The 267,589-nt window shown below is 37.7% G+C and overlaps 2 protein-coding genes and 1 long non-coding RNA gene across 3 annotated transcripts; all 3 read right to left on the bottom strand.

The window, feature by feature from the left end:
- Window positions 1-114,307: 114,307 nt before the first annotated feature.
- LOC306797908 lies at window positions 114,308-121,198 on the bottom strand. The gene is made up of 4 exons (XR_013773224.1): window positions 120,577-121,198; window positions 119,655-119,763; window positions 117,634-117,806; window positions 114,308-116,913 (listed from the first exon to the last, which is right to left on the bottom strand). It is a non-coding gene; the product is annotated as an uncharacterized lncRNA (long non-coding RNA).
- Window positions 121,199-133,505: 12,307 nt separating this feature from the next.
- ADGB (androglobin) lies at window positions 133,506-233,062 on the bottom strand. Its single transcript, XM_079299078.1, has 35 exons — window positions 232,986-233,062; window positions 217,888-218,029; window positions 214,882-214,974; window positions 212,636-212,707; window positions 211,129-211,317; window positions 209,078-209,217; window positions 207,397-207,483; window positions 205,709-205,866; window positions 202,564-202,686; window positions 195,954-196,048; window positions 193,413-193,587; window positions 192,599-192,689; window positions 189,865-190,000; window positions 181,676-181,706; window positions 179,947-180,112; window positions 177,988-178,051; window positions 176,263-176,365; window positions 174,991-175,123; window positions 173,379-173,493; window positions 171,813-171,980; window positions 169,725-169,857; window positions 164,263-164,451; window positions 162,798-162,891; window positions 161,123-161,257; window positions 160,184-160,337; window positions 157,243-157,430; window positions 155,594-155,778; window positions 150,361-150,629; window positions 149,087-149,198; window positions 142,491-142,600; window positions 140,938-141,093; window positions 139,044-139,140; window positions 136,921-137,008; window positions 135,574-135,757; window positions 133,506-133,963 (listed from the first exon to the last, which is right to left on the bottom strand). The coding sequence occupies exons 1-35, from the start codon at window positions 233,045-233,047 to the stop codon at window positions 133,799-133,801; spliced, it is 4,602 nt and encodes a 1,533-aa protein (XP_079155204.1). The 5' UTR covers window positions 233,048-233,062; the 3' UTR covers window positions 133,506-133,798.
- A 7,524-nt stretch (window positions 233,063-240,586) lies between these two features.
- On the bottom strand, window positions 240,587-260,056 carry RAB32 (RAB32, member RAS oncogene family). Its single transcript, XM_079297979.1, has 3 exons — window positions 259,462-260,056; window positions 244,110-244,387; window positions 240,587-242,157 (listed from the first exon to the last, which is right to left on the bottom strand). Exons 1-3 carry the CDS (start codon window positions 259,688-259,690, stop codon window positions 242,008-242,010), a joined length of 657 nt encoding a protein of 218 aa, XP_079154105.1. The 5' UTR covers window positions 259,691-260,056; the 3' UTR covers window positions 240,587-242,007.
- Window positions 260,057-267,589: the final 7,533 nt, after the last annotated feature.

Raw genomic sequence — 267,589 nt, 5'->3', positions numbered from 1 at the left:
GATACAGCTTTGACAGCACAACTACCCTGATTTGTTATAGGAATATTAATCACAGCAACAACCCCCTCAAAACTGGGTGACAAATTAAAGGACATTAAAAGACCTCTTTTTGTATACTGCAGTGTCTTTTTTACTTTCTATGTACTTGGCCTGCAAATGCATTCTTTGTTTGGACTACATTTTTAGGGGAAAGATTGGATTTGATTTTCAGTTTATATTAGCACCTAAGAGGAAGACCTTATTCATTTTGCAACATTGTATCAATACTGGCAAACATTGAGGCAAGTGATAGAACACACACTAGGTTGGACCAACACTAGTTCTTCTCCATCACTCTTTCAGGTTGAGGCCATTCAAGGAATCACTGTTTTTCAGGACTTCCGCTCTTCCTGTAAAAATGTTTTAAATAATTTTCTCCAGTGAATTAATGAAAAAATTTATTGGGTTCACTGGGACATCAGTTGGAACGCTAATAGGCTTTTTAATATCATAGTTCAGTTGAACATCCTCTTTATCTCTCAGGATTTAGCTGCTGTATTTGAGAGCTTCTTTAGGCCCTTCAGCACTTACACAATAACCACATCCTGTTTTACAAACAAGGCCATTCTGCTTAACCTCCTACATGTTGCCCACTCAGACCTTCCAGCCTCCAGTGTCAGAAATCACTTGCCAGTTTTATACTCCAGCCCAAAGCCCAGTGTCTTGCACAGGTGGACCAGAAGCAGTCAGACCCAGCTCGTGTGCAACACTGCTGTACTCAACTGCGGCAGAGTCCAGCTGGGACAGAGCCAGTGTTAAATGTTCATGAGTTTCTTAGGCCCCAGCAGTGCTGTGGAAATCCCCGCCAAGTGAATTCAGCTGCATCCACATGGCTTAGGTTTCCTTTGCCTGTCATTTCTTACTGATCTTCTTATCTAAGGCTGCTTGAAATTGAGAGAGGGGATCACTTGCTCATTTCTTGATTGATATTCTGCAGATACCACATATACAGCCACTGTTCCTCATAGGTATCTGGGACAATGGGGCATGAAGTGTTGTCCTATATATCTGTGTGATCCCACAGACCATCAGTGTCTGACATTTTAGATCTTTTGCCTGGAGATACTCACAGTAACTTTACAGATGACTGTAGGGTGCAGTTGTCGCTGTGCTTATGAGCCTTCTTGCTTGTTTTTTGTGGGGGTTGTTTATTTGTTTTTGTGGTTGATGTATTACTAGTGTTGCCTTGAAGAAGAAAGGAATGATTGTAGTCCCACATGAGCCAGAATGAGTAAAAGCCCACCCAATTATAGTGTATTCTAAGATTTGTTGGAATAATCAAGAACAGTGGATAGGTAATGAAGTGGAAGGTCCACACATGGTGTTTGTCTTAGTTTGTACATAAGCCCCCAAAGTGTTGCTGATTGTGACCAGAGAAGGCTGCAGGGGATTTGCACACCATGGTGATTATTGCAATACTCAGCATGTATAAGAAGTGGATCATCAGAAGTGACCTCAAGATCCCTGCTTGGCCTCTAACAGTACTAAATCTTTTGAAAGTCAGTCAATCCAGACTTTGAAGTCCAAGAAGCATGCTTAGCTTTCCTGAGAACTTCTTAATGGTGCTTAGTCACTGCAGTCAGGATCAACTGAGCCCTAGCCAAACATTTCCTCGCCATAAATAGAAAGAAACTTGGAAACATTTCTGGACTAATATTCAGGTTGTTCTACTCAAATGTATTGGACAGGGCAATGTAACCACAGCTCCAAGTAAGCTTTGGAATCTTTCCTGCCTGCTGGGAAATTGCTCAAGCTTTCTAGAATTAGAGCTGTTGCCAAACAAACATCTGATTTTTTTTTTTTTCCCCACAATAATCTGCACTGGTGACAAATCCTAAGGAGGATTTCCAGCTGCAGGTGATTTTTTTTAAATTTATTTTTCTTCAGCTTGGTTTGAATAAGCCATAAACAAGACAGAAACTAAGAGTATGTGTCAATTAGCTGGTCAGCTCTGGGGGGAAAAGCTATGGTAGTGCTTGCCATAACCATAGCTGGAGGTGAACTGTCTGCTGTCTGTAAATTCACCCATTTCAGAAACATCCTGATTGATCATGCCTACACTGTTACAATGAGTTTCTGCTTCTGGAAGACTGTGGTATCTGGCAGGCACACAGATCATGGGACATCTGGAATGAAAGACCTATGGAACAGCGTGACGAGCACTGATACATGGATGCCATCAGGCTGTATGGACATACATGATGGAGAGAGGGCACATCCTACTGCTGCAGAGTCTGTACCAGCATTCCTGCACGTTCAGTTCAGGTCAGCAAATAGAATGACAGGTGCATACATTGGTTGTTGAAATATGAGTTGGCAGGGCTCTGCAGCACTCATCTATGCAACCAGCATAGCAAATAATATATGTGCCCATGTAGCTGTTGTGTGGAGCTACAGCATGGCAGAAAAAAAGCATGGATGTCTTGGAAGAGTTCAAGGAATTGTTGCCAGTTGAGCGCTTGGGGTCTCTGCTGGCCACCACCAGTGAGAAGAGGTGAACAGCTGTGATGCATGAGCAAGGGATAGTACATACATAAGGCAAAAGGGAGGAATGACAGCAGCACTGCAGGATGGAAAATGAAAAAGAGCTTGTGAGTGTTCTCAGTATCTCACATGCTTCTTTGCACCTTTGTCCCTCCACTGTCATGCTGGACCAGACAAAGGCAGAGTCAGCTATTAAACTGTGTCCTAAAACTTACTGCATCTCATCAAAATATGTGTATTACTTATTATTGAAGTGCAGTGTTGTACTTAGGCTTGTAAAAGTCACATCTGTTGTACTTTGGACCTGATCCTTTGTCAATTTATTCCATTCCCTACTGATTATGGTTTTTATGGATATTTTTTTCTGTATGAGTTGCTTTCATAATATTTATCTCAAACTGAAGGAGTTTCAGTCTCTATGTTTTTAGGAAAATCATTACTCAGGTACTGTTAGTGGATGGCCAAAATTTAGAGGAGGAGCAGGTAAAACATACATTCAACACTTAGAGTTTCTTAATGGTGGTAGTTCTTTAGGTGCCAAAGCAAAATTACAAATAATGGTACTGAGGAATTTCTAATTTTAACATGATTTAATGCAGTCACTTCAATATGTAATTAACCTGATGTTTCCTTCAATTCAATTCAATTCAAGCACTTTCTTAACAGTGCACACAAGATTAAGCTACATCCTGAGGAGACACTGACATAATGACATGCTCATTACCAGTACATAACTTGCATCATTACTTGCCTTGTATTGTGTTGCTGTAATTCCATCTATTCTGATGGATATTTGAGACATATTAATGCACAGTCATATTAGCACAGAATAACTAAGGTGAGAAGAGGTCTCTGGTGATATATGGTCCGCTGGTCTACTCAACTCATAAATTGGGTCCAACTTCAAAGTCAGAACCTGTTGCTTACAGTCATGTCTAATTTCTGCATGCTTCCCAAGATGGAGATTCTTTAACATCTGGTTGTTTTTTTGATTGTTTGGGTTTTTTTGCTTTATTACAAAATAAAATTGCAATTTCACATTCCTAGTGCTGCATTTCTGTGTTCTCAATTTTACATTAATAGCAGGCCTAAGTCAGTATTAAAACCTCAGACATACAATGCTAATCTGAACAGGTTTTTAGTAACTTAAGGCTATTATTCACCTGGAATAATATGGGCCAATAATTTACTGAATAAAGATTATTGTTTCATATCGAATTATCATACACATTTTGTAGTTTTCAGTCAAGTATAATACAAATGCTTCTTATTGCAGTACTACTTTTTGTCCAGTGTGAAGTAAATATGAAATACAATCTGTCTCCATTAAAAGACAGCAAAGTATTAGAAGTGAAATCAACAAAAGCTTTATAAAATAGCCAAATTAAGATGAAGTATAAGTGTCTGCCAAGTGAGGAAGGTTCATTTTGTACTAAAGGAATTAAAGCTCAAATATGATGGACAAAACTAATTTATCCATTCAGAAAACAGAATTAGAGTGGTGCAATGTCTTTCAAATATAGTGATCTGTTTATATGCAGTATTTTGTGGGAAGTATAGCATTTCAGACAGGATCTTTCATCAGCAAATCATTTAAAGTGATTATCCAATGCAACAAAAAAAAATTTCTATGTACAGTGCATTAGTTGGAAGGTCTGTTGTACAGTAGTTTAACAATTTAGACAAATACTCAGATTATAGAAACATTAGGCTTTTGTTAAAAATGGCTGCTATTTCACTGGCATTTTTTCTGCTTGCTTTAAATTAAAAGTGGTGAATTACATAAACCACAAGGCTAAGCAAGCAAGCAAGTGAACAATCTCTTTAAAAATGTTGAAGATCCAAAATGCATCAATGCTTCATTTAATTTTAGGCTTTTTTTAAAAAAAATACAGTTATTTTTATCCATGTTACTATCTTTCTGTATGTGTAAACCCTTCTTCAGTATAATAACACCAGATATATATATTTTAATTTCATTGTTAGCTCCATCCTGAGAGAAAATTTCAGATATCAAGACAATTAAAACATTTACCATACAGGTATGAGCATTTTAACATGCATTCTAGCATGCTGTTAACTTCATATGCCTCTTTTTGTACTTCCCCGCTCCTTCCCAACTGGTGAGACAGGAGGTGAAATGCAAGGACAGCTGAGACATTTCAAAGAAAATGCTGGTGTGCTCCAATTTAAGAACAACATAATAATCTGAAATTAATGAGGTAAATAATTGTTTCAGAGAAATTAAATGGGTAGCAAGACAAATGGGTAGGAGAAGCCTAGAATTTTCAGGATGGATTCCAATATATTAAGGTAAATGATCTTGACAATTCTCATTTCTCCCATTCTATAAATTTTTTAGGGTCTGTCCCAAGACACTACTAGTCAGAGAGCTTCTTCAGTTGGATTTAGATCCAACTGGTGGCTTAGTCTAAGACTTTCTGAAGTCCTAATTGAGACAATTGAACTTTGTCATGAAATAGGTGATTCAATTGAAGTCTAGAGGAAATTGTAAGCTTTAAGTGGATAAGCTCAGCAAGCACTATAGTGCATGGCATTGTCGTGACCAAAATTCAGACCTATTGCTGAGATTGGGTTCAGCAACGTGATCTATTATCACGGTTTTCAGCTTTACTTCAGGCAAGGTGTGCAAGAAGTCATTAATATCTGCTCCTTCAAATGTCCCTGTGAGTCAGCATCCCTTCTGCTGTAGCACTCCAGTTAGACTGGTTCCAGCATCTGTTAGGAATAGCCAACATTTATTAAATTATACTTGTATTTTATAGTCCATTACCATGTAGATGCCCAATTTGAAAATATGTTTCCTGAGTAACAGTGGGAAAAAAACTTGCCGCAGAGGCCCCCCCCACCCTTAGGCAAGAGAGACAGGTTAATGGGAAAAAAGAGATTGCCTTAATTTTAGCAACTGGAAATTAAGATATACGCACAAGGGGAGCAGAGCTGGTTTAGCTGTGCAAGTCTGTGGTACAGTCTGTACTGCTGCATGCAGCTGTGCCTAAATTATGACCTGCAGTAGGAGCCATTTAATTTGCATTAGATTTGCATCTCTCCCCTTACAGGGAGAGCAAGTAATTTCCCTGGAACAAGGTTGAGGTGTGTCTGGAGGAATCACAGAAGCTGCTGGCACAGCCTGAGGTTACCCACAGCTCTGCCTCCCAGCTGGGGAGTGGAGAATTCTGTCTCCATGGCCAGCCCCACTCCCTCAGTCCTTCTCAGCACATGGCTCCTCGTGAGCCTGAGCGGCTCTTACTTACATTCTGAAGGTTTTAAGGCAAAAATGGCAGCTAGGCATCTGAAAAACACTCCAGCCTAATATTCCTCTCCATTCCCCATCCCTGTAAGTATCCAAGGCCCAGATGGTCAGGGCTTTGAGCAACCTGGTCTAGTGGAACATGTCTGCCCATGACAAAGTGGTTGGAGCTATGTGATCTTTAATTCCCTTCCAGCCCAATGTTTTTCTGTGATAATAAATACTGAACTGCCCTAACTATGGGCCATGAAGGTTTCAATGCAAAGATGGTTTGATACATAGCCAGGGCACTGTGCAAGGCCTGGTGGCTCTGTGGGTCATCTATGGTTGCTTATGGGAGTCCATTGGCCCAGCCTGGAAAGCAGGATGTGACACCCACCAGCCAGGAGCAGGCAGCCGTGAGACCCAGGGGCACCCAAGACCTGGGCACCATGGGGAACCTCCATGGGGATGTGTCAAGGCTGGGCTGGGACACGGGCCCGTGGCTGGGCAGGGCCATGGTGAGCTGCAGAATGACCTTGCTGCAGCATTTCTGGGCAGGAGTTGATGGCTCCAGGTGCTGATGTGGGGACCTGTGCCATGGGGAGCCCTGGGGGCTGGCAGGGACAGGCAGGGCTGGGAGTGCCCCCAGGGCTCTGGCATTTTTATGCCTACATCTAGAGTAACAATATCTGAAGAGCAGTCTTATATCCCATGGAAACATTTTTCTATATCATGAATATTTTTGTCTAGAAGTCCAGCAAAAGCAAAATTTTTTGAAGACAAAGGTGTATCCCATAAATAACCATTATATCAAGTGTCAGTGAGTTATTTTCTTGCTCTATATTTATATTTTGCTGATATATTCTCCATATATGCCTATGCCTTTCAAATTTGGAGACACTCCCAGACACACTGAATGTCAGGAATCCCCTGGAGCCACCACATATCAGAATCCACCACATGCTTAAAAGATTCATGAGGCCACTCTGTCTATAAGTAAGTGCTTTGAAATATTTTCATCTGTCTTGCTGATCCCACAGTAAACACAGGTTTTTAGAATCAAGAACTAAGGCCACTGAAAAGTATTTTCAAATAATTATCCCGTTAAAATAGTTTAAGCAAAATTTAGTGGAGTATATATCTAACAGATGGAGTCTTAACGCCTCTGACTTTGGAGCTTTCAGGTGTTGGCAGATGTATTGAAAATGTGTCCTCCCAGAAGAAAAAAAAAAAAAAAAAAAAGCATATTAGGGTTTTATCATAAAGTAACTTCAGCTCTGCTGAAATGGAGCATAAAAGCATTAGCAAACATTGCCTTAAACCCCCCTGTATATGAAACTGTTCACATAATGCTTTGTTCCTCATGCATTTTGAAAGCATGGTATCTTTGAGCTAAGTAAATGACTAAGTGAAATAAGAAGTTTATCTCCTTATTATGATCTGCATAGATTCCTATTACTGCCATCCAGTTCTGCATTCAACACTTTAACTCTCATATGTCATATGCAGCTGGTTTTCTCTCAGTCTCTACAGAAAATTATGTGAACAGTGTAGTTCTTCCCTTGGGTAGTTTCCTTTGAGGTGGAGAGTCAGTTGAGCATATCCGCTGCTATATTTTTGTACAAGAATGTATGATCAAAGAAATATGCCTTACACTTCAGCAGAAAATGATAATATTTGTGACAATACATATTTCATGAAAACTATAGATTTAATTTAGTGAAGAAATGGGACTTTGTGTAAATAATAAAGGAAAAGCTTTCTTTAAGATGAAAGAAGAGATAATTTTTTCTTCTGTGAATGTACATAGAATAAGTAAATACATAAATAGCAGTGTTGTTTAAACAGATTTTCCCCATAGAATTCTTGCTACCAAAACCCATAGGACAGTTCAAGCTGAGAAATTTATGTCCAGTGTAAGTAGAACATTCTAAAAGTTAATAGGAACAAATTATGCTTATGTATTTTCATGCTGAAAAATATAAACTTAAATTAAAAGAAGAGCATAAATAGGTGAAAGCAAGATTCTGCTTTGCTTTTCATATGTTTTGAAAATTGTCTTAACCTACTACTACCTAATATTTAGTTTCTAAAATAATTATTGAGTAGCATTGTGTAGTGTCTGTGTAATAAACATACAACTTCAAACAGGATTTAGATACTCCACTCTCTCCAGTCAAAACAAAAAGGATATTTCTCTTGGATAACACAAAGTATGCAAGTGGGTTAAAAATAGAGTGATCTGGAGGCCAGTGACTTCCAGCTCCAGTGGATTAACAGAGAAACACATCCCAAAACTGAAGATCCTTTGGTGAATGTATGTTCTTTCAGCTCCTTCCTGTTTGAATGTGGAACTCTGAGTACTTCAGCTGACCTCAGCTGCACAGTATCCCCTGAGTGAGAACTATGCAAAGCACTGTGTAACCCTCCACTGCCCTATAATTTAATAAATTTTTCACTTAGTCTTCTTTTATTCAACACTTATACCCCTCAACTTTTCATTTTATTTCTCTAGTTTAGAAGTCCTATTAGAAGACCTAAGATAGGCTTTAAAAAGTAAAAAAAAAAACAAGGGGTTGTGTCTTATATTGCAGAAAATGATCAATTTTCTCATAGTATGAATTTCTTTTCCTTCCCAACACAGACCACACACTGTAGCAAAAAAACCCCAACCAACCAACCAAAAACACCCCCCCCAAAAAAAAACAACCAAAAAACCAAACTACTCACAAAGAAACCCAACCAAAAACCAAAACACCTATCAAAAATTAAATTAATGGATGTGAATTGATATACCTTACACATGGAAAACCTAAACATCACATGAGACTGTTTTGAAAGAAGAGCACTCTTTCTTTCTGAAGTATATTTGTACATATATGAACTGTTCTACATGTCTGAGGTTACTCTAAGAATATTTGTTTTCTTGGTCTTACACTGAGAGCAGCATAAGGTAAAGAATTTATCTTTAACAGAGAAAATAAAGTGGATAACCCTCCCCAGCTTTACTGTCTGGAATAATTTAGTGAAATGTAGGTTGTCAAAGATAAAGGAAAACTTGGTTTGTTTTTATTTAGTTTCTAATGATTTCCATCTGATCAGCTATTATGTAAAAAAATAAGTAATTGAATAGACCTGTGTAAAAGATGAAAAATGAAAGTAAAAAAAAACCCTCAGATAAAAGTAACAACTTCAAAACAATAATAATGTTAACAAAATATTTCAACATATGATTAGTATGTGCATTTACATATATTTAAATAATGATCTTGAAAAGACAGTTATGGTATCTAGGCAAGAGAACTAGTCAGAAGACTTCACAAAATTAAAAAGAGTCATATGAATAGCAAAATAAAATGCTTGTAAATTAATATATACAGTGGAAAGATTTCACATAAAAATATGAATATTTATTTTCATGTTCTAAATTACCAGCATCATGCCTGTAGAAAGCTCAGGGAAAAGCTATTCTTGGTAATAGCAAATCAATGGAATGCATTTCTACATTTCTATAAAACACTAATGCATATTGCACTGAGAGTGAACTTTATCACTGCAAACACTACTGTGAAATGAAAATAGGTGAAGAGAGTCTGACTTGTTTAGGAGAATTGTCAGACATTGGTGAGTAAGGCTACATAACTGAGGAAAGAGAAATCGAGGAGGCATTACTTATATACAAATAATAGTGGAAAAGGAAGGTTATGACGGGTTATGAAAAGGGGATGTGTCTATACTTGGTATAAAAATGGGGGGAAAAAAAGGAAAACATTGAATTATGAGCTAACAAATTAAAATTTGACAGCAGGCTATATCTCATATACGATAGCAAATGAAGCTGTGTAATGGTAAAAAAAGATCAGCCAAGAGCTGTGAAAGATTTTTGAAGGTATTTGGATGATTGATAAGCATGCCCTCTGATAATTAGCCAACAACTTTGAAAAGCATTGCATATAGACACTCATGACCAAATTAATCAGAATTTTGCTGGAGTAGGCAAGGAATTGCTTCTACTTAGACATGAGTTGCATTTCTTCATTTTGGAGGCTTTTTCTAACGTCCTGTCCCCAGTATTGTCCGCTGTCAGACACAGGATTATATAGACCACTGATTTAATTCCATTGGTAAAATGCTGTTCTACTCCCAAGGCAACATTTATTTATATTGTCATAGCCTTTTTACTTTTGGCTGACTTTCTTTCTGTTTATAATATTTATAAGTATCAAGATTTCTTTATTGTTAACATTCCCTGATTTATGGCATTTCCCTTCATGTTTTGGAACAAGCATTTCCCATCCTCTAAACAATATGAATGGGACAATTAATCACTTTCTAAGTAATATAAATTAGAAACATTCTCTGTATTTATATGTGTTTGAGAAACCATGTTAAAATCACATATATTGTGCAAACACCATATCTGACCTTTAAAAACTTTAAAATATTTGGACAAGGATCCTGGGAGACACTCAAAATTCAAGCAGCACTTATGCCTGGATATCTTCACGAAATTTTCAGTGTGTGCAAGGAAATGTCTATTTCTGTGAAATATTTGCTGTATTTCAGAGTTGAAGGGAGTTATGAAGGATGTGCATTTTTAACTCTAAAAGCCCTTTACAGACCATTGAATGTACATATAGTTCTTTAAATGTCCTTTACTGTATTATGACCATTAGCATGACCATTCAGATCCATAATTTTAACAGTACATGTCAGTTTTTCTGCTGTGGTGAAATTTGAGAGTGAGCACTGCAGTGGTTATTTCACTTACAAGTTTTCATATTAATCACAATGATTTTTCACACCAAAACATTGCAAATAAATTCACCTTTGAACTATTCGGACCAAAGCAAGCAAATACTTTGTATTTTATATATATAAATATAGTGTTTTATATATACGTTTGTTTTGGGTGAATGTTTATATAGTTTATATTAGTAATTAAAATAAGAAGGGAAAGAATGAATTAAATGCTAATCTGAAAAATCAGGCCCTGGAAATATGAGATTCATGCCTTGAAGGGCTATACTTCCCAATGGTAGGATAACTCACATAAGAAATTCCTGCCACTGGATATGACTGAACTAAACACAGATATAAAGCAGGACTTCCTCCATCATTTTTCAGATACTAGAGTTGCACAAACTATGAAATTCCTAATCAGAGAGAGTGAAAACTTGTTTTTTTTATAGATATGTTGACTGAAGTCTGCAGCTGTCACTGATCAATTGCCTTGGAGTTTTTCTATGTTTCCCAGGGCTGTTGTCACACTCAGAATGAACATCTTAAAAACAACTCCTCCCTTACCCTGTAAGTAAAACTCAGTGTTTAGGTAAAAGCTAATGTGCTGTCAAAGGACAGGGCAAAACCAAATATTTACTCCCCAGTATTCCTTTCTACCACAAACTTCTCTTTTTGGACTGACCTGTCCCTTGCTCTCAGATCTGGCAAAGGAATGAAAAAGTGAGAATTTGTGTTTAAAGAAAAACCACTGAAGAGCTTAAACTCACTATGAAAGTAGGAACCCCCTTGAGTTTTTTGCGTAACACATAAAATGAGAAGGGTCAAAAGAGAGTACAGGCAGTTATCCTGGGGAGAGTTCAAAGAACAATTCAGTTCTCTAGCCATCTGGAATTCCCTATCAAAGTGAAATCCCTGAAACACACCTGTTTATGCTGGACATGCATTACAGTCAATGGTGTGAAGATACAAAAAATCAGGACAGTTACTTCTGATGCTTACTGTGAGAAGACCTTCCATCAAGCCTAATATTCTCTTAGTCTGTACAGTCTGATTAAGACAAAATAAAATTAAATCTCAGTAGGTGTCCATTCTTAGCCTTCCAACACCATTTGAGACACCTCTGTGAAGGGAACAAGCACTAGGCAGGAGAATGATTTGGGAACCTGCTGGTACCCAAAGAGAGCTGAGAGGAAGGTGTAACCATTGCATGCTTGAGCATGGCCAGTATGAAAGGAGGCATTAACAATTCTCAGCAGTAATATCTCTCTGATTATTAGCATGTCTTTGCTAACTTTAGTCAGCCATGAAGAATATAATGATGGTGAGATAGTGCATAATGATGTAGGTCTGAAATTTTTAATAGAAACTCTCTGTGTGACAAATTATGTCTTAACTTTAACTTGGACTGAGTCTTTAATATCCTGCCCACTGAAAGAATCTCAGAAGTCTTATGGGTAGTACCAAATTTACAGACAGCTTTCTCATTAGTCTTTAGAGTTTTTTAGTTTGATCATGCAGCTGGTAAAGAAATGAGTAAATTTTGAGGGATGAACAGCCTCCCAAATCTATGTTTTACTTTCCTAAATATACCAAGAGACTAGTGTGGTAGTTGTTGTAGTCCCTACACTGGAAACTGTACTTCACTTATCTGCAGTTGAGAATAATATAAAAGAAAAACTTTTTTGCTTAAGAAAACTCCCTTTTTCTTACATTAATTATTAGGAATATGCACTTTTAAAAAAGATATTGTGAACTTTACAAAACTGGTGTCTCTTGACTTCATGTAATAAATTACTTTTTTTTTTAAATATTGCATTTGCAAGGTTGTGTTCAAATTTGTTGATTCTGTTCTGAAAATTAGAATTCCATGTCTATTGCCATCTGTGCTTTTTTTCTTTTAACTAGAATTTGCCAGATTTATAGATAAAAAAAGTCTTTCCTAATTGGCAGCGAAGTGAATACTACTTTGGAGATGTGGAAACCAAGACTGATGTTTTACTGACTCACATTTAATGATAATAGACCACCCCCTTGGCACCCTAAGCATAACAGAAATTGTTGGTTTGCCTCTAATTACACTGTTTTAATCATGCAGTACATAAGGAAAATGGAATAAGTGCTTTGATTATTGACAATGTAAAACCTGCTTCATTTTCTCATTTTGTTATTGGAGCTGTGTGTGGCAAAGCTAAGAAATAAACTTAATATTGCACTCAAGTTGTTGTAACTGGCTAAAAGCAGAGAACATAGCTGAAATGGTGCCCCATGATAAATAATAGAATAGAGATCCCAAAATCAGAACCTAGCCAAATAAGTGTTAATATTAGGCTGTTGAAAACCAGCAAGTTTCAGTGTCTGTTCTACTTAGGAGAAAGAATGCAAACATGCTTATTTTTACCTCTAAAATAGAAAAAGCCAATCTTTCACAATAATTATTTTTTAATGCTACTGCATAGCAAATATTTTTTTAACTGATGCAACATAAAAGCCAAGATGATCTCAGTAAATATAGACACAATCTTACCACAGGCCACTGCCAAGACTAATAAAATTCTCTAAGACATCATTCAACATTGTATGCCTTTGATAGACCCATTTTAGGCATCATATCCATTATCACTATAAAACTAATAAGTTGTTTGTCTTGAGCAAATTTTAAGAGGTCTTTTTTTTTTTTTTTTTTTTTTTTTTTTTTTTTTTTTTTTTTTTTCCCCACAGGAAAATAGTCAAAATACTAATGGATGGAGTGTTGGCATTATCAGAGCTTGAGCCTAAAACAATAGCTGCAAGCTATTTTGCTATGAGCTCCATTTCTCAAAGCTATGTCATGTTTGCAAATACCATTATTTCAGAATGCCCACATTTTGTTAGTAGCCTCCTATTCTTATCCTAAGTGGTTGGTTTCCAAGGAAGTTCTGTACTGGTAGCCAGCAGATTAAAGGCTGCTCAGTTTGGTGGCTTTTGTCTCTTAATTTTACTTAGCAGGTGCCTCACCACTCTCCTGGGAGATACTGAATGAGGAAAAGTGGGGACAATAGGCACAGGGGACATCTTCTGTGTCCTGGGCAGGCTGAGCCATTTCTTGACTTTTTCCCACTGTTGTAATTCATTTTTGAGCTCACAAATATTGCACTTCTGAGGAAACTATGACTTTTGTTTGCAGCTGCCAGAAAAAGAAGTGACCTTTGTTTGCAGCCTGTCAATAGAATGACCTTTCCCTCCTGCCAATTTATGCTCAAGAAATACACATGACTGTTTTCCCTTTGCTGCGTGTTTTAAGATCTTCCAAATTTGTTTGATCAATGGTTCAGAAGCTTTCAAACTGACATGAGAAAATACGCATTTTTGCAGACTCATTTTCAGTTGGATCTGAAGCAGCCAAAGCTAGAGATCAGCAAGAATTAATCTGGACTTAATGAAGGAAACTTGCTGAATTTCTATAAATGCTTGCCTATGACACATATCCAGAGTTATATAAGCTGTCTGCCATTTATGCAATCTGCTTTGGCAATATTTATATTTGTATTCAAATCTTCCTTGTGAAAATAAATCAAAACCTTGTAATTGCCTATCAGTCAATAACCTGCCTTTTGGAATGCTACCTCAAAGGCAACAACTGCCTTCAAAGGCTGCTATCAGGTTTTCAGAGTTGGTGTAGCCAGCAATACTTTCTTCCCGCTATGTTCAAAGCAGATGCTGCCTTTGTATTTAGTGAAACAATAAAGATGCACCAGAATTCCATATATCTGCAACAAAAATGCATAAAGTGACTTTGGATGCATTCTTGCCTGTGTGACTATGTGGTAGGTGTAGATGTACTCAAATGCCTTTTGCCTGTACTCCAATCTGTACTCCAATGCCTGTACTGGCAATCACATGGCCATATTAGCATGGCATTGTATCCAAGCTGCAAATCTCTGCTGAGGAGCAGCATATGTTATCCTGAGCACATGTCACATTTCAGCACTGTGATGCTGCTTCTTGTCCGCATCTGAGCACTGTAGGTCTCCTACCAATCTCTTTTCTTTCTCTGAAGATCAATGCAAAAATGGATATTAGGCTCTCTGAAGTGCTCCATGCTGGCAGCACATTTCCCATCAGCAGGATCTGTTGTCTCCTGTTGCACTGGGTAATGGCCAAGACCATATACAGTGGAAGCTCAGACATGTAATACTCTTGCCTACATGCAACCAGTTATGCCAGCTGGGGGTATCTTAAGTGCTTTTAAAAACACACCTTAGAAGAGACTGCCTGCACTACCTCATATGTAGTGAGAGTGACACTTTGAGTGACAGGGAGCAGGGATCAGATTTTTAGGTGATTTTTATAGAGGACTGCTTGTTTGGGTGGCACAATACCTGTCCACTTAGGTTCCTGATTTTTGGCAGATTTTTGCAAGTAGCATGCTCCATGCTATGCACAGGAAGGATCACTTGCCTAATTTGCCAAGTCAAGAGCTGCATTACATGTATTACATATTAATTGATCTGCACTTCCCTATTGATCTCAAATGCAAAAATCTACATTATGCAAATTTCCTGAAAGCTAGGACACATGCAGAACTCATAAATCTAATTTTCTGAGAGATGGTAGGTTGTACATCAAAGGCAGAGCAATGACAAAGGTGAAGTCCCTTAGCCCCAAAGAAAAATGTTGAAGAGAATTTTAACCAAACATGAGGATCAAAAATTAAGTTATAAGTTAAATAAGTTATATTAAGTTGTGCTGAGGCAAGTTTGGGCGGTGTCTCTGAGCCCTTAGTAGCCTGTAACCAGCAGTTGAATTCCTCTTGCCTTGTAAGTGGCATCTCACAGAAATGCACTGTCCTAACAACTTTCAGCTGTGTTTTGATGGGAGCCATGCTGCCCTTCTACCATCTGGCAGTCGCACCCGACCACTTCCAAAAGCAGCTTAAAATATTATCAGCTCACTCAGTAATTCAGAGGTCATGTCATTGTTGTTTGCAGCCAAACATGTATTTAGCACAGGCTAAATGAACCTTTGCTTTCTGGCAATTACAGCTTTGATGCAGTGGCATCCTAAACTAACTCTCCATTCTTTTCACTGAGTCAATGATCTGCTGCTGCTGCTTCTGCCCATTGTGTTCTGGTAGCCTCAGCTGCATAAACTCTTGCCTGAATTTGCTTCCTGATGGCAAGCACTTCATCACATGGCTCCTCAGTGTTTGCTCTAGAGAATGGCAGTAAGCACTCCCACAGGTGGGCAAAGACTTTTCCTGGAAGTTGTAGGGACCACCCTTCAGCTTTCTATTGCAGCCTTTGAAGGGAAAGTGCTGCCTGAATTGAGAATGTTTCTCCCTCATTGCATTTCAATGCTAAGTGCCAGTAATTAAAGGCCAGTGTTTGAGGGCATAGCTCTCAAACAAGCATGATCTGTCACATTAGGACACAATTCAAAAAGTTGCTCAACTGTTAGTTTCTGGATCTTGGGTAAGAACTGATGAAACACAATTCAAGTATTTCTAGTCACTGAAGACTGGATTATTTGAGCAGCTACATGGAGAGGAACAGTAAGTGAAGAGGCAATAAATTTCATAATCCTAAACAACTCCCAGTTGCACTTACCAAGATTACAGTCTTCCCTCCCTCCCTCCCTCCCTATCATTGTCCATCTATCAAGACATGCATTTTTGGAGCAAGTGTTGATACATCTGCTTGTTAATGGCATTTTCCCATATTCCTACTCAGAGCCACACAGCACTGGAGAACTGTCATGTTTGCGCCTAGTGAGAGGCCTCAGAATGAGATTTTGTGCCAAAATACAAGGCTATGTGACTTACTGCAGGTATCTATGAGATGCTCTTTCTACTACTTTAAAATCCTGTAGTACCTTTAGGGCTGTATCTTGAACTCAGGCTCTGAACAGCTGGGATGTTAGGTAGAAGCAGATGCCAGTGGATGGAGAAAAATGATACATCCATAGTGCAAAAAGGAGGATGGTCTACATTGTAGTCATATCAGCACCGTATCATCCCAAACTCATTGGGCTTGCTGAGATGAAAACCTTATTAGTTCATGCACATTGGCTTCCATTCACAGGCAGGCTGCTTCCTGAGGCTAAACCAGCATGCTGGCACACGTGCTGCACCATATTGTCACACCAGCTCATTTGGCAGAGCTCAGACACTCGTGCACTCCTCTCCTTGTGTGCTGTAGCTCCACTCCAGGTATCTGGGAGAGTAACTAATGGCTGAACAGTGGCTCTTTACACCAGTACATGCATGATGCTAGTAAGCATCTATAGTCCTGCCCTTACTGATTTAAAAATCTAGTCCTCGTCCTGCAGGAGTAGTACAAGACACATTTTCCTGGACCACTGATAGGGTGATTCCTTTACAAGATGAGAATGATGCTTTTTCAGCTCAGAGTGATTCTCTGAAATAGAAAGGTGAGAGTGCATACATCCAGACAAAATGATCTTCCATCAACACATCACTTAATGAACGACCCATATTACTGTTAGTCTTATGACAACATTCACTTTTAGAATAATTTCTGGACCTTCACTTTCCTTTTCTTTATAACCTCATTTATGTTTGTTCTTAATTATGCCTGAGCTTCTTCATTATCTTTCATATCCTAGCAGCCATGATTTTAGCAGCCAACTGCTTGATTACTTTCTTCTTAGGAACTAGATAGAACACCTGCTTGTTCAGCAATAGGAGATTCTGTGCCTACCACAGTAAGTAGGCTAGGACTGCACTATCCTTCAAAGATAGCCAGGTAAATAAAACATATGAAGTCCAAAATCCACATACTGAGCCATTAGATGCTCTCCCCGTATGTCTCAAATCCTCTTCTTCCAGTCCCCTCTGCTCCCTTGAAGACCCTTTAACCCTGACAGATGAATTGCACTCCTATTTCCTATTTCCCTTACTTTTCTCAAGCTAGCTCTAGTAGCTCCATGCCAAGATGGCATTTTGCCACTCCCAAACTGAGCATTACTCTTTCAAAATTGTACTTCTTACTGTTACTGAAAATCTAGTTTGGGACCAGGAACAGGGTCAAGTATGTATAATATTTGTGTTTGGATCCTGACAACAACACTAGATTGTGTAAATACTTTTCATTTATTTGGTTACTTTTTGTTTTCCTCTTTTCTTCTCATTACTTGGTCTATTTTAGCTTTCCTCCTCACGTGTAAAATTAAAATAGAGATCACTTCAGAACATTTAGAAAACCTCTCCCCCGCCAAAAAAAAAAAAAAAAAATAAAAAGAAACCCTAACAAAAACCCCTAACAACCCTTCCATACTGTTAGTTTCACATCTGCAAAAGCAGATACAAAAAAAAACCCTACCACCTACTTTTGGTCAATAAATATCATTACTGCAAACAAGCATGAGTTGTAGGAGCTGAAGAAATCAAGATGCGCTTTTGACAGGTTCATTTGGCAGTGTAGGAGGTATTCTACAATTCTAAAAATGTGTTCTATTTTCACAGACATTTTGAGATGTCTCTGTAAGTTCTCTTACAGAAGATGGCCCAGGGCCCATATGGTACAAGTCAATCTGACAGATGTTATATAATAATCTTTCTTGATTAAACTAGTACAAGACATTCTCTTCTCACCAACCACATAAAAAGAAAGAAAGAACCCATCCATTCTGAAATTAAACATCACTAACTATATAGACATAAGGGCTAGAGAACTTGCTATAAAGCTGTTCTGGTCACGTTTGGGAAATTCTTGTCCCTCTATGTCCCCTCTGTAGGAGGGGTCCATTACCAGAGGAGGTAAAGTAACAAACAGGACTTGTTAGTTTGAGAGCTTACATCCATGCCATAAATTCAAAAATCATATTAAGGAATAGTAATATACACCAAAATAATTTATTAAAAGGAAAGTAGTAGAAAGAGAGGGACTCATTACAGAATTGATTATAATTTAATTACTTTACACAAACTGAAACTGAAAGTAACTCATTTGCAGAGAAAATCTGTATGATATTTTTTGGGAGTAGAAAAGGTCATCAAAGATTTTGTATCAGATATTGCAGAAGTAAGAATCAGGTGTATTTTGAAATATACATCTCATATATTTTGCACGTGTTATCTATACATACAAGGACATATTGGAATATTTCCCCAAAGGAATTTGTTGAAAAGGCCTCGGGCATGCAGCATCTTCTAGGAGCTCATTACAAATATAGCAAAATAAAAAAAAAAAAAACAGCTTCATGCTTTTCTTGAAGTTACTCAAAATTGGATCTGAATATCTAAAGCTGTTGATGAGGGGGAAAAGGATGTAATGAGACCATGCCTATACTGCCAACAAAAAAAGACAATTTAGCTCTGAAACATCTGTGCTGATCATCTAAATTAAACAAGAAAAAACCCCCAAAACTGTAACTGTCTTTAATGCCTATGGCAGAAAAAGCTTCAAGCTCTTCCACATACACATTTTATTTTCTTATACCCAATATGTTCATAAACACTGAAGTTTCAAGTTTTGACTCAATTTTGAGTTGTTAAAACTGCTTAAAAAATTTAATTTATGTGTGCAGAGCTTCACCACATTGTGTTGTGATTTGGAACTACTTTTGCTTTTTATTTTGGTATTTTGTTTATATTAGCAGTCATATGGGGATGACTGTAATTAATTATTAAATTTTTACAGAACTGGATCTTCAGTCTAGGTCCAGTAAGACTGAAATCAAAGGACACATACTGTAATGCTTTTCTTGATCTAGAACCTTCTAAAGTTTTAGGACTTCTTTCTTTCTTTTCTTCTCCCTCTCTCAGAACAGTTAATCATCCTGTCTTGTTTAGCTGGTAAAAAACGTAGGCATATGTGAACACAGAAACCTCAGATACTGAGGACAGGACAAAAAAATCCTCTGGTCTGGTGATACAGCTCTATATCTGTGTCAGGCTTGTCAGTCACTCTCAATTTCATGCTATTTATTCTGATGTAAAGCCATTCAAACATGTAGGAAGACTCCCATTCATTTTATTGGTCTTGGCATGCCTGCCTAAGTCTCAGCTGAAGCAACAATCTTCTGTTCATCTTGTATGAAATTAGATTTCATCTTATTGTACCAGAACTCCTGGGAACTAATTACAAGTCTATTTTTATGGTAAAACAAGCATATTAAAAGTTTACAAATTGGGTGTATGTTTGCTTTCCTTAGCTCACATACTGGGCTCTGGAGTATTATTCCCACATGTAAACAACATTGCAAATATAAATTGCCTAAGTGTCTTCCCTGTTGCCAGAAACAGCTGTTCAATATGCTAGTTACTCCAGCTTTTTTCAAACACAGATACTAACCCCCTGAACTAATTCTCTTTCAGCAAGCTGGGATACTGTAGGAATTATTTGCTTCACTAATTTTCTTTGTATTTTAGAGTAAGCATCTATTCACAAAATGAATACACTAATGTTGATTGATCAAATCAAAAAACATGGGCCTAAACAGAAGCGCTCAAGTGTATGCATCACTTGTGCCTAATGCTAATTATGTGCTTTGGTATTCTAATAAACAGAGTTCTAACACATCAGTTTTCCCTACATCCTTGGATGAAGGAATGGATGAGGATAAATTTGATTCCTTGTATTCACAGTCTATGTTTAAAACTTTGAAATATGCTTTTAACATTCTTGGAGAGTGGTTGGTTGCTTGGTTGGTTAGATTTTTGGGGTTTTTTTCAAAAGCAAGGAAAAGGTATACCTTTTTTTGTTGAGTTGCACATATTATTTAGTAATACCAGATGAGTAAATTTCAGAGAAACACCAGATACTATGAGAATCATGATAAAACTATAGATTTATAGAAGGGAAAATAAAGCCACTGCTGGATTGCAGAAAAGAGAACAAAGCATTTGCCTGGATGCTTATATCTGTGTGCAATCAGGGTAAGCACAATACACCAGATACACAAATGCTAAAAGGCACAGCTTCCCTGATATCTTTGTATCTCTTTGGCACTCTCTAAATAATAACAACAATTTTCAAGAACCATCAGTAAATACCACCAGGAGAATATTAAGACTTAAGCACTCTAACACTGTATTAGTAACATAAAAAATCAACCATGGCTTTCTACAAACTAATTTTGTGGTAATAATGATTGTCTGTCCATTTTTCGGTGCACACTTATTTTAACAGAAAGTCTCAGCAGCTACAGGAGTAGTTTTTATCTAGGAGGGAATTTCAAAGATGAGACAACTGACAACGAAATATGGCACAAAGAGAAGTTTGAATTGATGTTAATGGGTGCCTGTATGATGATGGCATAGTCCAGTGAATATACCAGCTACTGTGACACCAATACATTGTTCTGAGCAAAACAGAAAGTCTAAGCACTTTGGAACAAAGAGCATTATCAATGAAACATTAGAAGGATTAACCCCAATGGAACTGGGCTTTACCCTTGATATGGAGGGTGTGGTATACTTGTTTAAACAGGCACTCCTTATAATTGTGCCAGTTGTACCTGTGGTGAACAAACAAGTTCACTCAACATATTTTTAAAACCTTAAAAAACTGTCAATGGCAGCATGGATGTTGCACAGGACTTCCTCAGAAGAAGGTTTAATAATAGATATCAACATTAATTCTCTTACCTATTGCTTCCAAAGGCTTACAAAGATCACATCAAGTCTGATAAGAAAACTCAATTTAGAGTAGTATTTTCATGGCTCCAATCACTGGAGGAAAAATAAAACCTCTTATTTTATCAGGAATTCAAAATTTTGCTACTTTTAAGAGTTAGTGAAGTCACATGGAACTGCTATTGACACCTTCTGGATGATGCTTTCACAACTATTCTGTCTTACCAAGCACACCTGGCTTTGTAGTGACTGGCCCAGAATGCCTGAACTATAACAAATAGCAACCAACAGCAACTGATGTTGAAATTAGATACATAATATGGAAACCACTCCCCAAATTGTTAGTAGTAAAGCAAGCAAGAAACTAAAAATAAAAAATTTATTTAAAAGACAGCTCTAAATAGAACTTCAGCTTTGACCCTTCCACCTTTATCAACTAAGGATATCTCCACAATTAAAAAAAAAAGAAGTAAACAGAACTTCAAAGCTATTGAAGCGAAGTTGTTTTGCAAGTGTCTCTCTGAGTGATTTCGTAAACCTGTTGCTATCCCTAGTGAAGCTCTGTATGCAGAAGATGCTAAATAGGTGTGCTAATACGAGTCTAAGAAACCAGTCTGCCTATAAAACACCAGAAATATTCAGGCAACTGTGATTAAAATTTCATTACTGCTTACTTTATTTCTCATTTTCATTCAAAATTAATGTGAGCTACCTACTCTAGGCAGAATGTATATGTGACTAGGTGTTTTAAAAATATTGCTTCATATTCAGATATCAAGTAGCACCAATAAGAAGTAGTAATACTACAGAAGAGTGTATAAAAGATAGGAATTGGATGCCTTGTCAAATGACACTAAATGTTCTTTCTCAATAGGCAGCACATAATTTCAAAAATAACTGCAGAAACAAAGTAGTATCTTTATCCTTTTTAAAAATTACCTATTGTTTTTATCCATCATGCTCCAATTCATATTCTTAACCTAATAATTCCTCAGTTACTACTGATGCTCATTTAAACTTTTGACCAACTGTTCTGCTGTATCACCTGTTACATGAATGCAGAATATTTACTCCAAGCTGGAAGTCTAAAATATAGAATTTGAAATAGATCTTGCATGTTATTCTATCTTAAAAATATAAATAAAAATTGTTGTCAGTTGGACAGCTCTGAACTACAAATTTGAAGCATTAATAAAATTTGAACACCCCCATCTCCTCTTCATTTCAAAATCTCATACATTCACATAATTTTGACCTTACTAACTTTATGAAATACTCACTGTTGAGCAAGGCTTAGAGTGTGGGGGTTCTATAGTGTGAAATTAATGAGCTGGATGTGATCCCTTATATTTGGGAGGCAGAAGGAAGTTCTGTGGGGAAGGTGTGAAGTCTACTCATGTCAGTGGAAATATGTTGTGTGGGCACTGAGGTGCCTTTAAGAGGAGTTCCATAACCTGACATTTTCTTGCTTTCAAGACTTTTCTCTGCATGGATGTCATACTTAGTCAGCTTTAACTGATTCAAACATAACTCTTCCACACATGAACCTGCACAGTCAGTGGGGAAGCACTCAAAACAAGTCACAGGTTCTGACGCCACAAAAAGCTAAATTCAGCAAGCTCACAAAGTACCAACCCTAGCCTAGTCTGAATTTAGAGCAGAAATACTCCATTAGTCACCATTCAGGCTCTGCTACCTGGCAGTGTAGTATGAGTGGGACTAGAAATGTTCAGAATCCTTTATCATCATCTGAAAGCAGGAAATCCTTATCTACTAAAGTTGGGGGCAGTTGGGTCTGGGATATTTAATGTGGTTTTTCTTTTTGATTTTAACACTGGAGTCTGTTTCCTTAAAATCTTGAACACCATACTTTATGTTTACTTTGCCATAAAGTTCATAACATTTCAACATAAGTGTGGATCAGCTAAGGGCATCTGTGTTTGTATCAATCTTCACTTTGAGAAGTACATTTGTGCTCTCTCAATGGAAGATCATGTAGAATTCTTTTAATTTGAATTCTTTTAAAAATTAGTCTTTGATGTAGACTATTTCAGGTGATTTATGAATTTGCCAAAGGCAAGACCAGCACAGAAGTTCCTAACTATCACCACTACAGTCAATACATTCTTCAGCTACCAGTTCCCAACTTTTACCTCCTGTTTAATACCCAAAAGGAAATTTCACACACAAATACATGTCTGAAAATAAAATCCTTCTCAGTACTTATCAAATTAATTTTGCCTTGTTAAACTTTTCACAGAATCTAAAGGAGAACTCTTGTGTTTTTATGAATTTCCCAGTGTTTGCAGTGTTGAATAGGCAGGTACTGCAACTTTTGGAATGTTTTGAGCTGGTGTCTGCAGGATAGGAAACAGTCCCTGACAAAAGATTCAGCAGCTTTTAACACTGTGTTACAATTATACTTTGATAATACCTTACATTTAATTCTACCACATTTTTTAGCGAGCACATACCTGGGCTAATCTCACTTTATCATGCTAGCCTGTTATTTGATCATACTGCCAACTAAATCTTTGATTGAAGGAACAGAATGATTTTCCTTTTTATTCAATTATTCTCAAACTCAGAAAAACAAACAAACAAAAAAAACTTTTGGCCAGAGTATTACTTGCTTGATTTCTACCCAAAATGAATTTTAACAGGTTTGAGCAGAAATTTACTTTGGAATATGAGCATGAGAAAATGGACAGACATTTTTCATTAAAACAACAACCAAAAAGGCACTGGTGTTAGTTTGAACATCTGTAAATCTGTAATCGAGAGATGTTAGAAGCTAAAATTGAGTGAAAACCAGCTTCAATTTGTTTTCTTCACTAACATGGCATGCTGTGATGCTTCATGGTTAATATGCCTAAAGAGCCAGGGGTTGGGGGAGCATTTCTGTGCATTTTCACATAAAGCTGACAAGGAAAACCTTTGCAAAGTGGAAAATAGCTCTCAACAAAAATTATTAGTCCTTCGCTGAAAATGTTCATTGAAATAAATCAAATCCAAGTGCAATAATTCTGAACCTTAAAAAAAAAAAAAAAAAAAAAAAAGAACATGATTTGATTTTTAGGTTTTTTTTACAGTAGTCAAGGAAGTAATATTGCTACCTACAATCAATTCCTTCTGTTTGCCAAAGGTGTACAGAGTCAAACTGCTCAGTAATGTTGGGTGCTGTTTAGGAACACAGTGATACAGGAGCAGATCCGAGGTGTGTTGCACACAGACTTCCCTCTGGCAACCAAGGTATGAAAACCACCAGAGCAGGCAATAATGCATCATCCCAGTAAAATTACTCCAGACTCAGGTAACGACAAGTTATGACCAAGGACATGCTTTTAAAATCAGATGTAGATTGTATCATACTTATGATATTTTTTGATGTTTGCCTTGCAATAAAGTATGCAGGGAAAAACTTGGTATAATATGTAGCTCCATATAAGTAAATAAATTTTATTCAAAAGATGGTAGAGTTGACCAGGAAAAACAGAGAGAAAGCAATGAAAATTTTGGTCAAGCTGGGTAACAGCTTAACAAAATTTTGATGAACTGGGTAACAGAATGGTTTTGCTACCTGAAATTTTAATGAGTCACCTCTAAAATAAAGGTGTGTTAATGATGTGAAAACACAATGTTTCTTTCAAGCAGTGCTGACTTCAGTTGCTGTAACTTGAAGTTACTAGTTTTTATAACCAAGGTTTGGACATTGCTAGCATTATGCAAAATGGCTTAGATGTATATAGGTTATAAGTATGGAAGCAGATGGAAGAACACAGAAAAAAGCAAATTTAAGAGAAATAGTAATTTTTGGAGGAGTTAACTTTCTGCAGCATGATGTGTATTGAAGTTAGGCTGCACTTAGATAAAATAAATGAACAAGGTTTTGCATGGAGAAGACTATACCAAAATGCCAACAGATTGCTATGGAGAGTTTGGCAGGAGGTAAGTGTTGTTATTCACAGTAAAAGAACATTAAACTATGCAATAGCTCTCTGAAGTAAATCTTAAAACTTGCAACTATTTGAAAAACACTGAGACTGATTAACAGGAAAAAAACCAGCGTTCTCGTGAATTTTAGTGCAACATAGTATTCAATCATAGAATATTCTGGGTTGGAAGGTACCTTTACATGGCTTCTAGGCCAATGATCAGGTACATATTCAGATAGATCAGGCTGCTCAGAGGCCTCACCCTAAAAAGCTTTAAAATTTTGGTTCAATATATTCATCATACATTACATTACTTTTTTTCCCCATAACTTCTGGCCTCTGTAAAACTATGGAAAGTAATTCCTTTTCCTGCATTTCATGGGGGAAAAAACAAACAAACAAAAAAGTTCTGCAGCTGGAATGGGTCTTAGTTCTTAATATATCTTTTATATAATTTTCCATTTAATTTTGATTATGTTTTACCATTTGTTTTGGTTTAATTTCCTGAATATTTCCATTGATTTATAATGTTTTGTTGGAAATATACTGGAGCAAAAGAAGTCGTAAAATTGAACTTTGGAAAAATTCTGTTTTTTTACAAATATGCTATTTTCTTACTTTCATGATATTTCTTTCCATAATAATGTATTCACTTGTTGCAACATAATAGCCTTTGCAGACACAACCATGTACTGTCGCTGCTATTTATATCTTATTTACTTTTAAAGATAAATGTCTGTCTAATAATAATGGAGTTATTTTGCCTCTCTGAATCATGGTACCTCTTATTTCAGTAAAGGAATTTTTATGTGACAGATGTGAGATTAATTTTCCATTTTAACCAAAATAGACTATTAATAATTTGTCTGAAAGACCTTACTTCTTCAACAATATTTTTAGATACAACTACTTAACGTTCAGCTCTGTAGCTCTCACACAAGAACACCTTCCAGCTCTCATCTACATGCGCAAGAGGAAACACAAAAGAGAAGAATATCAAGGTCATAAGTTTTTATCTAAAGATTACATCTGAGAGGATAAAACATAATAGCAATACTTGTGTGTTGGGTCATCTCAGGACAATCTGTAAAGTACTGCATTCTCATTTCAATATTTTGGGCTGCTTATTCCAGTTTCCTAATGTTCATAATTGCATTAATAATTAATTAATTAATAATTTCAATAGACATGAAATCAACTTAGCCTTAAAATGTACATACCATTCCTCATTCTTAAGAAAATCAAAAAGCTACAGATTTACCAATTTCACAGCACACAGATACAATAAACAGCCATGATTTTATGAGCTTGGTCTTTCAGATGGTAGTTCCATATAATCATAAAAAGCCCTTATATCAGAGGACTGTGAGTATTGTTCTTTTAACTACCCCATATTGCATATAAGCTCCTTGAAGATTAATATTCTCAATCACATACAGAATGCAGCCATCATTTAAAGAACTATGGTTGAAGGGTCACTAACATAATTAGATTTACTGTTATTAAATAAATCAGGTCCCAAATCACAACTGGATGCAAGCATTCATTGAAATTCCAAAATCCCACCCTCTACCTTAGAAATATACAGCTGCTTTATGAATTTTTAATATGCTCCTTTTTATTTCAGGCTCTATTACTCTCTGACATCAGCCAAAATACTATACAAAGAGGAACAGGCTATTGCAATATATTCAGCTTATCTTTAATTGGTTCATTCTGGAAATGGGAGATTCTCTAGGTAAACCTGTATCATTACAACCTGATGCAGTTCAGTTTACTGCAGTGACATAAAGGAAAGGAAACAACAAAAACACAAAACAAACACAAAATTCTCCAAACCCTTACAGATATTGAGACACTACTAGGTCTCAGTCCCTCTTTAAAAATATGTCCTTCTGAATGCCCCTGATTCTCATGGGAACCTTTCTGCTTTATGTCTACATCTCTGTGGGATTCTCACTGTGATTAAAGGCAGGATGCATTATTGCTGGGTAGCTACAAACACAGAGGTAACTGAGAGACCTCTATGCCAAGGTGACCTGCACATTACTAGGAAAGATCAGGAGGGAAGGCTTTGTCAGTTACCAAATGCAGAGCCCAAAAAGAGAGTTCCAGAAGCCTCTCTAGGCTTTACTAGGATTGTCTGGCTTTATGTAGAAACAACAGAAATTGATCTTTCCCTTGAAAATAAACATAAAAAATATTATTCTGAATTCATATACCAGCTGGCACAAGTGGCATTCCCTCTTTTGAATATACAATGCCTAAAACTGAGATCAGGCATGGCAAGGCAGCCATTTCTCCATCTTTCTCATTCATCCATCTCCTCATACCATCAGTTGAAACTATAATTTAAGTGAGGTTTAACGTAAACCTGCTAGTCCTATCAAAATTTGGGATCAGATAATTGGCAGATTACCAGTGACATGATTACTCCTGCTTCTGTGATCTGATAGCTAACCACAAGGTCTGAAATATGATTTAGAAGTTATACATAACAGGACACAACTTAGACGCTCCAAGATTTTTCCAAGGCACCTGCAGCTTCATACAAAACCCTTTCTGTTGAGAGAATACCTAAATCCAAGCACTACATTACTATGACTGGCTTGTTCTTGCAAAATGGATCTGACATTGCTGAGTAGAGGCTTTGCAATAGAGTTTACAAATTATGATTAATTGATTGTGCTTTCCAGTCAAATGTGGCAAGGATTCATGTTTGGATGCAGATAACACACCACACACAGATGAACAGCTGTGACTTTGAACAGAGTTCTAGATCTCTTGGCACAGATCCTCATCCTTGGTATGCATTGTTTTCATTATGCTATCACATATTTACTGTCTCTCAACTACTTTCTTTCTATTTTTTCTTTTAATAGAAAAGATATACTCAAATTTAAAGTTTGGCATTTTTAAAAACAAATTAACACAGTCATCTGTAAGGACTGACATATTTTTGATTAGGTAATTTTGTGTTTCTTTGAGGTAGTATTTTTTGGTTGCCTGGAAAAGAAGGATGTTAAAACTTAATGAATAAAAATAATTTTTCATACTCTGAGCTCACTCAAGAAAGAACAAGTAGAATTTCATAAAATTTTATAAAACATCCATTTTTGATCAGAGTAAAGTCAGAGAAAAAAATTCCCCTAAAATTCCCTAATGGTAGATTTTAATGAAAACACAACTCATCAACCATAATATCTTTTAATTGGCTAATTACTTCATGAACTCAGAAACCACAGAACACGGAAGGAGGATTACAATGAGGAAGGGTCCCTAGTGATTTTACAATCCTGCAAACCCCATGTGAAGTTATGGCTTTGGTAGAGATGACCTTTGATACCTGTAAAAAAGTTCTCAAAAGGCAGTGTGGATAATTTTCCACTGCAAAGAGTGATAAAGATGCTGATTAAATAAAGATTTGGTCTCTTAAAGCAGACTAGAGAGAACTTTACAAAGCTTCCTTCCTCTAGGAGCACACTTGTTCCAGGAACACACTTGTGTTCACACGTTCCAGGTGATCACAGCAGAAGTGTGGCCAACCAGAAATAAATTGTTTTTCCCCATGAGATATTAGATTGGGCTGGCAAGCTAATAATGAAAGGAATAAAACAGGACTTGCAAGTAATCAGCTTATATTTGATTAAATATGATACCAATTATCATAACAAATAGATCAATTGATTAATTAGTTGTGTCTAGGAATAGTAGCTATTCTTTGGCAGAATAAAAACCTCACCTCCATTTGTACATATAAAATGTACTGACACCAAGAAAAGGAAGAAGGTAGTATAGTTATCTAGGAACATATATTTATAGATTAATGAAAGGTTAAAGGAACCAAAGGGAGATCCTTCTAGAAATAAAATAACTAGGGGTGGGAAAGAGAAGGCCAAAAATAATGTGAAAAATGAGGCTGAGGAGAGCACTCAAAATATATAGAAGGCTTATGACCTTTGAAAGTGATTCATTGACTGCAGATGAATGGTGAAGATATTTGTACTTCCTGAATGGCATTATTTCCAGAACAGATTTCCCTTGCTCCTGCATAAAACAAAACCTTCTATATTACTTTTGTGCACACTTTACTTAATGTGCCATGAAACATTACATTAATTTAATGTTGACCAACCTAGTGCAACAGTTGGCAAGTCCTTTTTGCAGATTTTCTAGCAATCCTCTAAGCTGGGTCTTGAAACATGGTAATTAACAACTTATTAAAAATATATTAAAATCAAATGTAAGGCTCAGGACATTCAGATTTTGAAAACAATTGGCTGGCTAGGATGAACTGGTACATTCCAAAAACTTGTATGTTATAGCCATTTACAAAAACCAAAGATTTAGCCTTTAGAATGGAATAAACTTTTCCCATTTATTTTGGATTTATTTATGTTTTTATTATATTTTTATTTTATTATATTGTTTATTATGTTTTATTTGTGTTTTAGGAGTCATTTGGTGAGGTTTGAGGTTTTTTTTAGCATAATTGTGTACGTTCTATGAGAAGAACATGGATTGTCCATAGTAGGACTTTTAAAATTTAATTCCAAAGATTTACATACATTCTCTGAGGGTGAATCACCATAATTGGAAGGAAGAGCCCTACCCAGCTGTGCTTCAGGTATTAAGTAAATAATTTTTATTTCTGGGTTGGGAAAACCCAGCTCTCAAAGAAGTTTACCATTTCTGAGTACCCTGATAAAAGCTCTTGCCCTTGTTACTTAAGAGTGAAATCTTAGAAGTTGTAATTTTAGATATGTTTGATGAAAAGCAGGAGAGACTTGCACCTTGAATGGGAAAACTGTTGAATCTGGGGACCATGATACTCATATATCACTGTAGGTGCTCATGCAGATGTAATATACTTCATGGTATTAAACAGGTGCATCAAGCAGTGCTGTAGAAAAAATAAGGTCAGGAAGAGCTAAACTCTATCAAGATCTCACTTCCAAATATAACCCTCTGATCGTTTCATAGTACATGATTAATGCAGGCCATGACTCAGCAAACCCTGAAATATGTTCTTAGTTATTCAAGCACTGCTTTAAAGTAGACAGGCCTTTAGTTAAAGTCAAGACTATATACTTTGTTGTATCACTGCTGTTAGCAAGATTTCCTATTTTCCTTGTCAGCTTGTGGGAGAGTAGGAAAAAAAAAATAAAATAAACTCTCCCCTTTACTCTTCCTTCAGAGGGAAAACTCTATTCTTCTCCCATACTCCCTTAGCATTTGCATTCTTCTCCATACCCACAAAATTAGAAACCACTCACCTGAACAGCCAGCCTGTCCTTCTCAGCTTTTCTTAGAGTTAATGGAGAGAGAAGCTCCCTCATGGGGCAATTTGCAGCAGGAGCTGTGTCCATATGGGATGCCTTGCAGAGCAGGGCTTTCTGCCCTCTAGCTTACCCAGGTGTATGGGATCACCAGTTAATAAAAATGGCTACACTTGAGCAGTTTAACTGTGCTCTCAATACCATTAAAGTATTTTTAAAAAATATTAAGTTTTTCCTTGAAAACTCAAAGAAAATTGAAACTATTAAAAAGTAATAAAAAAAGGTCAACACTTGCTAATGAGGGAATTTAACTCTTGTCTTTTTCTCAAGTTACATAATCATGGGAAGTTTTATGCAGTGCAAATCTTATGTGAACATAATGAGATCTTTCCACGGAGTGAATTTGTGTAGCCACTTTTATTTTTTAAATCTGGTGAGTTTCTCTAGGTTAAGTTTTGTTTTTTGAGTGCATTTTTTTTCATTTTATGTGTGTGTGCCTGTACTGCCAAGTTGATTAATATGGGGTTTTGTACATTTGTGTAATATCTGCAGAGATCCACAAAGCAATCTTGTAGACTGCAGTGTCTGACACTGTGAATATGTTATATTCCCAAAAAGGGAGACAGACTGTGATTCTTGGATAAGTTACACTTTGGCTATTTGCCATAATTTTCTGCCTGATGCTAAGGGAGGGTTTGAAGGCTGTCTTTTCCCCTGCTGAAATGTTCAGCCAGGATGTGTTGCTGCATCTAGTAGTCCTCTGGATCCTTCTGCTTGCCCTCACACTGACACCAACTTTTGCCTTCTCCTTTCTTTTACTTCACCATTGTGAAGGTATAGTGCAAGATGCCAGTCTTCCCTGACCCTCAGTGACAAACACAGTTATGGGTCCTTTCCCTTCATGTCTGACCACTACATAAAAAGGTGGTCATGACCTCCTAAACCCCAATGGTGCTAAATTAGATACATTTAGGAACTATTTTAAAATGGAGTTGCCCTTGCTGGCTTGTGCTTCTAACCACAGGCAATTTAAACATTGCTTCTTAATTACTTCTTAACTGGTTGGACACTTCATTTGTTTTAGCTTATACCATAGTATGGCAATCAAGACCTCATAATTTCCAGCTGTAACATTCTTAAGGGCAATCTACAGTATCTTCTCCTTGGGTTCTAATTCACCCCCACAGTAATTTTTCTGTCCTGGATGCAGCTGGCTTTACTGCAGAAGTGAACTCCAATACACTTCAATCAAGCAATAATCTGGAAAAGAGGATCAAATCAGGGAGGTTTACACTTTAAGGTTAATACAATCAGAGATAGACACACTCCACCTCTTTCCCTTCCTACTCTAATTCCTTCAAGTGACTTGAGGACTTAAAGTATGAGAAAATGGACTGAGAAAAGCTAAATGTTACTAGAGGTGTGTCACTGATACATGCTCTCCAAGAATCTCCCACTTAATTTCTATCCCTTTATCAACTAAATCTTTCTTTTTATTGGCTCCAGAGTCCCAAAGATCCCAGCCTGCTTGCTCACTCTAATAACATGTACAGGGCTGGCTGAACAAATCCCTAAATCAATACAATCACTATTTCAGAGAAGAGCAAAGAAATAAATTGCTCTGGGAAGGCAAGCAGTATTAGAGCTGGTCTAACTCTAATATGAGAATATTTTGGAAAACTTGCTTGATTCGACTATTTTTCAGCTTAGCTGAACCTGTTTACTGAACTGAGTAATTTTCCAAGTATGTCAGAACATATCTCCTATGTCAAACACATCTACCTATGAATACTTTAGCCTGGAGGCTGATGCCTGGAGGCACTAGACAAAGTTGTAGAATTTTTAAGTGGCAAATGACTTGGCTTTCCAAATCCAAACTTACCTTAAATGTATGGCTCAGTTTTCCATTTGCCTGCTGATAATATGCAAAGGGTGTTTTTAGCCACCAATAAATACGAAACTATTGGACTGGTTTTGCAAATACTATCAATGCCAAAACAAACCTCAAGGTAATTCATTTGTGAGTCAGCAAATACGATTTGCCCGGACCTCCTTATCCTGTGTGTGCTAACCATGGCCAAAATGGTGTGAGTGACACAATGCTAGCAGCATATCCTTGGAGTTTGATTTTGCTTTCTCTTGCAAAAAACCCCAAAACCAAGGGCAGGAGCCCCACTTGCTGAGTTGGCTTGTGTGGCTACTCATCACCTCCAGTTCACCACGTAAAGAATAATGGAGAGACTATTTTTTCCCAAAATTAAATAGGATGTGTTGCTAAAAGGGATAGAGGTACCTATTGTCCAAAATTCTTTGAAATACTAGAAGATTCATTTCCATATAGAAAGTTTTCAAATAATGCTGTGAAATACAGATGGACGTGACGTTTTCTATTAAAAGTTCACATTTCTTGAGTGAGAACAGGACATTCATATTTAGAACTGCTTGCACAATGTCTGTTGCCAGGCCATGGTGCTACTGAGAATCATACCAGAATGCCAAAAGACCAGTGTTTGCACCATGCTGTAAGGTTATTTATGATGAGGTTAGGAAAATTAGATGGAATTAAAACTGGCCAGGCATGTGAAAGGCATGTGAAAGGGTATCTATAAGCAGGTGACAAAAGGAAGACTAGAGAAAATGTGGGCCCATTACTCAATGAGATGGGGGATTTGATTATGCAGGGTGTAGAACAAGGCTGAAGTACTGAATGCTTTCCTTGCTTTAGTCATTACTAGCAAGACTGGCCTTCAGGAATACCAGGTTCCACAGACAAGGGAGAAATGCTGGTGAAAGAAAGTTGTACCCTTGGTGGAAAAGGATTGATTCAGGGAATATTTAAGCAAGTTCTATATGCATAAATCCATGGGACCTGATAGGACACACTCATGGACAGTGAGGGGGCTACCAGAGTTTATTGCAAGGCTGTAATCTATAATCAATTATGATGATCAGAAGTTTCTGAAGACTGGAGGAAGGAAATGTCATCCCTATCTTAAAAAAGGGAAATAAGGAGAAACCAAGGAGCTGCAGGCCAGACAGGGTCACCTCAGTCCCTTGGCAGAGAATGGAGCAGCTCTTTTGGAAAGTATTTCTGGTCATATTAAGGACAGAAAAATCAGCAGGAGTAGTCAGCATGGCTTTATAAAGGGTAAGCGCTTGACCAAAGCCATAAACTTCTATGAAGAGGTGGCTAGCCTGGTAGATGAGGGAAAAGCAGTGGATGTTGTATACCTGGATGTCAATAAGGCATTTAACCCTGTTTCCTACAAGATCCTTGTAGACAAGCTGCTGGTGCTTGGGTTGGATGAACAGCAGTGAGCTGAAAACTGACTGGATGACCAGGCTTTGAGGGAAGTGCAAATTCTAACTGGGGGCCAATAATCATTGATGTATCCCAGGGTTCAATACTAAGCTCAATTATGTTTAACATCTTCATCGGTGACCAAGATGATGTGAGAGCTTGCCCTCAGAAAGTTTGTCGATGACACAAAACTGGGCATAGTGGCAGATATGCCAGCAGGTTGTCCCACCATCCAGAGGAATCTTGACAGGCTGGAGAAATGAGCCAACAGAAACCTCATTAAATTCAACAGGGAAAAGTGCAAAGTCCTGCACCTGGGGAGGAACCACCTCATGCTGGAAGACAACCAGCTGGAAAGCAACTTAGAAGAAAATTACCTAGGAGGTCTGGTGAACACCAGGTCGAATATGAGCAAGCAATGCATCTTTGTAGGACAGAAGTCTAAGAGTATCTTTGATTAGAGAAATTATTGCCAGCAAGTGACAATAATAAACTTCCCATCTACAGCACTGGTAAGGTCATACCTGGAGCACTCTTTCCAGTTCTGGCTTCTTCAGTACGAGACAGACATGGACACACTGGAGAAAGTCTAATGTACAGCCATGTAGATGATGAATAGGCTCAATGATCTCACATATGAGGAAAAGCTGAGAGATCTGGGACTATTTAGCCCAAAGAAGAGAGGGATTTGAAAGTTCTTTCCAGAGGACATAAATACCTGAAGGAAGGATGCAAAGAGGAGTCAGGTGCTTTTTAGTAGGGACAGTACTAGGGACAGTGGACATGAACTGAAATACAGGAGGTTGCCTCAGGAAACATTTTTTCACTGTGAGGGTGCCTGAGCGCTGCCACAGTCAGCAGTGAGGTTATGAAGTCTCCATTGCTAGAGGCACCAAAAAGCCATCTGAATATCATCCTGGGCAGCTGGCTCTAGATGACACTGCTTGAGCAGGAGGGGTTTGGACCAAGTGAAATTCCATTCCAGTCTCAACCATTCTGTGATTCTGCGAAGTTGAGAGATTAGAGAATTGTATTTGAAGCAAAGTATCAGTGTACTGTTCTCAGACATCCTAGCAGAAGCAGCCCTGGGCAGTTTTGCACTGGGAACTTGCTGCAGGTTCCTGTGTGCTTTGGGTACATGCCAGCTTAGAAGGGTGGAAAGCTCTTAGCAGCTTCTGAAAACATGACTAATCCCAGAGGGCACAGATCTGAGTACCACATTTGATCTTTGTTTCTGGAAAAGCTTGCTGCACTTGTATTTTGTAAAGGAGAAGGAAGATATATTTTTATGTGAAGTTGTTTTAGAAAGAAAATGCAGCTTGCCTTGGAAGACATTCACAGGTTTGGATTATCAAAATAATTGTAAAGTATTCCTCTCCCCTTGGTTTGTTCAGAGAGAAGATAAAAAACTTAAATAAAAAATTAAAGATAAGATATTTTACAGCCTTTGACTTTTCTGTTACAAATAAGCCCTCAAAATTCAGGTTTTTTCTTCCTCCAGAGAATCATAAATTTATCAGCTCAGCATTACCACCAATGTCACTTAGGAAACTTTAACTTAGCCCTCAAAGTTAAAGTCATCCTAAATTCAAGATGCCTTTGATCCAGTCACCTATAAACTTAGATTTAATGCTCATTTGATCCCCCTTCATATGCACATGCGTCAGGTCATGTTGTTTATAGTGGCCAGACATGAAAGCAGAGACAGCTGCTTTCAGTTCCTCACATTCCCATGAATTCTGTATTCCCATGGCTCAGACCAGAGCCATGCATGACAGACAGAGAGCAAGGGAAGCAGGCACATCCCTTTGCCTAAGAGTCTCAAGCGGATTTATTCTCAGTGTGACAGAATGGTGGGGGTGTTTAGCTGGAATCCTCATTGTGCATTGAACACTCACATTTTAAAAGACTTTTAATTTCTATCTCAGCAGAGTTTACCCAAGGGACAGCTCCTTTCCTCCTGAGTTGGCTCCCTCATCAAAGAACCACAAGGTTTTCTGAGTTGCTTAAGTAAATGCTTGAACATGTACTTTAAAATGATAGAACACGATATTTTCCTTTAGTCTCAAGGTCAAAAATAGTTGATCTTTGTTTTTCCCTCCCACTAGAAATTCATTCAAAATCAGACACCCACACTATAATATTATAGTCTAAAGGGAAAAAAGTGACATAACCATAAATGCTTCAAGGCACAGTCCTATTCTGGAAAGCATTGGGCAACCATCACTTCAGATTCCTGGTAGCCTTATGTAGCCTTATTTGTCACATCCACACACACACATATATATATATACATATACATACATATATATATATACACACATATATATATGTATTCATAGTCATGCCAATAGCTTATTATGTAAACACATGCTTATCTTTAAAGCCTGGAAACATTTTAAGAAAGAAATCATAACCACAGCAGTACATATTTTAAGCTTAGTGCTCTTCATTCAGTCAAAACCCAGCCAAAATATTCCTGTTAAATTACTTACACCTTTTTCTATCTAGTTTCTGTTAGCTATCATAGTCATAAATTTAATTTTTTGATGGCTTTTCATGTTGACTGAAATACTGCTGCAAAACAGCATTTCAGGGCCCTCCAACTTTGCTGCTGCTACAGTGATTCACCTGGGCTGCTCACGAGTGTGAGGCTGCAGAAGGGCTGTATGCAAAACGGGATGTGCAGCTTATCTGCCTTCTCTCTATAGCTTCATGCTCCAGTGCCAGCAGGTGGAATGACTGCTGGATAGATTCTCTCATAGGCAACGCCAGCATCCTCTACTACTTCTATAGAACTCCAAATCAAATGTCAGTAAATAATTAATACAAATAAAATAGCAATTGTGTTTTGAGCACAGCAAGGGCTTTATGTGCCAAAAGAGAGGCAAGAAGTCTGTAGGAAGAGGAGAAGGCATCATTGCTTCACAATTGATGGGTTTGACAGATATCAGCAGAGTTTATTCCTTTGCTTCTGGCTTGGTGGGGGGCCAGGGAGTGGCAGGGGGGGCACAGGCCCTCCATGGAAAGGCGGCTGTGTCTGAGGAGGTGGCGGTGTTGTGTAACCACACTGACAGAGTGCGTCACAACGTGTGACATGTGGCAGCAGAACAGCCTTAAATAGCTCTCACCATCTTTTCTCCTCCGGAGGTTTTGAGGAAAATTTGGTTTTCTGAGTAATGTTTTATCCTTCCTAAAATCACCTGATAATACGGCTCAAGCTCCTCTAGAGAACATCGCCCTGAGTTGTCGGGGACTTTTAGGGTAGAATCGATGAGAATCTTGGTCTTTTAAGCCCAGATATTAAAATTGTACATCCCAGAGACCATGGGATGAATATATGTTCATTAATCCTGGTGTTAAAACTGATCAACGTCCCTTCATGACCTCATCTCCAACAGAAGCTGGGGCTGAATTAATTCATGCTTGCACTGAAGCCATTATTAGAAATGTGTCTGATGATGACTAAAATTTTCCAATGATAGAGGATCCATTGCAAAACACAAAACTTTGAGTAACTGTTAATTATCTTTTGTACTAAAATTTTAACTTGGCTTCTGAAGGTTCATGAACTTATCTGGATTTATCTCCCACTCAGGAATTGGTTATTCATTTGTCTGCTAGACTTCAAGGACCTTATTACTACATTTCTGTTCTTTACTCTTGTAATTACAGACTGTGACCAAGTCACTGTTTATCTCTGTAAGCTAAATACATTAAGTTCTTTCACTCTTTGTCTCCAGGAGCTGCTTCTGAATGTTGCTCATTGCTCTGATCTCTCCAATTTATCTATGTAGTATTTGATATGTAACACCAAATTTGGACTAAGCATTCTAGCAGTGCCTGTGCAAATGAAGAATACAGTGGAAGCATAATGTCAGCTGTGCTGCTTAAGATTCCACTTTTACTCCTCCCAGAACCGTGGTGACCATATCAGAATGCTGAGCCCACATGTCCAGTTCATCAGTGCCCTGGGTCCTCTTCATCCTTCCTGTAATTATGGCTTTTATTTTTCATTTACGATTGAATAAGTTTTTTGAGACAGTACTAAAATGCAGGCTGTTACCCATACCCAGGAGCACTGTGTCCTGTCCAGCTATACCCACTGCACTTCACTACAACTCAGATTGTGACATGAACTCAGTTTCTGTAAATTGCCTTGAATCTTGTTATGCAAATTAGCAAACCATCCCCCCAAGACTCTGGTGGGGTGCCCCAAGACCCTGGGACTCAGCCTGAAGTCCTTTTTCTGCTCTCAGAGTTTTCCTCCTCTTCTGCTAGAAGAAAAACACCTATTTATCCATGTGCTACTCCTCCACATCTCAGCCTGGGCCAAATTAACTTAGTAGATCAGCATTTATTACTGATCCTCAGTAGGAAATATTCTTTTTACCTCAAAGTGAGATTTTTGCAGCTGGCTGGCCAGGCCTTCTAAGACACAGCACAGTGAAAGATGTTTCACAGTGAGACCCACTCAGAGTTCATGTCTCACAAACACAGGTCTTCTTAAAATGGAATTTATTAAGCTGAGACTTAGCCTTTCTCAGGTACATCAACATCCAGTGCCCATTCATGACCGTGCAATGAAACTTGGACTTTTCACCCATATCCAGCACTCACCTGTCACCAGGCCAAGGATGGGGCATCAGTTGGGGCTGTCAGTAGTCCCTGGGTTGGGCACTAGGGTACACCAATGATGTGTGGGATTTAGGGTGAGAGTAGAAAGGTAGAAGCCACTCAGGAGGAGTTTGCTGGTTTGCAAGATACTCAGGCATCAGGGTCACGTGGGACGCTTGAGGCTGTGGATGGCAGCAAGGAATATAAAGGCAACTGCTGGATGGGTGACAACCAAAATGAACAAAAGTCTTTAAGGGGCAGAAAGTCAGGAACCAGTGAGGTGAGAGCAGATACTGAGGTGGCTTCAGCGTGCAGATGAGTCTAGGTTCTCCTCCCTCCCTCCTCTTATTTCCCTCTACTATCCTGACATAAGCAACTTTTTCTCCAGGCGCTCATTGTAGACAGCATCAAACCTGTGCATCCAGAAGGAAAAGGACTGCTGGAAGCAGTCTGTAGCTAAGCTGGCCTGGGCAAATAAATGTATTCTCCTATGTATGCTCTGGCCATTCAGATAGTTAGGGATGGTATTTGTCTTTTTCTGACTCTTTCTTTTCTCTAAGATTCAATGCTGTCTTTTATAGCAAATGAGACATATAAAATGTAATAAAGGAATAAAGAAGGCAGAGTCCTCCAGTTTGCTTCCAACCCTTCCTATCACTGCCTCCCAGCTTCATTTGCCATGTGGCAGGAGTCTTTGGTAAAACTTCTCTGAATATATTGCTCAGTAAACAAGCGTTAATTAAAAGAATAAGAAGATGGAGATCAATATTGATTTATAGACAGAAGACAGAGAGCTAATCCTGAATAGATAAATAGTTCTGAAATTATATTTAGAAAGTGGATGGAAAGAGAAGAAGAGAATGACTGTCAGGTTCTTCTAGTGAATAGTAAGACCCAAATTTTGCTTGGGCCCTGGATTTTCCTGTCTGAGAGAAAAGGGCAGGACTAGACAGCTTTCAGGATACCAGTGCCAGTCAGGAGTAGGATGGGGAAATACCAGACACAGCTGGTTTCTTTTCTGAGCTACGTTTTTTATTTCAGGCCTAGGAAATGTTTTCATCCCCCTTAGGATGTCATGCAAAATGCTCCCAGTGATTCCTGAGATGTGTTCCCTTGCAGGAGTTTTTTCCACACCTTTGTTTGTCCCTGTGTATTCTCCCCTTCACTGAAAGAACAATTATTTCAAAGATTCTCATCACAAAAACATAATCTAATTCCTTCCAACTTCTCCACCCATTTCTTTCTCTCTCTAATCCCTCAAAGAAAATTAGATTCAGCATATAACTTATTTCCACTGTGGTATATGAATGTCATACAGAGGGCAGTGCTGCCTCTTCACAGGCTCCTCTGCTTCCAAATGTTACACCGCTCCTTGTGATATTTTTTTTAGCAGGATTTGTTACTTTTTAAGCCAAAGAGGAATCCACTGCAGGAATGAATTTACACTGGCCTTGTGCCACCTAATCTTGAGAACCGAGACACTGAGTTTAACATTTCTGAGACAAACTGTAATATGCTACAGGCTCCATGTATCTTAACCTCTAAAGAGGCAGAAAAGGTGTTTGAATGGGGATGATTTAACAGAAGCAGTATTTATAAAAAAAACGACCCAGGCCAACTGAAGGAAAAGGACCTCCTCTTAGAAAGCAGTAGCAAGGATTTGCTTTCTGCATTTCAAAAAAGTGTTTTTCAGATGACAAACTGTGCCAAATTCTGCTTCTCTATCTCAAAGTCTATGTTTTGCAGCATGATTTGATGCTTAGTGCATGAACATTTGTGAAATAATGACTGAAGAAGCATAGCAGCAAGTACCTGCAATTCTCTTAATGTTATATAGTGCAGTTTCTCCAATGGAAATAACAATTTACACTCTAAGGGGTCCCCCAACCACTTAAAGTACATGTTCCTCGAGGTCCCATTAAACTGCCATTATAGTGAGCCTGGGGCTGTGTTGTTCTCTTCCCCAGCTCTCATGTGTTTTGTGGCTCCTCAGCAGGCTCCCTCATTATTTTGGAGGAAAATACAGTCAACAGATTGAAGATCAAAAGGAGTCAAAAGTGAGATACAAAATATCAGCCCAGTTGGAACTGAACAAGCGCCATTTGATTTTTGCTGCAGAGGAAGCAGTCTAGTGATACACATACAGCTGTGCCTACTGTTTGGAACATTCTGGGAGGTGTTTGATCACTTCTGTTGCCTACTTAACCATCAACTGTTAGATTTTTTTTCCCTGATGTGATAGGGCAGGGGGAGGTCAGTGTCACCCAAGCTGCCAGAGATTGACAGAGATGCTTCCCCATCTGATGACTGAGATTGGTTTCCTCTGTTCAAAGCCAGAGTCACTACCCTCCTACCCCTTCCTTATATTTCCAGCTGTCATCCCATTATGCTTCTGTGTGCTGCTCTTTTTGGTACTGTAAAATAGATATAATGGCCTGAATTGGACAGGCAGTAGAGGCACAGCCTGCCCCAGAGTTTCAGACACAGCAGAACATAGTGGGCTCTGAACTAGTCTTCAAGGGCTGTGCAGACCCAATCCGTCTCCAAGCTTCTGGTCCAAGTGATACCACTGTTAGGTCTGTATAGGAGACTGATCTTCATTAGTCATGACCCCACCACAGAGCTGCAGTGACAGGACTAGATGAGCTCCAGCCATGTCTTCCAGCCTCTGCTGTTCTGTGAGTCTGTATCCCAAGAGAAAAGCCAGATTTGGGGGTGTTTTCTCAATATCTTGAAGAGACCCAGATTTGATAAGAGATTCCAGTTACCATTTTTATAAAACCAATTAAATAAAAACTAATTGCAGAATTCAATAGCCCAGGAGTTTTAACAGGCTTTCTTGTTTTATAATATAAGCATTTAATTTTTCTGCTTGGCAGCTTTATACAAACAGGTGGGGAGGAAAGATCTGGGCTGGCTTAACTTGTGTTTTTTGACACAGCCAAATGTCAATACTCAGAAGTGTGTCATGCAAATCAAAGCCTCTGATCTGAATGGCTCCAGTGTTAAGGAAGTTTGCACAGAGATACAGATTTTACAGATGGCTTCTGTCTTTTCAATGATCTGGCAAAGGCCTCAGGGCTGGACTACAGAGTAGTCTGGAGATGCATGATGCAGACTGAATTAATCTGAGAATTTATGGTTGAGGAAACAAAATGGTGTTGCTCTCCAATTAAAAAAATAGTCTTTCATTACACTGAAGGCTGATGTCCTAGTAGCCAATTGCTCCTACAATGAAGGACGAACTAAGATTTCAGCCAAAGCAGAAGAAAGCTATTCAGGTGTGCCCAGAACACAATTTTTTGTGAAGTGTTTCCATTGATCTGTATGAACATTTTTTCACAGCAGTCAACCTCAAATAAACCTTCATGGAATTCCTTGTATCACAAGGACAAGCAGATTAACAGCAGGCTTTGCATATATCAAAGGAAAAAAAAAAAAGATTTATTCAACCACAAAGTTAGTTTCATCCCAGTTCATAAGTTCTGAAATGGAGAGAGGTAAAGTATCACAAGCACATGTTAGGACACATATGCCAGAAATTAATAAAAAAGATGCAGTTACATACCTAGGTTAATAATAGCTTTGTATAAATTCTCTCAGGCTAGGTGGTATACTAACTTTACAGTCAGTAAATAACTTCACCTCCACTTCTGGCACTAAATACGGATTTTCTTACATGGGGATTAAATAACCACCAACCAGACTAGATCTGTAAATAGGGCATGCAATAGGGTTCAATTCTCCTGATCCCATTAGCTCTTTTGGTACTGGTAGATAAATTGTTTCAACAAAATCTTTGATTCTATAAAGACACCTGTATCCTACTGTTTGGGTCTGTTTTAAATGGAGCTAATTGGGATTAAGTATCTTATTATGCAGACCTTAGCCTTCCAATACATCACTTTCAGCAGTAATAAGTAAGAGCAGAAGCATTACATGCCCTCACAGCACCAGTAGAGAGCATTGAAGTTTATGAGGGTCTGGGACAGAGGTGATGGACACTGCTCAGTATCACACACTGAAAATATAACAGTGTATATTGCACTCACTTCCTACCCACACTCTGAGGGGACTTTTCATAGACGCAGCACTCAGACAGTGTCAAATCAATCATTGCAAAAATCTCCACAGGAAAATTAATACCTCCTGATATTTCCTTCTGGAGTCCATGAAGATGAGCACAGGAATTGTTATTCTTTAAACTTTGCAGTGGTTCCTGTGTTCTGTGATTTGCTGTGATTTTCATGACGGCACTAAAGGTATCTTGGCAAAACCTGGGCCCTGATGTACATCATCATTATTCTTGATGCTTTGGCAGTGGCAGGGGAAAGGGGCAATCTTCCCCATTTTCCCAGCTTTTAAAGTCTGTGTGGCTACAAGAAAGAATTCTCTTTCTTGTCTGCTCGTCAGAAGTGGGTCATCACCGGCTTAGAGTTGGCCAATCTTTTTATTTGCATTTTTTTTTCCCAGGAGCTTAGAAGGACATACATTGGCCACATCTGTGTCCGTTCCTGCTGGACAATGCCCATTTGATTATGGCCTTGCCCTGCCTCCAGACCATCCTGCTTCTATCCTGAGCAAGCCAGAAAGTGAACACTCCCTTGGCCTCTTGGCAGAGTTTCTGGTGTTTCATCATTTAGGATGCTGTGTGGTTGATCTATTTGAGCATATAGATTTTGAGCAAAATAGGCCTAAGATATATTTGCAATCCAAATAAAACTTCTAGAAGAGCATACATTAGCTTTTAGTCATCCCGGTTACACTGTGTACAAACAAAACTAAAGGGAAAAAAATCTAGTGGTTATAAATTGTGAGGTGTGACAAACCCTTGTATGCGTCAACAACTAAAACAATTATTTCTGTAATCAGCAAACACAGAAAATTAAAGAAACGGGAGATTATCCTTCTAAGCAGTTCCTAACAGGAATTTAATTTTAAGCAGTGTATCTGATCTCTTCTTTTTTCAATCTATCTCATTCACTCATTTGATTATTTCTTGAAAATTTGATTTATGAAAATAAAACCTTCATTATAGTTAGAAGTGGCAGAGTGCTTTGAAAGTGACAGCAATGCTATAGAAAGCATAAAAAATCTTTGTTCCTAACCAATATACATCGGTGTGTCTTCCCCCATTCCCCACATAAAATGCTACATTTTATTTACAAATAAACCAGCAGTCAGACTGCTTTTTGCTATGAGGAATAGATCCATTTTTTCGTAACTAACCTACTTCCTCATTCTGTAATTTAAATGGATCAGTATAAGTATGTTAGTGGCCTTACCTGAGGAGACATTTAAAAAGAAGATAGCTGAATGTGATGTACAGTTTAAATTCAGAGCTTTCTGTTTCCAAGCATGCACAGATTTCTATTTTTGTAAAGCAAAGAAACAACTAATGAGCTTTAGACATAAAACATTTGGCATCCTCCTGCAGCTGCTGTTTGCTAGAAATGCTGACAAACCTGTTTGCAAGTCTGCAAGAACCACATGACACAGTATGATTCACGTTCATGTTGACCTTTGTCTTGTTTGTGATTGAAAACAATTAAAATTACCAGAGTCAACAGAGTGAAAACTATGTGGAGTAATTGAGTTTGGTTATCTGTGCCTCTAACTCTGTTTCTGTGTTTCATCCTTCTGGCTTTCCTTTGCATAGAAGCTACTGAACCATTCATGCGTACTCATGCGAAGATCCAGAGTCAGTGTGTTTGACAGCTCCGGGAAGTCATAAGGCAATGTTGTCAAACAGTTGCAGAGAAGATGCAAGAGGCATTAACTAAACTGTCAATAAGTTACAACATTAACATTAAATTATCAAATCAAATTTGTCCTATAACCGCATTTTTCTTAATGGAACAGCATTTGGATATTTGATTATTAAGTTCTCCCCCAAGACAGGAGTAGAACAACAAATTGTGTTAATGTTTCTCTTAATAGCAGATTGCCTTTAAATATTCAGTCTCTTTAAATATTTAGTCAGGGACTATTTGACTAGGACACTTTATTTTTAAGGAACACCTTGATTATACAATGACTTCTTCCTTGCTCACATGGTGTTCTTCAGTCAGGTGTTCAACACCTCCTAGTGCTGGTGGAAGGTGATGACAGTGATTCAAAAGGGTGAAATTGTTGCCAGTAGATAATGACAATATCAGTGTGCATGAATTCAAAGTTGCTGGCATTCAGGAGGCCCCAATCATCCTTGGTGCATTCTTTCCCTCTGTATTTGCAAGATAGCCTCAGAAGATCCAGGGACCTATTCCTAGTAGAGTTCAGGAATGACCATGATACAACATATTAATAAGAAAAGTGTATACCTTCATGATAAGGGAATTTATCTTCTTTTTAACAATGATCTTAGAGTTTGGAAACTTTCTGTTTTGGTAGTGTTTCTTTAAATGACAGCTCTAAGACTTTTTTTTTTTTATTGTTGCTGTTATAAAAAATGAAAGAAACAGCATGTCTGAAGTCTCGTATTTCCCTAAATAAGGCCACAGAATTTTGCTGAGGTGAGTTCAGTGCCAGAGCTCAGTGAGGTGAGCAAGCAGAGAGGCAGCCCAGAGCCTTTAGATGCTGGACCTCTGAATGCCACCTTACAGTGCCAGGAATCTCAAAAGCAAAATATGCAGCTATTACAAGTAGCTGAAAAAAAAATAACACTGGCTACATTAACTTATTGCAGTATGAATGAGTTTTATTACCACTTCTCTACAGAGGGTTATCAGATTTTATGATACAGTCAAAGATAAGACCTTTAACTCAGGAAGTTCCTTAGCTGGTCTTATCTTAGTGGTGTAATGCTTCCAATGACATCATATGTGGCTAGGTTACACACATGTGCTAGGCAAACAAGAGAAGAAACTTAATGTTTGGAAAACCAAAAACAAAATCAAAGAGAGGAAGATTATTGTTGCAAAAAAGTTCAAGAGCTGTCAGCAACTCTGAAGGTATTGTTAAGGAAAGTGGCCTTATAGATTTCTTTCTTTGTTAATTATTTGTTTTCATTGAAATAAAATCTTTATTCTATAAAAAGATGTTTCTTCATGCTTGAGTGTTTTTTTTAAAGGATGTAAGTTTACACTTAATATTTTATATCTCCATAGCTTCTATTAACTGATACTACAGTGAGTAGATTAGAACATATATTCTAGATATTACAGATAACATGCTCTTCTTGTGGAGGTGCCTTTAAATAAAGGTTTTCAGCTTTGACTTAGAATATCTTTTAACAGCAAACATGTGTCTTTTTTTTGTCATTTTTCATGACCTTTTCTTTCAAGAATGTCTGCACATATGCTGACATTTTGTATTTGTCATCCCTTAGACTTAGTAATTGCTGTATTTGCCTCCTAGTGCCACAGAGTTCATTTGTAGAGCCATTTCTCTTTATTGCTGTACACTCTAAGGCTTTTCCATCACGCTTCTCCCTGTAGCATTCCGTTCACTTACAGAAAAAGAAGGTAAAATCTTCATTTTTGTGAGAGTGGCTAAGGCATCCTTGCCTTGGGTACTCTTCTCCTTTGCTGCAGAAACTAGCAACAGCTATTCATATAAGGAACACATTTTATCTTTAATTTACTAGGCTTCTCCAGCTTAATACTACTGTTTTTTGCCATTACACCTCCTTCTTTGATGGTAACTGATGGTAACTTCTTAATTCCTAAGCTCTGTTCCAAAGTCAGTGACTATTTTGTGTTCTTTGCTTTTTACAAGTGAGAGGAAATGGGAGAAAATAAAGAAATGTATTTAAAAAAAGATGTTTCTGTAGGGTTTGTTTGTTTTGTTTTACTTATCCCTCCCTCTAAAATCTCCAGAATTATAGTCATGCACACAATAATTTTTTTTTTTTTTTTAAAAACTAGTGTTTTTGAACATTTGTGGTTTAGCATATAAGACAGTGATCAACTGACAGAATCAAACAAACTTTCTATAATATTTTTAACATAGTTTTCTCCTACATGGTTTTTCTAATTTTAGCCTGAAGCAGTCAGCAGTTTTTACAGAACAAGACAAACTGAAGGCTGATGTGAAGGGCTCCCCTGGGCATATAAAATAGAGATGTAAAATGGGAAATCCCAGTACAAATGTCCATCATGCTGCTTCCTTGAGGCTTTAACATGAAGACTACCTAGAACACATTTCTTCCTAATTCAAGCTTCTAGAATCCTGCTTATATGTCTGTTTCATGTGTAGTGACCTCCTCATAGCAAATAAAAGTTACTATTCAGAATGTTATATCATTTAGATGCCTAACTCTTGGACAAAGACCCATTGTGCTTGGCACAGTAGAGACCATTCTCCCTCTGTAAAAGCTTAGGCTAAGTGAAAAGGCTAATAAAGACTCAAGAAATAGCATTTATTGATCAAAATATGCTCTAAGCATATTGTTGTCCAAAATCTATAGGCATCAGAGCAAAGGAAAATTATAGGGAAGATAGGAAAAAAATAATGAGGTAGCCTTGTGACTAATCATGGACCTTTCTTTTAGAGCATGAAGCGTGCCAGAAACACAAAGCCTCCATGTTTGAAGGTTAACAAGAGAAGTGTAGGCTGCCACAGGCTGGTATTTTCATAAGAAACGAGAATAAGTGCAGGGGATGGGTATCAGCAGCCTTACAGAAGGAAATCAAGCAGCGTGGTCTGCTTAGATAAAAATGGAACCCCAGGGATGGTGAGCACAGGGAAATCACAGTGGTCAGTGTGGGTTGGATGGGAGCAAGGCTGAGACTTCATTTCACAAAGAAATAGAGGAAGAAGTTGCAGTAGCTGGCATATGAAATAAGGGCCCCACTTCAAGGAGGATGAGAAATGCTTTTATTTAGAAATGCAATGCAATTTAAATTGTTTGGTTTTTTAGCTAAAATTTGTGTGAAAATTTTGAGAACAGGCAAAGATAAAGATGACATACTCTTCAAAGGTCTAGAACATGGCAACAGGGTTTTAGCCATACTAAAAAATTTAATAAGGAGTGGCAATTTTATGTCATGATCTATTAGATTAACACAGGCCTCTGTTGTTTGCTAGGGCTTACTTTTTCTTAATAATGCAAGTTATGCCAGTGTAATGCAAGCTGAAGGCAAAGAATGGATAATCTATTCTTCAAGGAGCATACTTCCTAGGAAGTAGTGTTCCAGGGATTATTAGCTATGCACAGATTTAACTGCTTTGATGCCTTATAGCTGACATTAGACAGATCTTCACACCAGGGTTGCCTCACTAATTATTTTACCATCAAGTACTTTTTCATTGTTAGAGTTTTATATTAAATAGCTGCCATCCTATGAATAAGCATTAATATGTATCTCTACCCAAACTAGGAATATCAACATGCATCTTAACTCCATTCTGGTAATGCTATTAACAGACATGAAAATATAAATATATCTATTACCTATTTTTAAAAATATACTAATATAATTAATAGTATCCAGGCTAAAGTAAATAATCACACAATTGTTAGGGATTAAAACTATCTAGAGCATATGTATACTGTCATATATATTGCAGTTCCTGCATTAAGTCATTTAAGTTGTCAGATTCTACAAATTTTTGAGTCCAGATTTATAACAAAAGTCTACCTTGAATTTTTGAGTCTGTGCAAATGCATGGATTAATGGATTACAAATTCTAGTGACTGTGCAGATACAAGAAAAATATCAGGAAAGTTTTTGATTTAAAAAAAAAGCAGATGTATCTTGGAAAAGGTGCCATTTTCATTCTTGTGAAATTAGAAAACTCTGATGAGATGATAGATTTTGTGATTATCCCTGTTTTCCTTATTTTTTAAGGAAGAAAAACAAAGTGAGGTTCTGTTACATGATCAGTTTTTAAAATGGGAGGGGGTTGTAAATCTTGGAAGTTCCATCTGTTTAAAGGTCATATAACAAATCAAAATACTTAATATGCAGTTTTCTGCATAAAATAATTTTTCACATGAAATAAGTAGTATTTCCTCTTCAACATTAATGGAAGATGCAAAAAATACTCCCAAACATAAAAACCAAATCAAACCAAACCAAACCCAATCAGGGGTCTGGGCAGGGAGACTTCTTGGGATTCACTTACTGGCATGACATGATTTTTATACACAGAAAGGTGTAAAACACAATTAAAAGTTCTCAGAAGCAATGACTTGCTAAGTACATCATCATCCAAATCTAATTTTTCACCAGACAGGTTTTGTTTTTTCAAATATTTCATAAATTAAGAAGTAGAACACATTGTCTTTTAACTAAAAATTGTCAAGGCATACTGAGCTCTAGAAGTCCATAGAGGCAAATTCAGGTGAGAAAGAGAATTCTCAGCTTTGATTATGCTTTATTCTAAATAAAATAAAGGCTACAAAATGCTTAAGAAGAAATGGCCCCAAACTTGCAAATTATTATTTTTTTTCCTAATCTTGCAAAGTTTCAAGATCTTGCAAGGGATTGGAAGAACACTACTTAAGGTAAAGTGTAGAACATTTTAGCTGTAGTTTAGGACTGGAAGAGTAAAGTACATCTCAAATCCTGCAAGCTCTCATCTTCCCTTTTAACTCTAAAATTAGAATCAATTTTAGAGAATTTGATGTGACCCTTCAGAGGAATAGCACTAAATATATGTATAAACAGCGACAGCAGAGGAAAGAGATCACAGCATTCCCTAGAACAAAATACCTCAAGCATAAGAAAATTGGAATTTGACATTTTCAGTGTGTTTTCCACCAGCTTTGTTTTTTGCCACACTTTCAGAGCATGCCATGGAAATGCAAGCTTAAAAATTTTGATATAGTCCCTTTGCTTTACAATGATTGGTATGGTTGTAGAGACATATGTTTTGACATATATTTTATCAAATTTAGGTCTTACATTTTGAAGGATTATTTTCCATTTCTCATTTAAAAAACTAAACTCATTTAGCTTGAACCTCTGCTCCTGATATTACATCCAGCTTCTTACTAAAAGCCCAATGTGCTTTTATTGCTGCCTGTGTGTTATATGTTTATTGTAGAATAGTAGGCAGCTAATTCTTCCCTTTCAAAAAGCATAACATCCTCAAAGCTTTTACTATAAAGTGCCCATAAGATAAAGATAGCATACCAATAAAATACAATTAATAATGGTAATGCAATAAAATGCAAACTGTCTTTATACTTTCTTGCATTAAGAAGCAAGAACTTTATCTAATCTTTTAAAATGTACATACACAGAAAAAGCTTTTCTGATTTACTGAGTTATGTGAGGAAGAATGAATAGTGCCTTTGAAAAAAATCATCAGGCATTTGCATTTCTCACAGTTACCATACAGAACCATACTTCCTTTGTCAGTTTCATAATTTTGTTCTGAAATCTTTAAGAGGCAAAATATTGTCTGCTTTTGTTTTTCCCATGTTGTTTCTCTGACAACACTTACAATGTTCTCAGAAAACAGGAAATCATCAAATGATGTCTTAAGTATCCATAAAATCTGAAGAAATCCTTACTCTTTCTACAGCCCTACATTTCCTGGAAATATAAGCCATCAGGCTCAACATGACAGAGGTGTGTGTGTACCAGTGCACCCTTGCTGACTTCAGCAGGGACAGTGAGCCTTGCGCTGGTAATGAACTGGCCATCTCTAACCCTGTTGAGTGGGGAAAAAAAAAAAAAAAAAAAAAAAGAATGGAAAAGAAATAAGTTTTAAAAATGACTTTGTGGATGGAAAGAGGAGTATGGTTATGAGAAGAGGCACAGAGTCAAACCTTAATGATAGATGTTCCTTTTTCTTCTGTATCAGTCTGGTAAATCAGCATTTCCTTAGTTCTACATCCTTGTTATGCTACCACTTTCCCTGCAGCCATCCTTCTTGTCTGTTTTAACTGCATGCCCTTCAATGCAGAGTCTTTTGGGTACTTGAACAGCTTCCAGCTCAATGGGGGCTGGTGCTCTGCCAGAGACTCCAGGGACTGGTCTAATAAGCCATTTGCGTACTAGTTGCCATTCAAACTGAGCTTTGTCCAGCCCTGCCCTGAAATAGGCAGTGAATTCGACATGATAGTTGTTATAAAACTGTAACTGAGAATTACAGTTGACAAAACAAAGATGGTTGGCCAGGTCTCTTCTCTGTCACTGCAGGATGTCAGGGTAACTCAATTAAACATAACTGAATTCTACCAAAGTGAAGGAATGGAAAATCTGAACTAATGCATGCAAAGATAAATGTGTGGCAGAGGAGCAAGGACCTGGACTGTGTCTGAACTAAAGATTGCTGGTGAAGTGGCTGTAAAGTTGGTTGAGAAGGGCTATTAAGTATGAGATGAAGGTCAAGCTGGATTAGCAAATTTTTAGGGAGAACATTAAATGTCATGTGGCAAGATGAGGAAAACGCACATTAGCCTGTGGAGAAAGAATTGGTTGTGCTGTTTTATATGACTTGCAAGGGGTGCATGTGAGATTATAACACTGGCTCAGAAGAACATAAATAAGATGTTTCTCCAAACTACTCAGAAAACCGATATGTCCAAGACAAATAATGTACAAATGCTGGTAGTATATTGAGTCTATAAGCTCACATTATAGACCTCATTTCTCATAGCATCACCTCTTTACTCTATGGGCCTTTTTAAAATGGAAAACACTTCTTAAATAACTATGCATGTACTTTCTCCTTTCAAAATGGCTTTTGAATGGCAAGCTTTCACCTGGATGAGTTCACACATTGTCATAAAAAGCTTATTTTTAAAATACATTTCTAAAGCTATCAATACTTCTTCATGGGGATGTGAAAAGTAGCCAGTTCAGAAGCATTGAGTGTCTTGTACCAGTCTGCCTCTATTCAAAGGGATGCACCAGCATTCCTCAACAGTGGCAGCCAGAACAAGCAGTATGCACATCACAAAGTGCAGCATCCCAGACACATGGACCTGTTGCTTCTTAAATAATAGGAAATGAGCACCTCAGCCTTGGTTTGTGTGTGTGCTCAGGGGCATGCAATACTACTGAGAAGAAACCTCCATGGACAGCTCCTCAACCCTAGAAAGTACTGGGCCAGCTCAGAGTACCCTGCTGGGGAGGGACTGATGATTTTCCATCTGGTTCTACAGGCTGCACTAGGCTATGGGGAAAAGACTGTCTTTTCATTTAGGAAGGAAGTTTCTTGGAACTGCAGCCATCTTCCATATAACGTTTGTTAATTTGCTTCTCTCTTCGCCTCTCTAACTAGAAAAACTCCTTACTGGAAAACTGCTGTCTCAAGAGTATCTGTGCAGCTCCCAAACTCCTAGATTCCTCACACTATGTAATGCTGAACACCCCAAACATCATGAAATATTGCTTCATCAATAGCTTTCCTATGACAGTCTCCAATAGGGCTGAGCCCTCATGTCTGTGTTTGCTAGATGTTTTAATGTAAAACAGGAATTTGTTCTGGATCAGCTATTTTAATGTAAATTATGGTGGCTGTCAAAGATGCCAATTAGACTGACAAGCCTATAAGTGCAGGTCTCACTCTCCCCAACTTAAGTACCAACATGTTATTTCTGCTATTGCATTGAAACAGCTGTCAGAAAGTAATCCAGCCTGTGGATCTGATCATACAAGGCAGACTACTTAACTACCTACCTACCTACCTACCTCATAGAGCAATTTAAAACCTAAGTATCGTGTTAGTAATCAAAAATGTGCCGAATGAGGAGGGGGAAAAGGGAGACAAAGGATGACTCAATACTACTTAGCCTGAAATGAAGCAATCCCAGCTTGTCTGCTAACTGATTTTAGCAAGCACATGTTTTTTGTCTTCTTTAGGACAAGAGATTGTTTTGAAGAACAGGAATTTTTGGAGGCTCCTTCTTACATGAGTGGAGAGCACAAGAAAATTAATATTACTGACAACGGTGAGGAAGGGGTCAACAACAGAATCAAGAGGATAGTCTAGGCAGATATTTCACAGCAAAGAAAGATGAAAGGGTTTGTAGTGGATTATAGCTGAAGTGACAAGTAGTGCTGCTAAAATTTCTTTCAAGATGTATCGTTCATTCTACCAGTGAATGCAACCCCTCTGCTATCCTCAAGACAGTACTGACAAGTCAGGAAAAGGATTGTTGCAGTTGTCTTCTGGTCAAAGCATGGGAATAAGAAATTTATCTGTGAGGGTGGAGAGGAGAGGCAGCAAATTTCTGAAAGGTTATAGAGGAAATAAGGGGGAAACCATCTCTGGTAGCTTTAGGATCTTTATAGCTTTAGGGTCAAGGAGAGAATTATTGTAAAGAGGAAACTGGCAAAGAAGATGGAGTGGTTTCTGCAAAGGAAAAAATACTCTTCTCATGCAAAGATTTGGAGATTTTTTTGTGCCTGTGGTGACAAGACATCCATAAGGAGATTTGGAGATTCAAGTCAACATTAAGACATTATGAAATATAGGGAGTAATTTAGGGTAGCCAAGGTAAGCAGAGCATATTACACTAACTAGCTATTTGGCTATTTGCCCAGTTTCGGGGCTGCAAGTGAGTCAAAATGATATAAACAAGAATATTGCTCCAGTTAGCCTCTTCCATGCCTAATTTGTCAGCTGCTGTCATTGCTCTCCATGGCACCATCACCACCACAGCAAATGACTGCAGTGTTATAGACTGAGATGTATGTGAGGAATAAGCAGCTGAAAAAGACTAGCCCATCATTAATCATTTTGTTTCTCAAAAGACAAGAATTCCACTCAGAATTTTTTACATGCCCTAAGTTGTTTTTTTTTTTAAGTTTCAGGAAAGTTAATTTTTTGCAGATATTAGTAAAGGTTTTATTTTCTCCTCTCAGAGAATTCTGTTTAACTGTGTTCTGCCAGTCCAGCAAACCTAAGCTCAAGTTGAAAGCAATTTGTGTCCTCTGCAATAATAATGAGCATCAGTTGAAGTGTAACTCTTATCTGTGAATCATGGTATACCTCAGATAGCTTTCCCATTATTGCATTGGATTCACAAATGAGAATTCTAAATTAGAGCTTTTTATGCAGAAAAAGTATGCCAATGGAGAAGGTTCATCCAAGAATAATTACATATAAATAGTAGTAATTTCTTTTAGGATGATCAACAAACTCTCTGCTGTCCATGTGACCAGTGCAAACACAAAGCAAAGAGAAACTGCAAACCTTACATGGAGACTGCTGCCATAAAGGTCTTCAAATGCCACACTAATTCTGACGTCTGAGCAGGAACTGAAGGAAGTGTGATATTTTTCAGGAGAAATTTCAGAAGTCTGAGAGGTATTAGAGGAAGTTTATTTATTTGGAATTACATCCGTGAATTTTTTGTGCACTTTGGTTTTTGCCCAACTATCATGTAATAAAATATATATATATATAAAAATATCTTGCAATTAGCTAATAAATTATTCTGAAATACATAAAAACATTTTTTCTTTAGTATATTCTCTAGTTAGTTAGAAAGACCACTTCCAAACAGATATATTTCTGCAGAGGAGCTACTGATTAAGTTGTGCACCACTGTCTTGCTGTAAGTCAACAGTTTCTATGTCCTTGGAACAAACTGGCAGCTGCTTGCCGTCTAGCAAGTGTATCAGCAGAAGTGACCCATGTCAACCTTTCACTTTGCAACCCTCTGCTGATTGTGAAAGAAGCATGAAGAAATTCTAAGAAGTTCCAGTTCCCTCACTTAAAGGTCTACAGCCTGTGCTGTTTCAGATCTACCAGTTCTTGCACTATTAAAAAAAAAAAAAAAAAAAGAGCAGAAATTATTTGTGATGAAGAGACTGTAAACCCTATTCCCCATTCCCTTTGCTGCAGCAAGGGAGGAGGTAGAGTGAACTGGGAGTGAATTTGAGTCTGGGAAGAAGAGAGGGGTGGGAGAAAGGTGTTTTTAAGATTTGGTTTTATTTCTCATTATTCTACTCTAATTTAATTTGTAATAAATTAAGTTTTTCCTCAAGTCAAATTTGTTTCCATGTGATAATAACTGGTGAGTGTTCTCTCCTGTCCTTATCTCGACCCACGAATGGTTTGTTCTACTTTTTCTTTCCTCTGTCCAGCCAAGGAGGGAGAGCAATAGAATGGCTTTGGCTGGCACCTGGCATGCAGGCAGGGCCAGCCCAGCACAACTGACTTTCACACATGACCATACTGGATTGGTATTGCACTTGGGGCGCCTCACAATAGAAAACAGACTCTGACCTGAGAAAAAAGAGCTCACTGAAATGGTGCACCAACAGTGCTACCTCAGTCTATCTGACTTATAAACCAAATCCAATGAGATAACATGCTTCTTTGATATGACTCCACCAGTAAAGTGGCACTTAAAGGAGTCACAATCAGAGGGTGAAGTTAATTATTGTTTCTGCAATTTTGTCAAATATACTGGGACAGTGTGTGTGTTGTGTTGCCTCACTTTATGTATGGCACTCCTAGGACTGCATGTTATTTCTCATGGCATGAAAAGATGTGGTCTTTATAAGTAAATGGCAGATGATATTCTGCCAGCTGAGTGCTGAGTGTAACTTCTCCATCACAAATTTTGGATTCTTTCTGTGAAGATGTGTTCTTACTAAGGATGACATTGGATGTGGCAGTACTGACCCCAAAACTGGCTCCATAATGTATGCAAAGCTGAAAATTTGCTCAGTCCCTTTGGGGTGTTTTCTACAGCAGATAAGAAAAGCTTGATTTTTTCCCAGGAGATTTTATCCTCCTTTTTTTTCACCTGGAGCTCTTTTCCCCAGAGCATTTATTTCCCCTGGCTACATGAGAGTATTCATTCTGCATGGATACATTTGTGACCTTATGAAAAGGTGAGTGTAGAATGGACAACTATAAATTCTATTTAAGGATCAGTGGCAAGGAATAAAATGGAAGTAACGAAACTGGCCAGAAGGCATTGACATTAGATGGGAGTCTGAATATTCCTCCTTCCTCATTTCACTGATGTTTTAAAGTCTTGGAAATTGTCCTTCAGGGTAAGTTTAACATGCAGAAAGTAAAGACTTCTCTACCCTCATTAGCATTTATGGAGAGTTGATTTGGATTATGGTCTGGGAACCTTGCTGCTGGAGCTTGCAAAATATAGCAGCGGAGTACGATTTATGCATTACAAGTCCAAGGATGGCTAAAGTCTTTCACAGGAAAGAATGTTGAAGGACAGGTATGTGGGAGAAAGCTTCCCTGGAATCACTGCTGAAGGAGCCATTGTAGCTCTGACTTTTTTTTTTTTTTTTTTCTGGAGAGCAGATGACAAACCACCTGACATCCAAAAAGCAACGGACATTTCCTAACTACTCCTGTTGAAGATGCATCTGCAGTTCACATAAACCCTCTTTGAGGTAACTACAATAAATAAACACTATCAATAGTAAAGAACATAATGCAGAACATGGAGATCTACTGGGTAGGGCATTAGTGGTGAGGCTTGCTCTGAGCTCCACTCCATCCTTCTAGGCAATCAGTTCAGCTTGGCCTCAGGGACAAAAGTGGGCAGAGAAAACTACCAGGTCAGTCCAGGTCTATCAGAAACAGTATCTTCTAACAGGATGGCAGAGCTGCTTGGCCTTGGAGATGTGTAAAGAAAAGGCTCTCTGAATGCAACCCAGATGCCTTTCTCCCTGGCAGGATCTGTGCAGGCACTGACTGCATTGCTGCCACCACAAAGACCTGCAAGGGAGAGCCCTCAGCACAGCCCTGACACTCCAGAAGAGTGAGAACTATGTGCCTGGTAACAGTGCAGGGCTCTCACTCAGCACCACTGCTCTTCATACCTTTTAACTAACTCCCTGAATTCTTAAGGATTATCTTTTGGGAGCTGAGCACAAGATTAGGAGTACACATGGACTCTGAGATGTATAAGGTTGGGTACAGAGAAACAGACTGCATTCTTGATTTGTATTCTGCTGCAGCAACAGCCTCTCACTTTGCAATGGATGAGAACAGAAGATCAAAAGTCTATTTTGAGACTGTCTGGAATTCACTTTACAGATGTTGCTCTTAACATGATGCTTTTAAATAAAATAAATTTATTTTTAATTTCACACACATACTACGTTGTTTCCAGAGCCTGTTAGTCACAACTCCAGCTGAACATATAACTTCAAATCTACATTGAGCAAAGGAAACCTTATTTGGCTTTTAATTTTAAGAAGTAGATCCTACACAACAGATATCTTGCAGAACAGTTTTTCTGACTAAACCTAGCTAACACAAATGCTTACTTAATGAGAATTTAATAGGTGTAAAAGATACTGTACTGTGCCTTGATTCACCATCAGTAACCAGGATAAAACATTCCAGACCGGTTCCCTGAGCTAAATAGTTCCAGATATTTAAGGAGTCTGCATGGACATCCAAAGTTACCCATGAAAACAAGTAACACTTTGATATTTTAATTTGATATTATTTGCGGTGCTTGCATATGTAGCTCTCAGTGGATTAAATTTAGTTTAAATGTCATGGCATTATTAGAAGTTTTGTGTTTAAGTGTCCCTTAAAATGCAACAAAGAGCCATCTGCTTTGCAAACTCTTAATTTTTAGTATCCCATGTGCTTGCGACTTCTCAAAACTTCAGCAATTTTTCCCTAGGCATTTAAATTTAAATATTAATATTAATTTATTTAATGCTGAATTATTCCACTTAATACACTGAATTAAGAGAATATTGCAAAGTTACCTTCACATAAAATGCTAATAAAAATTCCAGAGATGGGAATGTTTCTGTCTAGCTTCCCCCCACTGTGGCTGGTAGCAGGACCTGCCCACACCCTCGCATGGAATTAGCAGCAGCAGCTCCTCACAGGCAAAGGAGGTTCCTGGCTGGCTCACTGGCCAGACTGCCCTGGGCTACTGGGACAGCCTTCAAAGCCAGTGCTGTCATTTTTACCAGTTGCTGCTGGGTATATGACTGGTTGGAAAATTTCTGACACAATAATGTTGCCACTAAAAAGACAGTTCTATTAAAATTGACACATTTCAAGGAAAGAATGACAGAGTTGATTCATTTGGATTTCTCCCATTTGAAAAATGAGGCTTTCCATTTCAATTCTCTCTCATGGAAACAGTTCATCTCAACTTTTATCACTTTGATTTACTGTGCATTAAAATTCTAAATGAGCTGCTATATACACATAATATAGATACATAGTATTCTGACATTACAGTGACCTAGTGATTTAACCTTACAAAAGAGGTTTCACAGTGCAACCCTTTTGCTAGCAGGTCCACTCTGCTGTTTCTACATCCTATTCATAGGAAGCTTGAAATATGAGGTTTTAAAAAACAAATTGAGAAATTGGATTTGCCTACGCAATGCAGCTAGTCAGGTTCCTAAGCACCTCTGCATGGGAACACAGAGACAAAGTGTCATGTTCTGCAGGGCAGATGCTTGGAGGAGGCTCCTGATTTCTATGGGCTTGATCACTGTCGTCAGTTAATCCAAGAGGCCAACAGGACTGTTGCTTTCTTTCCTCTCCACTGGAATCTGTCAGCACGCTCCACTCAGATGGAAAGATAGGGCATGAAGGACTGACCATAGCTGCTCATCAACAAGCTCCCATGTCCTTCTCCCTCCACTTTTCAAATGAAAGAGATGCAGCCTTTTAGTTAGTGGCTGCCAGGCACAGCTGTTGGAAATGTGATGTCACAGCAAGGCTGCAGAACCCAGCAATGCGGGTATAATTGAACAATTATGAGTGAGGTGTAGCACATTTCCCAGGGAACTGATGAGCAGCTGGGAGGAGTTAATGGCCCACATTGTGCTTTGGCTCATTAAATGCTAGCCTATATCAACCTCCAGAGAACACTCCTGATGGGAGCCAAAAGGGTCCAAAATCTCCTCCATAGCCCCTGGTTAAAGTCCTGAAATCACCAGGTGGGAGTAGGTTCTTCCTGCACAACAGTGCCTGGCCCATGGGTCAACCCCAGATTCCATTACTGAGTCTCAGTTCCACACCACTATGGGAGTTCTCTCCCTTTTCTATGCAATGCAACAGACTACAAGAAAAGGAAATGGAGATGGAGCAACTTATGATGTCTTCCAAACCTAATAAGGGAAACTTCAAGGAGTTCTGTAATGTAGAAACTAAAGCTAGTTATTCCTTACAGGAAGCTGTTCCACAAACTGTTTCTGAGGCAAACAAGCAGCTATTTTTGGAGGACGTAAAAGTATAATAGCAGAAGTTATTGATGGGTATACCCTTGTCAGAGAAGCTCAATAACATTATCAAATCACATCCCCAGCCTTTTACAGCTTCTCTACAGTAATGGCAGCCCAATAAAAAGAGATTGCATACAGTTAATGTCACTTTTTGTATATTTTAAAGTTATTTTATTTTCTACTCAGAGGGGAAATGCTTTCTGGGAACACAATACTGAAAAATAAAAACTCCTCTTTCCAGCTTTTCTCCTGAAAAGTAACAAAGACAGCTTTGGGAATCAGCATCAATGTAAGCAGCTCCTGCCTAACTGTGCACTGGGAATCACCTGAAAATAATTCTTATGGAATTCCATTGACAATGATAAAATTACACCAAAGGAGAATTTGGTCCTGCCTGCAAGGAGGAAGAACAGAATCACAGTAGGTACTATGGCACTTGCATCAGAACATATTAGTGGGTTTGGAATTTTTCTCTTTGTATCTAGGCTGGGAACATGAAGGAAAATCATTAAGGAAAGAAGAAATTAGCTAGGCAGAGGCTAAGGGCAGATGAGATCCAGTGAGATGCAGTTGTTATCAATGTGCTCAGAGCACTTGCTATGAACTCATTAAAAAACCTTACTGTTTTACAGCTGCTGAGAAATGCTGATTCAAATTACTCTACAGCAACAGTGCTTTTTCAATTAAAAGTTGAATAAATGTAGGTTCCATTGTAAAAAGAAAATTCCACTTAACTGGACTGACTCAGGAAGACAAGAGGTTTGAGAAGGTTGTTTTTGTTCAGTTTCCTTGTACTGGTAGTCTTAGCAAGAACAGAGAAATTATGCAAGGCTGGCCATATTCAGCAAGACCAAGGTGGTTGTGGAAGGGTGAGCAGACTCTGGGCACCAGAGCTATGTTGGACTGGAGGGGGTGCAAGCACTCAGGTAATGACTCCTTGTATAAGGACAACAACCAGTCAGCCCACCTGAGCCTAGCAGATTGGATGAGGAAAGCTGCACATGCAAAAGGAATGTTTTATTGAGTGGAACTTTGACCCTTAATAAGCCAAGGTATTAAGACCAGGACTGTGGACCACTCTCCGGACACAGTGGGTTGTACACTTTCATGTATATGACTATACTGCATACTTTCCAAACAAAGCTGTTTGCAATTTCATCTTCTGAAATAAGATCTCATGTGATTTTAAAAGGTTGAAGAATATCTGAAAAACCATTAGGAAGGTCACAGATTCAGTTTCTGAACCATGAGAATAGATACATTTTTGGGCAAGGAAGATTTAAAGGAAGACTGTTGAGAAAACTGAGTCTGGCTCTGGCAGTAACTATTGACATCTGGTACAAAGTCACAGAAAAAAAAGGGAGAAAGACAGAAACATATGACCTAAATGAAATAAGAGTTCCTGTGGTATGGTGGAATAGTATGAGATAAATGTATTTACAGCAAGAAAAGGGAATAGATTTCCCACTCCTCTCAGGATGCTATGAAATGCAATACCGTAGTATTCTTCTGTCTTAAACTTTCTAAGTATATTACAGGTAGAATGAGGAATGAATCTGAACAAAATATTAGTTTAAGGGACAAATAATAAGACATTGGTTACTTTATTCTATTTGCTACACTGTCTCATGACACTTTTACTGTTCCTCTTCCAAAGTGCAAGAAGGCCTTGATATGTGTGATGCCAAAAACCACTTTAGATTTAGAAACAAAATTCTACCCTTATAGCAGAATAGTCATTCAAACTGTAATAAATTATATACCTAACATGATAAAACAGTTCTGAGAGTGGGTAAAGTGAAGGCTTGAGACTATTCCCATTTTTTTTTTTTCCTTGAGTGCTTATGGGGCTCCCACTGCTGCAGAACCTAAAACACACCACTTTAAGAATTTATTCTCCTAATACTTAGATGGTGTTAGAGAGCTAAAGGAGCAAGTCCCTGGAAAGTGACTTCTAGACTCCTAGAGTCCTGATGGTGCTCCTCAAATTTCTTAGATCTTTGAGAAATTTTTTTTTTTTTTTTCTTTTTCACAGATAAGTTCCCTGGAGTTCTGCTGCTTTTTAACTCCAGAGGAAGTTCTTTATTTCACAGGCTCAGCAAATGCATTTAAATTCCCAAACTGGACAGTCTCCTCAATTTAAATGCTTCTTGGTCATAGTGAACCAGACCTAGCAGCCCCCCTCAGCACATTCTGCAGAAAACATATATACAAATAGATTTGATGCCAACAACAACAACAAAAAAACCAAAACAAAAACAAAAACAAACATTTTGGAAGATGCAGTTGTTCTAAGCTCCAGAGAAGGAAAGGGAAGAAAGGGGAGAATGATAATGAGTATCCCTTTCTCATCATTTGAAAATACATATTTACTCCATCCGGTAGTAAGGAGTGTCCTAATTACTAGTTAATTCAGATATTCAGATTACAGTTACTGTCTCTAGCCTTGGGAACCTCCCAACCGCTGGACCTCAGTTAACATAATACTCTCAATCTTTCAAAATCTCAAAGCAGTAACTCGTATTCAAACCCCAAAAGCCTGTTAATATTTCATTCGTTATTTGTCATCAAATAATGAATGAATAATTCCTTAGTAATGGTTCATACTGGTATGACTCTCTCAGGGATGGATGTTTTAAATGAAAAAGAATTATACCTCCTGAGTCTTTTAGACTCCCAGCTATGGGAAGTAATTTGGTGCTCCAGATCACTTGGCCAAGTGGTCCAAGTAACACCTGGAGGGCTATATCAAATGAAGCTCTATGTGATTCAGAACATGGTGAAGATTTAAGATCCCAACCTTTTCTGAAGCATTTCCTATTTAAAGCTCTATGCTGAAGCTATTGGAAACGCCCCACCAGAGTGCCAGCTTCCCATTGGAAGAGAGGTGATCCAATGTTTTTTGCAGTTTAAGCACCACACAGAAGACACTGAGTTCAAATGGTCTTGGAAAACCAAAGGTGAGTCATTTTGCAGCTTTAACACTGTTTGACTTTTCAACTGTCCCAGCTGGGTAGGAAACTGAATGAAAGGCTACATGCCAGCTACAGAAATGACTACTTTAAGAATGAACTAAGCTGTACACTCTAAAGGGGAATCACCTCATTTGTGGTTAGCCATGTTAAAGTTAGATATCTGAACTTGCCATGCACATATCTCCTTAGTTGGTGGGAAGAGAAAAAGGCTGAACAAACTACTCCTAAGCAGTGCCTGAATATTTTATGATAAGAGCTTAGGTGAATGATCTGGAATAACTTTTTGATGGCTACATCTAGAAGGGACAGATCCCATTTTTTGTGTTTAATATTATCAAGAGGAGATGCTAAGGCAGTACTGTCAAACACCTGGTTTTCGTCAAGAATAAAACTACCCCTGACACATCAGTCATACACATGCTTATTTAGGCCAAGAGTCAAATGACACCACCATCCAGAGAGGGATGTCTCCCCAGGAAGAAATGAACCTTAGCTTAGGTACCAGATAATAGCACCTGGTCCCACTGCTTGTTTGGTTTTATTGTCTGTTTGTTTTTTGCTTTGGGGTGGTTTTTTGTTTGCTTTTTTTTTGTTTTGTTTTGTTTGTTTGTTTTGATTTTTTTTGTGGTTTTTTTTTTTTTGGTTTTTTACTTGTTATTAAAGGACATCAAAATGCTTAAGAAACTAAGAAATAAAGCTTAAAATCATGCAATATACCTCTGTGAGCCTTCAGACAAAACAGCAGGATAGGATGGGCTTGTGTTGAGCTTTCACACATGGTTTGCTTAGAATGTGAGTGTAACTGTCAATGACAGCATTTAGCTTGTTGAAAGAATGCGTTTTTCCAGAGTCTTCTCACAAAATTCTGTTTTCTAGCAAACTCCTTAGATACCGAGTCTCTCAGAATAGAGCAAATGGATAGCCAAAAACCATGAAAACAAAATGACTGTCACCACTGATTAATGAAAATAATATGCACACTAGTAGGCACACACTCCCTAATCACATTTTCCACATACAAGCCCTAATCTTGTATTTATATTCAAAAATACTTATTTTGCATAAAAAGGAACAACAAAAGAAGCTGAAAGTAAATACTCTGTGGGAGAACACAGTCTGCATCTCATCTGCAACAGCCTGTGTCTGAACGGAAGATGCAACGGTAGCAGTCTCCGGCTGATACCAGATTCCTAGTGACTGAATGGGGTTATAGAGAGAACAGATTCTGATGTTTCTTACATATTATCACAGTCTTGAATTCTCCAGACTGGGAAAATATTGCTTTGATAAAAGTGACAGAAAACAAATTGATGAAAGTTAAGCATGAGGAAGTAACTTTTTCTTCAATATTTTCACAAATTTAAACCCTCTAACTCTCTAAAAAAACACAGTGAGAAGGACAGAACTGCTGTAATTCATTGCAACATGCATGTTCAGACACCAAAAGTTGTACTCCATACAATTGTACTGCAGACTCCTGCTTGCAGTACCAGATTCTCTGTCTTTCTTCTCTCCTAGCAGCTTCAGCAATTTCCAAATGCTGGGCATGAAACAACAAAAGCCAAGCACACAGAACACTGGTCCTGTCCTCTCCTCTCCTCTCGCCCAGTTGGCAATTGCCACCTCTCTGTGCAGATGGTGGCCTTCTCACTCCTCCTGCAGTCCTTTCTCTTCCTTGGCTCTGACTGCCAGCTTTCTGGTGAGAATCTAAATTAATTTATCTAGCAGAGTGATGTCACCTTGTTAGTTCTATCATGAAGCGCTGCTGAATGGAAAATAAAAGCAAAGGAGTCGAGCCTGGAGAAACATGAAGGGATTTTTCCTTCATTCTCTAATTTCTGCCACAAGTCTATAGGTGTAGGAACCCATATAAATGGTTTAGATTTAATGAGCATCCAATCTGCAGCCAAACCTATATTTGTATGGCAGATAGCAAGAGCCTATTTTTTTTTTAGTTGGCTGAAACTCAGAGCATATGGAAATGACAAGTACTACGAGCTGAACAGTCAGTGCTTCCATAGCTGGCTGGACCACTCTTAACATTCAAAATCAGACTTCCTTTTCACAGTGCATCCAAAACAAAATGTCAGATCTAAACTTCCTCTTGAACTTTGCAAAGCTGAAGCCTGGTGCTGAGCTCAGCAGTGGCAGACCAACACGAGCAAACACATTGGGAAGTCCTGGCCTGGTCTGAATGGCTGAAAACCAAGCCTTATGTAGTTTGTGTAACTGCACCTAGGGAATAGCTCTAGGTCAGGGGCCTGGTTGTCCTGGCCATTATTAAGTAACTTTATCTCTTAATTACATCTAGGTAACTGCCTCTGTGAGTCACAAAGGAACGCAAACAGCCCTCATGCAGAGGAGTCAATATCTTCCCTCCTGTGTGCCAAGGTTTCTGCCCCCACTGCACAGCCATGAGATCAGCTGTCTGCAGCACCACTGTGATACACCATAACTGCAGGTTAAGATGGGAATCTTCTCCTTTCCCCTGCCTTTGCAGCAAGATAAAGTGAATCATGAAATGTCAGCTAGCAGATTTTTTACCACCCTTCCAATAAACCTATGTCCACATTCATTAAGACTTTTTCACTATTTGAGATTTTTCTTTATTTTTAGCCCTCAGACCAGTACTGTGAAGATTTCAGTTTCTACAAAATCATGGACTTCACCTAAAAGAAACTCTGAGAGTACATGATTGCCAGCAAGATTGTTGTACTCATCATCTGCTCGTAGCCACAGCCAACCCAAAGCTATCATGAAGAAAGTAGCTGGTTGGGAGTGGAGACAATATCAATCTTGTATCATAAGTTCAGATGTCTTTTAGCTACAGAGATGAGGAATGTACTCTCACTACTCATAAATACACATATATAGTCACCAGCTTCTTCCCAGCAACCAGGTTGTCTGAAATCAAACTAGTGAGGAAGATTAGCATTTTTGCTATTGTTGAAAACCTGTCATTTACAGCCACTTACTGCAAGGAGAAAACAAGTCTGCTTTTTTGTAAGTAACTCCCTGAGGTGTGAAGCATCAGAGGAACAAGCTGGGTGACATTGCCAGCTATTCAGCCATGTAAAGAATCAGATTTGTGAGAAAATATATAATTAAGACTGCTTTTAAATTGGCATTTAGAGAAGGACTTCAAACTTCTCTGGTTTCTGTTTAAAAAAAAAACCCAGAATTTTATATTTTGCACAGTGGTACATTTTTACAAAAAAAAAAAAAAAAAAAAATTGTCTTTTTTCCTTGTTGAAAAAAAGACATGTTTTCTCAATTTCTTTGAGCTCTTCTAACTTACAAGATAAATGTTCATGAATTTACATCTCAAAGTGGCAATTTTTCTCTGAAATGTTTTTGATCCAGACAAAAAGAACAGAAATATTAAAAGTCTAAAGTCATTGCTAGAATTTTTCATAGGTGAATATCTCAAGGAAAGCCAATATCAAGTAAAGATTCTGTATTTCTAACACAAGTTGATTTTAAAGCTGCATTCCCAATAGAAATTGTACTGAAAAAATACTAGGGATCTTGGCAAACACAAGCCAGAAGCAAGGGAAGTAATTCAATTTTGATTAGGAAGGTGCTGGAAGAACTAAGGTCATCCAGGGACGTAAGGGTAGAAAACCCGGGAAAAACAGTGAAATTACCCATAATCTGCAATTTTTCTCATTTGATTAGATAACAGTTCAGAAGACAACATTGATTTGGCTTGACCTTAGAAAAAACACTAGCTCTTCCTTTGCAAAAGATCACCATTATCAGTTCATTAAAAATCTCATCAACTCAAGTACCAGCCAGCACAGCACTGCTCTGACTTCACAACAAATTAAAACAAATACTGGAGGTCCATCTTCAACTGCCTTTTGGTAAAATATTATTTACTCGGTCCTTTAAGGTTAATGCATTTAAGTGAGAATTAGAGATGCCATATGTGCACACACCATGAGATATAGCAGGTGGGAACGGAGTGAAAATTGGATATGGAAGACAATTGATGGCTTGGACTACATTGAGAAACAGTAACCAGAAGCAATGTTTACCCAGGCTGGGAAGCTGGGAATGCTTTTTGGGTTCATTTCTTTTGGTGGGTGGCATGTGTTTGGAAGTCATCAAGCATTACCATATGGCAAATATAGAAATCAAAATGTCAATTTTATTTGGTTACTACTTGAAAGACTCTCCTCTTCCTGTACAAGAAGTAATGTGTTTTTCTTTCTCCTCTTTTTTAATCAATAATTATTTTTTATTTTTAGATTACATAATCCTTTAAGGCTTTGCTGCTCTTTTAATTAGTCTATTATCACTATCTTTTAAATAACATTTTTGAGCAGTCCTGCATGTCCTTTAATCCTGTCTGTTCACTGTCTCTTCTATGACTTGTTCTCTTTGTAAGTATTTTCCAAATGAAAACCTTTCACCATCTTTTGAGTCTTAAATCATCCCTTCTGCAGCAGAAAGAAAGTACAAGTCAGTATGTCAATTCTAACCTTTTCTGGTTTTCCACTCTGTGAAATATTGCAAAACATCAAAAGCACTTGAGCAGATATTTTAAAAGCATGCAGGGAATTTAAGCTAATTAAAAAAAAAAAAATGCTGTTATTGGTACATCTAACAAGCAATACCCTACTATGACCTTTTAAAGCATCAAACATCTAGTGAAAAAATACCAAACAATCTTCTTCTTGTCTTATGTATGGTTTCTCTTAGTGCAGAAGGGGAAAAAGAGAGGCTGTTACCTTAAAAACACTCCCTTAAGAGGCACTCAGCAGTTGCAGTTGCACCTTAATATCTCCATCTAAATTAAACTGCAAATTTTTGCAATTAGCTGAAGTGGTAAATACTGACTTTAAAAGCTTAGTTAGGTTTTCTGTAAACTACTTTTGTTTTTCTGCTTTCAGTGAGTTCTGTTTTCTCTTTAATCTAAAGGTGAATTCATTATTTTTGACTCTAACAATGAAGCTGTACTAGAGCTACAGATTTCAGAGAAAAACAAATACTTAAGACTTGGGGTAGGCTTAAGACAAGATTTTTCCCAGGAACCTGTTTCTAGTGTTGTTATTTGAGACTGAGCATATGTTATGCCATTTTATAGAATGATAGAATCATTAAGCTTGGATAAGACTCCAAAAATCAAGTCAAACTGGTTACCTAGCACTGCCAAGTGCACCATTGAACCACATCCATGAGTGCCACATCCACAGACCTTTTGAACACTTCCAGGAACAGTGATTGCACCACCTCCCTGACCATTCTTTAAGTGAACAGTGTTTTTCTAATATCAAATCTAGACCTCCCATGGGGTAGCTTGAAGCCATTTAATCTGGTGCTCTCACTTGTTACCTGCAGGAGACTGACTCCCACCTCACTAGAAGCTCCTTTCAGGTCACTGTTGAGAGCTACTTAGGACTCAGTTTCAATTGTTAAAAAGATCCAGATTTTCAAAAACCATTTGCACCAGGCACAGAAATTCTGAGAAAGAAGATCCCTGTAGGAGGCACAAGTAAAGTAAACATTGGCTGTGACAGAACATTCAGAGCAGCTCGGGGTGATAACTCTGGGGCAGTTCACACATACATAATAACTGTGCCCCAGTTGGATCTAACTAACCTTTACTTGGGGAAAAGTCTCTGCTCCCCTGCACACACACACAAACACAGAGCCCTGCAGACCATGCTTGTCACAGGATATCCATAGGTAGCTGCCAGGTTATAGGGGCTGCCCTGTAGTTGTGGCTCCCAGCATAAGGCTGAACTCTTAGGAAAAACAACCAAATCCAGAAGAAGGCATGTAAATGGGCTGTAAGACATAGGCCTTGCTCCTATGCAAGCTGGCACCCACCCTCACCAGTAAGGGTGATTTCTTCTTCCCAGCTGCACTCTGATGCAGAGGCAGCAAACTGGCTCCTCTGCAGCTGCAGAAGAGAAAGCTCTATTCTAGAAACAGTCATGGAGCTATACTGAGCTTTAAATGCACTTTGTGTATAAACTTCTTTTGCTTTCATATATTTTTTTAAACTTCAACACTTGAAGAGTTTTCTTTTCAAACTATTTTCCTGAAGTATCTTCTTGCTCTACTGCTTCCCCATGAGCAGTCACCAGCCCTTTTTACCATGCAAGCCACATACACAACAGGCTCTGAATTTGTGGCTGGGAGCTAAGCTGCTTCTGATACTCCATGGGAAGATTCTAGTAAGACTTTGACAGCTCAAACTGGTGCAAAGTGCTGTGGTCTGATTTGCTCCAGGTTAGTGCATTCTACCCAATTTGAAGCCTACAGCCTACTTAGCCTGTATCATACATGACATGAGCTCCACTGGCCTCCCCTCCAGGCAGGGCATTAGCTCAGCAGACTGCTGGCTCAGCTTACATCCTACAGCACATTTTGGATTTGCTGCTTTGGGTCTGATTGAGTTTAAAGTTCAGGTCCTGTGGGTTTAAGGCATTTTGTTGTTGTTGTTTGTCAAGTCTGAAATATTTTCCTCCCTGATGTTCATAAACTGAATTCTTGTTATCTCTAGTTAAAAGGCCACAATTCCTTGCTAAAACCAGTGAAAACTATTTTAAAACATGACCTATATTTTTTGAAAAATATGGTGTATTTTAATCCACAGCTTTGTACATAAGTGAAAATCTGTGAAATAAACCAATTATCTGGGATGCCAACATTTCTGTATTCATGACTTGTCACATTAAGGAATCTTGGTTTTCCCCACTGTAAACACCCCTTCTCAAGAAGTCCAGCATCTGGAAAAACTTCTAAATACATTTAAAATATTTAAAACATGCTCGCATTAAGATCTCACTCCTACAGTTCTGTATCAGAACTCTTTCATTTCAGCAAACATCTGATACAAAGTTGTTTTCTTCCTCTCCCCCTTCCAGTTCCTGCATCTATAACAATTTTAAGCTCTTCAGCACAGGACCTGTCTTTCCATACTGCCATACAGTCCACATCACAGTCTGAATGCTGTGGCTGCACACAGCATGAAGGAACACAAGTACAGATCTTGTTTCTGCCCATATTCAACCTTCCCTGGACCAGTCCCAATAACAGCACCCTGCTGCAAGGGTTCAGTGCTGAGGACACAGCTCTGACATTGCAGGTGTACTATGATTTTGGCAGGAGAGCTACCATCTGGGGAAAATAAAAACTTCAAGAAGGTGAATTATTCTTTCTCCAGATTGGTTTCCTGACCCTGCCCTACACAGATATGGCTGTGTAGTATCACTTCTTATGTTAAACCCTAGTAAAGCTTTTGTTGATTGCAGGTGGCTGATGTCAGCGAGCTGCCAGCTGGCTTTTCCATGCTGTCATTCCTTTCTCTCTAGCTGTCCCTGTGAATGTGCTGTAGTTTCACCAGACACAAGGGCCCTGAGTATCTGGAATATCTGCAGTCTCCCGAACACTGAGACACCACCCCAGCTACAGACACAAAGCTTGTGCAGTAAGAGGTGTCAAAGGGCAGAAGATACATCATGTTCATGTTTAACAAGGTTAAACAAATCCACTTTTTAACACCTTCTTTGTGGGTGTGGCAGGACTGTTCCCCCATAGATAGTTGGTGCATAAAGAGATAACCCAGACTAAAAGGCTCATCAAAGGGTCATCTCTGGTGCCAAAAGGGCCCAGGCATCAGCTAAGAATCAATATTTTAGTCTTGAGAGCAGATGTGGGAAGAGATAAAAGAAATATTCTTGACTAAGAGACACTGTTTTATAAACTATAAAAGACACATGAGTTATCACAGAGGCAGAAGCCTTCTACATACACACATCCTAAAAGAGTTTCAGATTTCTCCCTGAAGTTTGGACACAAGTCTGTGATTACTTCCCTGGTAACTGAGAGAAAGGATCTTGATGTTTGGCCCACAAACAATGGAATGGTAAGATACAGTGAATCCCAATTTATTTTTTCACTAGCTGTAACATTAATAGGAACCTTTAACCCTGCACTTTATATACCTACTAGTAGTTTCTCTTTTCGTCCTTATTCCTGCATAGTATTAGTTTAAGTCTTATGTTTGTTAGTTTTCTGTCTATGAAATAAATAATTCATTCTATAATAGACAGAATCAGCCTTTAATAAAGAACTCGTGAATGAGAGTGGGTTTTGGGGTGCTGGCTGCCTCAATAAAGCTACTGCCTGCTGCCAGAGGCCTGGGCAAATAACAAAGACTTATCTAAACATCCACATCCATTTGTAACAGTGGGGTCAGCAGCCAATTTAAACTTTATTTTTCATAGGCATTTTGACAATGCTGACACCAAGGTTTGTTAATTTGGAATCCTGTGCTGCCTGTGCACTGAGACATGAAGAAGGTTTCCTTTTCAGCTATGTTGCCTGTACATGTGGAGGAGCAGCAGGACCTGGAAGGCACGACATTCTTTGCCAAGTGACATAAACCAGCTCTGAGGCACCACTGCTCCTGGGGCAGTGGGCTGTTGGTCATTGCCTGGAGAAGCAATTTTTTCTGCAGTCAACTCAAGAGAGCAGAGGGCAGAGAGCCAGTAGCCCAGAAACGTTAGAAACAATTGCTGCAAGAGAATTTTAAAAGCCATTGGAAACTTTTGAAGCTGGATCATGCCAAAAATAAGACAGAACAGCCTAGTACCTAGAGAAGATGACTGGGGAAGCTTTTACCTCTCCAGAGATTTATCACTGATTCACATCTCATTAATTCTCTCCTCTTTCCTCAACATTTTCACAAGTTCTCCTCTTGGCAGTTTTCTGGAGATAGGGCATGACCTATGAGCATGAGACAGCAGAAAGCCTTTTCTCTTGCTAATACTGTGAGACAAATATTGGTAAGACTTGGCTGAATATTTGTCAACCAACCCTCCTGCCACTTCCAGTTGGGCAGCAGCAGGAAACCCACACTGGCAGGCCATTAAATAAACCAAGAGCTCATGATACCACTCCTGTCTGGCAGGTGCCAGAGTAGCTAATAGCAGAGCAACTCTTCCCTTCAGACACACAACTTCAGGAAAGCAGCTCTTGAGGAGGTGTACTGGCATCTGACCCCTAGCCATAGTATATGCTTGGCTGCACCACCCCATGGGCACAGCCCAGGCAGGGCAGCCCTTGCCACACTGCAGGAAAGGGCTCTGCTCATCCTCTGGCTCAGCAGGGCCACTCTCAGGGCTGCACTGGCATGACATACTTCTCTGGACAGTCAAATGATGTTGACTTCATTTGCCAGAGGAGGATCACATCCTGATGACTCAAGAGGTTTGGCAAGGACCATGTTACTGCTGAGTTTTGATCTTGGATGTGCTATAAATGGCCTCTAAGAGTTTAGGGACCAGCAGAGAAATCTGTACTATCCTTACCCCTACAAACTTTATTTCCTCCTGTACCTTAGAGGGTCAGAGAAACCAGTGTCCTTTACTTCAATCATGAACTTGCATAGAGCAGCATTGCAGCTACCACCAAACCACCAGGACACTGAAGGAAAAGGAGGCCCCCTGCACTTGCTGAGACACAGACAAATTTCCACATATCAGCAAGGAGGAAAGATGCAACACCTGTTTGAAGATAAACTTGTATCTGAGTATATCATGTCTCTTTTTTTCTGTTTTTTTTTTTTTTTTTTTTTTTTTTTTTTGGGTTTTTTTTTGGTTTTTTTGTTTTTTGTTTTTTGTTTTGTTTTTTTGTTTTGTTTTTTTGGGGTTGTTTTTTTTCAGTGAGCAGAAGACTTAAGCCAACCCAAAACAGAGTGGAATTTTCCCACTGAAGCTGGGGGAAGAAGTAAAACTCACTTCTTATGAGTTAATCTTATGAAGAGCACGACTCAAAATGGGATTGGAAAGGATAAGTACCTTTAAGAACCATACTCTCATTTATATTTGTGTCAGATGCAGAGGTAGAAGCTCAGAGATGTGGCTGGTGGGCTGCCTCAGAAACACAGTCTCCTGTTAGGAATGACCTGGTGAAAAAAGTTACCCAGAATGGCTTGATGACAACTTCTTTTCCCAGTTTTATTTTGATGTTGCTGGTATCTGGGAAGTGAGTCCTTCTAAGAGATCAAAGAGTTTCAAGCATTCAAGATCTCAAAAATTCAAGACTTTCAAGCATCAAGATCCTTTCAAGCATTAAAACAGAACTCATTGTGAGTCAGATCTGGGATCTTGCTGGACTGAGAAAGACAACTGAAAAACAACACTAGAGATTTTTGTTTTCAAAGACTTATGTTTTTCCAATGGCTTTTTCCAAGGGTGAGAAAATCCTTGAAAGGAAATACAGTCCTTTCAGCAGACATTGTGATCAGCTATGAGTTGTGATGCTTTCATGGTTTGGTCTTGATAGCACCTGGAATATGGCACTGGATTTGGAAGAGAAGCCACTTTGTTCCACCTCATCTGAATGGTGAAGTGCTGAGGTGAGGGAGGAGAAGCCCTCACTAGAGAGCAGAAGGCACAATGCTCCCAGTGCCCAGATATGTCACCCCTCAAGCTCTGAATGCAGAATAGATTAACACCTATGACTAAATGGTCCTCTGGGCCACATCTGAATGAACTTTTAAGTAATTCTTGATCCATCTCAATCATGCTTTCAGTAACCACTAACTAACTATTTACCTGTTCACACTAAAATATGAGTATTTTCCAACTGTTTAATATCTACACATGCATCTCTGAATTGGATCTCATTTAAATATCCAGCTTCCCCTTTTTTTTCCTATTATATCAACACACTGAATGTCTGCAGATATCCTCAGAAAGTTTGCTAGAGAACAGTCAGTTACAGTCAATTCGGAATATAAAATGTTTTCCCTTTTGCTTGAAATGAAAAATAACCTAAAAGCCTTTGCCTAGTAACAAACCAAGCTTTGCAACATGCATTCTTTAAGGAAAAAAAAAAAAATGATTTGGAGTATTCACTACTCATCATGGTATCAAAATGAATGTGTACTCCTAAGCAAGAACATAGCTATTCTCTTTGATGAATAGGAATTGCTCCATTTTTAAGCAGGAAGTGTCTAATGAGGGAAAACAGACTGGCAAAGCAAACTCTCAGTGTATTTGCATCTGAGACTCAACTTGCCAGCAGGTTTTACCCACACATTTGATTTTAATATTCAGCTATGACTGATAATTAAATAAAATTTCTCTCCTTGACTGTCCTTTTTATTCTTGTTTTTCCTTATTTGTTGCCCTAATTAGTGTATCTTTGTTTTATTCTTAGACTGGAATACTTAGGAGGGGGAAGAGAATTTCGTTTTGAATTCAGCACATCAAAACAACAAATCTTGTGATCAAGTACGGCACCTTAGAAGAATATGTCTGCAGCCTTCTCCTGCATTTTCATGCATCCTATGTTCTCTTCCAGACAAGGAATATTTCACTCAAATTTTATTAAAAACCCCCAGAAACAAACAAGCAAGCAAACAAACAAAATAAACCACAAACCCCAAACCAACCCCAAAACAGAAAATACATTCTGTTGAAAAAAGGCTAAAGAAAATAACATGTCAATTTAGAAGAGATTTCACTTGAATGTGTGGAACACACCTGGAAGAGGCCAGAGGTGTCTGGCAACCTACAGATTGCTTATTTCAGCACTACCTTTTCTTTCTGGAAAACAGGTTGTTCCCTTCACATAGCATCATCAATTTGTCTCTCCTTTCGTTACTTGTTCTATGGAATGTTGGCCTCCCTTAGGTGACTAGCAGTAATATATGAATACAGCAGTCCATATGGGTTGTGGTGAGGAAGAGGAAGAAACCTTTAGAAAACAAATCTAGACTAATTAACACTTAAACACATCTAATCTTTATTAATTACTAAAGCTGGCTAAAAAACCTCAATGAAAACAAATCTAATTTTATTGGATGGCAGGGTTTTAATGAAACCTGAGGAAAAAAGTTTTGAAATCAAGACTTACTTTCCTTAAAACCTTCATTTAAAGGCAGACATATAAAATGTAAATGTAAAATTTTCTCTAACAACAGACCCCAAGGTATTTATCCTCTCACATCACAAGCTCAAATTCATGACATAGTACAATTACACCAGATAAAAAACCAAATTGTAGAATGTGATTCAATCAAGCACATTGTTTCTATGATTCCTTATTTTTGACATTTCTCCAGTTCCCACCTGTAACTGCTGTTAAGGGTGTAGAACTCCTGGTTTAATTTATGTGTCTTTAGGGATTTCGCTGCCATACCTTATTTACACATATAATCAGCTCAGACCCCAAGGATAGACTGTGCCACCTTGAGAGAGGGAGCAAGTCACTGGAGGTCTGATTCATTCTGTAAAACCAGACTTTTACTCCCAACTAGCTGAAACAGCAATTAATAGCATAGGTTCTTGTTTACTGGACATGATTCTTCAGTTGGGTTTTCCCCCAGGCTGCCAGGCAGCATTGACCTTAGGAGAGAGCCCATCATCACACATACCAAGTTCAGTTCTGCAGCTAGACATACACCATCAGGAGAGCATGGATTTTATTTGGGATACAGATGATCTTCCTTACTCTACTATTTTGTAACTATATATGTGGGTCACCAATCTCAAAATCATACCACCACCTGAAACCAATTTTCAAGAAAATAGCATATTTGTAAAGGATCTAAAGATCTAAGTTAGGTTTTTCAGATACAAAAGAACAAGGTAAAAAATGAAAAACTTAGCTCAAACTTCTTTATATTTGAGATAAGCTTGCAAGCATTTGGATACATATCCAAGATATTTAGGTCAGATTAAAATATGAGCCCTACAGACCACAGAAGTAAGGTAGATTAATTCTGGACTACTGCTAAACTGTTATAAGATTTCACTGTATTTGGTTCACTGTGCACTTCTGATTTTCTCCTCTCCCCTCTTACTGCCAACAAAGATTCAAAAATCTTACAGTTTCCCTGCTCTTTTTACCATGTCCCCGTGGTAGATAATGTATTGGATAAGGAAAAGTGAAGGCTTTTGTTTGTTTACCTGTGGACATTAACTAGGACAGCATCTTACAACCTGTCAGTAATAAATAACAGAATTTGTTCCTCCTATTTAAAACTGCAGATCATCACACTAACTCTTTCAATGTGCATTTTCATCAGTGTTATTTGGTCTTCAAAACCTCTGGAAAGAGGACCACCACAAAAAGTTTAAGCCTAATTCCAGTACAAGCTCCTATCAGCTTCAAGAGCACATTGCCTTTGTCAACTTTTGGAAATGAAGGTGTGTGAAATATAGGTCAATTATTATCTGGCTTTAACAAAGCCACACTTCTGTTTTGCTCTGAATGAAAAAAGAGAGTTGTCAAACTCTTTTGAAATCCTGATAGTGTCAAGGGGAATGCTTTATTTTATGAAACATAATATTTATGAATATGTTTTATAATGCAGCCCCAGCTTTTGGAAACAGCACCACTTTCGTGCAAATGCATTTTTTACAGAATCAAACATTTGGAGATAAAAGAGATGTCATTTTAATACCAGGGCTATAGACATACTAATGACACTGAGCAACACACTGACTCTAGAGAAAAATTGCATGCTTTTTTTAGCTACAAAGTCAAATAACTAACATGTTCAAATATGAATAACAAATAGTACCTTCCCCCTCAGGCACTCATCAGCACCCTGTATTTGTATACTCAGACAACAAATCTCCTACATTCATACACATAGTGTTACATTGCCTCTGTCTACATTCACCCACCTTGCACATGTGATATGGGTTACTGCAAGACAAAAAAACAAATCCAGCCATAATTTTCCTGTGAATGTCAAGACATATGTCTCCACAGCTGTGAAATTCTGCCATTGTAAGGCAGATATAAGAAGCACCTGCATGTACATCCTTTCCTAGCTAATCGTCAAACAGGGGCTTAGCCAACAAAGCACCAGTTTGCCATGCAGGACACTGCCTTGCCATCTGCACTTGCTCAGGGTGTGAAAACCCCTTTTCACACTGCCTCCAAATGGGGCTGTTTGGGACAAAACTTATCAGAAATCTCTCCTGATCTTATTCACAGTAACTGTTGACATACCTTCCTTTAGTCTATTTAGAAATAACATTTTTCAATTAATTTTTAGAGTCAATTGCACCACATGCTCAGTAACAGATAAAACACTGCATGTCCAAAGCTGTCTTGTCTATGTCTGGCAGTCCCAGCACAGCTCCACAGTTCAGCTGTGATTCACCAGGAGCTACAGCTTGATGTAAAGACTGGACCAAATTTCAGTGAAGCTTGACCAAGTCTGTTGCAATGTGTTTCTGAGAAAAACTGTGGTTTATGACTGAGAAGAATTGCTGATAAAAGCTGAGTTTTGATGCAAGTTTGAGTTTTCATACTGAACCCCAAAAACAGAGTATAGACTAAAAAGCTCATTCCTTTTTGAAAGCTGAGATAACAATATTTCTACTGGAGTTGCTGTTTGTTGTAGCACATGAAAGAGACCTAATATTGGCAGGTTGCCTTCTGCAGTGCTACAGACCAGAATAAGCCAAGGGCCCCTTTCATCACAAAATGGGAAAAAACCAACATTTTCCATATATCTCCAACAAAATATTTCTACCTTACTTGATTACCATCCAGCAGAAACACTGATGGCAAATTTAAAAAAGGCCTCAAAAAGAATGAGGCACGCGAACATTAGGAGAAGAAATAATAACTAAATGTATCAGACAGAGGAAAGTCAAGATGTTTGAGATTTTGAATATTGCAATATTATGATATGAAACTAACAGTGAAGTGGCTCTGTCTTATTAAAGAAAACTTTCTTCTGGACAAGTTGGACTGTTGGTATCCAACCTGCTCACCCCTCTTACTATGTACATACATGTGCATGATGGTTGTAACACGAATGTTGCATTTATACCTAAAGTATTACATATTGTGGATTATTTTACTTTCACAATCACACAGACAAGACCTCATGGGTCAAAGTGCAGGTAGGTTTCCTAGCTTGTTAACCACTGCTGTATTAAACCCTTGCAGAAGAGTAGCAGAAAAAAGTTTCTCTTATCACATCAGAGTTGTTTGGCCTAGAAATTTCAAGTCTACTGAATATTTCTCCCCAAATTCAGAAAGCCCCTAGCAATCTTATACCACTGATCACTCCTTTGCAAATTTGTTCTTGTGTGCATATTCCATATAGGAATGCAGTCTTTTGCCACTTCCATTATTTTTCTTTCATTCCAGTTTTCTCCAGTGAAAGAATGTTCTGACTGTTCAGTCTGCTCAGTCAAGCAGTGTAAGCTCTCATAACCTCTGACAAAAAGGTCACTTTGCTAGCATTTTGTTATTTAGCATATATCCTAAACCTCGATGTTTTAACTCAACACTACAACAAGTAATTTTGCTTTCTGCAGGCCCCAAAGGTGGCCAAACTTCTTTGGGAGCAATTGGAATAATTGATATTGAAGGTGATACTAAGAGTCTTTGCATGCACTGAAAACACTGAATTGTTGCTATTCAGATACCTGCCCATTGAAGAATGTATATGATTTCCTTTTCCTCTCATATTCTAGATCCAGATAAAAATAAAAATAAAATGAAAGGAGTAACTCTTATTAAGTGAAATGAAAGTTCTCTATGGGAAAGCGTATTTTATTCAGAACTGTAGTCTTATAAATGTCTCACACTATTAGAGAAGTAAGGTGCTACCCTTCAGCCAGTTTGGTTCACTTCCTGGACTCTGCGCTACTCTTTGGGGTTTTTTTCCATTCTGTTTTTAATTCACTTTTTATAATAAAGTCAGTCTTCACTGCCCACCCTGAATTACATTTTAGTACTGCAATTAGGCTCTTAAACAATTGCAACACGATCCCCTCAGGCAAGGGACACAGCAGATCAACAGAGCAATCTGTGCTTATTGTCTTGTATATCCTGCTACCATGGCACTGAAGCTTTTTGCTTCTGCAAAGGAAACGTTTGCAGGAGGAGCCTAGAGGTCGTTTGGTTGTGCTAGCAGTATCAGGAAAAAAGAATTCACACTGCTGGTGCTTGTTTTGATTAGAAAGGAGCCCAGTCTTGCCCTCCCAGGCAGATGTCAGAGAGATTGTTTGCTCCCCGCCTGCTTCTACTCCAAAACACTGGTCAAAAAAATCCCTAACTTTGATCTAGAAAGAAATTTACATTTATAAATATAAGTAGATCACAGGTAGCCTAAAAACGTAATTTATGTATCAGATTTTTCCATCTAAAGTAGGTTTTACAGCTTCTCAAGGTACCCTGCCTTGCTCATATAAGGCTTTTCACTCTGAAACACTGCAAACCTTCGCTCAGAGCTGGGCCTGTATTAGTCGAACTTCAGAGCACCAAAAAAGACACAGTCCCTGCTGATTATATGGTGGAACAGATTTCAGCTTTTGTTTATTCAATTGTGGAAAGAAAAAGAACTGCAGACTTATTTTTACTGGCTCAGATGCATCTACTGTCTCTCATTGAGAATGGCACAAAGACACAGGACACATCCCCAAACAGACACTATCTATGCTCAAAGGTTTTTCTTCTTTATGGCCTTCCTATTTTTAAGGCTGGGAAAGGTCAGCACATTGGCTCTTGCTGCCTAACAGTTTTTGCCACAGGTATGCCTTTAAAATGGGGTAAGAGCAGCAGCTGATGCCAGGTTTTGGGCTCAGTGCCTTCATTCAGCTTGGAGTTGAAAAGGGGAACCTCCTCCACCTGTAAAGGCTTTCACTGAATTTAGTTTCCTCCGGTATTCTTCCCTGAACATGCTATCAAAAACCACCAGCTGGGAGTCCTCCCTTCAGGTGTCTCAGTGCCTTTCCTGAGCCCTTACAGGGCCCATCCACCCTGCCACAGAAGGACATTTAGGGTGAAGGCATTTAAACTGTGGTCTCAAAACACTAAGAATTGTTTCAAATTTGCATTAGGAAAAAGCAAGAATGGGACACTTGGGGGATACACATGAAATACCCTCAAGCCAGGTACATGTAAAATACTTGAAAAAGTGATGCACTCGAGATGAAGCCACAGGACAATTCACAACCCAGAGTTTTGAGGAAAGCAGTGTTTAGTAAGCTGCATTTACATGGGAAGTGACAGTCAGCACTGACTGGAGAACAGCAAACACAATACCTTTAATCTAATACAGGTGCCATAAAATATGTTGGCAGCAATTTTACTATGCTTTTACCAAAACTGAAGTAGGTTTTAAAGAAAAGAATTGTTAAAAACATGGAAGGAATTAGGCAATAGAAACAGGACAGGATACAATATGAATTTGCCAGTGTTAAATCAGATTAGACTGATTTTCTTCTCTGCTGAGATAATTACTGTTCACACAGGGAAAGATATGGTTGATCTAACATCAGAAAATATTTGAATTACTACCACATAGGTAGTAATTAAATTGGAGAAGCTGCAGGAAATGGGCTAAAGAGGCTTGGAAAAGCGTATGAAGCTAGAAGTAAAAGAAAAAAGATGTGCAGCTTGCTAGCAGTTGGTCTTTTGGTCTCATCTTACATAATGTTCTTGTTAGTGCTCAGAGCATGCTGGTGAAGTTAGTGATCCCATGAAGTTGGGAGGCATTACGGAGATGTAATAGGGTTAGACACTTGTATTGGCAGAAATGGATGACCTTGTAGTTTGGAGTAATAGAAATTGCACAAGTGAATGTCATTCCATAGGCAAAGCCTGTTCGTTTCAGGGTGGATGACTAAATCTTCTGCTTTAAGGCATAGATATCAAACAGAAATGATGGGAGAGGAGAAAGATCTGATTGTTTCCAAGTGTGGAATAGTCACTTCTCACTGTGATAATCAGGAAAAGAATTTCTGTAATGCTGCCACAGTCAGCCATCTTTGCAGAAGGGCAGAATTTTCCCTACCCTGCCTTTTCCAAACACTCAGAGAAGGAGCACATCAGGAGGCTGGCATTAGAACACTGTGACAGGGCACTGTGGTGAATGGAGCACTCATCTTTGCAAAGCCATTCTCTCAGGTTTCCAAAAATGCCAGTGGACATAGCACCCCAGTGCCACTACTATACCAGCAACATTCAGCTTTTAGAGCTTCCTCAGTGGCCATGTCAAAGACTATTTAAAATGAAAGGAATCCAATTCTTGGGAACAAGATGTCAGTGAGAAAGAAGTGCCAGTATGTCATTCTGTGTTAGGTCAGCTGAATGTGAACCTTCAACAAAATAATATCCAAACATTTTATGCATCTGGACAGTATGCTTACCTTGGAACTAATTTCTCTTGAGCTCCTAAGATTTTTTTCATTTGTCCAGCTTAAATTTAGCTTAAATAAAAGCACAGAATGTCAAAGAAAGCCAAACTGCAGGACAAGCCTTCATAAAATATTAAAGATAGGGGATGTCACAGCAGAAATTCTGTCTTTGTACCTTATAAAGCTGTCACATTAAACTTTAGGAAGGGCCAGTATGAAACTGGGTAAAACATTTATTCTGAAACAAACTTACAAAAAATTCCCCCCCAAACAAAACAAACAAAACCCCCCCCCCAAAAAATCAAAAACCCCAACCAAAAAAACCCCCCAACAAAAAACTCACAAAACCCAAACTTTTTTCCAAGCCTAATAGTAGGTACATCTCAAACTTGGTCTTCTAGAGCACAATCACATGGTAATTCCAGTAAATATAAAATACACCCCTAAAATGTAAGAGAACTTTTTCCTTTACTTCAGAGCAGAACAGGATCTATCCTTCTGAAATAAGAAGCTTCCTAAACACATTTCTGTCTCAAGAGAGGATGTGGGGAAAAAAAAGCAGATACTCAATAGGGATGTTCACATTGCATAATACATTATTAAAAGGGTCCTCAAAGTGAAAGCTACAGGGAAAAAACCTTCAGAAACCAACCAGAGACAGTATTGTCACCTAGAAGAATATGAAAAAATGGATTAAACTGTCTAAAATATCTTTTAAAGATTAGTGAGGAAAAGCTCTTGGTTTCCTCTACAGAAGAAAAAGCCTAAATTATTAATGAAGCTGAGTACTGACTGCTGTTGAAATTGAAAGTAGGCCTGCAGACTCAGACATCTGGCCCTGAGCATGGCTCCACTCCAAGTCTGAGAGAAGACAAGAAGAGAAAAGCTTTGGCAAACAGGCAAATACACTGCTCACTGGAAATACTTCTACCAGAGAGGAGGAGCAAAAGTTCTCCAGTTCTGTCTAGCCCAGGGACACCCTATGACAAATGTCCCATGAATTCATGTTTCAAAACATATCTGCTAAGGGACAGAATCTGGTGAATGGATCAATCAACAGAAAGATCAATCTGGTTTGTGAGAAACACGTAAAAAAATAGAAAGAAGGAAACAGCTGGAGAGTACCAGAGTGTTTAATTTCAAGCTTGTTTATTGGCTAGCCACACTTTTCTGAGATGCACATTTAAATTTTGCAACTTTAGCAGATCTGAGCAGATCTCAGGCAAGGCTGGAGCTGAGCTCTGCTTTGTCTGCTGCACAGAGGCTCTGTCCACAGTGGGACATCACATCTCCGGGTATCAGATGAGGGCAGCTCTCCAGACAACAGGCTGTTGCAGTGAAAAAGCAGCCCATCATTCACTGCCTGCATTGTCATGGCACAGGTGGAAGGGCTGACATCCCCTACATTGCCAAGGAAAGGCTCAGGGTTTGTGCAACAGGCTGTTGCTGGGGTCCATAGCAACAGCAAACTCCCCTTCCCACAGCTTTTCATCATTCAGTCTTGGAAGAAGAAGTAAGACAAGATTTCCCAGGACCTCTCACAGGCACCTTCCATCCCAGCCCTACTCCTCTCTAAGCCTCTTCCTCATTCTCTTCCTATAGCAGCAGCAGCAGAGTGGTCCCTGTCCCAGATACTTGTGAAAGTAAAATTCACTTTTGCCTTCTCTATCTAAAAGTCCAAACTAGTACTGAACTCTGCAGAGCCTACAGGGTTTGCATTGAGAACTAGTATTGGTACAGTTTAATGGCCTTTTGTGTTTCAATGGAAGAACATGACCTTCTGAACATACACAGCAACAGAGAGAGATTGAGTCTCAGTCAAAGGTTGCAGGATATGTCATGGTCAATTGTGAGCATCTCAGGTATTCCTGGGAGTGCACTTTGAGTCAGAAAATGTTCCAGAACTCTAACCAATTGCTGCTGTCTGTGGTGCTACAGGGCAGGAAGGTCAAGTTTCCCTAGGTGCCCTGTAGGGTGGAAGAAACCCTTGTATTTCCAGCTATTAAAAACAGGACGAGAACCTCACAGAAAGACACCATGAACAGAAAGCATTATTTGAAGGACTAGAAAGGTTGGGGGCAATTGACAAGAATTCATTTTCCTGTGAGGAAGTTTCTCCTCTCTGAGTTTGATGGCAGTGCTTAGTGCCAGAAGCAGAGAGACTCTTCTGGAGCCCAAGTCACTGTTACTGATGCTTCCCAGGGTAGAGAAGCAGCATGGGGAATAGTGCAAAGTTGCAGTCTTACAGGAATTATTTAGCAATGGTCCTCAGACCATTATGTATATCTAGGCTCTGAACCACTTCTGATTCGTGCATGACTGTATTACTATTTTGAATGCATTGGGGCAATTTAGAGAAAGAAAATGCAGTCAATCCCTAAGGTCACTCTAAGGTCACGTGTCCACATTGTGGTACTCCTTCTGCTTCTTGGTTATTCACTCACATGGTACATAACCATAATTTGCAAGCTTGGGGAAAATGACATCTGGAAGACTAGAGGTTTATAAAAATAAAATTAAAATTATTGCAAGTTATCAATAGTCCTGCAATTATGAGAGAGCTTCTGATCACTACACATAGTCATCAGGAGAAAAGTCGGTGAAAAAATGCTGGAGGGGTAAAACATAAGAGTTGAGCATCAACAAAAATAAGGGATAATATAGAATTTCTGCCTCTAGCTCTCTTCAAGGTAAACTTGCTGAATAGATACATTTGTCATGCCTGCTTTACTAAGTTGTCATTAAACTGACCAACTAATGTGAAGGCTGGGTCCTGGAACCAACATTTTCAGCTTCATGGCCTGGCATATGGTTGTACAAGGCAGTACAAGTTGTACAAACTACCAGTTGTAAAGGGTAGTGCAGAATAAAACTGAAATGGGCCAGCTCAGAATCAAACTTCTAATGAGAAAGGTGTTACAAACCATAATTACATTAAGGTACATCTCAGGGAGCACATTGAAAATTAAAATATACTGTAAAACCCTGGTCCTCACTTGGTGAATTTATTTAAAAGTTGCTTAAGGTACTACTTCTCCTCGAGGTGGTGCAAAGTTGAAGGGACAGAAGTTCCCAAGAGGTTAAACCCCAAATTTTTGGCAAAATAGAAGATCAGAAACTCTGCAAAATTTAAAGCAAGCATTTGAACATTTGATCAAAAATAAAGCATTGAACAAAGCATTGACTAGACAAACTCTAACCCATCTAACTTTAAATTACCTAGATTTTAAGAGGAGGAAATTAGGAGAAGAGAAAAAGAGAGGAAAAAAGGAGAAAGCAAAGAAAGAGACAGCTATTGCCTTGGATACAGCTTCCTGTCAACTGCTACAAAATCCAAAGACAACATGGATGTGTGACCATGTGTATCTCAGGGCAACGGACTGAAATTCCAGAGTGGGCTGTGGGACATTGCTGTCCCTGAGCCAGTGACTGACAGACATTCTGGGCTAGACTAGAGGCTCCAGAGGGGTGGGGAGTGACCAGTGCATCATCCCACTTTCACAGAACCTGCTCTGGCCCACTCCCCCTTTACACTTCAGTTGTTTTGAGCCAATAATAATTTTCTCAGTCTCTCACCGACACTGAAAGAGCTCCCTTACACCTAGAACTCAGACAAGTTGTACTGATTCCATATGCAGACATATAAATTATCATCAGCACGCATTGACATGCAGAACAAAACACCACAGCCAACATGAGTAAACACTAATTTTTGGAAGCCAGGCATCTCAGAAACACCTGAAAATCATAGATTAGCATCTACTTTCCAGTCTACATGCATCATGACTGAAAATTCTGACCCCTGCCTCTCATTTGGAGCTCAAGTAGTTTGCCTCTCAGCAGCACTTATCAAATTCAGACTTTTCTTCTAATCCCATTGTTGCAAGTTTCACAAAAATCCTTCTATCACTGCCACTTATGATTACATTTGGTTTGAACTGAGCTTTTGATTTTCCCTGTAGCTTAGCAGCAGACTCAAGCAGCAGAACAAGGACTGCAAAGTCGATACATGTGAATGGATGTTTTTAGGAAAGGATAGGAATACCTTACAATTCAATAGCATACTCATGGATCTGGGGCTTTGATTATACTGAGATGCCAAGTGATGCAAAACACAATTTAGTTCTGTTCTTTCCCCTCAGAGACCTATACAGTATGAGTGAGATTATAACTACAGGGTTGGCATGTAAATAACTTATTTGAAGGATATGATTTGTGACTTACTGTGTTCTCAATTGCCCGCCTCTTTCTATCCACCTCAGTATTTGTTAAGGATTGTATATTGGTCTCATTTTAGAATATTCCTTTGAGTAGCTGTCTTTAGGAATCAAGTTTACAATAGTAGCTAGATTCTTTAGCATTAACATACATTAGTTCAAACTTCTATGTGGAGCGGGAAAACAGTCATTTCTTCTCCTCCACACTCTTGGACGGGGTGGGAGGGCTAGAGAACTCCTCGGTGTAATGGGAAGTAATCTGTGCTTTATGGAAGTTCTATGCACAAGAAAGGCTGTATACCATGCACAACAACTAACAGGACTTTTCTTGCAGGATTGCTCAGCACTGATATTGCTGTTGTAATACTGTAGTAATATCTAACCTCTTATTGGGCTAGTTCAAACATAAACCAATTATTTTGAAAAACAGGATTCCACCTCCTTCTTTTACTCTTCTTCAATAGCTGCAGAGTCCTACTACATTCAGATTTTTGTTTGTCAATTCATAGATAAGTCCTTTGGTAGTACCTGATCATATTGCATAGAAAACAGATAGCAACTCTTTCAACAGTTGCAATTCTTCTTAATTTATTGTTTTGTTAAATTTGAACAGAAACCATAAAATTTAAGAAAAAAACCAGTGTACAAGGGTAGAAGGACCTTGCATGTTTGTATAGTGTTCTTTTCTGTGTGTATCACTACAGTGAGAACTGTAACTAAAATATCACCATAAACCCTAAAAAAAGGTATTATAAAAAAAGTGCATGCCTACAGTGTATTAGCTCCCAGCTCTCTCAAGTGCACTTCGCAGAATCAGAAAAAGATCATGAAAATCTCTACATCCTGAGCATACAGCTGCTCAGAATCTACACCAGCTATTAAGACTTCTATTACTGACACAGCTATCCAGCCCCTACATGGAGAGTTTACAACTGCAAGTAGCAGTAAATGTAAATGGCAGAAGAGATGGCAAAGGGGTTTAGCTAAGCACAATTGGAATTCTGCAGGGAATCTCACCTCACCAGGACGTGTAGTTGTAAAACAGCCTGGAGTGAATTCTGTGAGTGCCTCCTAGGAGTGTCTAGGAGTACTGTAAAAGTTTCTCTCTGCTGGAGGAAGTCAAACTTGTGTACAGGCATTTATGCAGCCCTTTGAAGACTTGCAATACACCTACACAGAGCTATAACTTTATTACAAACTAAGAGTTATTTGAGTGTATGATACATTTCTTAGGTGGTCTTATACAGGTGCACATAGTCTTAGAAAATTGTTTCTTCACACAGGACAGAGTTTCATGAATATCAAAGGAATTTAGCTTGTAGGAGTAACTAAAGTGATAATATTGTACTGCTATTCATTTAGTATCACTTCTATCAATTACAATGCACACATTTCCAAAACAACACAGATATTGTATTATTATGTTTATCCATCTTCTTTAAGAATATTTTTCTTCTGTTTATAAAGAAAAGTGGGAGAAGGATGGGTACTTCAGGGTAAGAGAAATACAGATTTTCTGGAAATGCTTATGAAAGATTTTATATCTCAATATGTTCTCTGTAAAGTGAAGAGGAAAGAGGATGCACTTCAGATACTTCCTGAACAAAAAATGAGTTGTTTATCTTTAAACCAGTCTCTCTCCCTCAAAAAAAAAAAAAAAAAAACACAACCCCCCCCCACCCCAAAAAAAAAAAAAAACCCAAAAATACCCAAACAATTTCAGTTGTAACATTAGCTTTTAGGAACTTGTTGTTTTCTTAAATTGTTGCTGGATTGGACAAAGGAAAACCAAGTCGATGCATCACATGGTACAGAAAGAATGAAATGTCACTCTAGAGGCCTCAATTCAAGAGGCCTGGCTTTGCTTTTGAACTTCTGAAGCAGGAAGCAGGATTTACTTGTGTAGAAATGCACGGCTGCAGACACCCTCTCCATCAGCCTGATGTCAGTGCATTCCCTCAGAGAAGGGGGGATTAAAGATCAGTCTATCTTACAAAAAACCTTTCTGTGGAGGGAAATTGAACATTTGTTTCAGTTGCACAGTGGACTAGACAGAATTTGAAGCTCTTCCAGTTGTTTTTGCTTTTTAGACTGAAGGACCAAGCCTGAAAATTTCCAGCAAATAAAGAGAAACAGGAGCACTGTATGTTTACATGGCTCTGCAAACAAGCTGTGGATCATTCATCAGTGCTTCAGTTTAATACAGCAGTAGGACTACCAAAATCATACATGTATTAATTTTGTCTGTAATTGGCTTAACAAGAAAAATAAAATGGAGACACTGAAAAATGAGGACTGGTGAACCTTTATGTACCAACTGAAGCAAAATAAGTGAAGAATTGGAGTGGTTATATAAACCTAAAAAACAAAACCCCAATTCCCCTTAATCCCCTTTCTCTCTAGACAGAGAGGATAGATTTTAGTATTGGCTGCTGGGTTGATTATATTGCTTATTACCAGTAGATAGAACATCTCAGCACATTAATCTGTACTCTGTCCCTTACACAGATGTCCCTTCCTGTGCTAAAGCCTAGTGAAAGAAAATGTTGTCTCTCAAATGTCAGCAGCAAAACAACCATTATCTTTACCTGGGTCAGGATTTCACCAGCTGTCTATCTGTTGACTTTAGGCAAGACAAACTCATCTCACAATTTCAGCTAGCCTTTGGAAAAATAAATTTATGTATGGCATTTTGCAGAATAAGAGTTACAAAAAAATAATGAGTAAGTGAAGGGGGAGCAGAAATCCAACAGACATCTTGCACAGACTCTCCAGTCTTCTCAGCACTGGCTAACACAAAGGCTGAAACTGTGCTGAGCCTTAGCTCCAAAACTCAGCTGGGGGACTCACAGTCCTAGTGCTAATCCCAGCAAACTCCCAGATTGCTTCCAATTAGGAAAAATTATTTTAGTGTGAGAACACAGGATCTAGAAGGCTCAAAAATGAGAAGAGCTAAATATTGCCTCTCTTTATTGATTAAATGCGAGGCCTTGCCAGCTGAACAAAGTCTGATTCTGTACGTACTGAGCCACCCAGGAAAAACCTTAAGCTACAAAAGCAGCTTTGTAGAGTTCCACATTAAAATTTTCTAATTCATCTCCACATTTCACTTTTTTCATATTGAGAACACATGGTTATGTATTTCAATTTTTAATTAATTTGAAATAAATTTGACTAAGTATTTTAAAATATTTAAAAAAAAAAAAATTCATTGAATGGTACATAATTTAATAAGTGTACCCACTAAAACAATAGTGTGCTTGCACTACTTGCTATCCAGAAGAGAAACTCAAAGACATTCAATACACCGACACAGTACCATAGTTATATATTGCACCAATAAAGGAAGTTAAACTAGGAAAAATCAGAGTTCAATATGACCAAAACAGAAAAAAAAAGAAAAAATAGTTGTGCTCTTCCCTAAAAGTGAGAAAGGTAGCATGCAGAGTGTAATTATGGCTAGTATAAATGAGCCAACTTCAAAACATTACTGAGAAAACTTACTTGATTCCTACCCCCCCCCCCCCACCTTTGAATTTCTTAAAACCAGTTATTTTGTCTTGGGCTTCTAATACCCTCTAAACTGAACCAAAACTCAGCTGTGGCCACTTCTGAAAGTTTTTGGTCACAAAAAAGAAAAATAAAATAAAAAGCTGTGGCATTAGGTAACACAGAGTCTGTTGTTTGAAATCAATAATGTGTGTTCAATCAGATCATAACTATAGTAGGTAGCAGACAGAACACATGTGTCTCTCTCTGTAAAGTTATTTTATGTCTTTCAGGTCCTCTTGCCTTTGTCAGAGAGCAGCTGTTATTTAATAGGGACTCTAAGCTGGTCAAAGGATGAAGACAAGTGCTATGAGTTACAAGTTGGAATCTACAATTCCCTGAAAGGAGGTTGTAGTGAGGTAGAGTTTGGTGCCTTCTGCCAGGTAAAAAGCAATAGGACAAGAAGAAAGGGCCTCAAGTTGGATAAGACAAGGTTTAGATTGGATATTTAAAAAAAACAACAACTTCTTCACAGAAGCCTTAGACAAGCAGTGGGCTGCCCAGGGAAGTAGTTGATTCACCATCCTGGGAGTGTTCAAATGGTAAGAGGATGTGGACATGGTTTAGAGATGGACTTGGAAATACTGAGTTAAGGAATAGACTAGGTGATCTTAAAGGTCTTTTCCAACCTTAATGGTTTTATGATTTTAAGTTTTCCTTGAAAAAAATGTCGTAGTAAGCAAAGAGCCTAGTAGCAATCAGATTCTTTGTACGACTTCATTACATTGCCTTGGAATGAATGGCTTTGGAGATGCTGTTACAGGCCAGGCAGCAGTTTGACTGCAGGTACTGCTGTACTGCCATGCATCACAGTGGAAAAACACATCACCGGAGTGATCAGCCTTGGTTTCAGTGCAGCAATGTAATATATTAAGTCTGTGGCAAGCAATCCCCTCAAGGAGGCAAACATGGGAAAGACACTTGTGTGCCAGGCTGCTTCAGTAGGTAACTGTAGGCAGGAGGAGGAAGGAGGTACCTGGACAATGGGGACATGTTCTACCCTTAAAATGGAAATGTTCCCATTAGACTCACTCCAGAAAACTGGCTGCTTCTTGTTTCATTAGAGTGATTGAGAAGGAGCTCAAAATTCCAAAAGTGTATTGTTTTCCAGCCACTTAATTTCCCTTAGATTGCATATTTCCAATGTGCATATTAAATACAATGTGGTTTTAGATGCTGATGTAAAAACTATTTTGTGGCTGTGTGTTCTGTGAAGTCAATTAGCTGTATCTGGACTCAGACCAGCAAATCTTGCTCACCATTTTCAAGCAAGTCTCTCCAAATAAGTTGTGAAAAGTTATTAAATGGGCAAGATTTTACTCCCATCTAATATATCAAGCAATTTATAGAAAATTAAAGGTCTTTACTACAAAATGTCTTCTGTCTTCTCAACTGTGTTGCACTAATTATTTTGTTAAAGTTGAAATTTTGAAATATAATTCAGAATTTTATTGTTGGTTCATAAAGTCTATTCTCTTTTCAGGTCTGCCTCATTCTTCATACTTAGTAATATCCTTCAAAGAGCCACTTGAGTTGCAGCTGAAATACAATTTAATTTACATGTAACTTATATTAAGTATAATTATGTTTTATAATTACCACTTGCAACTGAAAATGCCTCTTTCAGAAACTCAATAGTAATAATTTGTCAGCAATATTTTCTTTGCAATTAAGAGCGACTTGGTTAAAAAAAAAATCATCCTGCTAGCTAGACATGCCTTGCAGACAGTACTTGTGTACAAAATTATATAATCTACTGCACAGTAATTTAACTCACACCATTTTACACTGAGCTTTCTGCTTTTGAGGTTTCTTGCCACTTAATTTGCCTGATTTCTGAGATGGCTGTGTACAAAAGCAGACTATGAACAGTGTGTTCTAGGTTTTGGGGGCAGTGTTTTTAACCTCAGTGCCAGTGCACTCAGACATTCCAGCCATAACCCAACAGTACTGCTTGGAAATGATAATTCGTTCCATAGCTGGGATGATTAAAATGAAGGGGAAAAACAAACCAAAAAACCCCCAACAAACCCAAAGTAGCAAGCATTTTCTGCTAATGATTCCTTTCTTCTGTTACCACATCAAGCCCCAGCTAGCAATAAACTCCAAAGCTGGCAGGTGCTGGAAAATATTTCTTTATCTTTCAGATGTTCACAGGCCTTCCTAGAGGACATATTAGTGCCAAATCAAGAGGGAAGCAGGAATCACTTTGAGTACTGAAAGTCCTGCTGGGAAGAGGCTGAAAATATTTTCACATTTCTGCATAAACAGGTGTAAGTGACAAAAAAGTTAGATATATTTTGGCTTCTTCCCTTTTAACCTCAAAGCTTATTTGCTCCAGTTTAACAACAGTCATAAGGCAAGGATTTAACCATTAAATAACTTGAGAACCATAGGGAGAGGAGACAAAAATATAATTGTTAAAGTAAACTATCAAGTGCTAACAATTCACTGCCATTCAAAGTGTTCATATGGGAAGCTTATATGGCAGACTGTGACTCCCTAAAGTTCCTTTAGTTTTTGTCTCCAGAGTGCCTCCAAAAGGATGTGAAGTGTTTTGACCTCTTTTCCCAAGAAGCAGCCCCCACATTTTGAGAGATTGCTTCAGTTCATACAAGAGTATATTTATATGGAGTGTCTCCCATATTTTCCATTTGTCTCTGAACACATTCACTCCTTTGCTTTGTAAGGGAAAAAAAGTTTTTCTTAGCAATCCAAGTAAATAAATACTCAAACTGTAAGTTTTTGCCTCAGAAATACCATTCATTTGGAGAGAAGGACCTTCTTTAAGAAAGTTTAACATTTTAGAAAGAGAAAAACGGTACAGCCACGCATCAGACATGTTTAAAAAGCCAGGCATATTAACATGGGTAGACATATTCAGCAAATTATAACTGTTTGCCATTTGACAAGGCTGACACAACAAGATGCAGATTACAAAAAGTCTACTGTGAATTACACATTGACAGCAGTGGGCAATACCCTTTTTGCATGGATCAAAGGTAAAAACATAATATAGCATCACCCCACACCTGAGCAAATAGTATTGCTTGGCCAGCAAATGAAAGAAGTAGAGGTCTTTTGACCTACCTGCATAGATTAATTCTATCAGAGGACTGCTGAAGTCCTGATCCTTTAACTACACTTCTGATTTAGGGCACTCATCATAAAGGCATTTTTGAGTTGAATACATAGCCAATGAAAAAAACAAAGCCAGCTCTACAGGAAATCTATCATATCCAAAGGGGGCAGGCTCCATGCATGGGAGGGCTCACAAGTTGAAAGAACTTTCCTCTGTGGATCAGCTACATATGTCCAAGCCAACTCACCTAGACTTGTTTCAGAGAACAAGCTTCAGGCGAAATAATTCCTATTTCACCATATATAATGTTTCTTATAAATGAGCAGGCAAATTTAACCTCACTAAAAGTCTTAAGAGACTGAAAATGCTATCTCAGTTTCTCACTGGTCTATCAACAGCTGCAAGCCATTAAGGCGTGCAATACAAAATTAAACAACCTCACTGAAAAATGAACTATTACTTGCAAAAGCATTTACGCTGGTATTAAAATTAGAACCCAAAAACAAATGTTAAGTTATGATTCTACCACTACTGAAAGGGATCAGAAAGTCCTTTTAAATCAGCATCTGATGAAGAAAAATACGACAATGATTGCAAAGTTTCCTATGAATGCCTACACTCTATATTATATAATACAGTGTATGCACATGGAAGTGCTGGTCATATTGTGTCAAGACGTATTTACAGGGAACAATCATATTCCTTCTTCTTGGATGACAGCAGTAGCTGGAGGGACTGAGGCATATTTGCTTTGGTTTGGCACTGCTCTCAGAGGGGTGCCTGCAGCGGGTGTCCTCTGCATGACACCCTGCCTACTATTCTGGTCACGGCACAACACGGCATTAAAAGCTGGATCAAACGCTAAAATAGAACTTTTAACATTGAGTGCAAGAAATGAGATTGCTAGATAAAATTGAGCTAAAATGCCTCAACATTCTCACAACCAAATTCTTTTGACCTTCCTCAGATTAGGCCTTTCAGCAGAATCTGAATTAAAAAAAAAAAAAAAAAAAAAAAAGGCGGTTCTGGCAAGTGAACCTTTTCCAATTTGTTTTGTGATGCATTCTGACCACTTTTAGTGCACAAAGCTCAAAGCTCACTGCAGTGGGCCTGTAGGATCAAAGCATTAGATGTAAAACCTGTCATCCCTAGGAAAGTAGCAGCATGTCTTCCTTTATCCATCTCCTTACTAGGCATTTTTCTCATATTTCCCAGGAAGACAGGATAAATGTATAGTACACAAGGATGTGCCCACAAATCAATTGGACTCATAGCATCAGGAAGGCAAACACACAATGAGAGGGCTTTGATTGCTTTTATTAATAACATTTAAAACTGATATGCAACTCTGCTAGTGTTTTCATCAGCCTTAAAAATGTAATCCCACAGAACCCTTCTAGTTCAAATGATGTCAATATTTCAGGATGCCCACATGCAGAGAGCTGCTACCAGCAGATAATATTGCTTGTGTTTCTTAGTAACTGATAAAAATTGTTAATTTATAAGGAGGAAGCCTCTCTGAGTCACCTTAGCTTTATGATAAGATCCCTGTAAAGATATGCTCCAAGACATGCCATATGCAACCAAAGGAAGGAAAGTGTAGGTTAGATATCTACTCTTCCTAACTGCCTGTTTTAGAATGACAAAACCAAATCATTTCAAAGCAAATCATGCAGTTAGGGATCAATACAATTTATAGTGTATTTTTAAATTTGCACACTTATCTTTTCCCTTCTGCTAAAGGCCTGCTTGGTGCTTAGCAACTATGAGCTGTCTGAACTGTTCACTACAGTCACTGCAACCCAGTGAGAGAGATTTACAGAAAAAAATGTAGAAGGTTGTAGAACAAGCACCTTGGGAACTCTACCAAATGAAGTCATAAAAATGATCCAGAATTAGCCAGTTCATCCCATTTGCTGCTACGGATCCAGAACACAATACAATTTCCCTTTCATTCTTATACATATATATTTCATACATACATAAAATACATGTGCATACACATATGGATAAATATATATGGGGATGTTTTTTTTGTTCGTTCGCTTGTTTTGTTTTTTGGTTGGTTTTTTTCCTTTTTTTTTTTTTTTTTTTTTAGTGTTTAATGAGTGTATGGAAGATCTAAGTGGGTGCATAGCTGTAGCTGATATCAGAAATAAGCTTCCAGGTAAAAATACAAAGAATCCCTGACCCAAACACTCAGAGCAGGAAAAATGAAAAAATTTTTATTCTTCACAGAAGAAAAATTACTTGCAGAATGACAGAACTCTTCTTAAAATTAAAGAAAAACTTGGTAAGGACAAGACTCACATCCACACAGTCAAAGCTGTGTAAAGCCACAATATGAAAGCATGGGGCAATAAATATGAGCTATTGAGAAATCCTTGAGAAAGGGAACAAAAAGAGTTCAATATTGCTAGCTGATACTTTAACACAGGCAGCCCTTAGAAAATGGAAGATGTCTGTCCAAACGAACAGAATAAAAAAGATCATGAACTCCTACAGATTAAAACCTAAACACACAGTAGAGCAGACTTAAATGCTTCAAAGCACAATTGATAAAATTAATACACCCACAGACATATAGATTGATTGCAAAATCAATTGATAATAATGTAAGAGCAGAAATGTGTGTAGAGAAAAGAGAATGTCATTTCTTGCACAGCTTTTCACTCTGGGAGAAGCTGGGAAGATTTGCATGTTCCCAGATTAAAAAAAAAAAAAAAAAAAAAAAAAAAAAGTGGGGGGTCTTTTGAGGGAGTTTTTTTTTGGGTTTTTTTTTTGTTTTTGTTAAATGAATGACTCAGAGGAGCTGTCTGAAATTGAAGTAACTGTAGAATAAGTTATGAAACAAATTCACAAAATGAACTTAACAAATTGCCAAGTCCAGATGGTATTCACCCAGGAGCTTTAAAGGAACTCAAGGATGAAATAACTGAATTACCAAGGATGGTGTGCAGCTTGTCATTGCATCAGTATCAGAAGACCACAAAAAATGTGATGTCATTTTTTAAGAAAGTGTCAAGAGAACAACAGGCCCCTTGACCTTTAGTGGACAAGTAAATGGAAACTTCAAATGAAAAAAAATGCAGAAATAATAGGCAGCTAAATGATCAGCTTTAGGAGTCAATAGGGCTTTGAAAAAAAATTATGCCTTGCAAAACTATGCCTTGAAGGGGGCAAGAAACTCTGTAGATAAGTCTCATAAAACTGAAAATAACTACCTGAATTTCCAAAATTATATCTGAAGTGCTAAAAACAAGCAAGTGCGGCATAAAGAAGAAATGTGCCAACATAGATAATTAGTTGAAAGTAGAAACTGAAGTGGGAAGTAAATGGCCATTTCTTGCTGACTCGTGGTTCTACCTGAATTTGTGCTAATTCCCATCCTGGTGAAGTACTTGAGAAGGGGTGAGAAATGAAGTGAGAAAGTTTTCTTATTTCGGTAATATTAAGTTATTAAGAATGAGGGTCAATAGAAAACCAGCAGGGCCAAAGAGCTGAGTGGACAATAAAGCAGCAGAGGAAATTCTGTATAGGTGATAAAGGACGCACAGAAGACAAAGCACAACTCCAGCTTCACATATAAATTTTGCTGACCATTACCACTCACAAGTGGTTTCTTGAGACCATGACAGAAATATGAACATGGGATGTATCTATATAAACATAATAGGAACCTCAATTCTTTGCAGTGCTTAAAAACCTAAAGTTTAGGCACTATTGGATGACAGAGAAAAAAGTACGACCTACATGATGCCATGGCTTGTTTGGCTCATGAGTATTACGAGATCATGAGTGCAACCTCCGCATCTCTTGTGGGAGCCTGGAACAGATTCAGAGGTGGAAAGCAATGAAGATCATGAATATGAGGATTGGACAGCTCAGCCACAAAAAGAGATGACAGAAGCAGGTTATAGTAGAGGTGTACAAAATCAGGATGTTCATGAATGCATTAAAAAGGCATCACTCGTTTGCTCTCATTGCCAATAAAATAAATGAAGCATTAAAGAAAGAAATTTGGAGCCAGGTTGCAAGCAAACAAAAGGATAAAGGCTCATTTTACAACATTCCTTAAGACAATAATAGCTGCACCTGGGAGATATTCAGGATTACCCATGCTCCTACCCTTTTCATTTTCCCATATGCCTCCATTTATTGCCACTATAGTAGCTAAGAGTGAAAGCCAATCCCCTTGTCTGACCTGTAGTATTTTTTCTATCATCATATTAATATGCATGGCACCACACTTTCAGATCAATTCAGATACATTGAACTACAGATCTAGAATAGCAGCTTATCTGGCTTTCAGAATAAATACTGTTTACCACAACCAACAGCTTTTCAAGAAGGAGGTATCATGAATTTGAATACCATCTCTACAAAACCAGGCACATAACAGATGAAGAGATTTTAAAAGATGAGGGATCTCTTCACTGCAGTTTCCTCTTGGCAATTGACAATCAGATTTTCAATTGCTAAATATCAGTAGAGCTTCTGTCATTTCATTGCAGCTCCCCAGAAACAGCCAGGAAAGAATCTTAGAAAGTAAATACCAGTGCTCTCAGTCCTTATTAATTAGCTAATCCTTGAGACTGTTCCTGGGAATGGCGATGGGATGGTCTATACTGTTACTACCACTGTCTTACCAAATAGCACCATGCAAAACCTCACAGAGCACAATTCTAAATCAAAGATGTTCCAGGAACCCTTGCCAGGCCAGTTTGCACACAGACATGCAGTCTGAGATCAAAGGAGAAAACAGGACTTTTCCACCAAAGAAAAGAGTGAGGGGAGGGAGGAGGAGGGAAATGGATGTGGGAAGAAGATGGTTAATATTCTTTCATGCCATAAATCTGTACTCAGATTTAATTATACTGTTGCCATTTCCATCCTACAGTTTTTACTCTTCACCTCCTGCTTTAGTATCCTGGCAAGTCCTGTTGCTCAAACACTTTGATTTTTCTCTTCAACTGGTTTAAGGGCAGAAGCCCTTCCCACATGTCATGCTCCTCTTTTCCACATTACTTCATCATCTGCAGCCTCCCCAGGGGAGAAGCAGCTACAGGTATATGAAACAAGACCAATTTCTTTTCATTGATATTACCTGTGCAAATGCTACAAAAGCTGGCAAATTTCAGGAATATTCCAGTCTTTATAGACATGAATTACTAGGAAGCCATATTTCTAGGATGAATATCTATTCAATTAACTATATTTTCAATTTCCTACTGCCCCTTGGACTTAAAGTAGCATGTGCAGAACTCAACAGTAACCTGTACAGATGTATGCAGCCTAGCCCCCTATCTAAATGAATGTATTTCTATCTTGTTCTTATCTGTAACTTACAAAGGGGAAAAAAATTTTAACTGAGACTACGTGCTGCATAACACATGTGCTGTGTGTCCAAAGCTTCTGTGGCCAGGGAAGGGCTGGATGCACAGCTCCCACCCCCTCCGGGAGACAGCTGAGAACAGTAAGTCACTGGTATATAGCAAAAAAACAAGAGATCACCAGTCTCAGCACTCTGAAGTGCATTTCCTCTCATTAGAGGTGAGCATTACAGCATCCAATGATTCAAAGGAGCAGTCTCGTGTCCCTGCCACCCTCCACAGCCCTCAAGAAATCCCATTCATGGAATGTATGACTCCTTCAAGGCCAGTGAGAAGCTGGGGGTGACTGAAGGTCTGTTTCTCTGATTACAGTCTCCAGTGGTTTTGGTGACAGATTTCACCCAAATGAAATCCGGTGATGGAGACAGAAGTCCTTATGCTAGTGATATTTCTGCTGGCTATTTTGCAATGAAACAGTAACACAGGCACTTCCATAAACTTCCAGAAAGCAGCAAGGTGGGTTCAGTCCAAACTAAACAAGCAACTTCAGGAATAACATCACACACCACTGGCTCAACACTAAACAGCTGAAGGAAAGAAGTACATAATGTCTCCAGATACAAACTGAGACAAAAACCATCCCAGTAAACTTTATTTCTCCTTAAAGAAATAACAGCTTAGATTCTGTGTGAAGATGTTACAATTTTTTTTATCTCATTAGTGGATGCTAGAAATCTTTTCCTTGTTTCCAACAGCATTATCTCAGTGCCTATACAAGCTGCTTGGGCATTGACTCAATACTAGCTCAGCTGAGATTCCTTCCAGCTCTCCTGTTCTCTCCTCTTAGGAAACTCCATCCAATTAACCTAACTCAGTTTACAAGCATATGAGGCCATTATGAACATTGAACTTTCTGTAATTCTTACATGATTTAGTCTGGCATTTACTTGTTCATGATGAAAAGCCCTTTTTCACAGCACTTGAATTACTATTCTAGCTAAGTCACAGAAAATCCATGCTTTTTGAGGTAGCTCAGAAATAGTATGAATTACTGGCTTGCTCCTAAATGATAGCACTATAGGCATTTGTACAAGTGACAGTAGCCCACTTAAAAGTGGTTTATCCTCTTCCAACAAATGTCAATATATAAAAATAATATAATCCCACCTGTAGGTAAGGTCTTACTCCAGCTGCTTGTTCCAATACCACGAGCAATCTGCTCTGAGCAAATCCATTCCCTCCCTCCTCCCTTCAGCAGAAAAGATCATCAAGAGCTGTCAAAGGCTGGGGGTTCCATACCTAAAACAGAGTCCAGGGACTCGCATCAAGATAGCAAGACAGACCCATAAAGCCTCTTCTAAACTTTGTGACCAAGCTAATTCTTTTTCTGTCAGAGGTACTGCTTGGATTATGTTGTTTATTTGTTTTCTCTCCCCTGCTTCAGACCTGAAGAATTCACTTTAGTCAATGTCTTCTCACTCCAGAGAGAGCCTCACCCATCTCAGGGCAGTCTCTACACCCTATTCTTCATCTCTTATTCTCAAATAGCAAGGAAACATTTTTTGTAGATGCAGTTTTTCTGCAGGGGTGGGAGGGGGAGGGGAAAGGATTTTATCTATCATGTCAAGTGTCTAATAAATAATTTTTCTGTCAGTTTGGCTATATTAAGTAAAAATGCTGAAATGGAATTGATTCAAATAGAATTGATCACATTTAAGCAGATTTCAAAATCTGTTATCTCTGCTGAAAGAATAAGAACCTTTTTATGTACCTTTGGTGGTTTTACTTCTTTTGCAAAATAAAAAACAGCTGGGAAATAGAATTTCAAAGGAACTGACATTTGTTGTTAAGTGGATTTTTAAAGTGCATTCCTGCAACAAACGGAAATTTAAAGTCAACATTTTCTTCCTGGCAAAACAGCTCTGGATAAAGATGAATACAATCTGAGATAAAAATAAAATTGAGATATAAATGGAAAAAAATAATAACATTTCCTCTCAAAGAGCCTAAAGACTCCCAAATCAGTAGTGAGTATGTTAATAAAGACTTAGATACAAGGGCCAAATATCTACTCTGTTCTGGGAAAGAACTGTAAATCTCTCTTAGCCAAAGATGATGCCAGGAAAAAGCATTGTCAGTGGTGAAACTGAGGACTGAGAAAGGATATAAAAAATTGCTTTAAGTAGGGACTTGGTCTTTTCAAAATATACTCCTAAAGCAAAACAACTCACCTCCATATCAGTTGAATGAGTCTTGAAATGACTGAACACCCCCTTTATTTTGAGAGCAATATACCTTGTCTTGTGGTTTTGAATACACTTCTTAAATTAAAAAAAAAGTTGAGAGATTCTGGCACAATGTCATTCTATCATATTAACTTTACAGTAAAGTTAATGTGAAGAGACTCTAAAATCACAGAACTATGTCGAACATTAAGACAGGTCAGGGAAACTGCATTTTTGGAAAAAGCTGCCTCTTCAGTAAACAAAACAATTTAAACATAAACAGGAAAAAACCCCACTAACTTGGAGTCCTCTGTGATAAACAACATTCAGTAGATCCAAAACCTTTATTTTCACCTTTGGAGGAAGCATCTTAGGGTAGCATGGCTTAAACCTCTGATCAATATTATAAATATAAAGAGCTTCCTCATTGCACCACAATTTTTGCAGCAGTGCACCACTTTTCTTCTTGTTCATGTCAAGATTTTTATCCTTTTTACCTCTTCCCAGCATTGCCCAAGTATTTGAGAACCAGAAACATACCCCCTACATCTCACAGCACCTGTGGGGCAATTACTGACTATCCATCTGAATTACAAAGATTTTCACAGGGAAGTCTGAGGGTTCCCAGATGACAATTATGGGCACAGAGAAAAGCTTGAGAAACACTTAGAAGAAAGTTTAAGAATTAACCCCATTGCAATGTTTTCTTAGCAAGGTGATATTCACCAATTCAAACAAAACTACTCCCATCCCCAGTCCCATATCTGCAATCATATTCAAGCTGCTGATCTACTTTAGAGAGCCTGAGCTTTATCTTACAAAAGATTTCGGTCACAGCAGCAGACATTTAGGTATCTTCTCATTAAAGCAGCAAAGGTCTGTTAGCATATCTGTCCGACTGAGATATTTTTTTTGCAGAGAACAATTATGTCCCATATCTCTGAAATATCATCCAACCTCACAAAAACAGCCTCCCACTTGTGTCCCACAGCATTTTCCAAGGGAACAACTCAGAGTAGGGAGGTCAAGCCATCTCCTCAGCAGAGCATCAATTCAGTAGCATAATTATTTCCAGACAAAGCAGACAGCTCATATTCACATCAGGTGAAATCACTGTCAGCATTACAAAGCTCCTCCTAAGATTAGCAGTCCCACTGTATGGGATGAGGTACAGAACAAGCAACTCAGGAAGGACATGGCAAAAATGGGATACCTGTAAGGTGCAAGAAGCGTGGAACTGAAAACAAAGAGGGCATTTTTATTTCTGCCATCTAGGAACTAATTCTAAGTTACATCTATTAATGAAGTAAGTGATTTTGAAATGTCATATTATTGGGCCTATACTCACTAAAACAGAAAGCAAGAAGATACTAATGAGAGAGGTCACCTGCCTACACAAACAGGAATTCTGCCTGGCTTCGCCCAATGCTATTAATGAAATAAAGACAGGAAAGACTGGAATGGCATATGGCTGACAGATGCAAGCATGTAATTTGATGGTGCAGTGGAAAGAATGACTCAGTACATCATTATCAATTTAGTGTTTTTCAATTTCTTAGGAGAAAAAGACCTCACTTCTGGTTCAGCCATTTAGAAGTTAACCTTTCCATGAAGGCAATATATGTGGGGTACTTTTCAAACGTAAGCTTTATCATAAGTTATAGCACAACACAAGGTATGATTAGAAAGGACTCTATGTAAAGTGGCATAGAGTGTGCCCAGGTCCAGCTTCCATCTTGTCATTTAAGATGAATGTTTGTCCAATCTGTTCTTAAAGACCTCTCAGCTTCTGAGGTCTAAGAATGTATCCCATTACCTGTACTTTTAGGTTGTTGCTTTGTTTGATTTAGGTGCTTTTTTCCTAGCACCTAATCTCTACTTCTGTTGCTGCAAATGAAGCTCACCAAGTGAAAAGCTCCATGAACTCAGAAACTTTTGCTCTATTTTCCAAATGTTGAGATCACATTATTCCTTTGTGCTATGTAAAAGCCAAACCAAACCAACAAAACAAGAAAACATCCTTTCATACAAAAAATCCAATTAGTATCTCTTTCAATTTTGAAGCTGTAACATTGATAACTACATCCAGAGAGAAATTTATCTGGAGATAATAAATTTTTCATCCAGCCCAGTTTCTTAAAGACCACAGTTCCCTAGCTGATTCACAAGAATTTCATGTGAAGTAATGTCAAAAGAACTGTTTCTTTTCAGGGCATCATCATGTTGTCCAGGCAGAACTCTTAAGTTCACAGATAAATACTTAATGCTCCAAGTTAACTGCAGGCTATGGAAAATGGACAGTAGATCATTCAAACTATTTTTCATCATCAAAAATTGTAAACAGTGACCCTTTATGCCTTTTTTCTTGCTCCATCTTGGTTTTACAGTATGCATCTCTTGGATGAAAGCCCAGAAAGATTATGGGATGGTAGTGTACAGCTAAACAAGTCCACCTCAGTTTTTTGCCAATATATTTCAGTCCAGTCCACTCTTTCACATCAGTGAGGCTGGTACTTGACTTTCACTTGGCATTGCAAAGTGAGCAGCAGCTTGAATTCTGAATCATTTGGCAGGAATACTCACTCCAAAACAGTAACCTCTAAGTTTTATCCTCTCTACTTTTCCTGCCTATTTTTTCATCCTTTTAAACATGGATGGTTATAGAAGAGTAATAAAAGTATTCTTCTGTTCAGAAGTGAAAATACTGCATACATATTGTTTTCAGAAGAGTACAAACTGTATTCTACATTAACAGTTTAGATATCAATAAAAGGTATAGGTGTTCTTGCCTGGTAAAACACATGCACCCTGGAGGATTAAATTGCAACAACCTAAAAGCCTAAGCAAAAGGGATTTGATACCTGAAGCCAAGGTCCCATCTTAGTTTGCTTAAATTTAAATTACTTTAATTGATTATTTTCCAAAGACAAATTTATCACAATTAGCTGCAAGTACTTGCTTCACTGTTAGCTAATACATACATCTAGCAATTAGAAGAAGAGCACTCTACTAGATGTTAATTACTTAGGAGATTTTTCTCTTCTCCAAAATGTAGTTTTTAATCAAATACTTAGCTGTGTTTAGATGCATCCATCCAGAAGCTTACCTATAGGAAGCCAAGAGGTGACTCTGCAAGATCTCTGTATTTGGAAATATCTAAAGGCAGAGCTGTAAACTCTATACCCTTCATATTCCTGAGGGAAGTAGCTGAATCCCTACACATTGTTCTAGAGTGCACTGAAATGCAAACAAAACCAAAGGGACACTTCTAAGGATTTTCTTTACTCTTAGCTGAACCTTTCCTAATGCAAGAATCCCACATGCATGTGCCCATGTACTAGCTCAGATATCCGTACCTCTAATGCAATTTACCAATCCTATGCTTTTACTGCATCCTACAACTGTTCTTAATCTGATTTCAGAAACACAGCTTCTTGTACCTTAATCTCCTGTGATTATGACTAGAGAATCCCATGTTAGTGTGTGCGTTAATCCCAGCGATGAGAGACTCTCATCAGCAAGCAACCAGCCCTTTTCAGCCCAGGTGTATAGCTGTTGACCTGTAGTGAATTTCCCCTGTATGACTCATAGGCTTGATTTGCAGCTTCTCACACTCTCCCTACTCTCGCCCTCTCTTCCCCCCACATTAACAAACTGCCCCAGGGGGAAAAATTATTGAGAGGAAGAAGTGGCGATATTTCTGCCTCACTGAATTCTGCACATGCCCCAACTCAAAACCATTAATGGAAAAGGAGAGAGGTCTGGCAAGCACTCTGGCACTGGTTTAGACTGTGGAGGGATGGGGCAGGCATGTAAGCTCTTGTAAACTGCTACAGTCCCCATGCTGAACACAATTATTTTCTGATCACCGCTCACATTTTGGCAGCTCCAGAAAGAGGCTCTGACTGGAGTCTGAGTCGGAGAAACAGCCTTGAAGGAATTTTCTTGTTTTGCCTTCCACGAAGCAAATCAGATTAGCTCTAGCTTAAAGTACATTGATTTACATTAACATGTCATTTGTCTACATACCATTAAAAATATGTTCCTCCAGTAAGAAAAGGTTTGGGATGACTAGTTTCAAAGCCTGGAAATGAATCAGCAGTTCTGAAATTACACAGGCAGACTAACCATGCAAGCACTGCAGCAAAATATGGCCTGGGACAGCTCTTCTGCTTGCCTCTCCTATAAAACACACTATAAGCTAAGGCTCTTGTTTAAAATAATCCTTAAATATTTCAGTAGAAAAATAAGTGATTTAGGACCACCTGCCTTTCGGCTGAGGTTTTCAAGAATCTGATAATACAAGGTTGTACCAAATAGAATGGCTGAGAACAAGCCTTCCCTGGGAACAGGCCGTATCATAAAACAACAGAAATGGGAGTGAAGCCCTGTGCTTTTATCCTAAATTTACAGAACACCTCTGTGAGAGATCTGATTTAGTCAGAAAGGCTGATCCTGAGCCATGTCCTTGGATGAGCTAGCCCTCTACTTTGCTTGGTTCCAAATAATGACATATTTGAAATCCCAATCAGAGGTGTTGACAGGAGACAAATCCCATGCCAGGCCTGTAAAAAGGGCTACCAGTACTTAAACAGATGTCTCTGTCAGCACATCTTTGATGAAAATAGTCTCTCTGCAGAACCATAAAGGACTGACTTTGCCCCAGCTTTTACATATCCTAGACCTAGGTCTCCACAATTCACATTGGGAGCTGCATCCTTCATTTCTGTGTTGTCCCACAGCTTTGCCAGAAACTACTCCCTGGCTAGGAGACAACAGTCATCCTGGCAATATGGGACACTTCCACTCCTGCCAGCAGCAGTGTGCTATCCAGGGACATTGGTGGGAAACAGTGAAATCAAGTTCCAAATCACCAGCCCTGTTCAACCTCCTAAGTGACACTGCTCAGGCAAACAGGTATTACTCAGTGCAGAGGCAACCCTTGCAGCTGAAGGACTGGATTCACATCTGTATCTTATTGCATCATGAGGCTTTGTATTGAAGTCTTAAATAATATTTGTTGTGCATATTATGTCTCTTCCCCAACTAACAAGCAATAGGACAAGAATAAATTGTCTCAAATTGTGCCAGGGGGAGTTTAGATTGGATATTAGGAAAAATTTCTTCACCAAAAAGGGTTGTCAAGCCCTGGAACAGGCTGTCCAGGGTACAGGTTGAGTCATCATCCCTGGAGGTGTTTAAAAGTTGTGGTGCTTAGGAATATGGCTTAGTGGTAGACTTGGCAGTGATGAGTTAATGGTTGGACCTGATAGTCTTAGAGGCTTTTTCCAGCCCAAAAAATTCTATAATTCCCTCTTTAAATGTGCGGAGGGAGGAGAAGGTAAGATGGTTTAAGGACTCCCCTTTAAATTGCAAGTTGGCTTTGGCCATGAACAATTCACATTAACCCAGAAATAATCTGATACACACCCAGACAAAGCCTTGTTGATAATTTATCCTAACTCTTTATTGCCCAGCAAACAATCAAAAAAATGAACACTTCTTCACTGAAGTCAAGAAGCCATTGCTCTTGTCCTGAAAGCAGAAATTCCCTGAGATATTTCTCCATAAATAGGCATCTATAATAGTAAAAGGCCAAGTAACTAGCTGATCTGGGTCCTATCAATGAAACCTAATAAAGCCTAAACAATAAAATCCAAAGAATAAACATATCAAGAAAAGTGTCTCCAAATTAATAATACTCTGCATGACATCAAATGGCTGCAAGATAATAAGGTGATGCCTTTCTTTTTAACTGATTCCAAAACATAGACAGAAAGGTTTAGGCATTATTACCTTGCAATTTTCATTCAAATGATTAGACAAGAAAGATTATCTATAATAATGCTTCACTATAAAAATGTCTGTTTTCCCTCTACCCTTCTAGCCTCTTCTTTCATGCACCAGAGGACTGCATTTCTTTTAACCAAAATTATTGAACCTACCAAAATTCAACAGGAATACAAACCCAGAACTGGACATTGACTGAATAAGATTTTAAAAGGATTTTTTTTTTTTTGTGGCTCTTTGTTCATTGAAATAGAAGATAGAGATGCTGAGAGTTTATATACACAATTGCCTTAAGGCCTATGAAGGAAGCCATGCAAGTGACTTGTTTCCAAATGACTTTAGCAGGTCTTCAGTCTTGCAACTCTTACTGAACACATGCTCAGCATGTTGTTTAGCAGTGCTCCTCATATAATTTAGTAATCTGAATATAGGGAGATCTCTAGAATCCAGTCCCCACTTCTTCATCACCTGGATAGAGTTTCCACTTATTAATTCAGACAGTAGTTAAAGGAAACTTTACAGAGAAGCTAATGTAAGAAAATAGTTCAGGTGCAAAAGTCCATGAATAGAAATAGAAGTCTGTTGCACACTCGTGTTTTGCTTTCCTTTCCTTTCCTGTGTTGCAACTCAGTTCATGTTACCAGTTTTTCCTATTGTCCACTGCTGCCCTAATCAATGACAGTGCAAATATTAATTAGAGTGGGCAAACCTAGGACAGATGACACAAGAAAGCAACAGATTTTTGCAAGCAGATTGAGAATATAGCCTCTGCTCCTCCTGCAGTTTTATAAGTCATTTTTAGTCCTTTTGATTTAGTAAATTTTATAACTGACAAACAATTTGGCTGCAGAATCTAAGAAAACCAAGAGCCTAAAGCATAACATTAATCCAGTCAACCATTATAGAAGTCTTATTAGCCCTTTTCCTATTTTAGACAAAAAACCCCACATAATATGTCTTGCAAACTAGAGAAAACTATGACCACTGCAGTAGCAACACAATAGCTTATAAACAGACTATAAATAGACTGTTATTTTTAGAACAGTGTGTTTCTTAATTGCCTATAAACTTACCCAGTTGTGAGCACTTTGTGAAGACTGATGAAAGAATACATTCTCCAAATTTCCACAGGGCACAGAGACTCTGTATTGTATCATGTGGTTAGGATGTTGATATTAACTGACAGAAGCAGGAGCACAGCAAGACAGATATTTTTAAATGAGGAAGGAGAAAGAAGGAGCCCTATTAACTCTCCTTCTGCCCCCACCTGGGGCTCCCCCCAACCAGGCTCAGCTGTGGCTGAATTTCAATGGTCTCAGGAGGGACCTGGTTTACTGTGGATTTGTGTGTAAAAAGAATTGAAGCCAGATGGGAACACCCCAGAGAGATTCCCATAATCCAGCTTTTGTCCTCACCAGGTACAGACCCTGCTGATGATTTATGGATCGTGCCATCTCAGTCGAATAGTAAAATCTTTTTTACCTTAGGAACAGTCATTCTGAGATGAAAAGTATCTGTGTGTCTGCTCATCATTAACAGACAGATTGAAGTGACTGATGTCACAATTTTAATAACAGAAGCCAGAAACACCAGTGAAATATTGACAAGTGGAATTTGTTCACAGAGGTTTTACAAGACTCATAGGAGAAAAAACAACCTTAATGAAGACAGATGAAATTATTGAGAAAATTACTGAGTGTTATGCACTGTTTCTTTCCATCCATAGGATCAGTGTGGGAAATAGCTATGAGTGGACCAGCAATCTCCTGAGAGGTGCTGAGTCTTCTCAGGGAATGAATAATCATCACTGAGTGCTCCATGGCCTTGCCTTTGGGCACACTTCCAGTCTTGCCACCCCTGCAATGGTCTCTACCTGTGCTTCTACCTCAGGTTTTCAAGTGCTTCTGCAGTTTTCTTGCTCGTGAGTCTCATTTCCAATGCCTTCTTGCTGTCCTCTAAAGTGCCTCAGCTCTACCACAATTATCTCTTTCACCCTCTCCATTAGTGCTCATGGCCTCCAAGAAGGACTCCATGCCCATGTCCCAGTATCCATGAATGCATCAACTTCCCAGCAAAGAAGTTCTGACATGAATCGCTATTCCCTTTACTTAATCCTTATTTTTCAGCAGAGGTACTCAGAGATCATGCAAACAACCCCCTTTCTTGGAAATCTGAACACTTCTCTAGGGCCAGATCCATCTCAAGTATTTCCTTTGTTTTGATAAGGTAAGGTGGGGAGCCAGTGCCAAGTTTTTGGCCAAGGACATTTCATTAGAAAATGAGCAGCAATGCAGAACTTATCAGAAGCATAGCAAGTTTTGCACAGCTGTAAAAAGAAGTTTTATCACTATGAGTAACAGTGCCATCTGCTGACTCCCACTATAACCATATTGGGAAGATTCCATATTAGATAATTAAGCAGTAAATTTTTCCAAAATCCAATATCTTTTCATAGAAAACAGCTGTTGTTAGGGTTTTTTTAAAGTCATTTTACAGGATTCTGTGGTAAAAATAATTTTCAGTATGACTTCTGAAGTCAGGGAATCTCAGCTGCTTTCCTATGGACCTGAGAGACAGCAGTGTTTTATTAAATACTGCTCTGACATCTTTGGGATATTTGGATTATTTTACAATATTACACAAAGTATCAGAAACTTTTGCATAGCTCTCCCTGATTTGCCCCCTTCTCTAAGTTATTTTCTGGGCCTGGTGAACTGGGAGCCTAACTTTCCAGATGGAAGCAGTACCCTTGAGGGTTACAGAAAAACTCAAAGCTGCAGTGTCTGAGCTCCAGCTATTTGGAAGAGGAGCAATTTTTAGAAAATAAAAAAAAAAAAGAAACCCTAGTTATTACGTCCACTGATTCTGCTAGTCTCAGGAGCCTAAATCCCAAACACTGGCCCCAAGGGATTCAACAAAACAGTGACTGATATCAATGAATCCATTTTAGGTACCAGTCTCCAAAATCCTGGTCATAGTCTTCTTCACATTCAGGCATATTAGCCAGTTTTATTATGAGTTTTAAGATAGTAGTCAATTAATTTTTCAATCAAAATACCCTTTATGGCACATTTCTTCCTAAATAAGGAAAGCTATTTCCATACCTGTATCATCTTTGATCTTGTCAAGGCAAAGCTTTTTGTCTACTACTCTCTTCACTACAGTGTTTTTTCATACAAAAGATGCTAAGAACTAATACCTAAGTAAACATGAGGTAAGGGAAAAAAAAAATCCCAGTGTGGGGAAACAATAAAACAGTATAGATGCAAGACCTAGTGAGCCAACCTAAAACCTCCTCCAAATGATGTTTTATCACATAATTCTTAGCAGTCCAGAGCCTGCTTTTCAGCTGGCTATTGCTAGGCTGAAGTGGGCTGGTCAAAAACAGCAGATGGGATTTGCTCCTTCCCAGATGTTCCTTTCCTGCCACCCCAGGTGAGTGAGTAGAATCTACAGCTTACACATTACAAAGACTTTTGCTGAGGGGGTGACATCACTATATAATGCCATAACAAATTCTAAAATATAATAATAACATCAAATTATTTACTAGACTCAAACTGGCAGAAAAGGCAGATTTACTTATGTAATTTTTCTTCTGTGTTAATATGACCAAGCTTGAATGGGCTAAGCATATGTAAATTAAAATGTTGAGAAAAAAAATGCAGAAAAAAAGAAGCAAAAACTGCATACAAAGTCTACCACCAAGATTAAGATTTGGGCTTGTACAGTGTTGGTTTTGTGTGATAAACCAAATTCTGAGATTATAAGAACCATAGAAATGCTAGAGGTGAGTGTGGGAAGGTAAATGAAAGCAAATTTCTGAGACCTACGTCTGTCAAGGAGGGATTTCACTGAGGGTTTGGCAGAGGCTTTTGGAGCCCTGACTGAGATGCTGTTAGAGAGTTTATATAACTAATTAAATAAGAGAAGACTGAAATTAATAATCCCACTGAAGAGAGGTCTTTCTAGCTGTGCACAATATCTTGCAAGTATTCTGGAGAGGGCTTATGCAGTAATGTCCTCTCCTTGGACAGCTCCACTCAAGTCAATGAGAGGTCCTAAATTTCTTCAAGCAAAACTGACATACTACTGCTTCCTGGTAATAGGAAAGGAGAATGTCTGCTTTTTCTTAGAGACTGGAAAAGTGAACCTGGGAGTAGATTGAACTGTCATAATAGTTTTCCTGGTTAACAAGTCCATAGCATGATCTTTGGCTTTGCTTTGTCCTTTTTGGTAGTTTGCTGTTCACAGAATTCATCCAAATTTATCAGTTTTACTCCACAAGTAAGGAAGGAGGGTTTTGATGCTTGAAGAGGCCCAGTTGAGTGAATCTTACTGGGATGTCCACTTCCAGTCCAGCCAAGAGTTACTTCATGTGCCTTTCAAACTGTGCCCCAGTGTACACCCCACCCTGTAATATACTATTTTCTTTTCACTGTGATCTTTCTGTCTCCTGGCCAACTTGTTGCCTTCTGAAATTGCCAGCAGAATTCATCCCTGGAAAGCTGCTATTTATGCAATTCATATACATTCCTGTGTCTCTGCATTCATCCACCTTACTCTTCCATATTCTGTGTCATTTTGAAGTAGGTCTTCAATCCACCACATTTTTCAAATTAATTTTGATTTATAATCCTGTTCTCCAGCATATCCACAATTCTTCCCAGTCTGGTGCAACCTGTGAATTTAATACAGCTACAATTATGTCGCCTGTGACAAGATGCTGCTCAAGATGTCTTTTGTGCTGGCACTTCAAAGATCCAGGCTGGACTGCCAGGCCAGGAAATGAGTTCTGTTCAGCAGGAAGTAGTGGGTAGGATCCAGTTCTGCCCACACGACCATATGATAGATACTGGTCATGCTGGGAACTGTGGCAGGGCATCTCAGCTGATCTGTGATACATCCAGGAGAATGGTTCTGGAGTTCCTCCCAGGAATGCAGGACTTAGCTAAAATTCAGGCCAGACTTATTCATGAGACATATATATCATTCTGCTCTGTATTATTCAGCAGTGACTCTGGGACAATGGTGTGGGGTGGGTCTTAGAGCTGTACTTGTACATGTAAGGCTCCAGTGTGTGCCCCAGAGACTTCCAAGGACTTTGTCAGTGCATGGAATCTATCTCAATATCTTTATTTTTATAATGAGCATTATAATCTCATTCCTTATTGTATTTTCTATATATTTTTAGAGGAGATAGACAGAGTTAAATACTTGTTAATTTAACTACCCTCTTTTAATTCATGACAGAAAACTCTTTTCTGCTGGAGGTACTTTTATGTCAAGGAGCTTCAATGCTCCCTTAAGCATGACATTTGAGTCCTTGCAAAGCCTCCTTTCTATGGTAATTTTTATAGTGATACACTTACTTGCTGATAGTGGTAAGATGTTCATGTCTCCTGTTAACTCACCTGGTTCAAATTTGGCTTGCAGGCCATCATTGTATACTATTTATATGAGCAAGAAATTGGTGAGCAGTCACAATGATTTTAGGTAATGGTAATAATTTTTACTAGTTGAATTTTTTTTTCCTTGAATGAATTACAGATGGAATTTTAACATGATGAAAACTAATAATCACTTGAAAACTAACAACCCTTTTATAACCAGAAGTAGAACCCTGTAGATATCCTGTTAACCTGATGATAGTACTGCTAAGGTTGCAGTACTACTGTAGTACTGCTAAGGTTTTCCTAACATCCAATCTAAAACTCCCTTGGCCCAGCTTCAGGCCATTTCTTCTGGGCCTGTCATTGGTTAGCACAGAGAAGAGACCAGTGCCTGCCCTCCTGCAGTCTGAGTTCCTCGGGAGGAAACTTCAGTGAGGTCTCCTCTCAGTCTCCTCTTGTCCAGGCTGAACAGACCAAGTGACCTCAGCTGCTCCCCACATGGCTTCCTCTACGGACCCTTCACCATTTTTCTTACCTTCCTCATGATGATCTCTAATAGCTTTATTTCCTTCTTATATTGTGGCACCTGAAAATTGTCCATTTTTTAACAGAATATTACAGTGGAGAGATTACAAAAGACAATATGCTGCAGAGGTGCTATCGTTCTGGCGCAAGTTTTTTGTTTTATTTTTGGCTGTTTGCTGAATTCATCCTTTTGCACTTCAGATTACACAATATAAAAAATTGCCAAACTGGCATTCTTTGCAAATACTTCTGTGTGAGTTTAATCTCCAAATTTCTATTTGTGAAGCTGAACACAATTTAATAAAAAAGGAAAAATATGCATCTCCAATGATTAATAAATTGTGAAAAGCTGTTTTAACTACTTTGACTAAGAAACTTCTCTACATTCAAGATGAATCCCATGTATTTACAGCATGCAAAAAAACCAATCTCAAGACTATAAAACCTGCTTATTCTGTAGATTAAAAAGAAAAAAAAAAAAAAAAGAAAGTGAGTCAGAAACATTTGCAACTCTCTCCATGCTCATTGCAACCCATGAGTTCGGCAGCTTTTTTCTGTTCTTGATTCTTCATGGCATCTTCTGTAGCAAAACTTGGCTGCCCTGAAGGCAGCATGTGGTGCTTTGCACTCCCCCAGGTACAGGAGTACCATGTTCCCACATCCCTTATGGCTCCATCTTTTGCCATTATAGTGACAATCCATAGAGCAAGCAATGCTCCTTTATAAGTCAAACTTCCCAGCTGAGAGCTGTAGGCAAGACAGAAGACAACGGCAGAAAGACATGAAGACAACCTCCATAGCTACCAAAGCAACCGTGTTCTTTCAGTGCTCTTCCTGCTCTGAAAGTCAGAACTGTCCATGTGTGGCTGTTGCCCAGCTGTTCAGGTCCAGTACTGCATGCTGAGGGGCTCCTCCTTTGAGCACAGCTGCATCTGAAGTTGTCTGTAGCAAGGAACTGTCAAGAACAGCTCCTTGCTACAGGTGACTTCAGGTAGAGGCATGTTCTAAGGCAGCTTGGGCCTCTATTTTTCTACCTTTTCATTTGCTAGCAAAGTCATGAATACAAGATTATTTTTTCAGATGTCAGCAATGCCCAGTGATTATTCCCCTGTTCACTTACAACTGTTTAGTAGCTGAATCACTTCCCAGCCAGCAATTGTGAGCTCAGAGATGGAGGCATCTGTTCACACAAACTGAGGTGTGGGAACAAATTAACTCTAGGTTTGGAAAGGGGCATGGGGGTAGGGAGAGAATAGTTTCAAATACAAGTCTCTCAGACCCTAAGGCAGGCAAGACAGTCCAGGAAAATGCACCACACAACCCTGCAATGCTGCTTGAAATGGACCTTTCCAGATCACACAGAAGAGATTCTGAACTTGCTAATAAAAAAATAATGAACAGCAGTAGAGCTCCAGGGTTACACCTTATTATTGTCTGTTGCCAGTCTGTTTCAGATTAATTTTGTAGCTAGGCTGAAATAGTTTACCAGATTCTGTTGCTGTGCATGGCAATAGGATTTGATATTTGCTTTGGTGCAGAAAAGCTTTCACATCTGTGCGCGATGATTAAGGAGCCATCAGTCTGGAATTGCTTGGTATTGCTGGGTGAGGTGCCCCTAAGCTTTTCAGCCATTAAACAGAGAGTCCTGTTGTGGTTTTTTCAATTTTTTGCTCTCCTATAAGGCTGTTTTCTGTATTTCCTAAATGCAACAGACTGCCTCTCAGCACCCGAGCCGACTCCCCACCCCTCCTTTTCTGATGGAAGCCTACTCAAGAACAGTCTTGACAAGCTTTCCCCAAAGCTGTTATGTGGTCTGATAACAGCTTCATGGACAAACACACAATCAGCCACTTAAAAGCAACTTTTCCAGGCGAATACTCTGCATCCCTAATGGCAATATACCCGAGGTTAATTAGAATATACCAAATTTTCATTGTACTTCCATCATCACAGCTTCCCTGCAAGCTGCTCTAAAGCAGCACAGACCTTTAGAGCTCTTACCTCATACAGGGACAGCTTTAGTCTCGGCAAGGAATGAGCAGAGGAGGAGAAGGGAGGAGGGAAGAGGAGAAAGGAGAAGGGTCACTCCTGGCAGAAACAACATTAAGAGTCTGTAATCTTGCAGAATTCACCCTGTAATCTTGCCCCTGCAGCCTTTCACACAAAACCACCTAGCCACTCTCATTAGCATATCCAGAATTAAATAACAAAAAAAGACCAAACCTCTAAAAAACCAAAATCCTTGAGGTCCAGAATGACTTCAAAATGAAAGAATAATGCCTCAAAAACAGATTTGCAACCTATTTCTTGCAACATGGCTGATCTGGATAGCTCTTGTGGAAAGAACTGCCAGATACACATCTTCAGCGTGTGATTGCCCTCACCAGTGAATATATGTCAGCACTCCTGCAATCTTTTATATCTGTGTGCATTAGCCAGGAGCTCTGAGAGATGGTTAATGATTTCCTGCCTCCAAATCCACAGGAACAATAAACACAGACCTTGTGCAGTGTGGTTTGGGCTTAGGTTTGCACACATGGTGCTTTGAACCTGGTTTGGTTAGATTTGCTGGTCCCAGGACACCTGGAGTCAGAGCAAACTGGCCTCGCCAGCACATGCAAGCTGTGATGCAATTAACAGTTACCACCTTTTCCCTTCGAGGTTAAGAAGAAGAAGAAGAAGCTGCAAATTAAATGTTGCTCCACTGCTGCTTTTTCTAAAACCACAGGAAGACTTGCACATGCAGCTGACTGAACCAATTTTCATAGCAGCTCATGAGAAAGGGGAAAGGCTGTTTGTCCTGATAAAGGCACAGGAAACACACAAAGCCAACAGGCCCTAAATTGCTGCACTTTTTGCCACTTAGATGCAAGGGAAATACATAATGGCAAAGTGTGAACCTTCATACACTGAAACCTCTGCAGGGGCTTCATTTTCAGCCCATGCTTCAAAGCAAGATGGGAGAGCTGTAGGATTTGACTTTGGAGTGACAAGCATGTGAGGGACAGGCACGTGGCATGTAATAGGACTGTGACTTAATGTTTTCCTTCTTAATTAATTGGTTTATGAATAGAATGAACTAATGCAAAAAAACCTAAACCCATCTTCCCTTGCCCATTGTACTTTCAGTAAGCATTTCAAATTACTCCCTGACTGACAATTCTTGAAAGCACAAGACAATGATAATTTCGTGACCTCCAGGTTTCCAGAAAATTTGTCCAAAGTTGCCCAGACAGTGGAAAAGTGATGGTCAATCAGCAGGCCTTATTCTTAACTCGAGAAATGTTCTGCCCAGTGCAGGTATTTGGGTAAGGTCCAAAATTGAGTCAGAGCACTTGTGAGCTCTCAACACTTTGGCTGAACACTGCAGACAGACACCCAGCCATAGGATGACTCAGGAGTTTTATGAACTAGGTGGACTTGGAATTACATCCTACAAGAGAAGGACTTTGCAAACAGACAGCTCAAAATTTCCATCAGCTGTTGTGTGTCTACTCAAAGGTCAGGCATCAGGGCAAATTCTAGGGAGAAACACAAAACTCTTAAGGATAAAAAACTGAGGTAGGGATTCATATAAAAAGAGTATTATGAGCAAAAATTATTATCTTATTGGAACCTAGAGACTAAGGCATTTATTTGTCTTTCAGTCTTGATAAAGTTAATTAACAGATCTTAGGACAAATTGTTTATTTATGAAAGAGCCAGCTATTTATGTGATAGTCACCCTTACTACTCCTATTTAGTTGATTAATCTCTAGAATAATCTGAGGTCCTGTGTGAATTAATAGTAGTAGGTACTCATGTTGGATGGGGTGCTTGTCATCCCAAAATGTCAGCTACTTTCGACTCTGCCAGCAATTACCTGCCAAAAAATAAACAAATCAAAAAAAACCAAAACAAAACAAATCAAGACAAACAAAACCCAAAAACAAAACCAAAAACAAACACCAGAAAAAATGGTTTAGAAAATGAAAAAAAATCAGCACTCTGGTAGCCCTCAAAAACCTTTTTCATCAGGAAAAGAAAAATCACCGTCTTCCCTTGATATCATTGGAAAGGTTAGCAGTTAATGAAGGTTGTGCTGATAAGCTGAGCTGAAACAGCACAGCACCACTACTGTCAAAAGAGCAAGAAAAGCTTTATCAGTTTTCGGGAAGCCTGTTTTTTGTTAGATTGCTTTAAAACAAAATTATATCAGAGAAATGAATGGCAGAATTTAGGAGTTAATGCCAGAACAGAATATAAGACAACTTCCTGGTGCATGCTTGCTCTGCAAAAATGTTGTGGTTTCCTCTGTCCAGATATAGCACAACTACTTCAGCTGCACCTAAACCACCACCACCAGCAACAAAGGCACACAGGAAAAGGCAGATTTGAAATGTCCTGACATTTTGACTGTGCTGTTGGAGTTGCAGGAGATCATCACTGGGCACATTCCACTATTTTTGGAGAAGCTGTTTAAAGTGTATTCCTCACCCAGCATCTTGCCTGTCCAGAGATGGGCTGCAAAGATTAATGCTGAAATATTCCAGGATGAAGAAAAGTATCAAATTATAATATGCTGGCAAATAAATTTTTGTTGATGATGTTCATATGGACCACATATACATTGCATACTGGTCTTCAGAGAAGAATAGAGATAAAATTATTTAAGTCAAATTTGTCAATTTATTTTTATTTTAAATTTGTCAATTTAACAACATTGTATATTTCAGTACATTGAACAAAAATATAAATGCATACCAGAAAAACTCTTCAGTTGAGAATTTATTTTAGTTACTTTTTACTGTGTTTATGCTCTCTGGTCAGTATACAGTGGAACAGAGCAGTCACCATGCCAGAAAATTTTGTTAGAATGAGGAATTCCACCACTATGGAAATAGGAAAATTTAGGTTCCCACAGACTAGTGTCAGGCAACCCCTGACTGCTCTGGCCATAATAATTCTTGCTTTCTATATCTTTACACTATTCTGATCATGGATCATAAATATGGCTCCACATATCTTCCCACTGATCTCATGCTTGGAGATAATTGTTTGCATTTGCCCATACGACATTCCCCTCTGCTGATTTGCCTTTAGATATCACTAGCTCTCAAAACTGCCCAAGTCCCTAGGAGGAGACAGTACTGTCCCATACCCACTACATCAAAAATACAAGCTGTAAAGTAGCTACTGCAAGTCCACCTTATCATATAATCACCACAGGCTGCAAAGCATCTCTTAACTGAGTCTGAGATCACCTTTCACTGTTACTAACAAAGAAAATTATGCCAATTAGGCAAATGTAAGTTATCAAAGCAAATGGTTAAGTGGTTGAATAAAGAATTGAAAATTGAGAACATTTAAAATGTAGGAACCTATCTTTCCTTCGTTTTGAGCCTTAAATATTTCTCCCTCTTCTTCCTGATTTCTCTGAAAATACATTTCCAATGCATTCACTAGAAACAACTGTTTATGTGAAACATAAATTATGAAGCATCTAGTTAGATTTACTGCTTTTAATTCACTCTAAGTTCTATACAGAAAAAAAAGATGAGTCAATATCACAGGCAGTTTTGTTCTCTGGATTCCCTCTTCTTTTTACCAGCTTTAGGTTGTACATATTGTACATATCCTCAACCCAACATGAAGTGCTTCCAGTTTTCAACTCGACTTCTACCCCTGCTGCAGAGCTCTACCTCCTGCATCCAGCACCCCTGTAATCCCTCCATGCCAATCCTGTGTCCCACTCCATCCCACTGGCAACACTGGTGTTTGGCCTCTCAATTGCACAAAGAGCAGAAAATCATTGGACCTAAAGCAGCAAATGACTGAAGTGCCTGAGAGCTGTGCATGCAATGACTGGCTGCTCCCCCAGTGTGGGATCCAGCAGGGTCTCTTTCTGGTTTTGGCAAAAACTCAGAAACCTAGTATCTCTGAGATATTATCCCTCACTTCCTTTGCCAAATTTGACTGAGGTGATACTGCTGATGGAAAAGGAGAAGGGCAAGTGGAAGGAAGGAGAAATTTGGGCAAAGACTGACAGGCAGAGCTGTCACATCATCTTTGTTTTGACAGAACAACAGACTATCACTGCCAGCCAACTCTGAAAACATTATGTCCTCAGATGCTGTGCTGTGTTTGGTTTGTCCTCTCCTTTCCAAGTCTTACTGAAAATGAATACCCAGAGGGACAGATCCCTCAGCCACACTGCAGGATTGGAAGAGAAGCCTCTCTGAAACAGAATGTATGTATGCTTCTCCGTCCACCCAACATCCATCCTGGCAGTGTTTGAACGAGATGCAAAAACAAGTGGGTCCTAAAATATCGTTCATACATACAAATTATCACAGCCCAATTCCATTCACCACATAACTGTTCTATAATTTGGAAACAAGCTATTTGGTGGCATGACAAATCCAAGACGTCAAATTCTGATTGCACAGACATTCATTGTTCTGTTGCCATTAATACTCCTAATCTACGCCAGTGGAAATTATGTGCTTGTATTAACAACACATGAACCAGACAGCTGTGAGGATTACTTCTAGCCAACCACCTGCTCCCCAGTCCTAGAGAGACTTCTGGGAAAGACGTACTCCCAGAACTGTCCTTCAGGTGTGTGTGGAGGAGGAGGAGGAGCTCTAACTGAGGCAATCTGAGGCAGAGAGAGTGCTTAGAAACATGAACTATCCCACTATCCAACCACATTACTCTGGGCTTCCTTTTCTTTATGGGGAGGAATGGGTGAAGATAAAAGGTTTCTGAAGTTCTTCACAAGCACATGGGAATGAAGGCTCTCACTTCCCTGCCCTAGTGTTAGTGTTCTAAGAGCACAGCAACACAATCATGTGGCTTTCCTGGCCTGTTATGGCTGTTTCTCTGTGCTTGTCCTCAGAACTTCTTCCTTGTCAGCCCAGGTCTGGTTCTCACTGAAATGAATCATGCACTGTGTACACTGCTCATCCTTAGGCAAAATATCTCATGGAAATGCAACAACAGTTTAGTCACAGCTTGAATTAGATCCACTCAGGCACACACTATGGGGGGCGGGGGGATGTTGATTTGTTTGTTGCATATATACTGGCTGTTAATTTTTATTGCTTGTAAACTTTCTCTCTATAAAATCTGTGTGAAAGCTGGACTACCATGGTAAAGGAAAGTTACCATATGGGGAAAATATGCTTGATTAAAGTGGCTGTTTCCATGTTTGCTCAGTGTTGTGACACATCTTCACATTGGGTAAGGTGATTGGCAGAGAAACAACAGCAGTGAGCACTGATGAGTGTATGCGTCATGTATGAGTGCCTGGAGCTGAGTAGGGCTTGGTTTTGCAAACTTCCCAGCGCTTCCAAGCATGATTAAAGATTTTTCTGCAATAATTAAGAAATTTTTAAAAATAAAATAAGTGTCACATGTCCTTCTTTAGACTACTGAATGCAAAATGAAGAAAAAGCAGTGAGACTGTCTCATGAAGGGAATTAAGGTTAACACTACAAATACTCTACAGAAGGTACAAGTCCATCTTTCCTATGTGTATTAGCTCCCTTCATTCCATTCCATTCCATTCCATTCCATTCCATTCCATTCCATTCCATTCAATGAAGGATAGTCTTCTCCTTAAACCTGAGTTTCCTGATCTATCACAGACATTGAGTATAATCTGAAACTCATATCATCTCCTCTTCCTTCAGCACCCCATCTATAAAATGTGGATAACACTTCTTTAGTCTTTAACCTTCTATATTTCAATACAGTTTACTCTATGTGTTTATGTAAATACATGCTGAGAAATATAGAGACTGTGATTTCCCTGGCCTCTAGCTGATATTACAAAATGATAATAGCTAGCTTTCAGTGAGCAGCAAATATGGTGGACAATTCATTAACTTACCCACTGGTATAAAAATGGACACCAGTTAGACATGTAAGCACTGATTCTCATGATGTGCCACAGATAGCAGAGACATAATACACTGGTTTCAAGAAGTTTTGCACCTTGGGATATTTAAGCATTTGCAGTTTCCTTAGAGAAGAACAAGACTATTAGCTGTCCCAAGCCACTGGGATGGAAAGCCCAAACACAGCCCTGCCTAACCTGTTTCCATTGTGCAGAAGCCCCTGTGCTGGTTACTGTTGGACATCTTCATTCTGTGAAATGGAGAATGGGATGTGGTCCTATTACCACTGCATTCCTTTCAGTAGGCTTTGCTTCAGTCCTTGTAGATGTGATAGCAGATGCTTCTTGTCTCATCTCACATCCATCCTGAAAAAGCATGTGGTTTTTTTTTCAGACTTTCAGCCTGTAGCCAGACATTTTCTTCCTTTGTCAATAGTCTCTCATCATTCAACTCTAGTCTCAATCTCTTTGTTCACAGAAGCTGACCTAGAGCTATTTTTTTATTCAGCTCAAAATATTCCCTGATGTCAAGACAGAAGCCTCTGTGGTCCACTTTGTACTTCCTGCTGGCCTGAGGCAAGTCTTATTCTCATGTGTTCCCTTCACCTCACTTACTTTCTCCATTCAGCTTTCTCCTGATAAGGCCCATGTTCCATGGAATACCCTAACTTGTCCAAGGACTAAGCTTTTCTGAGGTTATGTGAGGGCAGAGGTCCTAGAGGGGTCCTCCCTCCTCGCTGTCCCATCACTGCATGGGACAGAGCAGGGATGCAGCATGTGAGAAGCAGAGCAGGAGCAGAACAGGGAACTAAGGAAGTACTCAGACAAGAGTCCCTTCTGAGCCAAATGGAGCCTAGCTTTGTATTGAGGAGGAGTAAGGTCACCATTAAGCTTCAACTGACTTCTGGTATTTGGACCAGCCTGCCATGAAATCCTCCCCTGCAGCACCAGAGCCTGCTTCATCTGTGAGCTGCTGGTTACAGCTTCTCTAGAAGCACTTGCATGTGCTGTAACAATGGAAGGGAATTCCATTGTTATATGATGAATTAAGTCTCCAGATTACTCTGTGAGGTCTGCCTGAAAACAAAGGACCTTACTTCCTGGTCCTGCATTTGCACCCAGCAACTGCAACCGCAGCGAGGAAAGCCCTTGGGGGAAAAAGTCAGCTCCAATGAAAAAAGAAAAGTATTAGTAATTCTTGCAGGGAATACCTGCAGAGAGGTAAGATGCTCTCCAGTTGCATCAAAAGCTGTGCTGCACATGTATGCACTGTGCAGCAAAAAGCTCTTCCTTTGGGCAGAATGGAGAAATAAGGTAAATCTAGATGGGGATGAAATTAGGATGCATTTCAGAAGACTCCCCACAATGCAGTAATAAAGTCAACTCAGCTGAAAGAGTATAGTGGCACCTTTGATTTTCCAAAGAAAAATTGAAGTGAAATAAGGACAAACAACCCAGATTTTAAATGCTAAGCGTGCTAGTGCTAAGCTGATGTTATTATTTGTAGACCTCATTGTATAATTTTAGACATTTTTGCTGTTCAAGGATGGTTATCCTGGTGACAGTCTCCTTCTCCCAGATCCCAGGGGCAGCTGAAACACCGGACAGTTGGAGTCCAAATGTAAGACCTGAGGCTGGCACTAGTGCAAAGAGTGTTTCTGATGAACATGACTTTCTTTCCATTTTTGTCACCCATGGTTTTGTTCCCTAAACCCTACCTGACAACCCAGGAGCAAAACTGCTTGGTGAAAAGTTTTGCAGTGCATAATCAATTACAGAGGACTAAGAAATAATGTGAAAATCACAGTGATGAATTTTTTTTTTTTTTTTTTACAAGTGGAATAACCAGACTTGCTCTGATCTAGTGATTTATGAGCTAGCTGACAGGTGATAGCTTATGATCCTCACTCAGGGGCCATGAAGTGCTTTCTTTCAAAACTAAGTCCTTCACATACTTTTTAACTTGTGTCATCTAGGCTTTTTCTCTTGGGCTTGTTAGCAATCAATGCCTGCCTAGCCTAAGCATGTTTCAAAATGAAAGGCACAATATGGAATAACTTTTGTGGAAGAATATAAAATTAAATGCAATTTAACTTGGGTGTCAAGGAAAAAAATAATTTTGAGGGAAGCTTTGCCACAGCAAAGCAATCAAATGTTCAAATGTAACCACCTGCCAAGAATTCAGTCACCAAGGTGTATCCTCTTTGGGCTTACCTTTTGAAGCCAAATATGCAGACACCTTTCTCTTGACAATTCTCCCTCAGTCACTCTGAAAATCTTTGCTAAAGCTTTTGATTCCAGCATCACACTAATGGTGTTTTTCCTGGAGGCCAGTTAACAAGAAGAAAAAGGAAAATAAAAGATGTGAGAAAGCAATTTTTTTGATTGCTGAACAATAATTTAGTGCTGAGTTCTGCAGAACATTTGGAGATATGGAAAATGTATGTCCAAAATTAACCTTCATGCACACACAAAAAAAGAGCAAAACATGGGCATAAATGATTACAGTATTTGGTTCCAGATGTGCTAGTCATGACACAACACGCATTAGAAAAAAAAAAACAAAAAACACAACTCACTCTGCACTATCATACTTGTTTCTTCTGTGGTGGCCATGAAAGGCAGCTTTCTAAGCTGAGAGTCCTGGTTGTGGCTCTGTGGTTGGCTCAGACCAGTGCTCTGGATACATGACTTCCCTTCAAGGGTCACTTCGTGGCTTTTGGGAGAACCAAACAGCTACATAGTACACAAAACTAGACAATCTAGGGACTGCAACTCCAGATGTCATGCAGCACTTGGAGATGGAAGTCACTCTGAATTTACTGCCACATACACAGAGCAGAACCGATGAGGATGAGATAATTTACCTTCTTTCCCAAGTTCAGAGCACAGTCTGTTCTGTTGCCAGGTCCATTTAGGTTACACAGATAAAGATTTAGCAAAACATCCTCGACCTTGCCACAGTGTTTTCAAACTGTTTACTGAATTTCAGTGAAAAGAGAGACATTCTGTAGGGAAATAACCAGGAGTATAACACTGCTCTACTACTAGCAGTGGTTAAAATGCCAAGGCTTATTTAAAGAACTCAAATTAAATTTTAGTTTTACAGCACCACAGGAATTGATTGAATGTATGCCTTCTCTCGACAGAGCACTCTGCTCTGTCTGCTGTCGAGGGAGATACTGGGAACCGGACTCCAGCTGGCTGCTGTGCAGTGAATGGTGCTGCTTGCATGGCCAGGACCTCCCTGGGTTTTATCAGACAGTGGCATGGCCTCTTCCTATTAGCACCGTTCTCAGCGGGAAAGACTGCTCTAAATCTCAGGCAGAAGCTGTGCGAGCAAAAACCTTTCTTCTTTTCTCTGGAGAAGGAAATCCTGCACAGTGCCCATGCAGAAGCAGCAGCATCTGTGAGTCCTTCCCTGCCTCTTGCCACATCTCATCTGTGGACAAGGGAGCAATCCAGCCTCTCAGCCCACCCATTTAGCTTTTCTGCAATTCAGCTGAATGCCAAGTGCCCTGTGGCAACTCCCAAATTTCAGCCTTGAAGCAAACCCCGCTGAATCCCAGGGAGACCTGCTGCTCTCCCGTGGCTCCCACAGCTGCGACTGAAACAGCCCCACCTCCTAAAAATACACTCCCTTCTAGCCCGAGAACAGCCTCTTTGAGGGTTGTTTTTTTCTGATCTCATTTATTTCCCATCACTGTGCCTGTGATTACTCTCCCCCAAGCCCTCTCTCTCCCTCCTACCAGCATGCCTTGCCTAATTCCTCCCGCGACATTATCAGCCGGGATGATGAGCAGCTGAGCCCGGTATTAGCGCTGACGCAGGCGGGCTGACAAATGAAAGCGTGAGCGCCTCCCGGAGCGCTTTCCCGGGAAGCGGAGCTGGAAGCTGACGGCTGGCACAGAGCGAGAGTTGGCGGCTCCCGATCCCCTTCCCCCGGTGGCTCGGGGCGCAGAGCGACACAGGGGAAAGCCCCATATGCTTCTCTGCCCTCGGCTTGCCAAGAGCCCCCGACTACCCGGCTGATCCGGGCCCTGCCCAGCGCCGTGTCGCACAGGCAGCCGGCAGCTTTGCACAGGGATTCGGTGCTTTTTATCAGGGCTCTTACCCATGCATTCACCCTAAGGATCACCAAACCTGCGTGGTGTGGCTTCCCATAGCCTACTCTAGCAGGAAATGGAGGGAGATGAAGCACCATTTGTAAACCAAGGCACGCCCTTAAGTCTTCCTAGAAGAGGGATTAGATCCTCAGATTTTCAATGCTCACTGCTCCAAGGCTAGGTAGTGCCACATCCTCCATCCACCAGTCCTGACTCAACTGGGAAGCACTTGGGATTCTTCTTAAATCTCAGTCCCTGGCATCAGCTGTAAATATGTGAGTTCCCCTTTGTTCCAAAGAAAGGTGAGCTTCCGGTTCTGCAGTTGAAAATGTCTACTGAGCAATGATGAGCAGTAATTTTACATGATAAATTCTAGCTGACTAGATTAGAAGTCTGTTTTCCCTCAGAAGATCCTGCACAATACCTTGAGCTGTTTCTTCCACTACAGTTACTGTGATGATCTGCCAGGAAGTCACATCAAGAAAATTATGCATAACCAGCCAGTATTTCTCCACTGCAGTTTGGTACCAGCTCAGCCACCTGTCCCTCCATGTTCCTCTGCTAGTAATGCTCCTGCTGAGATGTTTCTCCTTTCTTATTTGACCAGCTACAAGAGAATTACTATGTTTATGCTCTGCTTTGCTAATAAATCTGGACTTATGTGTGAAAGAAGGCAAAGGAGTTTGGGAAAAAATTTACTCTGAAATACAAATGTCAATGGACACATCATACAATATAAGTAAATAGGGCTTTAAACAGTCTTTTGTCCTGTAAAATTCTTACTTAATTCCTAGGGAGCTAGCTGGTGGTCACTGTTCCCAAGGAGACAGACCTTTGCTGTATCCCACCACAGGGACAGAAAAACCTCAGCTGGATAGCCATTAGTGTCTGCTGCCTGCTTAGCTATGTGCTCATATTATTTTCTATTAGCTTGCATAAAAGAAATCCCACAAGAATGAAAGCTAAAGAAAGCATTACTCCATACATTCTGCATTAGGCTGTTAAAGTGTGGCAGAAACAAAACATGCCACCCAGTGCTCTGTCACTAGCAGGCAGGTGGTGTCCCTTAGGGTGTGATCGAGTGGGTTTGTTTCACCACTAGATGACACTCGTTTCTCTTGAGAAGATTCCTGCCACCCCCACTGTGGCTGCAGGTCACAGAAATTTTGAAAGCAGATTAACCTGGCTCCAGGTGGGAGCTCCCTGAGTCCCTCTCAGACACAGTTACTGCCTGATTAATTGCAAGTGGTTGCACATTAGGAAGCCTCATATTATAATTTTACAAAAGTAAGGCTGAGAAAAAAATGATGACTTGACTTTTGAAGTGTTGGTTTCCCTCCCAACAGAAGCAAGCTAACAAGCGCTCAGTGAGAGAGCTTCTCCTACTGCCTTGTGGAGCATGGCTGCAGATTAGCAAGAGAAGGCATTGAGCTGGTTGTCAAAAGAATGGTGGGCTAGGGTCTGGGTACTGGAAGACCCCAAAATCTCTATGAAACCACGACCAGGCTGTGCCTCATTCCTAACACCACTTTAAAAAAGCCACAGGGTTTATGTGGTGTTATGGCCAATACCCAAATTTTACTCTCTGCAAATCCAGGACAGTTCTTTGTGCCCCAGCCCTCTCAGGAGACAGAAATCATTCCTTTATATAAGCTCAAATACCACAGGCTAACATGCTGTAGTCACTAGGATGGAGAGCTGATAGTCTTCATTCTTCTTCAGCAATTAATTAAAAGTATTTGATAATGCAAATTTTGGAAAGGTGAGACAGTAAAACAAAGCAAAAAAAACCCTGAGATTGAAAGAGCCAGTAATAAAAAGTCCAAAATTAAAATGCTAGTATGGCTTTAGGTTACATAGCCATCATGTAGCAGAGCACTATACAGGACACAGGGAAGTGTACAACATGGTGCTTAAGGAGAGCTGTAATAATATTTCTGCAAACTCTCCATGAAGAAATGTCCATATACTTCTGACACATGCTCTTTGATTCCCAGACAAATACCAAAGGGGTGAAGTTCCTATTCCTCCCAGAAATAAGAGAATAGAAGAACATTCAAACACAGCCAGCGATGGCAGCCCTATGCCACCCTCTGATCAACTTCAACAAGCCGGTAGTACCATGCAGAATCCCATGGGATTGTACTTCCACAGATCGGCTTGAAAGATGGGAGATTTATATTTTTTATGGCTTAGAAAGTGATTATCAAGTTAATGGGGGCAATTTGTCTGTGAACTAGCCTTTACAGAAACTTCTTAATATGAAGATCTTCTCACACTGCACAGCTTAACATTAACGATTATAATCTTATGAATTTTGCTGCTTCACGTTTTCCTCAGTTTATGGTCTTTGTTTCCTCTTTTTCTACAAAAATGGAAATCTGCTTTCCAAGTACCTTTCCTCACTTGTAGTGCTGGCCAGGCAATTCACAACTTCACCCACAATCAATATGTAGAGTTTTCCTGAGTGTGTAATAAGGTAGGAGATGAAGATAGATTTTTCCTTTGTATGCTTTCCACAGTAAACCTGAGTATTTACTCCTCTTGCATAAATCTACTTACCTCCTTTTAATCATGATGATTAAATCAATTAAATACATTTTACTTGTCTGCACAAAAACTAATGAGAATAAGATTTACAGGCAAGCAGGGTATTCTTGATACTGAATTATTAGCCCAAGTTAATAAAAATGAATTCATTAGTCTGGATGGAGAGTCGGGATAACCTCTAAGTTAAGACTTGTAAAAGTTAAGACTTTTACAGTGCTGGACAAATCTGAAGACAGACCAGAGTATCAGTGTCTTAAACTTGACTTTGCTCCTGTGTCAGAACAAAGTAAAAGCTGTGTGCATGATCAGAGCTATGACAATACATAGAAGAAAACAGTCCATTTTGGGGAAGCAATTTACAGGAACAGCTTGTTTACTTCTGGACAAACAGTGCTGCCTGTGAAAGCCCCATCTCAAGCACAGCTCCTGCTGACTTCAGTGGGAATCTGGTGTGAGTCAAAGGTGGAGGCTCAGTAGTGCTCTATGGAGAAGTATAATCATAATTATAGCACGAATTATAATTGGAGACTTGCAAAGTCAATCAGCTTGCTTCTGTAATATCAATAGCTGTCTGGTGGCTAAATTGCCTAGACTAATTCTTTTTTAACACCTCAGCCATAAGACTCATCATTAGACAAATGCCATATCCTAATATATACTGCAGCTTAAACACAATGAGAGCTTCAATCTGTTTTTTAATTTCTGTGATATTCTGTCTTTTTGCCCACATACAGGGAAGAAAAGTTTATTGTAGGCAGAAGACTGCACGGACTGTTCCCCATCAGAAGGTTCTTGCAGTCTTCCTGTCCCTGGGAAGTGATGAGCTCCTGCAGACCTCTGGTGCATGATGACATTTGAAAAATAAGCAATAAACAAAACAAATGTTTGCTGCAGCTCTCCATGCTGCAGCTCAAAAATGTGCCGAAATAAATTATCAAACTAATATGTATCAGATTCATAGATGGGAGAAAAAGGCCAATCAGCTGCTCAAAAATCTATGTAGCCCCTGTTACTTGAATGGTTACCTACTCAGTCCATGCAAGAACACTTGGAGGGGAAAAAACCGACCCTTGCTTATTCCAATCCCACATTTCCCTCTTGTACAACACACAGAGTGTGTTGTACACACTGGTTCTTCCAGCTGAAGAACCTGTCCAGAGTCAAGCAGATGCATATCCAGTGGTGATGGCACTTGTGCTGTGTCAGGCCCTTAGTGGAGCAGGCAGGGTCAGTACCACTGAATAGCACCCCGGAGTTATGTGGAATATTTTTATGCTTGTTCATTCCCTGGATCTGTTTCAAAAGGCAAGCGTTGTACTTGGTGACAGCAACCCATGTTTTCAGAGCTAGGCTCCACCAGCAGCTAATTCAAACTGGCCTGATTTTCAATGCTCCAATTTGAAGCAAGTTCCTCAGCTCCTCACTCTTGTAATTTTCAGTTAGAAACCTACCTTTTGGTAACTGATTGGGAACATTATGACCTGCCTTTAAATGTAATGTGCTACAAAATTAGAGGGACAATTTATGGGACAGCAGACACTTCCCTTTGCAAGTTTCTAACTTCCCAATGCATTATATCTTTATAATGAGTCAATAAAACAAGTCACAGCTGCAGCAGAATGAATGTCAAGAGTCACAATGGACAGCGGGTATTTTTGGTGATTTACTCTATCAGCCTCCTGAGCAAGCACTTTTGCTTTCCGAAAGTTCACAGTGCTGCACGGTCCGAGGTGAGCGCCTCCCGTACCGCAGTGAGATCGATACCGTGCACCGCCGTCAGCCTCGCCGGGGGAGCAAGGTCAGCCGAGTTAAGCCGTCAGCTGGCCCGCAGACAAACCCTGAGAACAAAAAGCGGAAAAGCCTTCAGGGGCTCTAAGGCTTAAGGCCACTCAGGCTGGACACAGCCAGCGCCTGCGTTCCCGGGAGCTGGAGCAGCCTGGGTTCAGCCGCGGGTCAGCGGAGCTGGGCTCGGGTTTGACGTGGGGGTCACACACTCGGTTTTAAACGCACAGAGGGGCTGAAAGACACACAAAATCTTCCAGTTCACACAGATTCCTTCTCTTTCAAGTGGAATAGGGGCAGACGGGGCACAGCTCTGCAGGGCCCAGATGAAAGCACTGCGCTTTGTTACTCTGCAGACACAGCGCCTCCCAGTTATTATTTTTTTACTTTATTTATAGCGCTACTCAAAACTGAGTGCACATTTTGCTGTGGGGGAAATAAAAGACTAGAAAAACAGCTATCCTTGCCTTCAGCCTCTCGGAAATTAGCCCGGGTCAGCGAGAATTCAGCACTTCTTTCCCGTAGCCGCGAATTTCTGAGGGACCGTGCTTGGTCCCAGGGCACAGCTCGGAGCAGGAGCCCCCCCGGGCTGCTCGGGCCATTCCCTGGGGTGCAGGGGCAGGGCTGGAAGGGCCCATAGGGCAGGAGCAGCCCAGCAGTGGTGCCATTCCCTGGGGTGCAGGGGCAGGGCTGGAAGGGCCCATAAGGCAGGAGCGCCCCAGCAGTGGTGCCATTCCCTGGGGTGCAGGGGCAGGGCTGGAAGGGCCCATAGGGCAGGAGCGGCCCAGCAGCGCCGCCATCCCGGCGGGAGCAGGCACGGCCGCAGCGCCCCCTGGCGGAGCCGGGACACCGCACGGAAAATCCAAATCCTTCCCAAAGATATTCCCAGGGTGTATCACCTGTTCGCACGGACACGATTCACTGCGAGTTCTGAAAATTCCCCCAGGCAACAATCATAATTATGAATTTTTAAAAGTGGATGAATGATTCAGCCTCCAGATTTAGATGTCCGGAGCTATACTATCTGCACTATTTTTGATTAAATAAAAAAATAAACAAAAAAATAAAAAAGGCGGTGGCCTTTTCTCATTTCCATTTCTCATTTTTGTAGGTTTCTGTTTAAATTAATTTCCATATTATTCCACATGCAGCCACACTGCTACCAGGGTGACAGTATGAAAGCAGCAATGAATACAGTGGAACTTGTTTAAAAGGATAGAACAAGGAGACTGCATCGTGTTGAGTCTGAAAGCAAAGTACTTAACTGGATTGCCAAGAGTGCTGCCTCACAATGTTCTGCCCTGTGGATCCTGCTGGTGAGCTCCCGGCCTCTTGCAAAACTCCAGCTGAATGTCACTGAGCAGAAACTTCATCTGATAAAATGTCTCACACTTGATTTGCAATTGTTCTGCACTGCACGCCAGCTCTTTTGTACCAGTCCTGGCTGTGTGTTGAATTGTAGCAATGATATACTCAGCACACATGTGCTGACAGATAAGTGAGGGACAATAACAGACCTCCAGCTCCTACTAAGTTTAGTGTGAAGACTGAAAAGGGAATGATATTCATCTGGACTTGTTTGTCTCTGCATCCGATTTGTAAATGGTACCACAGGGATCTACATTCTTCTCATCTTAGCCATGTCTCCAGATTTTTTGTTGTTGTTTTGTGGTAAACAAATCAGAGTCTTTAGGAGAAAGCAGATATGGACATAGACAGACAAACACACTAAAGAACTTAAATATCTCAGCCTATGCATATGGTATTTCAGAGCATCAATTATCAAAACAGTTTCCATCTGCTACATCACAGCTGCAATGTGCTAAGCCAGTAATATATATGTGGAAGAAAAAAAGAAACCACTTGAAAAAATCTAAGTTACCAATGAAGTCTTTTAAAATTGTACCACTGAATAGTTCAGGTGAAAACTATTTAAGCAAATTTGAGAAACGTGCTTTTAGGAAACAACTCATCTTTTGTACTGGAACAATAGAAATGCATTCCCTTGCTTTTCCTAATGCTTTTGGTGAAATTTTGTAAAAGTCATTCTACAAAGAGTAAGGACAAGGTAAGAGGAAGTTTCTCATTCCTGCATTAGCTGAACCTCACATTCCCTCATACCACATTTTTGTGGTGTAAGAGAGAAGAGTACAAACATAGCTGTAGGCACTTGTGGCTAAGTTTTAGTCCCTTTCTCCAGTTCCCAAGAGTGATTTTTTTATGGGATATGTAAGGTATGTAAAAAAACATGTAAAGTGATATTACAGGCTTTCATTCCTTTGTCAGTTCTGGGGGACTAGGGGTGGAGTAGTTTTAGTCTTTTCTGGATTTTTGGATGTGTGGTTCTAACAATAGTCTCCAGAGACAAGTCAAGGTTTGGCTCTGGAGTAAAAGAGCCAAGACAACAAAAATACTGCAAAACAATCAAACAAAAAAACCCCCATAATAATTGTGGCCTTAAAGATGAATGAGTGGAGTATAGAAGAGGAAGGACAGATTTTTTTTTTCACAGTTCCATTGTGCCCCTTTAGGCACTTTATGCATTCTGTATGTCTGACGTAGTTCTACTTGCTCCTGTGCCACTGCTAAGTGCTTGAACTGCCTCTGTACCTGTCTGTAGCTGACATCTACTGGTCTTTGCCATGAGTAGGATGTCCAGACATTCGATGGAAATCAAATCTAGCACACTACAGGCTGCAAAACAGTAATCTCCTTTTAGCAAGACACTTCATTTATATGACTTATTAGCAAGTCAAACCTTACACAAGTCCATGAACATGTAGCTCCTGTATCTCTCCTTGTATGCTCCAGCTTTACAATGAGCCAGCTTGTACACTGAGCCAATATCTCTCCTGCCCTATGCTTGGTCTTGTGAGCACAGGTCAGGTGAGAATGGGTCCCCCATGGTGTCTGGGCAGATATCTGTGATGTCCTGTCAGTGGGCCCACACCCACAGAAACCAGCTTTCTCAGGCTGAGAGGAGACAAGCCTGGGTATTACTTTTCATGCATTGTGCTGTGTCTACAGGGCTACCATGTGCAAGGCAAACAACCCACTTGTATCCACGGAAGAGTGAGAATTTTGGTGCTTGCCTTTTGGGGAAAAGCCATGCATTGGGCAGGGAAGCTCAGGTTTCAAAAAGGAGTGTGCACCCAAAACTGACCTGAAGTGACAGACAGAATAGCCTGCCAGTCCCTGAAACACTGACCCTAACCACATTCTTGATGTCACAGAAATCAATGTTCCCGAGTCTTATCTAACAATGTCCCCTTATCCCCCCCACCAATTATTTTTTCTTATTGTGGCTGTTCATATCTTCACTGCATCTTCCTTTTGTGCTGTTTTCTCACTTCATACAATGCAAATTGTTTCTCTCTTTTCCTAGCTTTCTACTTCTCTACTGTCTTTGTCCTCTTTTGAGAGGGAGGGCAATGACAACTTGTTTTTCTGCAAATAAGGATATATAAATCATTGAAATATGATCTGGACTCTGAATCTATTAGGACTGATTCAAGAAATGAATGAGAGGAAAAAAGGGCTCTGAGAATGAGATTTCTTCAGTCTTCAAATTGCCACATGATGATGCAAAGCTGTTCTCTTATGTTTACTGCCAGACAAAATATCTAGACACTTTACTTGCCTTTTGGAGGGGAAATGCTGTGCATATGCATAAATTCTGTCTTTCTTGAATTAAAATGAGACCTTACAGAGTGGGTAAATTGCACCTTGATGGGGTGAGCAGACTGGCAGCTCAGAACTGAGCCTGGTTTCACAGCACATTGCTTGTCTCAGTAGCGAGGAGACATGGAACAGGCTTGGTCTGCTTTTTGGTCTGTATCTCACTGTGTAAATGCCAGCCAAATTAAAGCTTAGCAGATGGGACAAGTAATACGAAGATTAATGAAGCTTCTTGCATTAAAAAGTAACTGTAGATACATATTTTAATGGAAAAGATCCTTTTTAATTCAGAATAGCTGGTCAAAAGAAAAGGATCAAGTGCTGGAAACTACTAAAGCTTAACAGAACACACCTACAAAGAATTATTACAAGTGAATAAGTCTTTATGGATTTAATCCCCATTTAATTGAATTATCAGATCAAAGACTTATTTTCTTTCTCACCTACCTGCACCATACTGTGAATCTACCCTTTTTCCTAAAATGTAGAAGTAAAGAAATCAAACTCTGATAAATTCTTTAGGGATTATTCATTATGAAATCTAACATGTTTTCATTCTCCTGTGACTTCTGCAGTTTCCATCCAAACTTTTACAAATTTCTACTGAATAGTGGCATTTTTTTCTTTGTATAACTGGCTGTACTTCAATTGAAAGAGAAACAAGTGTCAGGAAAGATTACAGTAAACAACTTCTTTTAGTTTTACCACACAAAAAATGAAGGCCAACCTTAACAATACGCTGAAACGTCCCCTCTGCTCTAATAAAATTCTACATCAATATTCAAAATTCAGCCAGTCAACAAGTATAATTGTAAAACATTGCCAGAATTGCTGTAAACTCTGAGCTCACCTGGAATTTTCAACTGCATAGCTGGTTCATAGGAGGAAAACCAGGCTCATCTATTACATGTCACTGTGGTACTTCTTGATGTTTAGATAGTAACAGACTCTTCAACAGTGTTTCAAGTGCAGAGAGTGGAATCAGCTTTGTATATTATTAATAAGTTGGAGGTACTTAAAAATGTGGAGGAATCACAAAAAATAAAAAGAAAATCTTACCATTATATTGGAGATTGTCTCTGCCAGACACAGTTACCAAATTCTCTTCATCTATGTAACGAAATGGCTGCCAGACTCTTCTTCAGGAGTCAGACTTGAAATTTCAGAGAAGTATGACTGTTAAAGTGCAACTTTTTGAGATCAACATAGATACACGTGCTGGTTTTTATACATTGAGTCCTTCCATGAACAAAAAATGAGAGGCTGTGTAAGTGACAAATTGTGCCAACATTCACAGAGATGATTTTCTGTAAGAAATGTTAGAAGGTCCCTACTCCCACTCCCCCAAGCCTCGTCTGTGGTGTGATACCACCAGATAACTGGTATAGTATGCTTTGATGCAGCCATTCTGCTATTGCACCTCCAAAATGAGTGTTATCTTGAAAGATCAGACAATTGTGTCTTGATCCTATCTGTTGTGTTCTGAAAATGGCTTGACTCCATGTGGGAGTCCTTTGCTGAAATTCTTCACTGAGCAAGAATGCACATAATTTCAAGATTGTCCTTATGCCCCTACTGAATCTGGCCCAGTGTGGCTGAGCTAAGCAGGACGCATGACTATCCAAACTCCAGTACTTTTATTACAATAAATGTTACAAAGTTATAGTGGTTAAAAGTAGTGTTACTCCTACAGGACAAAAGAATAAACATGTTTTACCCATGTGAACACATGGTTTGACTATGGGGCAGCCTGGTCTACAAACTGGAGGCAAAAATCCTATCAATTAAAACACAACATACCATTCTTGTTTTCCTCATAGTAAAGTGTTAACACAATGGCTCTTTAACTTACTGCAAATGGCTCTTTGGAAATAGTTTTGTTTTAGTTTTTGTACATCTTTCCCCACTAACTTAGTCTGTATTATAGTGCACCATGTAAAAAGCTGTTTTGTTGGTGTAAAACTGATGCATATGAAATGTCATCAGTCATCTGTTTCTGGTGCAATGTATGTAAATTCTTTGACACAATCTAAACAAGGCATTTTCTCTTCCAGGCTCCACTGAGGTAAGTGAATATTTTGTTCTTCTGCAATATGCACAGGGATTTAGAAAAACCGTTACTGTGCTTCTGTTAAAACATTACACACTCCAAATTACATGCAATTAAACAGTGTGACAGTAATTCCTACCCTCATCATATCTGCATTGTTGAAATGACAAAAGAGCCAACAGAGACATTCACAAACCACACAGCAGATTTCAATGATGCTACATTACCCTTCAAAATGAGAAAATTATGAAACTTAGAATTATGTTTAACATCAGAGCAAGATTTGCAAATGTAGATCTGAGTACACTGTGCCTGAATTTAAGTCAGTTGACAGCTGATTACACAAGGGGACAGGTTGTGATCATGAAGGTTATTAGCTGAATTTGTGACATTTAGATGTTGATAATGCTGGCTTTTGGAACTGGATTGATTTTTATGTTGTTATAGCACTTGCAGTGACATGAAGAACAGATCTTCAACTTGATCTTCCTCTACAGAAGCTCATTAGAGATTCATATAAGAAGACAACCAACACGTGCTATTGCCATGGAAACAAGATGGAATATTATGAACCAGTATAGCCCATATTCCAAACCAGAGAGGACAAAGAGCTATTATAGTGAAAGATTGACAGGCTTTTTATTTGCAGTCTGTATGGGTCAAAGCAAAGCTTAGCTCCTACTCTTTGAAATAAAAATCACCAGTTTTAGGCCTCTGGTTTCAATTCCTCATTTTCAAAGACAAAACTCAAGCTAGTTAGTTTAGTTTATCATGTATGGGAGGAAGGAGGCCGAATGGAGGCATTGCCATCACAGCAGGTGTGTAGGTGTGATGGGGTACAAAGCAAATATATCATAGAATTGATGAAGAGTAAGTCAAATTCAAGCCAAATAGTGAGGTAGGGATAAAACAGAGGGGAGCAAAACCAGCAGAAGCTGAACATCTGGTCATTAAGATGCAGAGGAAAGGCTAGTTTCAAAGACAATGGCTAGCCAGTACCAGTAGCCAGAAATGCAAAGTATAAAATTTCTTGTGATTTACATCAAATGGATGAATCTCATAGTTTCTTACCTTGCCTAGATAATGAAATGCTTTTGGATATCTTGACATAATGCAGGCGTACAATAGATACTCAGTCTAACTTCCCAAGTTTCCACTTGGGGCTACATACATGGAAAATACTTTAAGCCATTTAAAACACCTCTATTGTAGAGAGTTTTCAAAATTATAAGAGTCTTGATCATTGTGTCTGAATACAAAGTAATAACTTGTGAGTGGTTTTTGGGAAAGAAAGGTGGATAGGGCAACAGCATATAATGTTATGGTTTTTGTTTGATGACACATCCACAAATACAGGAATTCTGTGATGATGGAAAGAAGAGCTTAGAGGAAATATTTCACCCTTTAAATAAAACACCTGTGACTGCCACTTCATTCACACACTGGTTTGCTTTCAAGAAATATTTTTACATTCCAGCTGAGAGCCTATTGTAATTAGTCACTTTGAGCAAAGCCAGCATGGGCAAAATACATCTTAGGAAAAATAAACAAAGAGAATAATAGAGGTTTAAAGAGTGTTTAACAAGCTTTGGAAGGTCATGTCATGAGTTTGTTACTACAGAGAGTTACTGTGAGAGTCCAAAACACTTTAAGAAAATGGTGAAAGGGAAAAACAGTACACAGAAAGCTTGTGAACCAATCAGGCTTGGGTAAGCCTCACAATGCCAGCATATGAAAGGTTTGCCACTATTTAATTATGATAAACTTCAAAAATTGTCATCCACTTAAGGAGCCAGGTCAAATGACTTTCAAAATTGACAGGTTACCTTCACTATTTCAACTCTGATTCATTCTTGAATGGTTCTATTTTGATTGAAAAAAAAAGACAAAAGACTGTGATTTTGGGAGAAGAGTCTGAATGGAATATGAATTTTATTGCAAAAGTTACTCCAGTAAAACATAAAAACTTTAATAGTAGCAAGTAGCTTTGTGAGAAGCAAAATACCAAGCATTTTGCTAAAAATACTAGATCAATTTTTCCACTAGCAACAGGCAAAGAGATAACATGTGATATAGTTGCCAAAAATACTTGAAAATAATAAACACTTTTTCTTGTTTCTGCATATAAACTTTCTTTCCCAAACTCTTAAATACAATTCATGAGTGATAGCAACTATTTTTTGGCTAAACCTTTACCGTTTTTTCTTTTTTTCTGCATTTTTCTTCTTTCGCTCTGCTTGCAGGGCTGCTTCCTGAGCTGCCAGCTCTTCTTCTTTTCTGCGCTCAGCCTCCAGCAGCTGATTTCTGTATGCTTCCCGAATGCTATAAACTCTGCCTCGTGCTTCATCTAAGGATGCCTGGCCAAAAACAAACAGCAATGCTGCCCTGCTCAACACATCAGTCTTGATTTCACCACAAACAACTGCATCCTTCCTGTTCTATTTCACTTTGTCACTTTGTAAGTACAAGGAGAGAATCTCTCCTTTTCTTTTTACATGGATGTTTATTGCTTTCTCAAAGGAAACAGCTATATGTTAATCTTTTCACCATGAAGAAGAGAAATTTCAGGAAAATCCTTTTTAAACTGCTGGCATAACAAGGGAGTTGTGTGAAAGAATAAGAGAAGACAGTAATTACCTATCTGGATCAAGTCCCTTTTCAGTTACTGGTTTGCTTTGTAGTCTTGAACAAGTGTATTAAAAACTAGGTGTCAGAAATGCTGGAATGGCTTAGCAGTTGTAGCCTTTTAAGAGACTAAAGGAGCCTAAATCATAATGACCCTCAGTGAGACTTGGAGCAAGTGGGACTTTGACACGTCTGAATACTTTTCCCTTTCCATTTCCATCCTGAAAAGTGAGAGCAATTGGAAATTTTTATATAGTTCTTTGTGGTCTACAGGTGAAAGAACTGCAAAAGTTCTTACCAGCACAGTGTGCATATTCACTCGTTTTAAATTCATTCTGTAAAATATTTTTAATGGAAATACTTTCTAGAAAGAGTCAAGGATCTACTCTAGTGAAAAATTTGCCCTTCTAATATACAATATGTTAGGCATTCAAAATCAGAGCAACATCTGAAAACCTGGACTGGCATCCTTATTAGGGTCAGCCACTGTTGGAGAACTGCAGCTCCTTGCTGACTTGCAGTTGAGTAATACGAATCAGGCTGTTTGGGAACTAGTTAAGGAGAGGTTTTCAAGTAAGATTTCTGTAAATAGGTTGATTTGACTTAAAATTATTTTACTGTTTCTTATCCAGTTTTAAGAGCTCAGAATAGACACTAGCTGACTGATAGCTGTTATTGTATCACCATTGTAACAAATAATTTTGTTGCTTTTGATGCTCAACAGTTAAGCCAATTTGGTAAGATATTTGTACCAATTTCATGTGCAGCGCACTGGCTAAGTTAATCCTCACAATGGATCCTACCTTAATGCTACCACATTTATTACTTATAGACATGTTTTTTGAGGTTTAAATTCTTCATTTGCTGGCATCATGCCTTTTCCAAGAAAACTGGATTCTTTAACTTTTCTCTGAGACACATTAAGAACAGTTTATCTCTCTGTATAATTTTAAAAATTATTTTTAGAAAAGCTGTATACCATACTATAACCACAAAAATAGCCAGACTGGAGAGGCTTTACCTAATAAGCATCTGGTCATACATGTCAAATGGTCAGTTTTTTTCTGACTTATATGTATCATTTTAAGGTGATACAATAGTGTACTTGCAGAGAGTGTATCAAGAAAGTAGTAAGAATATTATATTAAGAATGTCATGCAGTACTATTTTTTACTTTAGAACTTTTAGTTTTAACCTTTGCCCAAGGGAAATTTCAAGCTTGTTCATTGCTTCTAATCACTAATACTGAATATAAAACTTTTGGTAATGGTTGATCAGGATATTCACACTAGTGGCAGACATCACAGCAGTAGTTAATTGGAAAGTAATCTTGAACACATACCTGCAGGTTCTCATACATTTCAAGTATATTTTGTTTCAATAAAATTCTTTCATTTTCTTCTTTTTGTCTTTGTTCCAAAGCCAGCGTGCGAAGTTGCCTAAACCGGTTGACTTTTTCTTCTTGACTTATCTGTTGCTGTTGAATGACAGACTCATTTCTCAGCACAGATTCAGACATTGTTTTTCTGAAAGCAATACAAAACAGATATTTGTCTCATATCAAATGCAGTTTTGGTTGTTGTCTATTTTGCTTAACATCTCTCTGCAGGTATTTGGCAACATCACCATCATATGGTTAGATATGGTTAAGAAATCACTTCTCCTCTGCTTCTATGTAACACCAATAAGAAAATACATTCCTGAGGACAGGTCTTCTTATACTTGAGTGTCTATTTTAAATACATTTGTAAAATCATGCTCATCTTTGAGCATATGAAAAACTACTATGTATGATACTTACTTATAATTTGAAAGAAATATATTTTCAGAAGTTTATTATACTATAATTCAGCATTGAGATAAATGCAATTTATCTTTTGTTTTGATTTTTTTTTTAACTTTTGGCATAATGGCAGGTAAGTGGATAATATGCTTTTATATTTTGTCCTGATGACTAGAGTAAAAGTCAAGGAGTTGAAAACAAATTACATGCTTACAATATTCAAGCTAGAAGAAGGTATTTTGCTGTATTTTCTACTGTTTTAATGTTATTCACTTCAATATAGTACCAACTTCCCTCTCAGTTTAAAATTAAATTTGAGCATTTTTCAGCTTTTTTGAAAGTTTTTTGAAGATCAATGAAATGCAAAAATGGCACATTGAATACAAATGGACTTAAGCATGAAGTGGGTTCTAACTGCAGCACAGCAAATAAGGAGGTGCATGTAAATTAGCTCAGTAGGTTCATGTCAACACTTGTAATAAAGAGTATAGTACTTTTGAATAATAACTATAATTAATACAATTATTTAGCTATTAACTATTATTAACTGAACTGCATTTGTTAAATATGTTATTTTAAACCAGCATAACATCCTGACAAATTTCTTGTGACCCTGGGACTGGCTTGGTTGGGGCGTGATGCTGACAACACCAAGCTTGTGGAATCAGTCCCTATATGAGCCATTCACTTAAGAGCAGGACTTGATGATCCTTGTGGGTCTTTTCCAACTCGGAATATCCTGTGATCTGATGTCCCAAGACATCTAGAAATACATGCTCCTTTCAAGAACACTGAAATAAGCATATTTTCCTGAATGCTCATTTTTAGAAAATGTTTATATCAGGTACTCATTACATGCAGTGCAGTGATTTTGCCTTTGATGTTTATTATGTTATGGCAGTTTACCTTGTGTAAGGACTAAGGTCTATAAGCTCCCATTTTTTTTGCTGTGTTTTTAATCTTGAGTCAATAGCTGTTTGTGGTGCTTGCTTTCCTGTGGTAAGAGAATATAAACCAAACAGATTAAACTGGTTATTTGGTTATGCTAGGGAGATCCACCTAAATTCTTATTTAATTTTTTCTTCCTTTTGGCTCAGCAAAATACATTATTAAATGAGAATATGGGCTGGAGAGGATATCATATTTCTGCCCTTTTATTTCTAACACTTAGCACAGAATCAAAGTTGCTATAAAAATCTCACATATACTAGAATGAAACTAATACGTGTATTTTAGTTAAATCTCCTCTACTCAAGAAAGTTAGTAAATCTAAGCAAGAACATTGAATTTGCAGTGCATAAAAGTTATAAAAACAACTGGGTATCATATTCTTTTGTTTAAAAAAAATCAATAAAAATCTGATTCTCGAGTCTTGGCTGTAGTTTAAAAAATTATATTCCTTTTCAGGGAGAAGATTTAATTTAAGAAATACCAGTCCAAAGAAAAACTGTGGCATAGTAAAACTGGTATTCTGAAATCTTAGACTTTTTAAACCACATGGATAATAACTATGATTGTTATTGATGTTTTATTGTAACATTCTTGCAATACAATGACACATCTGATATTACGCGTGGGACTGGGCTCAGCTGCTTTGTCATTATTTCAATGCTTCATCCTTTCAATTTGTCTCAAGATGCTGAAAAAGCTTGTAAAATCTGATGAGATTTAATGACTGCACTAATTTTTCTTTTATAAAAACTCTTTTATGACCTTACTTAGAACATAACCAATTGAAATATGTTAAAAATATTGCTTGACTTTTCTCATGAGAAATAGGAAGAAGTTTCTGAGCATTAAAACCATTGCTGTTTATATGTTTACTGTCTATAAATAGACAAATATACCAGCCTTCTCTGCTGGTCTCAAAGGGTGACTTGGATCTTTGGAAGTGCCTTAGACACTGGCCATTAGAACAGTATTATGCAGAATATAAAAATCCTCATTAAGATACTGCATACTACAGATAAGTCCAATCCCATCATTGCAAATACTGTACTCTGTGAAACAGAGCCAGAACAACTTAAAGTCATTGGGGTGTCACTCTTTACTTTCCAACACATTTTATTACATTCTAAGTGCTCAGTTTAGAACAAAGCCGTAGGTGGACAACCATTAATTTTGAAGTCCTTTAGCCAGTAACTTAGAGGAAACAATATTGTTTCAAGTAAACAATGATGTATTAAAGGCACTATGTGAAAATTAATTATACTTTAAGTTCTGAACCCTTCCTATGAAGATTACTTACTAGGATAGATAAATACTAATCTACAGATAAGTAGTGGTCACAGGATCAAGTTCCATGCACATGAGTCATGACCAGATATTGTCACCATCAGACTGGGAAATAGTCTTTCCTTCTTGGGATGGCCTGATCTCAGCATATTCACAGAAGAAGAAAAAAAACAGCTTGAAGTCTTGTTTCCCAGTTCAGCTTTTCATCAGAGTACAGAAATTGGCAGAACATACACATGAAGAATCCACAGAAGTTGTAATCATTAAATAAAATTAGACAGAACTTATGGAAGCTTCCAGGAAATTGACACTTCTCAGTATGCACTTTTTGACACCTTACTTCCAGACCACTCTCCATGAACAGTTTCCATGAACATAAAGTGAATGCACTTTGGGTGTATTAGTCTCTTATTGACATGCTATTTCAGCTGCTAAACTCTTTTTTAGCATTTCTACTTTAATTAACTTTGGTAATTGGAATTGAGGGATAAGGTATTTTCCACTAAACTTCCAAAAATTTCAGATTATTTTGGGTTAGAATTCTACTATAGAAGGGCTACGTAAAGTTCGCTTAAGGCTTTGCAGTCTCCAAGAGCTGTGAGGCTGTATCAGTGTTTGAAATTAGAGCAATGAAGAAATTAAAATAAAGAGGGGATAGAGAGCAAGTCTGCCATTGCACATTTGGATACCTTTATTGAGGCTAATCTATCCATCTACTACCAATATTTAATGCAGAAATCTTTCCTAAGGAGTGGAGCATGCTGAACAGAAGACAGAGAAAATTATATCCTTACCTGCTTCTCCTGAACTAGGTGTTAAGTCAGCAGTCTCAGGTTTCTCTGAATCTTTCACAGCATACTTATTTATAAAACGCACACGTTCCTGAAATGCCTACAGATCAAAGTTTTATAATGCAGATAACAAAACTTCCACTGCATATTTTAAATCTCAAAGAATTTTCAAAAGTATGATTTTATGTCTTCAATAAGATCTAACATCAGGGTGCAGTGTGCAAGTCTGCCTGGTGCTATAATCAGAAAAGATGCCAGGATCCCACTGAATGAGTCCTGAGACATTGCACACTTACACTAAAGATTACTATCCTATGAAATAATGGAAAATCACTGATCTCTGGGCAATTTAAAATAGTATTTATTTTAAAAATAAAACAAAAGCTGTATAGCTGAAAGTATGGCTAATGCACCTCCTTAGGGAACTATCATTTTGTCCTAGGAGCTCTTACAGCCTGATGATTTAGACTTCCTCTTGAAAAATGAGACCTTTGGGTGAAAACCCTTCCAGACTCAATTACCTTTGATGTTGAAACCAGACATCAGCACTTCTGTCTTTTCAGAAGGCGACTTTCACTCACTTGGCATTCTCTTAAGGGCTGTCATTGCCAGAAGGACAGAGAAGTCCTTTGGCTTTGGTCAGCCTGGAGTCAGGCACTCAATTTCCAGAGTCAAAGGGTGTGTGACCTCTGGAATATGCAGACACAGGGTTGTCAAGAAGAAAGGAGAGGGGAAACTACTTAATTTGGATAGCATACATCCAATTTAGAACTCGTTTTAACATAATCTGTTGCTGCAATTTTCTTAACGACAGCTGTTTAAAAATAATGTCACAAACCTAAGGGGCTTCAAAAAGGGAATCCTGTAGCTGCAATTCAGTTGATTTTCTGATTAAAAAGGGTAACAGTGATAGAAACAGATTCTGAGGAGTCTTTGCACATCAAAGGGGATTCATTTTTAGCTAATTTTTAGAAGGCTGTACTTGTATTGTCAGTCTCAGCATACTTCTCCTTAGTTCAGAATTTAATAGAGTAGTGTCACGAAAAATGCTGAGCTTTGGACACACTGGAAAGAACTGAGAAAGTCTGAGAGTGTAACTGGGAAGACTCATGTCTGAGGTTAATTTCTGAAAGGTAATATAAAAAAACCAAATTTCTAAACTGGGGATTCTGGTTGAATATCCCTTAATGGGCAATGGTATTGGTGGTGACAGGGAATGACTATCAGGTGAGTTTGAAGACCACACTTTGTTTTTTTATGATGTTTCCAATGCTGAATCAGCACATGCACTTTTTGCTTTGCTAGAAAGAAGATATATTATTTTTCCATCTCAAGCATATGTCACATCTAAAGCACCCAGATGCACCTGGCAACTAGATCAGTATTGCTTCTCCAAAACAGTGAATTCATACTGAGCATGTTACAGGCTCATGGGTATCCTGCAATGCAGACTGAATTTGGAATCCTGGCTGCAAGAGACAATTTGAGTACTGATATGACCAGGTGGCAGTTCTTCAGGAGAAATAATTTTTGGCATGTTTATAGTGATGTATTTCTCGACAGAATCTGTTCATGGTAAACGTTAAACTTGTCACAAGTAGCAGCTTTGCAAATGTGTAGAGGTAGTGGAATTTCTGAGGAGAAACTTTTCAATGTTTTGTAAAGTAGAATCGGAAGCCTCAGTGATCTACAGAAGCCTGAAGTAGATGATCTGGATTCCTACCCAGAATTCAGGCATATAACCACTTTTAATTCTTTAAACTATAAAATTTCTTGTCTTCCAGAGGGGTGAAGAGGACAGTCCTAGGAAGACAGGCTTCTGTTGTGGCAGCTCTACCATTACAACTCCTGGAACTTGTGAAGAAACATCACTGCAGAGATAGCACTCTGGTATTACCTTGACAGCTCTCCCTGGCTCTGCAGACTCCCATGCTTCTTTCATGGCTCTGATCTCATCTACTTGCCGGGTGTCTTTCTTCACCTCCAGAGAGTCTGCCTCTTTCTGTTCACTAACTATACGTAAAATCCAGTAAGGTGTTTTTGAATCTCCTGGCTGAAAGTATCATATACATAATGTAGTCACTGGTATACATCTATTACCATTCTTTAGGATTAAGTTATGTTTTTGTATACTGGTAATTTTTCTGACTGATATACATTATACATTGACAGATTTTGATATGCATTATGACACAGACAGGCTGCCAAAAGAAAGAAAGATTATTTTGCAATGCCTGGAAGCTCTTTGAGGTGGTTTTGTTTACATGTTTTCCCCCACCACCATGCAGCAAGCTCCACACTCCCAGTTCTTCTGAACATTTTCTCTGAACAAGAGTATTTTGTGTGATTTTTCATGCAATTTTTTTATCTCACTGCCAAGCTCCTCTCCTCTCTCTCCTTTCCTTGCCTTCTTGACTAGAAGCATTATTATATTCAAGTGGGATTTTTGTATAGAAATAAACCTTCTGTCTTACAAGGTTTTTTCCCAATCACTTCCCAAAGTCTCTAAAACACCTTAACACATGGCTTCTCTGGAATTACAGGGTAAGTAAGGCCTTACTTAAGTAATACCTTACCTTGAGGGTAAGGATGTCTAGTAGACTATTCTGCTGCCTGACCAAGAAATAGATATTGTGCTGCATATATTTCTGGAAAACATACCATCTGACGAGGCTTTAAGCCTAAGACACTGTTCCAGAACTCTGTATAATTAGGTGTGGATAGGAATCACAGGGAAGTCTGCTGTGCAGTAAGGTTAGCTAATTTCTTCATTAAAACCTCTATGGTTCTTTCCTTAAAATACACACCATGAGGCAGCAAAATTCGCAGCAAAAGCAATGCTGTTAAACAAGGAGCTGTCAGTTCCTTCACTGCTTCCCATTAATCCATTTGCAACCAATCATGTCAATTATTCTTTTTAAGGCATAAAGGCTGGCAATAGCTTTTCAGACAGCCACAGAACACTCAGATGATCCACCCCAGGGGATAAAAACCTCCAAGTAAGCAAGTACACACCAATTTTTCTGCCACTGTATGTCTGCATGCTAATGACAATTGTGATATATGAGACAGGAACTGACTACAGTGGAAAGACCTATTTAATCTCCCTAGAAACCCATGGAAGCCACTAAAATGAGGGATTAATGGGACACAAATAAGGTGAACTCTTGGAATTTAGTAAGCCTTCAGCAGAGACAGAAACTACACAACAAAAGAAACATATACAAACAAATGAGGAAATTGTATCTCTAAATCTGGGATGCACATTTTATACATTGAACATTTTTAATTCAGCCTTTCTCAGGTGTTAATCTAAAAAGGTGGGAAAGGGTATAGAGAAATACAAGGTACATTAGAAGTCCTATCAGTACTGATCTGCAGACTTGAGAATATCTCTATATTCAGTACAATTCTACATTCAGCAGATCAAGGCTTTGGATTTGTTCTCACCTGAGACTCAAGTGATGCTCTTTCTTTATGGGACTTCTCTTTTTCTGTCTTCTCAAATGCTTTATCCTTCAATCTTTTGGTTGAGTGATGAATATTTGCAATCTTTTTTACTTGGAAAGAAGTGATAATTAGGGAAATCTGTGCTCTCATCCTTTCTCCTGTGTATTACTCAGATGTAGTTATAACACATTATGAATTAGAAAGAGTCATTGTTATCCATAAATATAGTTCCCCATAAAAACCAGGGTGGAATAACAACACAAAACATCCATACAGAGAGACAAAGGAAAGCCAGTCAATAAGGTGACCCTTTCAAGTACTACCAAGAAAGAATACGAAGACCAAACTATTTTTAAAAACATACTTACAAGGTGAACACATTGTGACAGCCTTATTTATTCTAAATATCACTTTACCCAGGGCTTAACTGGGAGTTTTCCATGGTGCCAACAGACATTGCACTGCTGCTTTGTGTATGGGTCAGTATAAAGACTGCAATGAAGAGAAGCACAGCCTGACTCTAACTTCCCTCAAACAGTCTCATACAATCTGTCAGTGTTTGTTATGCACCAGGAAGGTAGGAAGCTCAGAACAGGTATAAAGTCAATGGTCTCATTACCTCACATCCTAAGACTGTCTAGATCAGAGAATATAGATATACCCCACAAAATGCAAGGAAGTTACGGCAAAGAATGCGTATTTAATGCATTTAATGCATATTTAAGAAATGCAAAATTGTCATTTTCAGAGCTGAGAATATTTTAAATTAATTATATCTTCAGTACATATGCATACTATGTGTTTGAATTAATGATACTGACAATTGATATTTATATCACTTATTTTGCAATGTCTTAGCTGGTGAGAGCTGTAAACAGGACCTTGTATGTCATATTCTTTTTTAGATAAATTAACAAATAAAGCATGTAATAGCATATAACTTTAATAGCATAAAGATTGTGTCAGTTGAAACAACCAGGGATAAATCCAGATCACTATGAGGAAGATTAAAAATCTGAGTCTGAAATCTCTATTTCCTTCCACCTTCCTACTGCCTGAAACATTGAGACAAGTGCTGAAAACCTAGATTTAGCCAATACAGTAAAACAGGGGACTTCTCTCAGAAGAAAGTTAATATGAGTGACTGTTTCATAGTCTGATGATAATAAGATATCTTTCACTTAGTGCTTTTCAAGTTTCTTTCCACTGAGGACAAATCATTGCACTGCACAATTATTGAGCTTTGGATGAGATCTGTAATATCATGGCTGAGGTTATACTTATGTATAAAGTCATAAATATTAAATATATAGAAACTTATTTATAACTCACATAAAGCTTCACATACAAATATATAGTATATGGTAAATTAGTGTATTACATCATACATTGTACATGTGTTTATCTAGAAATGGTGTTATTAGTATCTCTTCATGCTACTTTAAAAATGTCCAGTGACACCAAAGTGTAAAGCTTAAATTGATTCAGTGCTGCTAAGGCAAATATTCACGAATGAAAGCAAAAATTAAAGTGATCTCCACAAATATTGAATGTACTAAAACAACTCCACAGGAAATGCAAATATAAAAGAGCAATGACAGAATTCAAAGTTATAGAATTATGACAGAAATGGCTTTCCTTTTAATTCCACATTATCATTACATACTAGAGTCAAAAATCAGACTGTGTACATGTATTATTCAAGGAATTATTAATTTTTAGAGATAAATTATTTATTGTTTACACAAACACTCAAAAGACATTCAGTATAGTTACCTAAATGATCCTAGACAAAAACTTTCTGTGCCATGAGCTTTGTGTGGTTTCTAGAAATATTTTGCCTCTGAGTTATAACATTTAGATGCTCTAAACTTATAGCATACCCTAATAAGTCAGTAAAGAAACAAGCAAGTGTAAGAAATGACAGGGCTAGAATGAGGTAACCTACTTTAACTCCAGATATGAAGGGCAAAATGAGATCTCCAAGTTCTCCCATGTGCTGCACTGTCCAGGTTTCCCCAGCCCTTCCCACTCAGCAGAGCAAGCAGTTTCCTCAATTTGGGGATTGACCTCCAAAAGTGCCTGGAGGGGCACTGACTGCATTTTGGCATACTGCCCACTCTGATTCACGGCGAGATGTGAGTAGCAACTTGGGGCTTTTCTAAGGGCAAAGCCAGGCAAATGCTTTGTATGGGGTATGATAAAAAGAAAGGCAGGCAGATGATATGGAAAGTAAAAGGCCATTCCAGCTTACAGCTTATGCATCAATCATCACAAACTCTCAGTGGCCGTTTTTATATCTATGTGGCACCAAGAAAAGCTTGGACATCACACAGGCTGATAGTGATGACACACAGCTGACAGTAACTTCAAAATTAGCTTCTCTACTGCTCTTCAATTATTTATACAGAAATTCATTTGGTCTAATGCCAAATGGGACCAAAGTGATCATCCAGTCTGATGTCCTGTCTATGACAAGTTAAACAATTGCACCAAATTATTTCTTGCTGAAACTCAGATTCAGATTGAGATATATCAATTCTCTTTTTTAGGCAAGACAGACAGCTACTCCTGGTTTATTAAATTTAAATTACAGAGAATCTTATTCATAGGTATAATATAGAGGAGTCTTTTGAAGCTTTCTTTGAGAAAACATCATGCTCCTGCTATCTGAAAAAGCGTTTGAGCATTCAGTGGGATTACCCAGTAGTTGGTAGCAATGACTTTGAGATTTCATTAAGAAAAGATTGAGAAATTCAGATGTTGCTTTTCCTGTCTTTGACTGGACCCTCAGAAGGATTCTTGACAGATGGCAATGTCAAAAGATTTTCCAAAATTTGGCTCACCCAGACACTAAAGTTACAAAATAAGTACAGCAGGATAAAGTAGACCAATAATCTGGTTGCAGTAGTACTGTGGGGTTAGAGTGTGCCTGAGATCTACAGCACCATCATGTATCCTTTGTGAACTATTTGTTCACTGAACACCAGGCAAGTGATTAATCATCACTACTGATAGACAAGCTGGGAAAGAGAGAGGGAGATCTATACATCCTGTTAAATGTCCCATGGAAATCCTCTCCTTGGCATGACCCAGCAAGTCATCCTGTGGGAAAATAAAACCTGTGGGGAGAAACTTTCACCGCCCTGGAGGATAAAAATGAATATTCCACAGCATATTGCCTGTCCTGCCTTTTCAAACCTACCTCTACTACCTCTACTCTATCTTCTACTTTCCCAGTTGCATAGACACCCCTCTCTCATCAACAATTTACATTCCTAAGTTAATTTAAGGCAATATGTAAAATACATGCTGCTGTCAGCATTCAGCACACAGTGAAGAGCCAGCTCAGGGTTGTGACAGTTGCACAATAAAACTTATGATCTTACTACAAGAAAAAGGAAACCAAAGAACCCAAAAACATAATAGTTGAGAATCCTATCTACAAAATTAACTTTAAAATTATTTTTTTTACACAGTCAAGCAACTGAAAATGGTACTAGCATTTGCAAGACTGCCTGCAAATTATTCCCCTCTAACACAAAAATTATAATCTTGAGCTTACATTTTTAAAAGTATTTTTCCTTTGAAGACTTGCTCCTTAACAGTTCTCGGTAGAAGGAGACAAAAAAAACCCCCCAAAAATGGAAGAAGAAAGAGAGAAAAGAATGAAGACAGTGTAAACTAACTATGTGGAAATTCCAAATTTCTGTGTACTTAGGTTTTCCTACCTAATGCCTTTTGAATATTTTGCACAGTGAGCTCTTTAATGAAACAGTTAATGGGATTTCATATATAATAAATATGACTAAGCATTATCCACATAGTAACTTCCACTAACACAGTTCTTTCACAAGTACAAACCTCAACAAATACAAAATTCTCAAAGCATCTGTATACCAAAGAATTTACTTTCTTAAAAAAATTTCTAAGTAAGTATTTATAATATTGGTGAATATCAATAATATAATTGCATGGGTCTTCATTTCAAGGGTGATTAGTTGAAAAGATTTTAGTAGAGCTTAATACAAAGTTGAAATACACTTTTGCCATGATGAATTAGCTTTAATACAAAATTAACTCCAGATGGCACTGTTGGCTTGCATGAAAAAGGGATACTTAAAAAGGGGAAAATTTTTTGCAGTAATTTTTCACCTGTCTCACTGCAGTCTTCTTAAAAATCACATGGTGAAACAATACCTTTTTGGTTATGCACCAACATTATTATATGAATTTTGTGTCTGACAACTTGTGTCAGCAGATTTAAATGGTAAAGGTCAGTTTTCAAACTGATTTAAGACTAGTTCACAATCAGAAAAAGCAATAAATGTTTGGGCTTTTCCCCAAAATACTTAACTATAGTAAGCACTTCAGATAAATATTGCTGTTAAATAGGGGTACATAAAATAAACCCTAAGTATTAAATGAGTATTGATGTTTAAACTTTTTGACAGAAGTTATGTTTAAACTCTGTTGGTGGCCTAGGCAATCTGTTGGTATCCTTGTATAAAGAGAAACACTCAGTTAATAAGAACTGGGAAATGGATTTGGATTACTTTGAAAGGCAGCATTTATGAGAGGGCACAAAAATTTCACCATTTAAAAATAATCCCAAGAAAAAAAGTGCTCGTTATCACTGACTGTAGCTTAAATATATTTGACTGCAAATGAGCATCAATTAGCAAGGAGAAAGGGAGCTATGAACTGGAATACTGCTGCCTTAAATTCAACATGAGAACACCCATGACATTGACAAGGTTCAGTGATATGAGCTGAGAGCTAGTGAACAAAACTGAGAGATTAAGTGACCTCCTTTGACCTGCAGTTTGACAGACCATGGTGAAGCTGTATAAAAGGACATTGTCAAGTGCAAGCTCTTGCTATGTAGCCAGCTCAGAAGGGTAAGAGGATGTAACAGGATGTCTATTGTAAGAAGCAGTCTAACAGGGAAAATTAAGAGAATGAATGGAACCATCTAAAGAGACAAGATGCTATTGTGAAGAACACCACAAAATACAAGCAGGTGAAATCACTAAAGAGCTGTGTACAAGCCTATTAAGTCTACATGACAGTTCCTCAAATGCTACTAAAACTGACTAGGGACTACAGTAAATCAGAAAGATACATCTTTTCAAAGTTGCATAAAGTAATACCAAAAACATTTCAAATATTATATACATCCCAATCCCAAGAAATTAAATATCCATCAGCAATTACCACTGCTGAATCTAAACTCAGTCCACAGTACAGAAATTACAAAAAAGAAAAAAACTGACCAGACATTTAAAAAGAACTATGTAAACAGAAAAAAAGTGAGACCTACCACCACTCAGTAAAAGCCAAACCACCCCAAATAATATTTTTGGGTATTTGTAATTGTATGTATGTGAGGAAATAAATAATTTCTTCTTCTCACTTCTTTTAAAAATGCATTTATAGAACCTTAATGATACAGAAAAATTACTGAATGATTAAAAATAATATTTTAGGTTCTGCAGGAACCTAGGGGTGAGAACAGGAGAATCAGCTGCACATGTGTGTGATGTTCTGCATCAGCAACTGGAATAGGGCTGCAGCCTCAGAGCTTGTAGGGGATGCAGAGGCAAACTACTGGGCACACTGGGTGTCTAAGTGTAGCTGGTGGAAGGATCCACCTTTTAAGAAATATATAGTCTATCTAGAGGACTTCCATTCTTTCCAGCCCAAGAGGGAAAAGCAGGGTGGGGTAGCTGGTGCTATCTGTGTTTGTGTGTGTGCTCTGAGTGTCTGTATGGGATCTGTGTAGCTGGCAATGTGTGTTTGTGTGTTTATATATTTATACATATACACATATATGCAAATATACATTGTGTCTGTGTATACATGAGTGTCTGTGTGCACATGCTTGGTGGGATTACATCTTCAGTCTCACCAGCAGTTGAACCTGGGAATGTACAGTGGCAGCAGCCTTGCCTCTCTCAGGCTCTTGGGTCCAGAATGATAAACTTTAACATAATTAAGATCTAAATAATTTTTTGTCAACTTTACTGAAAAAGAATAAGCAAATACAAGACATTTATCTGATTTAAAGAACACTGACTAGGATTCTATGTGCTTTTAATTTGTCTTGAGATTGGTTTTTACTGTCCCTTAAGAGGAAATGCTACAATAATTTGTAAAAACCCCAAAATCTTCTGTAATTTCTCTGTCCTCTTTGTGACTTAGACATACAGACTGTACTTGGGAGCTTTCCTAGTCTTTTGCCTTGCTTAATTCTTCTCATAGTACAGAAGCAATATATTTTTCAAACCAGGCCTTTCCCCCCACTCTTGTTCAGTGCATTTTCTTAAATTGTCAGCAGCCGTGTTTGTGTTCCAGATCTCTACCTAAAGCTGAGTCCTAAGAAAGTGAGTCCTGCAGTGTGTTCTCTGGTTTCCTTGTATTTTGTAAAGATGTAGATTCATGCAATCAAACTTCATTTCTAAGAAGTATGGAACAAAAAGTTTTGTTGCCTAGTTATTTCACTCAAACAGTGAAAAAATGTTGCTTGGAGCAATATTTTTTTTAAGGTCAATATCTTGAAACATTTGACTAAATATGTCCTTAGATCAACCTACCTTTGATTTCATCTTTCTGCAGTTCTTTCAGTTCCTGAACAAGCAAAGACTCACTTTCAGTAAGTGGCCAACTATCATGCAACACCAATGCCTGTATTGAATACTGGTGAGACTGTGAAAGAAAATGCAACATGCTGAAGTCATAACAATTACAGCAAGCATTCAAGTCCTGCAGGTTAATCAAGTGCCAGCTATTGAATTCAGCAAATAAAACACATAATTAATTTACAAGCTTTCACATAACAGCATTCACAAGAAGCTTAAAAAATTAATGTTAATTCCACAGATCTTATTTTAATTCCTGTGAAATTAAACAATTACTCATGTGTTTATCAAGTAAAACTAAACTGAGCTACACAATAAAGAGCTAAATTCCTGTAAGATTTCCATGTAACTTCCCTATGTATGCCATGTACTAAAACAAAGACTTTTGTCTTTGATTTTTAAGACTGACCACAGGGCTTTGAGCCCTTGTACCAGCACTCAATAATGCCTTAATTTGAGGTAGAGGTGACAGGGTCCATGGGCTGTATTAAACATTACCTAAACTGAACTGAAATCTATTATATTTAGAAATTGTTCTCCAAAATTGTAATGCAAGTTCTAGGTCAAAGAAACAACTTTGGAATTTATTTCTCAATAGTTTTTATTTCCTTAGGTTATTTTATTGTGATAAAATTCAACTATCAATAAAAATAAATCACAGCAGAAAAACGTGGATATGTAAAACAGGAACTATTTAAAAAGTATCCTTAGTTTCTCTAAAATAGACAATCATAAATGACATCAAAACAAAGCCATTGTTTGATATTAGCCTTTAACAAACCTGGCTTGACTAGCAGATATATGTGTCTTTTATTAAAGCTTGCAGCTGTCTAGAAATACGTATCTCTCTATGCAAACTCTTACAGATGGCCTTCTATAATATATTTCAAAGAAAGCTCATATTGAAACATCAAAATGGTCATTTCATTTCTGGCAATTTTTGATCTTTATGTGAAATTCATGCTACGCTTGTATTGGATTTGCCAAATGAAGAACACTTAAAGATAGAGTAAATCACCTTGATATGAAATCCCCTACTTAGTCATTCATACACGTACAGTATCATTTTTTCATCACCTAATTCAAAAGCTACCAAAAATCTTAATTTTGGTTTTCTTGTTCTCTCCCCGGCATAGATCTCCACATGTACTAAAAGAATCTGCAATAACCTTTCACTGTTTGTTTGCTTTTTTTTTCCTTCCCAAATCCAGTGATTAACAAATGCTTACTTTTTGTGGACTCCCATCATTATTTTCAAAGTTTTCTGATACTAAAGATTCATCTGTTAGAACCAGTGCATGTTCCTGTGCAAGGTCCGTCTTGGAAGAAGCTTTGCTGTCCTGTGCAAGGTCTGTCTTGGAAGAAGCTTTGCTTTCCTGTACAAGATCTGTCTTGGAAGAAGCTTTGCTGTCCTTTGATGAATGATTACTTCCTTTGTTTAAGTGTTCAGTTTCCAATCCCTTCTTTCTACTACTTTGAATAATGTGTAGCTTTTTTACTGCAAGATGACAAAAAAAGTCCAGAAATTCTGTAAATTACTGGTATGAGGTAAACATTAGCCCCCAGAAAGTATCAGAAAGAATTAACATAGTGCAATTTCTCATATTGGAATATACTCACAAGCTTCCAATTAAAATTATGTTTATTCCAAACACTACCCTGATTTCATTTTGCATGCGAATCACAAATACCTTTAAAGTAAATAATGAGAAAGTTGAGACTGTGTATATATGACTGTTGTGTTTATGAAGCATATAATTTTTCCCCTCAAAACCCATGCTTCTTTCCTGCATTAACCACCACAGAACCATGCTATACATTACAAAATAGAGATAGCCATGTGCTCCCTATGATAGGATCCCCTCGTGACTATCCTAATTTAATAAATTGCGTAAAACTGGATGAAAGGAAGATGTGCATAGGCCACAGTATGCAATGCATACCCTTACAAAAGTCTCTAATCTCTTTGTGTCAACCTTAAAGAAAGATCAGAGCTAACTTGAGCTAAAAAATTGCCAGTCTTGAAAGGAGATACAAAACTATTTGTGATGTATCCTTCATCAGTGTATATAATTGTCACCTAAGGAAGATGTTCATGGGGGGAAACGGTGAAAACCAGAATGTTCTATAGAAGGGTTGGCACAGAAATATTAACCCATAATAAATTTGTTTTCTTTCCTAATGCCATTGAAATGTGTGATATTCTTTTGCCTGCATGTCTACAGAGAAAGTAAAGAGAATTCTAAAAGTGAACATCTCAGAAAATTGAATAAGGACAAAGACTAACACCTCTGGGGAAGCAGCTTCACCCGTGTTACACTAACAGCTGGACCATTAGCTGAAAAAGAGATATCATTTTGACTTCACTAAAGACAAGAAGCTTTACTCCTCCAGGAGTTTATTGTATAAACAAAGGATGATACTGCATCATTGCAACAATTCAAAACAAAAATGCACACTTTCATGCATGTTGGTGAAACATCCAGGGAAATTCACAGGAAGTGGTAGAATTATTAGACCAGATTCAACAAAATTCACTGCTGGTGTGTCTAAGTATAAATGCCAAATCAGAGGATAAGGATGCCCCTAGAAACTCAAATGGAGCCAGGAAAAATTGTTTCTCATGAAAGCCAAATGTCATGGCTTACTTCCTATTGCATGTTTCCTCTGCATAAGCCAGTGCTTCCTTGTTCCTAGGAAAAGCATTAGAAAAAGACCTTGCAGAGATGGTCTCTTAAAGAGGTCTCAAACTCATAATCACAAGTTCTGAGTTGCTCTTCTGCATTGCATTCAGAATCTTTAGCACCAGAGCCATCCCTCTTGCTGTCCTTGTGGCAAGGAGGCCTGTGAGAGAAATGTGAAGGAAGACAATACTTGGTTTCTTCTAAACCTTTTTTAGGATGTTGCAACTTCATGGCTGTTATTTTGTGAAAGGTATGCACAAGCAAGCCTGTAACTGTGGAATAGTTTCTCACTCAGTTGCTGCTGAGCTTTCTAGGTATCAGTTAACTTCCCCTGCTGTGAAGTTGAGAGTAGACATAATTCACAGGGGTTAGATCATTAGATCTTTCACAAGAAGGAACCAAAATCATGAGGATTCCACTCAATAGAAGTGCATTTGGATGAATAAGAAGCAATATCCAAAGACCTGATACTTGAATATTCTACATCTGCAAGAAAACCTGCTTCAAAGAAACAATTTGTATTCCAGATGGAAGAATAACTACATAAAGACATTTTCTAATTGCATAAATTGCCTTTAGGTTACCATTTGCAATATTTACATGAAGGTTTTTAGTCAGGAATGATCTTCAGTGCCTGTCTCAGCACTATTAGCAAGGGCTACTAGATGTAATTTACAAAAAGGCTGCTTTAAAGCAGTGAGGCCACCCAGATGTACTCCCTTGGAGTCAACAGAGAGGTGACTCTGGGATGTGTTGTGGCTGGGGCTTTAGGAGATGTGCACTGCCCTCTGCCCTCCTCTACCGAGGAACACAGGTGGTGTTCAAGGAAGGCTCTATTCCTTAGGCTACAAACGGTTTTCATGAATGTCTCACTGTTCTCCTCTTCTCTCTCTGCTAAACCTGAAGAGCTTGAGTATTGAACAATTCTATAAAGATTTTCCCAGAGGAAGATCCTGCCATGAAGACAATTAATTTCAGAATGGTGGAATCCTCTGTAAGACTCAATCTGCTTCCTTTGAAAGAAGGATCTCTTGAAAAAGCTCCCCAAAATACATACACAGCCAATAATTCTCGCAATGGTCACCAGGTGGTGCTGTAATACCAAATTTTTTATTACTACCCACAAAATTATGTGTATGTCACTCTTGATTTTCCTAAGTTCTGACTGGAAGAAAATTCTACCTACCTCGCTTCTAGATTCAAACAAACATCGGAAAGATATTTTGATACTTTTAAACAGGATTGTACCAGACTGTTACTGTGGAAAATAGACTGAGCATTCACTTGCCCATCTGTGCTCATGTAACTGCTGTGCTTGTATCAACAAAACAAAGTGTGGTCGCAATGTGTATGTCAATACTTAAGTCCTTTATTTTCAAGCAAATTTTCAATGTTCAAATCATCTGCTACATCTCAGAAGAGGTAAATATATTCAAAATCAGTTGGTTTAATGTAGTTTTTCAGCTGTAAAAGACATTAATAGAATAGCTGTGACTGGAGATGAATTAACAGGCTGTGGGTGGGTGGGCAAGGGAGATAATGTTTTATTGGTGATGCTTGCACAATAATGTCATTTAAGAGAACTTCAGGTAGCACAGTGATCAATTCTATGACAGGCAAAACATGTATGGTAGTGAATAAGTATCAAATTTAGGGATTGTATGTGGTTTAACTAACAAGGCTGGTGCCAATGGTATAACCAATGCCAATGGTGTCTTCTGATTATTCTTATTCTGAGAAAACATACTATTGTAGAGAACAAAGAAATACTGACAGAAGGAATTTTGTTGTATTGAGTGTCAGTTGTATGAATCTTCATCTGAACTTGGCATCAGGATTTCAGAGTGTTTCTATGTTGTTATTGTACATAAAAACAGTTTTGACAATAGCAAAGATACATGCTTTTACAATGGCATAAATTGAACCACTGCTGAACCTGGAGACACTCAGAAGATTGGGTAATACACTACTGTCATATTGGTTATATTGAGTACATTTCACAATATTTTAATTTAATTTGGATGCTATGAAAGATTCTACACAAAGTATCCTCTTTGTGATATACAGGATGTATATTAATAAAAAAACCCCTTCAGTTTAAGGCCAATTGGTCTAGTATTGAAAAAATGTAAGCGTTATAAAAAAATACAAGTAAAAGTAAAAAAAATCCCAACAAACAGTGACAGCTTCGCAATCATTCATTCCAAATGGCAACTCTATATATTCACACACACTTAAAGAGCATCAGAATATTATTTTAAACTTCAAATATAGCCTAATATCATAACACAATTTTATGGCTACCACTTCTAGGCTCTGATACAAAACCCTTCCTATTTTTCAATCAGATTAATGCAACAGATGTTTCACTGAATAATTCACAATGGATTAAAATAATTTTAAATTAGCAGAAATTATTTGTATCAGAGCACATTAGAGGTAGAATGTTTTTGTCTGATTTCTGAGGACGTTTTGCAAAGTTCTCACATATGTATCCTGGTAGACTGGCACAAGCAAAACAACATTTCCAGTTGTTTTGCCCCATCCTCTCCCTTTCAACATCTGGTGGAACCCATTTCTCTTCTCTGTCACTTGATTGTGCCTTTTAACTTATTTCAGTCATCAGACCTTTGCCATGAGATAGTCTTCTGAAACAAAGTTTCTCCTTTGCTTTACTGAGGGTAGCTCGGCAATTTATTGCCACTATTGTGATGCTGATCCTAAGCTGAGCTATTTTATACTTCCCTGTTTCCACCAGTCTACTATTAAGTTTACTAGTCCACTTCCACATTCCAAAAACAGTAACCAAAAATAGCTACTGATTATCTTGGTAACTCAGAGAGAATCATGACAGCTTCTCTATGACTGCCTTTAAAACCCTAATGTTTTCATCTAATGAATTGTATTTTATAAGCATGGTCTCCATAGGATTAAATTTTACATTTCTGGTAATAACAAAGTGCAGTTTAGACAGAAATCAAGATGTTTCATAAATATGACCAATTTTTTCCCATAAAGCATTGGAATTCCATATTACACATTATGCTAAAGAATCATGCTTGAAAACTCCACAGTTCAAAATAGTGGAGGTGAACAGATGAAATACAATGCTATTTTGGGCTTTAGCAAAGCAATAATCCAGTAGTTGAACAATTTGTCTTCACCTCAAGTTCCCAATATGCTCAAATAGGCAAACCCAGAATTACAGATTTAGTGTTTAGAAGTCTTCATAGAAAGACTGAAGACTTCCATATCCTACAAATCTTATGTATAGCAGTGTCCATGGAGAGCACAGTAGCAGACTTGTTGGCTCATAAACATCTGTTCATTTGAGCAAACTTATAATTCTTATGGAGAATTAATTTTAAAATTTAAACACAGCTATATGAATAACTCAAAATAGTACACAAATAAAATGGAAATCATGTGATTTAGTAATGAGAAAAATTTCCAAACAAAGGAAAACAAATATCAATTATCAAAGAAGATGGCATGGCAGTAGTCTCTAAAATCTATAATGTCTAAGAAGTATAATGGAGGCAGGCAGATGATACTTAATTTTTGTTTAAAATTACCTGAGCACTACAGGGTCCATTGTTCAAAATATGTCTAAGAATTATGTACTTCATTCAATTGTACTTACTGGCTGTGAACAGTAAAATTAAACATTAATGAAAAAAACAGGTAAAAATAGTATTTTCTGTGATTATCTACAGTTACTGTAAGAATGTATATCCTGCAGTGAATAAAATAGTCAAACATGGCATACAATACTTACACTGGGAGCTCAGAAGTGGCTGATTACTCCAGAAATTAAAAACTGGGATGACTGCATTGCCCTTTCCAATGACACTCGTAATTTCCTTCTCATTGTCTAGGACTTGCAGTTTAATGAACACATCTGAATTAGAGGTTTGTACCTGCAATGTAGCAGTATGTGGTGCTGTGACTTTCACAAAATACCTAAAGAGGAAGAAAAAAAATAGCTATATAACCAACTATACCTAATAATTTTCTTTTAGGAAAGTACCTAAATGTTGTGCTGAACTGGAAGCAAACACTTAAAACTGAGTTACAAGTCAACTGTTTTCCTGGAATCTGATGGGCTAAGCTTCTTGTAGTGAAGTTTAGTGCAGTGAATCAACAAACAAAGCAAGTGCTGCTGCTGAAAAAAGGAGTGGTCTAGCTGTTTCTTTTTTTACCAAAGTACCCGAGGAAAAAAAATTATTTGCTTTCAGAAGGGTAGGGATATCTCTTTTGAGAGCAGTGGCTACTTTGGTCAGCTTAAAGAACTGTGGCATTAAAAATCTGTTGAATCAGACTCTGAGGACAAAATTCAAATAATTGTTATGTTGTTCAAATAGTTATGTTGTAACCCATTGCTTTATGTATTATATGCTTTTTTTGTCCACAAATTCAAACTGTTATGACTAATCTCACCAAACAAGCAAAGAAACAGCAACACACAAAAAATTCATCACCCTGACTTCAGCACATTTGGAGAGAAAAAAAAAAAAAAGATTGGTAACATCAGAAGGGGAAAAAGAATGAAAATCATCAAGAAAGAGAGTGCTTGCAAGATTTTAGTGCATCCGTTTTGTTTCCATTACATGTTTCCTTATTTTATGTTGAAACTGATTCCTTCTCTTAAAGAGACCTCTATCCCAAGAATAATCCATTGGTTTGAAATATTGAAAAAGCATTGAGGAATTGGATAAAATGTTTTAGAATTAACCTTCAAAATATACACATTTAATCAGCTCTAAGCACAAGGCCTCTTGTAGTACAGTGTGTAGTTCTTTGTGTAGAAACTTCAGGATAGCAATTTAGTAATGGCCAGTTCAGAATTGAGAACAGATTTTTATGAACTTTAAAAAAGGATTAATAAAACTAAATCACACGTTTCTTAAATATATTCTCCTAAAAGAATCAGCATGCTAAGATAAAACATATAAATTTTTTTTCTGCCAATACTGCAAGATGGGAGTTGGTTTGATATACTGGGAAAAAAAAATGTTTTATTTCTGTATTAACTAAAGCTTTATTCCAATAGCTGAAAAGAGAAATATAATTTTATGTCTCCTCCCCACCTGCAAAAATCTTGATTTTAATACATGTTTATTCCCCAAAAGTACTTAGGAATTTCAGCAATTGGCCTGTGGATAAGACTGAGCTTACAGAAATGCAAAATACTGAATTTTTATATTAAAGTTATAGTCTGTGCACTTCACACCTGTTCTTCATTAAGTAGTGGCAATATTTCACAAATAACACTTTCACTAATCAAATGTTAATTTGATAGCCCATAAAATTCAGATATTTCCATCAATATTTTCCCCTTCTAAGAAAGAGAAGAGGAACAAGCTTTTCTGGGAAGGATGGTTGATATTAAACCCAGAATTTATTAATTATTCTCTCAATATTTACCTAAACAGTAGAAACTCATTGTTGGGTATGTAATGCTCCTTAAATTGTTGGGTAGAATAGCTGCTATTTCCAGCCCCACGAGCGAGAAATGGAAGGGCACTCTGGGAGCTGATGAAGCGGAGCCTCCATTTCCCACCGGGCACAGGCTGCTCACCCGTGTGTGCCTCAGCCACAAAAGTGTATCCTTTCTGAAAGGGAAAAACAAGTCATTTTTACAGGGCAATAACACCACTCAGCAGGCACTCTGGGACTACATGCAACACACTTTTTTTCATTACACTTCTTAATGTAATAAGATTTCCTTCATCAGCAAGAATCATGTGACTCCAGACTATTCTAACCTATGGAGCATCTCTCGTTTTCGCAATTTAAATTTAAATTAATTTAAATTTAAATTTGGCAAAAAGTCACAAAGCAAGTCAAATCCAATTTCATCTAATGGAAAGCTCACAGGTGTTTATAGGGGCAGTTACAATTAATGTCCTGAAGTCACTTTCTAACCAAATTATTTGATGACTTAAAATGCTCCTTCATGCTTAGGCAGTGTGAAAGGAGGGGTGGATGAGTTTGCTGCATGGAAATTTAGAGATGAGATTACTTTGGTCATCAAATCTGAGGTTAAATTACATTTACCCTAATTTAATAATGCCACTGCAGATACAGCATGAAATTACAAGATATAAATCTTATTTTAACGAAGATATTGATTTAAGAAAAAATATTTCTAGCATTAGAAAATTCAAGTTAAAAATAATAAAAAAGGAAACTTACAATTAATAAGCTGATGCAGATTTAGGTGCTCTTTATGAATCCTGAGAACAGGAATATGAGGATCCAGGATATAACAAAAAGTTTCAAACTTTGATTAATTTGTATTTGTGAAAATGAAGGCAATGTGAATGTTATTATTTGAAAGGCAGGGGCAGCAAAAAGCGATATAAGGAGTGAAATGGTCACTTGTAATGTTGCAGAATTCAGAATGAAGTCCGTTCTTCATTCAAACTGGCTCTACCATTTCCCTATTTCAAATATTAAAATTTCATGTTCCACCCAGGAAATAGTCCAAATGAAAATTCTTTGAAAGGCTTTATTTCTTCCAGTCCTCTTCTAAATTCTGTTTAAAGGAATTAGTGTTTGGAAGCAAAAACAGCTTTGCTGAAAAATCCCTATAATAAATAGGGTTGTGATTTCAGGACTATCCAATAATTTAGGGATTCAACTCAAGGAGTACTGAATATTTCGAATGGAAGTAAAATAAATTATTCATGATTGCAATTTGTGTAATTGTATCAGTAAGATACTTTATGACCTTTAATACCCACAAAATTATAGCAATCACTCAGAGTAACCATTCAGGAGAACTCACTTCTTTAAACACCTAGTTAAACACAGAGTTACAGGCCCCTCTGTTCTTATCAAGTACACCTGGAAATGGAGAAGGATTTAACCAGATATTCACCTGTTTTCTGACAGCACAGGATGCATGAGAAGAACAATTTATCTTGTGTGTACACCTATCTATAATCTTATACAATCCTAATTTTCACTAAAAATATTCATAAAATTTAGACTTAGGACCAAAAGTTTGCTTGAGTGAGCACTTTCTGAATACTACGAGCAATTAGAAAGCACAATAATTGAATTTTGTGTCTGGTAGGAAGATCAAGTCACAACTGAAAAGTAAGAAAATAGATGTCAACAACCCCATTAGATTTATGTCACTTTCTTAAAAAAAAACCTTCAAGAGGTTTTGCTACTTACTTACATATCGTGTTACAATTCACTGTCTCTAGAATCAGAAAGGATTGTTTTCTAATATACCACCCAAACTGACTTTATGGCAATATAAGATGAATCCCTTACGTCCTTCTATGACTAGACAAGAGAAATAACTGAGCACTCTCCTTGCTCAAATAGACTTCTATTTTCTAGACTAAATATGGTGGTAGTGTTGATTTCTTAAACTCTTATCTAAGTAGGTCAGCTGAAGCTTGAGTGCTTATCTCTATCCTTTTCTACAATCTGTTCAAAAGACTTGTGAATAATAAAGAGAGCAGAATTAAAAAAACCACCAAGATCTAAACCAAATTCAACTGTATCCAGCAGTAGAAAAAAACCACTAAAAATAAGAAAATTTAATGCAACCCAAAACATCCAAATAATTCTAAGCAAGTAACCAATTTCCATCTAGGCTGCAATGTCTGCAAAAAGAAGACAGACTTTATTGCTAGTGTGCAGATTTTATCTTCATTGTCAATCATTCTGAAATGAACTTTAATGTGTTCCAGGAGTGTCTCTGCAGCAGAATAGCAGTATCTGTTGACAGGATTCCTTTTTATCTCTGTTGTAAATTGCTGAGTCATAGTTTGGAAGCAGAACTGGTAGGTGTATTTTTTTTAATGATTTTTTATGTAATAATACTGTCATTTAAGAATTCAGGCATACTATATAATTTCTTGCTTTATGTACTACATTGTTGACTATTTTTTATAAAACACTGTTACAAAAAAATTAACAGATTAAAATATTACCATTTTTCTACCATGTTTACAAATTGCAAAATGTCTTGTGGAAGTACCAATAGAGCTTTCAAAAACTTGTGCAGGTCCACTGAAACAATAATCAACTATTTGGAAATAGGAAAAAACAAGCTAAATTGTAGAGCATAAGGTTATATTCTTACTAAAGAACTCAAGAGTTCAGTGATTGAGAAATGCAAAACAAGAGCAGCTGAGAAGAATACAGAGAAGAGAATAATAAAAAGTTTACTAATAAATGTTCAGCACAGAAGCAGGTCAGTGATGTTCTCTGTTCAAATTACTAATAAATAAGGGCATGCTTTTAAGTAGAACACTATGATACAGCTAAAATCTCCACAGAATTTGGGCATTTTTCTATTATTTTTAAAATTTTACTTTTCACAACAACTTCTTACATTTACCTTATTTTTGGGATAAACATGAGACTGCGCTTTGAAAAAGGCAAGTGGCATTTCCTCCTCTGTGTCATTATCGAGAACATGAAGTCTACAGGAAGGGATAGAGGTAAAAACCTTTGTTGATATAAGCATGTCTTCTGGGACGATAAATATTTCTCTAAAAAAAAAAATTATATCAAAATTATTTTCACAAATAAAAGGATATGTGCAATGCAAAGCAAAAAAATATTGCCATGGTTTAGACCCAGCCAGAAATTAAATACAATGCAGCTCCTCACTCATTCCCCACACCCAACCCACCTAAGAGAAAGAATTGGAAAGAAAATATAAATTTTTGTACGTTAAGAACAGTTTAACAACAGAAAAAAATATACTAATAATTATTTTAATAATATTAATATTTTTAATTATAAGGAGAGGAAAAAAGTATCAGAACCCAAGAGAAACAAATCATGCTCAATACAATTTGTCGCCACCCCTTGACTGATGCCCAGCCTGTTCCTGAGCAGTGATCAGCCCCCTTCCAGGTAATCTTTCCCCAATTTATATAGTGAACATTATATTCTCTGGTATGGAACATCCCTTTGGCCACTTCAGGATAGCCATCCTGGCTATGCTTCCTCACAGATTTTTGTGCACCTCCTCACTGGCAGAGTGTGAGACACTGAAAAGTCCTTGACTTGGGTTAAGCACTCAACCAGCAAAACATCGATGTCTTATCAATATTTTCATCCCCTTAAATCCAAAGTACTACTCTACTAGCTACTAGGAAGAAAATGAAGAAGAAAATGAACTCTGTTCCAACCAAAGCCAGAACAAGTACATGTCAGAATTTAAGTAAAGCAGACAGATAAGAAGGAAGTTTTTAAGCAGATTGGTGAAAAACCACAGTGTATCAATACTACTTCCCCATAAAGAGTTGTAGAGGGCACTGAAATTCACCTGAAAACCAGAAACCATGCATTTGGTGGTTGGTCAGCATATGATACTGCATAGTCAACAAAATACATCTTGCACCATTCATCTCCATAACACGGAAACTTTTCAGCTGAATTACGGTTTCTTTTAAACATTTCTCTGGAAAGCAGAAAAGATAAAAACTTCAATCAGGATGGTATATATATACACTGGCTTAAGCTGATCATTAAGAAAACTACTTTGTGCATGAATGTAATACAACAACATAAAATGTGTTACTTATGTTTCTCTACTAGTTGTTCATTCTATAATTTAAAAAGAAATCATGAAGGGATCAGTTCTTTCAGACCCCATGGCAAACTATACACATATTTCTATCCATCAGTCTATCTGCGATTACAGCTGCTTCTAATATCCCAAGATGTTATGGCTTCTACAAAACTTTACCTTTTTTTTTTTTTTTTTTTGTAATAAATATCAGTTAGCATAACATCACTTTCTTTATAATAAGTTGTCATCTAAAAGCTTTAGACTTATTAGGAGATTAAAATATCTTTATTTAGTTTTAGAACTTTTTGGAACAACAAAGGAATAAAAGCAAAACTTATTGGCCAAGGTGCTAGATTGTTATGTTAAATGAAAATTTGTCAGGTGTTAAAAAAAATTAGGCACAAGTAAATTAGCATGATTTTAACACTCAAATGCAACCCTCAGGACAATGTCTATGAACCCCATAAGTTTTATACATCTGAAAGCAGACTGAAAACCACATGTCACCTTTGCAAAATAGAAATGCTGCAAATCTAAAACGGATGGCTAATATTTGGAACAAGACTGTCGTTACAAAATCCTGGTCCCATCAATATACACAGGTTTTACAAAATTAGAAACACTAATAGGTGAAATAAAATTATACCTGGTGTTAGTGTTGCTCAAATTGCTGGTTATAAGGAGTGAGGATTTATATCCACAGGCAGTAATTATTGCCAGTTTTCACTCCACATTTCTGGAAGAACTGATTTACTGCTAGATCAGTTGTGTGAACACTTGCAGAGAGGTTTGGAGGACTTAATAGAAATATGTGATCCCCAAAGAGTGTTTGGCTTGCAAAGGACTTCATGAACACTGTTGAAATTAGAATAACCAGCTTTCCAAAAGCTGTAATAAAATATCAAAAGTGTAGAAATACACCCACAGTATTTCTACTACCTAGAAATACATTTATTTTCCTTCAAGCAAGTGCAACAAAAAATTCCCTTTTTGAGATAATAAACTGGGTACAATTAATTGTAAAGCTCTCTCCTTTCTACTGTCAACCATGAATGCTCAACAGCACAGATCAAAAAGTTTCTTTAAATCAACTGATTAACTGCTTAACTAAGGAATCAGTATGAGATCTATACTTATGGAACAGCATACCAAATACTAAAAAATTAAATACATGCAAAAGGTAATATTTTAGCTCAAGCTGTAGGAAAATATCTGTAACATATCTAAAAATTAGATTTTACTCCTACAGGGTCCATGGAATACAGCAGAGTAAATATTTAGTAAAAAAATTTCATCCCTTCCATCAGGGAAGGGATTCATTCCCTTTGTATTTTTGACACTACTAATGCTCTTATCATGATTTTATGAAAAAGAAAACAGTTTATGACAACTGTCTGTGATAAAATAATTTGACTTATTGCATGATTACCTTAACAACATTATTGCATACTGTTCAAAATTTAACTCAATCACAGTCCACAGGTTTTTCCAAGTTTCTTCAACATCAGCGTTTTCCTTAGTACCTAGAGATAATAAAATAAGTTAGAAAATATAACATCCAATTCTGCTATTGTTCTAAATTTACACCTGCCAAACACTTTTGAAAAATGCCACTTGCACAGGTAAATTGCCTTATTTATTTTTTTACAGTTTTACAGAAATCTTACTGAGCTGAAAACTGTTTGTTTTTTTTTCCTTTGACAGAGTATATTCCATTCATCATCATCTTTGTGCTTTTCAGCACTTCTACAATTGCAAAAATGATCTGATCAATATTTTCTCCAATTTACAGTTTTTTCACCTTAACGTGTTGGGGTGATATGTGGTAAACTGTCCTTGGATAACAGGATATTTAACTCTAAGCAACTTTCATCTGCAGATACCAGGAAGGGGTAGGGATGCACCTAAACTGTCTGTGCAGCTAACAGGAAAATAATTGGGCAGCTCCAATGGGTAATTCATCCCACCCATGCTGGATAACTCACAAAACAGGATGTGTTGTCATCTCAAGGTGTCTGCTTCTATACATGGAATAGAGATGAAGACTAGTTTAATTTTAAAGTTTTCAGTAGTACTATATAAATCTTAGTTTATTCCAATAAATACCTTGCCCTTTTAAAAATAAATGTCATTTTTCCTAACTTGAACGTGTCCGGATTCAAGGCAAAACTTTGAATCTCAGACTAAAGACCATCTTGTTAACCCTTTGGATATCAGCCTAAAGACACTGTTAATATCAAATTCCTTTCCTCATGTGGGTACTTAAAGATGATAGCAAAATCTTTTCTCATCTGATCTTTCTGCAATTACAAACTAACAACTTGTAAGTACAAGGCCTATATTTAAATCCGATCCTTACAACTCTACTCAGAATTTTGCAGTTGCTATTTTTCTTTCTCTGTGGACTGTGGACACTTGGACACAGCTGAGATAACAGAACTCTGAATAGGAAATGTGCTACAAGTCCTGAACTGCTATGCAAGATTATCTATATGGACAAGAACGAAGGGGAGTAGCAGTACAGTAAATTTGGAAGACAGCATCAGACTTCAATACCATGTGTGTTCCACTGACTAATCATTATGTGCTTAGGTTCTTGTATGATTTCCTTCACATTTCCAGAAAAAACCCTAACATTTACCCCAGCTCTGACTTAAATCTACATCAATATAAATTCTGCTTTAGTATCTATGCAAATCTAGGTGCATGTATCTTTCAGATACTTCTTAGTATCATATGTGCTCAGTGGTTAAGTGTACTTAATAAAACAAGTTCTATTTCATTAGTTTCAGTTAATTTAACCTAGATATTAATTAGTAAAGAACTCTTTTCAGTGAAGATTTGAATAAGATGAAATATGAAACATTTTTGAAAGGCACTTTAAAATGACACACCTGGTTCTCTGCTCTTCAGTATTTTCCTAATATAGAACCCTCTCCAGATGGCTTGAATTTTGAGAGCTGCTGCTTCTTCTTCAGATGTGGGAGTTCGAGTCTCCCAACTACTAAGGGATTTCTCCTCACTGCACTCCGAAGGAATGGAAGAACTAGTAACATCAACAAAGCTAGAAGTGCTGTAGCTGCCTGTAACAAATTTTAAAAGAGAAAAAAACCCAACAAACACAAAACAGCAGGAGAGTGATTTCAAGCTTAATACTTTTATGATGAAAATAGCACTCTTGAAATTTTTTTTCAATCATGATTTGGAGAAAATATACCTTATAATCACAAAAAGTGCAAATGTTACCTACTTTGCTGATTACAAACATCAAATAATTTAACTTTTTCCTCTTCTGGAAATGGATAGCTATTGAAGAACATTTTTTAAAATCTTGTCTTCTACCGTAATTTTAAAATGTTCTTCCAAACATGAAGGATTTGATACACTAAAGCCTGACTCTGTACACAGCTTAAAAGAGCTTTGCAGGATTTAAGTACTTCTGTATCTCAATCTGATATTTTTATAAAGTAATAATATCAAAACCAGTGTTGTTCAAAACATTTTGTTTAGCTGTTACAGAAGGGGACACAGAATAAGGGTAAGATCTATGAGAAAAGTGACAGTTCATTTTTCTGATTGACTCCTTTACCAAGGAGTTCTGAAGTGGAACAGAAATTAGTGGGTTCTGACAGGTTAGCAGTGAGCTCTTTGAAGGCATTATTGTCTAGAAATTAGCATCCTGGGAGCCATCAGCACCAGGACATGGGGAAGGGTGGGGAGCAACACTCCAAGGGGCCAGTGCCAGGGGGTAGTTTGGAACTGCACACATATGGAACAAAGGAAGCAAGACAGCAAGATAGGAAGGAAACAGTGCTGCAAAAGCAAGTACCAACAAACCAAATAGAGAAGAGGAATCTGCTTGAAAAATGTAGACAGCATTGCAGGCAAACAAACTATCTTAAGATATTGCTTTCATCAGCCAGATCACACATTTCAATCTAATCACTTTTACTCAATATTGCTAAATTTGGCTGTGTTCTCAAGCCATCATTTCTCATCATTGCTTTTCCAAACCCTAGAAAGCCTCTTTAATACTTGGGGACTGGAAGATTACACAAGCTCACTTCAATATAAACCAGATTAGAACTCAACAATATGAATGGCACAAACACTTTTATATAACAGAAGGATATAATCAATCACAGAATAATACAGACTCAAACGGACCTCTTGGTCATCTGATCCAATCCCATATCCAAAGCCAGATGAATTCCAAACAGGTTGCTCCTGCTCAATTTTTTAATACTTCCATAACCATGGAGACCTCATAATTTAAGTGGATATTCTTTTCCAATTTTTGACTAGCCTCATGGTGAAAAATATTTTCCTAATATGCAACTGGAATTTAACATGTTCTAAGATGTGTCCTGTCTGTGCACCTCTGGAAAGATTTTGGCTCTCCAGTTCATTCATCACTGTAACACATTTCAGAATGAATTTGTTCTGTCGACAAACTTGTATATTTTACAATTAAATAACCCAGTGGTTGGATGATTTCTGACCCCACTCATCATTATCTTAATAGAAGGGAAATAGACTTCAATTTTCAGCTTGTGTTTTGGCTCAGAAGGAGCTCTGTTGCAGAGCCTACATTCCTAATATAAGGCAAAATTATGTATTAAGAAGTAACACTTGTATAGATATATGAACACACATATACACAGATTGATCTAATAGGTAATAATATCCTAACATGGACAAGGAATCAATAATATAGAAAAGCAAATACACGAAGTATTGGTGTGGCATTGCCCTGTGAACCACCTGAAAACTTCATTCACTGAGGATGTCAAATGGACTCCATAACTAGAAATAAATACCTATACCTCTAGAAACCAAACTTTTCATTTGTGAGGATAAAGAATATATGGATATACAGTAAGTTAGTTGTCTCTGAAAACACAAATATAAAAAAATTTGTATGGACTGTCGCACAGAAATCAATTCTATTTATAGAAACTGTCAAAAGTTACCGCAGATCAGGCCAAAACCCCAAAATTATGAGTATATATTCCTAAGGAGATTCCTTTTCTTCTAATTTTTTACACAATGTCATAAGAATAAAAATATTTTCCTCTGCAACATTTAAGGCAAAATAATAAGGTCTAAATTAAATCTTCTGATCTTTCAAAGTTTTTTTTTTTACTTAATATTTCTTGATATTTTTTCTTATAAGCAGAGAAAAGTATACTGTGAAATGCTTTGAATCAATCAGTCTTGAACTAGTGAATGCTTTCAATTCATCAGTATTGAACAACTGGATGTTTCAAACCTGATATTATGATTGAAAATGGATTTGTCAAAAATATCTGACATGCCTTAGCTGCTAATCAGAAGACACCGTGCTAATAATAAAACTGAAGCTTTTAAAGCAGCCTAGCAAGATACTGTTCACCATAAAATCACTGCAGTTTTCCTGGAGGCAATGTAGGAACGAATTTTTTTTTTAAATGAGTATTTTGCACGTACTCAAGAAGCATTTTATATATTCAACCAAATAATGTCAAACTTTCCCTCACCCCTTACTGGAACTTAAGTACAAATCCAAAGTGCAAGAAGAAATGAATGTTCAGAATTCTCAGCCACACAACACAATAAAACTGTAAAATCAATCATTTTAACCTGTGCTTCTGAAGGAGAGAGAAAAAGAACTGAAAAAGAACTCAGCAAGACTTGCCAAAAACAGTTTCACAGTTAAGATAAGCTTATAGAGAACAGCTTGAGTTCCACCTAAAATTTCAGATCAGAAGGTTTTAAGAGAACTGTACACAAAGGACACTCCACTTCCAAAGTGGAATTTATCCATGAGAAAGAAATGTAGCCCTTGAAATGTGCCTAAATGACTGTCAAGTGTTTGAGACCCCTGAAAATCAGTGCCACAGACTTCCACTGGCTCACTATTGGGCCCAATGAGACCAGCACAAGGTAAAATAAACGAAGAACATGTTAAACAGAGAACAGCAGGCATCCTGATATGCTTCCTTTCCCAGGAAACATCACATACCTCTGTAAATTCAGTACCTCATGACTGCCCAAAGTCCTGTAGGATTCCTTTATTAACCCTCCTTCCAGAATAAAACACTGTTTATTGTGGCTCTTCTGCTAATTGCTCCATGACCATGGATGATACAGTCAAATAAATATGGCTAGATAATTTTCAGGATGGCTTCTCAGAAACTTTAGCAGAAATGACCACTAACTACAGTAAATCATAATATCCTTGCCTTTGCTAAATGTGGAGATTAATTCAGCACACAGTGGAAAATGAATATGCCAATATAAAATAGAGGTCTTGTTTCAAAAAAAGCTCCTATTTGACCTGATATACTTGCAGACACAGATGACAAAAATATTCCATTCATCTGTTGTGGTAGTTTACACTGATGTCTGTTAGGTTCCAAAGGGTTACAACCTCAGGTCTTGACAAGATTTGAGCAACTAACCTGACAATGCAGCAGAGTTAATGTAAAGGCCGGGCATTCAGCAGATGACAATCCTTCCAGGCCTTTCTATAATGCAGTTTACAAGTGTTTTTTCTTGCTATCTACCTCTTTTTCCCTGACAGTTCACTTGGTTTATGCTTTATTTCTTTAGGGTTCTGTATGGAACCTGAACAAAAGCATGCATTTACTCCAAAGCAACCTTTATTAAGCAGGGTAAATTGTCAATAAAGGTCAAAAAATGTCCATTATCAATAAAACCAAAGGGAAACAACTACCTTTCCCGTTCAATAAGGATCTCTTGTAGTTTAATTCTAGAAAAGCAAATAATTTAAAAGGATATATTGGACACTGAAAGAAACAAAACTGAAACAGAACTATCTTTCTCCATGTATTTTCCACTTTTTTGATTCACTGCCCAACTCCTAAAAAATATTCTGTCACAGTGGATTTCATACTTTAGTAATTTATATGAGATCTTTGCTACAACCTGTCAACTGTGCTAATTATTCAAATCTATTTTAAAAATGTCTTCTAATGCTGACAAGTGTTTAAGTTTTTTTTTTTTTTTTTGGAATACAGAAATCGGTAGCACAGTCAATTTTAAAAAATGTGACAGGTGTTGTTTACTTTAAGCGATGTGATAAATGCCAATTTGCTGACCCTTGTAACATACTCTTTTCATGGGATGCAATTCTTTGAAAAATACCTGATGTCTCACAGGAAGAATAGCTTTCAAAAGAGAGAAGATTTAGAGGAAAGTTCCCAGTAAAGAGAAACAAGTATAAAATTATAAGTGTTTTTTTACAAGGACGAAAGTATTATGACATTGTGTCAGTAACGATATTGTGTACATTTTCATTTAGTTTTTTATACTATTTTTCCAGAATAAACAGACTAATCAAAAGGAAATTAGTATCATTTTGTTTTGATCAAGTAGAAACACTATTCTGTAAGTTCACAAGACAAAGAAAAAGCTAGTCCCCATAAAAAGTCTTCAAATGCTGATCATGTCTCTTCCCACCAATCAGGTACATTATTTTTCTGTTATGATATAAAACCATATGTATTGGTAAATTAAATGCTAACACTAATAGATTAAAAAGTTAAGAGACTGAAAAATAAATTCTAAAATGGAAAAGAGACATATTTTTGGTTGCCAGACCAACTCACTTCTAACTCATAAAACGCCAGCCTGCATAAAAAATGAAACAAAGAAACGGTGGGAAGAGAATTATCCCTGTTTGTAATGAATACCTTGGCTCCTCTCAGAGTACATTCAGGTACAGAGCACACCCTGACCACAGGCTGGAGAAGAGGCAGATGGTGCTTTAGCCAGTTCCACACCACATGGGTATGACTAGACAGCCAATTAGCCAGGCAACAGTAATTTCCCAAATAACAAGCTTAAAAAAAACAAGCAATCAATCAAGCAAGCAAGACAAAAAAAATTCAAATATCCCTCCCACCAAAACCAAACGGAAACCTCTCAACCCACCACTAAGAAACAATTTTCAGTTAAGGTACCAACTCAAGTCTTCCCTGATTCTCATTTTTTGAGCAATATAGGCATTTAAGCTCTTTTCAGCTGATAATTTGAACAAAAGTGATGAGGAGCAGTGCAAGAGGTAAAAAATGTGGATGTTTTTTAATGTTTGGCAATACTGACAAATGCAACTCGAAGACCAAGTGCAATTTTATAAATTAACAAAGGGTAAATAACTTTTTGGAACGAAGAAAAGGATCATTTCTATTCTGAGATGAGCCTCAGATGTCCTGTCAACAGTAAAAGTCTTAGGCTTAAAAATTAACTGTGCCTACTTAAGCAAGAAACAACAAGAACAAGAAGAGTTGGCTTCCCTGAAAATAAGAATGGGCAGATATATTTGAAGTGATTGGCAGTGTCAATGCATTACCTGAGAACACAGTGTCACGTTCAGAAATACCTTTAAAATCCAAAGTAAAGGACCTGAAGGCAAATTTATATCTGTAAAGATCCTTCTTGTCTAATATATATTCGATCAAATACCAAAATGCATCGTTGAAAACCTAAAACCAAAGAGAAAAGCATTCAAAGAATGATTCATTTATAAAGACTGATTTATATTGCTTCTCATTATTGTTTCAAAAATTGTTTGCCTCTTCTCTTACCATGTATAAATGAAGTCTAACTTCCTCTAACAAATACTGTATCTGAAAATTAACCCCAGCTATAGGACTATGGTGCTTCAAGACAACAATAGAGAGAAAACCTGCTTCACACCTGGCTTGTAAAAATAAGAAAATAGGACTTATTCTTCAGTGTTTATCACTCAAACATTCTTGTGGTTTATGTGCAGGGGGTTGATGGCCTCATAGCAGAGGAGAGAAGAACATATTATAATTGCTATCATGACAATGGGAATTCTGATCTAGAGGTTTTAGAGCAGAGACTGATAACTGAATGGGAATGCTTTTGAGATTAGGAGGTGCCACAGCATGGGAAGATTTGGCTCTATTTTTATGCTTTGACATATTGATGCTCTTTAAAGAGCAAAAATCCAATCTTTTCCTCCCCCACTCCTAGTAGATGGGAATTTTAGAGTGTGTTTTTAAGAACTTGTTTCATAATCTGAGTTGAAGAACACAGTAACAACTTACTGGAAAATACAAGATTTTTCTCTTTCATTGTCCCTAATTTCAGATTTTTCTGCTTTCTGGAAACATTTTATGTATTTTAATACTAATGAACACATCCCTTGGTTTTAAATTTGTAAAAATTAGGAAAGAAAGAAAATAGTAGATTATTTCTTGTATTAAGAAAATTTTTTCACTGTTTGTATTAAAGACAGATAATTTCATATTTTCATCCTTGAATCACTATCAGCTCAGTGGCCTTTATTTATCTAATTTCTGTCTTTATGTTCTTTTTCCATCTATTCATTGGTCTTCCCAAAGGGGGGAAAATTAAGGGATATGTGTGTTTATGACTACAGAATTTTTCTTAAGGTCTTAAAGTTTTGCACATATTTTACATGAGCATAGGTATTTAAAATTCATATATTCCATTGCTGAGTTCAAATCAAATTTTTTTTCCTGGTGAGCAGTGCACCTGTAGTCCTTCTTTATTAATAAATTTAATTAATTTGTTAATGCTGAATTGGAGCCTGGTGTCAAGCCCATGTATAAAAGTGCTGGCTTAGGTGTTTTAATTTTGAGTATCAGTGATTATAAAAATATTAAACCCTTTCTTCTATTCAATCTAAACTACACAGTCTAAACTGCATGAGCTTTCCAGTACTTTAATGAATAATAAACAAATCTGAAATATATGAGATACTGACTAGAAAAATCAAGTTATAGCCATATGATCAACATTTGCATGCAGACAAAAATTAGCCTATCTTCTATTAAAATTTTTTGTTGCAATCTTTTTATAATATAGGAAGCCTATAGAATAGACATCTAGAGAAAAGTGTAACATTTTCATCATATATCTTTATCATACATACAGAGCAGAAAAATTAAATAAGAGTCCTATAGTTTCAAGAAACCAAAGAAAACCAACTTGAAATACTGTGAATGAAAGAACTCATTACTGCCTTCAGAAATACAAGCTTTAATAACGTTTTCCTGTTCCAACATCAACATTAGGCACAGAAAGCAAACATTAGACTTTTCAGCATTTTAGGTAGTATCTTTCAAATTCAAAATGAACTTGTAATACAAAAACAGCTCACACTTTCTGTCCCAAAGTATGCTAAACTAGACTGACAAAAACAGACTCAATTTAGAATGTGCTACTCTGTGAGCATTGAAATTTTTCTTCTTAAAGGAAGATAATGATCATACAGTTGGAAGTTTTGTCATTTGGGCTTACACTTGATAATGAATGTCACACTCAGAGCATGCAGGTGGTCCTTGTTATGTGCACAGGCATTGCTTTGAGGAGGACAATGACAATGTTAAGCAGCTATCCAGTTCTGTAGCTTTTAGATATGCGTTCATTAAAACTATTTGCTCACCTTGACGTTTTCTTTAACTGTTTTAGTATCATGGACGCCAGGAGGACAATGAGCTACTTCCAATTTCTTCAAGGCTTTAGGAAGCTCATCCTTATTGCTGAAATTATTTATCACATTTCCAACAGCTTTCAGGATAGCTGTAGCCTGTTCTATAAATCGAGAACTCTCCTGGGGAAAGAGAACAAATCAACCATTGTTAGAAAAATTGCTTTAAGATTTTCATTGTTTTTTTTTTTCAGAGCAATGACTGAATACAAGTTTTTTTTTCTGTGATGAAATACAAAACTTTTGGAATTCATGCAGTTGTTCTTAATATTATAAACTGCAAAATCAATTATGTCTCTAATATTCAAAAGCATATCAAATTCTCACTGATTTTAGTCAGTGAAATAAATAACAGGCACCATAAGATACCTATTCATTATTTTTCCTATATCATTAATACTAGGAAATTTAATCAAAAATATGATCCACATAGAGACTTTCTACTGCAGTGATAATAAGACTGTCAGTTGAAGTGCTCAGCATCTTCTGTTATAGAAGGACATATTATTATTAGTATCCTGCTGAAAACAATGATCAAATACATGTTGCCTAAAGCATCAATAATCTTCATCAGGATTTCTGTGCAAGAATATGGACGTGTTCCTGCAAATGACAGCCTGCAGAAAAGCTGTTTCATAAAGAAGTGCAATGAAAACCCAATGATAAAATTCTGGTTTGTTTTCTTGATGAGAAGTAGTTTTTCATCCAAAAATTAAAGGCAAGGGGATAGTACAGCCACAAGATATTCTTAATGACCCAACTTCTTATATTTCAACTTCTTTGCCACAATAAATGTGATAAATTTGCTCAAGCTGTTTTAATGCTCTATTATTAGGACCCAGAATCCCCACTTGTATGTAAATTTGCTGTTACACTCACCTTTTAAAATGTTTCTGCACAAATGTTCTCTAGAAAATATATTCCTTCCCCTCAGTGACTTCAACAAATATTTGGGCCTACTGCTTGCTAAAGAAACTTTGAAAATGTGGATGACAGTGATGTCCATCTGGATTATGGCCAATAAAGAACAAAAGCCATAGTAATTTCTTCTCTGAGCCTCTTATCTCAGCTATGAAAAGTTGTTTGATTAAATTGCTCATTTTACATATAAAAGCTGCTCTGGGACCCAGTGAGTAATATGTGATCTCATGGGACCAAACATACATCACTGATGTGAGATTTTATTTAAATTTTACTTAAAATTCCAAGAGTGAGTTATATGTTACCCTGACATATGTATTTCAACATAGAGCATTTTTCACATTTTATGCTGCACTTCAATGTAAACCACAACACTACCCAGTATTAACTTACATATTTATGTGAGATATTTTTTGCAATATGCATCCAGTACCTGTTGTGCTGTAAAGCACATATCTTTAATGCCCTTACAACTTTCATATTAAAATGAATACTATACCATTGAATATAACAATTCTAAATGGAAATCCAATACTACTTCACTTTAAGTAGTAGTCAGAAAAGCTGTTATCATAATGTTGGACCAGTCATTATGCACACCTTCTGAAGAGCTGGAATCACAGCATCCTCTTCTCCAAAGACACATGGCACCATGGTACACAGATGAATGTGGTGCCCTATGGGACAAGTTACTCTGAAGAGCAGGATGTGTCGCCTACAATCAAGAAAGAAACACAAGCAAACAACTTTTTTTTTTTTTTCTTTTTTTTTTTTTTTTTTTTTTTTTTTATTGCAGCAATTCTTAATCTTTTCCTTTCACACATTTGGTAATATCATTGTCAGAACTGCATTTAGGTGGAGAAGTTTATCCAGGCTAGAGCTTCAAAGTGTTAACCAGAGATCCAGCAGAGAGTAAGAAAGGATAGGTAATGCTGCCCAGATACATTGTTAGCTTTTAATTGTATCTTCTTTTGACTGAGATTTAAATGCCTTCTTGCCACTCACAGACAGTGGAAAGAGAATGCCTTCCATGCCTACCAAGTGACTTCTCTTTTGGAATGAAATGGGAAAGTGGTCAATATACCCATTTGTTTCCCACACCTTTTATAAACTAAATCTGACTGAAAGCCTTCCATCTCTGACTGGAGTAAAGAGGATCAAAGATGGAAGCTTACAGATTTGATCTGATGCTATCTCTGCTAGCTTTGAAATTTACAGGTGCAAAAAGACACACGTTCTTGTGGTTTTTTCCCAACAGTATGGAGAAATACAACTTTTAGAAACTACACTAAGAAAATACACATGAATGCAGAGCTAGATGTGAATGTAGTCTATAAACATAATAATAACAATTCCAGTTTCAGTCTGAATCAAAACAAACAGCACTATTAAAGATCTTAAATTTCAGTATTTAGTCGTGTGGTATTTTCTATCTATGTCTTTTTATTTGACATCTTACTTATTTTTTAAAAATACATTTTACTTCATTTCTTTAGGATTTAAATTTTTAAACTTTCTCTTTTGGAAAAGTAGAAGGTCTCAGTGAATTAGTCAGGAATATTACGTTTATAACAAGACATGAAGATGTTGTTTTCCTGGTTTCCCTGAGGGGGTTTTCAGAGAATAACATATCAAGGGCTCTTGCTTTTAATCCATTTCTTTATTTTAACAATCAGCCAATGCCCCACACTGAATATTTAGAGTTACATGCAAAGAGAAAAAATATCATATTAAGCAGTATGTGAATGGGAAGTAAGATATGCAAGACTTCATGGATAATGTTAGAATTTCTCCTGTCATGCTTCTTAAATCCTTTTTCAAGAAAAGCATTGAAAACTCCTATGGTACTATCATGCTTTTATAGTTCCACTAAAAATGCTAATTCTTACATTTTTCTTGCTACTCCAGGGAACATTTCAAATCATTCTAGTTAGAATCACTTTTAAGTAGGAATTTGTAGGAATTTAAATCTATGTTTTAGCAAGTCAGTGTGATTTTTCCTGTTAAATGCTCCTAAGTAAGAGTAAAAAACTCAGAATTTTATAAAAAGTGTTGGTAAATTCACAGTAATTTGGCAGTCTTACCAAATCCTAGCTATCAACCATTCTGATATGCCAAAAACTTATGTTTTAGGAAATAAACTCTTACCAGGTTACTGTGTAAAGGACTATTTAAAGCCTTAACCAGGACAGAAATGTAGCCTCATACATACCCAACAGGAAGCTTTACCACATTAGCTTTGGTTGCAGATGTATGCATCTTTAACACAAGTTCTCCAGGAGTCACAGATTTCCAAGAGAAATATTCTACCCTCAGCACACCCGTTGAACATTCTTGTTTAGTATCTAGTTAAGAAAACAAAACAAAACAAAACACAACCCACATAATATGGGGAGGGTAAATAGCAATAACAGTCAGACACTCCTATGCAGAATCTGTAGCTACTTTACAGACATTAAAGTCTTCATTTAGGTTTTGCTAACACAGAAAAAACCAGTCATGTAAAATGCATTGGTTGTACAAAACATGGCTTATTTGTATTATTTGCTAGAAAATAATTAGAAATAATAGAAAATAGTTATAAAAAGTGTTACTGAGATGTATACATCTGATGCCTTGAGAGGCTACCTAGAACAGAGGCTAGGTGGTGTTAAAGGAATAAAATATTTAATTATTAGGCATTTATTAAAAACTTAAGGCATCACATCAGACATATTCCAAGTCACTTAAGGCTGCTGTAAAACTCCAATCAAGTCCTTTCTGTCCACATGCAAAGGAAGTGAATAGCCATAAAAATTGAATTTATTTATATTTATAGCTTATAGTTTTATTACTTTAACAGAATGGTCAGTTTGGGGGTTTTTTAAGCTTTCTTTTGGTTCTTTCTATTTCACTCTAGATGCATTTAATTACATCCATGTCAAGTGTTTAACTATCTGATTAACTTAAGCCAACTACAATAAAATGCCTTAACTCTCCTGAATTCCATTGTTTTTCATGAAATACAAGGGATTAATACTTAAATCATTCAAGTCGTTAGGTCTTGAAAAAGCCAACTTAAACATACTTGATAGTTTATCATACACCAGTTTAAAAATAATTTCAGAAATATACTTTGGTTATATTGGTGTTTTTGCTGCATTGTTATCAGTTAAGGCACAAAGTAGCTCACAAGAATTGAATCTCTAGAAAAGAAACCCCAAAAACACAAGGAAATGCATTCCAGAAATATACAGATGAAAAGCTTTCAGTAAATCACAATCAACAGAAAAGGGAGGGATTCTTTCATTAAAATGTTCATCATCAATATGAAATAATGATAAAGTATTGCTTGAATACTAGTGTATTTCTTAAAATCAGTTGACTATATCAAACTATTGCTAAACTCTCAAACTGTGTCCAAGCACAAACACACACAATGGACAAGCATATCAATGAATGGGAAAACACAGCATTGACATGCACTTTTGTGTGTTGGCCTTACCTTCAGTAACATACCAGCGTACTAATGCAGAAAAGCTAACCAGGATTTCAATGGGCATCAGGCTGTCCACAAGTAAATAATAGAAGACTTCCTCACCAGAAGACTGTATAGAAAAATGGACATTTGTTCATTCATTTGCACTGATTGCTGTCCAACTGGCCTTATACAAAGCAGGAATAAGATTTTGGATATGGTGACCTTGGCTATAGTTCGGGAAGTAAGCGATTAATTGTCATTTCTTCCAAATTTCAGACATATCATTTAAGCCCAGAGCCTTATGCTGCATGTATAACGGTGTTAAGAGATAAAAGGACACAGAACATTTTTTTTTTTGTACGAGAATATATCTACTTTTATATTATACTGATCACATGCACCTAAATGCAGTACTTTTCCTTGCCAAATAACAATTAATAGAAGACCAAAGTTTTTGGTTTCTTGCTCCAACTTTCTGATTCAAATTAATTACAGAAAGCTTGAAAGTAATATGTACCCTTTGAATTTGTAGATATGAGTGAGCCTCCTTTATAAAGGGGCTTTTCTCCTAGAAAACTTTATGAGGGCAACATCTTTCACTCTCAACTTTAATACACTGTTCCTATGCCAATATTAGAAACTATAGAACGATTCAATTCTTCCCAATAATTCTTCAAAATCTAATGGTGAATCAGCTTCTTTCTTCAGAACTGTTACTGTACATGTCTTCCTGGTTATTTCAGAGTTATATAAATCTTTTTTTTTGTTTATTTTTTTTTAAATCTTCCTACCATAATATGAAAATGTTCTTTTATAAGCATGATACAGAATTTACCTAATACTGTAAACATATCACCTCTTTCAATGTCAGAAATAAGAAAGACTTTACCGCAAAGGGTTAGGGTTTTTTTGGTACAAGAGCACATAGGCTTACATATTCTTAATGCTGATTATGCCTTACAAAAGTATATCACGCAGTCATTAGGAAAATTTCTTGTGATGTGATTACAGAGAGGTAGGAAATTGCAGGTGAACTACAATTATAGAGCATAATCCATGTAGTTAACCTTCTCAGTACAGGATTTTACATGAACTTCATGCCTGGAGTTTACATTTTGGTACTCTACAATTACACTTCAGATACACTATAAAATAAGAGCTGGGAAAGGATATTCAAGCATGTTGAACAACCTTCTGATAATATGAACTAATGGCAGGTTTAGAGAAATTCCATTATTCATATGTAACTAAAGAGTATTACTAAATCCCTGCAACAGGATGCTGTAAATAGCAAAAGGACTTAGCATTTAAAGAGGAAAGGGAGTGTTATGCTAAACAGATTCACAATTTGGTTTTCAGGTGACAGAAAAGATGAAGGAGAATTGAAGAGCAGATTTTGTAGCTGAATCATCATTAAATTAAATTTAGACAACAAATTGTTAAAAGGTAGTTTTAAATCAAAATAAAGAATGGTTGGAGATCTGACTCACTATCATTTTTCTTTACATAAGCCATTTTTTTGTTATCATGCCGTAGCATTCCACAGCATTTTTCCTTTTCTTAAGCACATAGATATAATGCTGAATATTTGTTTGCAAACATACATTTGTATTGACTGCAGTAATCTTAATGCATTATTATTTTTCAGTTATAGTGGTTCTATATGCTCTGCTAATGCCCTTTAGGATATATGTATTATCTAATTATGTAAGACTCTGGAAAACAAAAAAGCACAATACAATAATTTACCTTAAAACCTGTTTTCTCATAATTATAGGCATATGTATGTGGCTTGTGGAAAACATACAGGTTCCTAAGAAGAATATAAAATTGAAATGTAAGATATATATAGTGGTAAGAAAATAATCACTATAAATTACATAGTTTTGGTAAATGTCTATTTCATAGCACAAGATACTAATTTTACTTTCACAAGTCAGACTCTCAGATATTTTTCTAAAATGGTTCAACATTTTTAGTTATAAAAATGGTGAATATAATTAATCTCCAGAAAAAGCAGCTGAAATTAATTCATATATTTGTTGCATTTCTACACTTTTCCATTGGAGGTCAGGCCACTAATTTCTTTATTTTCAATCTCTAAATGGTAACAAAAGCTAATATTACTCTGAAACTTCTATACTCACACGAAAATTACTATAATGAAGTTTTATATGAAGTAAAACTGAATGAAGGACTGTCTTATATACTTTATTAATTTTTTTTTTTCAGTTCTGTGCTATTGCAGACCTTCGGAAAGCTATATAGCTCCTGGAAACAAATTTTTTTCAGATTTTGTTTTCACCAAGGGAAATGTAAATGGCTTCAACTTTAATTGAGGATGGACTCAGATCCAAACCAGTGCTGTGATTACTCAAACTCCATAGGCACCCTGATCTATTGCTGACATACGAATTCCTACAATGACTAAAATATTCTTCACTTCTCAAAGTTGATATGAACTATGAACATTCTTCTTATTTTCACTGTATCTGAGAGGTAGGCACGAGAGAGAAGGAAAAGTTTTCAACAGAACAAACAGGTAAAATGAAAATCTTAGGTGCCTAATTTCTTCTGAGGGATAAATTCTTCAAAGGTCATTCAAGATGCTCTGTTAACAGCTACTTTATCAGCTGACTGTGAAAATGAACTCACTCATTTAGAGACAAGAAACTGACAAATGCATTCTTCCTTAATTAATATTAATATTGGTCTACAAAAGGTCAGCAGTACTTTAACATTTGGATAATAAGGTAGAAAGTTCATATTTCACATTCTCTGTATGTGAGCAAGACTTTTAAAGGAAATTAAATTGCTTTTGATGCTTTTGCTTGAATGTCCCATCTTCCTGGACTTAGGACTACCTAAAAGTAGCACAGAAATTTTAACAAGGCCTAAAATGATCTACGACTTTTTATTCTTTAAGTTCCTGTACTGGTGGCTGGTATAAAAGTAATACATTCTCCTTTAGAGAGTGAGTAGGGTTTAAACACTTTTTTATGAAAATAGAAGCTTCACAAAGAAATCTCAGTTACACATTCAAACAAGAAAATAACTAGGTGAATTTTCTCTGATAAAATTACTTCCCTCAGAAATCTTAGATTCTCTAAAGGATATATATTGTACCAGGCTCCTTAAATCTGAAAAAGAGAAGCTGAAGATATGATGCAACAAGTACCCTAGCTTTTTTGGTTATTTTTATCTTTTAAGAGGCATAAATGCCTTGGAATTACATTGAAAAGGGAGTGAGACAAAATATATAGTTGACCAAGCAAAGCTATGCTGATGGCAACAGATTTCAACAACTTTTTTTTTTCTTTAGAATTGTATTGTCTTGATGCAGACTGTGTCTGCCCAGTGTCTCATGGGTCATAAAAGCACCTAATGGCCACAACACTCCATGACCTACAGTCTTCCACCTCAGCTGCAGTCTCACAGTTGCTTTATGGAGCTGGTGGTAGTGTTCTCCACTGTATTCTGGAGGACACACCTAAGTCACAGAGGAGGGCTGCAGATTCAGACCCACTGTGCCAACAGGGACAGTATGTCTAGTCTGAACAGCAGCCCTTGAAGCCACCCTGAAAGGCAGGGTAGCTATACAAAGAAGGTCTGTTAAGAAGATACAATTTTTTTATAGCCATGTTTTGAATTTTACCATTTTTATACAGTATATTGTATGGAATAAAACTCAAACCCTCTATTTCTTACTGGAAACAAACACAGAAGTCTTCAAAGGTAATCCAGGTTTCCTTGGAAACTGAAATATCTTCTGATGCTGTTTCATCCTTTGATTTAGCCCCTGTCTGGCTCTTCATATCAGTATCAGCTATTTCTGACATTTGTTTTGCATCTAAACTGATATTGTCATGTTCTTCTGCAAAGATGAAAGATACACAAAGACAATATAGTGACAATATGCAAGTAAATTACAAGGATATTATCCATACATCAGTTATCATGCATACAGTTTAAAACTAAAAGCTATCCCACTAACCTAAAGAGCTCTAATGGTGTCTGAAGCAACTCCATATGGAAATTTAAGGTTTCTATCTGCAACTGCTTAAGTACTCTGCCTCAATAAACTACCACATATTGAATTGTGCCCTAGAATCTTCAATATCAGCTTTTTAGGTACACATATTTGTGATTTCTGCAAAATTCATCTATATAAAGAAAAATACAACCCCTTGTCCAAAGCTCCTATTCAGTGGAAGGCCAATGAGGCAGCATTTTACAACCCACAGAAAAAAATACAGAGAAATTTGGAGGACACAAAAACCTAGCCTTGCCTCTGGTACTTAAAACCCCCTATGATGCTACTCACACAGACCAGTGTAACTGCTTCTTAACAGAAAAACATTTGAAGTAAATTACATGAATTTTTTTGTAGGAAAATTACAATTAAGGTCAGTCATACCAAAACATTAACATATATAGATAGATTTTGCAATCACTCAGTAAGTTTTTGTGTTGTAATACAACTTTTTTGCATGTATTCTCCAAGATTTGTATAAATTACTGAAAATGTATTTAAATAACGTTACTGAGAATGTTTGATCTGGACCAAAGAGAAGTTTCAAGAATAGCTCAACAACTGAGAATAGAAGAACTGAACACTATTAATTCAGGATGCTTGCTGGGGAAAAAGATAAGGCAATACTCAAAATAAGGCATAACAAATGAGAAAGCTATTAGAAACATACATAATTTATATTTAAATGTACTTTGTAATATTTCATTATCCCAATACAGAGCTAATGTGTGGCTCTATATTAGTTTGCAACCATTTTTCAAGAACTGAAAGAAATGCAATATAAGGAAAGGTACCAAAGGCCTTTTTCCTTTCCTCAACTCTGGAAAAGCTACCTGAAAGCTGAAAAATCAAGACTTTCTCTTCAATATAAGTTAACATGGATGTTAGGCTTCCAGTAAAACAACCTTAGTGCTCTTATTTTTAAGAGCCTTTTATTTTTCTGATCAAATCCTTTCAAGGTAATTTTAAAAATGAGGTATTCATTTTGAAAAAAAAATTGAATACTCTTTAAAAAGTGATGTAAAACACATTTCAAAGGAACGAGAATTAAAATGAAAGCAGTTTCTTTTTTGTGTGTTTTCTTTTTTTTTTTTTTTTTGCCATTTTTCAGAAAAAACCCACAAAACTGTAATTTACACTTCTTAAAAAAGAGCTCTGGGTACAAAATCCACTGCATTTTCCTGGAGAGAACAAACACCTATGAGAAGTCTTTGAATCTTTTGAACACCAAACTGAAGATTTTACTCTATATAATTATACATGCTATTACCAGTTCTTTGAAATCTTTTCCTGTTAAACAAACACCCAAAATAAGCAAGACTGCTCATATATGAGGATTAACACCGATGTCAAACAATATGGGAATAGCAACACACTGACTATAAACATTATACATCCACTTACCTGCATTTTGTTGCAACATGGAAGTGGTCTCCTATACAGTGAAAAACAAAACAAGAAAATGTAATGATGGTGATTATAATCTTGCATTATTTTATTAGAGAAAATATGTGATTATGAGGCAGTTCTTCCAGAGACAGAGAAACAAGCTGGTATGCTATCATCATGGGTTTGAGCTGGGTTTTTAAATGAAAAATAAAAGTAGTAAATTTCATTCTAATACCTACATACATATCACCAACAGACACATTGATGTTTTTCTAGAGAAGTACGTGTCATCTGCAACGTGAGATAAAAGCTGTTTCGTATACCTACCATTTCACTATTAAAACAGTGCTCTCTAATAGTATTGTTTTTTGACAATAAAGTAAATTTTATTCTAAGAACCAATATTCCTATTTTACAACCAATCTCATTTTTTTCTATTGCATTCTTGAAAAGTATATAGAGGACTCCTCTTCCAACAAGCGTTTCTTGCTGTACAAGTGACAGTGCACAACTGTCATTAGCAACAGCATCCTTGATTATATTAGTATCTTTTGTTTTCTATCACTGTATAAATAAAAAGTAGCCTCTTTTTTAATGTTTCTAGCAAAAACTGTATCCTGGTTAACACCAGCTCCAAGCTAGAATTGCTGAACTAATATCAATGCAATACAGCTGCTTACACTTGAAGTTCAAATGAATTAGTCAGCCTATCAAAAAGTCCACTCATTAAATTCACAAAGACAGGGTCCTTGTCTTTGAGAGATTAAAATCTTTTATTTAAAAATGTGTGCGTAGTCATCCTTCCTTATAACATACACTGAAAGAGTCACTTCAACCTCCTTTTTTGTTTTTGCTTTTTTTTCTTTCTCTGAGGTTGGGCAGGAGAAAGAGGGGTTACAGTTTCCAGTTTACTTCCTATTTGAATATGTTAATATTAATGGCTTAGCTGGACTAGCTTTGCCCTTGCAAAGACAAATATGAAAGCCTTAAAAAGGCTATTGGAAACAAATTTGCAAGCTTCCTTTCACCCCAGGTCTTCCTTTACCTAGATTTGTCACCCTTCCCACCACCCAAACTACTCATATATACTCTCATATACTTTACACATGTCACAGGTGCTGATGCTGAATCAGGTAGCTAGCAGCTGGACACACACAGTGACCTTCTGTTCTGCATTTCAAAGAGGAGCTGTGGGAGCTGTGCTGACTTGTAGCTTTTATGTGTTTTCAGTACAATAAACAAATTCTGAGGGGCAGACTGACATAATTTAGACAGTCTGAGTTAGACTGGATGGCAGGTCACAACTGTACCTAAATCTTGCACAAGGTCATCGTGCTGGAAATTAAGGTCTGGCTCAATCCTGCTATTACAGACTACCCTGCATACACTGGGTGAAGGGACCTGTGAATGCTTCCGTAGAGGAAAACCTTATGGCTTCCTACTTTAATTTCTAGCTCCAGTAGAAGTCTTCATGCAACATTTTACATTGCTATGGGCTCAGGACATGGGAACAGGCTCAGGAATCTCACCTCTGGCAAAATTTTAGGTGTTTGATATTCCATGAATTAACAAAGGAAAGAGCTGAGCAAATAAATTACAGACTTAAGAGTCTCTATCCCAAAACTGAAAGTAGCAAATAATTTAATACATTTAATTTTACTGTAATATTGTTTATTATGGGAGTTTCAAAGTCCTATTTTTGCACAGCACAAATCTGAAATTCTATTCTAAGTCTCTTATGTTTTCATTTTTTTCTTTAAATATTCAGGAGTCAAAGCTGGGGATAGATCTAATATTAAGAACAATTAAGAGAAAAATTAGGACACTGCTGAAATTGTTGCATTTGGGTTAAGAACTCAGTAACTAAAATATATTGCATTTTAGAGTTATTTTACAGATTAATTTTTTGTTTTTCCATGACCTGAAAAGGTCTTGCAAATATTTATGTATTTCAGCTCTTATTTCCAGAATTCTGCTCAGAACAGTTAAACTGTGATCACTTTTCATGTCACATTGCCAGCTCTCAACATATGAGTCTGAAAAAATCACATGGACTATCTCTTCCCTTTAAACTGTGACTTCAGAGGTACACATGCACAGAGCTGTCATATCTCTCCATGTGAGCCTACAACTTTCAAGATTCCAATATTGTCAAACTCTTTGTAGGAGTCACAGGATTTACCAAACAGATACATGTCAGCTGTACAATTTATCAAGTTTGTTCTCAGAAATCCTGGGCATTTCCAAACTATAAAAAAGTATGAGATCTACTGTATAAGCCTTGGAGTCTGCAACAACACCTATACAACAAGCCCATACAACAAACACTTTCTGCCCAATATACTGCTCATGGGGAGTACACATGATCCATGCTTCCAGCACAGACATGGGGTAGCTTAATACAGAGGTACTCTGTCAGTACTAACAGTTGGCAGCAGGAAAGCCTGGAGAGATACAGAAAATCCTCAACAACTGCATCAACAGGATTGTCAGTAAAGAAGGAGAACGTGCCCTGAAAAATCTGGATGCTTAGGAACTTCATGCAGTCTGAGCTGTGAAACCAATCTAACCACAGTTGTGTAGACTCGCATAGGCTCATTTACTCAGTTTTTGGAGGACAAACATAACACAGTCAAAAGCTGTCTGCTCTCTCAGTGGTGAATGTGTTCATCTACCTAATCTTCACTGACTTTGAGAACAACTCCAGTGTCAGGAAAGTTCTCATACTTTTATACTACTACCTCATGTACCATGCCGAAGACATAGGCACAGAAATAGAAAATAAAGGCATTTTTCCTCCTTAATAAACAAACATTGCCTAAAAAGTCAGCCCTGCTGCCACAGTATCTTACAAAGAAATAAATTGGAAAATAGTTTAGATTCAGCTGTGAACATGGAATGATGCACACAGATTCTGGGAAAAATACTTATTGTTCCTCCTTCAATGAATGGCAAATCTGAATGAAAATTCTGTAGATAACTTTAAAATCAAATTTATCCTCTCTCATGTTTAAAAATCATTAATGGATATTTGTAAAAACAGTAATTCATAAATGTATAGCTGTCTTGTTCCATTCAAGGATTCATACATATTTTTTAGCCTCCTAACATGAGCTATATTTTTATTTTATTCGAATCTACCAAACAATAAGATTTAAAATTTATCTGATATTATTATAAAAACAGTGGCCTTTTCTATTGTAGAAATGATGCATGGCAAAACTTAACACACCTTCTTAAAACAGAAGACTTCTTCAAAAAATAAGTGCTCTGAGTATAACTGCAGGCGAAGGAATAAAGTTCCAGGTACTCTATTTTAAGTTAAAAAAAAATCTATTACAGTTCTCTCAAAATGACAAAGATGACCAAAATATTTCTTAAGATCTAAACCTGTATTAAATTTCAAAGTTCGATGTTGACCCGAGAGTCATATCATCAAAGAGTTTTGGATCTACAGCCATTTGGACAGTCTTTTCATTATTCCTCAGTCACTGTGTTCATTAAATAGAATATCAGTTCTCATTTTAGCTGTGACATGAGAGTAACAGAGGTGAGTTTTGAAAAAAAAAGTAATGCTACAAAAGAACAAACATCTGTAAAGCTGTGTGCAAACTGAGAAATAGAAATAGCTTCAAAATACCAGATTACCAATCTGGCATCTATTTTATCTCTGATGTTGAAGCTGCCCAAGATGTCTGTGCAAGTAGATAATTGTGGGCCCAAAGTGTCTCTACACCACAAATGTCTAAATGCCTCTTCTTAAGTCCCTCTTTTAATTCATGTGCCTCATATGTCATGTGTAATTTTCCCCTGAAAATAATAAGCAGGGAATTTCCATTTTATGCAGGGTGAAGTAATTTTCAAAATGATAAAATTTATAAAGAAAATACTTTTTAAAAAATTATTTCCTACCTAGCTCTCCTGGTGACTCAATACCAATTCAGTGTATTTATGAAACACAACACAAGGATTGGAGTGCAAAGAAGAAAAAGCTTATTATGGCACAAAAGTTGGTAATGTTTAGGAGGAATATGAAAAGGGCACACAACAGAGCATGAAAACTAAATAAACTGGTATAATTGCATACGAGAATATAAGATTGACTTTAAATATAATGGACAAACTGAAGTAAGAAACATGAACATTAAAGAACAAGTGTTTTTCTAATTGTGTCACTGGGAAAGAGTGGACACTCCAACCCTTTTTGCTCTAGAAATTAGCATTGCCAGGGACCTTGACATTGAAGAAGTCACAAGGAGAAACAGGAGTGTTTGCCTTAAGATTTATGAACAAAGCAATCAAGTCAGTATATTAAAATATCTATTAGCCATTGCACATACTGATAGTAAACATATTCTGATTTTCTTGTTTTGCATTTCCTCAAAAACACAGAGCTTCATTCTCAATGGAACTGGAGATAACTTCTTTCAAAAAATTCATCCCGATGAAGAATATTCAAGCAGGCTTTTGAATGGCAGATCTACAAGGAAACACTGCTCCAGGATAATCTTTTTCTCACAAGTGTTTGACAAAATTACTGTTGCATAAATCTGCAAGACTGTGCAATTTACATATGATGATGGTTTTGGTTTTCTCCTGGTCACAAAATATTTTCACATATATTTCAATGTGTCCTACACTTAAAAATTACTTAACTTCTATTGAAGAAGAGTAAAAGAGAGCCTCTCCATTTAAGGATTTGGCCCTATGTTATGCAGTTTTAAAACAAAAAAAATAATAAAATTCATTTTCTTAAGAACAGTGATTCAACATCAATTAAACTACCAAAATTAGATATTTGGAAATAATTTATCCTAATGCAAATACAAGTGTTTCCAGGATCATAAAATCAGTGAATGGGAAAGCCAGAGCAAAAAAAAAAAAAAGTTTGAAAAATTCAACAATGAAGCATTTCTATTTTTTGGCATGAATACTTTGAGGACATGATAATGGCATGTCTTTCAATTTCATATTTTTCAAAGAAGGTACAACCAGCTTCTAGAATTTTGTCTTTCATGTATCACTAGTCTCTGTTTCTGTGACAACAGACCTTAGGAACAGCGAATCAGATATTCAGTAATATTACTTCATGCAGTTTACATTAGAGTGAATTGAAATATGCCAATTTAAATTTGTCGAGCATCTGGCACAGCAGCTGACTGAATTTCAGTCAGCTTAAAGCACAAAACTGCTGTATCCCAAAGATTTAATAAATCTGTATCAAATGTTTTAAAGCAGATGTCTCCTGACTAGTAATCACAAAGTTTAAAATGGAGAAAAAGTTAATCACATTCAATATATCACAATACAAAATTCTAAAAATTAGCAATAATATAGTGAATTTAGGATATCAAAGTTCCTCTTTCAGTGTTTGCTTTTATAATCACTAACTGGCTTTTTTTTTTAAAAAGCACATGCCATTACGTCAAGTTTTAAAACTACAGAAAACAAGCTCCTCTTTTATGAATTTGCAAGAGGTATCCACATAATTTTGTTGATGAAAAGATTTAATATGTGAAAAAAGAAGATTGTTTTCCAATTTAAAAGGCATTTTCTTTTCCAATCTGTAAAAATGAAGTTCTACTTGCATACTTCAGTTATTAACAGGCATAGCATTTCTCAGCTGAGGTTTAAATTGAGCCAAAAGTAAAGTTCATGTACAAGTCATTCGCTGCTCATAGCTTCCTACATTTCATGTTTGAATCAGATTGCCCTCAGCCTACATCACATTCATGTCTTTTTCCAACCATTCCAGTTTTATCAGTGTCTCTCTTGTGTATTTTCATACTCCCCCTTGTCTCCCCTTGACTGCATGCCCTACTGTGGATAGATCAGCCTTCTAACCCACTCTTGGATTAGGGGAGAAAAATCTAAGGGATGTTTCACACTCCTTTGATACTTCCAGCACATAAAATTCTATTAACCTGCAGCCATCCAAATCTGAATTTGTACACCTAGAGACTGAAGTAATGAAAACAATAATTATTATATGCTATAAGATGCTACTTTAGGGTTATTTTATGATGCTTGTATTTCCAACCATCTGTTCTGTTTATGTTGGATATTAAGTTTTGCTCTTTTAAGATTGATTTTGAGAGTGAAGAGGGGGAGAGGAAGTGAGTAATTTGTTTGCAGAAATTGCACTTTTTCTTTTGCATTCTTTCTTTCGCTGAATGCTGTTTGCAGCACAGACAGCAAGAAAGCTTTCTTTTGGCTCAGATTTTTTTTTTTCTAAACTAGCTGAAGCAGAGAAATTGTTTGGACTGTACTTGTTTGTTTTGGGGTTTTTTTTAACTGCTCAAACTTGTTTTGGACTGAAAATTTAGAAAAAACGTGGAAGCTCAGACTTGTGGCCCATCAAGCCTTGGGGGATGGCATTTTTCAGCACAGAGGGATTGATGGCAGACTGGGACAAGCTACACTCCATGAAAAGGACTTTCTGAATTTGCCATCTCATCAGAATTGCAAGAGATTTTTTAATATTATTAATTTTTTCATGTTTGTGATTATTTTGTTTGTTAAATAAACAGTCTTTTCTACATTTTTCCAAGGAAATCTTTCCTGAACTGGTGAGGAGGGGCTGCTTGAATTTGCTTTCTAGAAAGACCTCATTCAGAAATTTCCTTCCAAGTTTGTCCCAAACCAAGACATACTTCCAGCTCCTTTTTACCCTGATGCTTTTTGTAATGATTTTTGTATGATGCCATTATTAAAAATACTTTTAAAGGTAAAGTGCTATTGAATTACTAATTAGGCTATTATTTATAAAATGTACACAAAATACTGAATAAATACATCACAGAATCACAGGTCATAGATATATTCTGTTATAAAGTATTCTTCTTCACTGGAGAACTGCCTTAATTTAAAAACATTAAATCCACTAATGATACACACACATGTACATTATTTAAACACACAGTATACATATAGATATGAAATATAAAAACAGTATGAGTATACTCTACAGAGAAAATATAAATAGACACTCCCAAAAGTTACATAGAAAATTACTTCCCATTCATTTAAAAATTTAAAGCCAAAAGAGAAATGCTATCAAATGGTCTTCTGAATAATGTTTACTGCAGTAAGAATGAAATTGAAGAGATGTTGGCACTGCCACATTGAGTTTCTTTGTAGGTGTTGAGCAAATGAAATAACTTCAGTGGAGTTCTGTTTGTTTGTTTTTGAGTATTTAAGTCTTTATTTCTCTATGTTGCCAATTATTTCCCTATATGAAATATTTTTTCATGAAATATATTGTTCAGAAACTCTTTGAAAGTATCATTTTTGCTCTGTTAAGCATGTAAGATTTAAATATTAGAACATGCACTTTGTTAAAGATTTATCTAAAAGCAGACTTTGGTAGCATATAAAAAAATAGAAACAAGAAAAAAATATTACAAAAATTTGTAATAACAGCTTCCCAAAGTCATCCTAGTAATGTTAGTTAAACTTAGGTAAGATTCATTTTATCTATCTTGGAAAATTACAGTGGTGACTTCTACCTAGTAACCAGCATTGGCTTGGGTGGTTTGAGCAAGCCTGTAGTCAGTGCTGCATCTACTGGACCTGTTTGGAGGAATGTCATTCCCTCACAGAGTTGCACAGAATGTCTGAGGGTCTAAACCATAGCTGAGGATTCCTTTAGAGCACAGAGCTTCTGAAATTTAAGAGAAGGCCAACTGAGCAGTGAAGTCTTTCCTCTTTTTCCAGATCTAGCCAGAAGTCTTTCCATTAAGTCCTAAATGAGGATGTCATTTTAAGGCGTTTTAATAAAGTTTACATTCTTCTAGTCACATGCCTAGGTACATCTTGCACTGTAGCCAAAATAAACTAATCATCATATAAACTAACATTTATTTTAAACACTGCAGACTATCTTCTTAAGATACTCCCATCAACGATTTTAAAGAGCAAAACCAAGACAGTGCTGGCAATATAACTTTTACATTCTGGGGGAAAACAAAAAAAAAAATAAAGAAAGCTAAAGGAAGAGGTATTAAGAAATATTTCCCATACAATACACATAAATATAACTATAAAGTGGAAAGAGAAGGGAAGTTGCTTAAATATCAAGGGGAAAAGCTTTCTGAAATGTCTTTGAAAACATATTTCAGTATTAAATAGTTTCTATTTTGTCTTTAACTATCCTTTGCAATATAAAACTAGGTCAAATTAAAAAAACCAGGAATATTATTTACCTGAGAATAATCTGCATTTGAGTGTCTCCTATTTTGATTCATATCCCCATTACTGTCACTTTCATCTGTTTCAGTAACAGAAGTGAGACGGGTTATAGAACGAAATCCTTTTTTGAGGGCAGACTGGGGAAAGTGGCTAAATAATAAAAGAGAATGCAAACGTTTTAATTTTTCTTTCAATTTACAGTCTTCATAACTATTCTTAAAAGAATTTCATCAAAATAATTGTGTCTCCTTTATTTTGAAAAATTCCTAGGGCAGCACAGAATCCATATCTTCATATGTTTCTTGTCATTACTGGCTTGGCACTACACACAAACTTATGAGAGAAAGACCTCTTAACTAACCCTCAAAAAAAAAATTAAAACCCAAGCCAGCTGAAGATTAGATAATAATATCTGAAGTGAAAAAATTACCATGGCACTTATACAAGAAAAAAATACTACTTGAATGGAGATAGGGTAAAAAAAGTAAAATATTTTGTGTCAGAATATTTTTTTTTCTTTTCCATCAAAATGAGTCTCCATAGCTACCGGACTGCTAAAACACAGGATAACCAAGGAAACCTGTGCAGGCCTATTCTGGTACTAGCAAAAGAAAGCTCTGTTGCTGACTTCACTGGAGGCAGGAGTAAAAACTGAAGCAAATATAAGTAACTCTTTGCTTGTTAAGTAAGGAGTAGAAGAACAAGACCAAAACCATTTTGCATACATGCTAATTAGACTTAAGTGTGTTATTGTGCTATTATAGCAATAAAGAGCAAATCAAAAACTATACATGTGTTATCTAGTCCCCTTTTTAAGGGCTGAACTAATGAAAGATCAAGATCTTTTGCAGTAACAGTCACAATTATCTTGTCTTTTAGTGTTTCAAAATAATTTATTAGAAGAAAAGGAAGAGATTAAAAACCTTCAGTCCCAGCTGTGTATCTAAGTCCCTTATCTTATTTACACAGCTATATTACTTTAATGAAATGTTAATACCTGCTATATATTTTGGCTACTACCTGTTAATTAAATCACAAAGATTAAATTAGCTAATTTGCATGGAAACTTAGAACATTAAATAAACTATCCTTCCCCAAACGGGGTAAGTTGACCATAAAGCAATCTATCAAATATGAAAAAGCAATATAAAATCTGTTAAAATTTAAATACTTCAACATCTTCCTTATGAATCTCTCATAGCTTTGATAGCCTGTTAATTGCCTAGAGCATTATAATGTATTTCTACTCCTACTGTTTGAAAACAAGCAGTAATTTAAGTACTTCTAGGTATCAAAATGCAGCTGTGTCAGAATAATTACATTCCCAGAACATTCTAAGGTCAGGCCTTCCATGGACAAATGCTGCTGTTAAAAAAAACCTAAAAATATCTAACTGGTTTATTATGATGATCAAAATGCAGAACCTGCCACATATGTAATTTAGTTAGTCTATTTTGACATGTGCTCAACAAAAGGTGTACACACCCTAAGAAAATACACAGATCAACAATTTACAACCTGTTGTTGGACTCAATCTCAAGCAAAACATATCCTCCAAAATGACATAAATCTTTTGGAGTACACTGAGGATAAGGTACATTCAATGCTTCATGACAGAAGCTCAGTCAGAATAAGAGAGACAGAATTAATAATTCTAGAACTTGTCTAAATGTTCATATCATAAACTGAAGCCTGACAGAAGTACATTATGGTGTGTGTTCTAGGGAAAAAAAACACAGCTCTGATACACTTGATGGTAATCTTTCTTTTCTTGTCAGGAAGCAAGTAATATGCTGACCACAGAATACTGACTAGAAGTTATACATACAACAATTTGTGAAAATTCTCTAAGACACCCTATATAAAGACTTCCAAACAGTCTTTAACACAAGACATTTTTACAAAGCTGTTTTTTGACCATAGCTTCTTCACCTGCACTCTCAGGCTTGTTGTAACAACTCTCATGAAGAGAGAACGACCTCTATTATTTATAAACATTAAGTGTTTCACATCAACCTTGTGATGCCCATGAAAATACTGACTAGCTAGTCAATTATTTCCTTGTTACGTGTCAGAATTTAAAAAGATCAGTAGTTTGAGAAAAATTTTGAAGTACAAAGAATATTCATATTTCTGGCAGAAATAATCTAGCAAAATCTGGGCATCTTTAGGCCCACTGGGTAGAGAATCTGGCAGTGTCTTTGCCTGACAGCACTCCCCATCCTCCAATGTCATATTGTCAAGTGGGGACCCTTGTGGGCATGACCACCCCCGGGAAGCTTTCTCAGCAGTGCAGACACGAGCAGATTGTATGGAGAAACAGCTAAGCCCAGAGACTTGCATCTCCAAACAGGAATTTTGTTGCACTCTGAAAACAGGAGATGCTTGTGAGCACATCAAAAATAGGAGGATGAGCATATTGCATATGCATGCATTGGTGTGCCTGATTAGAACTTCTAGGGATTAGCTACAAGAAGTAGCTAATCAGAAGTTTTCAGATGTCTATAACATTTTGTGAGTGTCTAGTATACAAATTTAACTGTTGTATTTCCAATATTGATCCTAAATATACAATTTACTGCTTGCTGATTAATTATATTACACCAATACAACAACAGAATGCTTTGTCCTGATGTGCTTCAGACATGATCTGAGCAGTTTCACCCTGTGACACAAGTAAAAATAAGTCATTGCATTTTCAAAGTGCACTTTCACAATGTTAATGCTGAAACTATGTTATATACTTACGTGTCTGTTGGTATTTTGATAATATTCAATTTGTATTTAAAAAACAGGCTAGCGATCTCAACATATTTTTCAGGTTTCTCTACCACGGGTTCTGGGAAAAAAGCAACTTGTAAAATAAATACATTCATAAAAAAATTTAATACTGTTAATGCTGAGAAATAATTTCCAATAGGGATTAATCACCCTTAAGTAATTTTCCAAGTAACACCCCATTCACTGGAATGAAATAGAAAACTCAGGGGTGCCTCTAGGTGATAAATCATGAAAAAATAAATGCTTTACACCTGATCCTCAGCCTGCAAGGTACTAAATTGTGCCTAACTTATATGTAACGTTGTCCAGGATAGTTGAAAAGAACTGTGGCAGCACACTTTGCCTTTGCTAGCCTGTAACACTTTCATGCTCAAGCTAAGTATACTGGGATAAGAAATTAGGAAACTGGCAATCTCATATCATGCACCTAACTCCATCATGCAGTACAGACAAACCCTAGAAAAAAAATTACTCAAAAACCATGAGTTGATGAAGCAGGACTAGTCACATACTTTGAAGTTTTAAAAGGTGCTCTGAAAGTTTCATGGCTCTGCATCAGAGAGCTTCTGTGTTACTTTGATAACATCCCCTCTTAATTTGCTCCACTAGAGTGCTTTTTTCAACATATATTAAGGCAGTTCTCAAAGCATGTAGGAGATACAGCTAAGAAGAAGTAATAAAAATCGTGTTCAATTGAAATTAAGCTAACATATTATAAGTATGGTCCTGAAATAATTAAAATGCGATAAAAATTTTATTTTGGAGTTTTTAGTAGACAAACCTTGGGGTTCAGATGTCACAACAACTTGCTTTTTCTGACGGAGAAGCTTCCATGGAGGAAGTGGGGGTGGTTCTGGCGGGGCTACCAGAGGACAAGACCTAGTTCTAGTGATCAGGACAGGATGGCTATGTATATGGGAAAGCCCATATTGCCTCATCTTCTCTGAAGAATCAGCCTGTGGAACATGGAAAAATAACCTGAGTCAGATCTTCTTTCTCCTTATAATTTTCGAACAAACAAGAACAGTATGAACACAAAGGAACATAACAGCTTGTATAACAAATGAAATTAATATAGCCCACCTGACAAGACTATCAAAAACCATCTGATTAGAATTTGATATTCAGCACAAAAAGTATACTTAGAAGTGTTTATATGTATTTTTCTTTTCATAATAGATTAATCACTTTTAAAAATTTATTTATATAACCAAAACATACAAGTGAAGAGAATGACTATGTAAGAAAGCAATAGTTACAATATTTTCTTCTAAATAATCATACTTCAAAATACTTTCTGAGGGAAAAAGTCCTTACTTCATGCTGAATTTATAAAGCAGCAGAATTCTAAAATCAATTGGTCTTTTAGATAACTTGTAAAAACTCCATAAAGTATTCCTTTGAACCAATACATCATTAAAGCTAAGCTTACTTGATGACTCATTTCTAAAACACATTAAGGATACTTCAGCTGACCTTTATACTAAAGCCATTAGGAACAGACTTAAGAGCAATTTTAGATGTGGACATTGAATAGCGCTCTTCCATTAAAATAATAATGGTTCAATACTTAACATCACAACTAAAAGTACTGTTACAAGATTTGTACATCCTTTAAGTTTTAAAAGCACACTTTCTTTTGTATGCTAAATAAATCACCAATAACTTATTTCTTTAACATACTCATCAGCAATTCTCTGATTGCTGTGACTAATTTTAAAATGTTTTTAAATGTAGGGTCTGTATTTATGATCTCTGTAGAGAATGTTGTTGTGGTTGTCAGTAATTTCAAGAGTGGGGAATTAAAAATGTCAGTTAAAACTTCCAAGATTAGAAAGGATTTTGAAGATATCTAGTTAGGTGTCATAAACCAGAATTTAGCTATACTAAAGTACAGTGAGCACACTACACAATTTTAAGACTCAATTACTGACTTTTTTTTTTTTTTTCATTTTTTTTGAGCAAACTAAGACAAATTCAAGCCACAACAATCCAAGAAAATCCATACAAGAAAGCAAAGTTAAAAGGGGTACTACAAAAATTTGGAAAGGAAATTCTAGCACAAATGCAGTCAATGACAAAATTTTCTCCAAGTCTAGGGAGCAACTCTTATACCAGTGAATCCATTTCCTAAACTTTATTTAAATCAGTATAGTTTGTCTCAGACCTTGAATACAGCTTGAAAATGGTGGGGTTTTTATCCATAAGAAATCCTCTATACTATTCTATATTTAACTTCCATCAACTTCCATTTTTCTATCAAGTCTCTACTACAATACTATTTTAGACATATAGATTCATCTGTCTCATCCTATTTGGTCTGCCATACCTCTTTTGCAGTAATCTCTGTATCCCAACAGACTGCAGTCAAGTTTGAGACTCGGGGTGTTAGGTGGCAGGAAAGATATAAACCTATGTCCCTGCTTCTACCTTGCTTTTTGATGACTAGCATTACTTACTATTGGCAAAGAGAAAATATTGACTGAGATCTTAAATTAAAATAAATTAAAACAATATTACAGATAACACGTTAATCTTCAAAATTGCATAAAATGCACAGCACTATTTTTAGAAAGAAAATAGAATCAAGTGCACTAAAGCATGACACCTGCAAACCATTTCTGGACATTTCTTTACTCTATGAAGCTTACCAGTTTCCTGAGAAGGCAGCTTAAAATGTAATGATCTAATTATGATAGATGTGATTTAAATGTGCAAAAAAAAAGAGAAACCTTAATAATAATCAATTCAAGAAAGCCTGCTCTGGCATTATAAAAAACTTTCTGAGGAGTGTGAGTGACTAAGTGGAAATTTAAGTGTTGTTTTTACCACAGCTGTAATACAGCTACAATTTTTCCAGCTGCTTTCACCAGTTACAATTCTACTGGTAGGAATTGGTATAAACATGCCATTTCTTATATAACAACAAAGAACATACCGGAAAACATATATAAAGGAGTCTTAACTTCAAAAAATTAAAATTCATGTTTTTCAAGTAGCCCTTAAAATAATTAATGCTCTCTATTCAGAAGTATCGCATCATGATACATTTTCTAGTCCACATTTAATCTCTCCCAGGAGACTTCAGATTCTGGGATCTTGAGGAAACTGGAGGAAAACTGAGTAAAATCAGCAAGCTTTGGCAGGAAAATGCATGTTCAAAATACAGAAGCACCAAAATATAAATGTAACTGATAGTCATCATCCAGTGACTGTTTCACTGTGCTAATTGTATTCTTTTGGTTACAACATTGTTGCAACAAAATGAAACACTCTAATAACAAGATAAGCAATGCTTTTCTGTCCTGACAGTGAATCTTACCATTCGTGTTAACAAAAAAATATCCTCTTCAAGCAAATGCAGCGGTGTACAGCCAGCGTATGCAACCATTTCTGGCTGAGTTGGTGGGGGTGAATCTACACAGAAAACATCAAAATGCTTTAGAACAAGGTAAACATTAAAAAAGTGTAGCTGTACCTCATACTAAATTATTGTTCTTTCTCTGTCTTATTTTTATTACTATTTTCTCTGTCTGTCTTTTACTTTATTCAAAAGAAAAGCTCATTGTAATGCACTTTGAAAAGAAGCCATGAATGGAAAAAACCCACCTCATTTAAATCATCAACAGCATTTGCATATTTTACTTATTTTACATAAATGAGTAATAGAAAATACAATTTTAAAATATGACAGGTCAGAGGTAGCCTTCAACATTGTTTCCTTGTTTTACTTCAAATTTTAGATGCTATGATAAAGAAAACAATACACATAATTCATGTAGATGAAGCAAAAACATCCTGATTGGTCAATACTACTTAAATGCCTCTCATCAGTGAAGGCAAAAATTGATTTTGTCAAGAAAAGGATTCAAAGCCAAAGCTCTGGCCACTGGTACCAAGGGATGTGGAGATTGAGGCAAGTAATTTGAGAAACATAGTGCCTGTAAACCAAGGTTACTGCTCTCATTTATGTCAAGCAGATGAAAAAATTGAGGTAATGATGGCTGCTTCAGAAAGTATGAAGCTCTTATCCCACATACCTTACAGAAGCTTGTTTGCTGTAATTCTGCAAGGAATAGAAACAGGGGCACATTCACTTTGTTCACCCTGAAGATCTGTTGCACTAGGCAACCATACGAACATCTCCTACTCTTATCTGTGAAAGAAGCCACTGCTAATTCCTGAATGATGAAGGGAAGCCAAGGATGTCTGAGTGTTCATTCAAGCTGAAGCAAAATTAAAAGTCTAAAACATAATACTTGAAATATATGTCTCTGGTTCTACCAAAAAGACATCTCAAAAAGAAAGACATCTATTTCTCTCTACTTTTCCTTAGTTATCTCAGCAAACTTGGAGACAATATTTCAGTACAGAGGTTGTGACACCTGTTTTTCATCTGACTGCTTTTTTTAGGAAAAACTTCTTCACAGAAAGAGTTGTTAACTATTGAAACAAGGCTGCCCAAGGAAGTGGTCGAGCAATCATTCCAAGAGGTATTTAACAGATGTGCACATGTAGCACTTAGGAACATGGTTTAGTGGTGGGCTTGGCAGTACAGGTTAACAGCTGGATTCAATAAACTTAGAGGTCTTTTCAATACTAAGTGATTCTAGGATTCTATCCCCATCTAACACTCCAGTAAAATTATCTGTCATTATTCCCTTCATCTTCACCTCAAATATAGGATAATTGCTTCCTATGTTTAGTAAATATTCAACTGGAAGTTGCACTATGAATAGATATTTTTCTCTGAAATGAAATAAAACAAAGCTCATATAAAAAGGCAAATGTCTAAAAAAATATGATTTATCACCTCAAATCCATTTCTTTAGAGAATATGCAACATTTTATTCTCAAAGTACAATAGTTTTGCATCTTAAATATTCTTCCAGGAATTCAATGACCCAATTAAATATAAGCTAAAGGTAAGTAAGGAGTATTTTCCGATGGATTCTCAGTTTCTCACTGTATGCTTGTGATTCCCATATTAACCACAGCTGTTGTGTTAGTTATGGGTTTCAACTTATCCAAAAGCAAGGCTGTAATTAACTTTAATCTCAGTCCTTACCAACATATCTGATCTATTTCAAAGACAGCAATATCAGCTGTGATGTCCTGTGCGTTACAGAACAGTATGTGCCACAAGGCATACTTATCTCATTATATGTGAGAAGTATTTCTCAAATGAAAGTATTTAATCAAATACCAGGTGGAATGTAAAGCTGTCATAGTCAGTCCAGATGGGTTGTGAAATAAAATGTCTGCAGGGCAGGCAATAAACAGCAATGAACAAATTATTAGAGCATGCAAATGATTAACCAGGCACATTGTATCAACTTTAATAATACTATAACAATACTAGCATATTATGCAGTAGCTTTAAAAATTGCATATTATTTGATCTTCTTTCTGTACAAAAATGAGGATGATGCATGCAAATTAATTGGCACCAAGTGTAATAATGACTAGTGTGGATTCAGCATTTGGGGAAACCAGTTAAAACTGATGGCCTTGATAAAATTGCATTATTAGATGAAAAATGTTATACAGCACAACAAAACAGATTCAGCAAAGCCTATTATTTCTGTCCATCAGTGTGAGTACAAGAATTCTGCAGTGCTCTGTTAAAAAATTCTGAATCCATGTAGCTACTTATGTTTCACACTTGCAGATTTGCAAACTCATTTACAGAGAATGAATACTAAACAACCCGAACAAATGTTGCAGAGTTCCTTTGAGAAGGGAAAGAAGATTTTAATTGATCCATGTAAAACACATGAGAAAGGCCAGGAATTAAAATTGTCAGTTTTAATCTATTTTTTTATTTGTTTATCATATATTTTGCATATGACTTGCAAAGGATTTTCTCACTCCTAATGTTTAAGTATTTATCTATCAAACAAGAGATTATGACGTAGTTTAACTTTCCAAGGAGTAATGATGCCAGATGAAGACCATAAAGGTGATCTGAGGGGTTGAAAACCTCTCTTATGAAAAGGGCTGAAAAGGTTTGACTTGTTCAGCCTGGATTAGAGAAGGCTCCAGGAAGATCCTAAAGTAGCCTTCCAGTATCTAAACAGGAGTTTACAAGAAAGATGAAGAGAGATTCTTCAGGCCATGGAGTGATAGAACAAGGGGCAATTGTTTTAGCTGACCCCTCTTTCAGAAGACTGGCTTAGATGCAAAAAGAGAATTCTTTACACTGTGAGGATATTGAAGTCCCATAATAGGTTGCTCAGAGAAGGTGAGGATGCCCCATCCCAGGATGTGTTCCAGGTCAGGTTGCACAGTGGGGAGGCTGTGAGAAATCTAGCCTATTGGAAGATGTCCCTGCCCACAGCAGAGGATTAGAACTATATGTTCTTTAAGGTCCCTTCCAACCCAAACCATTCTATGAAGACCACCAGCTGGCTTTCAGCATCAGGTTGCAGCTCAGATGTTAACTTCTGCTGTTGTGATAGGCATAGATTAGCTTTGAGTATTGGAAGGTATTTTTTAGTTTTTAGAAAAATACCCTGTGTGCTCTTCAGAATTGACATAAATATTGCAGAATGATGATATGCAGTTGAAAAACCAAAACAAGAGGTTTCAATCCATCTTGTAAGTGAAAACTCCTGAATAGGTAAAAGAAAAATTATAATAACATTACGGTTATGTGACATTTATCTCATGGACTCTGATGATTACAGATCTACTTGCTTGATTTCAAAAATTTCTAAGTCTAACAATCTCAACACTTCTGTGACATAGGAATTTGGGAGTTTGTTCTACAAATATACCATGTATTTTGATCATCTCATTGTGCCTTGATACAAATTCTGTAATTAAAGATAGTATTTCCTTGCCCTTTCAAATGGAAGTGCTCCCTTTCCAGCAGTTCAGAAATTAATAAACTCAACAGCTTGGAAATCTAAATAAAAGCAAAGTGGTGATTCTTTATAAGAACAAGGTGACCGAGTACCTTGTTGCATATAGATAAAACCTTACAAAGGAAGGCCTCATAAAATTATGGCTCAGACCTGCTACTTTGGTTAAGCAGGAAAGGACTGTTGGAAAGTGACTCAGCTGAATTAGAGGTAGAAAAACAAGTTATGTAACCATCTTGTGCTCACTTTGTGGGGTATACTGATTGGTTAAATTATGTTTCTTATGATTTAAAACTATGTAACTGATAAAGGCCTGACTGCTTTAAAAGACCTGCTTTTCACAATAAAGCAGCTCCCTTTGCACCTGCCTGGGGACCGTGCATCACTTCAGACCCTCACCTTACAGGACTTCTTCTCATATCATTTCATTGTAAAAACTGCCCATGAAACAGTGGGATACCCTAAATATCAAAGGTTTGTTACCAGAAGAAAAAGCTGCTGAGTGGAAAAGTGCAGATTTGTATGCTACAATGGGTCAGTAGGAATATATTGTCTGCCAAAACTTCCCAAAGATTAACTGACTGATAAGGATCAAAGAGTTGGTTGCTCTCAGGGAGAGTTTTGAGTGACCATGCCAAGGGCTTGTTATTCAGCTGGATCCACACAACTGGATGAACAGAGAAACAAGTTCAGTGCTTCAATGCTCCTGCAACTCATACTACAATTGTAGTATGCAGCAAGCTTTGGTCTGACAGTGCAAGTGGTTCAGAACTGCATATGTTTGTATTGGATCTGGCTGGGATTGAGCTTTCATCAGGGCAGCCCTTGTAGTGCTGTTTCAGAGACATCGACCAAAACACTGGGGGTAACACACCAGCACATCAGTGACTGCTGAGCCAAGCTCACACACCAATAAATCTGTTCCTTACTCCCCTATCCCACCAAGAACACTGGGGATAGGCAAAGGGTTCAATCCTCATTCTCTGCCCCATCCCACTGTGAGGTAGATGGGCGACAGCTTAGCTGCCAGACATCATCAACTCCCCACAACATGACAGCCCACATAAAATCAAAAGCCTGTAAGAGAAGTCTCCAAGTATTTAGAAGTAACTGGTGCTCCAATGTGCCATGAATAACAAGGTCATGAATATACAATGCAATGAATACAGAAGGTTTTGTCATTTTAAAAGTCAAATGTAAATAATATTTGAAGTAGGTAAATATCTCTTTAGAAATAGTCCATATTTCTTGCAAAGAAGAAAAATTTCCTTGAAGTCAACAGTCAACAGGTAGAGGGAAAGCCTGCAGCAGGGAAAAAAGCACTTTTATCATGCTGGGAATGAAAAATTTTCAAATCGACTAAAATGAATAAATAAATAAAAAAAAAAATAAAAAGAATGTTGCTGCATTAAGTAAAGTCACTGCTACAAAATTCCACCAGAACAATTCAGGAACTTTTTACAATTACTGGCTCTGGAGTCTTGGCTTTGAATCAAGACCTAGTTTCAGATGTTATTTTAAGCTCAACAGTGTTTCTACTGTCCTGAGCCACTCTGCAGACCATTGTCTCATAAAGCCTGCAAGATTTCCCTCTTTTGGCTACACTCTCACAACCAACATGCATCATAATTCAGTATTATTTCAAACTGCAATTCCTTTTTTCCCCCCTTACAATCTAATAATCATAAATTTGCTCTGTTAGATATATCTACCTCTTACCTACCTTTTACTCTTCTCCAGAAGTATTTTCTAGTTCAAACTTAGGATAAAAAGGTTCTCTCATCAGTACACTTGAGCCCTGAATTAATAATCTTTCTAAATAACCTCTTCAGAGGACACTAATTGTTTTCCAGAAAAAAAAACAACACTGTGCTTTAAGTGGCAGAATAAAGATCTAAATATCATGTCATTTTTCACAGGAAAGCACTGCCTCTTTTTTTTTTAATGCTCTTTCACCCATTTTGCACAATTTCTAGAATATCTTGGATCCTTTTGCTTCCTTTTCTCCATGACATGCTTGAGTACTAGTTAGTCACATTACTTACATTCTCATGAAACACCCCATTTCCTATTCCACACCTGCTACACGAATGCAAACTATATTCCTGCAACAAATTTTAAAATTTACTGCTGTTTAACTCATTTAGTGGTAAGGTGGGAATATAAATATATTTGCTGATGACAAACCACAATCTTGGTTTGCTGTAGTTTAAAATTATTTAAATCTCTAACTTTAATCAGGATTCAAATCAAGAAGCAGGGATACCATTTATGCAGTAAATTTCATTTTTACTTTGCAGTTATTTCCTGTAGGAAAATGTTCTACCTATTTTCACCTACTGATTTGCAACTGCAAAATATTCTAGTTAATAACTGTTTTTTGCCGCTAGTCACACAGAAATACCACATGTATCCAAACATATGCAAAGCCAAGAGCATGAGCTAATTGTGTATTTGTGAAGATCTTCTGTATTTTATGCTAGCAAATGTGAAATATGAGTTGATTGTCTAGCTGTCTGATTAATATTTACTTGTGGTTTGTTTAAAATGTATTTTCTTGAGGTTTTTGTTAACATTAAATACAAATGTGCAAAGCAAGAATTTACTTAATTTTTATGCTCTTATGAATATACCAATACAAGAATTAAACTAATCACTATGTATTTCTTGGACAAAAATAAAAAAATATTTAAGATTTACATTATGGAATAAATTCTAATAAATATTTCTGCTTGCCCCTCCAACTCCCTGCCCTTTGACAAAGAACCATTCCTGCTTTTTCCAATTGCAGTTTTGTGTAAGAAGGATTGTTGTTTTTTAAACACAGAACTATAAGGCAGTTTGCCACTAAAACAAAGTACTGCAGTATACTATTCTTAATCTATGTTGCAGATTAGGTTAGAATGATTTCAATGTGTAATGTAAGATATAAATAACTACAATTTAAACAAAAAAAAAGTAAATATAATCTCCCTCCAGTTTAGTTAAAAACTAAATTAAAGCACAGCCTTTTACTTTACATAGAACTCCTGTCTGTATTTTTAGCTTTGAAACAATAGGACTTACTTTCAGTTTCATCCTGAAGGCCTTGGGCTTTTGCCAACTTTGCTGGAGACTGAAGTGCTACCTTGCTTTTTTCTTTCTCTCCTCCTTTTTTTTTCTTTCCTACTTTTTTCTGATCTGCTTTTTCTATTAAGCAAAATAAAGATTTTTTTTTTTCTCAGATAAAAACTTTTGGTCATCAAAAGTCAAAGTGCAAATGCTTTAATAAGATTTTAGACAAATTTTAAAAACAACCACAAACTCTTTGAAGTCAAGAGTTGAGGTACAATAAAAAAATAATGTAATTTAATTTAAATAAATGAAAATAAAAAATAGTCCTTAAGATATAAATAAAGATTTACTGAGAAGGAGCCAGGAAAGCTTTGATTCCACCTTTTAGTTATTGTACAACTTTTGTGTCACTAAAATGTAAGAAATAATTGTATTTCTGGCACTGTGCCAAATGTAATCTTCATGTCCTTGCTCTCATGCATAAGTAATTACAAAAAAAAAAAATCATAGAATCATGGAATGGATTGGGTTGGAATGGACTTTAAAGATCATCTAGCTCCAACCCCCTGCTGTAGGCAGGGACACCTTCCATTAGAGCAGGTTGTTCAAAGTCCAATCCTGGCCTTGACCACTTCCAGGGACTGGGCAACCAAAACAGGTTCTTTGAGGAACCTGTGTCAGGAGCCCACTATCCTCAGAAAGAATTTCCTTCTTATATTTAACCTGTATCTGTCCTCTGAGAGTTTAAAGCCATTCACCTTAGCTGTTAGCACTACATGTCCTTGTAAAAGCCTCCAGCTCTCTGGTGGGCCCCCTTTTTAGGTACAGGAAGGTGCTCTAAGGTCTCCCCAAAGCCTTCTCTTCTCTAGGCTGAGGAAGCCCAGCTCTCTGACTGCCTTCATAGGAAACATTCTCCATCTTTCTGATCATCCTAGTGGCCCTCCTCTGGACTTGTTCCAACACGTCCATGTCTTTCTTATGCTGGGACCCCCAGAGCTGGATGCTGCACTCCAGGCTAGGATCTCACAAAAGCAGTGTAGAGGGGGAGACTCACCTTCCTCATCCTGCTGGCCACACTGCTTTGGATGCAGCCTAGGATACAATTGCCTTTCTGGGACACGAGCACACATTGTTGGCTTATATACTGCCTCTCATGCACCAGATCCTCCATGTCCTCCTCCACAGGGCTGTTCTCAGTTCTTCTTGCCAGTGCCTCAGATTGTCTCAATCCAGGTGCAGCACCTTGCACTTGGACTTTCTGAACCTCATTAGATGGGTCCAATCCTCAAATTTGTCCAAGTCCTTTTGGATGGCATTCCTTCCTTTGTGCCAACTGCACAGCACAGCTTCACAGAACCACTGAATGGTTCAGATTGAAAGGGACCACAGTGGGTCATCTGGTCTGACCTCCCTGCTGTACCAGTATCATACTAGAGCACATGGCACAGGATTGCATCCAGACAGTTCTTGAATATCTCCAGTTTAAGGTCATTCCCAGTGAGGGAGAATCTACAGCCTCTTTGGGCAATGTGTTCCACTGCTCAGTCACTCACACAGTAAGGAAGTTCTTCCTCATGTTCAGGTGGAGCTTCCTGTGCACCAGTTTCTGCCCATTGCCTCTTTCCCTATTGCTCAGCAGAGCATGAGCAGAGCCTGGTTTCATCTTCTTGGAACCTACCTTTTAGATACCTATACACATTGATGAGGTCCCCTCTCAGCTGTCTTCTCAAAGCTGAACAGGCCCAGCTTCCTCAGCCTTTCCTCATAAGAGATGCTCCAGTCTCCCAATCATCTTGATTGTTCTTCCTGCTGGACTCACTCAGAAGCTACACATGTCTAATGTGCTGAAGAGAACTGGAAACAGCATTCCAGATGCAGACTAAATAAAGAGGCAGGATCAGGTCCCTTGACCTGACAGCAATGCTTTTCCCTAATGTATCCCAGGACATCATTGGCCTTCTTGACCCCCAGGGCACACTGCTGACTCAGGGACAGCTTGTTGTCCATCAGGTCCTTATCCAAACATTGATCCCAAACATCAACAGAACATCTGAACAAAGCTTTTAGCCTCAGAATTGGAGATTACAGAGCTGTATCATGACCCAAAGGTTCCCTGATTCCTAGCTATTTCAGTTACTAATAGAATTTTTAAGTCCTAGGCAGGATTAGATTTACTTAGTTTTCTGGGAAAAAAATAACAGCACCTTGCTGAAGGAACAACAGTGCTGCTCCCAGAGACATATCCATTCCAAACTCTGAAATATCCCCCACAGTGTTGGCCGGGTCAAAATGATAGCAGGATTTCCTAAGAAGAGAGAATACTACCTCCGCCAGGTAACTTCTAAGACTTTTATAACACTTTTTACATTGGGACATAATATTTGGCATTCAAAGCGAGGAACTAAAAGATTTTTCTGAAAATCTAGGAAGAAATAGAAATTTTAGCATATCATCTGTACTCTCCAAAGGCAGGAGAAGTGTTGTGAAATTGCACTCATGCCTTCAAGTTAAAAACACCAACTAAAAACTCAGTCTCATATAAAAACAATAAAGAATAATATACTGAAACAAACAAGTTTCTAAATCTAATTTTTTCATTTAAATGTAATCAGAATTAGCAGCTCTTGAAGAAAATTATTGTCTGTACCTAGTAGCATAAAAGTTGCAATAAACAAAAATTCAGATAGACATTAGAACATATTTGTCATAACTCTGTATGTAATCACACTTTACAAGACCCATTATGAAATGTATAATTAATTGATGATCAAGTGTTGTCTTTGGAGAAACTGTAACCTCTCTGATTGGTATCACTCTACAACAAACCAGACTTCAGAAAAATGGCTGTGACATGAAGCTGAAAAAAAATCTCAACCAGAAAGTGGAGCTATTTTTATAAAACAACAGACTAATACTGCTTCTAATGACATCTATAGCTAAAACAAAAATATTTTGAATTTACATCATTGCAACATGTTCAATGAAACAACAAACCTACAAAGTGGTATGTGGCAATATATGCAAAATATACTTATTTGAAACAGAGATTATGTTAACCTTATTTATACTTGGCCTACAAAGATTAGACTGTTAAATTATAGACATTTGCTAATTTCATTGGCTAACTCTGCTTTTTCAATTTCATCTGATGACCTACTCATAGATGAAACTCCATTTTTTAACTCTGAGTCTTTGGTCTCTTCAGGTTTTGTGTCATCCTCAGTAATGTCAAGTTCTGGAGCCTTCTTCTCTGGCATCTTGAATTCTGGCACAATCTCTTTCAAAAAGCCCCAGACTTTGTCAAAGTATTCAGGCCTTTAAGAGAAAACACAGATGTGTGTGTCAATGGTAGGGATGTTTCCAGTAAGAGGAGAAAGTGTGATTTTCATTAAGACAGCAATATCACAACTGACAGTCCAACTCTAAAAAATGCTGGATTATTTTAGCAGATAGAATACACTCTGTATCAAAATATTCGTTGAGACAGCTTATGGAAAGACCCATAAAAAAAGATGGTGGTTAGACATGAATGCAAATAAAGCATCCTTTCTCAAGATTTTTAGCAGATATAAGCTGTGGCAGAGAAATTTGCAGATCATTTTACAACTACACCATATAATACTGTGATTCTAGGTCTGTATATTAAAAAGCTTCTCAAAGGTACTTCCAAACTGGAAAGTTTTAGATTTGACATAACAGTTGCAGTCATGTTAATTTTTCACAGAAACTCAGTGATTCCAGAAATAATCTCAAATAGGGTCATTATTGAGTTTCATGCAAGCTAACTGAATTCAACTTTTTTTTTAAACAGGAAAATAAGTGATTGCAAAATGAGCTCAAGTCATCTTATACTACTGTTCCAAAAACTGTAGTATTCACATTTTCATATTCCATGATATAATGTATTTGTAATAAGTGAACACTGTTTTTGCTGTGGAAGTTGTAAAACTAACTATAGAAAGAAATAGAATTTAGGCTACTTAGATTTTTTAGTCCATACACACTAATACAGGGAACAAATATATCAAAACCCTAAATTGCAAGGATAGCTTGAGATATAAAAATTACTGGAAAATGGAATAAAATATTCTTTGAAATTATTTGATAATGAAATATGGTTATAAATAAACAATTATATCTAAGTAAATTATATATATATAAACCATAACTATTTGTTATCTATATATTCATTTGAATGCATATATCAAAAGGCAGAATTTTGTAATTCAAAATAAAAAGTCTAATATTCAGTATCAGTATCTGGGTAATTAATTTAGTAAAAAGAATGTCAAGCTGAAAAGTCAGAATGCCTTTCTTTAAAAATACAAAATGAACATAAAACACACAGGAAACAAGAAAAATGTTATTGTAGGTAGGAAACACTATTTTTGGTTGAAATGAAAACTCTGCCAACTGTTACAACTTAAAGGGTGGAAACGCTATATTAGGTGACCTTAATTACTTACAAATTCATGACAAACTTTCTATCATATATTCAGATATAAAATTATTATTATCAGCAGACACTTTTTAATGCCATACTAAAGGAAACATAGATTTATTTAACCTTGTTTTCATCACATTATTTAATATTAGTTAAATTAATTTTATAAAGAATAGGCATCAGCATAATAAATAGCTTTAGAAGAAACTACATGACTTACAAAGGAAAATACAATAAAATTGCATTTCTCAAAGGTACATTTCCCAAGTGCCTGAATTATAAACCATTCACTTTCCAAAACTTATGGTGAAGGACTTCTAGGGCTCAGCTTTATTTTTCATAATGCCTTATAGATTTAAATATTCAACAACTAAAACAAATTGTTTTATAGAAGAATTTACTGGAGAGGAATAACTTCTGGTATCCATCCAGTCAGTGTTTGTAGAACTGTAAATTCCTCCATCTCTCTTTTTCCAGTTTCATGTATACTACAAGACAAAAGCAGACATTTTACAATTATAATGTAACCAAATACAGTAAACTCTGTAGTCTACATTGCTGTCTCCAGGAATAAGACCACACATAGAATAGAATGAAAAACAAGTCGCTCCCCTACAAAGTCAATGCCTTTGCATCAGGTCCATTATTTTAGTGCTCCCTCTTGTACAATGCCATTTTTTTCAACTATGTTAGTAAGCATACCATGTATACTTGCACATAGTTGCAGGGTTGGAGATGTGGATTTGAAATCCCTTGTGCTAAAACAGGGTTATGATTCTACAACTTCCATTTCCTAAGCAGCTTCTCTAACTCCCAGGTTATTCTGAACAAGCTGATTCTACTTCCACTCTAGCAAAATTCATTCTTTCAATCTGACACGCTGCTAACTCTCTGGTAAGGTTTCCTGAGATGACCAAGGCCAAAGATGCCAGCAGTTGTATGGCTAACCATTTTGTTCTGGAGAAATGCAGTATTTCAACCACATTCCTGCAAACAGAGTTTGCTAACAGGCAGCTCAAGGCAACTCCTGTGTAAACATACTTTAGATGATTCCTCTGACAAACATAACTTTCTGGCCCTCGCAGGCCCAGGGAGAATCTTAAAGGATTTTTCCAGTCTGGCTTTCTCAGGCTTGGCTGAGGTACTGTAAACATGAGAGAAAGAATCATAACAAAAGATAAACAGCTGCTGGATCTGTGAGAAGCCTGGGACAAGAGGTGTCTCCTTCTCTGACCAATGATCTGTCTATATTTTGTTTTTTTATATTTTGTTTTATTTAAGGCAATGGCTTCCTTCAATAAATTTTTCTTTTTTATACCATGCAAGAGAGTGCCATGTTACTGTGTCCTTTTGCCACTCTGTAACCCACATACAGTAACATAACTTGATATGTGTCAAGAACAGGGAATCTTCACTACCCAGATGTGTGTTTTGAATTATTTTCTCAAGCTTATTGATTTATACTCCTGGTGTTCATTACTCATTCCAAAGGAGCCTGTAGCCACAATTGTCAATCACTGCATCATAAGCCACCTTCTACTTTTCCAGTCAGTTCTAGGGAAGTAGATCACATCCCTAGATCACAAAATAGCACAACTGTATCAAAGGTATCAAAAGCAGCTCACAAAACTCAACTTTCAATATTGGCTGAGTATTATATTGCATTTCAATTGAGCATTAAATTGTATTATTTGTATATTGAATATTGTATTGTATTTCAATATTGGTCAAGGCAGACAGTAACAATTTTATTAAGAGTTCACAGGTACTTCTGTTTGGCAGAAAGCTACACGTGAAGTTTTCAGGAACAATGTCAAGCAAATGAAGCAAATAATGAGAGTACTTCAGTTTCTTTGTAAATTTTCTGTGAATAAATTTACAAACACATCTAAAAAGGAAACCCTGCACCTCCTGTAGCTATAGAGGATTTTGTTTTACTGATTAACAGTGTCAGCTTTTCGAAGTGTATAATTGTCATTACAAAAAATAAGCAAAATATCTTTGCTATGTATACTAAATAAATTTTTTGCTATTACTACCTGACTTCACAAAACAAACCAAAAGTGAGATGAGAAAACATACCTAGTATTTGCTAACTTAATGATAGCTTTGGACAGCAACATTGGCCAAAGTTCATTTTGGCATGTTGTAGCTGGCAATAACAAATTCTCCTCTTCATTGAAAGGCATAGTGTCATCCACAATGATCTTTCTCCAACACCCCTGTGACACGGGACAGGGAGGAAAGCAGAAAGAAGAAAAATGAGTGAGCTGACAAGTGAAGAGTATGTAAGAGAACTTTAAATGCTTTCCCAAGAACCCAATGCTACTGTAACTCAATTTATATCACAGATGGCTTGAAAATAAAGTTCTCACATAGTATATGAGAAACATGGAAACAGCATTCATAGTATTTTATTACTGCTGTGACTTATTTGTTTCAGACATTAATCTAATTGCCGCTATTTCCAAATGTATGCCATCTCCTAAGAATAGTACATCATGTGCACACATTCATTGCTGTTTCTTCAGCTGCCATGACAGATGCCTGAGAAACAGTAATGATTTCAAAAAGCCTTAACTAAGACAGCAGCTTTTTAAATGCCTCTTTGGGCCTCAGTCTGGAAAATACTTGTTCGCTTGTTTCGCTTGCTTCTGAAAAACCACCTGGGGATGTTGACTGCAGTTAGTCTCCTGTTAAGCACTACAACCGTATTTTATAAAATACTATACTATACTAAACAACACAAAATTATGACATGTATTTAAAAAAAAATAAAAAATCTGTGTTTTCAGGATAAGAAACAAGCAGGTAAGACAAAGTACTGTACTGATATTTCCAATACCAGATACCTCATCAGTAAACCAAGCTAGCTAGTATTCCACAAAATAATCTTGTCTACCATTCTCCAAATAACAGTCTCTGTCACCTAGTGATAAAAATATAATAGAAAATAGGTGGGGAAAGAGCAAGTACTTCTATTCACCCAAAATTATTAAAAATGAGCAAATCACTGAAGTGTTCACCATGTGTTAGAGATAATATGCAAAATTATTGTTCTCTGCTTGTAACTAAACTATAGGCTCAAGCTGATATGACAGCTGATTAATTCTATGAATTCTACAGGTCTAAGGAGAAAACAAATCTAGGCCAGCGGGCAAAGCTATTCAAAAGGCATAAAAGAATCTAATATTTTTTAGGATACGAACTATGTTGTGACAAGCCAAAAAAAAAAAAATTTAAACTTCCCTAGTTTGAAAAGACCCTAGTCAATAATATGTTCCCCTTACACGGAAGGTCACTTTCAAGTTTTTGTTTCCAACTAACTGTCTAAAAAATATTTTCTACTTTGGGCAACTGGAAATTTAATAGGGTTGGTTATAGGTCTTAGGATGCTGTGACATTTTCTGTTTCCAAAAGACAAATGTAACTGAAGTAACTCCAAGAACATAGATAACTTTTAGTTCTTCTATATATCATTATTTCTTTATTAAAATGAGGTTCAGTACACCATTAAGCATTCCCCATTGACTGCAAAATGTGTTAAGAAGTTATTGTCTGTTATCTTTAGATTTAGAAATGCTTGGGATGCTTTAGTTTTACCAGTACATCTTCAGAAAATGTTCTACACTGGAAGTATCCATCTATCTTTAAATACACTTAGATACAAATAGCTTTGTAAAGCCAGCCAAACAAATTACTTCAACATAAAAAAAAAAATGTTAAGGCTAATAGACCTGAGATGTGGGTCACATGTCTGACTCCACTATGCATTTACATCAAACCTAAAAAACTATGAAAATAAAATATTGTCTTCGCAAGTAATAATACTTCTATCAAGCCACAAGTTGTACAAAAATCACATGAACTGTAAGGCATTTTAATTAACAAGCATCAGCAATTTGTCAGTTTCTCTACTCCTAAAAATCAGGGTTTTTTCAATAATATAAAAATATATGTTTTCAAATTGTTCAAACATACTTTCAACATATATAGTTGAATAATTTTTATTAAATCTGCATTTTCAATAATATAAAAATTTAAATTTTTAAATAAAATATATGTCCACTAACCATTAAAATTTGCCATGCTAGCTGCATCCTATTTATATATTGTTGCAGGAAACAACTCACCATCCAATAAAGCTTCAACGCATATTTTCCAAATTTATTGTACAGTGGTACATATTCCGGGGTAGCTTTACATAAGCCATAAATGTGTTCCCAAGGTTTCCAAACAAGCATGGGTGTTTCACTATTCAAGGAATTTTCATTATATATCCTCCAGACAGCATAGATTTCACTTACAATCCATCTCATCAGCTAAAACAAGAGAAAAATAGAAAAAAAATTCTTTTACAGTAACATTATTGAAAAAAAGTCACGTTTATAACATAATGATCAAAGAATAAAACAGATCCTGCTGTAAATAAAAAAGTGACATAAAAATACAGCCATGGTTTAATGAAAAAATTCACTGTTTCAATTTCAATTTCACTGTAACAACTTCTCTTAAAATCATTGCAACACCTATCTACAATAACACAAGGCTCCATGAAACTAAATAAACAGTGTAAATAAATATATTAATCTTTTAACAAAGACAAATGAAGAAATGCAATATTAAAATACATTATGTGACAGGACTTTTAAATTGTCACTTGTTTAATTCTTTATTAAAAGTCAGCTGCTAAAAAAAAAAAAAAATCAGCATTGCCTTCAATAGCCATCATTTGTACTAAGTAAAGGAAATCCTAAGTTATTAAATGTACTTAGTAATTTTAAGACATAAAATAACAGCTTTCACAAATCATGGTTTATGCATTTTTTTTTTTTATAATATGCAGATTTATGATGTATGCCATACTTTCCCAAATATTACCAAACTGTTACAAGGATTTATATAAACTGGAATGAAAAAAAGCTTTTACTACAAGAAACTTGCCCTAAAAATAATTAGTGGTTCTATGGACGCTCCAAGAAACTAGTCCTAAAATAAATTAGTGGTTTTGCAGACTTCAAAATTTACATGACCTGTCTTCCGGTGCTTCCTCCCTTATATCTCTAAATTTTGAATTTGCATTGATGTACTGAATGAAATAGAAATTATTAAGTAATATTACATTCAGTAAGGCACTCAGATGTCTTGGTTCCACCTGGTTTATGTTGTCCCTTGACTTGCAGAAATTCAGTAAACATTTATTCAACTCTGGAGACATGGAAAACACTGTCTGGGTCACAGACATTTGCACGCACATGCAGGCCCACTAGGACTTTCAGAAAGCCTGAATAAAAAATATAAATCCTTTCTAACACAGTCTTTATTTACTCTCTTCTTTAGACAATATTATCCAGTAGTAATTATCTTAGTTGATAGACTGCACATATATATTTTATAAAAAAGTTTGAAAAACCTCTTACCACCACTGATTTTTCAAATTCTAAAAAAGGTAAACACTAATTATAATAACCTAGATAAATTCCTTGCCACTTTATCTCCTACATTCTTTTTTCACTTAAACAATTTCTCACAACTGACTTCTTCTTGATAGGAATTTGGAGTGAAATTCAAAAAGTTAAAGAAAGACAAGAAAAATGAAATAATTTTTTTTTAAAGGGACATTAATGTATTTCCACCTACCTCACAACAAAATATGTGCTCATTTGCTGAAACAAGGTCAAACGAGGTTTCATTTTGGACTATCACAGGAACCTAATAGAAAGTAAATTAGTTAAGTCCATAGCTAAATTATCTGGAAAAAATTAAATTAACATTAACATTTAACTGCAGTGAACATGGAAATATTGGACATTTGGCAAACATTCATTACACATTTGAAATCTAGAAGTGATCACCTCATCAATGGTTTTGTATTTCTGAATAAAACTTCCTTAAAATGTAGGTTAAAAATGCTTAAAATATTATTATTTTTAACAGATTTTAAAAGTATTAAATTTAATAACTACATAAGTAAATTAAGATGTCCTCAATTTCTTAAATGCAGAACTGCATTAAGTCATGATTACAACACTGTCTCATATTTTGAGATGCCCTTAGCCACCCACCAGGGTTCACAGGGATTTATTTGCTCATGGTCACTCAGACAGTGCTATTGTCTGAACAGCAACTTTACCAAACCTTTGGCTGCATTACAGAGTGTTCATGACTATTTTCTTCTTGCACAGCCCATTTCCTTCTTGTAAGCAGCTTAGGAAAAACAGACTGGGATTGCAGTTTACTGAACTAAATGTATCTGTGCCTCTCATAACATATTGGTGTTCATTTCTTGATTCTTTGCTTACCATATTAAATAGGCTTGTTTATGCTTTCTTTTATGGTTAAAAATATATCAGGTAACAAATAACTCAATAGCCTTTCATCACTTGACATTTAGATTAATTTTTTTATATAAAATCTCTGGTAATCATTGTTTGTTGATTCAAAATATGATGTAAGCATTAAAGTTTTAATCAGGTCCTAAAGAAAACAAATGCTTTCTTTATAGTACTCTAGAGATAGATTTTTAAAAGCTATTTTAAATATAGATACATATCTCCATGACTTTCTGGGCTGCCAGCTCTCTTGTCCTCATCTTTTAGATATCTCCACTCAGTTTATGAATTTTGGCAGTGTTTCCTATCCAATCTTTCTTGTCAATTATTCTTCTGACCTCCCCCTCTCCCTCCATTTAAAATTAAACTTAGATCTGTTTAGTGTCTAGTTAATTAAAAATGGAACTGACAAGCTGACAAAGGAAAACTGACAAGCCTGAAAAAGTTAGAAGGGTGGTCCAAGTGCTTTAAAACTTCAGTATTTCATCTGAAGTAAATCACATAAACCCTTAAATTAGTAACAATATTGGAGAACATCAAACTTTGAAATGGGAGGCTGTTTATTTTCTCTGCAATTAATTTTAAAATAAACTGAAAAACAGCTATGCATAATTTAAAAATCCTTGCAGACAAGGATTATCAAAAACATGGACGCGTGCTCTGTGTAGCCCAGAAAAATATGATAGTTGAAGTGAAAAGTACTGTTCTGGTAAAGTTAGTTAATGGTTTCATGACAAATATGAATACTTCAGACAACCTGCTTAAAGGAAGCCTCAGTTGGAACACACAAAAACTCTTCTGCCATGATGATAATTCTTAAATGAGAAAATAGAAAGGCATCTCTCTGTACAGTTGTCTTGCAAATGAACATGGCAGTCAAAAAGTGAAGCAGATGTGGGAGGATACATTACCATGATGTTTTGCACCAGGAAGTGCTGGTCCATGGTGGTATTATCCCATTAACAAAGGCTCTCAGATTCTGTATAGAATCACTGAGAATGTTGTTATTATACCGAACTGTAAAAAATGGGGTTAGTATAGGTAATCTTATATCCTTTTAGACAGTGAGAAACTCCTGTTGTGTGGCATCAAGCAGGCCACTGATTCATCTCTGCAACATTCTGTGCAGATCCCATCCACTTTGGTTTTACTGACCTATGAAAGGATATTCTTACAAGAAAACAACTCTGCTCCTGCTGTAAAATGAAAGGAGGTGAAGAGCTTGCTGCTGTGCTTACATAAAGTCAAGGAGATGCAGGTGATGTAATTGCCAGTAAGGAGCAGGAGCTGGCTGCAGACTCTTCCACCACCATCAGCTGTGTGAGCTCACCCTGGGCCCAGGGTTTCCAGCCCCAGGGCCCAGCCCTGTGTGCAGCACAGGTGAGCTGTCACAGGGGTCACTCACCCCTCACAAATGCTGGTCTCCAGGACAGGACTGACTGAGTGGTCAAGTGGCTTTTACCAGTTCAACTAACTTCCTCTGCTAATTTCACTCTACTTTTGACAAGTTAGGCAATTAGCATTTTTTTCATCATGACCTTGCTTGTTTCTTACCTCTTTTGCTAAAAACTCTTGTGGACGCTTCCAGGAATGTACTTTTAAGGGTGCTGGCAACTTTATTTTCCCTTCAGGGTCATCAAATTCAGGCTGCATAAAATATGCATGAACAAAAATAGACCACTTTTAATAATTACAGTATTATATCTTCCATGTGATTTAAAATAATATATTGCTCACACAATAATTCACTCAAGGAGCAAAATAGCATAAAAAAGAACTAATAGTATCTACAACTGAACAAAAAGAGCCCAAAGCCCAAGATGAAGATGCAGCACAAAAGCCACCTACAGTGTTCAGAGAAGTTTATGTGGTCTGCACTAAGAGGTCTATATCAAATTATTATTTTTCTTTTCCCCTTTCAGAAAGATCTCCAAAAAACCTTAAATTTTTAAGTCAGTTACTCTCCTACAAAGTTATTCCTATGTACTTTTTCTAACTCACTTATTTTGATACCTTTTATGTTGAAGACTGAAAGTAAATATCTAAAGCAATTATTAAGACACAGAAAAAGCATGTTCCATGCATTTAGCACTGCTATAGAAACCAAAGAGAACTATAATTATACAGCATGAATTAGCCCAGTGGAAAGAGAGGCTCATACAGTTTTCAAACACACATTTTTGAAGTGATGCTTATCCTCCATGTGCACACAAGGCATCAGGATACGTGATATCTGTTTACTTACTGGCACAGTGTAGAATGTGGACATGCTTTGATACAGGTCATGCTGACTGAGAAGCTAATCAGTTACATGGTTAATGCCATTTATTTGTGCCTGGGTTTTAAGCAGCTTTTAGTCACATTCTACATTAGTGTGTGTTTCACACCATCTACAATGCACCCTATCTTATACAGGCTGGAGAAAGAGTTGCCAGGAAAAAAATCTATGATACTTTGAGTCCTTAATGATTAAAGGGAGGCAAAACAAAGTACATTACAAAGGCATAAAAACCAAACACAAACCAAAGACTCCCAAACAAATCTTTTCCCCACAATTTTTGTTTCATTGTGTGAGTTTTTTCACCATAATAATCTGCAACAAGCTATTTCAGTACCTGAAGGAAAAAAATATAAATTAGGTGGAAGGGAAGAGAAGGAGTGACTTAGGAATAGCTTTTTTTTTTTTTTTTCCCCTGAAATCTTAAAGAATGCCTTGGAACCTGGACCATACAAAACTGTATTAACAGAGTTCATATTCTGCTTTCATAGACATCGAACCCTGACTTCATGGCATAACAGGAAAGTTTAGCTTTTGAACACTAGATCAATCAGAGAAAGGAGGTAGATGGGAATGACACAACACTGTGCAAAGGAGAAAAAAACCAAAAAACAAAAAACCCCACACACCTAGAAAGATACAACCTTTCTTCAGTTACTAGTGAAATAAATGCTTGGAAGAAGAATATTGTAGGTTTAGCTAAACTTGGCTGAAAAAAATCAAGTTTTAACCTATGTTTTATTTAAGGTGGCTATAAGTGACAAGTGCTAAGTCTCAGGAGTTCATGCTCTAAAGACAGGAGCCTCTGCCATGAGTTGTACAGGAAGGACATGGAAGAAATGGGCACAAGAGACAAAGACAAGGTCAAATGCACAATCTCAGCAACACAGCACACTGCTCTAAGAGAGGGCATTGTGTACAGGTGCTTGGTAAAAGACCTTCAGTATTAAAAGCAAAGGGACCACTTTGATTTCTTAACCCACACAAGAAAATAGGACTTTATATTCGTGTTCCAAGTGTACTCAAAGGTCCTGGATGACATTACCAATTTTGTTTCCAACTCACGGTGTTGAATTCTGGCTACCTGCTTGGATTGAAAGAGGTCACATTACAAAACACTTTAAATCTGCAAATTCATCTGCTGTGACTGACATAGAATTCCTTCAAACATGTAAAAGGAGAAATGTTTCATACAGCTTGTAGCTGAAGAACTGAAGAGTCCTGTAAACAACTCAGAACAATGCTTGTGCTAAAACAGAAGAAAGGTTTTCAGATATTATTTGAAGTTTATGTATGATAATGTCTGGTAGACCTGACAAACTAGTGCTAGATAAATTTTGAGTACAGCCCAAAGACATCAAAAGTGGTAATGGAAAAGGAGAGGACACAAAGGAAAATTATTTACTTGACAAGTTAATTGCAGTATTCATACAGAATATACATCTCTAAAAACAATTCTTTGGCCCCATAGCAGTATAATATAGTCAACCTTGGGATAAGAAAAAAAAAGTCTAGAAATATATATAGGGAAACATCGACAGAGTACACAAGGACATACTCAGAAGAAATATATGAACGATACAGAATTTGTATAGGAAATAGATGATAAAGCATAGTATTTAATACATTTTAAATTTCAATTTAAAATTCTGAGTTTAAGAAATTCTTTAAGAAATAATTTTATTACTACTAGGTATAAAAGACTCATAGATTCATGATAACCTGTTTGAAGGAGTAAACATCTATGAGACTTCTAATTAATTTCAAAGCTAGAAAACAGGAAATCTGCATCTGGCAGGTGCTTGCTTTCTGCAAAATGACAATATTCCCTAAAATCATTCTCTACAAATAGAACTGCAGACAGCGTTTCACACATCCAGAAACCGCAGTGTACAAAACAAAGCACTTCATAATCCATTTTTGCCAAAATAAAGATGGACACATCAAACCTTTTGAGCCCACAGCAAATGCAGCGCCCTGAGGAGTGTGTCAGTGCCCTGACATCACAACATTCCCAGTCTTAGTTATGCTATGAAATAGATTTGGGGTTTGTATTTTTTTAAACCATTAATGTACACACACTAATGCACAGAGATATGTTAGCAGTTCATTTTAAAAGCAAATAATGCTTCTGGTTTATTACTGTAGTTTAGTATGGAACTATTTAAACATATTGAAAATATATGATTGAAAATTAATATATTTATCATATTGTGACAAATATTTTATTAAACACAAGTACAAAAAAATGAAGTGGAAATAACGTATCTCACACAACTTACTGAAATTCGACCTTTTACAGGTTTTTCTTTTCCAGCTTTTCCAGTATCCCATTTTTCTGCACTGATATCTGCATCATCCCATTCTGGCCAAATAGGAAATCTCCACTTCCCATCAGAAGGCAGAGTAGGCCTAGGAAATACTCTAAGTAAATAAATAAAATGAACAGCATTATTAGACAAGGGTATAGGAAGACTTGTATAAAATATTATTTTTTAATGTACTGTAATAGAAATTTTAGTGGTTTTAAATATGTTAACTTTTTTGCCACTAAGATAAGCAAAGCTATAGAAATGCTTGATGTTATTAAGAAAAAACCAACAAAATATTTATAAGCATTTATACAAGGAATGCTGCTGAAGTAAATTGGGTAGCTGAAGCACATAAACAGAATTTGAGGACAGTTCCTTCCTTCCTCTTTTCCCCTACTTCATACTACATCCTTCTCCTTTCTATCCTGTGCTAGTCCTAGCATTCATCACTCAGTTCAACTCACTCACCCATCTGAAAACTTTCTTTCCTTTTTTTCCGACTTATTTTCTTGAGATAACCAGAAGGAGCTTGCCATGGATAAAAGATGTCCTGGGGAAAAGAACTTCCACTTCTGTGCATCTGTGAGCTGCTAGACCAGCCAGCCTAGTTTCATTCTCAGGGCCTCTTGTGCTACCAGCACTCTCACTACTTTCTCCATGGGTTTCAATCCTGGCAATAATTTTGCTGAGGCTGGAAAGATTTTCACAAGACTAATAGACAATATTTTCATAGCCACAAAGTAGCACTAGTGCACCTTCATTTTTCCAGTGCATACAAAGGGCTGAAAAACTGAATTAGCTAGAATATTCATTCATTGTTGCTATATAAGTGACACAAAATGTGTAACTACATTCTAAAGTCAAACACAGACTTCTTATATGAGTAGTCTGACTAAGGAAAATGCTGTGTAGCAAATGTCACCTGAAAATACCATTAAGCTGCATCACCCAGAAGGTGGAAGCAAGGACAAGTCTGGGGGAACAGAGGCATTGCTCAAGTGTAGAGCAGTGAAACTACAAAAACAAAAGCTCAGCTGGAGTAGACATAATCAAAGGACGTTAAGGACAAGGAAAAAAGCTCCCATAAGTACATTGGCAGCAAAGGACAAATAAGGAAGCACGTGTCTGCTGCTCAGTGGGGTGGGGAACAGCTTAGTGACAAAGAACATTGGAAAGGCCAAGATACTCAATGTCTTTTTTGTGTCTTGGGTTTTTTGGCAAATTTGGCTCTCCCCAGCCCAAAACTATGTACAGAATCTGTGGGGGTGAAGCATTACCCACAGTAGAGGAAGGAGCTGGGCAGCACCTAAACCAACTGGATACACACAGCTCCATGGGACTAGCTGCAATGTGAGCAAAGCTACTGAGGGAGTTGACCAGAGTCTGATTTGGATCTTGGTAACTACAGTGCTTGGAGACACTTTATACTCAAATAGACATGGATCTAAGCAACCTGATGTAAACTGGTGCTGCTCGAGTAGGAGTTTGACTAAATGGCTCCCAGAGGCACTGTTCAATCAATGTTTCTCTAGAGCTCCACAGCACTTCAGTTGTTAGCAATAATAAGGACAAGGACATGGGTAAAAATAAAAATTTCTCACTGTCTAGACATTAACTACATTCATCCACACTACCAGTAACTCTTAATGGAAGACAGCTGTTAAAATTCAATACCATCTGTGCCTTCTGCAGTGCAAAAACCACCCAAACAGCTTCTACTTCTCTAACTGGAAGGAAGATGCATTCTATAGAGTGATACTTAGCTTTATATTTTTTCATCTTTGTCATCTCAGCCATCTGTAAATCGACTCTATTACATTTGATCTTACATTAATGGTGCAATATTTTCTCTCATGTTCTCTTGAGGACTCAAATGATGCTTCATTTTGTATTTAATAATATTTAACAAGCAATTAAAAAACCCTGAGGTGTTTATCAACTTCTCTGTATCATTTCCAGTTGTTTCAAAGAATCTGTTGCATCTGTGCTAACCACATGCATGAAGAACAATGAAAACTAAGTGCTGGCAGTATCAATAGATTCAATATTTGTGATATTTTGAAACCTGAACACTTCTAACACTGATTCAAATATGACTACTGGCAGTTTTTTACACATAGTAAAAAATTATGAGTTAAAATTCTCATTTATTGTATTTTTTTTTCAGATGAAAGATGAATTACATATGTAGCAATTTTAAATATTTAAGGACTACTCCTAAATTTCTGTATCCTTTTTTTACTTCTAAATCTGAATTTGCTCTTTTAAATATTTATAAAGAAGCACAGAAATTTCACTTACTGTTAACAAAGATATTCTGACACTATTCACAAATAAAATCAATGATAATTGCAATAATCTGTAGAACCATAAATTGGTTTGGGAGGGACCTTAGAGATATCTAGTTCTACCCCTCCTGCCATGAGCAGGGACACCTTCCACTAGACCATGTTACTTGGAGCCTTTTTTCATTTCTAAGATTTCTGAGTGCTTTGGGACAATAATGGAATAATAAAAAAAGCATAATTTTAAAATGCAACGAGATATGGAAGACTTACTTAGCTTACTATCACACTAAGACAGAAAATTACTTTCTACCACACTCTGATAAGAGAACAGCCTCAGCATTAACAACATGGAAGACATGGAAATAATGCTACCTATGATTGAGATGTCTAAATTAAGTTGTGAAAGTCTAATACTACTGCATTTCAAAAAGGGCAATTCAAAAAGACCTGGAAAATTCACAAATAATTGCAATTTAATTGGTCTCCAAACAGAAGTAATAAAGAGTAATAAATAAAAAAAAGACAGCTGAATTAATTAAAATACTGCATTTGAGTATGCTATTAAGAAGATCCTCTATTACAAGAATTTGATAAAATAACTGTGAGAATTCTTTGAAATTAACTGTAAAATACAAGGACAATACAAATTGCTGGTATTTTATGCTCAGGCTGGATGGGTTCATTATGCAATAGTGTTTTAAAAACCAACTTACTGGTAGACTTCCTTTTAATCCTGTACTCTAAAGGAGAAAAAGGAAGAAAAAAATTGCCAAATGAAATACCATGAAATTGGCATTAATTCACCTCTCACCCTTTTAGTAGCTTCTCCAAGAACATTGGTATAATTGATATAATGCCAAAAGGGGAAAGAGGAGATGGCAGGATAGACAAGCACAACAGGGAAAATGCAGACAGATTGCAACCTAAGTTTTTCAGAGATTTCAGATTTAACAGAGAAAGCCAGGAAACAAGCCCACTGGAAATGTGCTATCAAGTAATACAGTCATTTAGTCTGTAGACACATGCACTACCACACTCTGCAAGCAAGATCTATTCAGTTTGGTTAATGGAATCTAGGAAGGAAATATTTTCTTCCTAAAATAGGTATATCTACCTGTAAATTATCTATGACCATTCCTTAGAGAGGGAACCCAGCAATTCTGAATGGGATTTTCTGAAGAAGTACAGAAGCATTAGTAGGTACTTTCAGAACAGCATGGTTACACCAACTTTCCTTTTCCAATACTAATATCATTCTGGATCATCACACAATAATAATTTCGTGACAACAAAGGTGTTTTAGAAGCCAGAAAGACACCAAGAAGAAGTTAAAAAAAAAAGTGTCCCTTTCTCTGGATTGTTCGAACACGCTGAAAAAAAAACCCAAAAAACCCACAAACTTCTTCAGCACAGCTTTATATTAGGAAAAAGAGGGCAGAGAACCAACAGATGCATCAACTTTTTCTCCAAATCTGCCCTGCAGGGAAGCTACTTAAGTTTTTCTGTAATCTTTTCCAACCTCAAAGACAAAAGGCTCCTTTGAAGACCTTATTTATAGCAGAAAGTTCTTTTAAACTATAATCACTGAAATGATTTTTTAAAAGTAGCATCTGATTATCTTAGAAAACCAGAGCAGAAACCATGGTAACACTCAAGTTCATAAGAATCTCTAAAGGATACAAGAAAATTTGGCCAAGTATCAGTAACTCTGTGGCAAAATTATTTGCTTTTTCCTTCATTTCTGGTGCCATTCTTCAGTAGAGGAATGAACAGAATGAGGCAGGATCAGATGATTTAATATGCAGCTAATACGGCAATACAGTTTTCTCCTTATTATTAGAATAGGCAGTAGAAATTACAAAATAAAACCAAAATATTAATGAGATGTTTACAATACTTGCCATTAGTCTTATCTTAGACACTGGAGCCAAAACTTGCAGGATTCTCTGCAGAAGCAAAATACTCTAGTCTGTGCACTCACAGCTCTCATGTATGGAGAGACTCAACCCATGGATGTAATTCAGGAATGATGAGCAGAAAAAATTATTGTAAATCATCTATATTGCAATCACAGCTGCTTGCAAAAGCCTGTGGCCATAGCTTTTATTGTTATTTCACTTTTGCATACCGGGGTAGGTTTTCTTCGTCAAAAAGCAGAGTGCATTCTGTGTGAAGCAAGTTCAAACTGGAGAATTGATGATGGAAAAGATGAACACCAACTGATTATTCTTTATAGCCATATCATTTTTAAAGGGGTCTGTACTTTAGGTGTGATGTTCTCATTTCTAAACATAGCTGATGTCCTTGTAGGTGTCAGACCAACTACAAATAGATCTCACTAACTTGTCAAGAATGAGCCTCTTTTGAAGGCACACACACATTGCTAGGAGAGATGGTTACCCAGCCTCACATTTAGATTTGCCATTTAGAAGTTCACATTTTCTTATTTTTATTTGCCTTCTTGATTTGCTTTCCAGGTTCTAGGAGGGGGAAGGAAAGCCCTATATGCCAAATCTTTTTGGCAAATTTTACACAGTAGCATGCCTTGGACATTACTATAAAGAAAAACTAATAGAAAATAGCAGTTTAGAAGCATTGTAGGTTTTAAAACTTTTATTTTTTTTTGTTTGTTCTCCTCAGGTTTTCAGCCTGACTTCATTTGTTGCCCTATAAATATATTGGCCGAATTCTTATCCTTGCAGTTTTAGAAATCCAGCTAAAATTGAGTGTCTTTTGCTGTTTTCATCCATTTGTCCCAACTAAACCTTTTTGCTATATAAATACTTGAAGTCAGAAATTGAATTAAAACTCAGAATCTAGTAATAGACTTTTGTGCTAGGGGAAAAAAATAAAGATGCATTCAAAAACTGGTGACAAATAGACTGATAAGCAACTGAAAACTTAAAACAAATCAAATGTGATCTATATTATCTTGTGTGACAAAAATCTATGTAAAGCAAAAAAAAATTTTTTTTTTGGTTTGTTTTGGAGGAATTTCTGCAAAATTCAACCTTCATGCTCATAGCATGTGCAATGTTAGAATTTTGGACCCAAATCCTTCAATTTTTGCATTCCAGGAAGAATAGTTTCTATTGCACAAACTATCATTTGTAAACTGCTCAAAGACAGAAGTAAAATCAGGTGACATTATAGACTTGACAAACAATATCATGTATGTGCTGCTTTCAAATGGCAGCCCAAGACCCTGTAGCCTGCCAGAAAACTCGGCTTACTATTTTCTGTGTTGAGAGACAGCTGTAGCAAAAACTCTCTGCTCCTGATTCTATGGAGCCAAAGATCTGCTTAAAAAAACAAAAAACAAACCAACTTTGAATACAGAATGGAGAAAAAAAATACCTTTTGCTTATTTGAAAAACACATTCTTCACAGTGAAAGGTATCAGATTGCCTGGAGGTCATTCATTTGACAGCCTCTGATGTTCTACCACACTGGAGGTCACTTAAACCTTTAAAAGACTTCTTTTAAATTTATTTATTTTATATTTCATTCCCAAGAGTGGAATATAGACAATTCCAGGAGATGCCTGCCAAGGCAGAAACATTGTATTATCTAGCTCTTAAATCAGCACTTGTACAGAAACAAAAACAGCCTAGAGAGGTAGGTTTTCTATCCAGTTTTACAGGTGGAAATACAATATACAATATCTATCATATGATATATATCATTATAATATCTATCATATGATACATATTATAATATCTAAATACCTAGATAATGTCATAGCAAGAGCCTGGAAAGAGGAATGTCTTTTCAGGTGCCAGTCTCAGCCAAAGTAAGTAAACTCTGACTGATTCTTCCAAGATGGTTATGGTTGACTGAGCAGTGCTCCAGGTAGCACTGTGAGCTGTTCTAAATCATCTGACATTATCTGGTTTCCAAAGGTGGCAGTGACAGGCCAAGTGAACAAACAGACTGCCACAGACAACAAGGGGCTCAAGCCACATCTTGCAGTTTTCCAACAAGTCACAGATTTGAAAGCAAATAACTTCTACATTCAATTTGCAGATCAAAATTCTGTCTCATCAGTGGGCTCTTCTTCCAACTAGCAGCAAATGAAGAAGCATTAGAAGTCTATAAGCTGACCTTAGACCCAGTTGTAAGAATGCTAAGAAGATTTCTTTTGACACTGAAGTTTGATACTCAATTATCAAGTAGAAGAATATGAACTGCAAGGCCTTGCTTCTTTGTTGGCTTCTGTACAAACCTCTTGTGCCTTCTGTATAGCACCTAAACAATTAGCCAAGAGCTAAAAGTCTCTGCATGGCAGAGCATGCCAGTACTTCTGTGGATTTAGGCCAACTCATTTAAAAAGCACTTTGCATGCATTGTTAAGAAAACCAGGAAATCCCATTTCTTCCATGGTGGTTAGAGAGTTCACAGAAGATAAGGACCATTCTGCTTAAGAAAGTGAACAGAGTCCCTAACATGATACTTTAAGAATGCTTCCTAGTTTCAAAGCATAATTATTACTATTTTTCTTTTGACAGTACACTTTCTGCTATGCAGTTCTGTTGAAAGCTGCTTTTCTCCATCACACTGTTGACTGTAATAGAAGTCAAAGCTCCTCTTGCACAATCTGATTGTACAGTCTCAAACCAAGGGCCCATTGAGTGTTTGCCTGCAAGATTCTCTGACAGTGCTTTGAGTTTCATGGAAAGAAAAACCTAGAAGTAAGATCAGTAGGGAGTACAGTATTTAGTGTGATATTTCCACTAGTAAATTACTTAATATTTTTCATGCCCATGAGTCCATGAAGTTTGAAATCTACAGATCAAATAGGCTGAGCTCTCAGGGGTTCCTTGTTTTAATTAGAATTAACTAGGAAAATTAATTTGAATACATAATTCTCTAATTAACATGTAATCTAGTTAATAAAAAATTAAACTCATTGGTCAGCTTATATGCTATTCTAATATGCTTATCATATTTACCTGGGGGGAAAAAAAAATATTATCTCAACACAAAGCATGAAACTAAAAAGAAAGTTAAAAGTAGAAGGGGAGAAAAAGTACCAACAAATTGATTATGTAAAGTTGTAGTGTGTTTACACACTGAAAAACATTCCATTAGTGTACTTGAATTAATTCAATTAAGGTACTGAAAGCAAGAGTTTCATTTTTCTGGTCAGTAATTCTAGGTCTAATTGCGAATATTTTTTTCTGATACTAACAAAATTACTGCATTCACAAATATGAGTTACTTACAAAATAAATAGATAAAAAACAATAAAAAAAAATGGTTCTTTCTTTCAAGACAGGCAATGCATAATCTTCAGGAACATCTCTAGCTTTAGTCAGGTTAGAATTTAGGTACTAATACAATAGTACTGTAGTAGAGCTTGCAGATGGTCAATGATGCAATAATTAACTTCTGAAGAACAATCATGAGCCTAAGATCACAACACATTAATTCACTAACACTGCTATGTCTACAAAAATATATATGTACAGGATGGTACCACTTGGCCAGTGTTTCAGATGGTTAAATTTTAAGGTACATAGATACTTTTCCATTCAGGTATGCAGCTGGATGTCCTGGAATCCCGGGCCATTACAGATTTATGTTGTGCCCAAATTATTTGAGCGACCAGGAAATGCCTTTCAAAAGGCTACAGACAGGCATTCAAACCAAAACAATTATTTATCCTTGGATTGCAATTAGCAGCATGCTAGAGAAGATCACAATTTCAAAACATCCTCAGTTTTGTCAGAACAGTAGCTGTATACTGGAGATGAATAACTGCTGTAGCTCCAGACACACCAGTCACTGAGTCTTGTGAAGCCTTAACTGTTTTGGCTAGAAGGGATGTAATCTGAGCTGAGACAGAAGAGCCCTCTGAGTTATCAAAAACCAGCTTTGTAGTAAGAGTATGAAATCTTGTAATATGTTACCAGTTACTATTGTTCAGCAGCTTATGAATGCAGTGAAAGGTTAAAATTTTTCATATAAATATTTTCCTTTTTGAAGTCCAGTGGTTAGCTGTACTGGGTTTGCCTAGGATTGAAGTAAATTTCTTCAGAGCAGCTTGCAGGGGGGACATGTATTAGTTTTGTGATGGAAAGAATGTTGATAACACAGTGATACTTCAGATATTGCTGAGCAGTGACTACACAGAGTTGAGGCCTTTTCTGCTTCTCACATGGCTCTGCCAGCACATAGGCTGGGGGTGCACAAGAAAGGACCAGAGGGGACTCAGCCCAGGCACCTGAACCCAAATAACCAGAGTTTCCTTTCCAAATGTTGTGCTGTGCAACGAAAGCTGGGAGAAGAAAAAGGAAGACATTCACAATTATGACCTTTGTCTCCCCAAGTCACCATTGCACATGATGGAGCCCTGCTTTCATGGAGATGGCTTCACATCTGCCTGTCCATGGGAAGCAATGAATGAATTCTTTTTCTTGCTTTGTTGTTTACTTATTAAACTATCTTCATCTCAACCCACACATTGATGCATTTTTACCCAGATTCCTGCCCTAATTCTGCTAGGGAGGAGCTAGCAAGCAGAGTGGATCAGAGCTGCCAGATGGGGTTAAACCATGACACTTGAAACTAATAATATTTTTAAAGACAGCCCAGTTTCTCATAAATTATGCATAACTAGCCACAAAACGGGTACACCCAATTAAAAAATGCAAAATCAGGGCTAGTATCCTCAGTGTCTTTTGTCCAAAACGTTCACCCTGTTTCAAGCCTCTAGCAGAACCTGGTTATAACCTCCAAGCCACACTCAACCTGACTGTAGCTCATACATAGCCAAAAACAAGGATAAGCACCTAAATACGAATGTAACCAACTTTCATGGTTATACAGCAGCCCCTTCTCTCAAGTAAAGCATGTTGTAAGATATGTTGCAAGGCAAAGATGTACCACTGGGCTACCCCCTCAGACCACAAACAGGAGAGCAGGAGTACTGAGTGAGAGAATGGGTGAACACCAACACCTCTCAAACAACAGCACAGCTGAAAACCTGCAAAGAGCATAAAGGCACATCTAGTGTATCTGTCAAATAGTTTCACGGTCTCTATTTCTAAGAATAGTTCTCAAGCACTTCCCAAGCTTGATGCATCACTATATTTATGTAATCTTCAATGGCTTTCTTTTCTGCAGGTTTGTTCACTGATTCCATATAAATATAAATTTTTAGTGCCCATTGAAACTTACATTAACCAACAAGAGAAGTCCAGCACAACGCTAAAAGCTTCAAGTTCAATTACCATGCTCTTATCCACAAGACATTAGTTCTTACCATTGCCAACCCTCAGCCCACCTAACAAACCCTAAACACCAAAAAATTAATCTGGTCAGTCTATGTTCTCTAAACCATCAGACCTAAAGAACACATGCTGGCAGTGAATAAAACCTCAATCACAAGCCATGGCTGAAACCTTATCCCAGACATATGGAAACTGAAGAATGAACTAGCAATGCCATTATTTTTTCTGCTTTTATTGTCCCATCTTTTAATCTTAATAACAAACATCAGGCAATTCTAGGCATTGGTAGAGCAGCCTGCTACTCATTGCAATCAGCCACACAGTTAAAAAATTATTTCTTACAGCCAGTGCAGGCTTCAACTGTTTCTGCTGGTCCTTAAGGACACATCAGTGGTAAATATTAGTTACTGAACTCTTTCACAAAAACTTCAGCACAGCTCTGACCTTCCCCTATGTACATTAGTGGCCTCTGTGCCACAATTACCCCTAAATCACTTGCCTGTCTTGGCATCAACCATTAACTCCTCACTTTTGTCCCTAATAGCCCAAACCCTAATTGAGATGGATGCTGATGGCTTAAGATTAATTTAGAAGATTGGGCTTGATGGCATAGAGCTTCATCAAATTAACTTAAAAGCATTTTAATTCATTACCCATTCTTACTAGCCAGAATCTCTTTCAGTTCCACCAAAGACATCAATTCCTATTCACCATAGCTGTTGAAACCTGGGAAAGATCAGATTCTCAGTAGCTTCTAATGGTGCAATTAAGAAAAACTAAGGGCAGCAGTTCTTTTGACTACCTCAGCCCATCATCTCCAGCAGCTGCCTATCTCCTGAGGGAACTACTATCTAATTAGAAAGAAATAATGAAGAGAGACCCAGTGGAGTATCCTGCAGAGACCCAAGGGAAGTCTGGCTAGCAGGTCCAGAGGAATTCTCCTGCCTTCTCTCCATATGCTTCTGAGGTCCCAGTCCAACAAGGCAATATATCCACCTGTAATCTTGATTGATTTTCCACAGTGCAGATGAACTGTCCTCACTGTTCTAAACACTTGTGGGGGGGAAAAAAAAGATAAAAAATAAAGCCTGATCTCACTAGAAATTAAAAGTGATTTTAAGGTGATCAAAATATATTGCACAAATGTTTGTACACATTACTCTCAGAGGTTTTCTGCATTAATTTTATCCACAACAGATGAAATTATAATACTAATTTTTTTTGTAAGCACTGACAGCTTTCAGGACTTTTTTTATAAATTGTTTAAAGAAAAAATAGCATTTTTCTTTTTTATATTATTTATATTTCTATTTAGTATTTTGATCATTAGAGACTCATAAAAACAAGTCACATTTACTATCGGAAAGATAGTGTTAGTTAAAAGACAAAGTATTTTAAGCATTTTTTGCCCTTGTAACCGCAAGCTTTGTTCTAAAATAAAACAGAAAATCTAGCTTGCAATTACAACAGAATACTAAACTTACAAGGCAACATTTTCTCAAGCAGACTGCAAATACCCATTTCTCTTTCAAATTACATAGTTACATTACTAAGGTTTCCACAGATTTATATAAAATTTTTATAGTAATTGTCTCTGTTTCATCCTGAACAAGCTGGGTAACAGAATGGACACATATCAAAGCAAATCAGGGAATACTCTGAGTTGGATTCCACTAGGATCATCCAAGTCCAACTTCTGATTCTGCACAGGGCACCCTAAGAGTTACTCCATGTGCCCAGGAATGTTGTCCAAATGCTTCTTGAGCTCTGTCAGGCTTGGTGCTGTGACCACTTCCCTGGGGAGCCTGTTCCAGTGCCCAAACACCCTCTGGGGAAAGAGCCTTTTCCTGATATCCAGTGTAAACTTCTCCCGACACAATTTCATGCCATTCCCTCAGGTCCTGTCATGGGTCACAGACAGGAGATCAATGCCTGCCCCTCCTCTTCCCATTGAGAAGGCTGCAGTGAGCTCTCCCCTCATTCTCCTCCACACTCAACATACAAGTAACCTCAGTCACTCCTCAAACAACTTCACCTCACAGCTGGCCCCCCACAGTGTGGTATTCATATTCAACTTGTCATAGACCAGGATTCCCAGATCCCTTTCTGAGGTGCTGCTCTCCAGCATCTCGTTCTCCACACATTTGTAGTGTGTATATATAGTCTGTCCATATATCCAGGGCTGCCCATTCCAGACACAGAATCTGGCACTTTGTTAAATTTCATGTGGTTGGTGATTGCCCACCTCTCTAATGTACTGAGGTCCCTCTATCTTTGAGCTTCTCATAATTTTACATCATCTGTGAACTTGCCGAGTGTCCCTTCCAGTCCTGAGTCCAAGCCATTTATGAAGATGTTGAATAGCACAGGGGCACTGATGGAGTCCTGTGGAACCCCCTAGTGACAGGTGGCCAGTCTGATGTCACCCCATTCACTATCACCCTTCACACCCAACCCATGAGTCAGTTGCTCACCCATCCATGATGTGTTTATCCAGCTGTGAGTGGGACATTTTATCCAGAAGGATACTGTGACTGATAGTACCAAAAGCTTTACTGAAATTCCAATACTAACAAGTAATTATTATATCTCCAATGTATACAGCTACAATCTTACAGCATGTGTATAAGACTAAGTTCTAATTTCCACAACTCATTAAAAAGGACTTGGTAAATTGCCTTAGATAAAACATTTATCATCATTACCGACACTTGCCTAGTATTAGGAGAAAAACATTATCTGAGGAAACATAGAGCACCCTGTTGAACCCAGGATTTACCAGACAAAATGAGGAATGAATCATAGGTTTACACAGTACAGTTGTTTCACCATGTTCAGCAGTTTTTCTCAACAATTATAAAGAGCATCAGTATACTATTCATTTTATTGCAGAGCAGCTCCTGCAGAACCAGCTCAGTACTCTTCTGATTGTTCTTGACAATGACATAAATTAAGCCTTATATCAGAAAGCTGAATTTTCTCTGCATTTGGGTCTGAAACTGTACTTTCTTGTAAATGAATGATGTTTGTATCTTGTTCTTGTAGACCAAGATTACATCTACATTACATCAATACCATAATACAGATATTCCTCATTGCACAGCATCTTTCCATTTTCAAATAAAGAAATAACACGTCCATCTGTCTGCTATCAATTGCATTGCCACTGTTCTGACATCACAAATCTTATGACAAAGGGGAAAGCAGTCTAGAAACATTGTGGAAAATTGAAAAATGACGTACAGCCTCCATTTTGCATAAACCACCACAGCCTGTGGTTCTAACTTTCGGTCAATCAGCCTAATCCAAAGAAAAAGCTCCCTATAAACGTTACCAACTGTAGATCAAAACTTGAACTGCCTAGGTGCTTGTTGTCTCCCACAGAAATTCTGTACTTTTATAGCAGTGACCTGCATAGCAGATAGTACACACAAGGAAAAGAAACATTAGAGCTTGAGCAGTGTGCAAATATAACTGATAAAGGAATAAATACATATACGTGGAAAAAGTGCACTCAAAAACTTTACACTAGTTGGGTAGTGCACTAAAAAAAGGTTTGGGGACCATTGGCATACAGCATGATTAAAGAAAAGAAAAATCTGTTCTTCAGTTGTTTCAGAGGGACTAAGAGTGCTAAAATATATTTTTGATAGTGAGTTGGACACATAAGTTCCAATCCATCTGGGAAACAAGGGCTAGAGAGAAGAAAGGCTATTCAAGATGATAAAAGTGTTTCCATGGGGAAACCTTTAGTCCCTCTGTGTTTAGTTCCCAACCACCAACAATTTCCACCGAGTTGTATAACACCAGGTTTTCATACAGGTCTTTGATGAGAGTGTACTAAGATGCATGTGGGTTTTCAGCAGGATGAAAATCTTACTGAGACTAAATACTGTAATGGAATAGACTTGATCAACTCACTTAAAACTGACAGAGCAAAACAATATGACTAAAAGCACACTAAGCGCTGAAATAAAATTTTCAACTATTTTATAGCACGATTCTCTACAGTTTCATGAGTAAATGGGTCTACTTTTTCAGTAAAATTTTTGTTTCATGACAAAGAGTTAGGTACACAAAAATGTAATAATTTGTCAATAGCCTTCCTTGATTTGAATTAATTTTTACAGCTCAACAGATGCCATAGGAAAATGTTTCTTGACAATTTAGTCAAGGCTTATCAGGTCATTTGCTGAACTTGGAAAGACATGCATTGACCTAAACCAACATTTTTTTCATCCATTTATCCAAAAGGCCTTAGTAAAATTTCAGAATGACAAAAAAATATTTACAACAGGGGCACTCTGCATCACAATGGTTCATTACATGATCAAAGACATGCTACAGTTAAAAGGCTTAATGAAAAAAACATACAAACTATTTATTCCATGTTTCCATGGCTCTGCATTGCAATCAGGTTTTGGTAACATGTTACTAGACTACAGAAGAAACAAAAATCTCTAAGCCACCACTAGGACATTTTCAAACTACTCCCCCTTAAGCAAAACAACTTTACTTTCTCCAACAGCTAAAAAATAAAAACGTCCCTGATAGCTTAAATTTCATCAGAAAAATGCTGATAAACTGTTTGAAGCAATAACTATGATGGACATGGCTGTGGCCAAAATAACAACAGAGTTACTAAGCAAAGGGTGCAGTGGAGGAAAGGAACTAGATACTGGCAGCCTACAACAGAAAAGTTAGCAAAATGGGAATCAGGGTGTGAAATTCAAAACAGAACATGAAAATACGAAATAGGAAACCACTGTGTAGTAAAGGCTGTGTAACTAGACATGAAATAAGCACCAAGGGACATTTGAGATTGATTCAGGTGATACAACTGAAGCCTTCACTTATGGCAGAAGAAAAAAAAAAAAAGACCATAAGCACTTATATGACACACCTTTTTCATTTGAATCCTGACAGTGCTGTGCATTCAGGCTTACATTAGGATGAGAAAGCTGCTAACACCATAGAAACAGAACTCACAACTCAAAATAGTGAGGGTGAATGTCAATGCTCTCTATTTGTCTTTCCAGGAAGAAATAGACATTTATGAAGAAATATACAAATTCACACTAAACACCCAGCAAATAGCAAAACACTTAAAAATACCTCAAGAGATTCTACTTACACATGAATATTTAAGAAATTAACAGGGCAAAATACTTTTTTTTTTTTAATCATACTTGCTTTCCTCAGGTTCTTTATAACGTAAAGCAAACCTTCCAGACACTGGTAATTATCTTTCCCTTCTGTAAGTGAAACTGATGCGGTATAAAGTTTGAACACACAGCCAGAACCCCGACAACAACCAAGCCCCACCTCAGCTTTAGAATCCCGAGGCACCCACAGGAGCAATTGAACTCCCTTGTTCTTGCACAAGTTGTCTGCCCGCCCAGCGCTGCCGGGCCCGCACCCGTGTCCGGCCGGCGGTGCCAGGGCCGCCCGCACAGGTGCGGGCCCCGAGCCGGCCCCGGCCGGTGTCCCCAGGCGCGGGGCTGCCATCCTCCCGCGCCCCCCGCCCTCTCTGCCGGGCTCTCACATTCTGGGGGAGAAGCTGGAGCGGCTGGGGGGCTCCTTCCTCCTGCCCGCCCTGGAGGCCATGGCCGCAGCGCGTCCGCCGCGTTGCCGGGAGAGCCCGCGGGCGGCCTCGGGGCCGGGCCCGCCCCAGCCCGGACAGCGGCGCGAAACGCCTTCCTTGGGCTCCGAGGGTAACAGAGTCCTGCGGCAGCTTCATCAGTCTGAGCAAGGAACGGAGTAGCTTGTCCGCTTACCGGCACTAATCAGAGCCGCTGTCTGTCACAGCTAGGGTGAGATGGATAGGGCTGGCAACACCATCAATCCTTTCACTTACATTTCTTACCATCTTAACTCTACACATTTTCATCTTCAGCCCTTATTCTCATACAACTCTGAACTCAACTCATTTTCTTCCTTTTCTTTATACAACCTTGACTTTTTCTCATATGACTCTATTAATTCTGTACAACTCTGTCTCATTATCTTATAGATTTCTTTGTCAGTTTTGACTCCATTCTCTTATTAGCAGCTTGTACCGATTCCTTTACCTATTAACAGTTTCACACAGCTTTGGTTCCTTCTTTCAACTTGCATGGCTGGCTGACCTCAAGCTATCCCTTTCCCAGCCACCTAACCCTGGACTGTCCCTCATACAGCACATCCTTACCTCATCTGGCCCTTGGCTCCTCTCAGCACACCCTGCAGCCTTCTGATCCCCCTGCATCTCCAAGTGCCTCTGATTCTTGGGAAGCTGACCTGCTCCTTATATCCTGAAAGCTGATTGACCAGGCACAGATGTTTCTTCTTTGGTAATCAGTACAGCTGTGAGCTGTTGGGGAAGGTTCCCTCCTGCCTTACCCTCGCTCTCCACAGCTGTAGACTCTGTCAAAGAGAGGCCCTGCTGAGAGACCTGAGCAGGTGAGGGAGCTGGCAATCGCCACTCCTGTGAAGTGTGCCAAGAGCAGCGCTGGATTCTGCACCTGCGACACAGCAACCCTGGATGTACAGACAGACTAGGACACAGGCTGGGCAGCAGCACTGCAGGACGGGACCTGGGGGCCTTGCTTCATGGCAGCTTGAATAAGAGTCAGCTCTGCCCTTGCAGCCTAGAGAAATACTAGAGCTAGACTGCAAGTCTTTATTTTCTATTTAATTTAAGATTGAAGCAATTAATTAATTCCTGCTATGAAGCCCATGATTACCAAAGTTAATGCCATTCCACCAAGGTCAGACAAAATTAACATTAATCTGCTGGTTTTGAATTCAGAAGATAGTTGACTTCAACTGTTTATAAGCAGATCAGATACATCCCAGAGACTGCATTATTGTTAACAGCTCCTATTTCTAATGCCATATTTGCTGTTTCCCAATCCTTGATAAAACAGAATATACTTCTTTGTTTATTCTTTTTCAAGCTAAGTCTTTTTCAAATATAAAAATTAATGAAAATTTATTTGTCAAATTGCAGAGGGCATGAGTAGATGAAAAAATAGGAGGAAAAATAAGCAGATGTTGCTACATCTAGAGGCTTATTTTAGACAAATGTCAGATCTTGATTTATACCAAGATGACAGGCAGCCAGATATACAGTTATAAATTTCAAAGTGCAGAATTCTTCCTCAGCTTGGCATTTCCTTCAGCGTTATGTCCAACAGCATCCATTTTAAATAAGGTACTTTGGGACACTTCTCACTTGAGAGCCAAGTAAACATTTCAACTTTATTTATTTATTTTCAAACTGAACAGCTAGTCTTCTTTTCACAAAATTATGCTAGCAAATACTGATTAGGGCAAACAGATAAAAAATAGGAGAGACACAGGTGAGTTCAAACATCTGGCTACACTTCTTCAGTAGCAGCAAGGGCTGTTCACCTCCACACCTTGCTAGGTACCAATGCCAACTTGTGTGACAGGATTCAGTTAGTGACCCAGAATGCAGATAAAAACATGGAATTTACAGACTTTCTCTTCCTCTGAATCCTCTTTCCTATAGTTAGTGGACAGAGAAAATACTATGGAAAAGAATCTATGAAACATACATATAACTTTAAGAGGCACTTGTGAAAGTTTTCATGGTAGGAAAATGTCCTTCTTGGTCCCACTGCAGATGATCAACAAGGTTTGCAGCATCCCAGCAAATACAGCTTTCATAATACATTTATGTGGAAAACAACATAAAAGTAACTAAAATTTCAGTGCCTGGGTCTGTAAACATTTTTGGGTGGTAGAAGAGGAATAACAGAAATCAGGAAAGCATATTTAAGTACAGAGCCTTTAATTCTTTGCTCTGATAAATGATAGTTACTACATAGAAAGTTCAGAATGTACCTGACCTTTTATCATAAAATCCTGCAATAAGTTTGCTAAGAGTGATGGCATTAAAAGCATGTATCTAGGTGCTTTGTGGAAAAAAAAAAAAAAAGAAAAGAGTTCTCAAGTTTAATATCCATCAAGTTACATCTTTTTATTTATGCAAGAAGCTCATTTAAAATTCCATAACCTAACATCAATGACAAGGACAGCTTGTTTGGAAAGAGAAATTAATCTGAATTTCAAACAAGCTAGTTTTCTAACTGGCAAAGAATCTGTAAAGTCACATCAGCTGTTTCACTGCCCTAATGTCTCAAGCCATGAAGTACATCTGACAGACACTCCCTGAAGGAAAGAAATTGCTAGGAAAGAGGCAGCCTGACAGAAAATGTAGAATAAATGCACAAGATAATAAAACAAGTGTTAGGAACCCATTGAGATGTCAGTAAATAAATACTAATGTAGCACATACTGATTAGCAGTGGTGGATGACCTTCTGGTCATCATCCTTCTAAGATGCCATTCAAAACACCAGCTTCTTTGTTTTTCCCTGAAAGCATCAACAGCTACAGCAAATGCAAGTCACTTGCAAGAAAGCAGTCTCTTAATCTTAAATATTTTGCATTTTTTTATAGCAACACATAGTAGTTGAAGAGAGCAGAAAAGGAGTAACTACGAACAGCAACACTACCAAAAGCCCTCAGGGAGCTCAGACTTAAATCTCCTCTGATTTTACAGAGGGCACAAGGACTCCAGAACAAGACAGTAAAAGTTTTTGCTTTAAGAGATGACCTGGGAATGTGGTGGGGAGGCAAAGCAGAAATAGCTGATGAGTAGGCTAAGGACACTCACTCTTATCAGAGATGCCAAGTAACAGGATGAGAATCAATGTGAGAATTTAAATGAGAAATTCCTCTTTAAAATAAAATTTAATTTTATTTTTAATTACAGTGAAGGTGGTCAAACACTGGAACAGGTTTTCTAACAAGACTGTGAAGTTTTTATCAAATTGGGCATAACCATGAACAACCTGCTCAAAATCTGAGCAGAAGTGTAGGATTACACAATCTTTCAAGGCCACTTCCAACTTTATCCATTCTGTGGTTCTGGGAAGTTTTCCATAAAAGAAAGGTTTAAGGTCAAAATCAGCTAGAGGCTTCTTTTGCAAGAGATGCTGCATTTTCAAGCATGAGGCTGCAACACTCATGAGATAAAAGGGAAATAGAATGGACTTTGGTGGCATATTTTTTTCCCCATGTCTTTTTATCAAATGATAGGAACATCTAGGTTCTGAAATGAATACTTTTAACAGAGTAAAAACCCCATTGCCCTTAACTTCAAAACTCTCTTTTATCTGTTTGCTAAGTTAAAAAGTAGATGGAAGAGATAAGGAAGGTACAGGTCAGTGGGAAATTGTGAAGAGAGGAGGACAGCATTGCACTGGCACTTCATTAAGAGCAGGCAATGAAGGATCAGGAAGAGTGAAGGGTGATGCAGAAAAGATCAAAAATTGTGAGTGGTGAATGGTAATGCCTGAGAAAATGAAAACACTGCAGTATGTGATAAAGCCTGGGAGGAGCAGACTGTGTACTGAGTTGGGAACAGTCAGTCACTGAGGTGACACAGGCCAGGGAACTGAATTTGAGCAAAACCATCCTCAAACAAATGGACTGAAACTGCACAGGCAGCTCTACTCTGTTAACTGTTACCATGAAGCTAGGGAGTAAAGTAGATTATGAAAGTTTTCTTGGGTTGGAATAAGACAAGGTAGAGGGGAAAAAATACAAATAAAATCACAGCTAGTTGCATAATAGAAAAGTCTTTGCCTAAGCACAGTACTTCACTGCCATTTCAAAAATACCTTATGTCTCATCTGATTTTTGTCAGGAACATGGTTTTTCCAACATTCCAGCCTCTTTTAAATCTGACACAGTGCCAGAAAGGTGGGGTTTGTCAGAGTCCTATGTTACTTTAACCACTTTCTTATTTCCAAGTTCTTTATTTACTAGAACACTATTTTATCACATTCTCATGCTGTAATCTCAGTTTGGAGAACCAAAGACCCAAAACACTCTGGTCAATATCAAGCAGCTGTTCAAGTCCAATTTAAATACAGCAGTACCATTAAGTCCCATGGGGCTGCTCAGGGCACTTATTTAGGTAAAAATGTGAACTGGGGACCAACACAACTTTTATCATCTCTCCACTCAAATATAGGGATAAAACAGTGTATGCCCCAAGAGCAGGCAGCAGAGGAAAATCAAAGTAGCTCAGAGAATCATGCAGAGTCATTGTCTTTATTTTGTAAATTTACATTTGATGATACAGTGATATCTTTCTATATCAAAAAGAAAAGCTTTCTGTGTTTGATATGGTATGAAAATCTTATCTGAAATCTGGAGTTAAATAAGATAATTGTAATTCTCTAACTACTGAAACTGTTAAAAAATTGGGATATGGACAGAGGAAGTAGTATTGCCTCTTTAAAAATTCTAGATATTTGGCTAAAAGATACAATGAGATTGTGACAGTAGCCTGAGGACAGAAGGGTACCTGTTCTTTAAGTTGAGAATACACAATACTAACGTAGGGTAAACTAAAGAACTGCAGAACCTGCTAAATCTTTTAGAAAGCTGTTTTACTTTAGTATTTTGGTTTTTATATTTTTTTTACAATTAGGAATGTAACCTTTTTGAAGGAGAATTAAAAAGTTAAGTCTTCTTGTTCTAAGTAAAGGCATACTGTAGATAATAGCAAATCCTTTTTAACAGTGATTGGTGTGTTTTAAGTGCAGCTGCAGTTGTATATGCAAGCTAAAAGCAAAAAGCTGTACTATTTGAAAAATGAAAAATTGCTGGATAAACATGTTCTAATAGAAATGTGATTAACATTCTTCATTAAAAGTTAGAAGGAAGACCATAAACTGATGTAAGATGTCTTCTAACTTGTTTTAACCAAATAAAAATATATTGTCTTCTCTAAATAAAAACAGTTTACATTCTCTAACTTCTGAAACTCATAGAAATTACATAAATTGTCACACTTATGCCATCATCCATATGCCAAGTGCCACCACAACCATTTGAGCTATAAGTTGTCTCATCTAATTTTGCTTAATATAATAACCCGATGGAATGAAATGGCATGCTGGTGGGCAATGTGACAAAGTTCTTGTTCCTTAAACCATTAAATACAATAAGACAGTGATTTTGGATATGTTGTGGCAATTGAAAACAGCAATTCTTTGTTTCAAGCAAAGTAGTTTGCCTATGACAGCAGGTGCCAACCTGCTGTATCAGCCCCCTCTCAGCTGAATGGAGGAGAGGAAATGTAACAAAAGGCTCATGGGTTGAGGTAAGAACAGGCATCTATCACTCATGAGTTGCTCTCCTTGATGAACAGACTTAACTGAGGTAGATTAGTTTACTACCAATCAGATTGGAGCAGGTAATGAGAAATAAAAACTAAATCTTAAAAATACATTTTGCAACCTCTCCCTTCTTCTTGAGCTTGACTTTACTCACCTTTTTTTGGCCTCCTCCACCCAGTGGTACACAGAAATGGGAAATGGGGGTTTGCAGGCAGTTCATTACATGTTGTCTCTGCTGCTCCTTCTTTCTCAGGGGAGGACTTCTTACCTTTCCCTGTTCCAGCATGGGGCCCTTCCCATGGGAGACAATCCTCCAAAAGCTTCTCCAATGTGAGTTCTTCCCATGGTCTCCATGAATTGCTCCAGTGTAGGTGCCTTCCATAGGGTGCAGTCTTCCAGAACAGAAAGCTCCAGCATGGATTCCCCCCAGGGTCCCAAGGCCTGTCAGAAAATCTGCTGCAGCATGGGTGCTTCCCTGGGGCCACAGGTTCTGCCAGGAGCCTGCTCCAGCTTGGGCTTTCCACAGGGTCACAGACCCTTTGGGAGTTCCCTGGATGCACTGGGCCTATAGGAATAACTTAAACTGTTCTCCACAGATTGAATAAATCTTTGTTCCTCTATAATAATTAATCTAAAGAGCTAGTACAACACAACAGGCCTGACACAAAGTTTAAACAAAACTCTGGAGCTTGGAATAGTTCACATTTTTCTAGTACTGCAGTTAGGATCCATCAGAAAATCCTATACTGAAAAAATCACCATGTCCGTCTTCCCCATATTTTTCCAAATCAAAGTTTTTAGATTAATTAGGATAGTGCTTCATGACTAGTTAACTAACCTACACACTTCTCTATGAATTGCAGTCCCATTTTCCTCTACCAGGAAGGTGCTACCATTTCCTTCCTAGTCTTTCCTTACAGTTTTCTTGTTCTGACTAGATCAGCTTTCCCAAGCCACCTGCTCAGTCTTAAATATCACAATGCTCCTTCTCCACAGACAGGTATAGAAAATACAGTTTGTAGAGCAAAGCAGGACTAGCATTCTACTGAAGCTCAAATTCTTTTCCTCAGACAAGAAAATATTTGGGGGAAAAAAAAATACTCCATTCTGCAGGTAATTTTCTACTACTGGCCTCAGTAGTGACAACCTATAAAAACCAGTACATTGTAGAAAGCACATGACTCTCAGACTGGTACATTCATACAGAGGTTTAGAAGAAGCTATGTACAAAACAAGAAAAGTGCTTAAATATAGTGGCAGTAATTCTTCAAGCAAAAGATCTGACATTCTTGAAAATAACCTGCATAGGGTTACATTATCAGTGACAGGACCCAGATGCATTCAGGTAGAGTCACAAAGCTTGAGTTTGGTCTTCATTTTGCTGTTGAATCTTAACACTAACAAAAAAAAAAAAATCATGATCCACTACAGCTGGGGAAACTGCCCGTGGAGGTAAAGTAGGCATTTACTTTTGTGCAGCTTTTTAATTAAAGTCGAAAAAAGACAGTACAGTGGAGATTAAAAATCAGAAGTGAGTTTACAGTTGAAATGGAGTTGTTCAAGTGATTGAATAGGAAAATTGTGATAGTTTCAATTCCTGAAGAAAGCCAGGCATTGAAAAAAACTTTCCCAGGGTTGTACAGTCTCTATGGTTTGAGGTTAAGATCAGACCACATGAACACCCCAAGCACTGTGCTATGACGTTGCATGGAAAAAATGTTGACATAGAAGACATCTTAAGATTACTTTCATTTGAATTATCTTAGCATCCTAAGCTTAATAAACCCAGTTTAGGTTTATGCCAAGCCTTACTGTGGTAATTTTAAATAATTCTTTAACACAGTACATAAAGTTGTTTCAAATGTCAATGAAAGCATTTGAGCATAGGGTGGAACATATGCAAGGATTCATGTTCTCAAAAGCATACACCAACACACAAAAGATGCCCAAATATATTTATTTAACTCTTAAAAAGTATGTTACTCTTTAGAAAAAAAAAGCCTAGGAAATCTCAATACAGATTAAAGTATATCAAATCCTGCATGTTCTCAAACCCTGCATAAATCGAATTCTGATGTTTACCTAAACACCAGCACCATCAAACCCAGCAAGGTAAGACTTCTGAAGTCAGTAGCAATGAGGTACCAGGACAGAAGAAAGCTTAAAATAAAGAGGAGCTTCAAAGCCTTTGAGCCAAGCAGAGCCAGAGTTCCAGAACACTTTCAAGAACTATGAAATATCTCTAATCCTTTTAAACTTCATTTGCTGCCAAAAATACATGAGTTTTACAACAAAGAAACATGAGCATCTCAGTATACAGTTACAAACTGGTAAGCCAGTTCATTAGTTCAAAGCAGTCAAAAGAGTTCTAAAACTAACAAAGACAGAGCTTGGGGCAGAAAGGTTGACAGACTAGCATGAACCAATTAAGCTATTTCCCTCAAGATCTCTCTCCTTGCTCATGGTATTCAGAACCACCTCTAGACAGAAGAAAAAAAAGCAAGTTCATCATCACAAGACAGTGAGATATTTACTTTTTGTACTCTTGGTAAAGTTTTCAGTGTTAGTGCATGAAAAAGCTACTGGATGTTTATTTCTGGATGTGCATAGGGGTGAGGTTACTCATAACTATGTGCCAGTAGTACAACCGTATTCATTAATGCGTTTCATACATAAAGTATTAGCTGAAAATATTTAGCCTTAAAATGCTGGAGATGTATTTTTATTATTATCTCTATAACCATATCTTTCCCTTGTTAAATATAATAATTTATCCATCTTTTTACTCAGTGGTAAAAGCCATTTACTCCACTCATTCTTAGTGATCACACCAGGAAAGACTCCCATCTATCATTGGCCCCTTCAAGATTTCTGGGATGTCTTGATCCAGGAGAACTACCAATGAGACAGATCCTCATGGTGGGAGTAATAAATAGAGACAATTGTGCCGGTGAGAAGGCTCAAGTGGGACATAAATGGTGACAAAGGAATAGTTTACTTTAAAGGTGCAAGAGTCTATTCAGCTAAAAGTGAGTCCTATTTGGAATGTAGCATATGTCCTAGAAGCAAACCAGACACTGAATGTTGTATTTGTTCCTTTTAGGAGTGTAAACACTACCTTATGTTCTCAAGTAAGAAGACACTAATCAGACTTAGATGCAGACACCCAAGCAAGTGGAATGATAAAACTCACAAGATACTCAGTTTCATGCTAAACAAGAATATGTAAACACCCAAACAAGTCACCAATTCAGATAGTACCAGACACCCCATATGGATTGTCACAACGCAGCACCATAGCAGCATTTTGATTTAAGGCAAGTCCTGCTGCTCATCCCATCATATTTACTGAACGGTGGTAACATTAGCAGCACTGTGATTTACTCTCTGCTTTCAGTGGATCTAGGTCCAGTTTTGGTTTCCCCACATCATTCTCATCATTAGGAAAGGTTTTGTAATTGGCAAGGATGTTTTCCACCAAGAATCGAGCAGCTTCATCAATGTTGATGTTGTCCTAAAATGTTGAAAGCAAGGAAGTCAGTGATCTTTTTGAAACTCATGCATTCCTATTAACAGTCACACTTTCCTATTAAAAAGCTGTCCAAAAAGAAATTAATTCTTCAGTCTCATCAGCACAACACAAAGAGTTTAGGTGTAAGAAGCCATTGCTCACACTTTTTCCTGAAGTTAACAGAAAGGTTGGAGACAAAAATCATTCATACATATTACACATTGAATTCTGATTCTAATTTAGTAGGCAGTCAGGGGAATCAGTGTCACCTGCATTTGGAAGACTCACAAATGCCTAAGTGCATTTCTGCATCAGGAAGGATCCTAGGCAGTTACATGACCTGTAGTACTGCCCTACCTTTTGGAGCCTTTTTCTGTTTCTGATGGAATTTGGATGCACTTATTTATGCAGACTCTGGTCACAGGTTTGACCTGGTTGGACCATCTGGTAGCACAGGGCTGCCATGCTTGGCATTGCTATTCTTTGGTTCCAAAAAGAAATACCAGCCCACTTTATTACTGATGACTAGACTTAAGACCCAATCATCAGTTCCAACAGAAAGGCAAAAGCAAATTAATCAGATATCCAAATGGGCAGGACTTAAAACCATAAACTGTTTTGATATGCTTAGAAAACAAGACAACTGTCCTAAACTTTTGCTATTTCAACAACTCTTCAGAGTTCTCAACAAGTCAATTAATACCTAAGCTAGAACTGATTGTCTAGATTTTTCTCTGGACAAAGAACCTTGTTTTATATTGTCCTGTTTTAAATGCAAGTTGTCACTAGAATTTCATATTGGATTTTTTCCCCAATGAAATCTGCATTTATTTTTAAATCATAATGCAGTTTATACACAGCAGTATAACAGGCAGGTAAAGATTCAGGGAAGACCTTTACCAAAGCAGAATCGTGTCTTTTTTGAGTATAAAGAGCCTTAAAAACAGTTTTTAGTAACAGATGAGTGAGTTTGGAAATGTATTTTCAAATGCAAACAAATTGTTAGCTACTTTAAATAATTGCTTTAACTGTGCATCTTTCTCTTAAAGTAATCAAAGAGCAACTTGTTATTTTTCTTATAGTCTTCTTAGAGACTCTGCTTTTTAAGAGCTGTCTAAACATCATTGTATAACACTTCAGCAGCAGCAGTTAAAGGAAGTAGGCAAGCTGAGGGAAAAGTGGGACCTTGAGGCTTATCTAACTTTCTAAAGGATTTATCAGGCAGACCAGTAATCTGGTCTGTCAGCCACACTGTCCTCATCCAGAGGAGTCCTTCATCTTAAGAATCAGTTGAACTTAAAGGATATATTAGGTTTCACTTCCAACTAAGCTGCTGCCAGTTTATTCTGTGCATTGACAATAAGTCTGTAGAGTCAAACTGTACAATACATGAAAGTTAACTGAATAAAGCAGCTGTCTTTCTTATATTACTGTACAGAGCAATTTGTTTTTCTCCAGTTCAGTCTTGACATTGCCTGATAAAACAGAAAAGTGCTTTAGCAACACTAAAGGTTGGGTAAGTAGTAATGAGTAAGCAAATAGCTTGTTCATGTCAAATCTTACAGTTTCCTACATAAGAGTGACAACAGAAAATGCAATTTAAAAACCTGAACCTAAAGATTGCCTGTATCTTTTGGGGAGCTTGATCAGCATTTAATAGTATTAACATCTAAAGAATGACTGATCCTCATGCATGCAAGATGAAAAAACTTATCAAATTCAGATAATCAAGGTTTCCAGATACTTTCAAGCTGCTCTGAACTTAAGATAACTTTTAATCTAAACCAAATATGCTTCATCTTCTTCAGGAAAGAAGCTAGCCTGCGCATCACTTCAAATTTTGCTGAATTTGACTGCCACTTCCTATACTTGATAACTTTCCTTTCTAAATCATTATATACACCCTTCTTATGCCAATATTCAAGAGACTAAAAATATCTTTCTTTTGAGCTCACCTTGGCAGATGTCTCAAACCATCCAACAAAGCCACCTTCTCTGCAGAACTGGTCCATCTGAGAGGGGTTCTGGCTGCCATCTTTCTTCTGGTCACACTTGTTTGCAAGGAGAACAGCAGGGATGGGGCTGCCATTGGGAAGTAGTACTTTACTGTCCAAATCATGCTTCCATTTTGAAACAGCCTCAAAAGTGGAGCCTCTTGTGACATCAAAGACCACAAAAGCACCAACTGCCTCTTTGTAGTATACTCTGGTCATATTTCCAAAGCGCTCCTGGCCTGAAAGAGAAAACAGTCACATAGTACATTTATATTGAAACATAAAATGCATCCAGTGTAAATGGACTGCTCTATCAACTTAATTCATAAAAGTTTAGCACTTGGGGTCTAGTCACCTGAAACACAAAACATTGTCTCCTCTATGTCATGTATGTTCATTGTAACAGCTATTATGCATACCACACATGACAAGTCAGATGCTTAAAGTAGTTTGCAGTCCCAACTACCACTTGGAATTTCTTAACAAAAAACTTATTACTCAACTTATATACTTACACAGTCAACTTATTTGTTGAGTAGAGTTCCTTGAGAAGTAATGCCTAAAGACACTACCAGTGCAGCTATACACAAATCATTATTTCAAAGAATATTAAGGTTTATACCTTAATCTAGTCAGGTTTTTGCTGAATGGTGAGGAACAAAGGGTTTTGCAAGCTTCAAGGCTAACAGCCCTCAAAGCATCTTCTGAAGAAGTCATCTATATAATTTTTCCTTAAGGAAAAATTCAAAAGGAGCTGTTAGTGTAACAGTCCTGGCTAAATCCTAACTTTGACTTCATTTTTTCAAGTCTAAGATTTACTCTGGATTAATGTTCAGCTATAGAAGTTCTATAGCAATCTCAGGATTAAAACAAGAACAAGTAAAGTACAGTTATTCACTGAAGTTTAAAAATAAATAAATAGCCCAGAAAACTAAAAAAAAAAAAAAAAAAAAAAACAAAAACCACAACTTTTTCTTATGAAGTACAACTCTTTAGCCAGAATACTTGAAATGTAGAAATGAATGTGCCAGTTCACTCATTCTTCTGTTTGAAAGTCAAACTATCACAGTGTGTTTAATTTGAATGTGTTTAGCAGTACCAAATCCTAGCACATTGTTTGGGAAGTCAGGGCTACTAAAATAGCTTCCTGCTTTGTTGGGAAGTCTTCGCTGGGAAAAGCAGTCCCTGAACTCTATGATTTAACTTTAGAGTGTATTACCACTTGAGCTTTTATCTTTTTGTGCATATGAGGTTTAAGAACACAAAGGAAGAACTGTATTTGGAAACCTAGCTGTCCTCTATTTATAAACATTCAAATCCACCTTTGATTAGCAAGGAAACAGATACAAGGAGAATTTGGTGTGTTATCACCTTCTCATAAAGAGACAAATTCACTAGATGAAGGAAGTTGGCAAGAGATCCTGTTCAGCAGTGTGCTTTTGCAGCTCACTTGCCCCACTTTAATGTTAGTACTTCACAGGATGATTAGCTCATTCCCTACAGACTGTTTCAGAAAAGGTTGCCTACACCTGCCTAAAGCTGTTTGAATGGCCTGGAAACAGCAGCAGCCACAGTAAAGTTCCAGAGAACCATAAAGAAGCTGACTTTATTTCTGTCTGTTCACTTTAAACTATGATGCTGCAGAAAACTACACTACTACCCAGCACATGGGTAGTATGGAACTACACATGACTTTTTTACTCTACTGGCTGATTATCTTGTGTAAGAACAAGCAAGATCCAAGAAGAAAGCTCTTATCTCTATACTCAAAACTCAAGCATTTATGCAGTGGATTTTAAGGCCATGCAACAAGTCAGGCACCAAGCCTACCTCTCTGGGACTATGCCTCTGGAAAAGCTACACTGCTAATACAATTCTCCTAAACAGTACACAAGTAGTTCACATTGTCTCCCTAGGCTGGACTCTTACACCTAAAAGAGGTTTTTAGAATAGTCTCACTACAAACCATACCACAGAGCAGTTTCCACTAATCAAGTGCCTTTAGGAAAGAGTTAGAAAGCTTTTACCACTTCTGCATGCCAATGATGTCACATGTAATGAAGCTTTACCCTTAGAATGTAGGGATTTTGGTTTGGGGAGTTTGGATTGGGGCTTTTTAATGGAGTTCCACAGAGTCAAATTTAATTACATTAAGCAAGTCGCTGCATAGGGCACCACAAGTTTTGAGGAGTCGCTTCTCAGCTTCTCCATTTGTTTAGCTGTTAGTTTCACCATCAATTCTTGCTACATGGGAACATCTTGGACTATGCTAAATTATCAAATGCAGGGAGATACCCCTTCACACTATAGGACAGCCCCACAAAACGAAGTGTAATCTTAAGGTCTACAATGCCATGTACCAACCTCAGTTTTCTACACAAAGAGCTCTTCAATTGAGCCCTGAAATGGTCCAGAATTGAACACCACTGCTGTTATTTTCATGAGGCTGAACATGAATCTGAAGCAGCAAGGGAAATGGTCCCAGTAGTCCTCCCTATTCAGCTGCTGGAAAGCTGGGAAGCTTCCAGGCTTTACTTAAGGCTGTTTATACAAACGCTTGATGAACAATTACATAAGTAAATTAAGTTCTATTGATTAGTTATAGGAAGGGTTGCTAGATTGTTACCAGAAGGAGTAGACAGAGCATAATCATTGCATTTCTACATAATCACTACACTACAAAAACTAAGTTATTTAGGAATTGCAGAAAAGGTTATCAGGTTATCATTTCTCAGATAGCTGTGCATGCTGTACATAAACAAGGCTACAATCACTGAGCACATTACCATTGACTGAATCCCTTCCTGGCTATTGCACTCCCATCACTAGCCTCCCATAGCAATAACCATTGGTGAAACATACACAACAGCACATTTAAGGGGTACAAAAAGGTGAAATTAGTACAGTGTTACATATAGCTTCCAAAGAAACAAAATTACAAACCATAGCTCAGAACCAAACCTCCGGAGTCAGGAGTGGCTTCTCATAGTGGAAGAACACAGCAGTTCTGCTAGGAATGGAAGTCAGCATGTAGCAACCAGAGTGTAAATCATGAGCTTTGGTTGTCCACAACAATCATTTATTTCCAGCAACTCTTATCTCTTGTAGCATGAGTTGAAGATTTAGAAAAATATCTATACATATTCTTCCACAGTTCTAATTTGGGTGAAAGTAGAAAACTGATGTGCCTATCAGCATGAAAGCTTCCATCTTTACTTACTAGATTTAAGCTTTATATTAGGAAGATTTGCTATCTCTTACCTGTAAACACACACAAGTTCAGTAGCATCCTATTCCTAGAGATGAATGCCTTTTAATAGGTCAAATACAGACAAATATGAGTGCTTCACTTCTCAAGAGGAACACAAACCCCAAACCAGGTTATTACAGAGCTGATTTCACCTCTAGAATTCACATCCACTAACAATAAACCTGGCCTTAATACTACCTCACAACTGCTCTTTCAGCCTGTCTGAAGGCCCAATGAAGATGGATATAATGTATTTCACACAAAAACAGAAGCAGTAAAATATAGCCTGCCCAGGAGGTAAAAGTTTTTTTGGAAAAAGGTATACAGCACTGGGCAGGAAAAAGATTCAGTTTAAAGAGTGGATTTTCTTTACAACCCTGTCATTACTGACAAAGCACATGCTGACCTTCTTGCCTAGGATGCAGAGCATTCTAGACAGCTTTTTGAAAATTTAACAGGACTTTCAGGCAGAGCTTTTGCAAGCCCTTTTCTGCTTGCAAAAAAAAAAAACCAAAAAACCCTAACCAAACCCACAAACCCTCATACAGAAAAACCAAACTAAGAAACACTAATCCTCCAAATTCTCAAGGCTGAACATCATTCCCTTTGTTCTTAAAACTAATGTCTCAATTTCTGCTGTGCACAATTCAGACATTTGTCATGCTCCTTCCTCTGTCCAGCAAGATATTTGCTATAGTAATTTCTCCACATGTGACAACAGTGTCAAGCAGTACAGAAAGTGGATCATATCCCCAGAGAAGAAAGACTAAAAGTGATCAGATTAAACTAGACTTAAAATCTCCAGTGTGTATAATCTTAGAAAGAAGAGAGCAGGAAGATAACTAATTGCTTAGTAAAGCAGTACAGAAAGGACATCACAAGATTAATCATTGTGGTAGGTCCAGTGACTAGGCATAAATCTGATGGTACCACTAGAGTATAGTTTGTGTTTTAGTAGTTCAGATATAAATGAGGAGATAAGATACAGGACAGTCACAAGGATCAGAATTTTAATTTTGGGGTATGGAAGTAACTTCATGTAAAGTTCTGCATTCTCTAACCACAGTTTTCATAGCTAAATGACTCAGCACATACTGCCACCATATTTTCCAGTAATTGCAGCAACCTTAAGTGAAATATTTGCACAATGACATGCACCAGGAACTAATACAGTTTCCTACAGCAGCACCACAGGAATAAAGTTGAATTTAAAACTGCATTACAACTTGGGAGCTATTTTCACTCCCCAGTTTATATTGTAATGGGGGTGAGCTGTAAGTTAAAAACTACATGAAAGAAATTATATCCAAGTTTGACATTTATATTTGTCCTTTACTTTACTGCAAAAGGTAAGTTATCATTGTAACCTTGCCTTGAAGTACATTTTAAAGAGTTTCTAGAGCAGTCTTTCCCAGTATAAGGGAGAAATACTTGTGTCCTGTTTATCACAGAAATGTGACTCACCATTTTAGCAGCTCTTGCATATTTTTAGGAAAAGATACCCTACATTCCTTATTATTTCACCTACTACTTCAACTTGTAACTCCTGCTGCATGATGGGAATTGGGGCTAGAAAAAGCAATTTAAATGTATAAATGACTGCTGGATATGCATAATAATGAGTGTCAGGCTTCCTTCCCCCAGACTACTTAATGTATTCATGAGTTAATAGACAGTTTATATCAGCTAATAAGAAGTTACTCAAGAAGAGGTAAAAGGTCCCATCTGGAAGATGTTTCCCCAGATAATCTTATTTGCTATGAAGGTAACTATTGGTTTACCCCTGTCAATACCAACAGTATAGCAAGATTGCCCCATCTTGTAAGAATCCAAGCTTTACCTTGTCTGAAGTCATACAACTCAAAAGAGAATTGTGTTAGTTGCTGACTGTCCTCCCTAATTAGACTGGATCTGTTATTCTGCAAGAAGTAGGTTAACCAAACCACTATCAATATTACAGTTCATGTTCAAGTGTGTCTACCTGCTTTTTCCCACAGATAGCAACCATAGATTGAGTGTAGACAGACTCCAAGACTGTTAACATCAGATAGCTCCTGGCTTCTCAGTCTTATACATGTTAAAAGCACAGAGGTGTTGAACTGTGAATTTATTTAATGAAATAGACAAATTTGCAGATGACACCAAGTTGAGTGGTACAGCTGGCACACCCGAGGGATGGGATGCCATCCAGAGGGACCTGGACAAACTTGAGAAGTGGGCCCATGGGAATCTCATGAGGTTTAACAAGACCAAGTACAAGGTGCTGCAACTGGGTTGGGGTCCTAACATACAGTGGGAAATGATTGAGAGCAGCTGGGCCAAGAAAGACATGGGTGCTGGTGGATGAGAGGCTGAACATGGCCCAGCAATGTTCACTTGCAGTATGGCCAGAAAAATCACTTGAATCTGGGCTACATCCAAAGCAGTTTGGGGAGCAAGGTGAGGAAGATTGATTCTGCCTCTCAGATCTGCCTTTATGAGACCCCAACTGGAGTGTGGTATCTAGCTCTGGGATCACCAACATAGACATGGACCTGTTGGAATGAGTACAGAGGCAGGCCATGAAGATTATCAGAGGGCTGGAGCACATCTCCTGTGAAGACAGGCTGAGAGAGTTGGGATTATACAGCCTGAAGAAAAGGCTTCAGTAGGCCTTCAGAGGCCTCCCAGTACCAAAAGGGAGCCCTACAAGAAAGACAGAGGAGCTCTTTATTGACAGGACAAAGGGGAAATGGTTTTAAACAGAGTGGGTTTAGATAAGATATTGGGAAGAAATCCACCATGATAGTGGTGAGGCACCAGAACAGGCTGCCGAGAGAAGCTGTGGATGCCCCACCCCTGGAAATGTTGAAAGGCCAGGTTGGATGGGGCTCTGAGCAACCTATGGTCTAGTCCCATGGCAATAGAGTTGGAACTGCATGATCTTTAAGGTTCTTTGCAGCCCAAGCCATTCTGTGATTCCATGACATTAGCAGCTCTAGCAGATGTTAGAAACCTCTAAGTGTTAATGAACATCTTACTTTCTACCACTATGAAAAAGTGGTATTTGTGGTTCTGGTGACAAACAGAGGATAAGAAGTGAGAATTACTAGAATGTTATATCTTCCTGTATGAGACAAGTACTAAAAATAGCTTCACTGACTGCAGTACTTATAGTTTCTAACAGACAAAAGCAGTCTCAAACAATTATACCTGCCAGTGCCCTTTCTTACTAGGGGTGGTATAGGTCTTCCCAACACTAATCCTTTCCCATAAGCTTCAGAACAGTCTTTAGGGCAATAGCCAGTTAATTCCTGTTCGACTGACTCACATTTTATTGTGAGAGACAACCTTTGATCCTCTGGTTATGTCTGTATTAGAAAGCTGCAGGGTGCAGTTGAAGCAGTTCTGCTGAACAATGCAGCATCAGAGGCATGACACTGACAATATCCTGTACAGACACAGTATGTATGAGAGACTCTGGAGGCACTGAAAAGTTACTGACAAATATCAGTTTAAGTGGAGCAGTATTTTGGTTTAGATCATATCACAAAATATTTCCACATGTTCACAGAACTCACTACTTTATTCTGAAATGTTAGGAAGCAGTTTGCTTTAAAATTCCATTTTCGAACACAGCCAGTTTTTAACCTAACAATTTGTTAACTACATGAACCTTCAAAATCAATGACTAGCCCTTCCATTCACTATTTGCTATCATTATACTTTAACACAGAACAGTCCTGTTCACTACCCATGAAACACCAAGAACAGAGATGGCAAGTGCTGGAAGCTAGATACCAAATTTCCACCAGGAGCTATGATCACTTCTATCAACCTAATTGAAAAGGCATGCCATTCTCTCCCACAAAGACAGAAAATTTTCCCTCAAATAATTGCACAACCCTCACCAGGAATTTTACAGCAAGACTGAAACTTCTCATGGCTGCCTGTAGTATAGGGCTACTCTTATGATTTAATTGTCCAATCTGACTTCAACAGTTGACTGTTCTGTCCTTAAGAAGTTGAAAGGCAACACCCAGCACTTAAAGTTCAATAGGTTTTGTCCAGCATCCTGTTTATTTTATGCAGCAGTATGACAGGCATGTTCCTATAAAAACTCACCTATTATTTTTGCTTATTTGCTAAACAGCAAAAGGGAAAAAGTCCCTGTTTAAGCACTAGATTTCAATTCCCAGAAAATCAGAGTGCAACCAAGCTAAGCAATTTCTAACTAGCTGTCAAATGCAGCATGTATGGAACAATTCCTCTGCATTAGTATTCAAAATAGTTGACAAAGTCCAATTAGTGCCAGCAACAGCATGAATTGGTACTTCCTACCTTGCTTTAACAAGACTTAGCCAAACAAGTAATCTGCCAGAGCTAAGCTATTTCATGCCCGACACCCTCTGATCCATATCCTTTGGTGAGCTGCCCTGCAGTCAGAGCTGCACTGTGTGTTACATGGTGATGCTGCATGGCACTACAGCATTTCACAGCACACAGGAGAACAATTCTAAAGTCACTTTGTCTCCAACACAACTTTATCACGAGACTGAAAAAATGTTAATCTCTAAAATGGTCAATTTGTCATGGCACATTGTGTGTGATTGGAATTTTGTATCAAAGTGCTGCCACTTTGCTCTACCTAGCACTCTTGGCCTGGGAGCATTTAAAGAACAAGCTCCCACAAGCTGTTTGCAGTGACATTCAGAAGCTACTTCTCATCCTGTTATTTCCAAAGCTGCTAAAATCTGTACAATAAGGAATATTTGTTTTCATTTCCTGCTAATGTAGAAGCCACTGCTACTGAGAGTTTGCAAACCTTCTCTAGACAGTTAAGGCATTTATTTCTAAGCAAGCTCTATAAATCCCTGAAATCCCACCATTTCTCAAAGCATCTCACTGCATTTATCCTCTTCTTGAGTCTCCATAGCCAGGAGAGATCTTTGAATATTGGACATTGTACCACAGTAGCTTGAGCAGCATGCTGTGAATTTTCCTTACTGCTGGTCACGCTAGTTTTAACATCGGCAGGAATTTCACAAGAGGTATTCCTATATTTTCATGCAAAAATATAAACAGACATTCCCTTCCTGCAAATCACTTCTTTCTAACATGGAATATCACACTTCTGAAACTCGGAAGCAAGTATTTGGAGGGAACCATTTACAGCAGACTACAAAAGCAAAGCAATGGTTACCACTGGAATTCATTAAGAGTATCCTTGACAGCTGTGAGACTGAATCCAGTGGTCTCACTCACCACCAAGGGGAAGAATCTCATTTTTCACAGCATGCTAGTACCTTTCCTGGAATCAGTCAACTAAGATTATTTTCTTTGTTTTATGTTATAAGTTGAGAATTACCCCTTATAGCACTTGCCAACTCAAATTGTATTTGCACATATGCACTTTGGTAACACCCTGTCCTAATGTGCACCCAAGGAAAACCAAACTGGTAAGAGGCAAAGTGGAGATGCAAATAAGGTTAAGCACCAAGACTCTGAAGCCACAGCTTCTGAAGATGCAAGGAGAGTTGATAAAGCTTGATGTACATTCATGTGAATGGCACACATTAAGAGAAAAGTGTATATTCAATACTGTCTGCGCCAGTTTGTCTTTGAAGGGCAATGTGCTTGACTTGTCAAACCAGCTTAATTTCCAATGACTTGAGTCAGTATTACATGAAGGGCAAGAATTTAACACTTGCCTTCAGAAAAGTGGGTGATGGATGCAAGATTATTATTTCTGCAAAGTATTCTATTTTTATAAATCCAAAAATTAGTTATGTTGAGCTTTTAAGTTATTTTTCCTTCTGTCTACTGTATTGCACATAAGAATTTTGGTATTGTTTGCCTTTAAGGTAGATTTCCCCATCTATCTGATGTATACCCATCCAGCCATCCCTTATTCTCTGTATCAGAGTACTAAGAAAGATTTTTTATTGTGATCTTGTAGGAACGACGAAACTTCTGAGTAACTGCTATGTGACATCTGTTTGAAAATAAAACTGAAGCATTATATATTCCATAGTGAATAGAAGTTCAAGCACTAAGTACATTTCCACTCTTGGCAGAAAGTATCTGTAAGATAAATACACTGAACCTCATTTGAAGCCTGTTCTAGATCAGGTGGTATTTTAGGATCACATCTTTAACCCCTTTTCTCATAGAACATCTTGAAATGCCTTGTAAGGAAGTTCTAAGCTTATATCTGACACATTCAAACAACATCTGTCTCAATTCTGCCATTTAGCTGAACAGTCCTGCCTTGCATAATCAAAATTACCATACTAGACTACCTTACAACACCAACATCAAGCCAGTAGCATTTCCCATATGCTTATGAAATTCAATCAGCACAATGGTTATAGGCTTAGGCCAAGATAACATATACAGTACTTTGAGTGGCTACAAACTAAGCAAAAGAATCTTTGCCATTATGAATGCTTTGGTACCCCACTGATAATACCTCACTGATAAGAATTCTAATGAAATTCCTTCATTAGACTAACAATCATACCTCACTTGATAACATTTCATTAAGTGTATTTAAACAGGATTCCCAAGATATAAAACATCCAGAATCTGTTTGTATTCAGAGATGTCAGAAAGCTGGAAACACACCAAAACCCCAAGTTTAACATATCCAGCACTTATTTGCATATTAACCTGTAGAGCTCCAAGCACAGCAAGTCATTCTGAAGTGAAAGCTCATAGCCCCAGTCCAGCTATTCCAGGAAAGTCATAAGCAAGGACACCCACACAAGATTTCCCACAGAAGGGTGGTTTCCAGAAGGAAACCAAATACACCCTCAATTCTATTTCTTGCCTCTATGTTCAAAAGTTTATGTGAGCAGGCCTTCTGCTTCCCATCTCCAAACTTCATCTGCTAGTCTTGCATGATTCCAGTAAGCACAACCCTTAAGTAAATTTTCTCTCATGAGATTTATATTTAAACATGTGTGAGCAGGAAGCAGTCAGAAATAAAGTATTTCATATCTCCATCTGAGTCTGCAGACATAATCACATAGAAGATTCCCCAACCCTGACTGGGAGCTTTCTGACCTGCCTCAGCTGTAAGCAAAACAATAGCACTCCTAATCTTCACCTGTAGACTTCTCCTGGAACCTCCATCACCATACAAACTAAGAAACAACCTCAGAAATCTTACAAGTTTCTGAAGAAACTCTGAGCTCCACGTTCTGCATCCATATCTGATGTGGTTATTTACGTGCACATCCTTCACTCATTAAGAATATTTATAGTGGTGAGAAAAAAAATCGTCATATTTAAGGGCAAGTTACACTGGATTGTCTTGCCTCCACCTTACACTCACTTGTACCAGGCACATAGCTAAGCAACTTTTTCATGGTTTCCTTGCCAGAGTTGCCATTTTAATCCCTTCAACACGCATTGTGGTCAAGGACAAGTCATTACAAGAATACCTTAATGACTTTCAGAGACTGCTGCCTCCAAATTCTCCATACTTAGGAGAGACTTCTCTGCAAAGCAACAGAAGCATACATGCCTCTGGCACAGATCCAGGTATGGATACAGAACAGCAGTTTTCTGGTTGTTTCCCCACAGACTTTCAGGGATGCATTAACACCACTTAACACTTGCTTTAGACCTTATTTTAAAAAATACAAATAAAATCAGTCCATAACTCAAGGAACAAGCTAATGCCCCAGTACACAGAAGCAACCTGGCAGCCTCTATGACATGCCAGTGGCACAAGTACAAACTAACTGGAATACAGAGCTGCTTGAAACTAGAGTTTTTGCATGAAAGTAAACTATCTTACATACTATAATTGCCTGAATGCCTTTCAAAGTCAGCCATATCCATGGTTTCTTTTGCTCTGACCCATTTCTCATAGTTACCTATAGATAAGCCTAAAAGTTACTTACAAAGTTATCTTGCTCATAGCATCAACTCACATATCTTAACACTCATTTCTCTTCATACAAAAGACAGGTTATTCCACCTCTTCCTTAACTTAGTATTTAACCAAAATACTTAATCTGATTTCTCCATTCTCTTGGGGACTTGTATATACCTATAACAAGTTACAGTTCAGTTCATCTCAAGAAATTTTTTGTAACAAATTTTCATGCTACATGCTGCTTATCATTCAGCTCTTGAAAGCCTGTAGAGCATGTTTACAATATCAACGTACAATGACTCCTCTTCTGTTTGGCCAACTTCATAACCATGTTATGAAGCCAGTTAAAGCATTACTTCAGTTTTAATAAATATCTACACAAAGAAATTCTAATAAAATCCTGGGAGAAGAATGCTATTATACTGAAGTTAGCTCAAAATTCCTCAAAAAAGCTTTAAAATCGTATTTGTCTACCAGCTGCCATTAGTGACATTCTTCATGAGAAGCCAAACTCAAGCCACCAAATATGATCTTTTCCACTCCTGCCCTCCAGGAAACTGCACTTCACACAGGCTGATGTGAGTGACAGTGATAATCAATGCAAGCACAAAAGCTAACACAGTTGCTGGTTTTACTAAATCAGCTCAAAAGTTTCTATGATAGTGAAAAATCCTTCAAACATTCTTTCAATATCACCTGACAGCTTGATCAATATCCCACACACACCTCCTGAGCACGCCATGGTCAGTGCAGTGCTCACTACAACAGCATGCTTGTCAAGTAGGAATCCCTAGTGTTTTGAAATAGACTATAAAAGCACTTCCTTATCAAGATTTCTTTGTTTTGCATCTCTTTATCACAATGACTCAGTCCTCCATCCTATTTATTTTGCCAATCATTTATGCCCTTTGATCAAGGTTTTAACACTTTCAGAATTGATTCAGAAAGATATATTTTTCATTACTTCATGCAACAAAGTAAAAACAAAACAAAACACAAAATCCAACCAAACAGAAACTCAAGAATAATACCTAAGGGCAGCTAAAGTTCCTGCATGAACAGGCATATAATCTGTTCAGCTTCTTTCGAAATGCTTCTTTCTTTATGCTGTAACCAAGATAATTTGACAGTGACTGATCAGTCTAAGTCTCAACCTTCATTCAAAAAGTTACAACCTGTGTCTAAAAACGAAAATGCCTGAATATCCATGAAATACAAATGTCTAGGCACAACAGTAACTCTCCTCCCATTTCAACATTTTACATCCCCTCCTCTTTGATGCTGCTGCAAGAATTTGCATTACTTTGTACTTTACAAGAGGGCTACTTTCAGCAGAAAAAAAAAAAGCATAAGCAGTGTAACACGGTCATGCTCTATTTGACAGAATTATCTAATCACAAAAAAAAAACCTAAACCAAAACAACCTCACTAGCACAAGAATTTGAAGGCATCCAGTAATGCGCTGTATTGCAATAAACAGCACAACATTCATCACTTTTCTTATAATCACATCAGAAGCCAGCATAGTATCTGCATTATGATCTTTAGCTGATGCATGAATTATAGGGTCAGTTCTTATGGTTGACTTAGGTACAAAACCTTAGTTTGCATTACCCAGCTCTTTAAGGAAATCTTATGATGAACTGTTACATACAAGCTTTGATCTAGTGAAAATAGCATCCCTTTCTATGCTTAAGGGTTAGACTTTAATTCAACAGCCTTTTTAAATGCATCAAAATCAACTCAGAATGCCAGCACGACATTGCTTGCAGGGAAGTCACATGTAAGATTACTTACCATAAGATTCAGATCTCTTCAAGAGATCTAAAGCCATTTGTCTGCACACACCAGCAGCAAAATTATCTATGAGCTGTTGAAAGCCAGAAGACAGCTGGGTTGATGAGTTAGAAAGGAATGACTATCACATGCTTAGACACTGTGCTACACTTCAATAATGTGCTTTAGAGAATATTGTCTGTGATTATAGAAGCCATCTTCAACCTGGTTCTTTAACTATTAACTTCAATATAAATCTGTTAACATCCTCAGGTATTTAGAAACATTCCTGATTGTATCTATAAACAGCTGCAGAACACACTCCCAGGCTGAGGACTTGAGCAGCTTTAAGACCATCAAATACCCTTGCAGATACTAAAATACCCTTTATTCTAGTAATTAACTATCAGATGTTTAGTGCTATAGGAATTCAAATTGTTGTTAGCACACTGGCTAAGCACAACCCAATCAAAAACCACCAAGATTACTTCTCTTCTTGATCTTTTTTTTTTCTCCATTGGGCAAGATCCTCTCGGCCCTTTGGAAACAGAATACCCTAAACTAGCAGATTAGACTAAGAGTTTGGAGTGCAAACTGCAGAGCAATTGTATCTTCTTTTTTCATATCTGCTAGGGAAAGACTAGTCAGGGGTTTCATACAAAAGTCTTATAAAATAGGAAAAATTTTAATTCTTCAACCAATTTACCACAAGCCTCCAGGGATTTACCAGCAGCTCTTAACTTAGTCTTCACTTAGCAGCAACAAAGATACACCAAGGGCAATAATAAGGAATGAAAAATACTGTCTCCTAGATCATGACATTAATGTATGGATGTACCTATAGAATTTCCCAAGGTGGAAATAGGTTCTGTCCAAACTTTGTGACAAGTTAAAGCCAAGTTTCTGCTTATCCTGTTGAAACAGATTGCTTAGGCAAAACACACAGCCTACCCAAGTCTGAGCAACGAAGGTCTGAGAAGTCAGACACAAGCATGGCAGCCTGCCAAACACCAGGATGCCAACTGGCTCCTCTTTTCAATCTTTGGAACCCTAGGCTCGCTAAATACACCCAGAGGATTGCAGCAGTTTACACTGATACTGGTAATTGAGTCATAGAAATTAAAAGCTGATTCACAAAAGGAACACATCAGAAAAGAAAGCTGGCCAACATTTTTACTAGCTCTTCAAAACAGCAATTATAAAATGATTTCATTTGCCCTACAGGCCAGCAACAGAAAGATCCATGTGTCTTTCAGCATAAGGCAGTAAGACAGCTTTTCAGTTTGAGGAATCATGTTTGAAGTGTTTTAGAGCAAAAAAGATCAGAAGATGAGGTACAGCTGGTCTGTCACAGGGTTACAGCAACCACGTCTCACTTCCTTATTTCTGAGCTTCCACTGATAAACATAAAGTTCATGTAAACAGTAGCTACCAGGTCTTTTCCCTTGTGTCTTCCAGTAGTTTAAGTTTAAATAAGGTCTGCTTTTTCATATCCAAGGAGATATTCTGCGGATGGTAGATAGGGATGAAGAGAGCTGCGGGCTAACACCTGGGTGGCACACAGAACTGGAAATGCAATACCAGCCAAGGTGATTATGGAGCTGAGGGACAGACCTCTTATGGCAAAAGAGAGATTGTTCTGTGGCATTTAACACCACAGCATAAGCAAAGTTAACCATGGCAGGTATACAGCTGGTGTCTCCAAAACAGAGATGCTGAAGAACAGGTTTGAATCATATATAAGAAAGGAATAATGTATGGTTGGGACAAGTGGACAGGAGTTTTTCTGCTTCCATTTGCTCGAAGTATGTTTCTAATATACAAATTGGTGATTTGAATATAGAACTAAGCATAATAGAAGTGTCATTCCCTCACTCGATGCAGCAGGGATGAAAGCTACTTTTAAATTAGCCAGGTGACTCCAAGCATGCAAAGTTTAAGCATTCTTCCTTTGAGGACAATCTTAGCTGTTGGAGCTACCTTTAACCTGTAAAGCACGGTGCATTAGATGAATTCCAGAGCCATAGCCCTGAATAAATTTCAGCAGCAGCCATAAGCAAGGCCACCACCACCTAGACAAGCAGGTCAGGAGGAGCAGTATGAGCCCCGGATCCAGCAGTGAGAGTAAAGCAGCTGTTCCAGGACTGCTACAAAACCCTGGGCCAAGCCTAGAGACCCAGGAAAGCTGCTAACAGGAGAGGGCGAAAAAAACTTCACTCTGACATCAAGATCTCCCTTTACTTACACCTCAGAGTTAAGAAGGAGAGGTTGCTTATGACAGGGGTAAGAGGAAAAACAAGAAGAGAGATTTCCCAGCCAAAACACGCTCTCCTCCGCAGAGGCCGTGCGCCGGGCCCCGCCGGCCGGGCTCACAGCGCCCTCGGGGCGCACCTGCAGCGAGCAGCCCGCCCGCGCCCTACCTGCGATATCCCAGAGCTGCAGCCGCACCAGGGTCTTGCTGTCCCAGTTGATGACTTTGAGCGCGAAATCCACGCCGATGGTGGCCCGGTAGTGCTGGGAGAAGAGCTGGTGCACGTAGCGCTTGATAATGCTGGTCTTGCCGACGCCCAGCTCCCCGATCACCAGCACCTTGAAGAGGTGCTCCCGGCACTCCGGCACGCCGCTGCCCGCTCCTTCCCCGCCGGCCATCCCTCCCTCCCTCCCTCCGTCCCGCGGAGTGCGGCGGAGAGGCCGGGCTGCCGGGGCCGCGGCTCCCCCGCTCCTAAACTTCCCCAGCCAGCAACTTCCCTCCAAGTTTCCCCAGCCGGCTCCCCGCAGGGCCGGCCCCCGCCGGGCGGGGGAAGGCGAAGCGGGACGGAGGGTGGGAGGGAGCGGGGAACCTCAGCCACCACCTGACTGCAGTCACAGGACGCGGAAACTCCGCGGGCTTATAGCGGCCCGGGGGAGGGCGGCGGGAGGGGCGGGGAGAGGGACCGGCCCGCCCCGGAGCTCCGGGACACCGGGCGGGAGGTGGCAACGGGCCAGGGCCAGGCCCGGGGCTGGAGGGAGCTGCCCCGCAGCTGCTTCGGGCGGCGGCCGTGGCGGGGGCTGAGCCTCCGAAGAGGGCTGGGGTTGGGAAAATGTCAGCTCTTCGTCGGTGCCGTTCTCTGGTACTTTGCCGGAGTGGTGGCGGTAGTGAAGTTTTTTTCCCCGTGAGGTCTCTGAAAGTTCCCGCGTTCTGTCCCCACCGTCCTGCAAAGAGTGTTTTATGGCAGAGAAGTCCGTGCGACAGGGGCCTTAGCAAGATGCGTGGCAATAGAAGGGTTGCAGGGGCCCGTGCTCGCTCCCAGTCTCCATTCCCAGGAGCGGCTCTGGCAGCTGCAGGCGCAGGGTGCTGCAGCCCGGGCCCGCCCGCCCTGGCGGGCCCTGCGGCGCGGCCCAGGGCTGAGTGCGGGCAGGGCCGTGCCCAGTCCCGGGCAAACGGGGCTGAGTGCGGGCAGGGCCGTGCCGAGCCCCGGGCAAACGGGGCTGAGTGCGGGCAGGGCCGTGCTCACCCTGCCCGGGGCAAACGGGGCTGAGTGCGGGCAGGGCCGTGCCCAGCCCCGGGGCAAACACACAGCCCCTCCTGGGTCAGCGGCAGCAGTGGCGCCGCAATGGCTGCCCTTCGGAAAAGGCTCCGGTGAGCAGGGAAGAAATCACCTCCTCATCTGCGGGATTCCCGCCAAACACTTGATTCCTTCCTGTTGCTAAATTGATCTAATAAACTATTTGTATTGTTCTCCGGTTGTTTTAAAAATTACCCTAGGCAATCATTGAATCATGGAATGGTTTGGGTTGGAGGGAACCTTACAGATGATCCAGTCCCAGCTCCCCTGCCATGGGCAGGGATGCCTTCCTCTAGCCCAGATTGCCCAAAGCCCCATCCAGCCAGGCCTTGAACATTTCCAGGCATGGGGCATCCACAGCTGAAACAGACACATTGTTAGAAACCAACATAAAACAGATTTCTTGACCTTAGGACCATATAGTATACCATATGTGCTGACTACAGGTACTGAGAAAAACAAAATATCTTTTCTCACACAGTCTCCAAATGAAACACACAACCCCAGGTGTCTGTGGCAGTAACAAGAGGATGAAGTTGTATGGCTCAGTGGTAGTGTCTCTGTACTGTAATGTTTGTTTATCATGTAAATACCTAAACAGAGCTATATTGTGTTGGAGAGCAATGGCAACCACCCCAAAGGGAAATGTTATGTGTTTGAAGAGCCTGTGTGTACAGGGGCAGGTAACCCCAGGGAAGATCTGAGTGGAGGTGAAGGGATGCCCCCAATAGGAAAGAAAGTCGCTTTTAAAATATATGGTAACACCCATCAAACAATCGCCAGTTGCTCCTGATACTGTAACAGTTTTTTGCACATACTAATTTCTTTGCAATGCTTTAAATTAGTGTCTTCAGTAAAATGATCCAGATGGTGCATGCAGTGTAGATGGGAGTAGGTGAAAAGAAGAGCTGCCTGGCAAAATAGGGCAAGAAGAGACAGCACTCTTGGACAAAAATTGTGTTTGGAGATTTAAATTTGGTAAATTTGTTAATTTGTCATGCTATATTCACTCAATGACAATTGTTGTAATTAGTATTTATTTGCCCAGCAATAATGATACCAGAATATTAACTGGGGGAAGACTATAACTTAGAAATTAGATTCTTTTTTTTCCCTTGATGGAGGGAGGCATAGGGCAGCCCAAGTTCCTTTCAAGAGAGGAATCAAGCAAGTAACACTGTCTTTATCCAGAAGGTTGAAGACAGATGTGAGACAATATTATTCTAGGTAGAGGTACTTCAACCACTATGGGTTCTGCTAAACTGCTCTAGCTAAATCTAGACTGAGGCCTGTTTTATCACAGTGGTCCATTTAGACAGAGAATTTGGCTGGCATGCACTGAAATTTCTCCCAGATAGGTGCCAAAGTTTTCCTTTGTCTTCCAAAAACCAAAGTGAGGTGGAAATGAATTGTCAGATGCTCATATAAGGGTGGCTGGCATTTAGGATGGACGCAGAAGCCTTGTTCAACAGGCTTAGGTAGAGTCTTTGAACCTTTATTTCTCACCTGTGAGACAGTAATTACATTATTTTCCTACCTTCTGGGAGAGTGGTATCAATTGATTTCTAGGCACAATCTGGAATTATGTATGGGATGTGGGGGGGTGTGGAATACTTGCATGATGGCTGCAGGCATCTCCTAACATTAGATAAATTCTTTTCCCTTGCATAGATGGGAGCAGAATTGTACATATTTCCTACCATTTTTAGGCCTGCCTTTTTATTTTACATGTCATAAAATTCGTTGATGCCATAGAAATTAATTCCTCCTGTTACTTCCTCTATTTCTTCAACTTTTTTTTTTTTTTTTTTTTCTTTTTTCTTTTTTTTTTCCTTCTTTTTTTTCCCCCCCAAGCAAGGCAAGACAGATATTCTGGTTTTGGTTGGAATAGAGTTATCATATCAACTAAGTGAGCTATTACTACTAGTAGTAAACTGAATAAAAGTACTTCAGAATACTGAAGTTTTATATCAACAGTGCAGAAGATGCCTGTAATTTCATTATCTTTCTCACACACTGATTTGGAGTGATTAGAACCAATATTAAAACCAAAGAAGTCAATATAAGTCATCATCTGTTCACAGAGGAGTCAGTACAAAAAAGCAAGGGCAAAATGTGACTGATAATTTCCCATGATTAATAGTTTAATCAGTGCTAATTACATTACATAATGCCAAACATATAGCAGCAGATCTTGCCTGAATTAATGATTTGCCTTAATTTCATTAATATTAATTTTCATCAAGCTGACTGATACCTGTGTGAAACAGCTTGAAAAAATTCAGTCATTTGTAATCCTGTGTCTCTGGGGCAGTGCAGTCAATCATGTTATAGAATAAAATATAATCCACACCCACCTAATCTTCATATTGTGAGCTAAATTTCTGTGTCACTTGGTCTTTTCCATGTAATTCTACTTTTCAACTGACTTCCCTTTGTCACTTGAATGTCAACAAAACCACTCTATTGAAGAAGGGCTGTTGGCATTATGGTACAGTAATTGGGATAACAACATTGTATGTTATATGTGTATAGCCTTCAGTTGCCTCCACTGGGAGACCAGTAAAGGGTTATTTTTGGTCATATTACCTAGCTTATCTGGTTGGTTGCCTTTAAATAAGATGTGTGCTTCATATTTCAAACATGAAATAAAAGCTATTTGGTTTTGGTGTTTTTTGTTTTGGTTTGGTTTTTTTTTTTTTTTTTTCTTTCTCTGCACTGGAAGTCTCAAGAGTAAAGAAGAGAAACATGTATCTTACAAAACAGGCTTTTGGAAGCCTCTCATCCTAAAGGCTGAAGTTTGGTCTGAGTTTGTTTTTTTTTACTGTTGCTGTTTGTTGGTATTAGCCTGCCCAGCCGCTGTGTTCCTTTGCTAAATTATGTTTATCTGCATGTCAGAACACTGGTTTCCAACAGCAGCTGGGTTTAAGGAACTGGCTGGCCACTGGAAATGCTACAGAAATTTTAATAGCCTCATGATCATTACATAATGAAATGGTGAAATAATTTAGCTTGTAAAACGACACTGTAGCTTCCTTTTTTTCTGATCCGCAATGTCTTTTGTATCTCTCTTCCTTCAAGAATGCTTCTTCTAGTTTTTCCCATATTAGTGTCTCCTCCACTTCCTCTACAACACCATTTTGCCTTATCTCCCTTCTATTTTCATCATGCCAACTGTAATTCTTGTAGTTCTTTAACAACTTTCTTTTTTGCCTTCTTTTTCTTTGTTGTGTTTTTTCCCATGAATTTTATTTTTCTTCTGACCTCAGTTTAGGCCTTTCATTTTTCACCCTTTTTTAATGGTTTCTTTCTTTCACACTCACTTTCCTGTTCTTCTGAGCTTTTTGCTCTCTGAAATGAATGAGAGATTTTTCATGTTTGTACTTGTCAGCCAGTGGTGAGAAAGGGTCCAGCAGCAGGTTCAGCCAGTTAGACCAGGAAAGCTGCAGGAGGCACATTCTTCCCCGAAGCAGAGGGATGCATTTAACTTACTCTGCAGTTGCAACAGAAATCAAATTCATAGCTGAAGGGATGGTGTGAGTGGCTGAACATAGGACACAGGGACAATTTCCCTGTGCATATGAGGATGCAGAGCTGCTTGGACTATGAGTGAGCAGGTTTGCATGCTGTGTTATCTATGTGCTTCTTTTATCTGGTGGGAGAAGCACAGAGCACTTCCTCTGCTCCACAGAGCATTTCCCAAAAGTCAGGGGCAAAATAAATCCGTGCTGTACACGAATACCATGATCACAGACAGCACACTCTGCTGGAGCAGCACAGGTGAAGGCTTTCATTTAACAGTGAGTTTTGAGGGAAAGGTCCCACAGTGCTGCTTTTGGTGATAGTAACATATAAACAGTGGAGACTAAAGTAGGAATGGAAGGCTGGCAGTAATTTGGAAAAATGCTTCCTTCTATGGTCAAGTAAAACACTGGAAAACAAAGCATATACTCAAGAGGACAGAATTAATATTAAGTGAAAGTTAGATATGAGTTTATAATCTACAAATGCATGCCTAGCTTTTGCCCACTGTGTGCTGTCAGCTGTATGGAAACACCCATGAACTGAAAGCTAAGATTATGTGATAGTGTTAAGCCTGCCTGGGGCTCAGCTTCCTGCCAGGCACTATGACACACTCTCTCCTGACCACAAATTTAACTGAGTGATGCAGGCTTGAACTTCTAATAGGAGAGTTCTATTTGTACTTGGACAATGTAGTTGGAGAAATACAGATACTGTTTCTGTGTCAGTTGTCAAATATATTTTGGATGCATGCGTGCAAAACTATTATTAGACAGCCATAAAAATATGTTGGAAAATCCAGAAAAAATAAATACTAATTTTTATTTAAAGCCAGTAAAATAATGGTGCAGAAAGTGAAGTAATGGGAGGATCCTCCCATCCAGAAGAGTAAGAGGAACCAGCCTCATGGAAGAGGTCATGTCAAACAGTGATGCTTGCTGGCAAATTCCTGGAGACACCCCTGATGATCACAGGCAGAAGTCTCCTTTACGAGGCCTGATGGTTTTGCACAGAGGATGGGATAGTGTTTCTCACACGTAATCTATGCAGGTAAATGATGGACTGGGAATATCATTTTCACATGAATGTTGAGCTTATTTGTTCCCAGTTACAGGCTCCTGTTACCCATATTCTGGGCTATATTAGTTTTATCATTACTTCTGTTCTTCTGAAAAATCTTCTGTGCCTTTTCAGTGAATGGATACTGTACTGCTGAGGCACTGGGTGACTGAGAGACTCTCATCATCTGCCTATGACTGCAACACAAAGCAGGAGCAAGCAGTAGTGAAAGTGATACAGGTCTGATGATTTCTTCCCTGACTTCTTTTGGTAAATCTCCATCTGCATAGACAACAGACTAATAGAAACAGCTTTTGAATCATATCCACTGCAAATATTTTTTTTTTCTTCTTTACATATGAAAATGGTAAATTCTTTGCCTTCATTATCAACACTCTGAAGAACATAATAGTTCAATACTCTAGAATTGAACCAGTGCAATGATCCCGCAGAGTGTTGTTGGCAGGTAGATTTGTAGCAAAATAGGTAAATATTATAGAGCATCGTTGCAAGTCTGAAGACTGAGGCTAGGAGAGAGGACAGCCATTGACTGGGATTCAGATAAGCAAGATGGAATGTTGAAATACTGAAGGAATTATTATAATAAACGTGCATCCTTTACTAGTTGTTCATTCATTCTAGCTTGTGTGTGGACATTTATTCCCCCAACACCTTTTCCCACATTCACTAGCCATGCCCTCAATTCTTCTCAGTACTCCTAAGCCATGGCCAGGTAGGGGACAGAAGTTCTTCTGTGCAAGGCTCTTACTTTCCATCCACAGTGACTTCACCTGACCTCTTCCATAAAGTCAGGGTGGTTTTAGTCTCTCATCAGCATAGAAGACAAGGCAATGATCTGTGTGGTGATGATGAACTCTTAGCATCTACAGCTGAACACAGAGGCTGTGAGCATCTGAAGGTGCGTAGAGGCGAGATATACTCCGTCAGCAGCAAACTGTAGCATCTCCAGCTGGGCATGGGTAGACTGCAGTAGGCACCACCCAGACATAAGCTGCCCCTAGGAAAGCATTTTTTATGTGTTTTAAATGGTTCTAAAGCTGAAGTATTGAAAGGCACTAAGAAATACTAATTATGTTTATGTTGGTTGGTAACTCACTATATTGTTTAGTGTCACTCAACTAAAAATCCTTATCATTCTTAGCTTATCTTGGTTCTAAAATGTACTCTTCCTGTACCACACTGAGTAATATCTGCAGCTACAGAAATGTGACTGAAGATATGACTTGGAAACATAGATACCATAGATAGATGCTTAGAGTGATGAGTAACAACCAGACACTATTGTAAATAAATCTATGTTGATTGACACATTTAATTTCAATTCATTAAAGTGTATTTAATTTGTAACAGCCCTTTAAAGCAGCAGCATTTGTTGCATCTGTGGGGCAAAGCAGGAAAACTGAAACAAATAGCATTCTGTGACCTTTTGTAGTAAGTCCCCCTTCTACTCACACACTTAAGGAAGAGAAATTCAGTCATCATGACTCATCCCATCCTCTGCACCTTCTAGAGTTCACTCCTGTGCATGAACTTCATCACATGCAGCCAGCTTCTTATTTTTGTAGTGGGACACAGAATGGAAAAGTTAAATATTGCATCAGGCCTGGAAATACAGCTAATATGCATGTAGACTTAAATATACATCATGCTTATTCACTCATTACATGTTCAGCTGAAAATACAGATGTTTTCCACTGCATTTTTTGCTGCAGAATTTCACAGCAATGACAGAAGACATGGAAATACCCTTTCCTCTCTCTCTTCACATTCAAAAGGGCAAGCTTCTCTACAAAATAAACATACTTATGTTTTTTTTTTTTTTTTGTCGACTTCAGGGCTACTGTGTGGCTTAAACATGAGGCCATGTAATGGAGCAAGCCATATTATGGTCAAAGTATATGATAGCTTCAGTCTCATTTATGTGAAGATTGTGTTGGAATTTATGTTGCAACTGAGTGTTTCTTACAACTGCTTTTAACTATGAATTGCTCAAATTAATGTTTAAACTGAGGTACCCAAAACCTGACCAATTTGAAGGAGTTTTTTATGGATACATGGAGTTTGATATATGCTATTCTATGTCAGTTTTCAAGATCCTACTGCCAAGGACAGAGTTCAAACATTTCCAGTCTAAAGACTTTTGACCAGTGACTTGGGACAGTCATTTCCCACTTCCACCCACACTAGTTTAGTATTGAGAAATGGTTGAACACTGGTCTTTGAATAGTTGAATTGGTCTTTTTGACAGGTTTTAGAACTCTTCAGCCTGAGGCAGACACCTGACATGGACAAGGTTTGCTTAGGTTTCTAGCAGGCTAAAGAACAATAATGGAGGGGAAAGCTGGTAGCTCCTGCTGCAGTGCTGTACTGTCTTATCCTCATTGCTCCTCTGTTATGTAGG

Source organism: Erithacus rubecula (assembly GCF_903797595.1).
Source record: "Erithacus rubecula genome assembly, chromosome: 2".
Classification (NCBI taxonomy): domain Eukaryota; kingdom Metazoa; phylum Chordata; class Aves; order Passeriformes; family Muscicapidae; genus Erithacus; species Erithacus rubecula.
This window is presented reverse-complemented; position numbering and strand designations above follow the sequence as displayed.

Excerpts from the sequence above, each read along its gene's own strand:
- ADGB (XM_079299078.1), bottom strand. The coding sequence starts at position 233,047 with ATGGCCTCCAGGGCGGGCAGGAGGAAGGAGCCCCCCAGCCGCTCCAGC. Across the intron at positions 192,690-193,412 it reads TGTGACATCTGAACCCCAAG|AACCCGTGGTAGAGAAACCT; the intron begins GTTTGTCTACTA and ends CTTTTTTCCCAG. Across the intron at positions 133,964-135,573 it reads AAATGTATGAGAACCTGCAG|GCATCCTTAGATGAAGCACG; the intron begins GTATGTGTTCAA and ends GTTTTTGGCCAG.
- RAB32 (XM_079297979.1), bottom strand. The coding sequence starts at position 259,690 with ATGGCCGGCGGGGAAGGAGCGGGCAGCGGCGTGCCGGAGTGCCGGGAG. Across the intron at positions 244,388-259,461 it reads GCAGCTCTGGGATATCGCAG|GCCAGGAGCGCTTTGGAAAT; the intron begins GTAGGGCGCGGG and ends TTTCTCTTTCAG. Across the intron at positions 242,158-244,109 it reads GGTTTGAGACATCTGCCAAG|GACAACATCAACATTGATGA; the intron begins GTGAGCTCAAAA and ends TCAACATTTTAG.